The 288,358-nt window shown below is 50.2% G+C and overlaps 6 protein-coding genes and 1 long non-coding RNA gene across 11 annotated transcripts in view; 2 read left to right on the forward strand and 5 right to left on the reverse strand.

Annotated features, from left to right (window-relative positions):
* Positions 1 to 13,818: 13,818 nt before the first annotated feature.
* Positions 13,819 to 79,649, forward strand: LOC122367084 (plexin-B-like). Its single transcript, XM_043339872.1, has 19 exons — positions 13,819 to 13,844; positions 14,484 to 14,600; positions 16,105 to 17,245; positions 27,531 to 27,704; positions 31,213 to 31,341; positions 39,323 to 39,423; positions 41,148 to 41,280; positions 42,797 to 43,162; positions 44,354 to 44,578; positions 47,742 to 47,996; positions 49,532 to 49,780; positions 50,170 to 51,238; positions 60,927 to 61,066; positions 63,995 to 64,125; positions 70,216 to 70,555; positions 72,600 to 72,753; positions 75,619 to 75,801; positions 77,166 to 77,369; positions 78,588 to 79,649. Exons 1-19 carry the CDS (start codon positions 13,819 to 13,821, stop codon positions 79,229 to 79,231), a joined length of 5,781 nt encoding a protein of 1,926 aa, XP_043195807.1. The 3' UTR covers positions 79,232 to 79,649.
* A 982-nt stretch (positions 79,650 to 80,631) lies between these two features.
* Positions 80,632 to 158,186, reverse strand: LOC122366881 (myelin regulatory factor-like). Of its 4 annotated transcripts, none has more exons than XM_043339550.1 (20): positions 158,005 to 158,186; positions 124,095 to 124,188; positions 117,543 to 117,662; positions 101,118 to 101,200; positions 100,183 to 100,337; positions 97,349 to 97,538; positions 94,156 to 94,363; positions 93,505 to 93,780; positions 92,965 to 93,166; positions 90,324 to 90,524; positions 89,784 to 90,002; positions 89,318 to 89,474; positions 88,858 to 88,990; positions 86,793 to 88,188; positions 85,501 to 85,645; positions 84,865 to 85,030; positions 84,298 to 84,470; positions 83,558 to 83,735; positions 82,654 to 82,882; positions 80,632 to 82,278 (listed from the first exon to the last, which is right to left on the reverse strand). In XM_043339550.1, exons 1-20 carry the CDS (start codon positions 158,051 to 158,053, stop codon positions 82,195 to 82,197), a joined length of 4,458 nt encoding a protein of 1,485 aa, XP_043195485.1. In that variant the 5' UTR covers positions 158,054 to 158,186; the 3' UTR covers positions 80,632 to 82,194. The 4 variants fall into 4 exon arrangements, with proteins under 4 accessions (XP_043195485.1, XP_043195479.1, XP_043195465.1 ...); XM_043339544.1 differs by having other exon boundaries at positions 94,156 to 94,366; XM_043339530.1 differs by lacking the exon at positions 158,005 to 158,186 and adding an exon at positions 146,797 to 146,928 and having other exon boundaries at positions 94,156 to 94,366.
* A 6,280-nt stretch (positions 158,187 to 164,466) lies between these two features.
* Positions 164,467 to 174,657, reverse strand: LOC122366910. The gene is made up of 3 exons (XM_043339573.1): positions 174,463 to 174,657; positions 165,905 to 166,039; positions 164,467 to 165,629 (listed from the first exon to the last, which is right to left on the reverse strand). The coding sequence occupies exons 1-3, from the start codon at positions 174,503 to 174,505 to the stop codon at positions 165,421 to 165,423; spliced, it is 387 nt and encodes a 128-aa protein (XP_043195508.1). The 5' UTR covers positions 174,506 to 174,657; the 3' UTR covers positions 164,467 to 165,420.
* A 4,727-nt stretch (positions 174,658 to 179,384) lies between these two features.
* On the reverse strand, positions 179,385 to 181,018 carry LOC122367090. Its single transcript, XM_043339887.1, has 3 exons — positions 180,946 to 181,018; positions 180,493 to 180,712; positions 179,385 to 180,246 (listed from the first exon to the last, which is right to left on the reverse strand). Exons 1-3 carry the CDS (start codon positions 181,016 to 181,018, stop codon positions 179,598 to 179,600), a joined length of 942 nt encoding a protein of 313 aa, XP_043195822.1. The 3' UTR covers positions 179,385 to 179,597.
* A 3,397-nt stretch (positions 181,019 to 184,415) lies between these two features.
* Positions 184,416 to 209,198, forward strand: LOC122366902 (sodium-dependent proline transporter-like). The gene is made up of 3 exons (XM_043339563.1): positions 184,416 to 184,664; positions 207,788 to 207,911; positions 208,136 to 209,198. The coding sequence occupies exons 1-3, from the start codon at positions 184,644 to 184,646 to the stop codon at positions 208,423 to 208,425; spliced, it is 435 nt and encodes a 144-aa protein (XP_043195498.1). The 5' UTR covers positions 184,416 to 184,643; the 3' UTR covers positions 208,426 to 209,198.
* Positions 209,199 to 221,955: 12,757 nt separating this feature from the next.
* LOC122366918 (Holliday junction resolvase MOC1, chloroplastic-like) lies at positions 221,956 to 231,847 on the reverse strand. 2 transcript variants are annotated; one of them, XM_043339587.1, is made up of 4 exons: positions 230,107 to 231,847; positions 229,827 to 229,892; positions 229,292 to 229,346; positions 221,956 to 224,197 (listed from the first exon to the last, which is right to left on the reverse strand). In XM_043339587.1, the coding sequence occupies exons 3-4, from the start codon at positions 229,301 to 229,303 to the stop codon at positions 222,794 to 222,796; spliced, it is 1,416 nt and encodes a 471-aa protein (XP_043195522.1). In that variant the 5' UTR covers positions 229,304 to 229,346; positions 229,827 to 229,892; positions 230,107 to 231,847; the 3' UTR covers positions 221,956 to 222,793. The 2 variants fall into 2 exon arrangements, with proteins under 2 accessions (XP_043195522.1, XP_043195530.1); XM_043339595.1 differs by lacking the exon at positions 230,107 to 231,847 and having other exon boundaries at positions 229,827 to 230,073.
* A 55,486-nt stretch (positions 231,848 to 287,333) lies between these two features.
* The window catches only part of LOC122366932, a 3,119-nt gene continuing 2,094 nt past the window's right edge, over positions 287,334 to 288,358 (reverse strand). The window contains exon 2 of the long non-coding RNA XR_006253970.1: positions 287,334 to 288,175. This is a non-coding gene — a long non-coding RNA (uncharacterized LOC122366932). The remainder of the gene's footprint in view (positions 288,176 to 288,358) is intronic.

Below are 288,358 nucleotides of genomic sequence, written 5' to 3' on the forward strand. Positions count from 1 at the left end.
TGTTGCGTGACCACGAAGATAACTCAGCCCGCCCTCCGTCGAGGATCATCCGACAAAGTCTCCAAACACTGTGCGCTATCAGCGCCGGTCAGTGGCCATACGGTGCCGCATTATCACGCGGCCACCACAGCCCGGCTCACGGGTCGTCGGCACGGCGGCCATCTTTGGCGGTCCCCCTCCCTCTCCCCCTGCCCGAGGCGGGGCTCCGTCCGCCACGGCAGGTGGCGTGCTTTGCATAGCCCGACGGCCGTCACCGCTGGATCGGACACGGGCCTCTCGGGCCGGATGGCTTTCTGAGGCGACTGTCTGGCTGACGGGACATGGACCCGACGGCCGGCGGCCGTGTCACCCGAGACGACCGACCGTCGACTCAGACCCGACCCGTCCCACCGACTCCCACCGCCGGCCGACCGAACGGCCCCGGTATGACATAAGATCCGCATGTGCTGCGGCTGATAAAAAGCCGCCCTGTCTCGGTCGAAAGCCGCGCCGGACCGGGAATGTCGGATCAGTATTGTCCTGTCATCCGAACATGTCCGCCAAAATTGAGCGGCGCGCAATGACGAAGACGAAACATTGTGTATAATTAAGCTCAGAGAGCATCTCCTCTAGTGACAGATAGTATTTGACCAATGAGGGGTACTTTTAGTCCAAGGCCATTCCACTTAACTTCTCACGAGCCGGGCCGCCCATGATCGCTCGCAGAATGGCCGCCCCGACAGCCGGTATTCCGCGCCGCCCGGTGGCCAGAATTCATGATCACCCAGCCATATCTTCAGACTTAGCGGCCACCCGACGAAAACAATCAGTCAGCCCGCCGACTCCTGCATAGCTGGTTGAAAAATTAATCCCCAGAGAGAGCTCGAATGGCATTCCCCGGATGGAAGCTATGTTAATGTCTTACCGAGCTGACATGTTTAATCGGAAAACAAAGAGCGCACTGGAGCGCGGCACGTCTAGACTGGTCCGCCGCGTCAATCAGAGGACTGTATTGTTACGAGCAGTCGTGCCATTCCTGGCTCGGTGGCGGGCAATGCACTTAGCGATGATGTGATTATATGGGAGGAAGCGATGCAGTGTCACTGCCAGGGTCAGAGTCCTTCGTCCAGCCGGGTGGCGCTACTTCGCCTCAGCGGAAGACTCGCACAAAAAGGGGTAGGTATGCTCCAGCTGTAAAACGTGCTACGAACCGACGTGGAAGGGCAGACGCGCAGGTGTTTATCCAGAACAGAGCGATCCGACGGCCCCGCCTATCACGATTGTGACTGCCAGAGCTGTCACGATTGTGACAGCTGAGGTTGATACGATAGTGACGTCTGCCGACAGCTGAGGAGTCCTGACCAGGTGTCTCTCTCGAGTCGGCCGACAGAGATGAAACTTGTCTTTGGGATAACGTGAAATGCTTGAAACTGTTCAATATACCAGTATGTTCAATAAGTAAGTTCCGTTTCGATATAACTCGTTTATTTTTTGGCACATCTCAACCAAACATGGCTCACGGCTCGACGAACTCGCCCTGCAGGCGAACGCATCGTTCCCATCGCTTGGCCAGGTCCCGGATGGCCGCACGGAAGCTTTGAGTGAGGGTCTTTTCGCCATACTGGTAAAAAGCAGAACCGAGTGCAGACCGCGAGCCGAACCTCCGGCCCCGGAGATTTTTATTCATGTCTGCAAACAGCCAATAGTCACTGCGTGCAACGTTTGGAGAGTAGGGATGGTGTTAGAGCACCTCGATGCCCTCTGCCTGCAGGGCATCCCTCGCCACGAGGGCACGGAGAGGAGGCGCGCAATCCTGGTGGAGGATGAACCGACCACGGGCCTTCTCGGGGCGGCAACTGGCGACTACTGGCAGGAGATGGTCTCTAATGATCCTGGCGTAGGCTTATGTTTGGCTTTCTGTTATCGCCTGGACAGTAATCTTTCTGTTGGCCATCACCATCTCCTCCACTTTAGCGACGTCAGTGGCTGTGACCATCGTCCTCAGCCTGTCTGCACGTGCCAGGTCGCGCACGCTCTCCCTCCCCTCCCCAAACTTTTTCTTCCGCTTCCGAACTGCGGAATCACTAAGAGCATGGCTCCCGTACACATTCACGAAGTTGGCGTGGATGTTAGCCGCCGGCTAGCCCTGGATAGCTAGGAATCTTATCACTGAACGTTGATCCTCTCGGGTGGCCGATGCCATTTCTAAAGCAGTCTAAAAAAATGGTGTTATCTGATCTGCTCCATATCGTCACAGAAAAGGAATAAGAAGCTGAAAATGCGGTCACTTCGACATAAAGGTCTGAATTCTAATCCCTGAAAAAATCACGTGCGTAGACCGCGTGAATTTTATGTAATTGCTCTCCGGAACTTACTTATTGAACGCACCTAGTATGTGCATTGTTAAATGTGAAGTGCTCAGTTTGGTTTAATATATATCACGTGTCTGATTTCTTTGATTGATATCCATCTTGCAATAAGAAGTAAAATCATGTATCACAGCCCCAGCAGGGAAAGATGAAGACATACCTAGTGTCTGTGAAGGAGAGTGGAACGTGTCGCTGAGCGAAGTGTCCATAGTTCTCTCCTGTAGATGGAAGGCGATGTCTTGATAAGTAAATACTGCAAAATGACAGGCAAAATACCCAGCAGCCGACCCTTGACGCTTGTCGGTGCACGGGAGCTGCGGTAACACGCCCAAAATGCCTCCCAAAAAGCCCGGGAGGGCGTTTTCTTTTGCCACTCCACCTCCACCCCGTTTGGCTCACAGACTAAAGCCAGGTCTGTGGTTTCCAAAACAGGCAATGAAATAGGCAAAATGTTTTCCATGCTAGGCGTCCACCAGGTCACACCAGCTGAAAGCTCGTTAAATGACTGTGAAAGGAAAACCATCTGTATGTTTCACAGTTAATGAACTAATCCGCTCTCTACATGACAACGAGGAATTCACAATAACGGTTGTTTCCCCAGCTTTTCCAAAAGAAACATTTGAACATGTGCAGGAATGAAATCATAAAACGTTAGCTTTTAGTTGCGTGATGGTCGCTGTGTAGTGTTTCCATTGTTTCAGTTATACATCATCTAAATCACCGACTATAAAAACTGTCTCCGGGTAAACAAGTGGGACTGCAGAGAATAAGTCGATACAATGGGCACTTAACCGGGGTCGCTTGCAAAACGCGAGTCACGAACCGAGCTGCCAGGGCATCTGAACAATGTTTCCAGTATCAGTTTTCTATCGGGTACATTAGTGGCAATGCACAATTAAAACATGGCCTGGAGAAATCGTATGTGATATTGTTGTAGTAAGGAAGCAATCGACGTAAAAATGTGCCTACTAACATTGTGCTTAAGCTTTCATGCATTTACTAACTTTCATGCAAAACTATTATAGACTTCAGTAAGGCATGTTGTAATCATGCAAATTTCATCTAAATTCGATAGCTTTTGCCTATTGGCGTATACAATAAGTGCAGGCACTAGTGACTAGAGCATCAACTTATACCATGTTTCTTTACTAAGCGTCACCAATGGACATCATTCGGTCAAACCGAATCAATTAGCTGGGAGTGGGAAGAACGATAAAGCGCTAATTACGGGCTGATTGGGATGATGACGTCAATAAATCATAAAACGCTTATTGCTATTGGAGAGCATACACACCGTTTGTGTGTGTACCACTATTCACTACATATGTAGATGTTTACAGAAATATGATCCCCATCGACCTTTTGACAAAATGGCAAACATTTCGAGTTGAATCAATGAAACCAACAGATCCGAGACCAAATTAATGGGCTCAGATATCAGGCTTTTTTATATCCGTGCACGCACATGCGTCTGGAAGATTGTACGAGTAAGGTGTTTGTCTTTCGACTGTCTTTCGAATGTCTTTCGACAAGCTAAATTGGAGAATGACTTATATCGAGAAGCTTGATTTTTTTACCTTATTTTGCAGGCTTTGCATGCATGGAGCAGGGTATACAACCAAACATACAAAACAATACAATACAAAGCATACAATATCGTCACTTGGTTAGGTCGAACAGAATTAAGGTCAGGCTTCCGAAGAATGTTGTTCCGAAATTGCGATATGTTCTGATTATGTGTAACACTGCACAGAGCACATGCCATACTCTTGATACAGTTTACAAATGGCCTGCATATGCTCATGAGATTTTAAGCTCATGTCGATGCATGGGTGAAACGGATGAGTATCAACGAAGATGTGTCGAAATTCAGCAGAATATTAAATTATAAACGAAACATTTCACATTCCACGCGAGAGAATAATTCATTATTCATGGTATGAATCTCAGTGACCAATAAATCGCTTACCCTGCATAAGGTTAGTTTGTGTTTCGATATTGATGAGAATAAACCAGTATAACGCCTTTTGGGGCGACTAACGGAGCGAGCGAGAGGGTGAGCCTTGCACGTGCGAAATTGCGAGGGGGTACCTCCAACTGAGTTGTGCACGGCACCCTACTAACCGGTCTCTAGCGATGTGCCAAATTTGAGCACAATCGGCCCAGCCGTTCTCGAGATCTGGAGGCGGCACCCTGCACGTGCGCACGTGCAAAATGGGTCCCAACTGACTTTTGCACGGCACCCTACTAACCGGTCCCTAACCATGTACCAAATTTGAGCGCCATCGGTCTAGCCGTTCTCGAGATCTGGAATCGACCCCTGCACGTGCGCACGTGCAGCAGCACCTCAACTCTGGCACATGGATATGCATTGCATAGTGGGTGCCTACCTACATGCCAACTTCCAGCGCAATCGGCCAAGTAGTTACCGAGATATTGCAACAATTGCACAAGTGACACCTCTTCGTTTTGCACGTGGCACGTGCATAAGGGGTCACCCACATGCATCGGGAATAGTCCAATACTTGGTAGAAGGAATGAAGCTACCCTACAAAAATTACCGCATGTAAATCGGTCAAGTGGTTGCTGAGATATAAGCCTCGCAAAAGCGTGACCACGGCCGGCCGGCCGGCCGCTCATACTCAGAAATTTCCGTTAATCTAAGGAAAGACTACGCTCGCTTCGCTCGCTCCGTAATGAAAGTAATAAAGCAAATCAAGTTGACACACAGGTACGAGCGCATTTATATGCTTTATTCTGAAACAAAATAAGTGAAATACTGTTGAAGAGTGGTTGAATCAGAAGCAAGCACCAAAAGGTACTTACCTAAGGTACACTTGAGACGTACTTACCTGTAGAGTGTAGGGCCATATTTTGTCCTAAAAAACAATAAATGCTGAATCTCAACGAGATAAACTAGGCAAACGCAATCAACAAAATATTTAACCAAACGTTTTTTTTTTGGCTTGTTGCAAAATGCATAGTCTGACTTGCACGTACAGTTATAGTCGGAGGTTTCTAGAACAAAAAAAAAGTATTTATAAAAAGAGCAGAGTGGCTTCAGCGTTGGGCACGCGATATGCACTATCCAGTGACAAACCACCATTGCTCTCATCCATCGCAGAATAATCCATCATTAAATAAATTCCCACGCATTGAGCAATGCAGAGCGAATTAAGCCCAGAATCTCGTCACCATCGGGGACCCAGCCCAGCAACAGTTTAGATAGCTGGACGCGCGACAGACAAATTTTATCTGAATGGAATGCCATGCAAATACAAATCATCATTTAGGCGAGCTAGTCACTCGTCTAGTCACTTCAATTACCGTCCTGTATACAGGGTTGTATACGACTCAATCAATAGCAATCAATTCAATCACGACAAATTTGGGAAACCAATCAAATCAATCAAGTCAGAGCAGTTTTCGGGAATTGATTCAATCGACTCAAACGCGACAATGAAAGGAATCAATCAACTCAATCAAACGACTCAAACCAAGATATACATTAGGTTTTTTGCCCCACCAACTTGGAAAAGTGTCCATAGCAGTCTGGTGTACCTACCTACCTACCTACCTACCTACAGAAGAAACAAAAATATTGTCATTTAAAATTATAAATTGCCATGCCATTCAAAGTTTCTTTGTAATAAGGAAGGATACCTAGTGATGGACAGGTGGATCATGATATTGAGGTTCAATGGGTAGAATTAGAGCAGAAGTTTCATTTAATGGGTGCAAAATAACCCAGTAGTTGACTTCAACAAACGCCCCTTAACCCAAATCACCACCTTTCACCTAAAAGTTGTCAATTTAATTTTGGCCATATTCCAGCTAAGTCATCAGGCCATCTACCCCATGTAAAGCCCCCGTCTGTCTCTTATGTGAGTTATGCGGAGCTCTTCTGAATTGAACCCTGAACATAATGAACCTAGCTAGGTTACATGCCACACTGACACCATATTGATATGAAAGTGTTGAAAATGTGCTACAAATTTGACAACTTCATTAGGTATGCTTTATGAAGACAGCAGGAAAGCAGGTAGGTACCTACTTACCTGCCTAGATGTGTCACTGGCTACCAACAGTACCAACGAAGGTAGATAGGTTATATGTGAAGAATTCAAAACATTTTATTGCAATACAATTTGAAACTGTTAGGACTGGGGGATAGGGATGAGCATTAAAAATATATTTAAAAGGAAATGGAAAGGACAGGGACTCTGGAACCACAGGATAAGTTAAGGACAAAGGAAGAAGAACAAGGAAAATTAAATGCCGTTGGTGCGACTGCGAAAAAAAAACAAAGAAAACGTTTTGCCAAGAAGTATGCTAAGCTTTTATAAATCCTTATTCTACGTCTTTTGATTTTTTGGTAAGATGACGTCATTGATTATCATGTAGTATGGTAGATCATCATAAAATAAATCGGTTGTACAACACCAATTTCGTTTTAATTATTATTTCATTTGAAATAAAACCACTTAATAATATTCGGTAAAATATTTTAAGGAAAATGAAATATATTAAATATGTTATGCCTAGGCTCTCAGGAGAAAAGGATCAACAAACGTACTGCTGCAAATTAAACAATGCAGCAAATTAGGTTTTAATGTAAACGTAATTAGCGAGACGAAAACGGCGCTTTTGTTTCAGTTATTTTTGTAGGAGTTTCAGATATTTATAGAGTTCAGTGGGTTGTTTCTGAGGAGATGTGGAGATGTGAATTAGTAATTAATCACACTTTTTTAGTATATAGGGCCTTGCACTTTATCATCTGGATTAAAAAAAAAGTTTCCTGCTGAGTGCAGAAAGGTAGGTAGGTGCATCGCCAGGTTCTATCACAGGATTGGAGCAGTTATTGCAGTTGAAAGTCAAAGTTGGCTGTTCATGTTTAGGCCCTGTTCTTTATTTGGCCATCTACCCCATATTGCAGTTGTGATGACAAGCAGTTTTCAGTGTAGTTTTGTGATCTTTGATGTCATCAATTGGTGTCATTATTTTTCGTCAACTAAAACTTATTTCAACTTTCCATTCAATCGACTCAATCATACGAGTCACTCTAATTTTCGGGAATCAAATCAGTCAACCAGTCGCTAAAGTCAAACGAGTCAGTCAACCAGTCATCTCGAAAAGTCAATCGACTCAATCCAATCAACTCAAAATACGCGTTGAATCAAATCAATCAATTCAATCGACTTGATTGGTATACAACCCTGCCTGTATACATGTGTGTTTGGCGTGAATAAAGTTCAGACCACATAGCAAGATGTCTCAGTGAGTCATAAGTTTATTAAAAATGCAAAGCGCAATATACGTACCCACACAGAGGTGTCACCAATCCTCACGCAGGCCCTGTCCAAAGCGGGCCGCCCTCTGCACAACAGCCTCATTCAGCCACATAAAGAACGATGATCTTTGTGCAGCAGCGCCCCAAATAGCCACCTGTCTACCCTGATTCACCTATGTACACTCGGGGGCAGATTGATGTTCCACCACTCCCTACCCATCGGGCTCCCATGGCTCAGCACGGGCTGCTGCCAGTGTTGCCTGCCCTCAGCACTGCTCAGCGCTGCCTGTCAGTGCCAGTGCTGCCAGTGCTGCCACTGGCAGCAGCCAGTGCTGAGCCATGGCAGCCCGATGGGTAGGGAGTGGTGGAACATCAATCTGCCCCCGAGTGTACCTAACGGCCAACATGCTGCTGTAGCTGGGCATATGTTGTTGCTCAGCTAACATATTCTACAGAGGACCGAGGACTGTCACCAAGGTCTCCTCCACACAGTCGGACCGGGAGGGTGCAGCAGGTCACGGCTTCATCTGACCAGAGCCGGAGAGTGCAGAGACCGAGGGGCGGGCCCAGTGCCCACGCAGCTTCTCGGTGCAGTAACGGTCATGGGCCCGGCGTGGCGTGGGAGAGGGGCGTGCCGGCGAGCCAGCCACAACGCCCCACCCTGACTGGGGCCAAGGATAGTAATTGAATTGTTCTATCACCATTTCACGTCTTATGCATAATCACTGTTTTGACAACATTACAAGCAAGTATGCAACAGTGTACATATAATTTTAAACAGTCAGGAACATAATTTTTCCATCACCATATTCCAAAATTACTGCCGGTAAATTAGTGCAAGGTCAAGAGTTACCTCTCCTTCAGAGTCAGTCTGGTGTCTGCTCGGACGAAAAAGAAAGCCAATAAAAAGATGATCCGTTTTGAAAGTGGCCTTTGAATGACTCCAGTGCTACCCAACCTTCGGTTTCCGGTTTACCTTGTCTGCTTTGATGAATTATTGCAAGAGCTCCATTTACTGACTGTTGCGTTCTTGTAATTTGACAGAAAAAGTATTTACCTCTCCCTGATTACATGGATCATGCTCAAATCCAAGTCACTTTCAGGGTGGTCTCCTGCAACCATGGATATCCGCCATCTTAATCCCACATGCGGAGCGACTCGGTCGAATGCGATAACGTCTGTAAAAACAATAAAAATGGGTTGGAGTGAAGTCTTTTTGATGCAGGGAAAGTAGACCTGGCTAGCTGCGCCCATCGTCTCTCGTGAATCCAACTGCATGTACCTACTTTTGCATGGAAATATTCCCTAAAATGGCATATCCGGTGGCACACATGGCTTTATGTTCATGGTGTGACTTTGCCCCAGACAAAGATAAGTGCTCGCTCAAGCACAAACCACTTACCAGCACGTGTGCCCAAGGACGGAAATTTCAGGGGTGCCGAATTACCGTGTAGCTCAACGCACAGATTCATGAACTTGCGGATGAAGGGAAGACAAGAGATAGTTATGGCTTTGTGGATGCCTGCTTATCTACGCTGGGTATTGGGAACATAGGTATTAATTTATGGGTGCAATATGAATGTATTTATTTTTTGGCTATTGTGAATCTCAAAATGTGGTCGCGAACAAAAATTCAGATGAAGTTTCCATCCAGCAGACACGATTCACGTTCCAGAATTGAGTGCTTCCTGAAGTTGTCTTAGTGTATTCATTTCGTTTTGAATACAAATGAAAATAGATTTGTCCATGAACGCAAAACACAACCCACCAGTTGCTGTATATCTCAATCGGACGAAGCATGTCAGAGTGCCTGAATGAGCTCAGCAGCCAGCGCGCGCAGAAAGATGAACACGATATCTGGGCAGCAAACAGCACCGCCCCACTCATGCCGACACGCAAGCCTAGTCGAACTGCCGGAACCCAGCCACAAGAAAAACCGGTGCGAGCGACTTTAGCGAGTGTCATTCGAGCGAACGTCATTTGAGCGAACCATTTTCAGCGAATGGCAATTCAGCGATTATCAAGTTAAGCGATTATCAAATATAACGATTATCAATTTGAGCGAAAGCTATGTTTCAGCGATACCTATTTCGTCGACTACAATGTGAGCGACTGTCGGTTCAGCGAAACACTTCATCGTCCTATTACGGTGTATTTTTTTTTTCTTTTGCCAGCGCATACGTATAATAGTAAAGTAACCTTGCGTACGAATGTTTTCGGAATTTCTCATGGTTATCCGGAACTGGATGGCGGATGCCACGTTCTAAGGTCAGACATTGAGTTCCAAATTTAATGCTACATTTCTCAAAAATTCAACGGTTCAATTTCACTCCCCTGCTCTTTGCCAATAATGGTGACCAAACATTTGTTCAGAGATTCATATCGCTTGCGCTGTTTTTCACGAAATTCCCCCGCTTGAATTTGGATCAGTTTCCATGTTGTAAAATTTGTTCTTGCCCCAAGCACCGTACAAATTTCCAGGTATTTGGGTGAGGTCCCTGAAACATAGACTGGATTCCCCTGTGCCATCTCTCGAGTTTATTATTGGTCCTTGGCATTCCTTCCGTCGTCCTATCTCTCACATTCCACATTTTCAATTCAAATTTTACCCGCCTCCTTCCCCTCCCGCCCCTTGTTGGTCGTCCGATGTATGTGTCTTCAAATGATGCGTAAAGAGGTGCAATAATTTTCAAATTACTTTGTTCCCGAAGTTCATCCAGCTGCTCAAAACTATTGACCACAAGCTGAGCACGGTGACTATAAAGCTGAGAAGGAAGAAATGCCGGAAGGCCAAGGACTTAAAAGCAAATTTATATTTTGCCGCGTGCAGCTTGAAGCATGACACCTACCAAACGGGTATTCCAAGGGCAAAAATTTCCGAGAAGTAGCAAATGATTGACTTTTGTCGCGTTCGGTTTCGCTGTAACTGCATCGCTCAATTGGTCTCCCATTGACCACCATATACTCGCTCAATCTGGTTTCGCTGATTCTGGTCCTCGCCAAAGTTGATAATCGCTGTGATTGAATTCGCGGACTTGACAATCGCTGAAAAGGTCAATCGCTTAAATTGATAATCGCTGAAAATGTTTCGCTCAAATGTCGTTCGCTGAAATGGCGCTCGCTCAGGTGTCGCAGAACCAAGAAAAACACCGGCTTAGACACACAGTCGCAAACTGACTCAAACAAACAAACCAAATATGTGCGGCTCGTGCCGGGCGGACCCATTGACTGCGGCTGAGAGAGCTGCGCAGCTCAGGGAGGGGAGAGGGATGAGATCGTCTCAGGACGCACGCCGCGGTGTCTGACACACCCATCACGGCTCCGCCCGCGCAGAGGCCGATACGCCGACAGGCCGGGCGCGCTTTTGTGAGCCGGCCGCCCGCAGCCGGGCCGATACAAATCTGCGGCGTCAGGTCGGCCTGATGCATCGCCGCGCCGGAGTCGACTGCACATAATCCGTAATGACATACAGTATCCAGGGAGGGGGCGGCGGCAGAGTGCACCCGGTGGTGGACAGCGGAGGCCCCCGGCGGCCCTCCACAGTGTGCCGTCCGCCGGTTCCAGCCGCCGCGCCGCGCCGGGCCGGATCCAGCCGAGGCCGAGTCGCTCCCGCTATGGAAATGCGCCGTCAACACATCTGCCTGTCGTGATGGATCGATTGGCCGCGCCGAACAACAGAGAGGAATCGATTTCGGCCCGGCCGCGATAGGTGGCGAAACAAAGCGAGGGTGGGCCTCCGGCGCCGCGCGCACTACAGGTGTCGGACCGACGCCCCAGACGCCCGTCCACCGACGAACGCGTGCGAAATCGTGACGGACACCATTGCCAAAAGGTGACAGAGTGCGCGCTCAAGGTTTTGAAACAGCTCTCGGTTTCGACACACCGGCTGGGTGGCTAAGGTGCTATAATGTCTTCCTGCATAAAGGCAGAACAGATCATGGTGTTGCCAAGTGATGGACGAATTCCAAACAAGTTGCCACAATCGGTCGCTCGGCTCACTTCTCGCAGCTCATAATCATCAGACATTATTCACAAGTCACGTTTACAGCGGACGTTGCAATAATTCAGTAACAAGCGTCTCAGTTCACCGGTGACGTTCACGTGCTATCAAGATGCAATGTTCACGTCACCCAATACTATGTACAGATCACTCAGTGCTGGACTGTGAGAGAGATGTCCATGGCGACTTCTCCCAGACTGCCGGCGAGCCGCAGCATCTTGTTGCTGCGACTGACACCCCAGCTGCAATCATATCCAATGACATTCCAAAGATGTGACCGCCGATAGACCTGTGAACCGGACCTCGGTCAGCGGCGTGTCGGCCCGGAACCGGCACCGGTCACACATCAATAGTCAAAGAGCTTCTCGTCACCTTTGTGTTAGCGCGCAATTCCATCCACTCGAACCGCAGTTATTTCGTCATCAATGCGGCGGCGTCTGTGACACTGACTCCCGCGGTCTGCCTCAGTGGTCTGTCTCGCAACAGGGATGCTCCCAGTTCTCAGACCAAGTCACCCGGATAGATGGTGACTCAGAGATGCAGTCTCCCCGCCGCGGCTATCTGCCGCCGGAAGCTCTCACCGAGCTGGTGTTAGCGAGCGACTCTGGTTTTATCACCCTGCTAAACTGAACACTTCTACCACCTCGACTTAAGACATTGGGAGCCAGAGAAGGACAGTTGGCAGACATGACACACAACAAATTATTCAACTACTTGTTCACAGACTGTGCCGGACGTGACTTGCGCCTCATTCCCGCCTTTCCACTTCTCAGTCTTGTCGGCTTCTTTCCGACAAACTTCTCTGGCTCGGTGACCTGACAGTCGACCTCCACCTGCTCGTAATGACCGGGGTCGGTGCGGTTGACGGCCGCTGTGTGCCGTTTCTGTCTGGCCGGCTGGGCCGACTCCTGAGCGATCGGCGGCAGGCGCTCCTCCGTGCTGGACGACTCATCAGACTTGGCCAGCAGACCGGAGCAGCGCGACAGTTTGAGGGCGCGCAGCTGCTTGATGGCGGGCAGCTCGGGGGAGCGGGCCGTGTCGGCGTCGTCCGGTCCGGCGACGGCAGCGGCGGCGTCTCCTCCCCCGGCCGCGCAGCAGCTCCGGCACTCGGAGACGATGGTGGAGGGCGTGGGAGGAGGCGGAGGCGGCTCGTCGGGCACTACCTGCGGCTCCGTGGCCCTGTGCTGCTGCTGCTGCCGCTTCCAGATGTTCAACCCCTCATAGTCAACTCTAGCCCCAGAGTCGTACGTAAAGTTCTCCTCTTCAGGGGGCTTCAACTCTTCCACTACTTCTTCATCCGACGACACCAGGTCGACCCACTTGATGAAGTCGCGGTAGGTGTTCTCCAGCTCGGTATCTCCGGAGAGGGACTCTGTTGGAGCGTCCACCACGTGTCGGGCCGCCTCCTCGCTGGAGGTGTGCTCCTGACCCGAGTCAGTCTGCCGGTCCAGTCGGCGGCTCTGCGCCCACTTCCACCAGTCGCAGCTGTCCGGGGCGGTAACGATGCTCAGGTCACTGGATGAGAAGTCGTCCATGCAGAGGGCTAGGTCCTTCTCTGGCCGGCGCCCGGCGCCCTGCAGACTGAGGGCAGAGCTGAGCTGGGCGCGGATCTGCCAGTCGGCCACCAGCGGCTCCAGCGGCGGGCCCAGGTCGAACTGGAGCGGGGAGCGCTGCACACTCATCACCTCCCTCTCCTGCCGCTTCAGCTCGGCGGCCGAGACGAACGGCACGGCCGCCGGCGCCCACGAGTCGATGGGCGTCGGCACCGGCTCGGCGTCGGGCACCCAGGAGGGGTCCGTCAGCGGGTCTTCGCCCGGCTCCGGCGCCAGACAGTCGAGTCGCAACAGCTCCAGCAGGTTCGACCTGTACCACTCCCAGACGTAGGGTACCGTGGCGCGGTCCAGGTACCGCTGGTACCACACGTCCAGCACGTTCTCCACCCACTCGTCGACGATGCCGGCGATGAAGAGCTCAGTCTCCTCCTGGTCGACGACATCTCGCCACTCGCAGACGGAGAGCTCCCTGGCGAAGGACAGGTCCGGTTCCTTGAGAGAGCCAGCCCCCTCCAGGTCCGGACTGGAGTTCTCCTCTTTGTTTCTGCCTGCTCTGCTCTTGGCCTTGTTACGAGCCGGCATTTTCATTTAAGGAAGCAATAAACTAATATTTGGATGCAATCAACCATGCAAAAGCCTTTGATGGGAGGCAGGTTTGAATTAGACTGCGCCAAATGTGAGAGTATTCTGACATGGACGTATTACAGCTATTAGGCTGTATGTTAGTTAAATCACTAAGTGGGTCCTCTTTTGCTTGAGTTACTGTGTTCCATTAAATCAAAATGACACCCAAATGGAATGATTCACCTGCGGCACCGCAGGATGACCGGAATTCCCATCCACTCAGGCCCGCCGAGTTAGTGATCATAAAACGCCAGTCATAATTTGTGCAGCGTGCACCGTCTTTGCTCAGGCCTGCTCCGCCACTTTGAGATTTCCGAACGACATTTTATTGGGCGCCCTTTGAAATGACCGACGGATGAAGGAATGCAAACATGCCTCTTTATTGTGTCATTTCCTGATTGCAGTGTGCGACTCAAGAACACATCCGTGAATCCGGAGAATTCCCACGTCAATCCCAAGGCACTATTCATACGACCCACAGCAATTTCGACCATTTATATCCGTTAATCAAAGCGGCCTGCCGCGCGCGACCTGCCCGGCCGTTGAGCGGCCGCTTGGTCCGCGAGGCGGCGGCGGGACCGGCTTGGCGTCCGCGCGGCGGCGGCGGCGGCGGCGGCGGGGCGGGACTTAGCACACCGGTCACGTAACCGGCCCGGCCGGCTCGCCAGTCGAGCCCGTGCCGCGACCGGCTGCGGTTGTCTGTGTCGCTCCGTCGCGCGCGCCGCCGCCACCACCGCCGTGCTGTCGCGGCGTTCCCGCTGCATCGGCGATGAGCGCCAGCGCAGGTAAGACAGGGGTGCGATACCTCTCCGAATCGTCCACAGTGCTCCCTCCGGACAGTCTCACTGCGGGGGCGTCTGCCGTCGGGTTTAACGGGACGGACGGGCGCCGCCGCCGCCGCACGCGATCTGCAGCAGAGCGGCGGCCGGCGGGCGGCGCCCCGGGCCTCCGCCGCCGCCGCCGAAACAGCCGCTATCGCCGCTATCAGCCACCCTGTGTATTCCGTCGCCGCTTTTCGTCAACAACTGCCCACGCCGCCGGTGGTTGAAGTCGACACCCAGACCGTCCCTGTCGCGGCCACATCCGGCCCGGCGCCGTGCGATAGCTCCGGCTGGCGCCGCGCGCCACCCCAGCTATTGCAGACGGCAGACACGGGCGCCGGCGGACGGGGGCTGAGCTGGCTCCGAGCCCGGACAAAAGAGGCGCCAGCAGACAGTTACGAAAACAGCTCTGCAGAGGACTCAGACAGGGCAGCAGCAGCAGCAGCGCCAGAGATCTCGAGAAGCCACAGCAGTGGTGCAAGTAATTTGGCAAGATCGAATGGGAACATCAAACTTGTGTTGGTGAAGAACGGTAAAACTAGATTCCGGTAAATGTCAGTGGCGTTCGACAAAGAATCGCAAGTCAGTGCATAAAACCGATTTGTCCGACCATACCACATACATGGTCGGCACTAATCGCGCCGTGACGCGTCCTGTGCCTGCTGTTATCACTCTTACAACCACCGTCACTAAAATCACCACCACTGCACCGGTATCGGCACCACCGCGGCGGCGGCGATGCGATCGGCTGGTGGGCCGTCTCGTTAGCGCAATGAGCCACGCCGCGGCGTCACCGCCCGCCCTCATTAATTCACTTAGCATCTGCGGTGACGGATGACGGCGCTCCTCGGAGCGTGAAGGCGGGCAGCTGCGCCGGCAGCGCCAGAGGAGGAGCTCGGCCGACGGTGGGCAGGCGGCGCTCCCTGTGTGTACGCCGGCCGGCGCGCGCTCTGTTTGGTGCCGGCATTCGCGTGCAGCGCGGCGTGATGATGCGATAAGATGGCCCGGCGATCATGGGCGTTGCTGTGTGTTTGCAGGTGTGCACCGTGTTGGCTGACCTTGCCTCGCGTGTGCATGCCGTGCTGCGCGCTGCGGCGAGCGGGGCCGGCCGATGACTAGAGAGTGCATCCAGTGGACGACCTCAGCCGCTGCGGACCCACCAAAATAGCCAGTGATTGACAGCGCTGTCGTTGTGTTGTCGGCTGTTCTCAGAGTCTGATGTCCCGCATTGATAATGTTAGTGGCAGGTCTGATTGAAGGCACTCTGCAGCGGCGGCGGTTTCTGAGAAGGCCGGCCGCCGCTGCAGTCTATCTGTCCATGTTATCGGCCTGTCAGCCTAGCTCTCCTGGTCGCCGCTGATGGCATCTGACGGCTGCGTCTGATCCCCGTCTCCCGCCCGCTCTCTGAGCCGCTGTGTAACCCGTGCCGGTGTCTGTTCCGCTCCCTGACGCCCTGCCTCCCCCGCAGGTCCGGCCGACGGCCCAGAGCGATGATCACCGCCGCGCTATGGACGTCGTTATGTATCTTCACATGTGCGCGCGCGTCACGTGAGACGGGCAGCGCGCTGGTGGCCTCGTTCGACGCCGGCGGCGAGACGGCGGCGCTGCAGCACCTGGCGCAGCACGCGCCCACCGGTCATCTGTTCGTCGCCGGCGTCAACCGGCTGTGGCGGCTCGACGCCGCGCTGTCGCAGCTCTCGCGCATCGAGACCGGGCCGCTGCAGGACAATGTCACGTGCCCGGCGTCCGGGTGTCCTCCGGGCGCCGCCACAGAGGCCACGGACGCGTTCAGTAAGCTGCTGCTGGTGCTGGACGGCAGCAGCCAGCTGCTGAGCTGCGACTCGGTGCGCCAGGGCGCCTGCTGGCTGCGGCCGCTCGACGACCCGGCCAACGGCCAGTTTCTGCCCGTCAGCGTGGCCGCCAACGACGAGCAGGCCACCACGGTGGGCCTGCTGGGGCCCGAGCGGTACCACCGCTGGGACAGTCACGAGCCAGTGCTCTACGTGGCGGCCACCTTCACCGGCGCCGGCCCGTACCGACACGACGTGCCGGCCATCGCCACGCGCCGGCTCGACGACCTGCAGTACGCAGAGTTCTCCTTCTCGCAGCAGTCGCTGATGCGCATCGATGTGAAGTATCGTGATCATTTTCTTGTGCAGTATATGGACGGCTTTAGTGCCGGTGATTTTGTGTACTTTGTGACGGTGCAAAAGAAGTCGCACCTGCCCGGTCAGGACGAGGTGGGCTACGTATCGCGGATAGCGCGCGTGTGTGTAACAGACCCAAACTATAACAGCTACACGGAAGTGACAGTGTCGTGTGGGGAGTACAATTTGGTGCGATCAGCGCGGCTGATGTCGGCAGGCGCCGACCTGGCCACGGCGGCCGGCGTGCGTACGGGCGACCCGGTGCTGGTGGCCGTGTTCTCTCCCAGCGACGGCAACACGATGGTGTACCAGAACCGGTCGGCCGTGTGCGTGTTCCCCCTACAACAGGTCGACACGGCCTTCGACGAGAGCATCCACATGTGCTTCAATGGCACGGAGCCATACAGGAACATGGATTACATCTCGGGACTCATCGAGAACGGCATGTGCATCAAGTCGCCGGTAAGTCCGAGTGGCGAGACGCCACCGCCGAGTGTCGTGTCCCGTGTCTGTGTGCAGATAGCCATTCGGCGAGGGGCCGGCGCGGCGCCCCGCCCGTCGCGTGCAGACCGCACTCCATTCTCCTCCGTCTGCGACCGCTCTTTGTCCGCCGCTCTTGTTCAAACCGGCGAGACGCCGCGGCGCAATGATTTATCCCCGCCTTTTTATTCTATTATCAAGCCGAATTAGAGATCCGTGCCATCTGTGCTCGCCGCTCGGGTATTTGCATATGAGCATGTCGGGCCCGGCCGCGGCGCCGCCGCCGCCGCGCTGCCCACCTCCGGGTCACGGGCGCCTTCATAGCGCGCTACGCCGGGCGGGCTGCAGCGCCCGCCGGCCGTCAGCCGTAGCTCCGTGGACGTAGCGCCGCTCCGTGAGGCGGGCCCGCGGGCCGTCGTGCGGGCGGCCGGGCAGTAAATAACAATAAGGCCGGGCCGGCTCGGTCCGGAGGCCGAGCATCATGCCACGGCCGGGCCGGCGCCGCCACCTCTCGCGGCCGGTCGGGCCGGTGCGGCGTAATAGGCCTGGGACCTCAGCATAATTGTATTAACGCGGCCGGTCTAGCACGGCTGGTCGGCATCCTGTGTGCAACGTTGCCGGAGCGGCTAACGGCGCCTTGTTGGCCACACAAAGCGCCAGCGGGGTGGGGAGGACGTGCCGACGGTGCTGCTGGGTAGACCGGTGCACCTGGCGCCGCCCGCGGTGCCATGGGGTCGGTGCAGAAGGCTGGGGTGAGACGGTGGGCCCGTCGAGGCGGTAGGGACTGGGCTGGGAATGGCGGATGGCATACCACCGTCTACCGTCTATTGTCGTCTGTTCGCAGTCAGACGTCCATCGTCCAGCGTCTGCCATCAAAGGTCCACCAGTCCCGTCCACCGTCCACCGTCTAGTCCAAAGTCCAACGCTCGCCGTCCATCGTCCATCGTCCAACGTCTCCTTCCACCGCTCCCTCATCCCCCGTGTCCACGGAAGCGGCGCGATAGCTCAGCCTCCGTGTACCTCGCGACACGTCAACGGATGGCCGACACGAGGCCGCACCCGCTGCCGGCGCAGCCGTACCTCCGCAGCTATGCACAGTGAGCCGTGCACTGTGCACACTGCAGCCGTGCGCTATCACAGTGCAACGCACAATCGGGTGGGGCGTGGGCGGGCGTCGCCCGGTCGCGCTGTGTCACCACATCCGTCACCAGCCGGCGCTCCCTCGGCTCCGTCCCCTGCCAGTGGCAGCTGGAAGCAGCCCGGACGGATTCGCAGGAGTTCGATGGATGCCTCACCGTCCAACTACGTCAGTCATCCACCCCCGGATTCCTGGTGATTCAACATACCTGTTCGCATCTTCACCAGGTGCCGGCCGACGTGGTCTAAGTTGCAGATAAATCTCCCCATCCATTGACAGCTAGAGTTTGATGGCTCTTCCCTTGGTCACCCCTGACTGGGCTCCGTGGAACGTGTCCCCAGTCCCTGTATCCCTCCTAGTCCTGTCGCGTGAATTACTCTGCGATACAGCCTGCTTCCGGTCTTGGTGGGTCTGAATCAGCGTTTCCGTTTGCCCTGGGTCACCGCAGTCTTTCCGGAAATAGCAGCAAGAACACACACTGGCGAACAGTCAAAAACGGTCACGCCAGGTCGCAGCCAGTCGTGTCGACACCGGATTCTGATAAGGTTCTATCTGTTTACATAACGTCACTATGAGAAACGTTTTGCTGCTGCTACACAGTCGAAAAAAAGTGTTTTAAAATACCATTGCATTGTCTAAGGATGTCTAAGGATCAAGTTCTTGCTATTCCTTGCCACTTTCCTGGTAAGTTCTAGCCTCAAGGAGGTGTTTGTGCACTGACGGTGAAAATTGTAAGCTAAAATCTGCTTACTACGCCGTACGAAGCGCCGGCCACAAGTTCCCTTCCCGGGCGCGGGTACCGTTGCAGCATTAATTACACCTTATGGAGCTGTGGTCGGAGGCTATGAGAGCCCACACCCGGCCATTTAGCGGGCTCCGTAGCAGTTCTGTCCGACCGGGCGGTATAATACCTGGCCAACAGGCGGCGGACACGGCCCACAAGGACCGCTACAGCTCACAATGGAGTCGGTAGCAGCCACTGGCGCCGGCGCCCCTGCAACACAAACATAAACCGGGTGTCGTGCAGTTCCGCCGGCCGCTCGCCACGCTGTTGACTCTCCAGTTTCTTCATTACGTGACAGCCGGAGCGGCACGGGCAGATACTGAGACAGACCCCGAGGTTCCGGATGCCGCTCTGTCTGTGACGTCATCACCCGTCCATGTAGGGTGTGACGTCATCGTGCATGGCCGAGCAGATGGCGCCACATGCTGCGGGCAATGTGACGTCATGGGCCCATCGTCTGCAGGGTCGGCCGTTGGGAGCATTGCTCCGCCTGACTGAGGGCATGTTACCCAAGATGTTGCCCATCCGGCGGCGGCAGTGGCAAACGAAGGGAGCTGTCTGGCCCCGCCATGTGAGCCGTATGTATAAGATATTGGTAGACGCTACAGCTGCAATGGCAAACAGCTGTATGTAAAGTGATTCGCTCATTACGATACGACAATCGTTTACCGGAATCCAGCAGCCCCGTCCCTCCATCCATTGCAGCTTAGTCGGCGAAACCGAGAACGGTCGTCCGGCCCGCCACCGCGGCACTATGCGACGACTGACAGTTCTGATCTGGCAACAAGCTTGCGCCACGCGCTGTAGGCCGAGGCACCTCATGACTCATGACTGTCTCCATGTCTCAGTGTCTCATCTCTCATGAGCGGCATCGCACGAGCTCCAACACTGAACCTAATGTGTCTCCCGAACGTCATGGACCAGCTTTTAGCACGGCGAGCTGGCGAGCCGTCCGGACCAAACTGGGTGGTCAAATGACGCGGAAAATTGGGTCGTCACGCGTAACGGCGTGTCGCCGAGCCGAGTAACGCCGCCGTGTCTGAAAGCGCCTGCGCGGCCCCCACAGCCGCGCTCGCTCGCACGTAGCGTGTGTTTATTTTCGACGTCACGTTTGGCCAAATGCACGGTGCTCCAAGTTGATGGTATGCTGTGTTACCGGGGGTATATTACACAGCCTTCAACTAAGCCATTTGGGTCGCATGTCGTGACACCGTTTCGTTTGCAGTTGAGTTATTATGTCTGTATAATTATTGGATTGGGCATGCGAAAGCAGGGACACGTAACGCCCGGTAATGCTTCCTCATGCCGCGGCTCAAGTTATTATTACTTATCTTATCAGTCCGGCTCATCGTGGACAAATCCGTCGACAGTGACACACTCAACGAAAAATAAAGTGTCATGCAATTTAGTTGACACGACTACTGAACATTTTAATCTTATTATACATGATTATATGAGACATACCCTCAAATTCCATTTGCTTCACCCAATCACCCTGACCCATTCTTCGTCGTTATTCCTTGATACCTATTGCAGCTCCGAATCACCCCTAAAATGCACTCATTGTGTTTTCTCTGATGTCACAGACTTGTATGTTTCCTTCTCACGTGTTCCTGGGTCCGCTCCTGATGCTCAACGAATCTCCCCTACCTCGTGTTCCTTGTGTCGCCTCTGACTTCACCGACTCCCATGTGTTCCTGAGTCCGCCCCTGACCGCAGCCCACGCTCGCCGGTGTAGAGGTGGCACGCCACAGCCGGCCCAACAATTAGCCGTCTGACCAGCATCGCTGCTCATGCATGTCTGGACGAATATCGCATTCCACCGCTCCGGAAAGAATACGGCATAGAGCGACAGCGCATGGGCCAGCCCTGGAGTAGATTCCGTGGGTATGTGTTTCGGCAATGCCCTCATGCAACTTTGGACGGCACGGCAGTGTGCGGTTACGGTATTCTAAATGCACAACCCGCAGAGGATAGTAGGTACTCGGCAATCCTGCATCAATAAGTGCCAAATATTTCGAGAAAACTACCATATGCTTTAAACTTATTTGACAGCAAACCCAAATTTCGGCTCCGTTATAAGATGCAATGCGTTGAGCGATGACATTGAAAGCAACACCAACTGGCTGAAGTAATTGCAGTAAGGGGACACTCCCAAATATGGTTACCGTGTTCTAGCATTCTCATGTCCATTCTAATGATATTGCAGCATGTGCCGAAAATCTTCCGAACCGCCTTATATGGGCCTTGTGGGATCTCATCTGAGTTGTTTGTCGTGTATTCATTGAAAACTAACAACTACATATCTAGTTTTGTTGTCCGAAACAGGGCCCTGGTCATTCAATCACTGTTGAATGCTGATCTGTTACATTACACAGAAAACACCGTTTCGGTCCCTCAGTTCCATCTGTCGCAGGATAAGAAAGTGGAAACAATTACCTCACCAAAATCATGAAATATTCCCAAATAGCGTGCTGTAATCTTCCGGTTCACAATTTGATGAGCATCGACAAGCACGAGCGACACCAATTATGATGATTAGAAGCTCAGAATTCCATCACGTGACGTTAACGATGGCTGTAATATGACTCATGACAGACGTATTTTCTGTCCTGGCCGCGACCACAACCACACACCGGCGGTAATTTCCATATTCATTGTCGGACACGCCGGCTGTGACGGTAGACGTTTCCAAACACGCTGCCACCGCCAGTCCTGACGCGCCGACATTATTTTCAACATCACCGCTCGTTTGTAGCGGTAATCAGTGAGCAGTTTGGGTGTCCTCTCGATGAAGGACGATAAAAGTAGATAAGCTAAACAATCCCGAAAAAACAAGCAGCACTATTAGCCTGGAGCATAAACTGTGACTTAGTCAATGAAGAAGTTGATTCGAGTACCCAAAGATTCAAAATACATATTAGACAATAGTAATTAGAGGCAAAACGATATCAATGACAATGCGCGAAGTGCATGTTAGAAGCAAAACCCACGCGTTAATTTCAATTACAGCCTACTAGGTGAACCAAATTTACTTAAAATTAAACAATAAGTAAGTTCACTTTACGTCATAAGCAGCATCATACAGAAGCAGATACATACCTTGCATTATGCACTAAAACGTTCAATAGGGAAGTATATATTTTTCGATAAGACGCTTGCATTCAGTGGCAGTGGCAATTTTTTAACATCACCTGGCACGGCGACAAAATGCGACGTTTGTCTTCTGTCATGCATGGGTCGGTATCACAGAGTCGAACAAAATCCATTACTGTGCAGCTCAACTATACCCTGCCGCTGGCCCATTTCACTGGTTCCGGTGGCCAATCTATAGCCATGCATGCTGCATGATTTATAACCAATGATCTGGTAAACTATTTATCTTTACTGTGCACTTACCGAAATTTATTACCGTATTTAACCATGTGTTTTCAATGACTATTTATTGTTCACTAAGTGCGATGCATTTAGTACATGTTACTCGATCGATGTATTTTTTACCGTTTCATGTTGATTGTTTGGATATTATAATCAGGCGTCACCGTTTGATTTATGCGGTGGCCCTTGTTGCTCTGTGTAGCTGAGCTGAACCGTTAGTGGCCATGTCTCTATGGTTTCATCAGCAGCCGAGCGGCGGGTGGCGGGTCCCGTTACTCCTGTGGGTGGGCCGCCCGCCCGTCACCCCTGTGCCTACACCGGGAACACAGGGTGTCCCCGCTCCCAGGACCGCCGGCCTGTACACCGACCCATTTGCAATTCATAATTTCGGCAAAACAGTAGCTTGTGTTAAGTGTGGAAATGTTTGACGAGCACACACGGCGGCGGGGCCTTTCCTAATGCTCACATGGGATGATAATTCCACTGGCACCTGTGGCGGTTGCCAACTGGTGTGGAACTGCTGTGTCCAATGAACTGACCAACGACCGAACCACACCTTGATTCTTATTTGCATACAGATGAAAGGGATATTTTGTGCATATTTAATTATGAATATGAATATTGGACAGCACACCAATGCCGTTCTCTCAAGGAATAAGAAATGATGCAGTGCTCTCTACATACAAGCTAGAAACTATTCAATTTCAACTGAGTGTCTGTGGGTTCCAGCATTTGATTATCTCGTTAAAAATATCGTGCAAATAAATCAAAAACATTCAAAACCAAATATTCAACATAAATCACACAAATACGCATAGTTCACATACACCATCAAAGTGACGACATCACATTTATTCGCCAGGATTACAGAATGCGTGGTGGCCGCGGAGTCGAGCACCGTGCTGGCGTGACATTCTCGCGGAACTAACATACCGCCAAGATGTAGAGATGATACGCCGAAAATGGACCGCACACCCGTAGGAACATGACATGCCTCGAAGTCAAAACACAATGCTGACGACCTTGATGTACCCCTCGGCTGGTGCCATTGCTCAACTAATCACGAACCTGAAGGACACAGCTATTTGTGTTCTCTTCCTATTTTAGGCTACTTTGAATGCAAGTGAAATATTTTTGCTTCTAATTAATGACTTGGTGAAAATATGCACATCTTCGTCGATCTGATTGTTGCTGCTTGTCTGGAAAATGGAGCCAGGAAAATGTCATCACTCTTCACTAATGAACAGAAAAACTCAGCTTTGGTAGGCATTGCTAAGAGCTGTCACAGTACCCAGAACAACATTCCATTATGGAAGCCATCGAACATGATCCATTGTCTTCCCCAAATACTTTTTCTTGTGCCACACCTTATGAGGAAAGCAGGCGCTATGATTTATGGGTTAGGTAGCCACATTCGGTCCACACAAAAACCATCATTTAATTGCTTGTCGAAGGACCACCAAAGCCCTCTGTGATGCCTACGCACCTGTCTATACATTGACGGCTGGTATGCCGGAGGGAAGTCACAGTCTGCGCATGTCGGTAATAAAACATGTTTTTGGTTCCCGAAATTGTAGCGATTAAACTTTTTTACTCCCCCGTTACGAACACCCAATTAAACTCGATAGTTTCTGTGACACTTTTTTGGTAGGTACGCCATAAGCTGGTGGCAGTAAAGAATCCAGCAGCCGTTTTGAAACGCTGCGAGTTTTGCTGGTTGAGATCATCTGAGATGTTTCGCAAATGACCAAGGAATTAGTAAATGTCATTGCTTGCGTTGATAACATCCTAATTAATTAATAATGGATGGTCTATACCATTCATACTTATGCAATCTTTAAACCCCAACAGCTGTGATCAGGCATTGGCTCACTTTCTTGCGATGAGTCTACAAACCATGCAAAATGCCCCAGCTGGCAGTTCATTCTGGTCGCCGGTCAACGAATGATATTGTTCAGCAGCTCGAACATAAACCCACCAAAAGAGATCCGTCCATTTGGCTTAGACCATGCAGGAGCCCGATTTGCATGGGCTGGCCATTTTCACGACCGAGGGCGTCCGGGATGTTCGCACAAAATATATCACACGATACCCGGGCGCCATTCGGGCTCAAGCAGCTCCCGCACCGAGATAAGCCGGTTTATGGGCCGTTGGCGGCGGCGCCCGAACGGGACGACACTGCTCCGAACACGTTCCGTTTGTTTACGATATGCTGCCGGTGTGTCGGTGCGGCGATATGGTCAGGCCGGGTGCTGAGGGCGCGGATTGACACCGGCTCCGTGTCAGTGACACGGCAGAGGTCAGAGATAGGGGACTGATGGGTAGAGAGCACGGTTCTGTGACCGAGGTCTCCCCTCCCCCGGGTGACTTCATAGATAGAGAGCGGACAGGTGAAGTACGTGTGCAGTTCAGTGCTTAACTCAGCAGTGGAGCACACGGGAGGGTCGCGAGGGAGCCTGTTAAAGTAGCGATAAGGCGCTTCCGAAAAAAGGCAGCAAGTAGAAAGTAGGACTTACATGTATCGATGCCCTATCAAACTTCCTCCTCCAGTAAATTTGAATGAGGCACATCAATAAACGACTCCAACAATTGCCTTGACAAGTTACTGCGAAGGAAAAGGCACCTGTAGGCGCTGCTTTATCCATAGATAATCCAGAAGCAGCCGTGTTCGGTGGCTATGACCGCCATTTCTATGCATGCTCTATCGTAACGACCGTGTCCCAGCACAGGATAAGTGGACAGTAGCCCGCAGTAGTACACGGGAGCCGGGGCCCTTCAGCTACTGATGAATGCGACAGTTTTCCGCTATCGTGTAACTCCGCAATTACTTCGGCGTAATATGGACGGTATTAATTGCGTTTTCCTCGCTATTTCATACCGTTTACTCCTCATTGTTCACAGCCGGCGACATCATCGTTAGGATGGATAATAGGGGCTATAATGAGTTCAGTACTAGTCACGGAAAACATCGTCCATTGCCTATACTCTGCCAGACCGCCGTTGGTGATAACGGGTCTCGGCGCCGGAAACCAGCAACATACCGTGATCCAGCATAATCTGAGACCAGCGCCTAGTGCGTAATTCCTCCCCTAAAGCATTGCAGCCTGTCTGAGAAAGAAACGAATCCCCAGTCCGCTGTCTATACAGTGACTAACTATAGCCATAGCTTTTACTAGTCAGGAACGTTTTTCGGCTCGGTCCTCTCATTGGACAACTCACTGCCCACCTGTCTCGTCTGAATGGGCAGGAACTGCAGGAAAGCGGCGGCGGCGGCGCGGCGGCGCGCCGGGCTGCTACCCTGTGCCTGCGGCCTGCACGGTGGCAGCCCAGATAGGATCGACAGCGCGCGGCAGCGCCCCCGGCAGGCCGGCCACCGCCGCTGATGGCCGGTGGAGCCGTGTATGGCCGACCAATCACGTAAAAACGCCGCCATTAATCGCTTAGATTCCCATTCTGGTCGTACGAGGCTCGTTGTTTTGGTAGTTTTGTTATTTAGTAGACTCTTTTCTTGGTGTGCTATTCGACACATTCCAGGCTGGTGTAAAAATGGCGATCAGATGCCCGCAATGCACCTGTCCTTGTATTGTGTGGTAATGCGGCCAGACGCTGTTAATAAAGGGCTTATGTGACGCGACAAAACGAACTTTGAGGGTTTAAAGTCATTAAATTTAACTATCGCTAGTATTTTCTAAATAGCAATGCTGCCAAAGCCAAGAAAGCGCATGAGCTGCACCTTGAAATTAAGTGTATTGAAGCCGAATAGCCATGATAAATCGCAGTTTGTAGCCATTTAAGTTCTCACAATCACAGACTGGCTGCTCGATGGACGTTACGAACTATGGACCGGCCGCGCCTCAGAGTTGATATGGCTCATCAACGACTGGCCTTTTCATTCAGACCGACTGAGCGCAAAATTTATCTACAAAATACGACCGGGTCCCCTGTGAATTTTTATAGCGGCCGGCTGTATGTGCGACACAATTGGCTCTGACCATGCACGCCCGTACTGGCCACTCCCCGTGTGCTCAACCAGCCTGCACAAATAACGAGAGGCGCGCAAAATTACCCGGCTGCATAAAAACGGCCATAAAGCTGGAGACAAAGGCAGCGGCCGAGCGGCCATGCAGACACGGCTAAACGGACGCGAGCTGGGGTCTCATACCAACGGTTTCAGTCATAAATATGCGCACATTTGCCCAAGACGTCCCTGAAAAGGTCACGCTAGCCTAGAAAACTGACGCATTGAGCTGCCAGAAGGCGGTGATGGCATCAGGTGGCGAAACAGACGATAGGTATGACGGAGAGGACTGCGCTGATGGGACGGCAGCTGCACCGATTGGTGGGCTGGCAGGGAGTCTGGAGAGGCGCCGGTGAGCGGCCGGGGTCAGTGTTACAACGGCGGGTCACGGCGACTGACAGAGAGACGGTCAACCGACTGTACCCATCGAGATGCCTCCGCTGGGGAGTCGCAGTAGAGCGTTGGAGAGGGGAGCCAGTTGCAGCCGAGGTAAAGCCACGGCGGACCGGTAACAAGCGGCCATGAAACCTCAGAATAAACTTCAGATGACTGAAAACAGTCGCAGCCACCGCGGATAGATTGATTTATTACTGAATAAAATCAAACAAGTTCATCATTAGTTCATTAACAAAGGTTAAGGAAAGGAAATTTGGTTTACCATCTTCTTAGGAGTTACAGTGGCCTTGGCTTCGCTGTTTTTCTCGGGGATGATTACATTTGTTTTCTGAGCACACCGTTACTGCCCCAACCTTCCTTCGTTAGTGTTCCAAAATAACCCGATCGGATCACACTGTCCTTTTGTCCTCTGATGTTTTCATGTTCAGCCGTCAAAACAATCACCTAAACTCATCGATACCGGCTCTGTCTCCATCAGCGCTGTCAGCTTCCCACGCGTTTATTCCTTTGAACCCCTCTCAGTGTCTGACCGAGTCTGCGTCTCCGCCCTCAGGTGCCGCTCGCCGAGCTCGACTTCTGCGCCGTGGGGTTGCGTATCTCCGGCGCAGTACCACTGACTGCCACCCCTGCCATCGAGTACAACGTCAGCCTGAGTTCAGTGGCGGGCGCCGCCGTCCACCGACACACAGTGCTCTTCCTCGGAGACCGGCGCGGCTCCGTGCGAAAGGTGGGTGGGTACACGCGCTGTCCGCTCGACCGCTACCTCCAGACGCCCACTGACGGAACTCTCAGAGGTGTCATATAGTCCCAGCGCGAGCGCCAGTCAGCGCCGCCCAGGTGCAGACGCCGCTGCAAAAACGGTACATCAACCGGCAACAGTTATCGCTGGCATCTTTAGAGACCCAGTGACAACTCTCTTGCCGCTCCATTGGAGCCAAGAGGTCAGGGTGGTGTTCGCGGCGGCGGAGGACCCCGCTGCGAGCGGCGTTCCAAAGGCAGTTCCGAGCGGCGCTCCATAGGTCATAGGCACGACGTCACTCTCCTTTTATGGACGATATCAGGAAAACAGCGAGCGAACGGCCCGAGACGCCGAAAAAAGATAACATCTCGCCGCTGCTCATTGTTAACCCGCGCCCGGCTGGGGGTCCTGGATTTCCACGCCCTGCTGGGGGGGGTGTTTGAACACCCCCCCCCTTCTAACTCGGCTCCTGGGCCACGTAGCGATACGCGGAAGGCGGCGTTCGAAAGAGCGTCAAAAATAGTGAAGAAATCACTTCGGTCAATTTTTTGGTCAGGTCAAAGGTCAGGTCACCTGAGGTCATTGAAGGCAAAATTTCGCCGATTTCCAGGTCGAATGTCGACAATTTCCAAGAAGCCAACGCATAACTCGGGAACCAATAGAGCTACAGCGCCGCGGAAAAGCGCATTCGATAGCCCTATTAACACCCTTTCTGAGTAATTCTCTCAGATTTGACCTAACGTCAACGGTTTTGCCTGCAGGGGGCAAAAACTGCAAAAATAGCCGATTTTTTTCGGAAACAGTTTTTCTGCAATAACTTTTGACCCAAGCCTTGTACGAGCTAACTTTTACCGGCATCGTGTTCCTCTCGTCAAGACGCATCGAATGAACTATAACTTGACCTTGAAAGGTCAACTTGAAAATTTGACCTCAGGTCAAGGTCATGACCTGACCGGAAAGGGTCATGTTGCATATCAGTCGATCCGTATCGTCGAGCTGAACACATATAAGGCGTTTTCATCGCTCTAGCATGCTTCTATCAAAAGTTATTTGCGAAAAACTGTTAGATACCATTCGTGACCTAAGATGACCTCAGGGCATAAACAGGGGTCACGGACACCATTTTCATGTTCAGTGTGTCTAAACCACTTGTAATTCAGTGTTTGAGAGTGTTTATAATGTCTTTCGTCCCAAGGAGGCGCATTTCAATTTTCTCCCATTGACTTATAATGGGGAGGTCGCAAAATTGACCTGACCTTAGGTCATCGGTATCAAAATTCTGAGATATACATTTTGTACATGCTATTGCTCTTAGCAATCGCTGAAAGTTTCAAAGCGATCGGTCACTCGGTGTAGCTATGACAGACATTGAAACTTTTTATGAGGTGAGGTCACTTCAAGTGACCTGGTGACCTGACCTTGAATGACCTTGGGCTGAAATTTTTACAACATGTGTAGAATTGATGTATGATAAGGTGTACCAAAAACGGCGGCGCTCCGCGCCGCCGTTTTTGAGATATTCGCGAAAAACCACAAGGGGGGGTGTTCAAACACCCCCCCCCCCCCAGCAGGGCGCGGGTTAATCCTCGACGAAAAACAATCGGGCGCCGCGCTGCGTCGATCGATCCGCACCCAGCAGCTGCAAAACTCCGCCTGCGGCTCCCATCAGAATGTTAATAGCCCGTTTTTGACCGTCTAATGATGACTTATAGCGCAGTCGGGCGCAGCGGGTGTCTCAAAGAAGTGTCGTCTCCGAGATGGGGAATTTGTACCCGGCATATGTAATGAGACAGCGGCCGGTGATCGCCATCCGCGAACAAAGCTGCCGGATGTGCCCACCGGTGCCGGCGCGTCTCATTAAGGTGCCGATTAGATCAGCCTTCCGTGGGCTGGGCGCGGTGGTCCCACCCTGCGCGACGCCCCACAGCCGCTGGGTGGAGTGGCCCGAGCTTCACACGCTCCTTTGGCGAGCTATTTTTGATAGAGATGGAAAATAGTTAGGCGGGGCGATTAAAGCGTGAAGCGTTATGTCATGTCCCGCTGCGCTTTATGCCTCGGATTGGGAATATTTTACATTACTTTATGTGGGCATATTCTTTGGAACGCCTTCACAAATTGTGCGGCGTGTCACAGCCGACAACGGCGCTAGAAGGTGCGACAGTTCTAGTTAAATCGTTACAATGTCCAACTATGAAAAAGTATTATAACCGCCAATACCCCATCCAAAATCAAAGCAGAAGGCAATGGACTTCGAGACACTGCAGACATCAGACAGTGCCCGCGCGGCTGTGCTGGCCGGCGCCGGGTCGGTCCCTGTGCCGTGTCTGCTGGCCGGGCCCGGCCGGTCTCTCTGCCCTGTCAGTGCACTGAGAGCAGCTATACGGCCGGCGTCGGCCGATAGCTCAGTCGACCGGTGCATGGCGCGGCCTGCACTCTGCAGACCGACCGTTCCTCTACTCTCCCTCCGAGAGAGGGAGAGAGGGAGGGAGACGGCGCCCCGGTCTGACTGCGCTGCAGCAGGTAGGCGGTGCAGCCGGACGGCGAGAGGGTTAGACTGGGGTCGGGCGGCACCGGCCGGCCGGGAAACTGGACGGACACGGCACGCCACAGCGCCCCTCGGAAAGGCACAGAGCCTCTCGGCAGGTCACAGCACCCCTCGGTGTCACTCCCGCCACCCCACCCTGTCCGTCACGCGGTCCGTGACGGGGTCACGAAGAGAGGCGCGCCGGCCGTGACACGGCGCTCCGTCACGGACCTCTGAGCCGATTAGCCGCGGCCGTCGGCCCGTCTCCGAGTCGGCGGTCTCCTTTGGAGAGTCGGCCGCGGCCGCGCCTCGTGTCAGTGAGCCGGCCGACCGCCGGCCGAGCGTGAGGTCAGTATGCCTCATTACCGGACCTAACTTGCGTAACGGTCCACTCAACGAGCGGAAAGTGAATTGCCCGTGCACGACGCTCGTGCTATTGATGCAACATGATGCAGTACGCAACCGCTGACCGCTCGGCGATGAGGCCAATCATGCCGGCTGATTGTGCTCAACAGATGTGTATCATGTACAATTTAATAACTGAGAGCTCCCGGGGGTAGGTGATCAGATCCATTGTCCCTTATAGGGCTATCGGTGCGCGGCGCGGCGGCTCGTGCGTGCCCGATGACAGATAGACCCGTGTCGGTCGGGGGGTGACGTGGGCCGACGCCGCTCCGTCATGGTGTCAGGCAGGGTCGGGACACACCCTGCGTCTCCGGCGCACTGACCTCGCCGAGCTGACCCGTGGTGTCGGCTGACCTGTGACCAGAGGGTCTGCCCTGTCCGCCTACAGACCCAGACCACTGACACATGGACTCTGTGACCGGAGCTGATTAAGTCTTCCGCCGGTCAGATTGTTAATCCACTAACGTGTCGACTTATTCTACTTGACTGGACTCCTCAGGATGGACTTATCCTCCCTGTCTGTTCTCTGTAGCTTTCCTTTCTGACCGGAGGTGCGTGCTGTTTCAGGTGCTGCTGAGCTCACCCAAGGAGGCCCGCGAGTACGGCCGGGTGACGGTCTCCAGTGGCGAGACGATCCTGACTGATACTCAGCTGGACACTGAACAGAATCACCTCTACGTCCTCTCCACTACCAGGGTAAGTCGGCGATCCGCTGCAGTCACAACGTCCTCTCCACCAGCAAGGTGACCCACCACATGATCAAATTCTTCAACGTCTTCTCCACTACCAAAATCAGCAATCCACTGCCCAGCTCATCATTCATTCTCCACGCAACACACTGTAGTTCTATCTCGGCCATCAATACAGCATTTTGAACTTATGCCATACTATGAGTATGCTAAGCCACTCTGATAAAAGCCCCCAAGAGACAGAGCGGATGGGTGAAGGCAAATGAACATTAACTTTCAACCCATCAGCTAATCTAGTTATGTTCATAGTGCTAAAAGAGAGAAAACAACATGCAAGTTTGTTGACACGACCAGAAACCACACAACACTCCCTCGTACCGTTCTGTCTCACCATTACCAGTCAGCCTCTAAGTGAGTCTAAGTGCTGGCTCCTCTCCAGCCCGCGGGACCGAGCGGCGGCCGACCCCACTCCGCTGCGTGCACCCCCCCCCCCTCCCCCCTCCGGAGCCCATCCAGTCATGGTGCGGCGCCGATGGTTCACTCACGGCGTGCCACTCGCCTCGTTACCCGCACCGTGCCCTCACGATCAGACAGTTAACTATTTGCTCACCTTTCACCGGAGACAGCGATGCATCACTGTGTCAGCTGAGGAAGCCCCGCCGCGGTCGCTCGTGGGTGGCGGTATGTGACCAAGGGGGAGGCAGAGGGACGAAATACAGAGGGATGGAGGAAAGGAGGGAATGGAGGGAGAGGGGGCAGAGGGACAAGAGGGACAGAGGAGCAGAGGAACAGCTGGGAGAGACAGGACAGAAGGACGAATGACAGCGGGATAGAAAGGACAGAAGGACAGAGGGATGGAAGAGAGAACAGACGGACAGGACAGGGAAATAGAGGAACAGAGAAACAGGGGGATAGACGGACAGAGGGACAGGGGAACAGAGAAACAAAAGGATAGACCAGACAGAGGGACAGGAGGACAGGGAAATGGAAGGATAGACCAGACAGAGGGACAGAAGAACGGAGAAACAGATAGATAGACCAGACAGAGGGGCAGAGGAACAGAGAAACAGAGGTATAGACCAGACAGAGGGACAGAGGAACAGAGAAACAGAGGGATAGACGGACAGAGGGACAGGGGAACAGAGAAACAGAGGGATAGACCAGACAGAGGGACAGAGGAACAGAGGGATAGACGGACAGAGGGACAGGGGAACAGAGTAACAGAGGGGTAGACGGACAGAGGGACAGGGGGACAGGGAAACAGGGGTACTGAGGAAGAGGTGGGGCCCCTGTGACAAGAACGTATTGGACCAGGATATCGTCTGATAGCGACCGGTTTTAAGTGCTGCAGATTGCGGTGAAGTAAATTGATTTCGTGTGACAGTGAGCTCTGTCGATGTCGGCGAACTGCATCCGACGGTTGATGATGTTGGTCACGCAGACGATAGCAACAGATAACCGCAGTTAAGTGGCCATAGTGACGTCACGCTATAACTGCAACACAGTGCTGGCCTGTCATGGTACACAAACTATTGGATTTGAAGTTAAAAGTGTATAGGGAAAGCGTTAAGTCTCGAGTCAGAATTGTCAATTGGCCCCACGACTGTGGAGACAGGCGTCTAGGGCCGTATACTATCCGGTGACGTCAAATGGCATTTATCAGCACCAGTGACGTCATATCCTTATCGAGCCTTACTCGTGCGATCCTCCATTTTCTGTGTATTGAATTCATGCTAATGGAGGTTTCATGTCAGCCATGATAAGAATCAGCCAGTAGCATGTGACGGGCCAGTGGACAGTTTTTATTGCGCATCCTTTGAAAGCAGCCCTGCGGTTACACCATAAAACCAATTGTAATGGGAGGGGAGGGAGGGAATTAGGCGGAATGCAGGATGCCGCCGGCGGCGGAGCGCGGGACGAACTCCCGACCAGCCGGCGCTCCGGACGCCGGACGCCGTTTTTCGCCCCCCCCCCCCCGCGGTCGCTCCGGTCGGCGGCTCTTGAAGCCCCCTAACAATGTCGGCGCGACCGGCTGCCTGGGCCGCACGACACTCTCCCCGGCAGTAAATCAATCATCGGCCGCCGACGTCGGCTGGCTTCTGTCGACCTTCGGCTGACTCCGCGGGCCGGACCCTGCAGGACACCGGACTGCATTGTGGCCGGCCGAACCCAACTGCCAAACCCAACCGGCCTGGAGCAAATTGCACAGCAAAAGGCAAAACTGCATTGCCAAAGCAAAACAAAAGAGAACAAACCCTGCGCCATCAGCCAGCCAAACTAAATTGCTGACGAGCACCGAATCGAACTAAACTTTGCGTCCCTGCACTTTGCATCGTTTCTCACCTGAAGAGCGCTCGTCCCCTGTCGTTTGAGTCCATCCTGGGAGCAGTTGTCAGTCACCAGGATCGGCGCCACCGCCGTGTCACCCCATCACGATATTCATTACATACGGGTGCTTCCAGGCGAGGTCCGACTTACAACAAGCGACAGCACGAAGAGAAAATGCACCGACTTGATTCGCCCGACCGGTGCACTCATAGAAATTCAAGGCCGCGGCGCCGGGCGGCGGGCCACGTTCGTGCTGCTCGCGCTGTGTTTTCGTGCGGCAAGTCCAAGCCGCGTCTCGCTCCCGAAGACAATCCTCTCGCCTGACTTATCCTGGCGGCGAGTGTAACGGTCTCCCGCGACTCCTTACGCCGGGATTTTGTCGATAATCTTGAAAAACAAACCGGCCGCCGAGGAAAACACGGCAGTCGGGTCCTGGCTGGACGGCGGAGGGCCCCCACTTCTCTGCCGCACGTCAGGACTCGCCGGGAGGACGGTCACCGTGTAGGGGAAGATGAATAATAATGGGATCAGAGAAAGAAGACTTTAGGAGTTTCTTTAGCACTGCGATCTGGCAAGATTTTACTTCCATCAGCTTTTACATAAGAGTATAGAAGTCAGACTTCCTAGTTATTTTTTACCGCGACTATGACCTTTCTGAGACTTTGGAAAAATATGCAAGCATTCGCTTCGATAAAACAGTCATTCTTTATGCGCATTGCAAGCTCATAATCAAGCTGAATCACATACCATCGGAGGGAGAACATATTTATCAAACATACAACGTTTCTATTCACAAGACGGTCATAATTCAAAGATGCCTGACCTTTCAGTAAGCAAACTTCTTACATAGATGTACCAAATCACATGGACGGCATAAAAATGGTGCGTCGAAGCAAGCATTCAGTATGTTAATGCGGGAACTAGTGATGAGAATCTCATGTTAACAAACCAGCACTAACAAATCGGCACATGTAAATTGAAATGACATGGGAGTTTTCATCAGCTAGAGGCATCATTTACAAGCAAAAATACGTCCTTCAGCCTTGCCGAAACCGGTGTCAGGAGCACTCAGTCTACGTCTGCTGATCAGGGCGGCCCCTGGAACTCTCTACGCGGCCAGGGTGTCTCCGTGGGAGGCCGCCTGTCGACTGCACCGCTCCCGACCAAACCCGGAAACACTCTGGCCCCTGCCGAGACCACAGCTCCCGAGACTCGACTCCCGGGGAGACTCCGATTCTGAACAGGAGCCTACCCGGGCCGCGGCAGGCCCCGGCGGCCGCCGACCCATCCGTCCCACCATCGACCGCCGCTGGGCGCCCGCCTAAACGAGCCTACCGCATCGATTAGTTGCGCCGGAGCGGCCTAATGGTCTCGTGATGACCCCTATCACGTGGGCCTCATCTTCCGTGCGTCAGAGTGCACACACATCCACCCGCTACCACTTTTTGTCCCTTTATTGAGGAGGCTCTCTGGGCTCCGAGCCGGCCAGGGGGTGTGCTTCACACTGAGGATTGAGGAAGGGCGACTCCAGGGGCAAGCTGCGCGTCCCCGCAGTCCTACCGATAGCGATCGCGGTCGCCGCGTGGTGTGTTTGTATGTCTGTGTGTGTCGAGCAACGGTCAACGGCCGGCTCGGCGTAACCCATTGTCTTTCGCGGTGACCCGGCACGCTTCGCGCGTGAGGGGCGGGGTGGGACAGGGCGAGGGGTGTTAGGGTGCGATGGGGAGGCAGCGTTTGCGCTGGAGTGACAACTTCACAGGACGGTAGAAAGTCAGAGCTCATGGCATGTGTCAATGCGTATTACTTATGAATATAAAATAGCAAGGCAGGATACAGATAAATAAAGAAATAACGCACCATTGCAGGTCACAAAAATATCACTGAAATCATTCATTGTCGTGGAAAAGGATTATTACAATAGCTTCTAGTTATCAACATCTAATTATCAATACGCTGTTCGTAATTTTTATATAAAAACTTTCAAAAAATACAACTGTATCATCTAGCAAACTGGCAAAATGTGAAGTGAAATAATTCACTTCTACAAATAAAACCAGGCACCAATGCCAGCCGATTTCAAGGTTAGAATTTAAGTCGTGACTTCAGAGCCATCTGTCCATTAAAAATGTTCTAAGCTCCGGAGAAGAGTGATCCTCCTCTGCGGTTTCAATGATCGAGTATGGGATTGTGTTTCAGCTTAACGTCGTCTGTCCCATCGAGGAGACTCGGTTTCCGAACTGATAAATTGCAGCTGAATTAGTGACAAAGATCGATTGAGTCGGATAGTCTGGAAAATCATTGAACATTAATATATCTCAAACATTAACGCAGCGGGCTATACAAATTCAGGCTGCAATAAGATGAATTTGAAGGTAGTTAAATTCAGCACATTGAACACACTATGGTCACTCTTTCCGTCAGATGTTTGAATAATTCAATGCACAAGGTACAAACCAATAAAAATACGAACTCAGCCCAATAGTAATGAGTTGTTCGATAAAAGTACGATGCTTAACATGATCTCGGTTTATTTTACATTGATATTGGTAACAAATGTGACAAATTTGGTTAAAAAACTACACGGACACATTGTATAGAAAGCCTATCGGCATTTCATTATTTGAATACCTATGTCGGTTGTCTTAAAATCTGTAATTTTCTCGTTTTTGTATTGCCTCACTATCTCAGACTGCGCACAAATATTTCAGCACGCGGTCTGCAGAATATGATTAATTTGGGTTTGCCCGTGACATTTGGCCGATAGAGCTGTGTATTGTGTAGAGGGATCCGGTGAGCTCTAAGTGCCGCTGTGATTGTCCGGGTCTGTGCGTGATGTCTGTGCCGTCTGCAAACCCCAGAGCGCCCCTCCACACTGCGTCGCTTCAGCGCGTCCAAATCGTATCTATCGACAACGTCGTGACTTTTTACTTCCGGACTGCTCTTAGCCGATCGGTTGGGCTGCTCCAAACCAGTTCTGTTATCACTCAGCCGACGACTCGTTGCGATCACCTCGGCTCGCTGCAGAGGGGGTGGAGGGGGGGGGGGGAGACCCTCCCTATCCGAGTTCGGCCGCAGTTCTAGCATGCATCGGCGTCCAGTGACACCCAATCCTCCCATTCACTGTAGCAATTAAACGCGGCCGACGCTGTCCGCCGCAGTCACACGGGCTGCAGGCCGCCTTCACTGAACATTGTGTTAACAGTACGCCAGCCATCATAAATCATCATCAAACTGACTGGAGAGCCGCGTCACTGAGAAAAACACCGCGCTGGTCGCTGGCGCCGGCTGGTTCACAGCGCGGCCCACACCTGTGAGGCTGATCCGGCCGGGCCCGGCGCGAGACGCAGCCACTCCCGATTGCCGGTCCTCGACCGACCGGCTGTCAGCGAACGACCAGCTTTTTGTGGCCGCTCTCGTCTCTCTGGACGCGCGCCTCTGATCACTGGCGAGCGCGCGCCGGCGCCGCTCGTCGTCATGCGGTCCGCGCGCCGTCCCCGTCACCACGAATACCGCGCAAATGGCGATGGCGCGATAGCGGGCCGCCCCACGTGGCGCGCTGACCCGACGGTGAGCGCCGCGCCCGCCGAGCGGCCCTGTCGCCGACCGTGTCCGCCGACAGGGGCTGATGGCGACACCGGCACGGCAGCGCCCATAGGAGGTACCGCGGGAATTTCCGGCCAACACCGACCGCCGCCCGCAGTCTGACAACAATGCGACCCGCCATCGTTCGATGAAAATCCTGGAGTCGGCCTGGCCAGCGCTCATACAGCCACCACAATGAGGCGTGCGCTTGAACAAAACATGCAACACACGCCACCGAGCCCCGCAGCTCTTGCAACAGGCGTATGCACTTGTAAAATGACAAAGCCAAAGGGACATATTTCCTTCCCACACCATAATTACGGCTTGGGGAAACATGCATATGCAAACTACATATCACCTACAACATGCAATTAAGATTCACCGCCGGGAATAAGGGGTCGCTTAAATGAATCCCTGATGTAACTGAATAATTACTTTGTTCCACATGCAGTCGCGCAAAAAAAACAGACTCTGCACAGTTAGCGCTCATCGTTAGCGCACTTCAGGGGTGGCGAGCTGGGAAGGTTGAGGTGAACAGCAATTCGTCCGTCTGCCAGTTCTCCCGTCCCTTTGTCCACCAATTAGTTTATCAGCCCAACTAGACACTTCAATGGATGCCTTAACAGTCCCCATGATCGCTACGTTCCTGAGTTTCCTTCAAGATTCGGGCATCCTTCGGTCCGTCCGTACGTCCGCCGGCCCATCGGTTCGTCCGACCCTATGTCTCCGTCCGTCCGTCCGTCCGTCCGTCCGTCCGTCGGTCCACCCGTCCGTCCGTCCGTCCGTCCGTCCGTCCGTCCGTCCGTCCGGCCGTCGGTCAGCGGGGCGACGAGCCGTTCAGGGCAGTCCGGCGCGGATGCAGATGAGCCACGAGCCCTCACGGCCGTCCGGCCTGCAGCGCCGGACAATGCCGGATGCGAGCCGGCCTCCCGCAGACTTTGCCATCTTGTCGAGCTGCTCCAAGAGATCAGATCAGCGTGCGGCTTCGTGCAGCCATGAGGAAGTGGTGGCATTGTTGTAACGGTCTTCACAGAACTGTTTATCCGGGACGCGGAATGAAAATGAAAATAAAAGGATGACCAAAGAATTACCAAGATCAGACTGCATGTTGAGCTTACAACGAAAGGGCAGGCGGCCGGCACTGTAAGACACTTTTTATTACAGTTCAGTGAACAGTTTGGCATGCGGTACTATTAAAGCCTTTTAAAAACCTATTAAGACAAACTCTGAAACTGCCCACATGCATAGTTTGCATAACGAACTGGCATGCAGGCCGGAGCCTCTTGCTGAGAGTATGTGTGTCATTGTCCGGGTCTGCCCAGCTGGTTGGCGGTGCCGGGTCGGGTATTGTTAGCGCTCGAGGGCACGCCCCGTCGGGCCACTGCAGGCGGCTCGGTCAGTCAGCGAACGCGACCCACAGGCCGCCGCTGCAGCCGCCGCCCCACTGCACCCATTCATTGTGCATGTCTGGACCACCCAGGCGCCGAGTCGAGAGCCGAGAGCGGCCGCCGAGCCGCACCAGCAGCTCCGTCTGAGCTCTCAGCGCGTCGTTAAGGAGACACAGAAAATCCCAACAAGCCAAGCGCAGTTCAATCCTTCTCTCTAGACCTCTCACCACCGTCTTAGACACTCCACAGCCTCCCCACGCGTCCCCGCATCTCCCGGTATTTTCGTTGCCCGCTACAAGTTGTTTATCCGTGATGCCACAAATCACGGCAGTCATGAGCCGCTCCCAGCTCCGGAGGGTATCTGGCCGGCCCCGGGCCATAACTTAGTGCGCACCATCCATCTGTAAGTGGCGTACCAGCAGCTGCACTGCGGTGCCGGCGGTGCCACTGCACTGGCAAGGAACTCTTGGCTGTTCAGAGCCATTGAGCGCAGCTGTAACCCCTCGTAAAGGACGCAGGGGTGCAGAGATGTTGACGATGGTAATAAGTGACGAACGGTGCTTGACTGGCCTATGCTCCATTGCTGATGTCATGTCACTACACTGACTTCTAGACATCTGATGTGTCACTGGCCGCGATTATGTGTTTAGTAGCTCTGATACGCTAACCGGTGATGTTCCACTGTTTCAGGTAACCAAGATGCGAGTCCAGACATGCGAGGTGTTCACTGACTGCTCGTCCTGTCTCAACTCTGGTGACCCTTACTGCGGCTGGTGCTCGCTGGAAAAGAGGTGAGCTAAGTGGCTGGAGCTGGATGTGGAATGCTGGATGGGAGTGGAGCGGAAAGGGAAATGGATCGTAAAAATGGGTGGGACCGAAATGGAGGGAAAAGTTAAAAGCGACAAAAATGGTTGGAATGTGAGGAGTAGGTATGGGGGTCAGAGGATACGATGGAGAAAGAGAGAGAGAGAGAGACAGAGAGAGAGAGAGAGAGAGAGAGAGAGAGAGAGAGAGAGAGAGAGGGAGAGAGAGAGAGAAGAAAGAGAGAGAAAAGATACGCTAGCGCATAAAACAGCAATGAAAAAGCACATGTGGGTGGTTAGAATCGAATCATAGACAGCAGAAGTAATGTGAACAAGGATCGGATCACCACGTTGATGTGTCGAAGAAACAGCGCACGGAGAGCGTGACATCTCAGCCGCTAATCGCTGCATCAGCCGGTCGGCAGCGCTCTGTGCCGGCGGCTCCACTCACTGCAGCCTCTCCAGATGGCCGTCCTGATGAGACATGATATCATTGAGCGGCGCCCGCCGCCGCACCGAGCACACATAAAACAGCGCCGAGTCAATAGCTGAGCACACAACTCGACTTAGTCCAACAGACGACCGCTCGGCAAACGACCGCGCCGCGCCGTCCGTCCGCCGCTGACCAGTCGGCCGACCGGCCACCAAACGACCGGTGTTCAGATTCCAAATGTTCTTTGCACTCGACGCGAATCGGGCGGCGAAGCGGCCAATTAATTTCTGCAACGCATTTGGGTTGTCGGAGCGCGGGCAGTGCCGATACGTACGTCACGCGCCGGTCGGCGCGGCTAAATTACGGCCGGCCGATGGGACCGCCGATAGGACGGCCGGTCGCCGGTCCAGCCCAGTTCGTTTATCTGAGTGGGCTGTTGGTCCGTCCTTCGGTGGCGGCTCGCGGCGTCCCCGCCCGCTCCACTGGCCGCCGCCGCAGTCTGCAACAGGTTCCCGAGCGCAGCTACACCAAATAATGGCCTGCGTCGCGACATTTTTCCCGATAGGCCGACCAGCATCTCATCAATAGTAAATGAAGACGAACCGTCGGCATTAGCATGCTGATAGGGCTCGGCGGCAATACTTTGGAGCCTGATTAGTGCACGTGTTTCGTTACAGAGGCGGACCGGGCGGGCCACCTTCTCAGGGAGACCCGTCGCCAACAGTTGTCACTAGGACGGTCATCTTAACGCATCACGCGTTCGAACTCAGTCTGAACTGCGGAGAGGATCAACCGATTAGAGGTGCGATACGTGGGAATGATAACACACGGTGCAACATATCACCTCTAGTTCCGTGGTGGTCGCTCCGGGAAACCACCCATCTCCTCTTCGCGCCTCCGTAACCAATGACAAATGTCCGTTTTTACCGGCGCCTGCCTTTGGGTGGCCTCAATGGCTCGGGTCGTGTGCCGGTTCGACTCAGTCGTCCATCGGCGACGCACAGGCGCGTCGGGTTTTTGTCGCTGCCGCGTTGCATTCACCGCTCCACGGAGGCTAGCTTTTTGTGCGCGCCCATCGTTGCGGTCTCCTGTCATGCGGCGCAGCATGCCGCCGGCCGGCAGGCGGCTGCTGCGCGGACGCACGCGTCGCGCGTTGAAGTCTCCGGCGGCCGGGCGGGGCGGGCCGCAGCGCAGCGCCGAGTCGCGCCCCGGCCGGGTCGCGGCGGGTCGCTTAGTATGCCGCGGCCGGCGATGTGATGCTATCTGCGTCTGGTTTCAGGTGCACGGTCAAGCCCGACTGCAGCGACGCCAGCGCCAGCACGCAGCGCTGGCTGGCGCTGGACACCAATAGTCGCTGTATCGACTTTCAGAGCATCGAGCCGCAGAGTCTGCCCATCTCGGACGCCGCCACGGTAAGTCAGCTCGGCACGAGCAGACGCCACCGATCAGTCCGTGCAACAATGAGACCGCACGAGCCACCGCATGCCGCCCTTATCGGCATGTAATGAGAGCTGGGGCAGATTTTACCTGCATGCTTACTGCCCCATTAAAATAAGTTGAATATTTGCTATTATCTTATATGCGAAATATGTGCATTTTATTGAGGAAAATCAAACAAGCAGCTATAATATTGCGTTCAAACATTTCAGAAAGCACTCAAATTTTATGTAACATGTTCGTTTCATGCATTGCTCACATCAAAGGCTGACGTTTACTGCTTCCGAAAATGCGGCAAGGATGACCTCCAAACGCCTTACATCTACCACACATTCCGTTATCTGCCCTTCCACGAATCTAATGGCATGTCATACAAATAGGCGGTCCTTTTACGTGTGGCTGCCACTGTCGACCGATGCTGGAATTCCGTCGACAAGTCTCGCCGTGCAGCGCTGTGCTCGTTCAAGGTGTTCTACCTGTCTCACCTAATGCATTATTCGTTATCTAGGTGCATCCCTGTAAGCGATATGCCGGTAAACTCGTCGCCTTCTCTTAGCTGCAGAGCAGTCGGTGGTTTTATCAGACTCACTGCAGTTGTGTACTGAGTACTGACGCTTGACGAGCTTAGACCCAAGAATTCAGCAGCACTCAGCGCAAATCTGATCGAGCAGAAAAAGCGAAGGCCGACTGTTTGGGCCATTTACGCACTATCAGATGCATTTTACGGCAGGACTTAGACTCATTGCAACACCATCACGACGGGAATAACAATCGCATAAAAGCACGCAAGCTGACCACTCACCAACCTGATCGTCAGACTTTTTCAAATGCATTAGTGACGTTTTTCGCCGGTGGTAATCGTTCTAAAAACAGTCGAGTTGCGTTGAAGGCCTAATAATATAGCCGGCCGACAGCACAATGACGGGAGTCACGACCGAGTCGCGAATTAAGGGAGTTCTTGCAGTCGGGATGGTAGCCCGATTGCGTGGGATTATGGTAACCTTGGTGTCGTGTTCTCGGCGCTGTGCGCGTCACAGGTAGCGGAGACGGGCGTCGGGAGGGTTCACCAATCCGCTGCGTGGCGAATCGTACCCGCCGGCCGCGCCGGGACCCCCTGTCGGGCTGAACCCCTCCCCCCCTGCAGCGTGGTCACAGACGCCGTGAAGGAGAATCACAGAAAGCTTAGCGAATCACTTATGGTAATGCCCGACCCGGACCCGGCGGTTATATTTCAGCTGTGTTTCTGCAGGGCTATTACTCTTTTTGATTATTCATCGAGGTAGCTCGCGATCCTTTCCTCTGTGCCATCCACGTCCGCAGCCCAGATGTGAGCTACGGAAGCAAACTATTATCTTTAATCGTACTGTCATATCACAATAAATAAATAAATTTAACAAGCCTTCAGGTCTTCCTGACCTTATGCTGCCTAACGTAACTCTCATTAACAACAATCACGGCCCTATTTAAGTCTCATTTGCGTCACCGTTGCAGATCCGTGTTCGTCTGAGCACTCTGCCAGCGCTACCTACCGGTGCCAAGTACCAGTGTGTGTTCGGGAACGCCAGTCCGAGTGACGCGCTGCCCACCAAGGGAGGCCTGCAGTGCACGGCGCCGCCGCCCGAGCTGCGGCCCGCCGTGCCGCCCGGAGCCGACCACGTGGCCGTGCCGCTTTCCGTGCGCTCCTCAGAGACCAACAAGGACTTTGTGTCGCGCGAGTTCTCCTACTACGACTGTGGCCGGCACGCCACGTGCGCCGACTGCGCCAGCTCGGCCTGGGCGTGCAACTGGTGTGTGTACGACAACATTTGCACGCACAACGCCACCTCCTGCCGGCGAACGGTCGTCTACGGAGAAAATGTGAGTACTTGGGGCTACTTATCACTCTGTCATAGACACCCCAATTCTGGGCTACCGTCATGCCGCTCCAATTCCTTTCCCTGTCAGACTGTGCACCCCGATAGCAGGCCTGCAAAGAGCTGCAATGACAAACGGACCTCATTAGCATTAGAAAACTGCAGGACACTTCCCGGCAAAATTACTGGGCGACAACTCATTATGCCATTACAATGCTTAGTAGTACAAGTATCTAGCAATGTGAATTTATGCTACTGTATTTTAAAGGACAGGAGAAGGTCGCTGTGTTGGACCTTGTAAAGAGCCTGCTGCCCGCTACTGTTCAACGCTGTGAGGTGGCCTGTAGCTCCAACTACATATTCCATTTCCGGCCGAGGCCCACAAAGACCGACCACAGTCATGCGACCGCGGAACGCGGGACGGCGCGTAACGCAGCCGCAGACGACCGGCCCACGCGACCCGGGACTGGGTGCCAGGCGGGGCCGAGGGACGGCGCCAGGCGGGGACTGAGGGACGGCGCCAGCCAGTGCGCACGGCTGGACGCAGCCCGACAAAGAAACAGGGCGGCGTTTGTGATACTGATGCGGGCCTTGAATGCAAATGATTTAATCGAGGAAAATTGGAGCCAATACAGACAATCCCTCTGGTATAAACAACACAATTCACTTCACTGTGATTTTAGTTTCTTTGTTCATTACTCTTTGTTTTGATTGTGTTTGTTTTGACTATTGGTGCCAATCGGAATTTCTTTTCTTGGAATTCCAATTTTTGTCCAATTCCAATTTGGAATTTGGACGGAATTCTTAACATTTTTTGGAAATTAATCGGAACACAAGGCCTTTAAAATTTAAAATTTTAAAACGGAGGCCTTTAAAACGCTTTTAAACACTTAAAATTTACGCAAAAAATGCAAAAATCGTTAAAAATTGGAATAGCCCCCGCTTTGGACAAAATTGGAAATTTACTTGGCAATTTCTTGGAATTGGATCGGAATTGGAATTGAAATTTCATGAAATTGGCACCACTAGTTTTGACGTCTTTACTTTGATTACCTTTCGACGCAGCATAATTAGCTGACCAAAACTGACAAGACCGAGCGACTATGAATTAGTCAACCCTAAGCGTCGCCACTTGCAGCCAAAATATCGAGCATTTCCCCCAACTCTATTTGACCCCTATCCCCTATTCCCACAGTCCTCAGGCGAGTCTGAGCGGCGGGGCGTGTCGTTCTGCCCGCGCCTGCGCCGGCCCAGCGCCGACGAGCTGCTCGTACCGGACGGAGCGCCCACCGCCATCCGCCTGCAGTTGGAGAACGCGCCGCGCGGCTCCAACTACCAGTGCCTGCTGCGGCTCGGCGACCGCACCCACCGCGTGCGAGCCGTCCTGGACGGCGACACCGTCACCTGCGCTCAGAAACGGGTGAGTCGCGGGCGGGGGGAGGGCGAGCTGTAGAGGATATCGGAGTCTAGAGGATGGGCTAAGGAGATCAGGAATGGGTTTGCATGAAAGTCATAAGAATCGGTAAATCAATGGGTGAGTCCGAAGCAGGAATGGGTAATGGGACAGGCAAATGACTGGATGAGGGACGAGAGAATGGGCGAATCAGTAACTAAGAATGTGCAGGATAATTGAGCTCTCTTCAGTGAATTATCATTTACCGAAGGCTCTGTAACGCATGTTTTCTTAAATGCATCTTCAAAATTATGATATATGATATAAGGGCACGATTTTGTTGCTACTGTTATTTCAAATTCGCAACGCCCTTCATCCGTTCTGTCTCATGTGACATCACGGTGCAGGTGAGCGAACGAAGGTCCGTGAACCTCAGGCAGGTCTGCGATACCCAGGCTGATACGGTTTACGAGCTTATAATGAGACGTTTTATTACGCATATGATCTGAATGTCTGAGAGTACTAATGGTAGTGGGAGTGGGAACAGAAGTGATCCATTATATCGAGCTGTGTTTTGACTTCGTGTTTACATATTCAGCTGATCTATCTACTCCCGAATTAATTAGAATAAAAATAGTGACACATCGATGGAATTATAATTATACACTGAACAATCTGATCAGGGCGTGATGCGACATTCTCTCACATTCTGATTTTATCACGCTCATTCGCTCAGTCGGATACCACGAATTCGTGCGCCGAATAATTGGCAGCAGGTGGTTGCTCATGTCACTGTCGGTTCGTGCTCAGCCCACGGCCCGGAATAGTTCACCGGCCGTTCCGCGGAGGCATATACGACCGATGCGGCCTGCTCACCCGCTGTTCATTACGACATAATGACCGGTCTCTGCGAGGGGTCGCTCTCCATCCTAGCTGCTACATTTGGCGGCCGTTAGATGATGTCGATAGTCGGCGCTCCCCTGGGCCATCCCCCGGCGCGAGGGAGTCGCCTCGGCTGCCGCGCCGGGTCGGTGACGAATGAACGCTCGTGAGCGCTGGGAGACAGCTCGCAATGAGCAACCCATGGCATCCGGTCCGTCCAGTCCAGCAGACACTGCACCGGACATTAGCCACTTCCACTTACTTTTTAATGGGTAGCGACGGATTCAGAACAAAAATGAGCGCACTATACGTGGTACAGAATGAACAGTTTTTCTAACATCGCGTCAGAAGCGGATAACGCTGAACATCAAACGGAAACATCCCCCAGACACGGCACCGGACACTGAACACTGAGTAGTCACTTCACTGGACACTTACAGCGATACGGTACACCACATCGGACACCACTACGACGCCTCGTGACCGGACCAAGAGCACTTCACCTTCCCGGGACACATACCGTCGGCTTAGCCGGGCCAACAGCCGCTCCCAACACAAACGACGTTCTGTAGACGTGATGAATTAACACGCCGTAAATTCTCCCGGCGCCCAAAATACATTAATAACCGTCGGCGCAGGGCAAACCCGAGGGTCTCCAATGGAGCTCGTGTGTTACCGTCTGACTTTGATAGCCTGACTGTGGCTGTGAACTATGCAGTCAACCCGGCAGTTGGCCAGAGAAAAAAATCGGCCGAAACTTCGCTAACGACGATGGAAACCTCGCAATTTTTCATGCAAGGACAACATACACAAGGAAGTTATTTGCCAAAGTTCTCCAATTTGCCGTACCGGGAAACTTTTGGTGAATAAACATGTTCTGTTTGCTGACGCTCAGGCGTGAATTAAAAATGCCTTGAGTCATGAAGCGAGTTCCTGTGGCATTTTCCCGCTACCCCTGCCGGTGACTAGCACGAATAGCGACGGCCGCATGGCGTGTGCTGGACGTAATAGCGCAGGTATGATCAGGGTATGATAGCTGAGGTTATTCAAGAGGTGAATCGTTGAGGACGTGAAGTCACAGTCTTATGGAGCAGCAAAAATGGTCCTTTGAATCTGGGTGTAATGTGTATGTCTTTGTTTGCATGAGCGATGAAACTTTTTTTTCACCACGTGCGGGCTTGGTACAAAATTGCAAGTCTTCGTATTCGACTCAGTTAAGCATGCTGCTTGATTGATGAACTGAATGACAGTGGTTTGCCTGAAAAGTTTCGATATACATAAAACCGAAAAGATACTCGGAATTCCGAGGTAGATCCGATGGTTCTGATCGGGTCGGTCCAAAGAAGGTGGAGTTTCTGACCAAATGAAATGAGGAGCACTATGGGAATCTGGGTGGAGAAACTTTCTCCTTGTAAGTGATGCTGCTGAATGGTAGTTATCTGCTGCCATCAAATTGGGCTTACCGAGATATATCTTCTGTTAGGAGATAGTGGGAGGTAGCGACTGCGGGGAGAATATACAAGCCATTCAGAAGGCGGTCAGTGCCCATAGCCCACCAATCTTGGTGGGCCCACTCTCACTCTCCTCTCTAGCTTTTCTGTCGGAGAAGGGGAGGAGCCAATCACTAAGTGGTATATGCCTTTGCCGGACCGTCCCACCGTGAAAGGGCGTGGCCCACCGCAGCTGAAGGCGCCGGTCGGCTGGGTGGGCGGGTTACCGCGCCTGTCCGACCCACCAGGCAGGGGCGGTACCGCGCCGGTACTGACCCCAGGGGAGGTGTCGGCCGGCTGGGTGGCGCAGTCGCGCCCCGATCACCACCCGTTCAGTGATGAAGGACCATCCACCCGCTGATGACGTGATACCGCCGGCAATAAGTCAGCACCGGCCGCTCCGGCGCGCCGGCCCACTGCGCCGGGTCAGATCGGCCGGCGGATAGACCGTGTTGGCCCAGTCCACGGACCGGCCACCGAGGCACCTGCGATCCAGGCGGCGCATTAAACGGCCCCGCACACATGACAGGCAGTGACCGGTCGGCCCCGACCAGCCGCCCGGTCGGTCGAGCCTCCCCTGCACCGCGGTCGGGGTGGGTCATCTACATACAGACACTCAGAATGCAGCCCACCATATTGATATGCATTCCGAGCCGTAAAGATTAACCAGCTACACCCACGGATGCTGATAGTTCAGCCTCACCAACAAGCAGCGCCATGGAAAAATTCGTTTACAAGCATATTCCATTGCGATATTCACGGCGGCGCTGAATTCTTCCGCGCTGACTGACGTAATTTCTTCCATTCTCTTCTTTCAGTTCTCCTACTCTGCAGCCACAGCGAATGAGACGGGCCGGTTGACGGTGGTCTGGGATGGCGATCATCTCGTGGACGCCACCAACATCACGCTCTACAAGTGCGGCGTGCTGGGCAGCCACCGCGGCCACGCCGATTGTTCGCTGTGCGTCACCCGCGACCCGCGCTACAAGTGCGCCTGGTGCGGTGACCGCTGCGAATACGCCCCCAACTGCGCCGAGAGACACGAGAGCTGCGGAAAGCCGACCATCACCAAGGTGGGTCATCAGGGGCTACCGTCAGGTCAATGACAGGTCATGAATGGGTCACTACCACAGCCAGGTCAGTCAGATCATGGAAAATCACGAACGGGTCACTGCCAGGTCACGGTCAGGTCACTCACAGCAGCAGGTGGGGCCGCCACTCCCGGTGGCCGCGACGGCGGAGGGTGGGGTGAAGTGTCATGTCCCGAGTGTTTATCTATGCCACTGTGGCCACCGGAGTCACTTTAGCCGCTGTAGAGCGACGGTTCGCCGTGTCCGGCCACCGGGGAGCAGTCGGAGATGAGTTACGACCTCAGCTGGGTCGCGCCGTGGCCGGTCAAAGCGCCGCGCCGTTTCGCCGTAAACATACGCGGGGAATGTTAATGTCGGCCGGTACACGCCGCTCGTCAGTGGCGGCCGCCGGGGGTCCTGATTTACGTCTGTGCGCTACTGCAAGACGCCGGGGAGGGCCAGCCGCTGGCCCGTTCCCACCTGACCCCACCCGGTCTGGAGCGGGTCGGCCGGGACCCACACCGTGGCCGGGGTCAGAGAAGCCTAGGCACACCGAGACGGACCGCCGCGACAGCTCCGCGCCGCGCCGGGACCTCGCCAGAACCGCGTCCAACCGTCGACAGTCACCCGAGACCCGGTCCGAGCCGCGGCTGACGCAACTGGACCCCGCGACTGCCGGCCGGCTGTCGGCTCGAGGATTTATCCGCGGCGCGGCCGACGCCTCATTGACACCCACGAACGTCGTGTCGACGTCAGCCGCTTGCTTCTGCCGTTCCCGGGCGCGAGGACTGACTCCGAGTCACCGACGGGTCACAGAACGAGGCCACAGGAGACCTGCTGACCCGCCGGCGGCGCCGCGTCGCTCTTCAAGCGTTTTTTTTTTTTACGAACGACCGGCCGACGGGTCAGCGGAGCTGCTCGGACCGCCGCGGCCTTTGTTGTGCTCACGTGATGCATCTCCGTGTGCGATCCCCAAACTAGCCGCACATCTGTCTGGCTTACCAGTGGAGCGGTTGGCTCCGGCTGCACGGCCGTCGGTCGGCCGTGAGCGCGGCGGCCGGCGAATCCATCTGGCGCGCGCCGAGCTGCAACACGCGGCACCCGATGCCCCCGCGAGCCGCCTCAAGATAAGAGCCACCCTGGCTCATACATTTTACAGCTCACACGTGTCCTCCACTCGACGGAGCTCCATCAGACATAGCTACATCCCATGACTCTGAAACGCTTCCCGGGAATGGGTGCCGATCGATTCGGACCTTCACCTCTCGGATGGCCGGACCTGGCGCTAACTGATTTGGACAGTGATTGGTTTGAGTGTCTGTAAACCCATCATGTCACGGTTAAGTGAATACATCAATCGGTGCTTCGAGCTGAATACTGAGCATTCAGTTCAACTAGTGAGTTAAATATGCATACTGGTTTAAGATTAAATATAGCACGACAAAGCACGTAATTGATTGAAAACTGTGAATAGTTCAGACGCTAACCAATCCCTCCACGAACAGGTTTGACAGTCGTCTTGCCACCTCTTTCGGTAGATCTGGCCCGACTCTGGCCCTCTGGAGGGCGGCACCCTGCTCACCATCGAGGGCTCCAACTTGGGTCGCTCTGAGTCGGAGGTGCGGGACACAGTGGTGCTGGGCGGTGCCTCGTGCAGTCTGGTCGAGTACGAGGTGTCTGTGAGGCTCGTCTGTCGCACCGCGGCCGTCTCGCGCCAGCAGCGAGTCTCTGTTCTGGTGGGGAACGCGGCTGGGTACTCGGAGGCGGCACAGCGCTTCTCCTTCAAGGTGAGTTGGTTGAAAGGGTTAATACCTACTGAAGCGCACTGGTCTCGCCAAATGCACTGGGTGTTTATTCGGCAGCCGCGCTCGCGCTCTGTCGCGGTTAGTTGCATTTAAATGTGCGGTGCACGCGCTGACAATGCTGATCGGCAGACAGTGATGCGGTCGGTCAGAATAGGGTCTGGCGCCTGTCACACGGCGGCCGAGCGAATGTTAAACAGCTCAACAACACCCCGCAGAGATGGTTTTCCAGTAACAAAACGTTCGACACCGGAGAGCCATTTGCCGCTGCGCCGATCGGTAGACGCAGTGTTTTGTCTCGGCGTCGCGGGCTGCGCGGGCGGCGATTGTATCGAAGTCGCGTGCTAACCCGGTGTGTTCCGTGCCTCCCCCAGGAGTTGGAGTTGACGGGCATCACGCCACACCGAGGTCCTCTGAGCGGCGGCACGCGCATCACACTTCTCGGCGCCAACTTACACACGGGCTCCAACCACTCTGTGACGCTGGACGGGCGGCCGTGCGAGGTCACCGTCGGGGCCAACCTCACCTGCTTAACCCCACCCAGTAACGGCACCAGCTCGGTGCAGCTTCTGCGGCTAACCGTGGACGGTGCGGAGCGCACGCTGCGCTCTCCCTTCGTCTACACCCCCGACCCCAGCGTGCTTGATATCCGGCCTCTGCGGACGTTCGCCAGCGGTGGCCGGCTTATCTCCGTTCACGGCACACACTTGGACACGGTACAGAGTCCCCAGATCCTCATCTTCAGCGAGGGCAGAGAAGTAGGCCGCGCGCCGTGCACTGCGCTCGACGCCACGCGACTTCAGTGTGACTCGCCGCGGTGGCAGCCACAGACGGACACCAGCTACAACGCCAGCCGGACAGACGCCAGGGGCGGTCTGGCGCTACCAGCTGCCGCCAGTCGAGAGGTGCTCATCGGATTCCAGATGGACAATGTTTTAGCAGTGCGTCAGCTGGCGCGTCAGCCGGACCTGAGGGCCACCATGACGTACGTGCCGGACCCCCTGGTGCTTCCCTTCACCGACGGAAGGCGGGCCTACACCGGCGAGCCGCTCCTCGTGCGTGGAGAGAACCTCAACCTGGCCGCGGACGCCAGTGACGCGAGCGTTACCGTCGGCGATCAGCCGTGCAACGTCACCTCCCTGGCGCTCCGGCAGCTGGTGTGTGTACCCCCGACGGACGCCAGCGGACCGCAGGAGGTGCGGGTCCGCATCGGTCGGCTGCTGGAGTTCCGCCCGGGAACCCTCGAGTACGGCCCTCCGGCGGGCGGCGCGCCCACCGCCCTGCTGGCCGGGGTCATCAGTGGGGCTCTGGTGCTGGCCGCTGCCACCCTGGTGGCCGGCGTGCTGTACCGCCGCCGCTCCACGGCCGCCAGCCAGCAGTTCAAGCGCGTCCAGCAGCAGATGAACAACATGGAGAACAACGTGCGCACCGAGTGCAAACAAGGTGAGTGGCACCCTCGGGCACACGGCTGGTGACAAATCGATCGGAATATTTTCACACAGGGTCCGTTTGATGTCACTAAAAACAGTGCAGACAGAGGTGACTCACGCCATCAGTGTCAGAGCACCCCTCACCCCAGACGGCCCATGCCAAGTGGCCCTTGAGCTCTGTTTTCATTGTACCCGGTCAAATATTTGCTCAGGCGCCAGACGAGCTCCGCCGCTGTGTGTTTTCCTCGGCTACCGACTGTCGGCTGCCGCCGAGCCGCCACGGAGGTCGAGCGAGACCGGGCCAACGGCGCCGGTAGGGACACGATAAATGCCGTGTAACTATGGAGGCAAACGGGTGTCCCCGGTTCCTTCCCGTTCGACGGCGTCTGATGGTGTTTCGAGCCAGGACAGCTTGGCCAGCGGTAGTTCCAACGGTCACCAGCCGGCCACCGAAGGCGCCAAGAAATTTTGGCTACCTTGGGCTCGAATCGAGGATCGAGTCGAACTCGACTCGAATCGAGCGCATCGGGTGCAAATATGGGTGTAAAAGTCAAGCCCTTGTACATATGTAATGGTCTACAAATAAGGCAATAAAGACCAATAGACGTCGGGGTAGTAACAACAGTTTGGTCCTATTTAATTGCATTTATACAGCATTTTTTAAGTAAAAATGCAAGTCATTCCAACTTCACACAATACATAGGCAAGACGTTGCCATTTCGTGTCCAGAACAACAATTCTAGTTCTACTCTGCAATTGCATATTGCATGAGGCCTCAATAGCTTGACCCTCTTCAGAATATGTCATGCCATTGATCTACCTCTGTCAGCGCAGCCCCAAGCGACTTTCGGAGTGCAAAATTAGCTGAACTAGCTCAGGGGACACAGTATTGACAGCAGCTCATCGTTCGAGCGTAGTGTAATCCGCTCACAAGGACGTTCGTGCAAGTCATTCTGCTCAAACAAAAAGGCTGCAAAAATCGATAGAGACCAGCGCGATGGACCCGAAACACTAATATGAATGCTGCCAACAAGGATCAGTCTTGTAGGAAAACTTGCATAGATGCATTGATGTTTGTTCGGCTTCCTGTTACGGCGGTCGTGTAACAAGCTTTGAACACCCTCCTAACAAGCAATTTTCAATCGCCAAGTCAATCACGAGAATCGTTCGTTTGCCTTAGAGACTATCCTCAACAACACAATCCGTTCGTTTTGGATCAGTGCCAGCTTGGGGATACTGTTAGATGGGAGCTGATAAGCTTTATGAAGGTGACCTGATACCATTATGCTTGAAGTTCCGTCATTAATTTGGACCTTACTGTTAGATGGGATATGATAAGCTTTATGAAGGTGACCTGATACTATTACGCTTGAAGTTCCGTCATTAATTTGGACCTTACATAAGAAAGGGTAAAAATAAGTTTCAGGCATGGGTAGCTATAAAGATATATTTGGTTCCTACCAAACAATTTTCCGCAAAACGATCGTTGATAATCGAAATTACGTAAAATAGTTTTTGTTTTGTTCTTTCTATGCAGAACCGTTAAGGAGTCTTCAAAACACACATTTACGGTATTTAACGCAATTAACAAATCATTTTTTTTTTCATTTGCATACTCACTGCCGGAGTAGGCACAGAATGATTTCTGGCACGAGATACCCTCATGGCTTACAAGACGCACTGGAGACTGTAACCTGCCATGACCGTCTGCTTTTTACCCGTTCAAAGTTTTTGTTCGTAGTCACGATTTCCGTCTGAGCAAAGTGTGAAGATGTCTGTTGGCCACAAAAAGCAAAAGAATAATCAGAATATGTGCACGAAGCTGTTTTTGTTAGCACTTTTTAACCAAAGCATACCCAATAATATTACTTCTTCATCAAACTTCTCATCAACGTAGTTCTACAGTTGACTATGAACTTTAACACAATGTTTGTCGTGCGTCGCTTGTTGAACTAAACGCGCTACTTTCTGAATCCATTTAGCCAAGGATTTGCATCTGGATCAGAACTGAGTCACTTCAACACAAAACAACGCACTTATTTCAGTAGCTAAAATGATCGTACTTACCTACCCTGGACAGTCCGATCAGATTCCGACGGCCTGGGCCTAAAGACCAAATCATGAAGCCCAGGACTAGCGATAAGCCCCGGTTCCGTGGCCGGGCAAGGTGTCAACCATGTGGTCCTAATCAGATTCGATCCTGATTAATGTCTTCTGTCCGGCTCTCGGTCGCCGTGCTTCTCTCAAAGTCACACCACAAGATAAAAGTGTCTCTGTCTGGCCTGCAGCGTTCCAGCTTTTTGCGCCCCTGTCCTGTGTTTACGGCCGCTTTCTATTGGCCACTGCGGTGTAGGTGCGCTCCAAACCTCGCTCTCAGTAATAGTAGCGATTTATCCAGATTTATGGGTCATGAGAGTGAGAAGTAACGAAGTTATCGCCTAAGCGAAATGCTGACAGTAATTTATCGTTCACGTCGGCTATCCAAGGAAATTGCTAAAATTCACTCGACTGGACGTTATCTTCATTTCAAAGTAGGCACTCTGAAAAAGAAAGAAGCTGAGTACCGCGGAGCGAAGGAAATTGGTGGCTGAAAGAATTACAGTCGGATAGGATGATAAGACACATGAGACTTTTCCAACGTCAATAATACTCCATTTCGTCATGCGGTTGTTAAACATGCACACAGCATACCTCGCTCAATGCTCACTTCTTTATTACCCAAAAAAGTCGGCTTGACCTTGCTTGAAGAGCTTCTGCTTCGTGACGGAATGGTTCGAACGGTCTGTCGTCACCGTAAAAGAGGGGTCAATTCACGGTCTTCGACATCTGTAGCACAGACTGTTGGTCCGTGAAGGCTTAAAATGCCAGCGCCGCTTTGCGTCCAAAAAGTGCGGCCACGACCGCCGCATCGCATTGTTTCGGGGTGAGCATCAATTAAAAATGAAACATTGTGTTCAGCGGTCCGCTCAAAAGGTGTCTCAAAGTCGCTTCGGTTTTGCGCTAGCCTTGCTTGTCAGAATGTGACATTACGTTATTTTTGCAATCAAACCTGGGTGGACGCATTGCTGTGGCAGTCATCAAGCATCGCCAGCTCATTTAGGTTACACCTCGACATGTGAGCCGTAAGTGCCCATTAGACCGCAGCTCTATTGACATGCGGTCCAAGTTAGTCCCTCAGTGATTGGGTGTCGGATTTCTGCTGGACGGGCAGCTGCCGTACAGCCGACGGCCCAGTCATCACACTGACAGGCCGACCGACAGCGTTCGGCAGCGGCGGGCGTTTTTTGCCCGGCCCGGAATGGCTCCGGCCCGGGTTTCCTGTTTGCGAGCCTGTGACATGAACACTGAGTCCGCGTCGGCATCCAGCGTACCACAGGGAAACAAAGACGACGCCCATCACCGCTCATGAACTGCGTCAATCAGTCCCAACGTTTCAGGGAGTGTTCGAAAGCAGCAAAGACGTTTATTTTACCGGGATATTAAAAAAGCTGATGCAAAACTGACATGAAGGTGCCGCTCAGAGGATATCAGCTCAGGCTAAACATAACTGAAAGTGATCCACGAAGCCATTGCTAGCTGCTGGCCTATTATTAGTAGGAGATCGTTTGCCAACTTCGGCATCCTTCTGTCACTAAGCACAAGGACTTGACAGCCTCCCTTACAAACACCCAAAACTGAAACTACAAAAAAGTGTAGTCGCGGGTCTTTTCAAAATACGAGAAAAGCACTTGACATAGTGTACTACAACAGTTCTTATACTTCCACTCGAAGGCCATCGAGGCATAGGTAATAACTCAATTCAAAAGCTTGATTACTGATAGATAATGAAATTCGTCCCTGCCATTGGTCCTTGATGAACAATGAACATTGAACACCACCGTGTTCTGTAAAGCAAAACTGAAATTTACGTAGGCACGAATTATGACCAAATCAACACAGGTGTGCTGTCGTATGAATGTATGCAAAGCTGATTATAAAAGAAATGAAAAATGTGTGAGTGAGTGACAAATGTTTATTATGCTTCTGAAAAAACTGGTGCGTGATGTTGCAAGGTTGACGCTGCACTGTGATATACAGCGCCTGTCATGCGGGAAATTAAGATTGATCACCTCTTCTTGGCAGTGCCCCTAACGTCGCCGATAAATCTCGTCCAACGACCCACGCCTTGATACAATTTGATGTTCAACCAGCATATAACCCACCACGCCATTATGAGCTAGCGTGTTCGGCTCGCAAAAGGCGAGGCACCGAATTCAGCCAGACGCTCCCACCTTTGCTCCGTTACAGCGCGTGATAATGTCACTCAGTCCTGATTGTGATGAGATATGCTGTGGTGTATTAGAGTTGTAGCGAGATAGCAGTGACCCTTGCACAATTCGATAAAGACCTTGGCTGGCAGGAGTGATTAGGACGCAGGTCAGCGACCTGAAATACATAGCCTCTGTGTCAAGTCGCCAAGCGACATACTCTACACTCTACAGTCGATACCACACCTGTATAGACGCCTTAGGCACACGACGCCGACAAATTACTCCGTGATATGCCACCGACCGGCCGGCCGATTTTACGCCACAGCGCGGCCACCGCCCGTGCCGACCAGTTGGGTGGTCTCGCCCGCCCCGCCCCATCGTCCCCTCCCTCCGCCACCGGCCAGCGACAGACCCGTCCCATCACGAGTCGACGGCGCGCCGTGTCTGCCCCAAACGGCGTGACTCTGGACAGGACGAGCGCCGTAAAAAACTGACACGCGGCCGGCTCTGTCACCTCTGGCCGGATCAGGGCCGGTCGGAGCGCGGCGGACCGGTATACGGGCACGCCGCGCGGCCCGGCCGGCCCGGCCCGGCCGGAGCTCTCCGTTCGCCATCTTGCCTCTCCGGCGTGGGCCGCTCCACAGCCTCGTTAGTGGCACTCGGCGACAGGGCGGAATGCCGGCCCGCGGACGGCCAACAAGGTCTCAGAGCGCGACAGCCGCGCCGCGAGTTTTTTCCCGGCCAGATATACAGAGTGACAGCCGGCTCCTCCCTTGAGCCGATCCCGGAGAGCGCGCTGTCCGCCGTCGGACGGAGAGCGTCTTCCTCGCGTAGGCCGCCACTCGGGTGACCGTGAGAGGTCAGTCAGGATGAGGGCAATCCGAGTTCACCGGTACTCGCCAGGAGTTCACGAGCACGACCTTTGGATGAGGCCGAGGGTATCGCCACTGCGTCGGAAAGAATCGCGATATGCTGCCGGGAGCCACGCTCGCCCTCGCTGTCTTCCATCGCGACTTATTGGTCGATGTCACGCGAGACTGTCGCTCCAATTAACGGCATGTCTTCAGTGACCACGGTTTATTATGAGGCGTGCTCATATTTTCGTGTCATTCAGAGTCCCTGCGGCCTATATTTGCCGGTAAGCTTTCGGTATCGTGACATGTTGGAAGGAGGATATCGGTCGGCACGTCACAATGAGCTGCGTTCGACACGATACCATCGTGACGGTGCGGCATTCCGCAGAAGTATAAACATGCAGCCGTCTCGGTTCTTCGGTAGCAGCCGGCATTCTTACAGCCACTGAGCGTCGCCGTTTCTTTGCCAGCAGTTGACAAAGCTGCAGCGGCAACAGCTGTGGCTGACACATGCGATTGCAGTAATTGATCTACTCGGGCTTTGCGCAGCTGACGTAATCGTAGATGGATGAACGCTATTACGACTAATGTGTGGCATCGTTCAGTTTTCATAAAGACACGTTTGTCAAAACTCATTTCAAGTGATCCACGCAAGTTTTTAGGAAATTTTATAAACTATTTTACAATATGGATAATAAAGTCAGTTTCACAGAATGACCGTCACCATATTGATATTTCTACGACCTTAAATTTTACTAATGCCTTTCGAAATATTCATGTAGTCCAAAATATGAAATATACCTAAGAAGGAAATATTCACGTAATGGCTTTCACTAAAATTCAACAAAAATATGTTTTCCGCCGACTCAAAACGTTAACTGCTTGGCGGTTGTCCGCGTCAGATTTGTCGTGTCGGACACTATATTTGTCCCGCGCGAGCCGGGCACGTCTGTCCGGAGCGGTCCGTCGTCCTCTGCAGTGGTGTCTGCGGTCGTCCGGCCACCCACACCGGCACTCATTAGCCAACAGCGCAGCAGATGAGTATCGGCCGCCGCCGGACCGACAATGCCGCGGCGCGCCGCAATTGTCGCCCGCCCGACCGGTCAGCGCCGCGCCACTATTGTGACCGACCGGTCAGCGGGCACCGGCGCGGCGCGCGCCGCAGCTCGCCGCCAGCGCACCACGCCAGCCGCTCGGCCGGAGCGACGAAAATAGGTGACAGAAACTGACTTAAAAAAATTATTTGCCTGACTGCCTGTTTGTCGCAAAAGTCTTACTGAGCGGACTCAATGAACGTTTTACTTGAATAAAATGAATCCGAACAATATCTAGCAAACAAAGACTGAAACAGATAAAACATAAGAAATGATAAGATTGATGGAAAACGGACATCGTCCATAAAGGAAAACCAAACCATAGAACATGTGTGCATCACCATGTCTTGTTGAATAGAGTTTAGAACAATTTTCATGTCGAATATTCATCATTATCCTCCAGGGCTCGAAGCGGACAGGCCAGGTCCTTGGAATGCGCCTCCTATTGCACGAGGCGACGCTGTGCATTGATCACTATCGGAAGAGACGAGGGAAAAGTCGTCGAGAACACCCGAGCGGCTTGTTCGGCAGTTCACAGACCTTTTGTCGGGGACTCGGGTTTGGAATGAATCATGGTTTCAGAGATTGCACATCACGATTATAAACTGGTGCACTACCTTCTGAATCAAAAGAGCCCCACCGATCCACCACCTGGATCATAGGAAATAGGAGATCCCATTGTCATACGGAACGGAATTCTGCAGGAATGTGCGAGTTCATGATGGACTGAACGTACCCAAACGCATCAAAACCGCTCCAAAGAGAGTTGCAAGTGTTACAACGGAAGGCAAGAGGTCAGATTGATGACATTCGGGTAGAGAATGGAAACAGACCTTGGCTGTGTCAATACAGCTAATATCGGATGGATAGGTTGCCAAGATCGGAACTTTAACGTCAGTTAACACAAAAAAGTACCTAACGCCCTCTTCCGAGGGACTTACTTGAGCGGGCTCCCGTCTCCACTCGTTCATAGCGCCGCTGCTGACTTAATGTGTCCTGAAAAAGAGCAGATTTGCATCACCGATGAATTATATAACAGCCGCCGGTGGGGCTCGCCGGAGCACAACACAGCAGTTGACAAACGGACTGTCACATTCAAGTTGCCGCCGATTATCTGACACGGCCTGTTCACAGATAGAATGCACATGACAAATAAGCTCGTTTCATTATGCGATGAGTGGCAACAAGCGGCCGAGAGAGATAGACTGGCAACAGCTCGTCGGGGCTTGGTTGCTGTCATGCGAGCCGATCCATTTATTCTTCATTCATATCTAAAGGGCAAACTAAGAATAAATGAATCAATAAATGAAGAACAAAGATGACTTAGAATAAACAAAAGACGTACCGACAGAGAGGTGACATTGAAAATAATTTAGTTTAGCAAAAAAATACCGTTATGTTTTAGCCTGGTATCTCGCATCATACATAAACATTCATCCTCCAAGTATGCAGCGTTGGCCCAAGAAAACTTTTGCCAACAGAAAACCGGCTGCGCTGCTCCAAAATGTATCCCCTAGCAGAGGTCCGTGAGCGAGCTCCCATTGTGACATTAACACATGTATCTAAAATCGACCGTTCAACTCGATCTACTGCATGGGTGCCAGTCGCTTTGCATACTGTCAGCGCAGAGAAAAAACGACCCTATTAAGCCATATCAGCAGCCGGGCAGTGCAGAGCAGTGGTTCCGATACCGATACAGTGCGCGCTGCGCTGGTGTCAATGCCCCGTTATCACCTCCCCAGCCCAGGTGACATGATCGGCGCACACTGTATCGCATCTCATTTGTTGAGTCGGCGCTGAACGGACGCCGGCTAGTAGTTGAAACACGCTGCCATCGACCGGTCACCATACATCGTGGTCGATCGATACATATGTATGGGCTGAGGAGCTCGCAGAGAGCCGCGCTGAGCCGCTGGGGGAGGGGGGGGGGGGGAGGGGCACGCGGTGTTGATGGGTTTCGTGCTAGTTTCATATAGCCATTCTCGATATGGGTGTTCCCTCGCAATTGTTGCCTTTTGATAGATAGCAACTGTTAGGAATAGTATTATGTGGATAACAGATATGCTTACGCTGCTTAGTACCACTTACGTCACAAACATTTAATTTGCAGCCTTTTACATAATAATTTGCTGGACTGTTATGGTGTTTAGCCTGTATTCCATTGAATGGTAGCAGGCTATTCATCTGGGAATGGGAAATCGAAGGCACATAACTTCGACGGATTTATCGTTGGAAGAAAGCCTTCCTGCATATCTGTGAAGTTGTGAACGTTTATATCTCGTTCCGGTGGCCATTCCGGTCGGCGCCGTTTGCCTGCTTCTGTAGCCGGCGTCTGTCTGGACAGAACAGCCCCGGGAAAACGGACCAGCACCGCGACTATTTTGCCGGAAACTGAGCGGTAACGGCGGCTGCCAGTTGCCACTTCCACTCAATACTCCCTGACGACCGTTTTTTTTCTTCAATTCAGCATCCCCGCTAGCACAGGGTGACTGCAGGGTAGACGACCGTGCTGTCAATTCATCTCCATGGAATGTGCACAGTTTCTGCTACTTGAACCAAACGAACGCGTTTCAATGCACTAGGACAGTGAGTTTGGCTAATTGTTTAGCGGTAGACATTTCATGGATCAGTATACATAGTTTGGGATAAAGTTATGTCTGTCTATCTGACTTTCTTCACTTCGCCGGATTTCTAAGCGTTATTTTTTTGGACAACTGTTTTTATTTGCTTTGTAGCAATTTCATCAGGCACGGTTGATTTTCCTGTTTTTAAACTATCTGAACGTGGACATTATAATGCCAGGCTCATATATGAGCCCTCACATAACAGTATTGCATGTGTGATGCCTACCAAATGCTGGTGATATAAAAATACCTTGAGCTTTGCACAAACATGCACAACATTTGTATTGTCTGTATGCTAATCAAAAAACATAACACAGGCATGCATATTAAATGCAAACTTTCTATTAACTGGCTACCCATCCTTTGAACGATATGCTTCGTTTATGCCGTGCTTCTGTGGCTTGTATGCCGTGCTATGTTCGCTGTGGTTGACATGCTACCCTTGCTACATTTCCAAAACAACCCTTTTCCCGTTTTATATCTACTTTTAATTATTTGAGCTAACTTAAACCCATTCATTTTTGCTTTGATACTTTCGTTAACATTTCAAACGTGACCAGGGTAACGCTTGCCTTCAATCTGCCAGCGGCTTCAATAACAACATCCAAATTTTAGATATGCACTTTTCTGCCGCCATATGTTTTGCATAGGTAAATTCAAACTCGTTTGTTCGGTTTTTCGAAAGACTGCACCTCCTCGGCTTACGAGCCATGTTGCTATCGATATGAACTGACTCGACCTGCCACGGAAGTGCAGAAAGCTCCCATAGAAGTGTGCATCTCTGTCGATGCAGACCTATCGGCCCGTCGTATGGCCCACGTAGCCACCCGTCTCTCGCTCGTCTCTCTGACCCCCTGTCTGTGTCTGGTCTTCCGGCAGCATTCGCCGAGCTGCAGACGGACATGTCTGACCTGACCTCTGCCCTCGAGCACGGGAGGGTCATCATTCACGAGCACAAGACCTATGTGCTCAACGTGCTCTTCCCGGGCGCGCCCGATCACCCAGTCGGAAAGGACACGGTGGGTCATCCCTCGCTCGCTCGCTCTCGCCTGCTCCGAGGGCGATCCTCGGCTGGTGGCTGCTTCTGGTGGTGGTGGTGGTGGTGGTGGCATCTTTTCTCTTGCAGTTTCGGTGATGGCGATTCTTAAAACCGTTGGCTATGTGGCGGCGGTGGTTGTGGCTCTGGCTGAGGCTCCACTGGTGGTTGGTCTGGCTCTCACTGCTTCTTTGGTTGTGGTTCCGGATCTTGAGCTTCTGTGGTGTGAAGGCGCAAGCCCTCTTGCACTCGATCTGAACGTAGAACCCTCATGACTGGCTCAGCCTGCCAGCTTTCAACTCTCCATTATCATCTTTCGAGCTTGAAAGCCAACGCATGATCCGCTCCACTCTGGCCTGTGTCTCCTATCGCATTAACATTTCGTAGTTTAATTTCGAAACGGCCTCGTTGCATGCTAATGGAAAATAACCGCTAGTCAGGTCGTCTGCTTCATATTCAGTCGGTGACCGTCCCGGCGCGGCCGGCCCGGTCCAGTCGGCACCACGGCAGCGTGTCGGTGGCAGCCAGCCATTTGCATGTGACATGGTCGCGCTTAGCTGAGCAGGCGATGGTCGGACACTTTTGTCGCGCCGGTCTCGGGCCGGATTCTGATGTCAGCACCGTCTGTCAGTTGGTGACTGGCGGACAGAGTCGGCCGACCCGCCCCTGCCCTCCGGCTGGCCGCCCGTCTCGGTGGCTCGGCCCTCCCCGGTCGGCCCCTCCCCGATCAGTGGCTCGGCCTCGGTCGTCTGATCAACCGATCGCGTCGCCGGCTGTGTATCTGATCAGTCGGACTCGCTCAGTGCTCAGTGCTGCTGCTGCTGGGGTGGGACGGGGGGGGAGAGGGTGACGACATCACCCTGTCCGGTCCTCCGGCGGGTCAGGGGAGGACAGGTGCGGTTATGAAGGCAGAAGCGCCAGGTTTTTATGACTGACGTACAGCGCCGCCGCGGCACGGTCACACAAACCTCGACTCAGTCACCGCGTTGTCATGTTCTGTTATAAGATCGGTCTGATCGTTCACTGGTCTGATCGTTCAGTGACGGGCGACTAAGCACCAAACACAGCGACAGTGACAGCGACATAGTCTGGGCGCAATCAAACCGACTTGGAATGCTGAGGGGCTAATGCATCGCGATGAAATGGTCTGCGCAACGACTGCGTCCAGAGATAGCAAAGGCTATTCTCGGAAAACCATTCCAGGATGAGCTCCGACGACTGGCTAAATTTAGCCTCGTATGCTAAACAGCGGTGATAATGTCTGATAATGGGTGCATTTTGCACGGATATTATACTGCTGTATTAATCATGGCATTAGACGTGTTACTTCTTCTGAGGACATTGTGTTTTAAAATTTTATTTTATATATTGAAGATGCAATGCGCCAGATGCAGTCATTTACATTATTATGCCTATTACCTCACTGGTAGGCAAAGATGATAAGCAAATGTGGGCTGAGAACGAAGGGAATTTTGATATAAAGTGTAAAAGGCATTAGGTCTGATTTGGGTATAGCCTTGCTTCCTATTTCAATTATTCAATACTTTGTACGTAGGATAGAGAATGCTGTCGAGCTTCGAGAATCGAGATCAACCAGACACGGACTTGAGGAGGTTGCAGGGTAGCATAGACATACGAGTAGTTAATCATTGCCTGCGAGGTTTACATGCACACTGCATGACTGCCAACGGTCTGAATCAGTTCATTTCATTGCCAATATCCATTCCGCGCACATGATTTTAAATAAAAGGACATTGAGACAAAAAAGCTCGCAGTGAGTGGGGATTTAAAAAAAAAACTGAAACCTTAATTCAATATACCCTGCCTGAAACAACTCACAGTCAGTTTCATTTTGTTTTAGCTGCTACGTTTGGCAATTCTTGTAACTTTGTGCAGAACATTATTTGCTCGCCTGTTGATTTCACCAGACCGTGTCTTTTTCCTAATAAAGTGAGAGTTACGGACGGATTCAGACACATTAAATTACCACAGCCTCACCGCATACCTCGGCGGAGTGATTGGGTCCTTCAGTCGCAGAATCGTGACCCAAGTCCGACCACGGTCAGAAGACGTGAGCCGCTGCAGCACCGCCAAACGTGGTGTCAAGGAGCTGAGCCGAACAGCGTCATTACAACAAATAAAGCCGGCATTTCTCGGCTCTGAAAACACAGCTGCTTTTCAGAAACTCAGCACGAACTAGTAGCTTCCAGGACATCTTATCGACTACTGTTACTTGACCTTAGACGGGGATTGTGTTTTATGGCTGATACGGCGGTGAGCACCGGATGGTTTTGGTTGCTGGGATAGCTTTTGAATGCATTATGAATCAACAAAACCAACAGCAATGTTGATCACAGGTATACATCTTCAATACACGAGATTAATCAAAACGTCTATTGCATACATCTCTATCACCTGCCAAGCGTTCCTTGCGGGTTCAACTTTGATTCGATTTTTTGCAGGTAGGGAATGCGCTTTATAAAAGAAAACGATGCCGTATCACGCACAAGCATCAGTTCCTTAGAACGCTTCTCTTGATTAAACATATCCATAACGAGTCATGTCTTGGGTCTTATCCTATCCTGATGTTTCTTGACGTCAGTTCCATCCAGCCGCTCTGGCAAGATTGCCGCTCAGATCCTGTCCATGCCGTTCAATTATCAATGACAGTTCCTCCGCCAGTACCGACCGAAATGAAATGGTCGCCGTCCACTGCACTGTACTCTGACTGACCATTGACCGACGCCGTATGTATGTACAACTACGCATATCTGTGACAGTGGCTGTCTTACGCCCGCCTCCGATGGAATACTTTTGTGACCAATGGCAATCGCCGTCATGCTACTGCTGCTTCCAGTAGAATTCATGGTGGTATGTAATAGCTCTGACCGTCACCGTCACTCTGTTGCAGCTCCCGGTGGGATTCACAGTCGGTGTGAAGACAGCAATGGCTCAGTTCGAGCAGCTGCTTACAAACCGAAACTTCCTCCTGATGCTCCTCGAAGCCCTCGAGTCGCAGAAAACATTCAGCAGCCGGGACAGGTGGGTGACGCGAGGCGAGGCGGGCTGAGGCGGGGTGAGGCGGGGTGAGGCAGGATGAGGGATAAGGCGGAGTGAGGCGAGCTGAGGCGGGAAGTATTAAGGGGTGAGATGGGTTGAGGCGGGGAGAGCTGGGCTGAGGCGGGATTAGACGGGTAGTAAGGCGGGGTGAGGAGGGGGATAGCTGGGAGATAAGATGGACTTGCGTGGGGTGAGGCGGGCTGTGGCGGAATAAGGCGGGAAGAGGCGGGGTGAGGCGGCGCCCCTGGCGGTCACGGGGGCGCCACCGACCGGCCCGTCTCAGCCGGTCCGCTGCGGCAGCTGGGGAAGGGCAGCAGTGACATGGGCTCCGGCGCACCTGAAAACCGGTCACGGCCGGCCGGCCGGCGGGCCCGGCCCGGTGTGGACGTCACTAAATCGCGGCGCCGGCTGCACAGGTGACTGCAGGACGCGCCGCGGCCGGGCGGGGGCCGGCCGGCGGCGCCGCCGCGCCGTCCGTCAGCCCGGCTCGGTTACTGTCGCCGCCTGTCACCGGCGCCCACCGCTCTCCGGTCAGCGGGGCGCTGCGTATCGCGGCGCCGCCGAGCGCACCTAATCAGCCATTACTACCGACGGCGGCGGGGCGTGTCGCCGGGCCCGTGCAGCCGCACGGCGGGCCGCCGGCGGCGACGGGCCGACGCGGCGGTCCGCCGGGCGAGCGGACGGCCCGTCCCGCCCCGGCGCGCGGTGAGCGGCGCTGGGCGGTCCGGTGCAGCACCTGGTCGGAGCGCGGTCCGACACCGCGGTCGTGTCAGCCCCCGCCGAACACGGCTGCTCGGCGGACGCCGGTGTCTCGGCCCCGCCCAGACGCCACGGCGCAGGACAGCTCTGCACCGCCCACCCGGGTGCCAGGACAGGAACACGGCACCTGTGGCAGTCCTTCCGCCTCCTCCGAAAGCCCCCAGCCGGACGCAGTAGAGGTCAAACTTCTGGCACTGACAGGCTGCGAACCGGTCACAGCGGCGCCGTCGTATGCGGAAATCCCGGATCGCGGCACCAGGCGACCTGGGTGGCGCGGTCGTCACATTTCAGGGGCTCGTCGAGCTGCCAACGGCTTGGCCCTCTGATAGTGAAACATGAGAGCGCGGCCGAGCTCAGCTAGTTTGATAAGCAGTTAACACCACCGTCTAACACGCCTCCAAGGTCCCTGGCATCCAGCCATGGTCCGCTCAGGTCGTGCTGCTCTGCAATTGCGCTTCATGAATATAGCCAGCTCAGGCTACCCTTACCAATACCCATTATCATGAGAGGACACACAGTACGGCATGGTACGAGCCTGATGGTGTTGAAACTCAACGCTCGACACGTTTTGAAGGTATGCAAGGTATGCGAGGAGCTGATCCCCACTTCTGATGTTCTATATCGATAGAAAACTATCAAGGCTTTCCTTGTCTAGCAGCAATGCATCATCCTTAGGTACTGCAAGATGCATGCTGCTAATTATTAACGAGCCGGACACATGCACTCTCTCGTTATCCCTGAATAGCGGTAATTAATACACAATAATAAACTTTCGGGCGGCGTTTGAAGCGACGCCCGCGTGTCGGGCCGCCGCCTGCGGCCGGCGACCCACCCAGGGGCTGCGCCGTCTTTACGTCAGCTCCGTCCATAGGGGAGGACTCGCCTGCCAGCCACCAGCGGCCGGCGTCGGCGGCCGTACCATTATGCTTAACTCATTTTTATTGCGCGTTATTTATTATCATTAGCCGCGTTTTGATTACTGGCGGCACGAACGTGCATGGCGGCAGTGCAGTGTGCAGCGCGCCGGCCGAGCCGGCCGAGCGGTGCAGCCGGACGGTCGGCGGTGACCCCGGGCAGTGGCCCGCCGGCCGCCGGACCGCCGCCTCACACAGCCGCGGCTGCGGGCAACAGCAGGCGGCTTCGGGCAGCACCAGGCGGCTCCGGGCAGCTGCTCAGCAGTGACAGCTGAATGCCGGCCGCGGCTACCTCCTCCCGTCCACCGGCTCGGTCTGAACAGACCTCCACGGACTGGGCCGGCCCACACTCGAGTTAGAGTTGGAGGCACCACACTGCACCTGTGGCCGGTGACAGCCCTCTGCAGACAACAGTCTGTGACCGTTCAACATTGACCGGTGACCAGCCCCTAACATGTAGCAGTCTCACCATTGACCGGTGACCAACCATCTCAAGACAGCAGTCTGTGACCGTTGATCGGTGACCGCTTCCCGCGCGGCCAGACGGCGGTCTTCCATGCCGGTCGGGACGGGGTGACCGGGCCATGCCGGCTGCAGCAGCCTCGGTCATCGTTCAGTCTCACTTAGGCCGCGCGGCGAGCTGGTATCTATTAGTCTAAGTACGGGCCATTATATTCTGCCAGCCTCCAATTACGATGGCAGCTATGTGCGACGTCACGGCGAATCCGGCGCAGCGCGGCGAGACGTGGCGCGGGCGGCGGCTTCCCCTAATGACATGGTCTGATTAAACATGGCGAGGGGGCGTGGAGAGACGTCACTGACAGCTTCGGCTGCCACTTCACCCTCCATGGCTAGACGCAACGGATAGTCCTGAACCAGATCCCTGAACAGACACGGCCCCAAGTCAGATTAGGTACTGAGTAGACTTCTGGTCGACACGGTCTCGAGCCAGATTCCCGATCAACCGTTGACATGGTCTTAGCGTCGGGTGTTCTCGAGTGCGACTATTGGCTCCTGCCCCTGGGTCTGGTTCATCATTTTTCCAAACACCAAGGCTCGATCACAAGTAAGAGCTGAAATCGGAACACCCGTAGTTCCTACGGTGTCCATGTGAAACAATGGGACCAATTCAGCAAGATATACAGAGACAAAACAATTATTGGTTGGCTTCGTGCGGCTGTATACCTACCAGCTAACAATGTTTACAATCTTTGTGAAAGGTTAAGTTGTTACCGAACCCTTGATTAGAAGAATACTGACCAATCAGTAAAAGAACATAAAAATATACCTATCCGTGAAAGCAATTTATCAAAAATACAGCCAGCAGAAGATACATACATAACAAGCGCATCAGTTAATCAGACGTGGTTTATGGCCGATTATGCATGTTTAATCCCGAAATTGTTCAATCGACGCTTGATAATAAAATTGACGTTGCACGATACATGGCTAATTACTAAGATAATGTACACTAAAATGGCATTTTTGAGCATTGGAGATTGTATCCGCCATTCAAGACGTCATTCTAAAGATAAGACCTTTGTCCAGAAGGCAGTCTTTTTGCAAAGAATGCACATCTTGTTTGAGCGGACGTGCCGCGGCATCTGGCCTTGAACAGTGGGCTCATTAGGGGTCCTGGAGCCGGTAATTACCAGGCTCGACATGCTGTCACCTGTGATGTGGAGCAGGCGCAGCGTGGGGTAGGCGGAGGCGGAGGCGGAGGGGGGGGGGTCTGAACAGCTCAGCACCCCTCTGCAGACCTTCCTCTCCCGGCCGGCCGCGCGGAGCAGCCCGGCCGGCGCCGGCCCCACCGCGGACCCAGCGCCGACCGCCGACCGCCGCGCCGCTGCACAGCCAATCAGTCACTCCAATCCACCGGGCATATTTGTCATGTCGGCTTGTCACATTCTCCCTAATTGGTGTCTGGACAGCTAAGCCGGCTGTTTTTGTGACAATTACACGCGGCGTGTCGCAGACGGCCCGGCTCGCCCAGTAGCCGCCGAGACGGACCGTCGTGAGAGAGCTCTGCTGCCAATCTCACCTCCGAGCGTCAGGCTGCATAATCTGCGGTGATTAGTTGGTCATAACGGATATATCTCTATATCCATGGTGACTGGTAGCCACTTCACAGCGATGATAACGCCGGAATTATGGCTTAACTTGGACATTTTTAAGTCCGAGCTGTTAATGAATTTGTGAAGACCCGGCGATTAATCAAACTGTTCATGTCTGCCATCGGCCTTCACGTTGGCAGTTCAACACCATTATTAGAAATAATGTCTGAGATTCACAGGCCATGCAAGCTCGTAATAGCGCTAAAAATACTTAACGTCCGCATTTTTACCAGAAACCCGTCACTTTCACTCGAGTGCAGCATTGCGTCGCGTCAATACGATCATAAATTTCTGCCCGCTGCGGTGGTGTTAGATGCTGAGCAGTGGTCGACACTGGACCACCCAGGTGTCTGAGGTGAGACCGCGAACCGCAATGCAGCCAAAGTCCAAAAATACACCCAGTGGTGTCTAGGGTCCTACACTCCGGACCGTGTCCTGACCACTCCAGCTGTCAGCAGACTGGCCGAAGGTCTGGTCTGGGCTCGGTCGCCCGCCGTGGGTCCATCAGACAGCCCCCGTCTGACCGGCTGTGGCTGAGCTGCAGCGCACGTCACCAGCTGCAGCCGTCAGCCGCGGCGGCTCGGCTCAGCCCCGGCTGTGGTTAATGCGGCCGTCTCAGCTGACACATTCCTGCATCCGGCAGGCCCGGCCGCAGAATAGACGGGGAGAGAGAGAGACGGGCTTACTGCGGAGCCGGAAAGCGCCGCGCGCCCGGCCGGCCGGTCTCTCGGCGATTATGTCGCATCGCATCAGATACGGGTATCATCAATGTCGATCTGAGTGCAGCCCTGTGTTCGGCGCACTGATGCAGCCGCCGCTGCCGGCCGCCCGGAGAGTCGCCCGGAGAGCCCCCCCCCCCCCCCGTCGGAGAGCCGCCGCGCCCGGGCCGTGGCGCCCTCGCCGGTGCAACGGACGAGGCACGAAACGACCAAAAAATGTCGTGGCCGACCCGGTCCGACCCGTTCCTGAGTCGCGCTGTTGGGGCGCGGAGTCTCTCGGCTGTGCAGAGACAGGACTGGTGCGGACGGCCGGCGCTAGACATTGGGCTGGAGCCGGGCGTGCTCCACCAGCCCGCGGAGGGCAGATTACAGCCGGGCGGGCGGCAGCGCCGGCCACCGATCGACGTGACGATGGCTGCTCGGAAAATGTGTCGGACATGTCTGATCGGCGGCCGTTTTTGCGCCGGCTGCGGTCGCCGAGTGTCGTCTGTCGATAAATGATTGCTTCATTTCATGCCCGGCGCCGTTTTATCACCGTTGAATCCCGCCTCGGCCGGCCGGCCATCGACAAAGGTGACAATCGCCGGCAGTTTTGCCGACTTAGCCGGATCGCTGTGCGGACAAGTGCTTCTCAATCACCTGGGCACTCTGCGGAGCCGGGTCGTACGCCAGCAGAGCCGAGGTTGTTGACCATACATAATCTGGCCTGGCGGCATCAGTGTTCTTCATCCCGGATCTGTTGACTCTCCCATATAGTGACATTTATACCTGTTGAATGCCTTGAGCGATGACATTTATACCAAGAACTGTACAATTTCATGAGGGCTTTTAAGCGCACTAGCAATGCAGGAACCGTTAGCGGCTCAATGGCCGTGGCCGAGGCAGCAGGCCTTTCCGTGTCCGGCGACCGCCAACACCTGCTGCGCCGTCACCTCATTCAGTAGCGACAGCGACAGCATTTGACCGCAGCATATGTCCGCCCCTCCCCTCATTATCGGCTGCAACACGGTCTCCTCGGACGGTGACCGCTGTGCATTTGGATCTTACTTCCTCTCTTCCCTCTCTCTCTCTCTCTCTCTCTCTCTCTCTCTCTCTCTCTCTCTCTCTCTCTCTCTCTCTCTCTCTCTCTCTCTCTCTCTGTCTCTGTCTCTGTCTCTGTCTCTGTCTCTGTCTCTGTCTCTGTCTCTGTCTCTGTCTCTGTCTCTGTCTCTGTCTCTGTCTCTGTCTCTGTCTCTGTCTCTCTCTCACTCTCTCTCTCTTTCTCTCTCTCTCTCTCTCTCTCTCTCTCTCTCTCTCTCTCTCTCTCTCTCTCTCTCTCTCTCTCTCTCTCTCTCTCTCTCTCTCTCTCTCTCTCTCTCTCTCTCCTCTTTTTCTCGCTTCTCTTGCTTTCTTCACTTTTCTTGTTGGCTGAGGGGGGAAAATCTTATCGAGCACCTTCTATGCTTTCTCGCAAGTTTATGCGCTTTCTTGCCTAAAGCAGTCCAACCCTGCCACCAGGCACCAGTGACCTGCGTTATCACATAGCCGCACCATCTTCCCCTCTGACGACCCCCTCCCCTCCCTCAGCGTCAGCGTGGCCTCGCTGTTGACGGCCGTGCTGCTACCGCGCATGGAGTACCTGACGTCGATCGTGGCTGGCCTGCTGCTGCGCGGCCGGCCGGCCACGCCGCGCACGCTGACGCGCCGCTCGGACACGACGCTGCTGGAGCGTCTGCTGACCTGCTGGCTGTCGGTGTGCCTGTACGAGGAGCTGCGCGAGGGCGGCCCGGCCGGCCGGCTGCTGCTGCTGGTGCGCGCGCTGCACCGGCTCACGGAACGTGGGCCGGTCGATGCGCTGACCGGCGCGGCGCGCTACTCGCTGGCAGAGAGTACGCTGCTCAAGGAACAGGTCGACTACAAAACGGTGGTGAGTGGAGGGGGAGGGATGCGGTGGGAGGAGGGTAAGGATGAGTGGAGAGGGAAGGGAGAGGGACAGAAAGAGCGAGAGGGGGTAAGAGAGAAGCGGTGGGAGGAGGTAAGGGTAAGGGTGAGGAAGAGTGAAGCGAACGGGAGGAGGGGAAAGGGGTGAGGTGAGGGAGAAGTGAGAGTGGGGAGAGGGCTGCTCGTGAGATGAGGTAATTCTGGGCAATAAGGGGCATGATTACTTAAGCTGTGGACTGTGGTCAGAGAAAAGGCGACAGGAGGTGGTTAGCAGAAGAAAAAACGGCTGTTGGTGGCAGGCGATAGTAATGATTTCCAATCAAGAGGGTGGTAAAAGCGCGCTGGAGGGGAGAGCGACCCTAGCGAGAGCAGAGGCAGAGAAGGGAAGATGGCCGATCCGAGGGGAGCCTGCACTCGTCTAAGGCTCACCAGGGGGCGGCGCGCTGCGGTTATGGTCGATTTAGACCATCACTGTGGGAGGTTCGGCCACCATGGCGCTCTCCAAAGGCGGACCAACTGCCATTCGCAGAAATCGGCGGCGTTCGAGCACCGAGAATCGTTAAGTTTTCATGTTGACACGCGCCATGAGACAAGCGTGCATTACGATGCACTTCGCTGTACTGTCTCTATACCCCGGACGATTTAATGTGTAATTGTCATTGGAATGGTGCCGTTTTATACGATACCACTGATAAATCCGGCTGCAGCATTCGGCGACCGCCGCTTGATTGCATAATCTAACGTACGACTTTAAAGAAACGTCTAACCGCTCTTATGCCGCTGCTCCATCGTTGCTGTCTGCATTCGCAATGGATGACGGCAGGAAATAAGAGCGATCTCTCCGTGCCGGGAATGCTGATGAGGCGGGCCGAGCGCGGCTCGCGAGGGCGTCCATGTCCGCTGACGGACCGCCGGCCGGCCGGGGTCTGTCGTGACCGGTCTCAGCCGCCCGCCGTTAGCCGTGACCCGTGGGTGCTCTCAGGACATCGAGAGTCGCCGCTGACAACCAACGACTACCCATGACGTGACCCGTGGGTGCTCTCAGGACACTGAGTGCCTCCACTGCCAACCAATGTCTCTGAGAAGGTGGAGTACGAAGTAGCGAGCGTTAAAAATGTCATGGGAGGAGCTGAGATCGGCGCCGCCGCAGTGACAACAAGACGACAGACGGGGAGTGGCTCGATTTCGAAGCCCGTCCGTGCCTGGAATGACGCTACCGGGCGCGGTGCTGTGAATGTCTGGTGAATTTGTGGAATGCCGAGTGAAAGATGCATGAGTGGCATGTGGCTGTGTTGATGCAGTGGAAGAAATGTCGTGTGGTCATGTCTCAGCTTTAGTGGGACTGGTATACACTGCAGACGACACGAATTTCATGAAAGTGAGAGTTATCAACAAGCTCACGGCTTGCCTATGTCGTTGGTTGTTGTTTTCGAATATTCCCCGGTTGATGTTGTTTTCGAGTTTCTTCCAGCAGCCGCGTCAAAGTATCGTGAGAACTTCGATAGACATGAGTTCATTTATCCACCAAATCATTTCGACATATAGTCAGAGGCGGGCAATAAAATTAATTCATCCAGTTCGCCATATCTCCTAATTGATGCTCGCCTTCCCTTGTATTTTAAAGGCTGCAGTGTCTGACAGCAGAATGGCCCGTATGACATGATAATGCAGTCGGGATTTCCGTACATTGGCCAGTGCTGAGTGGCAGTCGTCGTCCATCTCTCGTGACGGCCGCACCATCCGCTGAGAAACGCTACAGCGCAGGCCGCGTTTGAAAGATGGGCCCATGACTCAGAGCCTCAAAAAGTGAGCGAATATAGCAACATCTTGGCGACTGATGTGAAGGCTTAGTGAATCAGCATGCGAGTTTAGCAGACGACTGCATTGTTCTGAGTTTGAATATCCGTTTCGCGAATCGATCACCGTGTTTTAAATACTTAAGTGTTCGTTCTAATTGCACAAGTCCTCTTTCTGAGTGCCTGAGTGCCCGTTTTGAGTGTCTGAGTGTCTTTCCCTCTCCCTGTCCACAGGTGGTGCATGCGTCGCTCAATTCCAACCCCTCTACTTTGACGTGCGCCGCTCTTTCGTGCGACACCATAAGCCAGGTGAAGCAGAAGATTATCGACCGGATTTTCTCCAGCAGCGCCGACTCACACAAGCCGGCGCCGCAGGACTTCGACCTGGGTGAGTGACGACAGACTAAATACCCGACTCTAAATAGGTACCCGCAGGACTTCGACCTGGGTGAGTGACGGCCAGACTCTAAATACCCGCAGGACTTCGACCTGGGTGAGTGAAGAACAGACTCTAAATACCCGCAGGACTTCGACCTGGGTGAGTGAAGAACAGACTCTATGTAAATACCCGTAGGACTTCGACCTGGGTGAGTGACGGCCAGACTCTAAATACCCGCAGGACTTCGACCTGGGTGAGTGACGACCAGACTCTAAATACCCGCCGCCCCACAGTGCAGTGGTGCGAGTCCTTATCGCAAGGCGCAGCGTGATTTTGAACGGATGAAAAATAGCTCATGGTCTCTCGGTTCATTCATTTATCGTGAGTATATTTGTTGGTGATGATTAGGAATATCTGAGTGTCCGATCTTAGATTCTTAGGCTAGGGTGCCCCAGCTGCTGATGTTTGGAGCATCAGTAGCTGCTCCAGGGCCTATTGACAAATCAGATGGCATGCTCTTATCGCAAAAGCATTCCCGTACCCACTTCAGAAATAAACGCATATTTGATTTTTAAATAAATTTAGTTGTCGGTACCCGGAAAATCACGAAAATTAAATGATTCATTAAACTCATTCAATGGTTACCTCAACGCATTTATTTTGAATAACTACAAACCTCACGCGCCGCTACGGTAAATCGGACCTTCTACGATCCACTCTTTCTGGACGCTCTGTGCCCAATAACCACCGACTGTCCCTTAATTACACTGACCCAAATCTGACCGCATTGGACAATCTCGGTAGCATTCGGGGTAATTCCCAGTCCACGGCTGACGTCTCAGAATCCATCTTTGACAGCCGTAATGACCCATATCTGCCGATCTTCCCGATATCAGTCATGTCAACGAGCAGTGCAGCCACGAAGACAGCCGGCAACCTCATCTCTCAGCAAATGAATCATATTTTGCCGGCGACTTTACCGTGTTCGCGCGCTGTGAGTTTACGGTGCAGCAGTCGAAATGACGATGTCGGATTCCGAATCGGGCCCGAAAAAACGCCGGCCAGCGAGGGTCTGCCATGTTTCACTGACCACGGCTGCTGACCGCACTGTCTCATCTATTATTTACGGCCGGGGACGCTCGCAAATAACATCGCGTCTGCCATTGCCGTCCCGAGTGGGGAATTCGCCAACTCGCCTGCACATTGCACAATGCTCAGTGCTCACTGTGCCGGTCTGTGGTACTCTGATCGTATCACATATGAAAATGCCCTGGTGAATGTGGTAAAAATGCTACTGAAGTAGGGGTCAACCGGGACGGCACGATTGGCTGATTTTCCTCTGTGAACACCGAAGTGAATTGGTGATCCCTGCCGGCATATGGGATGCCCGCCAGTGAACAGGCCTATTATCACCCACTCTTGGAGACACCTTGCGTCAGCCTTGCTATTTTACTTCCCTGGAATCCAGCTCCGGCATAGGATACCGGGATTTGCGCCGGGACGATACCAGAGACGGCCTATTTCGGACTCGGCTGCAGCCAGCCGCCCGATCGGCAGGGCGATAGCTGGATCGATGCATGCCTAATGTAAAGGAAACGCCTCCCTCCTATCGATGTTGTCATCATGGCACTGCTTTGTACTTCGCAGAATGTGCAGTGGGCATATGGGTGAAATTCAATATCAATCTGAGCTATACCTATGTAAGAAATTAAGACAAAACGGCATTCAGAACCTCATGTATCGGATGCTTGCAGATAAATGATGCTTCGGTATGTGAACTAGCGAGCTTAGAGCTGTTTGCGAAATTGCAGTCCATCACCATAAACCATGTAACGTTCCCGACTGAATTAATGCTCCTGAGTAGAGATGTCAATCGGATACCAACCTTTTGGTATACCGATACCAAACCGATACCAACTTGGTATTTGGTATTTCAATCCTAATGTGTTTGTTTTTTTTTTGGTATTATGAACCCTTACTAATGTATAAGAGGCTAAGAAATTGGTAAAAAGTTGGTATTTCTCTCATCTTTCAAAGTTGGTTCGGTTTCGGTATTTCCCCACGGTTTTGGTTGGTATTTGGTTTGGTATCGGTATTCCGATTTTCTGTAATTGACATCACTACTCCTGAGTGACAGTCGTCTGCCGCAGCCGACCAGGTCATCAGTCACCTTAGGCCTCTGACCTGACCTGAGACTGCGTCCCCAGTCCTGTGACCTGTAGTCGCTGACCTGACCTTTGACCTGACCTTCGTTCCCCCTCCGACAGAGTGGCTGAACGGTCGCGGCGGTCGTCTGACGCTGCACTGTGACCTGTGGTAGCTGACCTGACTTGACCTTTGACCTGACCTTCGTTTCCCCTCCGGCAGAGTGGCTGAACGGTCACGACGCCAATCTGACGCTGTCCCGCGACCCGTTGTCACTGACCTGGCCTTTGACCTGACCTCTGAGCCGACTCGTGACCCCTGTGCCTCCGGCAGAGTGGCTGAACGGTCGCGGCGGTCGTCTGACTCTGTCCTGTGACCCGTGACCGTATCTAACTCTCTGACCTGACCTCTGTTCCCCTCCCTCAGAGTGGCTGAACGGCCGCGGCGGTCGTCTGACTCTGTCCTGTGACCCGTGACCGTATCTAACTCTCTGACCAGTGACCTCCGTTCCCCTCTCTCAGAGTGGCTGAACGGCCGCGGCGGTCGTCTGACGCTGCCTTGTGGGTCCTGTGACCCGTGGTTGCTAGTCGCTGACCTGACCTTTGACCTGTGACCCCGTCTACCGGCAGAATGGCTGAACGGTCGCGGCGGTCGTCTGACTCTGTCCTGTGACCCGTGATCGTATCTAACCCTCTGACCTGACCTCCGTGACCCGTCCCCCTCCGGCAGAGTGGCTGAACGGCCGCGGCGGTCGTCTGACGCTCTCCGACACGGACCTCAGTTCTGTGACGCTGCACGGCTGGAGGCGCGTCAACACCCTCTCCCACTACGGCCTGGAGGAGACGGCGAGGCTGGCGCTGGTGGCGCGTCACAGCGACGAGTACACCAACTACTCGGAGCCGTACAGCAACCGTGAGTAGATTATAGGAGCCATACAGCAGTCGTAAGTGGCTAACACCACACCAACTACTCGGTGTCCTACAGCAGCCGTGAGTAGATTATAGGAGCCATACAGCAGCCGTGAGTGACCGATAGGACTCCATAGAATCTGTGAGTGGCCGCAGGCGCGGGTCACGTGATGGCGGTATATGGGCCAAGGCATATGGCTGAGAGTATTGACTGGTAGTGATTCGTCACTTGATCTCAGAACACGGTCAGTGGTTACTGCTTAATTGGGTGGACCAATCCTTCCAACCAATAGGGAGACATGTGCTCACAGATGCGTATCGAGAAGAAACTGAACATGTACGATGCACATTTGTATGAAAACTGGCTTTAGCCGGCTATGTGAGTCATCAGTTGAGCATAATCATTTTTCTCGTCCTATCCGCTGGGCGCAGTTTTTTACCTGTCAGTGCTGGCGCAGTTCTTTTTCCTGTCCCTGTTGACGGTTCATGCGCCGCACGACTGATAGTGCGCCACATATCGGAGTGATCCCGGTTGACCCGTCCCACGGCACGGACCACGTTAATTCCTCTCTCGTCTGCGTCCCATGCCGTCCGAGATTTTCGGCGTCGTGAGTGGATCGGAGTGACACTATCATGCAACGTCCCAGAACTGGGGCTTTATCCTGGTACCGGCCCTGTAACCCACATCCGTGACAGACGCCGGTATGAAATGTTGTGACAGCGGCGAGGGACGGAATCTGCTTACCCGCAATCCGCAGCGTCGGGCCGCCTGGTTTTCCTAGTTACATTTTATGCACGAGTTGCATTTATTTCACGTAGCATGGAATCCGTGCTTTGGCGAGGCTCATAATTCCCATTCATGCGTCACAGCGAAACGGCACAACACGGAGCGAGGACTGAAAATAACGGAGGGCTTATACCCGGGCCGCCATCTGATCTCGTCTCACAAAGAAGCCGACAACTGAGAGACGAAGGACGGCATCTCACATCGTCAGAAACCACCGCAAACTCGCTAATGATGGATTTATAGAAACGCACAAAGACATCGCAGCTATTAATAAACACTTGTTTTGCAAAAAGTATGCAGTCCTAATCAGTCAATTATCAGATGCCGTAACTGCATATCAAACGATTCATGAGCCGGTGTCTTTTTTATTGCAAAGCAATAGTAAGTTGCCGGCATTTATAGATATATGTTCGATGTATCTATTAGTGTTAAGTTATCTCTGTAATGCGTGCTCATGCAATAAAATCTCGCTTGTAGGCGTGCCGTTATAGATAGGCCGTGCCGTCGCCCCTACATGGAATGGGGCGACCACAAGTGACCTGTGACCTGTGACCTGACCTGCCCTACTCGCGGTATTACAGCGGTGACGCACATTTACGCCACGCCGGAGCTGACGCTGCCCAGCTCGTCGGCGGGGTACGCGAGTGGCGCGAGCAGCGGCTGCGAGCCACAGCCGGCGCAGATCTACCACCTGAGCCGGTCGGCCTCAGCAGGCACCACCAAGAAGGACGAGCTCAAACAGCCCATCCCGGAGATCTACCTGACGCGACTCATTTCCACCAAAGGTAGGAGAGGGAAGGAAGAGGGAAAGGGAGAGGGGAGAGAGAGAGAGAGAGAGAGAGAGAGAGAGAGAGAGAAAGAGAAAAAGAAAAAAAACAGACAGAGGAAGACGGGTAGACAGACGAATAGGAAAGACATAGACAGAGACAGCGACAGAAGTACAGTCACGCAAGGCAGAAACGTAGGCAGATGCAAAAAAAGACACGACACTTAATGTGGTCCCCGTCATGCCTAAATCGTCAATAGCCAGAGTGAAGGCATTGTACGGACCACCAAGCGTTTGGGCGAACGATGTATGACGGGGATTAGCAGTCCGAAATATACGAGCGGAATGATTGGAATCAACAAGAGGTAGACCACTAACGAAGCCCGTGTTTTGCCGAGAAAATCCTTACAAATAGCTATCGGCCCAGCGGATGGAGCCGGGACGCAGTTGTCAGCCAGTTGCTGTCACTTGCCCACCAGCCAACCAGCAACTCAAGCCAGTCAGTTGCAGGCCGTTAATGAATCGGCCGTGTCGTTGCCAGTAGGCGCAGTCGATTTTCATCGAATGATGTCATGCGGCCGAACCAGGTTTGCCCTTTCTATTGTGACTTCCTAGCATTTCGTGGGCGGCTGTTTAGCACACAGTAGGAATACATGATGTGCTGTCGACATGCAGCCGGTGGCTAGCCTTGGACGCTGTCAGCCTGTACGAATGAACATGTCACTGTCGAGCCGGGCATATTGTTCCCATCTGAAACCGTCTCGCTGGCCACATTGTGCTTGGACGGATGCTATGCAAAGACGTTCAATCGTATGATGGAATACACATTCCCGTTTGCATGGCCGCCCACCTATTTGAATGGACTTCGGCCCAGGCATGTGACTGACGGACAAACTATCGCTTCATCATTCGACTGCGGGACCCATCATGGAATACTAGTTTGATGTCAAACGTTACTGCGTAATTACTCTTTCCATAATATGGCCATGTTACCTTGAGCAAGTGTCTCATGCAATTGGCTGTCAAATGTAATGATGCTTGATTACCGAGGCCTTTCAGTGGTCATATTGTCACTGTTTCTAAATGTGTCATATGGCGTGCTGGTCGAGCAGTTTACGCCCATTTCGAACCGGATGTGATTGCCAATTGTGAATATCGACACCTTTTCACAGAAGACCACGTGCTGTCAGCTTACCTGAGCCCACCCGAGCTCAAAGATACCCTCTCTCTGTTGCAGGAACGGTGCACAAGTACATTGAGGACCTCTTCTCTGCCCTGCTGAGCGCCCGCCACCTGCCTGCGCCGGTGCGATGGCTGTTCTCGCTGCTGGACGCTCCCCCGCCTCCCGAGCCGGACGGCCAGCCGGCGCGGCGCACGGCGGCAGACGTGGCGCAGAGCCGCGCCTGGAAGGCCGGCGTGTACGGCGTGCGCGTGTGGGCGGCCCTGCTGCGCCACCCGTGGACCGTGTACGACGTTCGGCGCTCTCAGTCGTTTGACGCGTCTGTCGCCGTGGTGGCCGACACGTTTGTTGAGGCGCTGCTGCCGGAGGGGCCGGGCCCGCACCGCGACCTCAGCGCTGAGCGGCTGCTCTTCGTCAAAGACATGGAGCGCTACCGCGCGGCGGCGGCCAAGTTTTTCAGTGACGTGCAGCTGGAGCCTGCGGTATCCGACCAGGAGATGAGCGGCCTGCTGCAGCACCTCAGCGGTCGGCACGCGGCCATGCTGTGCACGCCGGTGGCCGCGCAGGAGCTGTTCACCTATGTGACGCGGCACTGGCCGGCGGTGCGGCGCGCCGCCGCGGCCACCGACCCGGTGCTCCTAGCCAAGCTGGAGAGCATCCACTACGCGTACCACGGCCAGGAGACGTCCTTCTCCAACTGAGCGGGGAGGCATGTCCCTCCAGCTGAGCGGGGAGACAGTCCTCTCCTGAGCGGACCTGAGCCGGCCGGCGGCGAGCCTAGCTGCGCCGCGTGGCCGCGCGCTCTCACATGGCCAGACCAATCCAGTGCACCGGTCTGCTGCACACGCCCGGGACAGGGGCAGTCTTTCGCCGACGGAGGCGGCCGGCGCCGGCCCGGACGGCCCAGCCGGGGGCCGGCGCGGCCGGGGAGGCCGCGGGCTGCCGGAGCTGCCGCCGCGCACACAGCGGCGACCAGCTCCGAGACATTGGTGTATGTGGGCTTTCATGAACCGATCGCAGCCGTGCAGCTGACTGCTTACAGATGACCGGAGCTAACTAACATTTATTGGTGCTAATGTAAGCCCCAAACTGTGATAATACATGAAATTTATCATCAAATGTGCTTTTTACGATGGAGCTGTTGGAGGAAAAACAAAAGCTTGGGTAGGCAGCGCTAAAGGAGCTTCGTAGGACGTAGTATCATGACGGGACGACCAATACGAATAACAGAGCACATGAACGAGCGCTGGGAAATGAGACAGAAACGATACCTACCTAATCAGAGACGGGAGTCATCTAGATTACATAGGTTATCTGCATGCCATTCGGAGCGGAGGGAACTTCAACGTAACTTTCACAAGTGTATCTTATCCGTAGATGACACTTTCGGTAATTGGGTATGCAAATAGGCATACAAGACATATCGATTGTTTATGTACACACACACAAAAAAAAAACGCACTTTATATGTACTTACCAAGTGCTGATTCGGACAACACCGAAGTCATGCCACCAGACCGGCTAACTCTATGCCATCCAGGGACGCTCGCCGTTTACTGCTTCTAAGCTGCACGGTGTTTGCATCCCCAGGCACTGGCGACAAACAAGAACTTCTCACTGTCTCATAATGTCACTCCCACCAATTACTCATTACTCAACTCATTCCTCAATCCTCAATGACCGACACAGCCCATCACCCTGCTCGCACTAACAATGACAATTCGTCATTGTAGCATGGCGTACCATTCAGTGCCACAGCCAGCCCCACGCACCCCACCCCGCGCCTTGACCTTCCTCTACCTCAGTGTCCATCTGTTGCTAGGCAGATATCCGCCGCCCTGACTTTGCCCGGGCGCCGGTCAAGGTCAGGTCAGGTAAGACCTCATGTCTGGCGGATCGTCTGGCCACCACCGGCTTCCGAGCTCTGTTTCACAGCCCGCTGATAGTAGGTGTTTAAAAAAAAAGAGCTATGAAAATAGCGCTAATAACACTTTCGTTTTCCGTGCAACCATCAACAAAGTGCATAGTTAGTGTTCCAGTTTGTTGAAGTTTCAAAAGAAAGCGAACAGTCCATGGGTCTCAAAGGCCATTTCACACCAGCGAAATATTTGATCGTTTTATTTTAAGCGCAGACATGTAGTTGACTACAAAGTATTAATCAACCCGACGTAGCCCGACCACTTATACAGCTAATGTTCAGATCCGATCTACTCTCAGAGCTCTATGGAGATAATGTATCCATGTAAGCAGAAGAATATCCTACAAGAAGAGCTGAGCGGCGCTCGTGCTGCGTATCTTTCCTCCTAAAATGCCTAAAATATATCACACACATGGACTAAAGTCGCAACTACAAGCACACACATGGGCAACGCTAAGTTTAAAACACAACAATCACCAAATCTCTATTGCCATGAGATCATTTTAAGTCCCTTAAAATTGATAACACCAGCAAAACAACGACGGGCCGAAAAGCGGCTAAAAATAAGTGATTTTGCATAATATGCAGACCATTGGAGAATGTCTCAATTTGTAATTATAGGATCTGTCTTCAATAAATTTGAAGTGGAATGTTAACAAACGCCACGCAGATGGCCACTCGGCACAAGAGCCCGGTCAAAGAGCAGTGCTGGCAGCACGCGAGCAGTGTTGGTTCGCTCGTACCGGCACTCGGGCTCCTCTGCTATCGGGACTATTTACAACAGCCGGCAACACGACATGGGCGCCACCTGTAATGGATAGTAGTGACACCGCAGCGCCACCTACAACAGCACATAGGTGGCGCTGCGCGTCGGCCGGCCGCGAGTCGCATGGCACACGATGACTATGGCAACAAAGTAACGGCATTGTCTGAACGTACCGGAATCATCTATGGGACGGAGCAGACGTGAGGCACCGTGGAATTACAGGCACCGTGGAAATACAGGCACGAGATGAAGGCCTCAAGAATGGGTGACTACCGACAGTGAATGGGCGGCCGCCGCGACGGGTCCCACGAGCCCCTCTGCCCACCCAGCCGCCCGCCGCTCTCGACACGGACACATCAACAAGTACACAGAGTCGTCGAGTCATACACAGGGCACCACCAGACACCCACATATCACCAAACACTCGACTCGACCGGCCCGAGGCACGGACGGGCCTCCAGCAGACCTCTGCCGAGCTCGGCACGACATCTAACGGCGAAACTCCGAGCGTTCCCGCCACTCGGACCCATCGCTCGCAAACCCTCCGGCAGGGTACGGCGAGTCGCTCTCGGCCACAAGCGGCCCAGCGCCGCGCGTGGCTGGGCCCGGGCCGTCTGTCATTATTGCTTGTACACTTTATCCCTACTTTAAGAATAAATATTGCTTCGTTCCCAATAAGGTACACTTCTTGCCGGGTGCGATCTCGGCTCCATACGCTCACTCAGACACTCACAGTTCCACCCGATATTATTTACACTCTCCGCGGCCGGTGTCGTTCTCTCGGACGAGGCCCGAGCTCCTGATGCGGCCGGCGGGCGCAGCAGCGCTCAGTGACCCACGTAGGTCATACAGAGGCCTTCCAGTCTCTCTCCGCCACAATTGTCTGTTTAGTGTATGTGCCCGCGCGCGCGTCAGGGCGACCCGTAAGAGGTCGGCGCGCGGGACGGGTTTCAGATGGCGCTACCGTCGCCTCTAGTGGTCTACTCGGAGCACTGACGCTCGAAGATGAAGTTGTACTCGAAGAAGTGTGACTTGATGAATGTGCTCGAGACGCGACAGGGGTTCTGCAACAGGTGCCAAGCGCTACTGTTAGCGACAGACTAGCTAGCGATAGTCATCTGGCAGCAAATAGGGCGCTGAGCAGAGAGGCTGCTAGGAAACAGCAATGCTGATGAAATCAGCCGAACGAGAGCGAATAATAACTAGAAGAAAGTCAAAGCTGTCGTATACACTGCGCCTTAAGAGCGATGAAAATGAGATAAATGTTTCGCTTAAAAAAAAAAGTTCGGGCAACTACTGCAACTAGCGCACTACGACTGACTCTTCTCTACACCACGACTGGTTCTACTCTACACTACGTCTACCAAAGCTCCAGCCTCCAAACTACCCCTACGTCTGCTCGAGTCCCCTACCGTTATCCTTCCCCCGACTCAACTCACCAGGTCGGGGAAGTACTTGGCGGCGATGCGTAGGGTGTACGTCCTCTGCCGCCAGCGGCCGGCATCTAGAGGTACCACGAAGACGGGCTGACCGGCCACACTTCCACTGCGCAGCGGCTGCTGGAGACGCCGGCGGAGGTCGCCGGGAGCCTGGCCGACGCAGGCCTGGGGCAGCGCTGGCAGCTGACTGCGGCACTGAACCGGCGCCGGCGCCACAGGCTCGGCGTACCTGAGGCACGGGAGAGGGGTGAGACGTTCGCGTACCTGAGGTACAGGGGAGGGGGGGTGAGACATCCGCGTACCTGAGGTACAGGGGAGGGGTGAGACGTCGGCGTACCTGAGGTACAGGGGAGGGGTGAAACGTCCGCGTACCGGAGGTAGAGGGGAGGGGTAAGACGTCCGCGTACCTGGGGCAGAGGGGAGGGGTGAGTCGTGGTGACCGGCTCATCGGAGAGCACAGAAATGAGAGTTCAAACAGACAGGACGGCACGTTAGTTAGATGTGGTAACATAGCTTGCCGGATTCAGAGGGATGAGGAATATTGTAAGCTTAATGGAAATGTTCGAAAGCAGACGAAGGAAACACAAGCTAGCCTCGACAGACAAGCTTTGAGACGGGTATTTCGCTACAGTACGTGTCGGCCATTGATTTAGATGATGTCATCGTAGTGAGCTCTAAGCCTGCCCATTATTTCACGCTAGCTGAGCCAGCCAACAATTAACAACAGGATGCCGCTGAAAAATGTCCACGGTGGTTATTCCCGCCTCATAGTGAGCTAATCATCCAATAATCCCAATATAAACGCCAATAAACTCAACTTAGCCTGCTATTCAAAAACCAATATAATATATTCCCGGCACCCTATGCCACTAATCAGCCCTCTCATGACCCTCAGATCACTCACGAGAGCTCGAGGTGCAGCATCTGGTTGGTCATGTGGCGCGACACGGGGATATAGAAGGTAAAGTTGCCGCCCACGTTGTTGACGCAGTTGAAATTGAGCGGGTCCGGTGCGCAGTAGCGGGCGTCTATGTTGATTTCCGGGTACTCCCTCAGACGAATCGTCTCCACGTAACCGAAGCCTGGACGGACAGATCAACGGTCAGATGGTGTCGTAAAATGAAAAAAATGTGAGTGAAAATCCAACGTGAAATGAGTCTGATGAAGTAAAGAGAACTAGGCATTGATCGGCTTATAATTAAGATCAATCAGGGTGCAGTGAACCAGTGCAACACCCTAATAAGAAAACAGATCAAATAAGATAATAAGATAAGTTAGGAACATCACGTAATAAGTAAAGTAACAACAAATAAAAACAGCTTTTACGTCACGTGCGTACACAATGCTCCAACATGGCCGGATGTAGTTCTGCTGTAACCGACCAGAAGCGGTCGCAGTTAGCACCAGACCTGACGCCCTATCGGCTGACCTGGCGCGGTAGCGCGGCTGACTGAACGGCTAACGCCCTATCGGCTGACCTGGCGCGGTAGCGCGGCTAACATGACGCCCCATCGCCTGACCTGGCGCGGTAGCGCAGCCGACCTGACGCCCTATCGCCTGACCTGGCGCGGTAGCGGTTAACCTGACGCCCTACCGACTGACCTGGCGCGGTAGCGTGGCTGACCTGACGCCCTACCGACTGACCTGGTGCAGTAGCGCGGCTGGTGCGGTGGTGTCGGCGCACCACCGGCCTCCGGCGGCGCCAGTCGCGCACCGAGGGCGTCGTCTTCTTTTCCACCTTCCTCTTGGACCAGTCGTTGAGGGTGCCGCTGAGCGCGTCATTGGCCATCGTGACGTCGCCGTGTCCTCCCGGGTACCTGAGGCGGGGATGGGAGACGTCAAACGGTGCAGTTCAACCGTGCAAACACCGGAAACGTAACGGAACGTGCGAAATAGATACTGATAAGTCACCTGAAAAATGTTTTTTGGTAGAAGCTTTTTAGGGATTTGGCACCACTAAAGCAACTTTCCGGCGGGGATATCCAAGTATCTATCTGTTAAAAAAAAAAAAATGTGCATAGTGACGTTCACACTCCTAACGCCAAATTGCTGGTTATGTCAAATACTCAGGTTTTTCAAAAGACATACCTTTCTCCCGCTTTCAGTCAAAACCCGACTTCAAGTCTTTTCCGCCACAGGCCCGACACTCGGTCCCGATCCCGGATATCCAGTACCATCCCAATCTCTCCCTCTTGTCTCTGGCCCTCGTACCTGAGCCGGCGAGTGCCTGTGAAGCGCGGCTGTGCGGCAGCTCGCGCCCGCACCTCCTCTTCACTGGGGAAGGAGGACGGGTCGCGCTTGCCGCCCGGCGAGCCGTCCATACTGGTGGCCGAGTGGCCGATCTGGTTCTCCTGGACGTCAGACAGGCTGGACGACGCTGCAGAGGGGAGAAAGGGTCAGAGGTCATACACAGACGATCCTGATGAAGGGAGTAGATACATATACACCGGGGTAAGGGAAACGGCAGAGAGTGGCGGGGATTCAAACAGGCTGCATAACTTTTAGAAAACATAAGGCCTCAAGGTATGGGTATCTCGGTAAGTATGCGAGTACGTTCAATACCATACGGGATATATATTCCGATTATCATTCCGATCGAACGCAGCAGCGCAGCACATCAGACAGTTGGCATTTCAGGAACACAGGCAGGCTCCACGAAATCCATTGTCCACCAAAAAACGCATGATTTAATGTTCATATTCAGGATATAACTATATGCAAATATTCTTTTGTATCTCGCAGAATAGCGAATACAAATATGCCACGATAGGTATGCACGTAACTGTCTGACAGTTCAACATTTCCTTCCGATAACGGAGCTTTGAAAGAGCGGAGCGGGTGACTCACGATCCAGCCTGGCGTCGCTGTCGTCACGGTCTCCGTCATCATCATCGTCATCATCATCAGTGTCTGAGTCGCTCTCGTTGTGCCCGCCGCGCGGCAGCAGCTGACTGCGGTCTGTCTCAGAGAGACGCGACGCGCAACAGATGACCTGAGGGCGAGGGGAGATGTCAGAGGTCAGAAGGTGACCTGGGGCAGGTCACAGGTCAGAGGGAGATCGGAGATCATGGATCGAGTGAACTGAGAGGAGGTCAGGTGGCGGAGGTGAGCAGATGGCCTGAGACAGAGCTACATAGAATGTATGAATAAATCCTTAAGTTATCTGAGGTGAAACCAAAGGTTCGGTCAGAATTCAGATCCGATTTGATGTCGAGTAAGTCTGACCATACATAAGCTGAGGCTGTCAGCTGGTAATGTCAAAATGAGCCAAGCCTCGATCATAACAGAGTTGGACACGATAAGGCCACCAGCATTAACCGGGAGTCCATTATTTCGAAGAAGGTGAATACGGTTGAATCATAACGTATCTTGAAACGTCGCAGCACTTTCGAAATGACGTGAATAAGTGATTGTTTTTTGTTATACACATTTAAACAAACAGATCCCGGATCCTCGTTCAACCAGACACCGACAAGACAGAATTCGGAGTAGTCGGAGACTGGCTGGAATATGTTTCGACACAAGGAGACCCCTGCGACCTCGAAAGAGGTGCGTAGTGGCAGCTCCGTCCAAGAAATTCGTAATTAACAGCCTCAGAGTTGAAGGTCAAATGTGACCTGATTCATGGGTATCGCAAGCAAAACACGCGTCAGACTGGAAAAGCCTGACGTTCAGATGACCACAATTCTGTGTAGCGTATACGTCAGCTCATACATCTGGTACAAAGTTGTAATCATTACCCATGTCCGCCCCCCCCCCCCCGCGTCATTCCAGGCCAAACATTGGGTACAGGTATAAACATTAGACCCAGACAGAGCCCCGATCTAAGACCAATATAAGTATCACTCGTTATTTCATCAGCAGAACCACATGTTTGCATAAGCTGTGGTTAAAATAATGCCAGCCTTGAATGGGAAGACGCACTCAAATTTGGATTTAAATATGATGCTAATGCACGTAAAACCAATGAAGCGCAACAATCAGCTAGCCAGTCACTGAGCAAACGCTCTACCAGACGCAAAGTGGTTGCAAAATGTACATATTGAAACCCACATCTCCAAGAGACGTTCCCAATTCTCATTCGCCCCACAGGGGTACCGTCCCACTCCCTTCTGGACTTGTCCCCCTCGTCTCCTTACCTCGCAACGTCGCCGGCGGCCGGATCGGCAGCTCTCGTCCGCTCCGATGACGGGCGGCAGCAGGCTGTTCGTCTCCGTCTCCGTCTCCGTCTCTAGATCGTCGTCATCCCAGGCGGTGGTCTCCTCTTCCCTCTCGGTGGTGGAGCTCGGCTCAGACTCTGTACTCGGAGCCGCGGTCGGAGCAGGGGTGGAGGTAGGAGTTTCTGGAGGTTGGGAGGTAGTCGGCGCTGTGGTCCTGGTAGAGGTAGTGGCAGGAGCTGCTGCGGGAGTGCTGGATGAGCTGGAGGGTTCCGAGGTGGTAGTGGTGGTTGACCTGGTTGTTGATGTGGTGGTTGTTGCGGCGGTTGTGGTCGAACTAGCCTCTGCGGTCATGAAGTCTTTCAGAGAAGGCTCATAGTCGTCAGCCAGGTTCGGGCCAGGTCCTTCAATACCGTTCTCGGCTTCCTCGGCGCCTCTAAGGCTAGCTTCATCGGCTGCACTGGTCTCTGCCCGCCTGCCGGCCACCTTCTCGCGTCTCCCGACCGTCTCCTCCCTCCTCTCTCCCGTCTCCTCCCGCCTTCCCACCGTCTCCTGTGTCTCTCCCGTCTCCTCGCGCCTGCCGACCGCCTCCACAACCACCACCTCCGGCTCAGAAGGTGCTACCGTGCTCGTACCGTTAGCTTCCTCCTGATGATCGGAGTCCGGCCGTTCTGTGGTAGCTCTGATGGCAGGTGGCGAGAGCTCGGTGGCGAGAGAGGTTACCGACGGTGCCAGCGGCTCGGGCGATGCCGTTGTGGCCTTTGTTGTAGTTGTTGTCGTTGGTGATGGTGACGTTGTGGTGGTTGTTGCGGAGGTCGTGGAGCTCACTCCGGCCTCGGTCGCCACCATTTTGTCCGAGCCCGGTAGAACGACCGGACCGCTGTCGTTCTCTGACACCGATGTGTTAACGGCAGTGATGGAGTTATGGATCCGGTCGGCAGAGTCCGGCTGCTGGGGCGGGGGCGGCGGCGGCGGCGCGGTGGGCGGCGCGCCTGGCGGCTCCCTCTCTGCCGGCGGGGGCGGAGGAGCGGTCGGCAGAGCCCCATCCTCACCATCCAGAGGCGACAGGACCGTCACCGCCTCCACCTCAGTCACATCCTCCTTATCGGGCAGCGGCGGGGGCGGCGGCGGCGGCGGCGGATCGCGCGTGGTCGCCGGCACCAGCGAGTAGGGCACCTCCGAGACCCGGCTCTGGGGCGGCAGCGGCTCCAGGAAACCGTCTCCGTCGCTCGCGTTTGTCATCTGTATGGGTCGAGGGAGGCGCGTTCCGTTCGGGAGCAGGGTCGGGTCAGAGTGGGCAGACGGCGAGGTGATGTTGGAGAGTAGGTCCTGGTGCTTCTGCCACTCCATGATGTAGAGGGTGGACATCGCTATCAAACTGAAAACGAGCAGAAGAAAATGTGAGTTAATCCAACAGCGTAAGATACTTCGGAAGCTGCAACACACATACACTTTCACACACATACGACGTTCACGCGACAAACAAACATTAATAAGTCTTGAGCAGAGTAAGCGAAAAGGAACTTCAATGGACGTCATACTTTAGTGCGTCATGGCCGATGAGTGTGCATTACCTACGCCTACACATGCTACTCAGAGCTATAATTACATGTGCCGCAAAAACAGCGAGTGTTTCACAGAAGAGTGCAGGAGCCCGGTCGGACCTTCCCGGCTATAGAGGACTGTTTTGTCGATGGAGTCGATCAATACCTTCCCGTGCTGAAGAAGGCGGCATCGCACGCAAGAATACTGCCTCGGGCCGAATCACCGCGCCACACAGCACGACATTTACATATCACCACACAGCGGGAGTCGGAAACAAAATGTCACGGTATATCAGCTACAGTATGACATCCCATTAATCACGCAAGGGTCCTGAGGAGGTCTAAAGTCACTCATCTTCCAAAAAAATGGGTACTGGGGGGTCTATAGTCGCTCAGCCAAAAATCACATTTCCAGCCCACAGGCATGATCTGGCAAAGCTGGACCGTTATCCTCTCTGACCCAAACAAGGACACATTTGCTGCCTCTTGGAGAGACCTCTCACCAGAAGAGCATGACGAGAACGAGAACGCAGACGCCGCCCTGCACGAGGCGGTTGTGCAGCAGACTCGTGGGACGCTTCGCCTTCCTCTTGTGGAAGTGACATGACGATAAATAACTCGACGCTCGACTAGCCACTGCAAGCAAAACGACGAGAGTCAGCACACGGGCTTGAAGAGACTGGCGAACACTCAATAAATGCACTTTAGCGTTCAAAATACGCTTACAATGAATCTTACGTAACAACAAGGATGCCACGTCTTTGTAAATAAGACCAACACAACTTCTTACTCTTTTTCACTTCATTTGCATTTCACAACGATAAGCAAGTATGATTTCTTCGTCCGTTAAGATGTCACGAGGTTGTTGACTTAATTTCAAGCGCCAGTCTGGAAACATATCCATTCTCCTTCCTTCTGTGCCATCCCGTGGCCATCCCTCCAAAATCCGTTGTCCTTTCCCACCTGTTGATATGCTGCTGGTGGATTTGAGGCTGCCGTGCCGTTTGAGTTTGGCCAGCCGGCGGTTCATCCGCTCCAGCTCCTCGATCCGATTCTCCAGCGTGCCAGTCACCTTACACAGCTCCTTCACCGCGCCAATGTTCTCCATGAAGATGCGCTCCTGCGAGGCGACAAGGTACGAAATAACGTATAATAATATAACGAAATAACGAGTCAGCTAGGAACACCCGAGCATAGATTATCGATGAATTCAACAATCCTGAACGAGGTAGTTTTTGTATTGACCTGTAAATGAACAAAATGAACCATGGTTATGAGCTGCAGTGTGAAAAACATATTTCTTTGTACAACTATACGGAAGCAAAATACGCTAATTTATAATAAATCTGAGCTTGAAGAAGTCAAATCCTCTCGGCTTATATGAATTAAACACCACACCCTCCGTCAGTCCCATCCACATCACACTGACCTTGTTGACCACGAGGAAGTTGTCGACTTTCTTCCCGCTGGGTAGCGTGACATCTCCGGCGGGTCGGACGGCGTCCGGCAGGATACGCTGCACCTCCTGGGCTATCACTCCGGTGTCGGCGGCGTCCTCCAGGCCCACACTATCAGCGAACTCGTCCACGTAGTTGTACTTGACCACGCGCAGCTTCTGCACGTTACTCAGCTGTTCCTTGGTGTCCAGCTGAAAACAGGTAGAGGGTTAGTTTCAGTTTGTTTACTGGGGCGTTAGCACGCACCGATTGTAAGTCATTTTGCGCCCATAGGAGTTTGGTGCCGATGGCAAGACTTAACTAGTACGAAAGGGAGTGAATATATAAATATAATAAGAGAAGGAAATGATACATATGCCGCTGAACACTTGGATCAATCGCACCCCACAGGGAACATCACAGCAACGCAAAATAACGTCCATAGACGAAATATGTCAGCGTTACACCTGGACATTTATAGCAGCTATCGTGAGCTCCTAGTACCAATCTGCGGTGCTTATGACGACACTCACCTCCTCAATATCGTCCTTGACACGGCGGTCGCTGGGGTTCATCACGTGACCGGTCAACTTGAGGTTCCCGTGCACCACGAGCGCCTCGTCCGGCTTGTCGGTGTTGATCCCCACCCTTCCCACGTGGTAGGTGGAGTCCTGGGTCTGTCCCTTCTGCCAGCACAGCTCCACATCCGACTCGAACTGACCCGGGTTCGACGCCTGGGGGAACAGACAGGTCACAGTCAAATGAGAGGTCAAGTGATACAGGTCACGGTCAAACGAGAGGTCGGATCTGACACGAACTGACCCGGGTTGAACGCATGAGGGAACGCAACCAGGTCACGGTCAAATAAGAGGTCGAGTTTAACTCAGTCTGGTAGGTTAGTCGAGCTAAAATGAATAAACGCCGTAACTCTGATGTACGATATCTGGCGGGCACTGAAAATACGTTGGATGCATGGACAGAGACACACATACTCTGACACACGGCACCAGAAAGCCACAGCAAAATCATTACCGAGACAGATGGCTACTAGTGTGATGTTAATTACGGAAAATCGGAATACCGATACCAAACTAAACACCAACCAAAACCGCGGAGAAATACCGAAACCAAACCAACTTGGGAACATGACGAAAACACCAACTTTTTACCGATTTCTTAGCCTCTTAAACATTAGCAAGGGTTCATGATACCAACAAAATACCAAACACATTAGGATTGAAATACCAAATACCGAGTTGATATCGGTTTGGTATCGGTATACCAAAAAGTTGGTATCCGATTGACATCTCTAATGGCTACAGTGTTTACTAAAAGAGCTATGCGTCGTGTCGTGTGCGAGCTCAATGACACATAGCTGAGTGGGATAATATCACAAATCCCAATGTCGGATGCTTTACCGCTGTTCGCCTGTTTGCTAGTTCTGCACATAAACGTGTAAAACGATCCGTGGCCTGCCCGGGAACAGAGGATCATTGGCAAACTGCGCAGCACACAAGGACAGAGTAGCTCCACAGTCCAGTGGGTAGAGTATGAGAGCGCCCGCGGCAGAGGGCAGGGGTCGACAGAAAGGTCACGCTTGCCAGTGCAGCGCGTTTGATCGATGCTGCTCGCCTCCCAGAAATAAATGATGGTCCGCGCCAGTGCCGCCAGAATCAGCCCAGCTAAACAAAAGGAGGGGGCCATCCAATTGCCCTGACACAAATGACACTATTCTGCCTATTCTGCCCGTGGGACCGAGCAGAGACAAAGTAGCAGTGTTATTCCCATCAGAAATGCCTTCATCATGTTCCAGTCAGACCGTGGAATATGGAAAAAGGAAGCTTCTGGAGCCGCGGCGCTCGAGCTGAGCTCGGCCCTGCCACGCCGGGTTATCAGGTTCGGCGCACAAAGCTGATGCTAAGCAGTCAGGAGGCGAGACCATGGGATCATGACCTTCAACATGTCAGCTTAGCTCGCGATCCACGCCATAGCCCGACGCGACCAGGATGCAGTCACTCGGCCACAAAAAAACTTACAGGTGGCTGAAAACATTTTTATCGACATAAGGCGATTCCACGAGTACGCTACCACGCCTTATCAATGACATAATGCCATGAATTTAGGAAGCTTACTCCTGACAGATTACTGCCTACGATGACATTGCTACGGACAATAAGCCGGCACAACATTTTTTCTATTTTGCCATAAGTTGGAGTCATAACTCTGAAATGCTATTTCGCACCTGCACATTGCAGAGTCAGGGTGTTATTTATCGCCTTGATTCGCGAAGAGCAGAAATGGTTCAAGACCTTCGCGTGGCATTACCATACGAACTCCACCCAGCCAGCGCCACCATATACGTATGCATGTCTGATACGCCCTGCCAGGCCCGTGGCTCGCGTCCGTTAAGTATATTTGAGCCTATCTCGGCCGAGCTGCCAGCTGAAATAATATTTACTGGAAACAAGGCGCGTGGGCCGACGGCCAGACCGGTTTCCAGTCGGGTCTGTAGCATGTCTACGGGTTAAGGACAAATTTAATCTCGGATAGAAATTACTTGCGGTGATAATATTCCCTAAACGCTTAAGGATCTCATGGATAATAAAAATGATTCATTAATTGAATAAGAATAAAGAGGACAGAATGATAAGCGTGACGCCATTTTTAGTTCGAGCCAGCAGCATTGCATTTACAAGCAAGGGTCATTGAAGAGCGATGGTGCAGTAGCAGTCACTTAGTCACGAGCTCTGGCGAAAACTCGGCCTTCGTTAAATAAGGTCAGCGCGCATGACTCTTCCAGCGCTCGCTGCGCCTGCGGGACCGGACGTTTGAATGCAGTTTGGCAGAGGCATAACGTGACGCAACTGCGGCAATGCAGGCCAGTTTGGATAGTCATCTCTCGATTGGAACGATAGCCAAAACGTGCAGTCACCGGCAAGGTGTCACCGGTCGCTCAGGGGCGGTCCCAGGGACGTGGCCCGGTCGGGTATCGTACCACCACCCTCCCGCGCCTCTGGACAGTGTACCAGCCCGCTCCTTCCCGCTCGCAGCCCGCCGCGAGCAGGCACAGACCAGGAAACTCCCACGGGCGGCCGGGCCTTCCGCTCCGAGTGTCTGGCGGCACCGCTGGCGGCGGGTGACGCAATTATCCACCGGCCACCGGCAGGTACCCACCCGGACAATGATGCGCTCTGTGGCGTACTGCACGAGCGGATGGCGACTCTCTCCGACCGCCGCCTGCAGGCTAACCACCAGGAAGAAAAAACGCTGGTCCGGGTTCGGCTTGCCCTTCTTGCGCATGTTGTTGGTGGTTGTCTCGGAGAAGTGTAGACGCCCGACGGTGATTTTGACCGTCTGTTCTGGGTTGAGCTCCACGCTGAAAATGCCAGAAAAGAGGGATGAGTCATCCGATCGGGAAACAGGTGCGGGACGAGCTGGGTTAGTGGAGGTCAAATAATTCGAGGCGTTCTGGGCAGGGCTACTGGTTATGTCAAATAACTCCCGTTATCTGATAAAGTGGGGCCCAATGACGCATCGCCAAGGTAGTCATGATTAATAGACACGTCACGTGACCAAGAGGTGTATCCCGTTGGCCGTTCTCCGCTCGGTCCAAGGCCGCCCGGTTTAACAGCGCCTCTGGCGGCTAGAGACTAAAACACAACTACCCAAACTCGCTACTGGGTGGCCAGAACGGCCGCTGCACCGTTTACTTACACAACCGGTTTATAGCAGCGCTTCGTGCGATCGCTCTGGCTCTGTTCCACTTTGATGCACTGGTTCGGGCTCTCCGTTTTGACTCCGAAGAAGTTGACAACGAACGCGTCGATCTTTTTCAGGCCGTCTGCCGTTTTGACGTAGTGCGGCCGGCTGCCGGCCTGGTGAATGTGACACGTGATCTGGAAATGGTTCTTCTTCTGACAAACGAACGCCTCGTCCGAGTTGGAGTAATTAAAGCCTTTGTCAGCGTCGACCTTGAAGTAGGGCGTTTGCCTGCCGGCGGAGCGAGACAGAACCAGCGGTCAGTTGGAGCGCGCGCCATGACCGCCGCGCCGCGCCGCGACCGCAGCCGCCGGGGACAGGGCAACTAAATCAGCAACACGACCTGACTGATAGCATGGGCGGCATTTAAGCGCTCGACATGAGATGGTGTGGCGTAGAAACATACAATTACCATAGTACGACAGCAAATGGGCGGTGAGACATGAGATACACTTCTATGAAGCAAGTAACAGAGCATTGCAATGGACATTGTGGCATCCCCACACTGCACTTGTCTTATTTGACCTCTAATTTTCGAGCGTCGCACATTTAGTCCTGGTTATGACCCTCAGGACATCCCTCTCTCCCCACCCGACCGTCACTCACAGTTCCTTGAGGTTGGCGTCGCAGGTCTGGTGCCAGAGGTTCTGCTGGAAGGCCGTGAAGCGGATGCACTGGTAGGCCGGGTCCATGAAGCTGGTGGCGTCGTTGCTGCAGGACATGTCGAACGTGTAGTCGTCGTCGTCCATGGTGGGCTGTGTGACGATGGGCGGCAGCGGCGGCGGGTGGCTGGGCGGAGAAGCTCCCTGAGAGCCTGCTGGGAGGGCCGGGCAGTATCGCTCAGACGGGGGTCGGGGGGAGGCCGATGAAACAGGCAACAGAACACAACTCCCACCTCTAAACTCATCTACAAACGATCAGGCGGCGGCATCGATGGACTGTTCACGGAAGGCTATCTTAGAAAAATTCCGCCGGCTTCCGCTCGGTTTGAACACAGCTCCTGGAGCATAAAGATCCCTCGCGCCACACAAAACACCAACTTAGTCACCACATCACCACGTGGACCACTTCACACCGCACCACCAGCCCAGCGTTCAGCATCAGAGGCTTAACAATTACCACCGACAGGCGCTATTACGAGTAGACTTTAGGGGCTCACACCAGGCCGTTGAACTGCCGGAAGCTGAAAGTGAATGTCACATTCACACACGAGTCACCACAACTCACACATTGACGCGATACACGAAAAGACATGGAAAAATGAAAACGAACGTGTGCAGTGTAGCACATACTCATTACATAATGAACACAGCGTCAGCGACATCACTATGCGTCTTTCAGCAGACAACACTAAAAACTCCAGGGTTTCAGCATCGCACAAGTGCTGAAAGCTATCCCAAGCCGGCGGCTAGCGCCCATCAGCCGACAGCAATAACACCTGTTGGATGGCGCGAAAACAGCGACAAAAACGCGCCAACACCTCAGAACTCAACAAACTGCAGCTCGAGGATTGGAGAAGAGCTGCACGTCGTCTCAGCGCGGCGGCAGGACGGGCTCCACGTCGGCGAGATGCCTGCACGAGTCGGGAGTCAAAGGCACTGAAAATCGGACCAATCGGACCAACAGTTGTGACTTCAGCAAAGGCTGGACGGTTCTGTTATGGTATGACATGATTCTAAGCCGGTCACTATGTCAAATGCTGCTTGCCTTACTACATACCTAAATGCGACATTTTAGCACTTGCGAATTACGTAATTTTGGTCATTCAGGAAAACACGCGCTATACGATGTGCAGTTAAAGCGATTTGAGCTGGATGTAACGAGCAGTGTTGGATATGAACCCTTACACATTCTCTTGAATTACTCGCGCCCCATTCACAAACAAGCTCTTAGCTCAATACGTTAGCGATCAAACCGTGCCAATGCTTGCGGATGTCGTGTTAACGACCAGCAATGACAATGTCTACCCGTCCCCCGAACGGCGTCATTAAACCCGGCTGTCCATTGTCACCCTTCTGACGGCGCGGACCCCTCGCAAAATTGCACAACGGCGCTACATTAGACACTGAGTTACGAATTTTACGGCCGTGCGCACTCACCGAATCAATTTGGGAGAGCTCTTCCGATTGTTATAATAGAAGGCGTTGCGATTGCTGACTGAGTATTTCCGCCCGTGGAGGTCACCGACTCGCCACGCGCTGCGGCGCGCGAGCCATCATCAATCAGACTCGGCCGAATCGGCGGGGCTAATTCCATTCGGACATTACCAGAAGTTGGTCGTGATGGGAGCCAGGAACCGGCCAGCACCGGCTCGTAAAGCCATCGCCAGCCCCACGATTACCGTGGAGCTCCCACGGCCAGCGCGTCACATTTGCCGCCGGCTGACGGACGCTGCGCCACAAACGGCGCGGTCGTCGACTCGCCAACCATTGAAACCTGATGGGACGCTGAATGACAACACAAAACACGCCAATGAACCAAAAGCCACAATCCACCAGTCCAGTGACTGAGGTGTCATAACGAGCGGCTAGTCAGGCTAGTCAGCACGGTTTAATCAGCATTGCATGCGCCGTACCATAGCACCTCTGCAGGCATGGTTCAGGTCCCCTCATCAACGGGATGCAATCCACTGCTGCGAGCAGTGACGCGCTAATTAATATCAATCTGGCGGCGCCGTGGCCGCATAATGTGTGTGCTGACGGCGGCAGTCACCCTTTAATCGATCTCCAACAAACGGAGTAAATAGGACAGGTCCAACGACGTGACCCTGCGCCACACCACCGCAAACGGCGCTTTTAGCGCGATTGCAGCGTGTTCTAACGACCGACGCCGATCGCTGGCGGCGGTCTGCTTAATTGCCACTGAGCACACGGGTTCATTTAATTGGTAGCACGCGCCGAGCGCGGCGTGCAGGTGGGCCCGCCCTGAGGGGCGCACGGTCGGCCCGCCGTGCTCTATCCAGAAATCAGACCCGGCCGGCCGGGCCACTGCAGCTGGAGCCGTGTTCCGAAACACATCGGCCATGACCATCGACAAGGAGCACAGCTCGGCGCAGCAGGAGTGTCGTAACGACGGCTCGCCCCCGGGACCCGGTGCCCGGCGCCCGCCCGGTGACCCGCCGGTCACGAGAGGGCGGGCGATCCGGCGCCGGCCAAGGCCGCCGACCGGCCGCGCGGCCGAGCGATGGCGTGACCGGCCTCCTGGGAACGGCCCGGTGGGAGGAGGCGGCGGAATGCTCACCCAGGCCCAAAGGTGAGCGCCGGTGATGGAATCAAGTGCACACCGGCGCCAGGCACGGGCATTTACTAGGCTATCGGAGAGTGAGGAAAAAATCAACGTAAAAAGGAAGGTTTTATATCCCGACCCCAGAAAATCCAGCCCAAATGTGAAGGGTCAGACGTGCGATCATAAAAGGCGAAATGGCATAACTTCCTCACCCAATCAGTTTTGTGACGTACCGTCCTCCCGGACAATGACGCAACAGTCAAGGATATTACTACTTAGCTCGTAACGCACACGTGGGACAATCAGCCTACACAGTACATTACATACATACGCCCTTAGGACCACAACACACACAAACACACAAACGCACATAAAAACACAAGCTACGTACGCCTGCCAGCGGTGTACTGGCTCAAGTCTGACCATGTCCCCCACCGTCACACTCCGCTGCGCTCGCGTCGCCACCGACAACGATAGAGCACGAGCCGCTGAGCCTGGCGACGGGCCCTCCACCCAGCCCATACCAAGCCCCCCACACTGCTGCTGTCCCGAGAAGGCCGCCGCTGTCACCCACCTGGCTCCTGTTTGATCGGCATGTTCAGTAGCTCCGAGGCGGACAGTTTCCGCTTCTTGGTGGGCGCTGCCGGCTGAGGCGTCTGGGCGGGAGGGGAGTAGGCGGGCGTCATCTGGGCGGGCGTCATCTGGGGCATCTGCTGACCATACTGCGGCAGCGGCATCTGACCCAGCGCGGCCGACATGGCCATCTGTGGGCAACGGCGGCGGGCGCGAGGTCAGGATAAGAAGCATGAAACAAGATTTGACTAAGGAAAGACACAAATATGGCATCTGAACCAGCGCGGCACTTCTTAGAACGGCGGCGAGCACTGGAGCTCTAGGATCAGACGCACAAAATAGCAATATGACTGTGCAAACATAAAAAACACAGCTTTTGACCGCACCGGTGACCAAGAATTTCAACGCATGAATCATGCTACTAAGAATACAACATTGCTACATTGCAAAACATTGCAACAACGCTACTTAAACGCAGCTGCAGCGCTGGGTCTCCATGGGCTCAAGATCGGTGACTCAGCAGACCGCAGAAAATGTAAACGGGAGGCACACGAGGCGTACACCCGGGAGACTGCTGCAGCACGGTAGCTTTGAAAGATGATATCGAGCATTCGGCACGAAAACATGTGTCACGTTTGACCGAACATGAACTGCGCTAAAATCCGGCCAAAGTGTCAATCACATCGTAAAATAAGGGAAACCACATCCTGGAGCAGCTGACCAGGAAAACCTCAACACCTTGAAAGGTCATCTGTGTAACTGATAAACTTTTACGTAAAAATGAGAAAATCATAAACGTAGCACCATGATTCATGAACGTTAAAAGTAGACGGTTGAGCCAGCTAGTATCCCAGTGAGGAAAACTTCAGTAAAACTTATAAAGATTATTTTATGTAGAAAACATTTAGTAAATTCAGCACGTTCTGGTCCCGGACCCGATCTAATCATGATGACTGATATCATCGCGGGGAAACCGCTAATTAACCGTGACCTAATTCGTGGTTCTCACTGATCCGTCACTCAGTCCTGACGAACAGACAGCCTGATCTCCCGCAGGGGTCACTGACCCTCCGCTAGAGGTCTGCACCGGCCGGCTGCAGCCGCGGCTGGCTGCAGCCCCACGGCTGTGGGCCGGGGCGGCTGCAAATATCTCCAAGAACACGGCTACGGCTGTGGCCACGGCTGTGAGATTTCAAGCTCAATCTTTAGTACTCAAATATAAAATTTTAAATCCTTAATCTTACATTCTGATAAGCAGTCTAGCCTGTAAAAATCATGCAAAGAATGCCCAGCAATATTGAAAGTGGTGAAGTCTTTGAAAACCTGTAATGGTTTTACCATTTGTTGTAGGAAAGTTTGCACTCTGGTACAGAATACTAATTATATGTAGGTACCAATTGTTCCTTCATCATCAAGAGCTTGACAGTTTCAGAAAATGCAACATGTTGCATTGTCACATCCCTCTCAAATCAATCTCACCTGGTCATTAGGAGAGCACCTTACAGCTATTGAAGACGAGCGCTCAGTAATTCTTTCAGTTAATATAAAAAGAAATCACGCCTAGGTAAAGGCAGGTAAAGGCTTCATAAAATATGATCTAAAATAACTCGTAGATGTATTTCTGGATTTTCGGCAAGTCCAATTACATAATATAAAACTGGCGCTTTATGTTCTAACTGGTGTGTGAATGACCGCTTACAGAAAATGCTGATCAACGAAGCCAATGGAATTAGATTACAAGTGAGCATGAACCTTACTTACGGTTAATTCACATGATGGTGAAAACCCTGAACACGTAATTCACATGACGGTGAGATCCCTGAACACAATATTTCGTACGCGAGCTGTTGACTTTACTAATGAAATGACGTCTTCTTCTAAAAATGTAAAAATTTGATGATTAATCTTTGTTTGAGAGCAAGTTTTTAATTTAATAGCATTATTATTTATTACTAATAAGTTTTATGGCTGGTTATTGTGACACAAAACAATTCATTGCCACTTCTTTGCTATTGACGTCATTAAAAACTCAAGTAAAATTTTTGATTGAAAGAGGCAATTGTGGCTCGCATGTCCTTGGGGATTTGAGCGAAGATCATTATTTGGAAAAATTCAAAATAGATGAATGTTTTTCTTTCTTGGATGCTCACTAGTGTTTTGATGCCTTGCATATCAAATTAGTTTGAGACTTGCTCAGAAGGCTGCTTCAAGCCTGGCATATCACACCCCAGAAAATATGCAAGGTAAGAAAGAAGCAAGAGTTTTGACTAGACAATCACTGTTTGACAGTCCATAAACTTCAGTTTCATTTTCCATACCTAACATTCATAATGAAAAGCATCAGGGTCTGTTGTTCTACTTCTGTCCCACAAACAGGCTTCAGGATTTGGCATTAGATGTCTACACTGCTAGTGCTTCTATTCTGCTGGTTTGTTGTTTATGTTTTTCTGTTGATGTAGGTACCTACCTACCTACCTACCCATCTTTCTTAACCCCTTGCAAGGGCTTGTGTAGGCATGCGATGCGCATCAGGCTTCAGGCCTTCGGCCTAAAGCCAGATACACAACCGCTTAACCTATGATGCTTCATGAGTTTGAGAATCTATAGCCCATTGCAATGTGCTTTTGGCTATATGTTTCAACTAAAAACAACTTATTATATACTATTTGGTTGCATTTCATTGAAAGTATCCACGGCCGGCTGACCGTGACGGCTGGCTGCCCACAGTTTGCCACGGCTGTGGGCGGCTGTGGCTGTGGAGCCACGGCTGCGGGGCGGCTAGGCTGTGGAAAATTGCAGCCGTGCAGAACTCTACCCTCCGCCGAGGTCACTGACCTGTGCCGTCATTCCGGCGGTGTTCAGCTGGGTCTGACCGCCCGGGTACTGCTGGACGGGGGGCGGGGGAGGGGCGCGACCACCTCCTCCACCCATCAGGAACGAGCGCTGGCTCTCCGACATATCCGTCAGGTGACCCGGCATCGGCTTCTGGTCTGTAGGGGTCGCGACAGGCAAAGGTCAGGTCACGGTGGGAGTGAGGGGGCGGGTTACATCCGCGTCCTTTCCAACCACAGATGCGCAGGCAATGACCGAACCACTGGGAACGTCATTGTGCAAGGTTAAGCGCTTTCAGTGTCAACGTTGCATACCTACATATATGTAGATTGCATGACAAAACGAACACCACACGCAGGACTGCTGGAAACACGGGGAACCCATATAACCTCTGTCATCCAGAAAGCCGCGTAAAATCCAGTCTCGTGACGTTTCACTCACAACCCGAACAGATCTCGTGATACTGCGTGGTGAAGCGGCGAACGATCAACACCATGTAGGAGCATAACTCGGGTGTCGTGCGCGCCCAGTACATATCCAGCACCTATGTAAATTTCATGAAGGCAGTGACACTATCAAGGAGTCTGGGCTGTGCTGCATATCGAGCCGCCCCATCTGGACTGGTCAGGCCACTGCCGCCCCACGTGGTCACCAGGCAGTGCCGTGTCTTGGAGTTGGAGCTAGGTGTGCCAGGTGTGACGGGTACTCACAAGAGACAGGGGGACTCACGGAGACAGTCCGCCTACTGATAAAAGCACTCGGGGAATCACGGGGACATTACAGGTAAGACGCAATTCAGGTGCTTATGAAGACACATGTATAGTGCCAATACTCATGGAGACGTCCTGAGCACTCACGAAGAGGCTCTGGTCATTAACGGGGACAATCTTGACAATCCCGGACACTCCAGACACTCATGGGTCACTCTGGATACTCACGTGGTGAGTGCAGCTGAGACGGATGGTCCTGAGGTGAGAACGGCGGCTCGGAGCCAGAATCCGGTGGACTGTCCGGCAGGTGACTGGAAAACAAACAAGACGACACTCAACAACGATACTATGTGGTGCACCCATGGACGGATTATTTGACAACCCCTTTTAAACCTTTTCAGCATTTTTTCCACTAAGCGTCATTTTAATCAATCAAATAGCAGTGCATCAAAACGCATCCCGATGCTTTATCCCCGCATTTTGGTAGGACTTAAGACGAATACCTACGACATTGTAATTCTTGCCACCTTAATGTGATGCAACTTCCTATCGATCACATCAACATACGAGCGACCACCGAATTCGATTGTCCCAAAACCGCACTATTATTCTCTGAATGTCCAGCTAAGCAGATTATTCGGGCTTATTCCTCATCCTAGCGACAATCGGTGACGACGTCTACAGCTGTTGTCACCGTACTCCAGTCTCGACAGACGGGCTGGCGCACACAGCTGCATGCAAAGGGCGGCAGAGCTGTTTGGCAAACAGATCACAGCATCGGCCAGGTGCCCAGCATGTAAGAAGAGGGTGAAAGGAGGTAAACGCCGAGTATGTATGCTCAAAACTGGCCGTGATCACTTCATTGCGCCATCAGACAATAAAACCGGTCCGTACACCGGAGGCCACTGAGTCCGGGGTGCCGTTAAACTGCAAATACCGACTGACCGGCCATTTGTAGCACATCATTGGCCAGTTATACACACCCCATTCACCAATCCAGGCAGCCTACTGACCACGCGCGAACCTGCCAGTCACCTGTGCCATCAGAAAGTGGCGGCGACCACGCCAGTGAATCAGTTCAGCGAGCCAGTCTCGACCAATACCGCACTGGTTTATCCCACTGAGAGCAAAGCAGACGCAGCTCCTAATAGCTGTGCAACGGCACGGGAACCGGGAAAAAGTCAATTCACCTAAGGCAACGTAATTCCCGGCCGCTTGTGAATGTTTACTCCTCCATTCACAAGTCTATTCCATAATAGCAAGCTGCATGCCGCCACCGCTGGCTTGAGGTGCGAGAATTTTCAGCACCAGGCCATGCGGTGCAGTATACCTGCAGGCGCCCGTTCTTACTGCCATCTACCGGTGGAAATGAAAGTGACTGGCGGGCGGGGTGCATACTGCATACTGCATAGCATATCATAACACTTACGGCCGTTTAAGTGGTCTAGAGTGTGATTACTAACGCAAGCTGAGAAGACGAAACGAACGAAACCACAAATAATGTAGAAAACGTTGGCAGGTTAGATAATAAAGGTAGACGTGTGCTGATCCTATGCGGTGAGCAGTGAGCTCGGAGCATGCAAAGGCAGGCGGGGACTGTTAGTTCAGCACTGTCCCATCCGGCATCCAGCTATAGGTGCCTATTTTTTAAATGCCTTATCAAGCAGAAGAAACACACGGAAGAGACCGTGGAAATACATGCAACGGAGGAGAGGCAAGAAACGAGGGGAAGTACCGCATAATTTCACTCCATCTATCCGAGATCATAGTCACGGTGACTGAGTTGAATTCAGTCCCCTTTCTATTTTGACTGTGCAGGGAAGACCTGACCTATTTCCCTTCCAAATCATTTGACCGACTTTCATGATCTCCTACTCGGCACATCGCCAACATTTTTTAATCGCTACACATAAGCAACATATGAGGCATAGCACTATAAGCATAGCACTTTTACAGCTACAGCAAAGCACTTTTACAGCTACAGCAAAGCACTTATTCGCGCATAGACACCGCACTAACACCCATCTAACACCTACATTTACGCCGTAAGAGGACGCCAGTCGCGTAAGATGAGCGATTACATAACGACGACTGGAATGAAGGCTAACTACGACGCATGGGGAAATGATAATGAACTGGGATGATGCAGCAGTTCATACATGAAAAAGTATTTGTTTTATGTGACATCTATTTCAAAATATGTTTTATTTCTGCAAATAAAAATAAAGGCATATTCAATCATAATGTCCTATAGCTAATTATCACTTACAATCAGGCATGTACCAGAGCAAAAAAGGAGTGAATTGGAGTCTGTTCTGCACAGCGGCCTCGCAATGAGCCCCAGGCGCCCCAGAACCAGATGCTGAGCCCCTCGGGGTCCGCTGAGCCGCGCCTCTTCCGTCGCCGGCGCGGTGTATTGCGGAGTGGGGTACTATTTTCACACCGAGCAGAGTGGGCTGACTCACCGACCGGCAAACAACGAGAGAGAGCTGGGGAGGAGATGGAGAGGAGGGGAGCCGCTGACTGGCCGCCGGAGAACGGTACCTATAAATCGGCCCGTCATGGCTCCGGCCACGGCCGGCCGGCGGCCACCGATCCTCCACCCCTCTCTCCTATCACAGCCAGCAGCTCCAACACTCTGCCCCTCGTGAGCACTGGACAGTGGACACTGGGCACTGGGCAGTGGGCAGGGTAACCAATCAACGCTGGGAGCTCGACTGTATGTGCAATGTTCATAGTATTGCATGAAACTGTTCGTGATATTTCTTTTCTGCTTCTGCGTAACTACATGAAGGGATTCCGTTTATTTTCCGAGTTCCTCAAATATTTGCAACACAAATCGGATCCAATTCCCGTCCCACTCGGAACGCCGTCACCAATCACGAACGTCACTCAGCCGCGCACGTCACAACCTGAGTGACACGTCACGCTGCGTCACATACGTCACGAGGACCCTCCCGCGGGAGCGTTTGGGCCGAAGCGGCCTCCGAATGGTTCTGTTTACTCTGCAAGGCATCGCGAACGGCGGAGGCTCTACGGCCGGGTTTGCATTGACGGGAAGGACCGTCCAGGTCATTTGTTCGGGGGCGTTCGAGCAGAGGCTTGGAAACAAGCTAGACTTCATGAGCTAGCGGGGGACTACAAAATACCGGTTTAGGACTAGGAGCTTACTAAAAAGGAAATGCTGAAATATTGCCAAGGGAGGTTATCGCAAGAAGTAGAAAGCACACGCCATCAATTTATTGAAAGGGACAGCAAGAGAGAAGGAAAGTCGTAATGTCAGGAAATTTGTGCTAGCATAATAACTAAGCAATTAAGCATATCAGAAAATCTAGAAGCACAAAATAATCGAGATGACAAGGGAGCATATGAGAAATGATGTTCAACAGAAGTTGCTAAAATAATCCTCACCATAGTGGAACACAGCCTCGATGAAGGCTAAGAGACGGATGTGGCCATGAAATTCAACAAAGCATCACCTATCGTGGTAAGCCAGGCTGATGCAACGGTTCTGCGGTTGGAGCTGCTCGCCGGCCTTTAAAGCGGCACCTGTTGTGACCTTCATGTTCCATTCTCTTCGGGATCAATGCAGGCCTAGCATGGCTACTGCATTCCTTGTTATTATCACGGATCGAATAGGAGAGGTCCAGCGCTCTCGGCTTTTATCACTCGCAGATAGCGAAACCCAGTAATGCTGGTTCGCAGTAGGCGTGCAATGCTATTGATGCTGTTTTATTTGGTAGAGATTACATAGAGTCGAACAGGTTCCAACTTTAGCATGACTGAAGCGCCCATCCTCGACCGGTCGAGGAGGTTGACCTTGTGGGATGGCCAGCATTTTCTCCCCTGTGAGGGGAGGGGGAAGGGTTGTGGCAGAATGTAATACGGATCCGGTCCCTGTCGTCACAGGAGGAGGTACATAGGTAGCGAAGGACGAACTGGCTTCTGCTGGAGCTCACAATCTGAGGGGCGAGGGGAGCAGATTCATGTCGCATCAAGGTTAGGATCGAGAACGGAGAGTACTTGGTAATGAAGAGAGACTGAAGACGCAAGGGAGAGGTCAAGGTGCGCGGAGCTAGCCTATTGGGAAACCAAAGTGACTGCGTAATGATTATTAAACGACAAAAAAAAACAATATCAGCACAGTCGGTTGCATTCAGACAGTCACGTAAAATCAGACATCGAATTATCATAAGTCAGACACAAGCCGTCGTTATTTATCCGTCAGTTCCATTAAAAGAGTCTTAGTCCACGACACCTCTCCTCCAAAAAGTCGGCCAGCACTGAGGCCTCAATCATCCCAGTCTGGGTCGGCTCGGCACATACCGTGCCGTCTGTTTATACACGGGGCGACGGGTCTTCGCGGCAGTGCGGGACTGGCTGTCATCAGACCTGACAGCCGTTCGAGGAATACTACTGAATGGCTCCCTACGACCCTCGCTAGACGCTAATGTTGAGGTTCCAAGATAACCAAACCACGAATCAAAGTCTGTTCGTGTTCATGATATTAGGATTTGAAGCCGGCAGGGAGTAGCCTTCTTCTATGTTTGATAACAATCCGGTTAAATGGAACCGTGGACGCTGACAGAGAACGTCACCTTCTTAAAGTCTAAAAACTGAAACATCTTTACCTAGAGCGAAAACTTAATTTAAGCTGCCCAGGCTGGCACGGTCCGCCTGGGTCCGCCGACATCAAAACAACGGTGCGTCAGCTGATTATTGGTCCTCCGATTCAGGAGAAATTATTAATGCGGGAACGCCGGCGCTAAATAAAGGCGGTAGGATTCACGGCTTCGCATGATCGTGTGCAATATTTTTTTATAGTATCAGGCGAGGGGTATTGCTGGAGTTTTGCAAATAAATATTTTGTTCTCAGTTTGGCTATGCGATCGTGAACACTTTATTTTCATAGATACGATATGAAACAGGATAAACAGGCCAACCCAAGGCTTATGTAGGCCAACCTTAGACTTCGCATAGCCATGGACATTGCGTAGGAAGATACTCGCCGATCGTACCACGATACCACGGGCAAGATATCAGACTCTTGGGAGTTTTGTGTCGCTGAAATGTATTTTAAGTGCTAAAAAGGAAAATAATTCAATTTAATGATGTCATGGACAATGGACATTTAGCCATTCCAAGCATATAATTTGCCTGGCTTCGACAACCAGATAGCCAGGTTTATTTCAAGAGCTTCTAAAGAGGTAGTGGATTTAATATCGTTTCTATTACATTTATTTGATAATCCTACATATCAGTAAACCTGCCACGCTATCATTCTCGGCGAGCGAAGCGATTACCGGCACATCGTACCAATGCCAATGCAGCGTCGAGCGTCCGATGGTTTACGATAGGAATTATAACAATAGTTTTAAACTAGCGCTTTTTAGAACCATGGTCCGAAATGGTAATTCAAAGAACCTCTTCCCCTTTCAACTCACCTGAAAAAGCTGCTTTCGTGTACCACCCAGTACCCGTTTCGTAGATATATCAAAATGATAACCGGAGGCGAAGATTGTCTTTATGATCTACCACGATTCGTGGGGCTGACTAGTACCGACGGGGATCCCACAAACACGACGGTCACATTCATTAAGCATGATGTACGGCGTAAAGCACCACAACTCGGCCCCAAAAGCGCAACCTTCTGAGATATCTTATATTTAGTTTCAATGCTGGTACTGGTGCAGTTTCAATGCTGGTACTCTGCTCATTTCTGTTCAATGAAGTTATTTCTCGCTTAAATGCGCCTCACATTTATCGTGTGCTGTGCTCCACAATCATTGCGCCGCGCGCTCTTCCTTCTTATCGGCCCCCTTGAGATCGTATCCATCAATATCTATTTGCTTCTAAGTTCTAATGACTTGTAGAGAAACAATTTTAGAGCGTTTAACAAAATAATTGCATAACGAGCGATGGGAAAAGCCCAATCGTCCAACTCATAAAAAACATTGGGACACAAACAACTGGAAACTGTTGGTAGTTGGTACTTTCGCGCATAGGCGGCGGAACGGGGAGGGCACCGGGGCACCGTGCCCCCTTTGATTTTGGCATTTTAACATGGGCTCTATGGGCGTTACATAGAAAGAATGGGACCAAAAGTCGGCAGTGCCCCCCCCCCCCTTCCCCAGTTGAGCTGGGCGCAGGTACTAAATAGCATCAAAGGAAATCCTATATTCATCTCGCCGCATTTAAGCGCACCAATCGAAAGACGACAGCGTGACCGCGCTGACAGGCAATCAACCTGGCCACATAAAACTAGCTAGTGCAAGGAAGATGTCTATATAAACCACTGGACCATGCAAAGCGTTCAGTAAATAAAATACGAGTAAAGATGACGCGTTTGAGGGCAGACTGGCCAAACAGTGACGTTACACGCGGATCTCAACACTGCACAACACATTCATCAAAAAAGATCTCGTGGATCCCTATATACGTCATAACTAGCCCTAGTACGGGGGAATATAGCCATGGACGTAAATGGCCGGCTTAAGGCACAGGATCCCAATTGTCATCCCCATTACGTGGTCCCCAGAAGTCGCCAGGCCGAGAGCCAATGGCAGTTAAGCACATCTTACACGTGCCGACAAACGTGACACAATGAATCAAATAATGAGTCCGCTAATAAGACTGCCTAATTCTGCATGTAGGCTGCTATTTACCACCACGGCGGAAGGCTAAAACGCATCCATACAGCTCAACATAGGTGTCAATTTCCGCCGGGTTGGGGGTGCTCAAGCTCTTTAAATTCCCCGCCAGCTCGGCTGGCTTGGCTTTGGAGCCCCAACAGACGGTGCGGGTCAAGGTCACCGCTAAGGCAGCGGCGGATTTGCTGCGCCCGGGCAGTGGGCACCCTCAATTCGGTGAAAATCGACACCAATGCAGCTCAACATGACAAAACGCTGCATACAAGCGCACGTCCTCGCCTTTAATTGACGCATTTAACTGCGTCACTAACCTCGTACACTGTACAACACTGGTGAGATGACTGTCCGAAGGAAACTGCCGACTTTGGCTGGCAACATTCAGGGTTGGTGACTTATGTACTGAGTTCGGCTGGCTGACAGCGATGTGACTTCAGGACCGGTTGATGAACGGGCCATCCTAGCCCCATACTACAGGAGCCCAGCTGGTCTTGGCGAGCGGCGGCGACTGGACGAGGCTGGACCCCTACTACAGGAGCCCAGCTGGTGTTGACGAGCGGCGGTTACTGGACGAACGGGTCAGCCTGGACCCCTATTGCAGGAGTCCGGCTGGTCTTGGCGAGCGGCGACGACTGGACGAGGCTGGACTCCTACTGCAGGAGTCGAGCTGGTCCTGTCGAGGAAATAGTTCACCTTTAACATGGGATTTTAAACTGAGATAGCAGTCTGATAGAGCAGATTTGTGTATGCCTTATATTTGAACCGTTTGAGATATTCACCTTTTATCAGTGAATATTGGTGCTTAAATTCATGTTCTAGTGCTCATTTACAGCAAGCAGAAACCTCTTCAACACACACAGTGGCCAATCAGCGATGAGAGCACTTACAGGAGCAGAATCCCTTGCAGCTGATAGGTTGTTCAGCTGTTAGTGTTCACTCTAATCATTAAAATAATGAAATCCCTTTAGAAGAAGTGTGTAATTCCAAGTTAGAATACATTTAAATTTTATTCATCACATTTTTAACACACCTTTTTAAATTTTTTTCATCAACTTACTCACAGAAGGTGAACAATTTCTTTTAATACTTACCTTGCTTCAATGGTGACATGTAGCTCTTGCAGCAGAGAAGGCACAGCATTTGGCTGCAACTTCAAATATTTACTTGTTGCTATCAATTATTCAGTTTTGAAATGCATACAGGTAGGTACAGTGAATCTTGGGTTCTCCTGTAAGAATGCCGACCGCAGAAGCAGAAGTTCATCCAAAGCTTGCGCCTGAAAAAGGGCCAGGTTTAATTATCATTATACCATAATCACATTTTTGCCTAATTTGTAAGAAATAGGTTTAGGTTAGCAGAAAAAGGTAAGGTTTTGACTAGACCCCCTGGGTCACAACAGGAGATGACCCCCGTGATTGGTGGGACCACCAGGCACCAGCACTGGCACAGTCCGTTCTGACCACCGCACACCTATCAGCCACATTTAAAATGCACTACACTACATCCCCCACCACACCACCTGACCACACCAGACCAAATCTGCACCGCGCTACACAAAATCCGCACTGCACCAAGCTAAATCCACGCCACACCAAAGCCTCACCAGCCGGACAAACCAGCACAGACGAGATCTTGTCGAAATTGCCATGCTTTGCAGAGTGCATACTGGCCTACCTGAACCTGACCTTACCCAACATATGAGCCTGACTGTCCTTAGCACTGGGAGCTCATTGAGACCAGGCCCCACAAGCCTAGTGGCCTCCTGAAACCTGATTTCCATATGGGGTGAGCTATTTAAGAATGGTGATCGGATATCGAACGTGAGACAAGACAGCAATGAGCAGTGGGCAGTTCATGCAACCATAATCATGTTTCCTTACCACAAGTATCAAAGCAAAATAAAAAATAGCTACCTATCGAATTCAAATTTCACTGGAACCTGGAACCTCACCTGCATGGATCTTAAGTGAAAGGATCTTGATACATCTGCACGAAAGATACATCTTGATCCACTCATCTCAATCTTGTTTTTCTGCATCCAGGGCATGCAACACTTCTGGTCAAGGCCGTATAGGATATCGCTTCTGGTATTTTTTGGCACCACACTCGACTGCTGAGCTCAAATGCAAATTGCAATCACGGTCATAAAATACTGAATATTGAATCGCAATGTATATTCAGTCGATGTACCCCTCGTTCGATGTCTCTCAGACGACGAAGATTGTACGTCGTCCGGCCAATCCCGTTCTAGATCAACGGGGGCTCGGCTGCAATTATGGAATGTGATTGGCCAAATGGCGTAGAATCTTTGTCGTCCGAAAAACATCGAACAAGAGTAATGTCGCTACTGCGCCATTGTTGCATCGAATTCGCCCCATAGAAGCACGTGTTAACTCTCTCCCATAGGGCCCTGGGTAAACTCTCTCCATAGGGTCCTGGGTAAACTCTCCCCTTGTCTATTTTCTTTAACCCGCGCCCCACTGGGGTCTGTGTATAACACGCCCTACTGGGGGGGGGGGGCTATTCATAGCCCCCCCTCCTAACTCCGAAACTACTGGGCCGATCGTCAAAATTCAAACGGCGTCTGATAGCCCCGGAAAAACTGTCGAGCGAAACCTAATTTCATTGACCTCAAGGTCACCGATGACGTCACAGGTCAGGTCAAAGTAAAAATTATTAGCATTTTGGCTTGTTCACATTTTGGGCTCTGGCCGCCGTCTTACAAGTCAGATCAGGCTCATTTTTGGTACACACACTCTTAAACAGATGCTCTAGATACCCTGAGGGTACCAAGCTTTTACTTTGATTTTCAGGTCAAGGTCAGGTCATCACAGGTCACGAAAATATTTTATCATGCGTCGGTCACGTGACACATGTTTTATGGTCCATTTAGGCCATAGATTTCGAATTTGATGTCGTCTGTGTCATTCGAGGCCATTTTGAGTCGAATTTAGCTTAGGTCAGGTCACTTTCAGGTCCAAAAAGGTCAAATTTTGAAGCTAAAATTTTTCAACAAAAAAGGTGTCTATTGGATGCAGTTTGAGCTCAGGAACACGATGGTGCCATTTATATTGGTGTACGATGTCAAATACGTACTGAAAAATTGATTTGAAAAATTAATAACTGTGAATTTTTTGCAATAATGCGTATAACTTGGCCATTTTTGAAGATATTTAGCTAAAACTTGCTAGAGTTAGTCATAATGAAGCGTTCTGTCACATATATTCCGTTTTTTTTCGAAAAGTCAAAAACTTTTTGAAAAAAATATAAAAATACATATTTTGAATATTATTATATCAAATTTTCAAAATTTTCAAAATTTTGAAAATTCGAGATAGCAGTTTGATAGCGCGGTCAATTCTGAGTCCTTTCATGCAAAGAAATTGGATCTAGCTTAAAAACTGAGCTCTTGGGAGCGATTGCCGTGGTTCAATGTTTTGCGTCGAAATCGGCCGAACATGACGTCACTCTGACGTCATTTCCGGCCGACCTATGGTAGCTACGAAGTTCAAATTTTGACACAAGGTGTCAAATTGATGCAGCCAAAGGTACTGTAAGTTTGGCGTCGATCCGTCAAGCGGTTTGGAAGTTATTGCAGAAAAACGGGAGGGGGGGCTATAAATAGCCCCCCCCCCAGTGGGGCGCGGGTTAAACGGGGATAGTTTGGACAACAAAATATTTTCGACCTCATAAAAAATAAAACTTAATTTTTGATGTACCTCATTGATGCAAAACATCCGAAAAACATTAGAAATTAATTCAAAGAAACCGATTGTTTATAAATGGACAGCTGACGGCATGCCTCCCGTGTCCCCTGGCTTGAAGCTTCGGCTCCGTGTTACCTTAGTATTCTATGACCGTGAAGCTGCCTATCTATATATACTACACTGTAAAAAATGCTAACAAACCAGTTAGTTAATTCTTCAAGCAAAATCTAGTATTAAAACACACGTTGTTGCAAAAAACGGGTCAGATAACACATATGTTTGCAACCTAACACCACATCCATTTCATCGAAGCAGAAAAGCTAACATCATTGTAAGCCGACAAATATTATCCGTGCAAACCATGCCGTGTTATTTGACACACATGTTTGTTTATGCTTCCTTTGTCTTTTTTCTGGGATAACGTGTTAGCCAACAAATCAAACGCATGTTGTAATTCACAATCTTAGTTTTCTTACTACCCTTTTTGTTGTAGCATTACAAAGACCTTAGTTAATTGAAAAAATCGCCATTTTGTGCGCCCCTCTGCGCCCGCCATGTTCAGTCTGTGCCAAGTCAGAGAAGGGAGAGGACGTGTGCGTTGTGGTGTGGTATATAAAGGAGCTGATGTGGCGTATAAGTGTTGCGTGGCATAAGGAGCTGGTGTGGTGTTAAATGAAGTCAGACAGTGAAATGATATGGATTATTGGACATGGATTTCATCCTTATTCGTATGGTGAGTGATTATGGTGAAGATGAGTGCAGGCATTGCTGGCGCTTCAGTTTCTCAGGGTGGAGGCACTGTTCATTGGTTGATTGTCAATTGATTTCTATAAGTATTTATGACCGACTGAAGAATGAACATATTGCAGGTTAAGACTGCATTTAACTTTAAACAATAAATTGTAAAGAAAATTGGGCACTCAGGCAGTGCACGCGGTGCGGTGCTGATTTATGTGATGTCCACTGCATCAGTGCATCACATCACAGACTGGTTTATGTCCACTGCATCTATATGTTGTCAAAGAAAATTGTGTAGGTATATGAGCCACGATTGTTCGGTCAGAGAATTTTTGCCTTTTTGTTGCAGTTTCATTTACCTCTACGACAGAAATAAAGCTTTTTAAATGTTCTAATACGTATTTGGAGACTGTTTGGTGCAATGGTTGGTGCGGATTTACAGGCGGGGGTGGTCGTAGAATCAGACCCTGACCCTTGATCGTTTATATATAGCTTAGAACATAACTTTAGAACGGAGCGCCTTTGCCGCTCGGCAGTTTCCTACAGAAGATTACTTTTTTAGGTTCATTTTTAGTACAATAGAGAAATATTACTGTATGCAGTTGTAAGCTTGCTGAAAGGAGCTTGAATGCAGTTTTGAATAAACATGTTTGATGAGTTTAATTCGATTCGTTTTTTTTTGGGGGGGGGCGGCTGTGAAAAGAGGTGACTAACACGCACATTAGATAAGTTACACGCCTGTTCTCAAAAATGCATTTAGTTTATTAACACGCACAGCTTAGTTAGCTAACACGCAATATGTGTGTTTTGCGTACACGCATATAGCTAGTGAAAAGTGGCCGTGTGACAAACACATGTGTTACCTAACACGTCTCTAGTTATTAACAAAACACACCGATGATAGTCAATAAACACGCTTACACGGCTTATCTTAGTAACCTGGCAAATATTCGAAAACTAGGAGGTGTGTTTCAAAACACGCTATTCAACCTTTTGCGTGTAATTGAAAACACACTTAGTCATGAAATGCGTGTTTTGCTTACACGCCTATGGTTAGTGAAAAGTGGCCGGATAACTAACTAGTTGGTAAACTTTTTTTTACAGTGTATTTGAGGAGGGTGCGTCTGTCCGTTACCGAGGTCCCAACTTGGTCGTGCTTTGCGTGGACTACAGGCCAGACCGTTGCACCTAGCCCGGTGAAATTTGCACAACTTATAGATCAAGGATGCGCGACGTGCCTTTGAGGGGTCTCAGCTCGATCGGGTCGATAGGGAGCGCGTGACGCGTGCTCAAAAAGTGCAAATTCGCGTCATAGACTTTACATGTATAAATCGGCGTGCGAAATCGGGCGAAAACGGCTAATTTTGGCCGACACGGGTCCAGTTCCCGTGCAATATCTTGGTGACCAGGGGTCCGACCGGCACGGGGAAAACAGCATCGTGTACAGAATTGAACGGGCTATTGAATGGTGTGCAATGCAGAGGATAGCACGCGCCACGTGCACCGGAGAGGGCACTTTTATTTGAAAAATTGCGGTTTTTGAGGGATTTTGGAATTGATTTTATTTTTAGGTGACCGTTAAACGGAGCGAGTTGATACAACGCCTATTTGCAAAAGAAAGGTACCGCCTCTCATATAAGAATTGTGAAAAGCTGATTGATCCAAATCAAGGTGGTGCAAATCACAGGAGAAAATGGTGTTTGTAAATTTTTTGCCACTTTATTAATCACACGGGTTTTGCTCAATGATCTGGTATCTCTGGCAATTAAAAATGGCACCGTTGGAAAGAGCATTCAATTCTGTCCAAGATTCAGTCTTTATTTTTGCATGATGAGCAACAGTATTCTTAAAAATATAAATGTTCCAAACCATTACATTGTCATTTTAAGCGAAATTCATCGATGGCCCTCAAAAGACTTCACGCCAGTTTTCGAATCATTCTAAAGTAGAACATGGTAGAACGCATGATAATACGACACGGGCACCTCGATGCGATGTATCTTTTTGTTTTCTTACAAAATGCTTGGCCGTCAAAAAGCAATCGAACGAAATGTATATCTACCAACCAAATCGACACAGACCAACCCAATACCCACGGGTAAAAAAAATCCCCCCTTCGCGTTGCGGAGCACGCGGGTAACCCTAGTTCTAACTATTTCCACACTGTAAAAAATATTGACGAGCTATGTGTCAAAACAAGGGTCTCGAAACAGTCACCAGGTTGCAGTGTCAGAAAAGTGGCCCGCTTCTCAATTTTCCTGCACTTGGAAATTTTGTTCTGTGGAGATCTTAGCTACTAAAAATGACAACTTTTATTCTGCTGCTGCATTTTATCACAACAAACGCTTCTAAAAGCACACACAGAACACAACAATCAATCAACTAGTGATTCTTGGTAGGTGACTAAATGGTTCTTTGTCAGCAAAACTGCCAAAAGTTCGTTTTAGAGCAATGTGCTCCAATATTCACAACATTTTCTTCCGCCAGTCGGAAGAAATTTGTTCTTTGAAATTAGGTCGTCAAACCACTTTTCTCACACTGCCAGGTTGTCAATGCTTCCGGTACCTACCACTTGACTAGTTACCGCTTAGTTAGCTTACAGGCTGAGAACTATCCAGATCGTTATGATCCGGTATTGTAATGATACCCTAGGTGTACCTTTGTTTTGAAGTGCTGAATTAACTATCAAGGTTGTTTGACGTTTGTTTTCGCCTCAATCCGAAACGAGGAAGACCCTCATCAAATTATTAGGTGAAAGCCAGCCTCAGGATGATCAAAATACTAGGGGTAGTTTTGTCATAGTAATCTGTGAAGGGTGCGGAACAAGCCGTAGCAATGCACTCGTCACTAAACCAGCCTGAGATTATTCGCCAGGTAGCTGCTGCGTTTCCCTACTTGCTGAATCATGTTTGCAACTTTCCATTTCCAGACACTTTTTACGGCAAATAAATTGTTGGGTTATTTGGAAGGTGAATGACAATTTTATTTCTATAATTCAATACATTTGTATTTCCGATTGCCCTAAAACTTTTTTTTTAATCGTTTGCGGTAGGTTTTATTGTTCGCAATAAAGTTGCGCACCTGTGAATCCTTCACTTAATGCGTTCCCGGCTTCCCGGCGCCAGTTGCGCTGTGCCGTGCCGCGTTCGGTCGGGTGTGCGCGCGTCTGTGAAGTGCGAGTGTTTATCACTGGGCAAACCTGTATCGTTTCCATTTGTGCAGTGTCTAGTTATGAAGAATTGCTTGCCGATATATGACCTGCAGTGATCGACGTTCTGATTCAATAACTTGCCATAAGCCATTATTCTCAACCAAATCGCGCAGAGACGTTTGCAAAGTTGTGGAGGGGGGGGGGGGGGGGAACAAGAGCGATTTTAAATGAATTGCTCTCCATGCAGTGCAATAGGACTTAGGTTTAATTTTTCGAAAGTTGTGGAGCCGCCCCCGGTGTCCGGCCTGGCCAACTCTCTCAAGAACCGACAGCTAACGGAACACTGAAGTTTCACTACGACGATTTCCGCCATGGTTATGAAGAAAAGGCAAGTGCAAGAAGTACAAAACTTCTGTTGGTAATCAAAACTTAGGTTTGGCAAATTCCAAACCCTAAGTCACTACAACTGTGGATATAAACAAGCTGGTTATTGACGGCCAAGCTCTGGCCAATCTGAGGTTCAGACCTATCATCAAGTTCATGAGGCAGCTGCGGTTGGGCGGCTCACGGGCTCCACTGCATAGGCTCAGACAGGTACTCTACAAAATGTCTTCTGTGTTCTTAGGTTCAGATCTATCGATAGGTATGTGCATGCTTCTGATTCGATTGATAACTGTAAACGGGCGCTGGAAGTGAAAGGTTCGCTTGATATACGAAAGGTGCATTGCAAGAAAGCACGTTATTTCAGAAATACACTTTCATTTTATCTTGAGCGTTTCTGGAATGGGCCGGATGAATTCGTCATCAAACTGGTAAGGGATTTCGTTTGAAGACCACCGATATTTGATAATATGATGGTCTTCAAACGAATTCGCTGGCAAATTCGATGACTGGATTGGGCGGCGTAGGATCTGCTGGTCATCTGACTATGGGTTGATTAGGGCCTAGTTGGGCCCCTAGTTTTGACCTAGTTTGAGCTTCATTCGTTAAGTAGGAACAAGACGATGCTTCTTTTGAACATCGTCACCAAACAAGCCGCCCTCGTTTTGACATTGTTTTTCGTTATTATTGTTACTAGGTACTTTGTTATCATACACAGCATTAACGAGGACCTGGTTCCAAAACAAGGCAGAAACGCTCCAGCTATTTTTGGGACGTGGTAAAAACTAACCGACACCTGGTAACTGTCATCTGACGAACACAAAACAAGCCAGGGGCTCGCAGCGTGTGTCAAAAGTAGGATGCAAAACTAGTCTGTACCCCCGACATTTAGCGTTGAGAATCATTTGACGAGGGGCTAGTCAATATTTTTTACAGTGCAGATCACTCCAGCTTTATGTTCGACTGATATTATGAAAACCCATCCACATTCCACAGTAATAGGTCTGTGCTAGCCGGACCTCGTCAGCGTGTAAAGTGAGCCGACATGGGCGGGTTATCGGTCGCTCGTCAGCTCCGGAGTCGTATTACCGTGTGTTTGTTTATCGAGCATTGCCACCTTGTAAGCCATCCACCGATCATGTTATGAGCAACGACCTATGTCAGAACTGCGGCCGCGAATGTGTGACCACTCCAGTGACCGCTGACCACTGACCAGTGACCGCAAGGGCCCGCGGATACCCTGCACTGCATCTGAAGGGCGATAAGAGACCGCAGATCGGAGGACGGGTCGGTGGCCACAGGGTGATGCATCAATCACGCGGCATTCGGATGTTCACGAAGATTGATGCACAAAAGTGGGATTGTTTGATCACATCAGAGCTGTTTTGAAAGATGTGATGGTGGCTTGCCAGATCTAATTGTCAGTAAAAGAAATTGAAATGCGATTCAAACTGATTTTCACTTCAGAGCTTGAAGCCGGTCACATTCCTTCACTGCGAAGCCAAGAACCTCACAAAATGCTTGCCGGGTGACTAAATACAAGGAAACTTCCGAGCCTAATATTTAAAGAATAAAACTAATGCATAACAAAATGTCTAATCCTCATCATCGTGTGATAACTCATAGGTAAATTGGCTTGCAATTGCAGCCGAGCCAATGGCGTACAAACTACGATTGAGCTGCATCCGTTGCCTTCGACACTCCCCGATCCTGTAACACCGCTGCCGCTCCTATATCTACCCCGATCCACCCGGACGACCTCGTCCGGCCCGACACAACGACCTCGCACTCCCTCCTCTCCCCATCGAACGCTGGACCGGTCCCATCTAACCCCTCTCTCCCCACCCCAGCCTTGCGCTCCCTCCTCTATCCACCCGACACCCTCTCTGTCCGATCTAACCCCTCTCTCCCACCCCAGCTGCACGATCACGACTCTGCCGCACCCCAAACTTGCGGCCTCACTTTACGATGGCCCGGTCAGACAGTTCCGACCTGCCGTCCGCCCCTCCACTTCCCCGAAGACACTCACGGTTGTGAGGTGCCCGTCTTGCAGGAGAGGAAACCAGTCGGCATTCCTGTCCGCTGCTGTCCGCCCGGCTCCTGGTCATATTTTGTGGTGTCCGGCCCGGACAGGCTATCGGCGAACTCACTGAAAGAGATATAGAAAAGTCAGACGAAAATGTCCGATGTGAAGTATTTGAAGGCGAGATAGCTGGGGGCGAAACAGAGACGAAGTAGTCAAAGGCGAAAAATAAGAGCAAATTAGTCAGAGGGGAAATTGTTTGCAGAGACGGATCCATCACGGCCCAGCGGCCAGCGCCAGTGTCGGTTTTGCAGTTTCGTCCCAAAAACGCCGCACACTAATGCATTCGCGACGCCGGCCGACCAAGCAGCGGCGGCGGCAGCGTCATTTGCCTCTGATGGCTGTCTTTGGGAGGCGGTGGCAAACTCACCCAGCCATTAGCCTAATACAGGCGCGCCGCGTATTATGAAACAATACTGGCCGTCCCGTCATGCAAATTAATCGACCAATCTTGGCCGGTGGTTGCCATGGTAACGGCGGTGATTGGCTGGTGGTGGCCTTATTTATTCACGGAGCCCCTAGCGCCCGCTTCACCGACCAAACGTCGGAGGTGTTCAGAGTTTCGTCACACGGCTCAAAATCACCAGGGACGATCACTAGTAAGGACCAGATACCTACCTTGCTGAAATGGCAGCTAAAGAAGCTTGAGGTTTTGATCTCGGAAAGTACACATACGACACGGAAAATCTAATCGCAAACAACAGCCGTCGCGAAGAAAGCCTTTTTCCTAAAATCAGGTGTTGGTTTCATTGAGAAAATTGCGCAGGGATGCAGACTGAAATATACCACCACGACCTGTTAATACGAGAGGCTCAGTGTTATTTTACTAGAACCACGCTGGTAAGGAAAACCCATGTCGTGCTATCTAGCGTTTGCCACAAACAAAACCGCAGCAGCAAACGGTCCCATTGTAAGTTGGAAGACTTGGTGTATGAGACAAAAATCTGCTTTTGTACCTCGGCGCTCACAGCCATTTTACACACAAGCTGAAGAAGGCAGTTGCATTGCTGCAAATGCAAAGTAACTGCAAACTAAATCTTTATGGTGTCATCGATAACTATTAAGCGATGCGCCAGCATGTTTGAATAATGCTATGTAGATGGAACTGATTCTAGTTTTATTTCAAATTCTGCCAGGCCCAAAAAACAGCCTAGGATAGGATGGCAAACACAAACAACCAAGTAAAAAAATCATTTTCTTATGCAAACTGGTACCTGACCATGCAACATTGTTAGGATAATTTTGCCGCTATAGGCTAGCAAAAGGCCTTGCAACTAGCGGAGCTTTGAAGCTTTGAAGGCGGTTGCACACGACATATGACGTGGGAGCATACGTTCAGTGACTTAGGCTGTGGCGTCACCGGCAGCTAAAGCCGCTAAAGCCATATTTGCTTCAAATCAAACGTATTCGAGCTCGCGCTTAGATCGCATGTGATAGGTTTCTTACGACACTTGGTTTGCGGAAATCCGCAAAAAATGAGGGCTTTACGTCAACAGAGCGTGACATGAGACGTCGCGTATCCGCGTTTGTGGCGGGGTAGGAAATTTCACAGGGCGTCACTTGCAGTGCAGTGTATAGTTGCTGCTCGGACTGTTTTTAAAGAAACTGATGGAGCAAACCATAACCTCAAATCTAGTTTCGATGTGTTCTCAAACAGCAAGATAAACGGTCTTAAAGCTAGTTTCGATGCGTTCTCAAAGAGTAAAATAAACTGTTTCAAATAGTTAGTTTCAATGCGTTCTCAAACAGCAAGACATCGCAATGCACTGACTATTTGACGCACATTTATTCCACAGTTCGTTCTCAAGCCGGTTGAAAAGGTATGCAACTATGATTGAAAATCGGCGCACTAAGGCCAAAAATTCCCAAATCCGTCCGTCCATGATGACACGCCGCGCTGATCACTGATCACTGAGCACTGATCACTGATCAGCACGGCGATCAATAGCGGACGATCTCGTCGGCTGATTGAACGCCATTCATTTATCACCGACCGCCGGCGGGGACAGCGGCAGACAATGCCTCAGGGCAATCCGGATCGGCACAGGTGAGAAAACCAGCATCGATCCCGCAACGGGCCCGAGCGACCCGGCGACGCCCGAGGCGGGAGGGCGCCCCGGGCCGAGACAGGTGCCCTTTTGTCCTCGCCCGGGCCGCCACGCACAATGAGCGGTAATGTATGGTGACCGGGTTGTGGTCTTGCGAGCGACAAAGGAGAGCACCCAGCGGGGGTGGTGCTATCACTGTGCATCGGCCGATTGCGCCGCGGGAGCCCCCCGCACGACAGATGGATGGGATATGAGTGGACAGCGCTGCACGTGTGCGTGCATGTGCGTGAGCGAAGATCACCAGATACCGCGAATTTACGGTGGATGTTTTGTGCAGGGCGCAGGCTTCCCCTGGCCCTGTATCTACCTATCACGCCGAACTACGGTACATGAAATAATTTGCAAAGATAGTCAGATACTCAGTACATAGGACAAAAGAGGGCGCAGGCCGAAATCAAAAGGCTGAGAACATTACTAGATGCATAAAATACCATTAAACTATAGTTACTATCATCGATTGACAGCAGATTTATGCTATAACGGATGGGACCTTCACACGAGCATTACGTCAACAAACAGCGCAAATAGCCAACGCAATCATCAGCAAGTAGCGAGTACAATCCTGGATCAGCACGCAATCCAGAGCTGTTATTCGCAGCTGTCAGATTTGCCCTGTCGCGTTGATCTATGCTCCTTTGGTGCCCCTCATGACCATAATCATCTGTTCTAGCGGGAAACGACGGGCAGGGCACAAGGGCGTGCAATGTCCTGTGACAAAGCGCGATTAATAATGTCGTACATTACATTACCGACAACGTGGGAATGCTTCGCGCCGCTCCGCGCACCTATTTGCCGCAATTACGCCACAATCAGCGCCGCCGGCATGCCGCTGCGCCGAGTTGTTGTGAACGCAGTAACTATTATTGGATCTATGGTAAATACCAGGGTAGAGTGTCAGCAGTAGGTGAAAAGGGCATACGCAGCAAAATGGCACGTAAAATATGCATGATAAGCGTCACCCACGGAGGCTAACCAGTGTTTAGGCGGAGGAGGAATGCAGTAGAAAGCGTCGTTGTATTACCGAGAAATATTGACACTTTCCATTTAAACTCATGTGTTATACTTCTGCATATAGTTTTAGTCACTTAAAAAGACAAAATTTGCGGAGGCTTTCACCTTTCGTCCTGCAAAGATGTCAAGCATCCAAAAAAGAGCACAAAAGAGATACTTTTAACACAAGACCTTAACTCCTAAATGGGTAAAATATGAAGCATTTAAAAAAAGTGTTTAAGTTTGGCAAGCATGTGAAATTACCAATCGTTGGTCTCTGTTGAGATTGAGCGCACTTCTGTCATGTGCCCCAGTATGTATATTGTATATACGGGGCGCGACTCTAGCGCGCACCCTATAGGTACGCGTCCCCCGTCACCGCTGACCCCTCCCAGCGGATAATTAAAGCTGTACGGACGCTGGCCACAACCATTTAGACCAGCCCATAAACCGCCAATTATAATTGGACCTCACAAACAAATCAGCGCGCGCAGGGCAGCCGCGGAATCACGCGAAACAATTATTGACCCCTGGGTTCGAGGCCGAGCTGTCCGACAAAGCGCGCACCGTGCTAATAATCAGCCCCGCTACCCCTCCCCAGAGACCCCATCAGAATGATCAGATGGTGCACCACTATGAAGGCGTTATAAGGGCGCGGCACTAGGTCGTCAATGATTTTAGAGCAGATTGGAGATAAAAATGCCCGACAAATAGTGCGGTTCTCAACATTTGTACTCAAATTATGTACACCCGCAGTGCAGATAAGAACTAAAGCATTGTGAGTAATGCATAATATGCCCATTGTTTATTTAAGATAATAACTAAATTACACAACACGTATATAATGGTGTCACCGAACAAAGAACAGAAGAAGCTGGCACTTATATGAATCAGAACCAGGCTAACAGCAACTTCTGGAAAACTTACAGAGCGGGATCGAGCAGGTCCCTATTGATTAAACAACGGGTTATCAGACTGGTGCCGCAGCCGAAATGGCAATAGAAAAGAACGACTGCGTTTTAAGGACAGAATAGCTATTAGCTACATGTGCAAGCCGTTAAACAACGTTGCATTAGTTGAAGAGAAAAACAATGCAGCCACATTGTTATACCTACTTAATGTCATTAATGTTTTAAAAGGAAAAATGATGCATTACAATTTCTTGGCCACTCTATGCGTGCAACTGTGCACACCAGCAAGCGACAGTAGCATGAGCTCCTCTGATCCTGAGCTCCTCTGATCACTGTAAACATCCATCTCACAACAGGCTGGCTCTCGGGCCGCCCACAGGAACCGGTCCGGCGCGGCGGGTCGGTAGAGCGGCTGCCCGACCCTGTGTGGAGCGGGATCAGTCTCCACACCACGCCGACCTCCAGTGGCGCACTCCGGTACCGTTATAACGCTCCACTCAGCCGCGAGACCGCACTGTAGGCCGGCAGCCCGAAAAAGCGCTAGAAATTCCCCCAAACTGACTGTCCGCAATATGAACAAAATAGGTATCATTTAATCCCAAATTGATCGAAGAATACGATTCCGATGCCATTTTTGCCCTAAGGTCGAAATTGAGGTGGTCAGTTGTCACCAAACACAAGACTATTTAGACTCGCTAGTGGCCACCACATTTGCCGATTTTAATGCTAATCTTTAGTTGATATTTATTAGTTGACCAGTTGTCGTTTTGAACGCAATTTTCTGTCAGACTAGTTCAGGGCACTGTTGTTCACTGTACCAACAACATTCTTACATATTGTATCGCTTTTCTGCAAGATAAGCTAGCTTTTTGCAAGCAGCTGCAAGACCTAAATAAAAATAATATCTAAATTTTAAATATACTTTTAAAAAACGTTATTTCGAGCGGCTAAAAATAAACATCTTATACTAGCCGCTGATTACTCATCTTTCGTTCCATATAGGTACTTTGCTGCTTTTCCCTGCTACTTTTCGAGATATGCGCCAGTAAACCACATGATGTAGGGGCAATTGTCACCTCGCATGCCCGGCGCTCTTTATAGCGCTGGAAGTTGTGAAAAACTAAGGCTTATAATCTGAATAAAATATATGTCCCTGAGCTCAGAATTGATCAACGCACACAATGCTGTCAAAATTTTTGGGCCAAACTAAAAAATTCAGTCATTATTAACCCCCAAACACAAGTAAGTGATAATCAACAACAACTTGCTCTTAAGTTAGACTTTTTGAGAAATGTTATTTCGAGCCGCTAAAAATGACCGTGCCATAGAAACCACTAATCATCTTTCTGTCATGCCCTACTCGCAATTTTTGCTAATGCCTGCTACTCTTCGAGGTCACGTGACATCACCATTAAAAGTAAATGGGGAGATAAGGAAACTGTTGTTTTTGCGCATGGAATGATCTCAAACTATCTCAAGCACACGGAATCGTGATTTCATGCACTCCTTGCAAGATCCGATGCTTTACTTTTGCATTTTTGACCTTCCGTGACGTCATTTATGACGTCACTACGGTCATAGGAGTTTCTTGTCAATAACTCATGATCAAATTGAGCCAGCGACTCGGGAAAGCCACCAATGGACTCGGGAAGACCTCCCGAATCGAATGATATGCGAGATGACCTCTTTCGACCAACTTCGTGACCTGGGGGTGCTGACCTGACCTTGACCTGAGGTCAACACCTTAAGTTGACCTCACCCGAACAAAAAGTATACCATTCGACGCGCCTGAGCCAGGCAAACACGATGGTGCCAAAATCGATGCTCTGCGACCATTTTATGCGAAATTATTTACCAAAAACCAAACCCTACCTTGGGCTTTTTGACCTCACCTCAGAGGTTACCGGTTGACATGGGACCTTAAAATCGGGTATCAATCGTTCCGTCTTGAAACGGCGCACACGCTTGTTTTTTCCGCGAGGCTCTAGCTCCATTAGGGGCGAAACGGCGAAAAGGGGTCGTACCAACCCTCCCCCCTCGGCCGGCCGAGGGGGTGGGGGTGGGGGTCCGACAACAGGTCCGGCGAGGGTTAAGCAGCCCCACTTCGTTTTTAGCATGTTTGCTTGTCGCTGAGATCATCAACTCAATCACAAATAATTTCTAGCACTTTTCCGGGCCCCCGGCCCAGTGTGGACCGGCGCGGCAGGGTATCGGGGTAGTGTGGGGCGGCCCAACGAGCGGTCAGGGTACTGGGGCAGTGTGGGGCGGCCCAGATCACCCGACAGGCACCCAGACGTCCATCAAAGGCCGCAATATGAGGTGTGGGGAGAGGTGGCCGGCAGCGCCCGGGTTTTAGTGGACAACGCTGCTTGTGAACGACGGCCGCAAATTTAGAGTGTTCCCTGTAATACTACCATTGATTGGCGAAATACATTTCTTGCGATTATCTTGCAGTAATGTAGTCATGCAAAAAAAAGCATATTACTTACGGGGGTCCATCGTCGATGTTTTCGTTGATGTAGCTTTCTAGTTGACTGAAGTCTAATCCCTCGTTATCGATGCCCGATACGAGATCGCTTCTCCCTGAAAGCACAGACAAAAGGCTTAGTTGTAGGGCCGCATTCAGCAGGAGTTACAAGGCTTCGATACACTGAGTGGGTATGACATCAAGCGAGAGAAGGTTGCCACTATAATGTGACGGGACAGGGACAGAAGATAGAACAATGCTGGCAAATAACGTACCCAGATAATATAAGAATATAAGCGGATCAGGAAAATAGAACAGGTAGAGCTAGCAATGTCAACACACTGCAACCTATGTCCTATTGCCAGATATCCCGAGCCAAGGTTTGTCAGAGGTAGGCATTGCGTTTCGTTCCTGCACTTTGGCTTTATTATCATCAGCATGTAACTGAGAAGTGAGAACAGCTAATGCGATTGTCCTCTTTATGATTCGTGAACGCATTTGTTTTCCTCTTCATGCCCATTCATCAGCATATTGTGCATGATGCTACATGATGACGAAAAAACTCCATTCAGCTCTGCTGTGAATCTGTGGTACCCAAAGGCTTTCATAATCGAGCAACACTTTTAAGTACATCGTGGCATGGCTTAGCTGGCATAATTGTAATGAACAATCCCGTAACAATTGAGGAATGTTACAGCCACAGGATAACACTCTGCCACACCACGACGCCGCGTGCTCAACCACGAGTCCGTGCTCACTATTGGTGTCAGAGCCAATACGTTCCTGAGTTCCCTTAACTATACCTACAGCACAGCTAGTTTTGACAGGTCAATGGAACTTGACGGGGCATTGCGCTAACTCTAAGATCTGTGACCAGGGGTGCATTGACCTTCAGCTTAGTTGGGCACTGTAGGCATCCGACCACATGGACGCAGATCAAACGTGCATTCTCTCAGCATTGTAAGCGATATTAGCTGCATGTAAAAATCACCAGCCAGCAGCGCCGGGCACAGAGAACTCGCGAAACCGATACTGTCATGAGGTAGTTTCCTAGATAATGAAAAAAATCGTGGCAGGTTCAGCACAGCGCACTTAATTTCCTTCAACATTCCTACACCATGTAGTGTTCAGAATAGTCAAGGTGTGTTGGTTCTTGTGCTCGCGAAGCGCCACAGGCTTCCAAAAATGGCAGCCATTGATCCAACATTAGAAAATAATTATGTGATGCGCAGCCTCGTTTCACAAATTGCACTGCAATCCCCAGACAGATGTGTCGGAATGAGCCGGAATCTGTACGAGCAGCCGTACTACACAGGATGTGACGTCACCGGGATAATTGCGTCACTGGTCCGGGCACCAGACCACTCCGGTTTGACCACGGCGGCATTCGTCCGGCCACGTTTACCCTCCAGCTGCCTCCAATGTTTATAGCCAGTTCACAGACTTCTATGACGATCATCAAAATGCCGGCTGAAGCTTTGGCGTCAATAAAGTTCAGCTCTGGCCTTGCAGCACAGACGACATCCCGGATACGAACGGTGTCTGATTGACAAGGCTAGCCGGCACTTCATACCTGAATGTCTCTTCTTGATGAGGTTGTCAACAAGATTACAAGGTACTACAAGCATGCCCGCTTGCTTTGACAACAGGAATTCCAAAGAATTCCTCTAACGTTTGAAGTTATTTGAAAGGACGACATCTTTAAGACGCTTCACAATCATACTTCTGGTTGATTTGCAACTGAGTTTGCCGGAACATCATACTATTTTGACTCAATGACTATCTACGATGCTTCAATAAACTGAGATGACCATTCATTTCCAAATTAGGCGGCCGGTTTGGCGGCTGACCATCATGTTCGTAGGGCGTGCCCCCGCCAGCACGGCTGCTCTCGTCAGCTCCGCCCGGCTCTTTGTGTCCGTTCGCCGAAAAAGTGCTCTCGGTTCCGGGACTAATGCACCCCTCCCCGTCACCCGAGCCCGGCTGGCCGCCCGGCGCCCCCTAATAGGGTGCTAATGAAGCTATAGCATGGCGAATGGATGTTTGCACCGGCAAATTGTTTGCAGCCAACTATCACTGGTGTCGCGCTGCGCTGGATGCGAGTTCAGCGAGCAGGTGATGTGAACAGGTGATGTGATTACTGAACAGGTGAACAGGTGATGAGCTGGATGTAAAGTGAACAGGTGAAGACGGATGGGTGACAGCTAGTGGCGACACTCGCTACAGGTGAATGCAGTTGGCTGCAGGCAACATTTTTGGCGAGATAACATGGTATCAGATGTGGAGCGCATATCAGCACACATACGAGAACCTATGCGAAAATGCATAACCTAATGAATTTACGAAAGTGGAAGATGTAAATAGCGTCGAATTCAAATAATTCGGTCACAAGGAGCCAATTATATTCAAAGTATACCTGCGAAATCAGCATTTCATTGAGTTAGAATTGGCGTCTCGGCAACAGTCGAGTTCCTCGCCCGATCTGAGGCAGACAGATTGAAATCAGACACGCCGCTGCAGCCCGCCCCGCGGTGTTCCATGACGGACTGCACGTGACGTCATGAGCCGGATCGGCTGTCAGACCCGGGTCAGTTTACAGCGGACTCGAACCAGTGTCAAGGTCACGTGGCGCTAGCACTACGCGCCGGCCCGATCTCGACCACAGCGCGCAGCCAGGGGGCGGGTCCTCGAGCGCGCACAGTTACGTAAGCATACAGCCAGACTCCTGCGGAGCGCGAGTCGCTGGAGACACGCCGAGCTTTTCTCCGCATCTTCTCGCGGTGCAGTGCGTCCTTGATGACCGCGTTGGCAGCAGGGCGGTCGGCAGAGGAGTGAAGTGTCTGACCGAGCCCAGAGGACGGGACGTGGTACGGGCGTACTGCACCGGCTCACGACTCCCTCTCACGTGGCTTACACACGCCGGGCCGGGCCGTGGATATCTCAGCTGGAGCTGTGGCGAGGTAGTTAGTCATCAGCGGCGACAGCGGCGGGTCGTACCGAGTCCCCGCAGCTGCCGGAGCCTCAACCGCAGTCGACCGCCGACCGCCGGTAGTACCACATCCGTCCACACGGGTCGCCACCCGGCGCCGGAGGCCACGTGCCGTCTCGTCTGGTTCCGGTGGTGTCCTCTGTCCACTGGCTTCTCTCATCTCATCCTGGTTCTCCGTCCCGTTGTATCAACCCCTTCTGCACCATGCTCAGTCTACCTCGTACCGTTCCAGGTTCCTTACACAGTTCCTTCTCATCCAACCCGTACCGGATGTCTGCTCAAGTTCTTATCAACGATGCATGCAGACCACCCATTCCGGGTTATGTTGTCCCAGTCCGCCCCACGTAACTCTAGTATACATAAATGCAGCTAATGTCCATCCCACCATGCGTTATAGTACTGTTGTAATCACCAACAACACACCACAGCACAACCAAAGTTTCCACAGCACAGCACATCACAGACATCGTCCCACGATCCACCTCATATCACACAGCACACTGAATCACAGTATGGCCACACCACACCAAATCAGAGCACAACACACCACAGCACACCACACAACGCAGCGGGCAGCCGCTGGCTACCACGGACCGCTCGAAAGCGAGCCGTGTTTACGTAACGTTCGCCGACTATTTACATAACTTGGTCAAATGGCACGAGCTGTGCTCCAGTCAGGCCAGGGAAGCACGCAGGAAACTCGGTGTTTACGAACAAAAACTAGCCATCATCTGCCCATGATCAAAGCCAGAGTCGCAAAACGTGTGTCGCAATATGTTGGCAGATATCGAGCGTGATCAGGGCGTGATGAAGCTGAAAAAGAAGAGCCGATATGCATAACGAGCTGCCGTGATCACATGGAACGGTAATGCGTGACGTGGATGATTTAATACCTAGTTGTGCAATATGACATGCATGCATGAATCAACTGAAAGTCTTATGTAAATCAAAGCGACATTTAAGAAAGTGTTTATGTAGTGTCCCTATCCTTCTTTCCTAGCTGTAATCGTCCTTTCAAGTCATATGCCTCTCATCTTAAATTTTCCTAAATCATGGACAGACAGCACTTTTGGGTGGGAAACTCAGTGGATCGACGGTTCCGTGGAACGGTGACAGGGTGAATGAAAACCTCCATGAATGGCCACTGACCGGCTTTAGTTCAAGGCAGTTCTGAGCTGGCAGATCGGTGTGATGATAACTCTTTGAATGGGCAGCTTTACTGCCTGGCAACTCTGCTTTATCAGTTCTACATACGCTGGCAGTTCTGCACTAGCAGCTTTACGCTGACAGTTTTCTGTGCTAGCAGTTCGGTGTGTTGGAACTTTTGTGGATGGACGGGCAGCTCATCTTAACTACCTGGCAGAGCTTTCGGTGCTGTCAGCTCTGTGCTGACAGTTATCTGCGCTGGCAGATCTTTGCTGGCAGCTCTCTAGGCTGGCAGCTCCCTGCGCTGGTAACTCTCTTTGCTGGAAGCTCTCTGCACTGGTAGCTCTTCTGGCAGCTCTCTGAGCTCACAGCTCGGCGACCCGGCCGTGGCGTGGGCCGCCTGTAACACATCCCGGGCCGGAGGAGCGGTCTGTGTTGGCCAACAACTGGACCCGCCACCGGCAAGGCCGGGCCGAGCCCGAGCTGTGTGACGCAGGAGACCGGCCCGCTGAGGCACAGCCGCGCCGCGGCGCGACCCGGCGGCCCTCGCTCTACCCGGGCCGACACCGAGCGACAACGACACTTCAGACACCAGCGGGGAATACAGGCGCCATGGACCTCAGTGCCGATATTGACCGCGACTGGAGACCGATGGTAAAGAGAGAGATCCCTCCGCTGAATATGTGATTATATAAATCACTTCCTCTTGGCCTGTTACAATAGGATAATTTAGCATGTTGCGAAATGCCTTAACACGTTTTTGTGTGATTTTCCTCGGCCCCTGTACGTCTCGACGAAGAGCACCGATCAATTCTAGGGCATTTTTTGCTATCATCTCATAGACGACAGGGAAACTATGTAAATAGCTGAGCTGAATAACTTTATGCTTGGTGGTTACACTATTATCCAATTTTAAGTTCGATTAATTCAATGCCGACTTTCACGTTAAATAAGCCGCATATTCCCCTGGACTCAAGTGGCAATGTTCATTATTTATTTGATTCTGCTATAAGTAACGTGCATTCATTTAGTTCCATTCCTAATTTCACAATTGCTTCGTTCTGATCATTCCTGATCGTTAAGTCGTTTCATCTTTTCACTCTTCCCATCTATCACATCACCCTATCTTTTAGCAGTTCATATGAAAAATTCCACCACTCTACATTATTTTCATAATTCATTTCACCGTTCCATGTCCTTTCCATCGTCGTAACATCAAATATGTTTATCTCTCCTTTTCTTTTGCCCAACTTTTCCACTTCTTCCAATCACATCGTCATAACGTTCCACCTTTTCCTTCTTCCACCTCTCCCCGTTCCTCTGTTCCGTCGTTCCCTTCCAGCCGCCGTGTCGGCGCGCTGTCATCGCCACCGAGAGCCGGCGGCGGCGCCGCGGCCGCTCGTTACGCGGCGCCCCGGGGCACGCGAACGGCCGATCGGCGCCGCAGAAAACGTAACGCCCCCGATTAGGGCGCCGGATAATGAATCCACGCACCCACGGGGCCGGCCGGCCACAGGAATGACGGAAATCCGCCGCCGCCGCCGCCGCCGCCCACATTGCCCGGGGCTGAGCGGCGGTCTACATATGCTGTCGGCCACAGGGACAGGAATGGTCGCTGGAGTACGGGCCATAATGGCAGGAGCGGTCGCAGGAGTACCGGCCACAGGGGCAGGAGTGGTCGCGGGAGTACGGGCCACACGGGCAGGAGTGGTCGTCAGCCCGCAGGATAACTACAGGGGCAAGCGGTTGGCCGCCAATGGGCTGCCGGGCTGCACCAAGACATGAGTGACTACAAATGGAATACAACATTTTCGGGAGTGGCGAGTCATCAATGATGATTGCCCGTTGTTATGGCCGTGACGTTGCACGGTGGCAGATGCAGATCACGGTTGTGAAGTCTGGAAAGTGTCCGCTATTTTGGCCAGTAGTTTCTTGCGAGAGGCATCGATGCGATAGTGGACGGATGGGGCACAAACAAGCGAACTTATGAGAAGTCTGACGCCCTTAAAGACCTCATTTTTATCGTGCAGTGATTGCATCCATTTTGGTGATCACCAAGATTCCAATCACATGTTGACTTTAGTTACCAAGGCCACGCTTCACCGCATTGTTCGAAACATCCATATCTGCCGTCGTTTCTCTAGCTGCTCCCACTTTTTGTCTCATCCAGTTCGAGCTGGTAGCTACAGCGGTCGGTGTGGGGTGTTCCGGATTTCTGCGCGGTCATCCCGGCTGCAGATAAACGTCAAGGCCAGGCAGACAAGTCGTGCAGTTTTTCAGCGCGGCCTTCAATGTGATTCGACACAAACACATTGTTCAATAAGTCAATCAGCGACAGGGGCGCATAATCGATATATTGTTTTTTTAACGATTAGGTAAGTGACACAGGAATTTAGTTTATGTTAAAAAGGAAGAAACACAGATAGGTAAGGATTCTACTAAGCAGATAAAACACGTCATCGTGCGAATGAAATATAGCCAGATAAAACATACAAAAAGACAGATCAGTCAGTGTGTCATTTCTCGTCACATCATGTCAGCGCGAAGGTCGACTCCCATGGCTCCAGTTCTGTTCCGTTTCGCCCGCCATATGGTGACTATTGAGTAATGATAATCCAGAACTGACATTTGGCGAAGAAACTTAACGCCGTTAGCCGGCCGGCCAAACGCCTTCAATATCGTCCGAGCTACGTCATAGCAGGATACAAATATCCATTGGCCGACACAGCGGGCCTCTCATGACGTCACAGCTAACACAGAACGACATCCGAGCACCAATAGCCGGCTGGATATCTCTAATGACGTCACAACTCCCACAGAGTCCGCTGACGCGGCGGAACGTCATCTCCAGCGCACGAGCTACAAACGTGTTCACCAGAGGAGGCGAATTCGAGGAAACGACGGATAGGGTCGGGCGGGGCAGAGGGAGGTGAACCCGGAACTGCCAGAAACCAGAGCTGCTTTCCAGACCACAGTGACAGTGTGTAATACACATTCCGTCGGATCTAATAAAGCCGGGCTTTGATGAACCAAGTTCTCTCAAGATTTGCTCTTGAAACAGACATTCCAAGTCACTACTTTGCTAATATGGTTAAGCTAAAATGTCATTATTAATTATATGTCATGTCTAGGCGAATATGAAAAAAGATATTTAAACGAGATACATACCCACAAATCAAGGTAGAAACGATTATTTGATTATTTAGGAAATCTCAGGCCACAAATAATAACTTTCTTTAAAAAAAAAAAACATATTAAACAAGGACTCAAAGTAATCATTCTAATCATCAGATTTTCAAAGTAATCAAACATTTCCGGCCGTTTGACGGGCAAGTTGACACGTCAGTGCCCCCTGCCACGCCTCTATTGTGAACTGTTCGACACTGCCACGTCCCCGGGGAGCAGCGGGGACAACCTGTTCCTGATTGGCCACGGAGCGTGAGGTCACAAGTGGGCCCCTGAGACCGGCTTGGTTCACCGGGAGAAATCACCGCTCGTAGGCGGCGACTCAATCGGTAGACACACGCCACGGCGAGTGGGGTTTGTCAACAGTCCACCACTGCACCACGAGTGAGGTGGGCCCCCGGTCCGGCGACACCGCCTTCATAGTGAGCGGGGCCGCCGACTGGGGAGTCAGTGGGGAAAACCAGCGGACACCGGCACGGTAGATTTCTCCCGGGAATCAGACGTTTTTGTTGCGTTTCGCTGATTGTTGATTATTGCGGACGGTATGATAGCCAAGCCAGTTTCAGAGGTTGACGGAGCCTGGAATGGCTTAGTTATTGAGTGACACTATAAATCAATAATATTAAAATCGGCACATAATTGCAAACTCAGTGGCAATATAGAGCAAATTTTTAGACATAATTCGTTATCACGCCTACAGCACTCAAGATTCTTGCGTGTAATGTAAATATAAGTAAGTTTATGTTTAATTCAATCCATGATCAATTCCTTTGACATTTACTTTTGTCAGATATTGTTTCACAAAGCCTTTAGGAATCAGCTACATCCAGAAAATATAAATTGATGCCATTGGCTGAGCATTTCCTTTGACTAATGATCCGATACAATCACCCGGTTGCTACATTTAGAGGTTACCCATCATGAAATCACATTAAAACGGCCATATAAATCAGAACCATGCCAAAAAGGTTACCATTATTGAGCGCGTCGGCCCACGCCTTTTTGATATTCGAAGTGATGAGGCGCCATTAGCCAAGTTGTGAGCGACGGCGGCAGCGCGTAGCGTGTCACTGGGTCATCGCCGGCGGCGGCCACCCAAAGTCCATCCATCGCCCTTTGTTACAGACATGGCAGAGCCATCACACGATTCGACTTAAAACCTATAGTGCTGCAACCAGGGAAGGACTTCCGAGAATGGGAACCAGAGTGTGTTTAACCCTATTAGTGGCAGGCTCCTGGCTACCCCCTATTAGTGGCAGGGGGGGGGGGCTGTTTACGACCCCCCTTGATATCTCGAGATCTAACGGGCCGATTTTCAAAATTCAAACGGCATTCGATTTCGCTCAACGTGATCTACATTTCTAAAAAATAAAAATTAAAAAATGTCAATAGGGGGGGGGGGGTAGAGAGGGGTAAAAACGGGCAAATTGCAGATACATTTTAGACTGTTTATCACGGCCAGGTTTGTGAACCAATCTTAACGCAACTTTTGCCGATCGATAGAGAATGAACAAGGAATTCACATGGATCCTAAAAATATGCATTTTCAAAAATCATAGGCGGATACAGATCATTGAGATTGGGGGTACACAAAAAGTATAGTAAATAAGGTTTTTGTTGGTACTGTTTCTAAAAAGGGTGGTAATGGTCTTGTTATGTTATAATTTTCTTATGAGAGAACGACTAAAATTGTATTGGTAATGCATAGGCGGTGTCAGGGCACCTATGTTGGGAGGTAAAACATAACCCCCCTTTTTGGACGCCTGGATCCGCCTATTTTAGCAAAAACGTGTCAAAAGAGGATGCACAATAACTGTATATGTTATCACATGATACCTTTTATTCACTGTTCGTAAAACTGGTGCAGCATCGTGATCTTCCCCCAAATGACTCGCTTCACGAATAGGACCCCCCAATTCCCAGTGCTCTGGAGCCGCCCCTGGTAAAGTTATGAGCTTGAAATTTTCAGGGAATGTGCCCAATTTAGTTTTAGGAAAAGTCAGAAAATTTCAGCATCGTAGCTTCAGCGGTTTCGGAGATATTCCCGAAAAACCTGAGGGGTGGATAAAAACAACCCCCCCCCCCTGCCACTAATAGGGTTAAGCCAGTTGGCCTTGTACGTTCTCGTTTGTTTTAGGTCATTAAATTGGATCCCTGTATCGAGGTCAATTTAGACAAAAGTCTCAACCATCGTTCTGCAGCATCACAGAGACTTGAATTCTTTCTGCAATGGACTTAGCATATTTTCCGTCCGAATACGCAGAAAGGACGAATCATGAGATAGGCGAGCAGTTCATGCGCGACCTCATCTGAATCACTTCCTCTGGTTGCTGGGCGCGCTCCTTGTTCACTCGCCCCCCCCCCCGTCTCCCCCCGTCCAGGGTCGTACATCCGGACCGGGGAGGACACGAGTTGTCCCCCCCCCCCCCCTCCAGGGGTCGTCTGACTCGCGGGTATAAGTGAATCGGTCCTGGGCGGCTTCTGCCACGTGCGTTTAGACGCTATTTTCGCCACCGCAGTTCACGCGAAGAAAACCGAGAGCTCAGAATGCAGTGAAAGTAAAGTGCATTTGTTCAATTGAGACCGGCACTGCTTTCAAATACAGCAGCGCGCTTTGACGGCATAAGATAACAGTGACACGGGAAAGGTCGCAGGACAGGCGGTGGCACTTTCTAGTAGACTTCGGGAGGCGGGAGCATATGGTACAGCATCTGATATCAATTGCCTGATCATGTCCTTTAAATAGTAACTTTACTTCACTAAAATTTAAACGCTACCTATCGCATCAATCATGGTTACCACGCATATGTAAATAAGAGAAAAGGAGGAAAGGTGTGCCGACGGATTATACTTCACATCGCATGCCACACATAATTGCGCCACAAACCAAAAGCATCTACAAGCAAACATTTTCCCAGTTAGCCAACTTTCCGTACGTAGTGAGCGGTGTGCAGCTATTGAGCACGAATGAAAATGCGCAAATGGTGTATCCCTCCCCCGTCATTTCCAATCGTAGTCCCTAAGTTACAGCTATTCACCCTCTCGAAAAAGTATCTGCATTGAACCAAATCGTCTCATAAGTGTTACTGCTTTAGAATTTACGGTAATATTTTGTAAATTATTGCGAAAGTTTAGCCATATCACCGCGGAGTCACCGATTCCAGTTGTGCATTAATTATGTCCGGATTTCACAAGTTACCGCAAAGTTACAGCGAATTTGTGCCTCGTCGCGCTTTTGTTCCAATCCATGAAAAGTGCATAATAATGGATCTGAGCTGTCATGTAGAAGTGGTAAATCATATAGTCATGTCATAGGTTACTGTAAAGCACCAGTAGTTAATTTCCATTTTACCAACAGTTTTCTGAAAAGTTGAGCATGTTTGGGTACTTCCACCTAGGTAAGCAGGAGGGGATTGCTTGTGCAGTGAGCATGTCATAGTCGTAGGATGTGCGGACAAGTAATTGCGTTTGGGTGTTCCCGAAAGCAGCAGTTACCGAGTTCGACTGAGTTAGGCAATTAACGGTAGCAACGCCTGTGTGAAGTGCACAATAACAAAACAAACGATCAAACTAAGCGTGTCAGTCACGACGAGCACATTGTTTTACAAGTTAACAACAAACTCAAACACCAAATCACAATTCGGCTACACAAATGCGTTATCAACATTGACATGAAATTTTAAAATACGCTGGCAGATCGTTAACATAACTATGGCGAAGGAAGGGTCAATCCTTCCCGGAGGTAAGGTGAGCTGCAGACCACAACGTTGGCCACATTTCTCCTCCATTGACCAATGATCCATGACCCGTGACCACTGAGCAGTTACCAGTGACCAAAGGTCACGTCGCCAGTGACGACTGGTCATTGATATACGGTAACCAGTGACCGGACGGTTGCAGGTGACAAGTGACCGATCACGAGTGACCAGCCACTCAAAACTCAAATGATTCCTTTTTTGGTGTAAATGGGGTGTGGTCTAAAACGATACCCACTTTACGCCCTACTTAGACCAGAAGAACACCATCTTAACCCTCTCGAAACACCAAACATACACCCTGTACACCTGTCGAACACCGTTCATACACCCCTCTTGCACCCTTTTAACACCACCAGTAAACCTATATGACACCCGTATCATACCCACTTGCACCGGGTTTACACCCCCTGAACCAGCTTTATGCCACCTTTGCACCTTATGTGCACTCTTTTTACTCTTGTGCTACACCACCTTGTACCCATTTTACTCCTGTTCTACACTACCTTTGCACCCATTTTACTCCTGTTGTACACCCCCTTTGCACCCATTTTACTCCTGTTTTGCACCCTCTTTGCACCCATTTTACTCCTATTCTACACTCCCCTAGCACCCACGGTACACCCGGCTAGCACCATCCATGCACCGCTCCCCAACACCACCGCTCCCCACCTTTTTCATTTGCAGACCCGTCACCAAAGTCAGCCAGCTGGTGCAACATTTATTACAACGAAACTTAAAACGAAACGCATAACTAAACTTAGCGCATACGAAACTTAGCGCGGCCGCCCAGCCGCGGTGGCCGACTATGACGAACAGTTTCAGTCTATCTTGAAGGAACTGCTGGTCTTGGATGTCGGCCGGGGGCCGCTCAGTGGCAGTGATTTCTTGGCGGTCCCTTGTTTGATAGTTCTCGTTGATAAGCCTCTGTTGAGAGAGGTAGTTCCGCCACTGCTGGTTGAACTCGGGCGGCGGGAGCACCAGCGGAGGTGGGTCGTCCATGGGGCGCTGAGAAGCCCAACCCGGCCGAGGTGTCGAGTCTGGTTGCGATGGCTGGGCAGCGCGGCCCGGCCGGGGCGGCTGTAAAAGAGTCGCCACTCGGCGGGCGAGCTGTTCCAGCTGGTCGTCACCCAGAAGCACCGGCTGGGTGGGCCTCGCGCCCCCGGCACCGCCTTCGGATCGATCCAGCTCGAACTGTAGCTGGCGAGCCACCTGGCTCCTGGTGTTCCTCGACGGCGTGTCGGCTGCTGAGAGTCGTTGGCGCGATGTGGAGGGCGTACCTGGGCAGTCGTTGCCCATCCGCTCCTTGGAAGGGCAGAATCTGGCCGCGGGTAGGCACCGTGGTGCGTCCCGCTAGGCCAGAGGGAGATCCTGCGTCGCACTCCGCACTCACAGCCCACTTAATAGAGGTTTTCACTTTTCACCACCTAGCACTTGGGAAGCTCCCCTCGTCGGAGCGTCCTGAGTCGCGGTCACGGCGAAACTGAGCCGTTAACGGCGGCCGAGGGCCCGCGCAGGGGCCTAGGCCGCTTCCCATTGGTCGGCCGCGCTGACGTCATGTCGGCAGCCGTTAGAAAGCGCGCGAAAAACGGCGTTGCTTCCTTGTTCAATGAGTGTAAAAGGGGTGTTTCCAGAAAGTTCTTATCCCGATCTATTCCCTTATTACACCCCGATCTGGGCATCGCCATATGGTGTACAGATGGTGTTTCAACGGTGGTGTTCGTATAGTGTAAAAAGGGTGTTTCCAGAAAGTTCTTATCCCGATCTATTCCCTTATTACACCCCGATCTGGGCATCGCCGCCCTAGGTAAACAGGTTGTGTTTCAACGATGGTGTTCGTATAGTGTAAAAGGAGTGTTTCCAGAAAGTTCTTATCCCGATATATTCCCTTATTACAACCCGATCTGGGCATCGCCATATGGTGTACAGATGGTGTTTCAACGATGGTGTTCGTATAGTGTAAAAAAGGGTGTTTCCAGAAAGTTCTTATCCCGATCTATTCCCTTATTACACCCCGATCTGGGCATCACCTAGGTGTACAGATGGTGTTTCAACGAGGGTGTTCGCCTGGTGTATTGATGGTATATTTAGCGGATCGGTGTATGAGCGGTGTTAAAAAGGTTCATGGGTGCAAACAGGGACTAACAACGGTGTATAATGGGCATCAGGTTGGGGTACTTCTGGTGCATATCTGGTGTAAAGTGGGTGTAATCCCAACTTAAGGTGTCAATGGGGTGTAAATCGTGTTTTCAGTGGCACTGGATGCCCATTGAACATGCATACCATTACCACGGTGTTATATTCCGTGCCATTACCCAGTGCTCAATGCCTTCCGTGTTATTGGTCAACATCGTGACCAATGACCAGTTACCATTTACCAGTGACTACTGACCAATGACCCTGGATACCAGCACGCGGCGGCCATGGTCTCGCTGATCCCCGTCCACCAGCGGGCGTCGTGTGACGCTGTCAGGTGCAGCTGGCCGGCCGGTGCCAGCGCGCGTGACCCGACACCCGCAGAACCAGTTCCAGCCAAAGGGAATGGCGCGGACGGGGCTCAGAGACCGGTCATCAGCACAGCGCTGCGCTCACCACTGCCGCGCCGTGCCGTGCCGCAAAGGCAAGGCAGTGGTCCACGAAAGTGCAAGTGAAACTGGCCACGCGTCAGACCAAGCGCAGCGATCCGCCGACGTCGACAAAATAATATGTAAAGGAGAAGACGTGAATAAAGAGACAAAACAGTAGCTGAATATGGGAGGCAATGGAGTGCCGAGCAATGGCCAAACCTAGAAACTCACAACCGAACACCAACCACTGCCCGTACCAGAGTTTCAGACTGTTTAGTTGACACTTGACATCCATGAATGCCGACTGCAACCGCACGCCACCGGGATCCATAACCGCTGTGCAGCGTAGGTCAGTGATCGACACCTACGACACCCGGTACGTATAAGGTGACCGGCGTGCCGACCAACCGCCGCCGACCGGCGTGCAGCGGTGACCAAGTCAGGTCGGGGTGCGGCGCGGCGCGAACGCCCTGCGTCCGTTAACCCAGTTTCGACTGACCCTGACTCGGTGGACAGCGGCATCTCGAGGCACCGCCCACGGCCGCTCCTGACAGGCCGGTCACGACTCACGACTGGGTCACCAGTCACGAGTAGGTCACGGATCACGAGGGAGAGCGGTTCGTGACGCCGGTCTGCCCGTGACCTGACAGCCACAGCCGTCACAGAGAGCGGCGTGTTATACCGGGCCGCGGATGATTATCTAAATGACATGGTGTCTGTTCATTAGTGATGTGGACAAAGGACGGCCAACAAATGATATGACACATGGGTTTAGAAGTATTGATACGGTGGACGACGTCTTATAATCAGCTCGTCTCCCAAACACTAAAACACCATATTCACCGACATACCAAAAAAAAAGACCCGTTGCCATAAGACGGCCGTACTCGTAAGCCGGATCCAGGGGTAAACGTCACCATCAATTCTACAGCTCCTCCACAATCGCTACAGTCGAAAGTCAAATCGTTATTCCGCCTACCCTACCACAGCAGCAACGGCGGCAACCGCGGGCATCAGACCGCAAAGCCCTTCCACAGAGCCCAAGCACCCGCCATTCCATCAGCCCGTGTCGGCTCCCTGCAGTCATCACCGTCACCACCCGTGACAGCACGTCAGGGCTGCTGACATCACCACGTCATCACGGCTCCCACGAGCCTCCATCGGCGCGCCGCATGGCTGATCATCACGTCATCATGACGCGACTGCGGCGTGACGGCAGACGTTTCACTGTCACATGGTGAAGGTGACGACTCGACCGATACACACAGCTGAGACTCACTCGGCGATGTGGTGGATAGTTCACTGTCACACAGACAGCGCGGTGACAGTGGCGACTTGATCGATACACATAGCCTTGGCGGGATGGTTCCACAGTGAAGTGGCCCACAGCCGGCGCCACGGTGACAACTCGACTGGTCCACAGCTGAAAAGTGAACGGAGACGAACATGGCAGCGCTCTGGTGAGCGGTAATGGTGCTAGTGAAGATGTGGGCTAGGGACCTCGGACGGGTTGGGGGATGTGGTAGTGTGACAAAGTGATACTGTGCAGCGATCACTGGCTGTGGCGCTATGACAACCGCGGTTGTGGCGATGATGTGGTAAAGTCGAAGGTGAAGGTAGATGGGACTGCATGACTGACTACGGCTGTCACTGTGGAACTGAATGTGACAATAGCTGAAGTTTTGTGTTGGCTGCGGCGGTAAGTTTGGCTCTGTTCTCAGCAGCGTAATAGGCTTAGTCCGGCGGCGGGCATATTTAATGCGGGACCGCACCTCATTCCATGACCTGACTGAGAAGAATCATCTGCAGATACCCGCAAACTCCCTATGAACAGCACATAATGTATGCACAGAATGCAGATTCCTGGATAATCGGGTCTTACAACTAAAAATAGACAGTTCTTGTCGAATATAAATTAATCATTGACAGATATGTCAATACATACGGATTGGCAATACTTGTGTTACAGCAGCGTAACACTCTTAGCGATTGTTCTGTTACAGGGCCTTGCTTGCTATACAGGAACCACAATGATTGCATTGCATGTCCAAAAATGTAGGTAGTTGAAAATGCTATTCGGTCCAACTGACATAAATGAGACAGGAGCCTGTTTCATAAAGTGGTATCGACCAAACTAGCGACCATACGCGGCACCACACGGAAAAAAAAGAATAAATTATTCAATTTACATTTAATGTCAATTGCACAGCATAACTGTAGGGCGTATAATGCGCATAATAATTAAGAAACTTATTCAATGCATAGGTACTCAAAAGCAGATGACAACGTTACGCATTTATGCAGCCTGGAAGAACCAGCCAATAAGCGGTGCAAATGGCTTCTTCCAACAACTTCCCTTTTCCCATCCCCTCTTGTCCACCTTCCCTTTGTAAATGCCCCTCACCCGCTCCTTCCCCTCCATCAGCCCCCTACTGTCATCAAAACATGGCTAGCGCCACCGCCATGCATTCCTCCGGCATTCTTTGGCCGGCTGACCCGTGTTTGACACGAGCTGCTGGAGCGCGGTGATCGGCAGCCCGACATACCACGCTGATCGCAGAGCGAGGTTTGTTTACGGCCCGCGACACGACGACACCGCCGCAGGCACTACTGGCACCCACCGCGTAGTGACGGGAGAGGGTCAAGACAAGAGGGGAGGGGGATCATGATGGGTGAAGTAAACAAATCAGCTGGGCGAGTGAAAGAGTTATTAGAAAAAGCACACCAAAGCGACCAAAAGAAAAGGGACAGATTTAAAGGGCCAAAACGATAAAAAATATTATTTCAGATTCAATGAAACAGACATGTTCAAATTTTGATCAAAGCAAAAAAAAAATGAAAGCTAAATGTGAGGAGTGATAAGATGTTCTATTCGGAGCTAGGACTCAGCGAGGGCGCAGAAACTGAGCGAGGGTAGAAAGAGTGCCAGGGGGAGAGTCTGACCAAATGCCGACAGGGTCTAAGCGCGTGTGGGAACTGCGCGCGGGTGTGCCCCCACAGTGCCGGCGTGGCGTGTGGCCCGGCCCGGTAGTCCACAATTACGTCACCCGACCCGGCGGGTCGCCGACGGCCGGCACGCGCCGCTATTGACAGACGACGGCGTATGTGGCGCACGTATGCGGGCGGCAAAAGGGACGCACCGCCTCCTGCCGTCAAGTAAACTACACGCCACTGCATACACTGCAGATCACTTTCAGCACTGGTCACCGGTTGCCACGTAGCAACACGCGGTCAGCACTGACCGGCTGTGTATATCGGTGTTTGGACATGCCGAAAACACCGCACTGCAGCTGGAGGCCACAAACAGATCTACAGACACCCGCGACACAGGCCGATGATCGATGTGACCGACGCTGATGCCAGATGGTAATCGGTCTCACTGCACGTGCTCAGGGAGCGGCGCAGCGTTTATTTGGCCGGTGGCCGCGGACGGCAGCTGACCTATGTAGCCGTCACGAGCTGCAACTTTCACTCGCACGTTTTGATAAGCTCCACGATGTTTGCAGTGGATGAGCGGTTGAGGAATCACTGCTGGGCTGCGTTTGTTTAAACTCGATGGCTCCAAGAATAATGGCGAAAACAACGCTCAATCAAACAGTTGGATGACGTATTCATCAACTAATGATTTTGTCAGTGTCTGCATAAGTTATCAGACATATTTATCAGTCTTTGTTGATTGCCAAACATGCCCCAGCATGCTTTAATCATCCACACCACCGCACAAATCACCCAATCTGTTCATTCCACTGTTTACCCAGGCCGATCAGGTAGCGACAATTACCCCTAACTCGCCACCAGCACCGTTTTCGCCCTCGTCCGGGGCTGACGAGGTGTCACCTCAGGGGCGCACCTCACAGGGAACGGTGTGTGGCGTGCCGACACCGCGCGCTAAATAGCTCCATAACGTCTCCCCGAGAGGGGGCGGCACTCCCCCCCCCCCCTCCGGCCAGGGTGTCGGTTACGGCCCCAATACACCACTGGCCGATGAAACATGCAGCTATTGACATGTTTGTTCAAGCCGGCCTCATGCATTATACATTTCCTAAGCAATGACCAAATGGGCGGAGGGATTATAACAGCGCTTATGTCCATAACTTGTAGTACAATGTAGAAAAGGCGCATTTTGCTTATGAGGATGCATAGCTAAAAAAAAAACTACAGCGTAGGTACTCGCATTTCCTGAAGGTACGCGCGAATCCCTCGCTGATTTGGGACCGCTGGATTCGCAAATGGCATGTAATTTGCGCTGGTTTGCATGCTCTCTGAGTGACGCTCGGTGTGATTATGGCTGACCCCGCGGTCCGCCGGGCCGGGGTCGAGACACGCGCCGCCCAGCCCGACTTCCTTACGCAGCTCCGATGGCTGAAGGCCCCTGCCACGATTAGAATAACGAGCCGTACATAATTGTGCGCGCCTGGTCAGGCGAGGGGCACATTATCGACATAACCGCCCACCAACCTGTCGACAAACCATCAATTAACAAAAACAAAGAAATATGTATAGTATGTACGAATATTGCATATGCTAGTAAAATAAACAACCGTTCAAACCGGTTCTTTGATATTATATGCCTCAAAAGATTTTACACAAGTTATATAAGCTGTCTAAAAGTGTCCATTATGAGTAAATAGCGACATAAACATTGAGCCTTGTTGGATGTTTGAGCTTCGGCGGAGCAACGAACGCATAGTTACATTGCCTCCATTGGTACTGAAAGCCAGAACAAGATAATACCAAGCCCTACGACACGAGAGTCTACGAATCCTACGTTGCTGACGATGTCTTTGCCCATCTCTCAGTCGTCATACACTCATAGCTTCTTTGTATATTTCACTTGCAAGTGAGTAGTGACCTCACCCTCCCATCACCACCCTCGGTAGTGCCTATTCTGTCTGCGTGACGATATACTGTCCCCACTAAACTCCCGTCCCTATATGTACAGGGTGATTTTTTTTTTTAACTGTTAAAAAGTAAACGTCAATGGTGGTCCCTAAATCGAAAAATCGCGTGCAAAAAAGCAATGCACGTGATAGATAAATCTGGGACATTTTGTATGGTGTCATCATTTGTCCCTTTTAACCGACGGCTTCGGCCCCAATGGAGCCTGAAAATGTCCCACCAATCGGGCAATGGTCCACCGCCGTTCAGTAAGGAACGACACAAAACGATGATTTTGAAGCATTGAGGCAGTTCGAAGCATACGATGATCAAGGGGATACCTCAGAAAGACGTTAAATAACGCATGAACAAGCTTGTAGTCATAAATAACCTTTAAACGGTCCATCTGGCGTATGTGCAGCTTTTGAAGAATCAGTCTTCAGGGAGAAAGAAAAACAGCGAATCAGACACCACCAGGAACGCCAGTATCAAAATCATCGACCTGCCCTCCCTAGACTTCTAGTTTTTGGACCCAGCCAGGGGCGACACTTTCCGAAAATTATTGGTAGGGCTCTAATGTAAATTTTTGCCAATTCAAAGCGATTCTTTCCACGCAACGCCATAGGCATAATGTTAAATTTCCAAAATTATTGGTAGGGCTCGGGCCCTACCATGCCTATACAAAACGACACCCATGGACCCAGCTATGGCAGATATAACAAGAAAACAGTGGAAATATCTGGCAGAGCTGAAAATGGGCGATAGGAGCCTTTTCAGTCCGCCTAATGAGTATGGGAGTCCATGGTGCTGTTTAACACGTGCTCAGGCGGACTGATTCGTGTCGGTGAGAGAGGGGGTAACTTCAAGCACAAGTAAAATACACGATGGACGTTCCTTCACATCGTGTCTGCATGAAATCAAAATGTCCCAGAATGCTCGTCATCCTGGCATATAATTTTGCAAGATATATTTGCATTTTAACCCCACTAGACCTCATTACTTTTTAACAAGTAAAAAAAATCACCCTGTAGGATTGTCAGATTGCCTCAGAACGACCGCCGGGTGAGGTGTATTGATTCAACAGCCACTGCTCACGAGGCCGGCCGAATCTGCAGAACATTGACCGCAGAGGGAACGGAGGGACAGAGGGATAGGAGGATAGAGGGACGGAGGGACAGAGGGACGGAGGGATAGAAGGATGGAGGGACAGAGGGACAAAGAGACAGAAGGATAAAAGGACGGAGGGACGGAGGGACAAAGAGACAGAAGGATAAAAGGACGGAGGGACGGAGGGACGGAGGGACGGAGGGACAGGGGACGGAGGAACGGTGGAAGCTAGGGAAGGGACAGAGCAGCAGAGAGAAGGAGAGACGAATGGACAGAGGAACAGAAGGACAGGGATCAGGGAAACAAGGGACTGAGGACAAATGAGACAGAGGGGCGAGTATAGCCTGGTAAGTTTCGTTGTTTGTTTCCAAATTTCCTGGAAAATGCATTGATCTCCAGTATAACCGGACTTGGTGTGGCAGCTCGTTAAACCGTCACCGGCAGGCGGATGTGTGGCTGAAAAGGACTAACTGAAATGTAGTATCTATGCCTGTCACTGGCCACGCCCACTCCTACCACAAACCACAACCAGTTCAAAACATGACAATGAGTTGGCACTGACAAACCTGATAACGGTAAGTGCCCGCACGTAACATAACAATGCATCCATTACCTGCACATTTGCGGCATTGATAAGCCATTACAAACGGAAAATTCTAGTCGGAACTGCCGGCCCATTATATCCCGCCAAAATGACCCACGTAATAAGGGGTCGTCATTTATCTTCTGGCGCCGCGATGAATGCGTCAAAGGCCATCCGAAAAATGTGACACGTGCCGCGGTTCAGTGCGGTGATTTTTCAGCGAGACTAATCTGTGAGACGCGTGTACATCACACGCCATCACACGTGCACAATACATACTGTGGCGGCGGGGGCGCAGAGGCGGCGCCGCGCACTGTTGAATCGATGCTCCCTGTTCTGTGTATTCCCGCCGCAGGGGTTCAGTGAATGTCATGCCAGCGGATATCACCAGTTTTCTGGGGCTGGGGGATGCTGTAATTTGACAGTAATGGCCTACAGAGTATGTAGGCCTCATATAAAACAAACAGGCGAAACAATAAAGAGATAAGCCGAACATGGGCTCAGCGCGGTTGGACGGAGGACAGCAATCTTTACAATATAGGTATTGTTGGTAAAAAGCTAAAAATTGGAAGTAAGCTTTAGAGCGTTCAACGTAGATAGCAAAGTTTAACGCGTCATTAAAACACAGCAATAATGCAGATAAACTATAAAAAAACACCAGACAACGTTACCTTCTCTAAGTGAAAAGGGCTAAAAACTGTAAACACAGGAAATTTTCTCATGACTCTCAGAATTGACTTGGAAATTAAAACATGTCACTACATTTGTGAAATCATCGAACGTAAGAAAACGATCAAGACAGAGCAACCTTTCATTTTGACCCAAAAGTTACTCGTCTAGCGCAATCCAACTTACACCAGCTGTAAGGTACTGGCTGTGTATATTTTACCAAACAGGCATATCACGGCAACCGCGGGATTTCCGAGCCGGCCTGAAAACAGCCAGTCTCTGGACATCCTCCACGGTTGGCACGTGCCAATCACGTGGCTCGTGCCCGGCCAATGGGAGCAGCCGGCCACTACACGCCACCCTATGCACTGTGAAGCCGCGGTGTATGGAGCACGACACAGGAGCGCTTTCGCCGCCAACCGAAACCTATACCATCCACGATTCCCGCCGGTCACGAGGCAGCCGCGCCGTGCCAAACAGCGCCGACCGGCCAAGCTCGGCCACCAGATACTCGCCCGCAATGCCAGCGGGGTTTGTTTGCATCAGGGCTGCGGAGTCGGAGTCGGAGTCGGAGTCGGAGTCGGTCGGAGTCGACAGTTGTGACCGGAGTCGGAGTCGGAGTCGGAGTCGATTTTAGAAACCCGAGCCGGTGTCGGAGTCGGAGTCACCGAAAATCTGTCGACACCGCAGCCCTGCTAGGTCTGCGGAGTCGGAGTCGGGAGTTGGAGTCGGTCGGAGTCGACAATTCTGCCCGGAGTCGGAGTCGGAGCTGGTTTTTGAAAGCCGGAGTCGGAGTCGGAGTCGGAGTCACCGAAAATCCATCGACTCCGCAGCCCTGGTTTGCATTGCACACCAGACCAGATTCGGTCTCACCAGCGCTCTGGCGCCAGTAACGTTGTGCGTAGCGACTGAGCCGTCAGCCGCGGAAAATGGGATCTCCCCGAATGTCGCCATCGATTGGCAATGAGAACGGAGTCAAGGAAAAACGCTGTGAAGGAAAGGGCCGGCGGATTTGTGTGTCGCCGAGGGACCATCTGCAGAGCCGCGGCTGTACGGAGTGGACTCCAGTCGTCTGGAACAATCTCCTGTCGGTCAGTTCGACAGAGATGGGACCGGCCCGGCCCCAACTTTCCGTCACGGCCCGATCACATCAGCGGCTCCCGAACGCGGCGATCTCACTGCAGTTTGGATATACAGGAGATCGAATCGCTGCATGCACGGTAAAAACGACAGATGCGATACGACAGGCCCTAAAGGATGAAAGCAAGTGAGTGGTCTGGGGGATGGAAAATTGCGCACCGTAATGAAACGAAACTTAAAGATAAATGGGAATGTGACGTTTTACGAGAAAATGGTAACTTAGGTATGATGAGGGGAAGCGCTTTGTTTTGGCGCTTGCCGTTTTAATAATTAACCACACAATTGTGGTATGACAGTTTGACGTTTGTGAAAAGCGATAATGTGAACACATATATATTGCACAAACCGGTTTCGATATCACTTCATCAGTGTGCAAATATATGTGTTCACATTATCGCTTTTCACATAACCACACAATATTCGCCAATGTAAGCTAGGACTTCCACTGCCTGAAAACGCACACAAAAACGACGGGTACGTACTGACAGTTGAGGTGCAAGTCAATTTATATTTAGGCTGCATGCGTGACCGAAAATTGATCGGAAACAGGTTTTGGTTATTTTCAAACGATCACATCTTCATCTTCGTGGGATTTATTACACATTGTTGTACAAACCAGATATAAGAGCCTCTCAGACATTGCAGATTAGCTAGCAGTGCGCCCCTCATCTGGCCCTCCGGCATCCCGCGGCGGCCCGTCTTACCGTGGCCGTAGCCTCTCTCGCGGGCGCAGCTCGGTCCCGGGTGTCGGAAGCTGGTCAGCTCATAGGGCGGCTCCATGGCGACGGGCGGGGGCGGGGGCGGCACGGAGCGCCGTCGCCCCAGGGCACCACGGCTGGTCAGTCGAGCGTCGGCCCGACCCGGTCGCCCCGGAGCCGGGGGCGGAGCGGCCCGCGGCGAGGGCGGGGCCAGAGGGGGCGGCGACCAATCACCCGCCTCCTGACAGCGCCGGCGCCGACGATCTGCGCGTCGGAGGCGACGAACGACGCAGGAGGTCTGAGTGACGACGCAGGAGGTCCGACGAATGACGTGACCGGCGCTGCGCAGGTCACCGACGTCCCTGGGGCGACCTGAGCCCAGCGGTAGACCCCAACCTAACGCCTACACCACTGAATGAGCTGATAGAGCGCAGTCACGAAATAGCTGGCTTCCACGAGAGTCGATACCAAATGACACCGGTCAGCGCAGCGCCATTGCAAATCACGGTAAAGCACCACCATCCAAAGGTTCACCAACGGCACACAACGCGCGCTGTACCACCCAAACCCGCACTGACGCCGGTTCTCTCCCGACGAGAGGAAATACTGACTGAACCACTCTCTCCTCCCCGTCCGTCGGCCTGAGAGGGAGACCGACCGACCACTGACCGCCGGTCACCGGTCACAGGAGGGGTGTTCACGGGCACCGCACACTGCTGCGTGCGGTGTGTGCGGTGCGTCCAGCAGGCGTGGGGGTAGGGGATGGGTAGGCGGCTCTGACGTCACGGCTGCGTGCGGTGGACGGTCCGCTGTGGCCAGTCCCGACCGGCCACAGCGATCGCTGTGTGCGGTGACGGAAGGCTGACGTAGGGACGAAGTGGGCGGAGCTCCGAGGCTGTGTGCGGTCCGACCGCACACAGGGTCCGTGAACAGCCCTAGGGAGACCGGCGCGGCGCGGCCGGACGGGTCCGACGGTCGGGTTTCACCGGCGCTTGGCTCCGGTGACAGGAGCAAACACGGCCCCACCGGTACGGAATGTACAGGACTGGTATTGACCGACTGAAAGACTGACAGGCCTGGTCGACTGGGTGGGTGGCTGACAGACTGATTGACTGCGTGTCTGGGTGGCCTGCTGTTAGACACTTGATGAACTGATTGACCGACTGACTGTGCGAATCGTTGCCAGCACGACGGCATGAAGACAGACAGTAAAGGCTTCAAACACCACGAGAAAAAAAAAAACTAAGAAGGTTAGCCTTCTTTCGCCGTTACCAGCATTACAGCTAACGTATTCCAAGAACATATGCTTTTACAGCAGAGTGGGCTGCGCCGTTACGAGGGCGGTCGTTCCCAAAAAGAGCTTCTGGCGTGGGTCGTTCCTGAGTGACCTCGGGAGGCACGGCCGGAGGCGTCCTGTCCGGTCCCGGGGGACGGTCCTTTGGCGGGTCGAGGTTCACCAGAGCCGACGATTGCCTCATCTGCGGCGCTCGGAGACGGACAAAAACTCGACTGAACACCACGCGCCGGACGCTGTCGGCGCCGGCCTCCACAGCTCCAGACACCGACGGGGCACTCCAGACGGGGCAGAACAGTCACCGGGACAGCGGAGATTCCAATGCTCAAGACCACGCCACTCAGAGGAGTGGGGATAGATGAGTGGGTGGGTAGTCACATCATGACTAGATGTAGCGGTTGGCAAGCGGAATGGCAGTTTGCGAACGCACCTACGGTTTGGGTGGAGCCTCAGATGAATAGAAGCTCTGTCCAGGCTCTCTAAAAAATAATGTGGCGTAGTAACGTGAATCACCACCATTATCTACATGAGAATGCCACTTAAGTTCGATAAACAAAACCTGAATGAATAAGGGGTCGCGATATTTGTTGAAGTACCTGCTTCAAGCTCATATTTGTGATGTCATGCAGATGCCGGTATTGATGTTATAGGCCAGATGCACGCTCAGTTTCTCCAGGCTCATTAGCACGAAACATATAATAACTGCAAACAATCTGCAAACAATCTGCATCCATGCAAACAAAACGTAGCTAAATAAGCCACTGTCCCAAATCCAGATCCGGAGATAGTCTGAAACACAACCGCTCGTCAAACAGTTCGCAAACGACAGGTTCTAACCAGGGTCGGAGGTTTCACAGAACCCAACCGATTGCAGTAGCGGCTGTGGGCGTCCAGCGCCACCACCCTGCAGGTCACGGGGGCCGAAGGCGGGACCGCGCCCTGTCCCCAGGTCAGACGGCGGACTGACAGGTCGGACCGGACCGGACCGGACCGCCTGTCCGACAGATTGGCGCCGATGAACAACCCTTCCGTGCCTTGGCGAGGAGGGTGGAAACGAACGGCAGTAGTCAGTTCACACCCATCCAAAATCAACGTGCACCCGGAAATGAATATCCATCGCGAAACGCCCGATATCGAAGAACGAACGAATATTATTGACGGAGCGACACGAGCGAATATAGTGACGGTCATCAGGCGACACGGTAGCCACCTATCGCTGCCACCGCCGCTGCCGTCCATCCCTCTGCCGCCGCTGCCGCCACCTCAGCGCCGCTGCTGGCGTGCGAAGGATAAGACGATCTCATGGTCAACCACTTTTTAATGTGGCCGAGCCGCCGCGCCGAGCCGTGGTGGCTGCTGAGATGGCCGCCCGTCGGGGGAGTAAGCGCTGTTCGGCGACGGCCTGCCGCCGCAGTCGCCACTGGTCGCCGAGTCGGCTATAGTGTCAACAGAAACGGTTACAGGTTAGCCCACACCACGCGCGGTGTCGAGGACATTATTACACAGAAGAGGGTAAAGTATAAGGCTGTGGCTGCTCGCCTCCGAACGGAAAAACTGGCGTTCGGGAGAGGGAAGTATGGCCGGCGCCGCGTAAGGAAATCCGGGAAGAGTTTGTATCGGGCTCCAAACAGGAAACAAGAGCGAAAAACAGCGCTGGAGGACACACTATGGGAAACCGAGGCCGACGCTGACCGAGAAGCGACCTGAAGGGACGATGGAAGCGCTGGAAAAGCACAGAAATGACAAGTGACATCGGGATACGAAATAACCATTGTTGGCGATCGTCAAAATCGCATCAATATACTACACCGACCCAGCAATCACTCAACATAATCCGTTACTTCAGACGCATTAGTTCACCCCGGATTCCTGATCTGGAATCAGCCGTCTGCAGGCATCACCCGGCAACAGCCCCGGCCGTCACCAGCCACCATTTTTGAACAGCGGACGTCTACCAGTAGTGACACGGCGTCGCCATACCGGCTCTTCCGCCGAGACGGGTCGAGCAGGACAACGTCCCCGGGCGGACGTGGCAGTCCCACTGGACACACAGACGTGACCTTGGCGCATCGGCGGGCGTCGGGCGCGCTGAGCCTTCACAAGGCTAACTCCATCAGTAGCACACAGAGCGAGCTAAGCACCAACTTCATACGGGAGCGCCGCCTCAATGATGGCGACTCGAGACCATGAAAGGGGCGAATCATGTCGGAACTTTGCTAGTCATCCTATGTCATTTTGTATTCATTCTGGTGAGGGATAGTCGAGAACCGATGAAGAGACCGTAATCAGCTACTACCTAACGGTACCATAAAAACGCTACGCACCATCGAGTGAAATGAAAAGTCGAAGACATTTTATAGATCAGCCAGCAAGCTCATTAAAATGTGGTGAAAGGAAGAAATGACGCATAAGACGGCTAAGCCTATGCGTATCCCAAAATTAACGTTATGACACTCGGCAAACGAGCATAGATGAATTGCACTAATAAAGCTAACAAGCATCTAATCCGGGTCATGGCACGGTCATTGTCCATCAGTGCCTACCATCCGTAAAATAGTGTATAACTGCAAGTACCATCAGTTCCATCGAGCACAATCAGTACCGTCAGTGCCGTCAGTAATCCAAGCCGGCGCAGCGAGCAAATCCTGGCGCACCCTGATAATCCTCGGCACACGCACAGTTCAAGGGCTTCAGGAGGCTTTTGAACTCCACAGATGAACGATTGGACCGTTCCACGTACTGGACAACCAAGGAAGTCATATTTCCATTCAGAAATAAAAAGCACGACTTTTTACACACTTATTTTAAATATATCAGACCTCTACAGCGTAGCTTCATTTGCACCGGCCAATCGGATTGCTTTCTCATTCAACGCTCAGTTACTTCTCCAGGAAGCACGACCGACCAGCAACAAAGTCCAAAAACCATCACCGTCTCACGGTCCCGTAGCCGTAACACCCCATTCATGTACAAACAATCACTACAGTTGTGCAAGCATTGAGCCTCCCGTCATGATTTCTGTGCTGAAGCGGACAACAACTTCACGACCGCCGTCTGCTGCGGTCCGATAACGACATTCTCCGAACATTTCTGTCGTCCAGGCCTCGTCCAACACATCCGTATCAGTCCGTCCCGTCCCGTCCCGTCCCGTCCATCCTGTTCGGTTGTCCATCCGTTTCGTCAGTATGTCAGTCCGTCTGGCTCTTTCGGTCTATCGGTCTGTCTGCCCGTCTGTCCGTCCGTCAGTCTGTCTGACTTAGCTTGCCCGTCTTTCCGTCTGGCTGTTTCGTCGTGTGCATTTGTGCAACAAACAGCGATGTCCGTCTAACCGCGGTAACGTCACGCTACAAACCAGGAAGCATGAGGCGCCCAAAAGTCACGCGCTGCACAAAGCGTCATATTTCACTTTTTAAGTGTTCATGGTTGGCTGCCTTTCTTCTTGCACGGACATGTACCACAGAAGGAACGCTCGAAGGGGCTGCGAACTGCCGCGCGCCCGCCGAGCCGCCATCATGCCGTGGCCACGCTGAGGTTCCGGCCCTGGTCACGGCCCACGGGACAGCCGTCGGTCACACGACTGTTCCGAGTGAGTTACGAGAACCCCTCGATGGCGTCCGTCTCAAGGTGAGCATCGCACAGCGGCCTCACAACCAAATTAATGCAACATGCAATATGCATGACATCGTCACTAAAACGTCCCTCAAAGCTATTGGTCCATGAAAAATACGAAATGGGTTATTTGGTTCAACGACCTCATCGGCATTGCAGAGTGGCAATGATGCAATATCGTGGCATCCAACATCCGCCTCGAAACAGTCGGTCCTAGACCATCTGACTTCCTTGTCGGGTTAGAGTAAATTTAGGTGGAATAATTCTCATACTATAGTGCCGGAGAATGGTCAGTGTTATGCCGTGATTTAGTTGCCAAAGGAATTGCGCGTCAAAACATATCAAACCAGTTCAGTCGTCAAATAGTCAGTGAGCTGACCTCACGATAAATACAAAATCATCCACCATGCAGGACACGAGTTTGAAGCACTGGAATTCCATAAGATAGGCGACTATCCCCCACTCACGCACACCACTACTCGTAAGTGCCGCGTTGGTTCCTGCGTGCACCGGATAATGTTCTCGTCTCAACCAAATCGAGGCAATCACCTTATAATCGTCTTCTCTGCGGTCTCTATGGAAGTAATCCTAAATTGGCCAGCTTTTACTGCACTATCACTACCGAGCGAGATGACTTGCTGGTCTGTACGTCAGCGCACTTTTGCTGTTGACTTATCAAACTCCATGAATGAGTCACATCCTGCATTTGATACATGGGTAGAAGGATCAAAGCACGCAATGTTTCAGATGGCATAAATGGTAGCTGCGGTCCTATCTTGGCTGCGGTGAGTGTCCTCCAAATCAAAGAGCGGCTCCCTGGCAGTTCCCAGCTCCCGGATGCGCTGACCACCGATTTTTCATTGCCAACGTCCATGAACGATCACTGTGCTGATCTAAAACATCATTTAAAGGGACCCTCCCACCTTCAAAAAAGTTTATGAATTGGCATGAAAGTGATGTTGCTCGGTTCAGAAAGAGCGAAAACGAATATCTACCAAACTTCACCGAAAAATATTCACCGGTTTTCAAGATATTAGACTTTAACTTTTGTTTACTTTTTGGATCTCCGCTGTTCCTAGCGACTTTATTTGGAAGCAATAGTTTGGCAGCTGAAAGTGCGGCACTTGTTGCGCGCAAAGCAGCATATACCACCGCGTGCTACAAAACGTTTTAGTCAAACATTTAAAAATCGTTAGATATCTGCGCTGACGTCACACATTCAGAGGGGTATTCCTATGCATTAGCCCCTCTGAATCAAAATGCTGCAATTTTGAAATTCAATATTTCCGCTTTAAGGCATCTCTCGGGGTCGGATCCGACCCCTCCTCCGTTCTTCTTGAATAACTCAAGAACCGCTTACGCTATCAACTTGAAACTTGGCATACCTTCTCCCCCATCAATTTGACGTCTTCTGTGTAATTTTTAAGAACAAAAAAATCAATTTGTTTTTTAGATATATCGATTTTAGTGATAAAACTACATGGCGTTTTTAGTCAAAAAGTGGTAAATGTTTAAAAAATCGCCAAAAATCAGGGTTTAAAGCAAATTGCAAATTAAGGACATGAATAGACGCAGCTCAACGAGTTCTTTAAAATGGCTATCTCGGATTTTCCATAAAATGCGTTTTTCACCCCTAGAAATTCAAAAAACTACATTTTTTGGAAAACAACTAATAAAATCCAAAATTTTTAGAATTTCCAAAAAACCGGAATATATGTTATAGAGCTCTATTAGAACATTAGATGTCCCAAATTTCAACTTTCCATCTTGATTTTTGACCCACAAATTGTAAAAAATAGCTCCAACATGCATAGGGCATGGTGACGTCATAAGCATTTACGTGAATTAGAGGCACTTCTGAACATCGCATGTGAAAACAAATGGCACCACTAGATTCCTGGGACAAAGCTCGTCTAGAAAAGTGCATTTTTATGTCAAAAATAAAAAGTTGAAAAATTGACCTTTTTTCTCAGCCCTCGTTTAGTTATGTATGGTATAAACGATTTTTATGCTTTCAATGCACACTTATCACCAGCAAAGTGAATTGGGGTCACATATAACCATTACCATCGGATTCGGCGTGAAAAATAAGCCATAAAACATGTGTTGCACGCCCATATAGCAGAAAGTGAAAACCGTGACCTTTCGTGGCCTGACCTGACCTTGACCCGTACTTAGTATGACCTCTATACGCACATGGTACCTTCACTAGGCCTTTGAGGTCATTTTTGGTGAGTTTCGAGCAGCAGCTATCGATTCCGCTGTCCGTAAGCCTTATCATGCAAAACCCCAGAATTTGACCTTTGACCTGACCTTGACCCGAAAGTTGACCTCAATCTAAAAATCTTAAGAGTGCTTTGGGAAAGTCTCGTAGAGACCTTTCGAATGCCGCCTCGCGGGGCTCGATGCGACCATTGGTTCTCGAGATAACAGGGGGGGGGGTCGGATCCGACCCCCCCCCCCCAGGCTGTCGTGGGTACGGAAATAGCCCAGGCGGTGCCGGGTGAAGTTGAGCAGCCAGGCACTGATTTGTACCGGCGCTGCTGAGCTGATCCGCCACAGCACTATACGCTGAGCTGATCCGCCACTGCTGCATTCTGAGCTGAGCTGCTCAGCCGCCGCGCTGAAACGCTAAGCGTTGATCCGCCTTCACGCTGGTTACCGGGCCGTTCGTTGTTCACTGCGAGCCGGGTCGCCAAAAGCGTCATGTGTTCGTCCAGTCCCGTCACAGCCGCCGTGTTTTGTACTATGCCCGGTGCCATGGGTCAGGAAAGACACAGTGAATGGCACGGATGCCGCGCGTGTTCATGACCTCGACACGGGCGTCGGGCAATGTATAGCGCGGACAGGTGGGAGTAACTGACCCTAAGGGTGGAACCAAGGCGTTCAGAGAGAATGTTTTTAACCCAGGAGAGAAAAAGGCAACCGACTGCAAAATTACTCAATTATTTCTCTAATGAAAATTAGTAGGCTCTTTTGTATTGGAAATACATGCCGCAACTCCCTCGCTAGCAGCCCAGTGAATGTTTCCTCAAAACCGCAACATTTCACCAGCGCACCAAGTGAGCCGTTTCGCGGAAACCTGCCCGCAAATCCTGGCTTTAATGACGGACATCATGTGACGGACATTCAGCCATGTGACGGACATGTGACGGACATTTGACGGACATGTGACGGACATTCATCTCACGCATTACCACAATCCCGTCAGCCCTATGATGGCGATCAAAACTTTATCAGATGCATGCAGCATGAATAGCTGCTAGCATTCCAAGTTAACATTTACAAATGTAATGGATGAGCCAGCAATTCTTAGTTATGAGTTGCAACAATATTTACGCCAAATTAGGCCGTCTGCCACTTGCCAGTCTGGCGCAGGCAGTGCTGCATCCATCTGACATGAAAGAGCATCGGTCGCGAAACGTGTGCAAACGATTGTCAAAAATAAGATTCACGCACAAATACTGTCGACTGCGTCTGCATGGGTGGAGCTTTTCCAGGAAAGTTGGTGGGGCAAAAAGTTGTCAAACCTACAATGTCCGATTGTTAAGTTCGATAAAATACAACGATGAATCAATTCTTTTCATTACAGAGATAATATTTTACATTACACAGACATTTCAAAGCACCTCAATGCGAAAAACATTGGTTTGCTAAGCAGTAAAGTCCTACAAATCGGCTTAAGTTGGTGGGGCAAAACTCTTATTGGTGGGGCAAAATGGCAAGTTGGTGGGACGGCCGCCCCACCAAGTGAATAGGAAGCTCCACCCCTGGTCGACTGTCGCATGAACGGAGTGCAGCTCATGCTCGGTCAACTACGTCCTACTCACGGAAACGTTAACTGACAGCGCCTTGGTGCGCTTTGCCCTTCCCATTCTAACAAACCTAAAGATGTAGAGAAACCACTCGACTACACTAATTTCCAGGAACATTATCAGCACATCTACCTGCTGTTTATGGCCAATTGGATGGATTCCGCGGCGTCATCACCCCCAATTGCGTCCCAAACTGCGTCGCAGTTTCTGCGCGACCTGCTCCTGAGCCAGCGCCGCGGGCTGACCGCGATGACTCACCGCATCCCACGGCCATGTGCCTGCCCGACGTCCAGCAATGCTAATTACATCCACCCGGCCGGCGTCTGTACGAGCCCCATAACTACCGAGGCGCCGATAGTCAGGCTCGCCCCTATCAGCATATGCACCCGGCTCGCTGCGCCTGCCGCGCCGCGGGCTGCAGGCAGGGCCCTGTCTGGCAGGTCGGGCGGGCGCCGCTCCACCCCGCCCCTGCGCCGGGGTGCACTGACATCCGCTGCCATGGCTGGCCGCCCCGCACCTGAGAGGTAGTTCCGCACTGCCAGCCGCCCTTGAACTCAGTCACACAGGCCTGGGAGCGCGCAGTGACCGAGGTCAGGGGTCAGATCGGACGGTCGCGGGGTCAGGGGTCACTGTCGGGGTGTCGTGGATGTCAGGAGTCCCGTGTTATGAACAGCGGAGGCCGGTGGTTTGTCCGACGCAGCGCGCCGCGGCCGCCGTACGACCGGTGCTCCTACAACGGTTCGGTGGCCCGCCGGCCGGCCGGCCGGTCGTCGCAGTTACCGAGCGCTGACGTCACATGGCGAAAGGAGCCCGGCCGGCGGGCCTGTCCGGTCGGCTCAGCGGCGGTGCTCCGCGGCTGGGAATCCAAACTCGGGAATAGTGTGGTGGGAGACCGAGGGAGGCAGTGATCACCTACCAACGCTACGTTGGACGACAGTTGCCTAATACCAATCTGAGGCGTGACGGGTAGGCACCTGTGCCGAAACAACGGCGCTGCGGCCGGATGCCACCTGTTTCGAGCATGTTCCGGAACAGATGGGTACCGGCTCTGCCGCTATTACAACACGGGTCATCGTCCGCCTTTCCGACATCTCCTGGATATTTTCACCCAGCGCGCCTAGCCGTCGATCCAGCGTTTAGGGGAAGCCGGGGGAAGCCCGGGCGTGGGGGAAGCCCGGCCATCCCGTTTCCGGCTAAATTATTCACAATAAAATGCTCAACTGTTTGTCCTTTCAGCGTGGCAGCTAAGGTAACGCCAGCAAAAAAGTTAAGGTTGACAAAAATTGCCTATTGTTAAAGTTATAGCGCAAAAATGATATTTTAAGGGTTTTTAGCTAAAAAGTGAGATATCTTGCACTGTTAATGTTATACCATACAGTACTAATATTTATACGAATGTTATGTAAGGACCGTTTAAGTGTTTGTAGTGAGGGGTGACGAGGCAGGCTGGCTTAAGTATGACATTTTTTCGAATATCGCTGTTCTAAAATAAAAATTAGCACATTGGGGTAACCCCGGGCGAGTGGCCAAGCTTACCCCCAACCGAGAGCAATGCCACTAAACCACTGTTTTCCGTGAGATAATAGGTACTGAGCAGGTTTGGTTTACATATAGATCAAAGATAAATTTCGAAAATAAACATGTTATCATAGACAAAGCCAGTCATGTCACTTAAGGTCACCTAGGGTCAAACTACGTTTTTGCAGATAACGCGACAGACAATGAAGCTAGAGCTTCAAAAATGGTGTCGTTGTGTTCTTCTTCATCAGCCGAGTCGAATGATATGCAATATGATGCATTAAGGTAAAAAGAAAAATAAATTTTAAGGAATTTTGAAATACACCTTTTTTATCAATTTTGCATCACGATTTTCATCGACCTGTACTGTATATGTAGTAGACGCTAGCTAAAATACCAGTAGTGACATAAACTCTAAGATGTCCAGAGCTAATCAGTACCTTAATAAATAATATTTCACTTCCCGTTAATATTTGGAAAGCAGATAATGGTTTCATCAACTCGTTGTAAAGCGCTGGGGAGGTGGCCGGCGTTACCCCTATGCCGGGCTTACCCCAGAAAAATCAACACTTTCTTAAAACTCGATTTTCTCAACCTTACACTTATTCCACGAAACCGAATTTTTGGGAAAACACGGCCAATGAACTTAGCTAGCTAGCAGGATGTCAAAATTTTATACAGCACGTATGGTATGTAATAAAAATGAAAAAGAGCTTACTATGCCGGGCTTCCCCCGGCTTCCCCTACATAATGCGTCCGTCGTCTCATGTCACACGAGTCAAAAACTCAGCGTGTCCAAACGTGATCCTCTGAGTCGTGGTTCCATGGCGGCCACACCACAGTGCAGGAGGAATAACGCGAGTTCGGCCGACTGGACATGGCCCTTTCCCTGAACTCTCGGCTGGCGACCGCGGCTCAGGAAAATCCTGTCCACCCGGCCAATGGAAGGTTACCCGCCAACAGCACAGTTGTACTCACCAAGTATCGCCTGTAGGGCGGAATCATCGCCCAGAAAATCCATATCCATGGTGGGGTGCTCCAAATCAATCCATGATTCGCATATTCGCCAAAACTGTCACTTTCGCGATCTCACGGTGTAAGCACTTCTCTCCCTCCACAGCACAGCCCCCTCTCACCACGGCGACTGTTCGCTCACGACTGACGTCAGTTCGCCGAGTGGTTACAAGGTTATCCGGTAGATGGCAGCAGCGCGCGGCCCGACGACGGACCGCGGGTTGCGGCCGATGCTTACTTTCTATGAAATGAATTGTCGTCAAATCACAAGTCGTGTGGCGACAGGAATACGGTGATGGTATGACGATTGACATGTGTATTTGTAGGGGCCGAACTACCTCCGATATGCTGCAGGCTGCAACAAGGAGGGGGGGGGGGGGTCGAGCGGACCTAGACGGATGCAGAAAAGCGTAGGTGGGTACAGGTAGGTGGTACTCGAATGTTGCGGGGTCATATCACCAAAAAAAATTCACCATTTTCCAAAAAAAGCTTGGATTTCGGTTTATTACACATCGCTTTGGAGTTTAGCCCGCGCCCTGCTGGGGGGGGGGGGTGTTTGAACACCCCCCCCCCCTTGTGGTTTTTCGCGAATATCTCAAAAACGGCGGCGCGGAGCGCCGCCGTTTTTGGTACACCTTATCATACATCAATTCTACACATGTTGTGAAAATTTCAGACCAAGGTCATTCAAGGTCAGGTCACCAGGTCACTTGAAGTGACCTCACCTCATAAAAAGTTTAAATGTCTGTCATAGCTACACCGAGTGACCGATCGCTTTGAAACTTTCAACGATTGATAAGGGTAACAATATCTATAAAATGTATATCTCGGAATTTTGATATCGGTGACCTAAGGTCAGGTCAATTTTGCGACCTCCCCATTATAAGTCAATGGGAGAAAATTGAAATGCTCCTCTTTTGGACGAAAGACATTATAAACACTCCCAAACACCGAATTACAAGTGGTTTAGACACACAGAACATGAAAATGGTGTCCGTGACCCTTGTTTATGCCCTGAGGTCATCTTAGGTCACGAATGGTATCTAACAGTTTTTCGCAAATAACTTTTGATAGAGGCATGCTAGAGCAATGAAAACGCCTTAGATGTGTTCAGCTCGACGATACGGATCGACTGATATGCAACATGACCCTTTCCGGTCAGGTCATGACCTTGACCTGAGGTCAAATTTTCAAGTTGACCTTTCAAGGTCAAGTTATAGTTCATTCGATGCGTCTTGACGAGAGAAACACGATGCCGGTAAAAGAAAGCTCGTACAAGGCTTGGGTCAAAAGTTATTGCAGAAAAACTGTTTCCGAAAAAATCGGCTATTTTTGCAGTTTTTGCCCCCTGCAGGCAAAACCGTTGACGTTAGGTCAAATCTGAGCGAATTACTCAGAAAGGGCGTTAATAGGGCTATCGAATGCGCTTTTCCGCAGCGCTATAGCTCTATTGGTTCCCGAGTTATGCGTTGGCTTCTTGGAAATTTTCGACATTCGACCTGGAAATCGGCGAAATTTTGCCTTCAATGACCTCTGGTGACCTGACCTTTGACCTGAGCAAAAAATTGACCGAAGTGATTTCGTCATTATTTTTGATGCTCTTTCGAACGCCGCCTTCCGCGTATCGCTACGTAGCCCAGGAGCCGAGTTACTAGGGGGGGGGTGTTCAAACACCCCCCCCCCCCAGCAGGGCGTGGAAATCCAGGACCCCCAGCCGGGCGCGGGTTAACCCTCGCATGTGTGCGGCGTTTGCCAGCTTCTGTGCCTAGGGGGGGGGGGGTCGGTTGGACCCCCCCCTTGCCGTTTGGCCCCTGATTGAGCTATAGAGCTTCGCGGAAAAAACGAGCGTGTTGCCCGTGACGAGAGGAAGCCGATGATACCCAATTTTAAGTTCCTAGGTCATTGGGTGACCTTCCAGGTCAGGTCAATGACCCAAAGGTCGGAAAAATCGGGACCTAGGCTATTAGAAAGTCGTAAAGTGTGGCTTCTATGAGGTTTTCGGGGTGCTGATCACGAATATCGTGTTAGTTTTTATCACAGATGATGTCTAAGCATTAAGACCAGGTCAGATCAGGTCAGGTCAGGTCAACCAGTAGGGATCGTGACGGTATTCGTAGTGCGTGTCAACCGCCTCTGGCAGCTTCGTAACATGTTACGAAGGCACCAAAACTACTCCACAAATGTTCAAATAGTTGCTAAATTCGAATTCAGCTCCAAAAACTAGCCTAGAAACATGTAAAGCTCGAAAAATGAACCGAGGTTACCAAAGGTCAGTGACCTGACCTGACCTTCAGGTGACCTTGACATCCACCCAAATGCATGGGAGCAACATCAAATCACATGTTTGAACGTTTGAAACCACGAGAAGCTTGCAAACGCGCGGCTAATGTGAGCCGACTTACGCGGAATCGCGATTCCTGCCAAACATGGGTTCGAGAAATAGGTCAATGGTCAAAGGTCACTTGGGTCAGGGTCATGAAATTTTTAGAGTAGGTGTAAAATTGATCAACTCGAGGGTACTGAAAGTTTCGTCGTGATCGTCCGCTTTTTACGCGAGTTATTCGCGAAAAACCATGGGGGGGTCCATCCGACCCCCCCCCCCCACACCTACACATGCGAGGGTTAAAGCAAGTTTGTCATCATAAAAAGTGTTAGATTTTTATTTACCTATTCTAGAAAAACGATAAATTTTCATCTATTTCGTTCGCTGCGAGGAAACATTCACCTCGAATGCCCCCCCCCCCCCACACCCACCCCTGCTCTCAAGTTAAGCAATTTTAGTTTTTACAACTCCCGTAAAAATGATCCTGCCCCTATTGACGTTTGACCTGTGACCTCTTTCTCAAGACCGTTTCAGGCCAGAGCGGCTATTCAACACATGTCAGCGCATATCATTTGTGTGGTCATGGTTGACGTGACCAGACCTGCCTGACCCCACCTAACTCAAATGCATGATTTATCATGTTTGAAAAAAAAAATGCAATATTCGATAAATGTGATGATATTCGATAGCTGCTCTAGCAGCCAGCAGGACCCGATTTTTTCATATTTGGGTTATTGACCTGACCTGGGAGGTCTTTAAAACTTGAAACTTCAGCTCGTGCTGTGCTGGTGGTGTGAGTTTTCAATGTCGTGCTGGGGGAGGGGGCGCTTTCACGCCCCTCCCCCGTCTAACTCAGCTCCTGGACCCCGTAGCGACACGCGGCAAGCGGCATTCGAAAGAAGAGCGTCAAAAATCACGACGAAAATACTTCATTCATTTTTTAAGTCAGGTCAAAGGTCAGGTCACCAGAGGTCATCAAAGGAAAAGCATTGCCTTTTTCATTGTTTTTCGACAAACCGGCGCATAACCCGGGAACCAATAGAGCTACACCGCTACAGATCAGCGCATTTAATAGCTATTTTAACCCGGCGGCCGCTGGGCCTCCGCACCACCCGCCGGCCGCTGGGGGGGGGGGGGCATAGTTGCCCCCCTTTACTTCTGCGACGATATCGTCGCAACGCGAAGAGATAGAGAAACGAAACTTTGCACACACTTTTCTGAATACCTAGCCGAGGTTGTATCTAAATTTGGTGTCGATCTCATTTGAAATGACGTCACAGTGACGTCATAAGTCAAATTATAGATTTGCGACTCGCAGTTTCCTCATGATATATCATATACATGGGACCGAATATAAAGGGCCGATTATTGGTCAGGAACTAGATGGAAGTGCACTTAGATATTTTAGGATGACAGCAGGTGCTGTCTAACTAGTTCATTTACAGTTGAGTTTCATGCTCAGCGACATCAGATACGGTCCATATCGGAAAACGACAAAACTTTATGACGTCACTGTGACGTCATCTTAAGTGCTACAACCACCAAACTTTCCACGAATATTGCGTAGGTATTCACTTGAAGCTATGCCAAGTTTCACGTTCGTAGCTCATCAGGTTTCGGAGATATTCTACAAAATGTAAAGGGGGGCAACTTTATGCTCCCCCCCAGCGGCTCGTGGGTTAACCCTTTTTAGTGTGCATGTCCTCAGAATTGACTTTGGTTCATTGGTCAAGCCTTCAGAGGGAAAAATCCTAAATTAGCCTTTCTTACGAAAAATGTTTTTGGTAGCTAATAACTTCCACTGAAGAAAGGCGCGACATCGAATCTGCCAGCATCGTGCTCCTCTCGTCGGGACGCGTCGAATTAACTGTAACTTGACCTGGAAGGGTCATTTTAAAAATTTGACCTTGAAGTGTCCTTTTAAAAATTTGACCTCTGGTCAAGATCATTACCTGACCGGGAAGAGTCATGTTGCAGATGAGTGAATCTGTATCGTCGACCTGAACAGTGAACTCATTTAAAGGGACCCTCCCACCTTCAAAAATGTTAATGAATTGGCATGAAAGTGATGTCGCTCGGTTCAGAAAGAGCAAAAACGAATATCTACCAAATTTCATCGAAAAATATTCACCGGTTTTCAAGATATTAGACTTTTACTTTTGTTTACTTTTTGGGATCTCCGCTGTTCCTAGCGACTTTATTTGAAAGTGCGGCATTTGTTGCGCGCAAAGCAGCATATACCACCGCGTGCTACAAAACGTTTTAGTCAAACATTTAAAAATCGTTAGATATCCACGATGACGTCACACATTCAGAGGGGTATTCCTATGCATTAGCCCCTCTGAATCAAAATGCTGCAATTTTGAAATTCAATATTTCCGATTTAAGACATTTCTCGATGTTGTGAGTGCCGAAACCGGTAATTGTGAGCCAGGGACCCCATTTTGGCTATCTCAACTCAAATCTAATGTTAAGGTGGGAGGGTCCCTTTAAGCTGTTTTCATTGCTTTAGCATGTATCTATCAAAATTTATTGTAAAAAAGAACTCCTGGGGACCTTTCATGACCTGAGATGACCTCAGGGGTCATATGGGTGGCAATTTTCTGATTCAGTTTGTCATGTTTGTTACCCGATGTTTGAGTGTTTGGTTTGACTATCGTCCTACAGAGGCGCTTTTCAATTTTCTTCCATTGAATGTACTGAACGCGATCGTTCAGTCGATATTGCTATGGCGAGCATTTTGACTTTTTCTGAGATGAGATCACTTGAAGACTGAAGTGATCTGGTGACCTGAGCTTGCAGTACCCGGGTCTGAAACTTTCATAACATGTGCAGAAAAGATGTATGAAGAAAGTGTACCAAAAATGGTGGCGATGCACGCTGCTGTTCGCAAAAAAAAAAATTGAGGGGACGTACCCCCCCCCCCCCTGGCACGTTGCAGGTTAATTTGTATTTGATGGCTACTGAGTAGTGCCATACCTAAAGACGACGGTAAATTTACCCTTTGTGCTATATTTTAGTTCTGGGCGAGTGTTTTACAATCACAGCGTACTCGCCCCGTTGAGCCCAAGCTGTGTGACAATAGAATGGCTTGTGACGATTACGCAGTGCGAGGCTTTCCTTACGGGTTTCATCTCTCGTCCACCTTTGACTGGCTCTATAGGCATGAGCAATGCCTCTCTATATAAATTTGGCATTCTACAGGGGAAAACATCGTTTATCGAACCCAGCGGTCGGGATTAAGCTTGTATCGCCTATTGAAAGAGCGGGCATTTACCTAATAAGGAAGCGGCACGCCTTGCGGTGCAGTATATCTTCAGCGGTTTGTAGCTGGCGCCATATTTGGAAATAAATGTAAGCATACTAAAACGCAACACAGGCATTGGCTTTGAATAAAGTTACGAAGTGTTTCGTCGGCTTTGTGAAGCCTGTGAACTTCGTTCCGTCTAGCTAGCTGATCGAATTATTTTCTTGTCCTGTTCATTAACTCTTCGACACAATGCCGCAAGTGCAATTGTTCATACTAAATACCTGCGGGTAGGTAAGCTAAAAAAAATGTTTATAAAGGATTAAAGGTTGCACTTTACGCGCTATTTTCGGTCAAGGCTCTGGGCAAAAAAGATTGCGCACCGCTCATTGACATAAAACTACGCAGCACAACTTTAACCCACACCTACTCGTAGCATAACATCTTCTCCCATGCTCAATATGGTTCGTAATCCATAAGCCTATATATGGCCTTACTCGTAGGTACGGCCCTCCAGGTATTTAGTGGTTGGTTGCCAACATCACAATGAGCGATCTGCATTGATGAATTCGTCTAATGGCTGTTGAAAACCATTGCCGAAGTGCATGGCACGAATCCTTTCTCATTTCCATTGAGTCATTTTACAGGAGTGTCTCTGTCATTTAAAGTTATTACACCAAAAACACATAGGCTAACCAACCACTCTTTTGCTGGAGGGCCGTACAGGCAGCGATCACTAGTTATCATCGATTTTGAACATTTTAATATATGTTTTAAAGTTAGGCATGCGTCCTAACATGAAGAAGTGCACTTTGTATGTATCGTCCAACAAGAGTTCCGAAGCAAACGCAAATAATGTGGGATATGATACATTTTATTGAATAAAACGTCTTGCTAGTGTCTTTGGATACACCGCCCTTAGCGTCCTAAAATGCAGTATTATGGACTGGTTATTAGGCATCTAGGCCTACCGTATTTAGGCAAAACGGTAGCAAAAATGTACCGGCCACGCTATATGCTTATTGCTTATGTGTAGGTAGGTATGGTAGTTGGCGAACGACGAAGCCCCCACCGGCGGATCCACCCATTTTCAAATGAAGGGGCCCAAACCGGCCACTTTTTCGTCTCTACATAATGGATTGCGGGGTGTACTGATTATCCCCACTCCTCCTTGGGTGGTTGTTGTTTGTAACACATCGCGGCGAGTGGAGCGCCTTGTATGTCCCTTCCCTCCAATTCTGCATCTGGATTCTGGGCCACGTGGCGACACGCGGTAAGAGTAGTAGAAACATATAAGAAAAATCAGGGAAAAATTTTGCGATTAGGTCAAGAGGTCTCCGAGGGTCATCAAAGGTCTTCGGATTTTGACATAGGTATTGGGACCTTACTGAGACTAATTGTCTTTGTAAATTAAGTTTTATTTATTCATCTTACGCATATGTATGTCATCTTTTGTCAATTGTGGTGGAGAAGAGCTTTTAAAGGGTTCAGTTGTATTTGGAAAGGGAGGGCCAGATCACATTTTGACCGCTCCTAGGCCTGACTTTGGCCCGGTCACCCCTCCCCTACCCCTCGGTCCGCCAGTGGGTGTTCGTCAGCCAACTACTATTTGAAAAATATAAAGATAGTTACATAGAACATAGATAACTGAAATGTTGCTACCAGGCACAAACAGTTTCTTTGCAACTGCAAGACAGACGCCTCAACTACGGTCAAGGCACACAACCACTCGAGTTAACAGCACAGAAGCTGCATCACGCCATCAGCGGCGGGAAAGCACACTGCAGCTTTATTCCACCGCCACCAGGTGTCACTGCGCCGCGGCGGTGAGGGCCGCGGCCAGCAGCAGCAGCAGGCCGCCGACGGCCGCCGCCGGCGCCGAGTTGCAGACGTCCTCGTCGCAGAAGCAATCCCAGCCGGAGCCGATTTTCGAGTTGACGCGGATCTCCCAGCTGCAGCCAACCTTGTCGTCTTTGGCGATCTCCGCGCAGTCTCGGTTCACGTGTGACTTTCCATTCTCTGAAGGAAGGAACAACGCACGCACACGCGATAATTACAGCATAAGTTCAGCTAAAACGACATTTCCGTGACGTCATTTATGTACAATTGAATTCACGAATTTTAATGAACAGCTAAAACATTGCGAGGGACGCTGGCCCAGCAAAACAAATACCTAAATTTACAAATGATGGTAGAATCGCGATTGCAATGCGATTATGCGCCCTCGCAAAAAAGGCATTTATTCATGCTTGAAAGCCAAAAGCGGGACACTCCAAAGTTTAGGCCGTTCGTACCAGTGAAGGTGATTTTCCTGCAGAGCTGACGACTGGCGCAGGCCACCGTGTTGCGCTTGATGTCGGTCTCATTCATCGGGTCCATGCATTCCGGCGCGTCTTTGGTGGAGCACTGGACACACTTGAGCGCGCTCACTGGAAGGAACAGAAACGATATACATCAGATGCTGATCGCAGCATTCTCCGATATTTAAGGATGCACCGTTATACATAGGTATAGACCAGTGCATGGCGGCGAACATCGAAACCGCGTGTATCTTGTATGCTGTTTATTTTCCCCGTAAATGTCTTTTCGGGGAAGAGCAAAGAGATGAATATGGAACAAGCATGGTGTTACACTTTTGTGTGCGCATTGTATTTTCACTAGTTAGGGTGAATAGGTCAAAAACGCCCCCCTTAAGCGCGAAACCTTCTGACACTCAACCCAACACAGATTACTTAAACCTTTGGGCACCATCATGTAGCTCATTCTTTTTACTACGCTTTGAGACCAAGAAAAGACACCTGCGTGTGGTATTTAACCCCCCAAAAAGGTTTTTGCATGCCCTTACAAAAGGGCGTTTTGCCCCATACCCTGGGTAATACGCCCACACCCATGTGTAAAGCGCCCCCACCCCATCCATCAACAGAAAATGACGAACATGGCAGAACTTGACGTCATTCTGACGTCATTTGTGGTCAACCTATCATAGCCTTTGGAATAAAATTTTGTTGCAATGTGTAAAATGGATGCCCGGAGGAGTCCTGAAAGTTTGGTGACGATATTTGCAGTCGTTTAGGATATATCAGCAAAAAAGGACAGGGAGAGGCCTTTTCGGCCCCGACCTACAGGGCGCTACCCTGCACTCTCACCACCGTGCAAAACGCCCCCCTTTCAGAAAACTGGGGGCGTCTTGCCCCATGCATCGAGTAGGCGTCTTACCCCATCCACTCCATTTCCGGTCAACAAAATATTCGGACAAAAAACGCGCCACTAACGCCGCAGCATAATACGTTCAACAGAATGACAATAAAACGCAGTTTTGAGGGATGTGCACAATAGCAAGTTTTGTGATATAAAGAGGGCATCAAAATATTAGCAATCTTCTGTAAAAACAACAAAAACAACACCCAAAACCAACATCAGCACCTGCCACCTACCCACGCTGCTCTTCAAGACGCAGAACCGGAAATAGAGACCTACGTAAACAAGCAGCTGATTGTTCTGAAAGACAGGATAAAACACCTATCCGTCGATAAGAAATACGATTTTTTTAGGGGAGGCGTTTAACCCAGGGGTGCGTCTTCCCCACAGTTACCCTATATCCAGAAAATGTGATTCCATCCAGGTATTGTAGCTGCAGGACTCCACAATGCCAGACATTGAACACTCAACACAGTCATGACGGATAACCACATTCATGCATATGAATTGGTAATCAAAGGCAGTACAAATCTGTCAATATACCGAGATAGGCATCAATGCTGGAATGAAGATGTCGTATGGATATGCTGCGAAGAATACAGGTAAGACTGCATTCTTCATGCTATATAAATTCGTGATATTGCCACCAATGTTCACAACAAATTAAATTGCGGATTCATCGGCAAGCAACAATGCATGATCATTGAAATGTCGTATTTAGCTTATTACTATTCATTTGTACTGAAAAAAGCAAAAACGCCTGGGGTGCCCGGAACAAAGACCATCGCAAATGATACGCGATCGCCGATAGGAATTCGCTATTCAAATTTTTCGTGGCCTACACATTCGACGTACCTACTGCCGTTGAATGCCGGAAGCCCATCTAAAGGTATTTAGGCAATGCACGAGTGACATGCGGGAAACTGGCAGCAGCAAATGTTAGGACTTAGGAGACAAGTTTGAGTTTCCAATAAGCTCCTACTTAACTATCTGAGTATCTGAGGAGGAGCCTATCCTTGGCCCAAAATGGTAACCGGTTTTCTAGCTGCTAACAATGTTGTGACCGGAACACATATTTCCAAGCTTGTCAAAGTTTATTGGATTTTTATAAGCTTATTATGCTTATGTTCGCTTTTCAATGCTCAGCCGATTTGTAAGCACATTACTGCCTATATCAAGTGCATGTCAAGTGTGTTATATCAAATGCATTTTCGTCGGTTAGCTAGCGTTTGTCGTGACGATTACCCCCAAAAATGTTAATAATAATCATGATAAGTTAGTTGTTCATTAATTCATATGTGTGTTTGTTATTTACACGTATAAGTAATGCATTTAGGTTACCTGGATAAAATGGAACTCGAACAATGAACAACTGTGCTTTAGTTTTCCCTGAAACAACTTATACCTCAGGAGACCCCGTAACATAATCGGCAGATAAACCTAAGCTACACAAGCTAATCTGCTTTCGTGAGCGGCACGAAGCGAGAGGTCAATCTGAAGGATGGTCAGATTCGACAATCAGTTTCGAATCGGCCTGGGTACGCTGAAGGATCTTTGTCGTTAAGCTCCGCTTCATCCCTGCCCTCCAGTGAACCGACACTGCGCTCGACCTCAGCTCTCGGGCTAGTTAACTCCATCCTGAGCCGGCAGCGGCGGCGGCAGAGTGCCGAGTGCCCTTGAGTGCCGAGTGGCCACGGATTACCGGGCTTCGCTCGCGGCTCGCGCAGCTCTGCCGCTTAGTCGTGACGTGACATCACGGAATGGAGTTTGTTCACCGTATGGGTGGCCGGAGGTGAAAGACTCCCAAGCACAACTCGGCGTCGTAGCTGCGATTACAGGAGCGTGAAATCACGCAGGAAATCACTGGCGCTTTTAGAGGAAAACACCTGCGCTCTGCTACAGGTATTCTCTATATAAAAATGTTTTATTTTGTCATCCGTGCGTTTTTTTTTTTGTTTTTTTTTCAAGAAAACAGTTGGTACACCGCCATGGGAAATGCGGATGTTATGCGGGCTGGGTTTCTATGTGATTAATGGCTTATTTTTTCGTTAGCTTGCCACTTTCAAGCTACTAGAAGTTGAAATAAACGTTTACTTGACACTGATGGCTAGATTTTACATAAGCAAGGTTTTTGACATTTTTTCTCTGGAGTGGAGAAAAAAGAAACATCTTTTTAAAAGATTATGTCGAGCAAATAGTACAAATATTTTTTTCAGAACGCTGCGGACTCGGATGAGAGGTCATTTTATTGACCGGGTCCTGGCACTAGCGAATCCTGTTGCAAACACAGCCTTTCCGTTTTGTCGCCAGTGCATCTATTTACGTAATTATAGGGAAATACATCGAATTACTTTCAGTGTTATTTTTTCAGGGCCTTATTCATTCAGGGACCTTATATAGTTATCCATGGCTGTAACGCAGAGGGATTGGCTTAAGACGCATGTACCCTTATGATTTACTGCTATATCTAACTGCGTTGTTGTACTACGCCCGACCGGTTAAGGGTACATTACGAACTGCACTACCAACAACATTGATATGCGTGCTAGGCCGAGCACGGTACAGTACTTGTAGCAATGGGTTAATTGCTTGCAGTTTAGTTTCTTGTTTAATGCCAAAGGTGCAACAAGCTTGCATTTTGCAATAGATGCGTGAGTGAGTCGTGACTGCAAGTGCATTGCTGCAACGCACTTGGCAGTTATGCTGGAAAAGAAGTGGCTCCGCAAGTACAAGTTGTTAAATTGCGACAGATTCAACTGCATATTTTACATCTCAACGCAAACCTAATCAGGGTATAAACCTAATAACAAAACAGGCTGTAAAGGGCTTGTAGCCGTTGTAGCCAAACGTTCCTGCCTTAAGGATTGATGGTTGGCTTATTTTAAACGAGAAACAGATCATTGCAGTTTTGGATGAAATATATTGTTAGGATTTCTAACATCAATCCCACATTTTAATTTGATTAAATCAGATTCACAGGAAACATTCAATTTACTCTGCGGGGGCCAACCCTATTGCAGATGATCAGGCTTCAGACGAACGTCGTTAGATGGATAAATGCAATCTGTCTGAGCAGTGGCGTATCCAGGGGGGAGGCCAAGAGGCCATGGCCTCCCCCTTCGGCATCAAACATGCAAGTGGGCCCTTTGGGTGCAGTGACGTACCCAAGGGGGCCATGGGGGCCCTGAGGGGCGCCCTGGTTACCTGAGGGTCCCCCTGGTTACCTGAGTGACCCCTGGTTATCTGAGGGGCCCCATGGTTATCTGAGGGCCCCTGGGTATCTGAGGGGCCCCTGGTTATCTGAGGGGCCCCTGGTTATCTGAGGGGCCCCTGGTTATCTGAGGGGCCCTGGTTACCTGATTGGTGCCTGGTTATCTGAAGGACTCCTGGTTACCTGAGGGGCCCCTTGCTACGGGGGCCCTGGTTACCTGAGAAGTGAGGGGCCCTGGTTATCTGAGGGGCCCATGGTTACCTGAGGGGCCCCTGGTTTCCTGAGGGGCTCCTGATTACCTAAGGGGCCCGTGATTGCCTGAGAGCCCCTGATTTTCTGAGAGGTCTCTGGTTACCAGTGGGGCCTCTTGGTATATGAGGGGCCCCTGGTTATCTGAAGGGCCCTTGGCTACCTGAGTGGCCCCGCCCTCTAGTTATCTTAAGGGCCCCTAGCTACCTGAGGGGCCCCTGATTCCCTGGGTGACCCCTGGCCAGTGATCTGAAGAAGCCCTGGTCACCTGAAGGGCCCATGTTTACCCGGGGAGTACCTGCTTATATGAAGGGCCCGTGCAGTCACATAAAGACCCTTAGTTACCCGTGGAGCCCATGGTTTAACCGTCCCCTGTTTATCAGAGGGTCCCTGGTCACCTGGTGGGCCCCTGATCAATTAAAGACCCCTGGTCAATTGAAAGGCCCTGGTCAATTGAAAGGCCCCTGGTTACCTGAGAGGCCCCTGATTACCTGAACGGCCCGTGATCACTCGGATTCAATGGTATGGCCAGGGGCGAGGGGGCACGTGTCCGTTATAGGTTTTAGGGTCCACTCGGGCCCGAGAGGCCCTGCGGTTCCAATTGGCGGCAGAGGGCCCGCGCTGGCAACGCTTCAACTGGAAAGGAGACCACAGGACTTGTGAGAACACCCCATGGGCTCTTGTGTAGCCACACTTATCTCCAGAAGGGCCTCACGCCAGGTTCTGAGGGACCTTGCCGGCCCTGAGGACTCTTGCCGGCCAATAAGGGATCAGCTGTAAGGGCCCCTGCATACCCGTTTGCTATGGCCCCACGGCCCACACTGGTGTTTCTGAGGGCCCTCACAACGGCGCCTGCGAGGGCCTCCACTGCCACCTCTAAGGGCCCCACATCAGTGCCTCTTAAGGGCCTACTTCGGGCTTCGGCGGCTCTGAGAGCCCCACACCGGCGCCTCCGAGAGCCCTATGCATGGCGCATCTGACGGTCACTTACCAGCGACTCTGAGGGCCTCTTACTGACCTCTGAGGGTCCTTTGCCGGCATATTAAGGGCCACCAGTAACTAGATAGGCGTTATCACAAGTGTATTCGCGGCCATTGGGGCGACGTAAGAAAAGAAGAAAACAACTGGCCCCAAGAACTTTAAATTATCAGTTAGCATGCACGTTTTCCTTGATATGTAGAGAATTTACCATTAATTGTTAGAGAAAATTGCATTTAAAATCTTCCATTTATGTTGTTTTCATCATTTGCACAGTATGTTCTTCTACTAAGCTAGAAACACGAATTAGAAATAGTTCCCGGATCATCAAGAACAATAGGGAAGGCTTGAAGTGAATACAATAATCTAAACGGTTTTGTAATCCATGTGAAGACACTTCTAAAATTGCCTGTAGAAAAATTAAAGGCAAAAGTTCAACTTTTTCACAAGACGGATGGCTATAAACCTACATATTCAACGTGTGACAACTCAGCCGGTATATCGTCGCCTACAGCCCAGCTTTCCCTAGTGACCGATAGAGGCGCTGCTATCGATGTCCGCCCGTGCCGCCTAACGTCTCAGGGCCCCACACACGCCTAAGTGATGGCACCCACCAGTGTCTCTAAGCCCTAAGGCCCTCACAACGGCGCCTGTGAGGACACCACACCAGCGCATCTGATGGCCTTTCACCGACACCTCTGAAGGACTAACACAGGTGACTCTGAGGCGCTCGCTCGCTTCACTTCCTCATAATATACCGTGCATTTTATGCATGGTATCCAATGCATACTTCTCAAGCAAAAAATGATATTTTTACCTGCAAATTTTGCACATTTTCTCAGGGCTTAGACAGACAGACACACAGACAGACAGAAAAACAGACAGACAGAGTACAGACGGACTGAGGGGCCCGTTTGCAAGGGGGACTGGACCTACTGTGCCCAATCCCCTCATCGAAAGGTTCTGGATACGCCCCTGCCTGGGTTGACAGCGGCATCCGGGTGACCCGTGGGCCCCTTTGAGAGCAGGCGGCCCCCTCCTGGGCGAAATCCTGGGTACGTGCCTGCTTGAGTGTCCCAAGAGAAACGACCTTCAGGGGCCCATCCAAAGTACTGGCCCAAGCATAAATAAAGTCAAACTGCGTCAACCTATCTTAAAATGCCATTTGATGGCCCTCATAGGCCCTCAGAGGCCAAGGCTAGCGTGGGCCCTCAGAGGTCGCTTTGGCGGCCATAAAAAAAGCTTAGACTCGAGTGTGGGATCCTTTGACGCTGGTGTAGAGCCCTAAGGAGCCAGCGCTCAGCTCTCTAAGGCAAGCATGGGCCCTCTAACGCCATTGCGGGGTCTTCAAAGGCCAGTGTGGGGCCTTCTAAGGCCAGTGTGAGGCCGCCTTGTAAGGCCAGTGTGGGACCCTCTATGTCCAGCATGGGGCCGTCTATGTCCAGCGTGGGTCTTTTAGGCCCAGCGACATGGGGCTTCTTAGGTCAGATTGAGGTCCATTGGCCACCGAGACTAGCTTGGAGCCCTCTGAAGACAGTGTGGAGCCCTTTTAGGCCAGTGTGGGGCACTCTGTGACCAGCGTGAATCCTCTGAGGCCAGCGTGGGGCCATCTGTCATCTGACTTCCGACTTCAGAGACTGGTGCTGGGCCCTCAGAAGCCAGCGCGGGCTTCATAGGCTGGCGTCGGGCCATTAGAGGCTACCTCGAGGGCCTCGGCAACCACTTTTGAGAGCTGATGCATGTTTGGGCCCCCTGAGGAAGGAGTGGCCCTTAAAGGCCGGCGTGGAACCCTCAGGGGGCATCATGGGCTTCTAGAGACCGGCGTGGGTTCGAGAGCGGCATAGGGTCGTCAGACTGACTCAAAGACTCCTAAGAGCTAGCGGGGGGGGGGGGCTATGAGGTCAGCCATAGCATGGGTCTCCTCCTGAGGCCATTATGGGGCCCGGAGGCCAGCGTGGTTCACTCTGTTGCCGGTGTGGGGCTTTCAGAGGCCAGAATGAGCCTTCAGAGGTCGGAGTGAGGCCAATGTGGGCGACATAGAGCCATCAGAGTCAGGATCAGAGTTCAACCCGAGTCGGGCCCTTCTAAAGTTAAGGGTCCGCCCTCAACCAGCGCAAGACACTAAGCGATTGACATCTGCCCTTTGAACAGTGTTACAATCGTAAAAAAATTGACAAAACATTTTGCTTTTGATAATCTTTAGTGGCCCCGGCAACGATCAAAGCAAAAAAAAAAACTATATGCCTACAGCTGAAATAAATTGTACACTACATACAGAGCTATCGATATCGATGGCTTTTTCACGTTTTTCTTTTCTTTTTTAGATTGCCGAGTGTGCCTAAAAAGGCTCCCTCACATGGTGAAAGTGGCAAAGAACCGCACCTGGGCCGTCGGCGTGGGTTAAGTACGCCACTACTGGGGCCCCTAAGGTAAGGGTGGGGCCCTTGAGCAGGTTTGGCCTCCCCCTTTTCAAGATCCTGGATACGCCACTGTGTCTGAGCGTTGCAAATGAAAATAAAAATGCGCGCAAAAATTCATTCATGAATATATGATGAAGTGTAACCGGTGATTTGGGAATGTAGAATGTTCCAATGCAGGGAAATCGTGAAATAGTGTACGCCGTTTTAAAACGAATGTTCCTCTTTTTTGTCATTCCTCCTCTTTCTCGCTGAGAGCAATATATATGCTACCACAGATAACAGTAGTACTGTTATCTGTGGTGCTACCTAACTCAGATGCTGTGCTAGAATGAGCGATCATCTTCGTACTGTCTGCCGTTAAGAATAAATGATCAGTGAGTGGTAGCTGGTAACAGAAAATAACTTATGTATTGCTCTCCACCTATCTGCTCTTGCACGAACGTATGAATTTCAGGGAACGCAAAAGTTGTAATTAAATGTCTCGAAGCTCAGTGAAATAATCAATCAGCGACTTATGCCTGTACTAGAAATAAAACGTGCGGTAAGTATTGGTTTCATTGTACGCATTATAAATTTATTCAATCAAGAGGTATACATTATTGGTATATCCATCAGATATTTGTAATCATGAATATGCAAAACCACATCGAAGTCCACATCCCAATAGTGAATGGCGCCCGAGCCGCAATCTGTCTCGCCACGAGCCCCAAACCATTCCGATTGCATATTTCATCTACCGCCTCCACCCCCTCCCCCAACCCTCCCATCCTCCCACTGACATCCTCTCAGATCGTACCTGAGGCGCTGACGACCAGCAGAACCAGCACACACTTCCACATGTCGACACCTGTAGGCACCACTCTGTCCGCCTCTGAACCTCACTCGGTGTGTACCGGGACGCTGCGGGCGGAGGAGAGGTGTGTGCCGGGCCGCCGCCGAGTCGGTGCGAGCAGTGCCAACTGGCTGCCTGCCGCGCCGGCGACGGCTGAGTGCCGACGGCAGCTGCCGGGGAGGGGAGAGGGGGGGGGGTGAAACGTCCCGGCCACGGAGCGTATAGTGCAGCGGCAGCTCGCCCACGCAAGGCATGACGTGGTCGGGGCTGGAAGGCGTGCCCGACTGACTGGTGGAGTCAGGGTCACCGAGCCCACTGCACAGAGCGAGCTGTTTCCTGAGTTTTGGAAACGAGTTGACATTGTTGTGAAGTGTGTTGCACGCTAATTTTTGCTGCAATCAGCTCTGCTTACTCGTGCAAAGAGACCATTTCCTCTCACAAGCGACCAGACTCATGGCATTCCTGATTCTTCCCATTGATAATATTTATGTCAGTAAATGAACAGTGAACTGTCGCGATTAATGTTTTGTTTTGAGAAATATCCACAAAAAGCACCAGCTGATCCCTTTAGATGGCAGTTAGGCCATTCATTCCAAGCGCAGAATCCGAAGTTAATGAAATTGTGAATTATTCCTAACAAAAAAGTTTTAAATAATTTTTATTTTTATTTCATTTAATTAAAATGTTTGATTAAATTTAATTCAACTAAACTTGAATTAAACTGGACGGGCGGCGCATGAAGAAATGAAATCCGAGTTTTGGCAATCGGAGCAGCTTTTTGAACAATGTGACGCCCGCAATATCTCAAATCACCTTTTTATGGAGCAGCCAATGAAGTAAAAATGGATGCTCCATATAGGCGCGGGACCCGGGGGAGGGGGGCAGCCTGGTCGTAGCCTGCCCCCCATAACGGTGCGGGCCGTGGAGGCGCTGCCCCCACAACTTTTCGTAGGGCCAGAAACCGTCGTGGGAGCTTGCCTTCCGTAGATTAGCGGTTGTGGATCACAAGGAAAACTGAATAGATGGTAACATTCAAGTAAATAAAGCCGTCTTTACCTAGTTTGACAGCTCATGTGAAAGATTTAAACCTTGTTTTCTAGGTCCCCAAAAAGGTAGTTCCTTTCCATATTTGCTTCTATTCTGTTGTGTCATGATACATCACATCGCAAGTTCTCCATGAGGTTAATAGATTAAAAAAAAAACTTACGTGAATAGCCGTCTAATGTCATCCTTTCAACAGGTATTTTCTTGTTTCATGTAACCATACGTCACAGTCTGTAAGGATAACCAGCCGTAAAGATAAATGCAATTTCGTCCGTCACGGCAGATAACTCACTAAATGGGAGAATCGAAAAAAGCATTTTGATTAAGGTTAGTTAGCGTTATGCTGGTCGCAAAATCATCAGAACAATCGCAACGACAAAAGACACTATTTATGCTTCCAAATAATCATTCAGCGCATGAAGTGACAATTTCCAACAATTCAATATCCAAAACGCATGTCTGAGCCAGGACTCACCGATCGGCCGCTCGGTGTCCGCCGACCTTCCAGGGGATGATGACGTCAGTGGGACGTGAACCGTGCATTAGTGGTTCCCATGTCGGCGGCCAGTGAGGTGAGGTCACCATGACCGCCCACGTGGTGATCAGGCCGAACCCACGCAGACCGACGGAGCGGCACATCGCGGACGGATGACGGAAGAGCAACTTTTCGACGCGGCTGACGGGAGAGCACCTCTGCAGATGGATAACGGAAGACGAAGCAGGAGAGTGGCGCAGAGGGAATAAACACTGTCAATAGCGGGATTGAGTAGAAAGGGAAATGTTTGGAGATGTCCTGTTTTATGTTAATTTACTGATCGTTCTTTTGGCAACGCGTGAAATCCACATATAACCCTATTGCTGGTGGGGGGGGGGGCAAATCGGCCCCCCTAAGGTTTAATGAAAATCGGTAAAAAGAAAGAAAGAAAGAAAGAAAGAAAGAAAGAAGTAAAGCATTCTTAGTGAAGAGATGTAAAACGTGTTTTTTCGATTTTTATTTTTGCTTTCAGGACCCCCAATTTTGATTTCTTTTTTACTTTTTATAGTCAAGCTGGAAGTTAACGATAAGAGCAATCGAATGGCGTTTGTCCCATTAAGCGTATAGGTGTCGAGATATCAAGGGGCCCGAATCGGCCCCCTTCCACCAGTTAACGTAGTCCAGAAAGCCCACCAGTAAGAGTTAAAACGCATGCATGAACGTACGTCGCAAAAACGAACTAAACTCCAGCGGATACAAGTTTGCAAGGTTTGGACTTGCGTATGTGACGCTAGTCTATGTAGAATGTAGTTTGTAGATGCTACTTTGTGCTGAAGAGACCAACTTGTTGATCAGTCTGAAAGCAGTTTATCAACAGACTTCATCGACGATTACCAGATGTCGATGGAATCTTGAAAGTTGAGACAGACGGTCTCATGTAGCATAGTAAAGGAAGAGGAACAGAATAGGCATGCTTTACTATTGGCTTCATTGATTTGACGTTTATCCTGACGAGCTCGAGAGAAGTGGTAATCCCTTCTGTGGTGGGCATTACAGCATTAGGGTAGGGATGACTCGCCGTTGCTGTCTTTTGTGGATTAGGAGTCGAGTTTGGTCATTGCGTGGCACGATCAGATAAAATTTAATGTCGCGGTAAACCGCACATGTTTTATTTTAGGCACTATGAAGGTCGACTGTTACGACTGTTCCAGCCACCTTTGTCGAGTGACTATAATGTTAATAGGGCAGTGCTGCCATCTGTAGCAGGAGGTTACAAAAAGAACATTCCCGCCATGAAGACCAGGATGTCACATCAAAATATATTAACATGTGTGCTACAAAACGCTTGACCCAGGACGCGAAATATGTCTAAGTTCCTGAGCTAACGCTAGACTTCCTATACCTAGCGCTCGAAATACCCGCGCCTTGGTCGCGGTGACCATGGCTGGGGATTAAAGTTTCCTCGTTTATCTCTTAGATGTTTGACAGATGAACATTTGAGGTGCAGCTGCACACAAAAATGCCGATGTAAATGTCACAGGCAAATGGGAGGGCTGCAAATCATCCAAGGACGCAAAAAGCCTTTATCTATTAACCCGCGCCCTGCTGGGGGGGGGGTGTTTGAACACCCCCCTTGTGGTTTTTCGCAAATATTTCAAAAACGGCGGCGCGGAGCGCCGCCGTTTTTGGTACACCTTATCATACATCAATTCTACACATTTTGTGAAAATTTCAGACCAAGGTCATTCAAGGTCAGGTCACCAGGTCACTTGCAGTGACCTCACCTCATAAAAAGTTTCAATGTCTGTCATAGCTACACCGAGTGACCGATCGCTTTGAAACTTTCAGCGATTGCTAAGAGCAATAGCATGTACAAAATGCATATCTTAGAATTTGGATATCGATGACCTAAGGTCAGGTCAATTTTGCGACCTCCCCATTATAAGTCAATGGGAGAAAATTGAAATGCGCCTCTTTTGGACGAAAGACATTATAAACACTCCCAAACACTGAATTACAAGTGGTTTAGACACACTGAACATGAAAATGGTGTCCGTGACCCCTGTTTATGCCCTGAGGTCATCTTAGGTCACGAATGGTATCTAACAGTTTTTTCGCAAATAACTTTTGATAGAGGCATGCTAGAGCGATGAAAACGCCTTAGATGTGTTCAGCTCGACGATACGGATCGACTGATATGCAACATGACCCTTTCCGGTCAGGTCATGACCTTGACCTAAGGTCAAATTTTCAAGTTGACCTTTTAAGGTCAAGTTATAGTTCATTCGATGCGTCTTGACGAGAGGAACACGATGCCGGTAAAAGTAAGCTCGTACAATGCTTGGGTCAAAAGTTATTGCAGAAAAACTGTTTCCGAAAAAATCGGCTATTTTTGCAGTTTTTGCCCCCTGCAGGCAAAACCGTTGACGTTAGGTCAAATCTGAGAAAATTACTCAGAAAGGGCGTTAATAGGGCTATCGAATGAGCTTTTCCGCGGCGCTGTAGCTCTATGGGTTCCCGAGTTATGCGTTGACTTCTTGGAAATTTTCGACATTCGACCTGGAAATCGGCGAAATTTTGCCTTCAATGACCTCTGGTGACCTGACCTTTGACCTGACCAAAAAATTGACCGAAGTGATTTCCTCCTTATTTTTGACGCTCTTTCGAACGCCGCCTTCCGCGTATCGCTACGTGGCCCAGGAGCCGAGTTAGAAGGGGGTGTTCAAACACCCCCCCCCCCCCCAGCAGGGCGTGGAAATCCAGGACCCCCAGCCGGGCGCGGGTTAACTAGATTTCTGCTGAAATGCTTAGCTGGTCAACAGAGCCCCAAGCTTGCGTCTTTCGATTCCGCGAACTAAAAAAAATCTCTTAACGTGTTTACCACGGATAAAGGCAAGCAAAGATTACGGCATTTATTGGCTCTTGCGAAAATTCAGACTGGTGTGGTGTGTACACGTTTCCTTTCAAAAATTTATATTTTCCCGATAAAAATATTAGGGGGCCAGCTTCGAGGCCTAGTCATGTATGAACGTACAGACACCTACACACTCGTCCGACATCTGCACGTCCCACATCCTGACCTCAGGACCGACAACCGCATCCAACACTTCGTGACTGTCCGCTGCTGCAGACGCGACGTAACCACGAGCAGTTAAAAGCTTATTGCCTCATGAATTCCGCGGTTATCGCCATAAACTGAGAAGAACGTTCTGTTAGGCCCGCCTACATAGAGCTCACAGCTCGAGGCTATTGGCAGCTTCGAATGGAGGACGGTCGTATTCAGTGATCCCGGGCGGGAGCACGGAACAACAAGCCCGTTGTTGTGGGGAGCGTGCGTGCAGGCCAATACACAACATCAGGCGATACGATGGTGTACGAGTATGTGTGAGTTGTTCCGTGTCAGCCAGCTTGCAGTTCCACCATAGCAAACAGTGCATGGTTATCGAATCACTAGCCACAATAGCCAATGGTTTCTTTCCCTACCGTGCACAGGTTCAGCTGATAATTCACATCTCTTCCGTAGGTTTTGCCGTAAATCATCGGCACATTCACCAGTTTTAAACAAGCAAGCTCAGACAAATCAGAAATCTAGTGCCATCGCCTGCCGATGCGCCACATTATTGATAGCCATCTCGGGAGCACTGGCCACCCAGCACCGCACAAAACTATCCACAGACTCGCTCTGACACCGCTCCAGAACATCCATCTGCTGGTTGGCTCCGTACTGATCACCGGCCTCATCCCTCCGCCTGACCGCCTCTCTGACTGCCGGCAGGTTCAGCGTCTCACTACTGGCCTGCCCCGTCTTCCTCAGCGTGCAGGCTGCGAGAGCCTCCAGATGTTGTAGCAGTTGCGGGCACAGGTCGGTGCGAGCCGTGCCGCCCTCCTCGGGTATCAGTCTCATGGCGGCTACCTCTGCCGGACAGAGACGCGTGGCCTTCGATCGGCGGTACCCCGGGATGGTCTCAGAGAGCCGAGCAGGAGTGTAGAACTGTGTACTGAGGCAGATCTGACCGGTCTTGGTGGCGCAGTCGAGCATCATCCTCTGACGGAGGCAGGTGAGAAGGAAGACCCCCTGCTGGGCTGCGGTGAGGGAGGCATCCACGACAGCCCTGCAGCGAGCCGAGGCGGTCTTCCAGCGACTGATGAAGCTGGTGTTGCCCGGCAGGGAGTCCAGGAAGGCGTCCACCTTGTCGTAGCTGATGCCGGAGTTATGGACGATACCCAGTCTGTCAGAAAGAAAAGATGTTTTGACCACTAAAACATTGCTTTGAATTCATTTGGCCGCTGCCGTTCGTTTGGTGCATTTTCCCTTCCCTTCCCCTAAAACAATTGAGCATAAGTCATTGTACAGACATTGAGTGTAAAGCGGATGATGGACATTGAACATAACAAATAAAAATCGAATAAAACATTACAAGAAACAGCGTTATCAAGTACGGTAATTGGCTCTCGTACTGCCGGCGACGACTCACTTTTCTGCCAGGCAGTGCAGGTAAAGTGCCCGGTCGTGGCTGAAGTTGTCAGGTCGGAGCGGCCGACCGGCAGCATCTACCCCAGACTCTCGGCGGCACGTGATGGCCCTCACCCAAAGCAGCGGCGGGAGGTGCTGCTCAAACTGCTCCGGTAGGCACCCAGCCTCCTCCCAGCGAACCAGGTCGAAAAAGTGCACCTGACCGAACGCTGAAACACCGCCTGCGAAGGGCCGCTCGGTAAATGATAATTGATGCTGCCGACAATGACATCACAAGCAATCTTCAGACAAAAAATTAAATGCATTCCAGGGATAAAATTATAAGCGACTACAAATACTAAATTACCTTGGCAAAATATACGCTAAATGCATAGCTAAGCAAACATTGGTAGGTTTTGTGTTGGTCCTCATATCAATCTATATCAAATGCCAGTCCAAACGACAGCTCACGTACTGCGCAGAGCTGCAATCACACCTGCCACGAGCACCACCAGACAGCCGCCTGGGCAGCTCCTGAGAACAGTCATGGTGCCACACTGAGCACATGCACCACTCCGACATCGACCCCTTTTATCAGAGCACACGGCAGACCGTGCGGCAGAGGACGTGCATTATGGCCGCCTGCGAACGGCGCCATGCTATACAACAGGTCGGGTCGTGCTTTCGGGCGCCATTACCTCATGGGGGAGAACGTATGGTCAGGCCGCACCTCAGACCAAAGGTGCGATCGATCACGAACAGAAATGCATAGTTGGTAAACAATGCTCAGGTAGGATTGTGCTACTTGAGACTTGCACGTTCCCCAACTCGCGTTCAAAATTATTTTAAAGCTGTGATCCCCGATTCGGGTGGCTTGTTTTGTTACTTACTCCAGAGCGATACATTAGGATAACAGGACATTAACGATATCAATATAACATGCCATATTCATTGTTTTCTTCGAGATCATTGTTATGTAATAATTTGCAACAACAGCTTTTTACAATGCGAGCTTTGTTTATTTATCGCCCAATTGAACTACCTACGCGACAGTATGATAGTGTGTTTCCTTTTTTTTCCTTCCTTTTTTTCCTTTTTCCTTTCCTTTTTTTTAGAGTGAGCTTTTAATTTTTCATAAGCGGCAACTTGTTTCCTCTTCGTTCAACTCATAAGCTCGTTTACAACTCAAGTAGTCTAGATGAAAGTTGAGATATTTTGTTTCATTTGCTTTGTCCGTCTGGTTTTCTCAACAGTTTCAGGACCGTAGGATGGGCGGGTAAATAAATGGAGACATTGGATTACTTTGGCCACCGACTGACGTGTCGCACGGACTGATGACTGAGCCCGTCCCGAGTCAAGGACCGCCTCGCCCCGATGGAACAGGCCGCCCAACCGCTTGGAACGATCCCGCCGGCGAGAATCCATTGAGCAGGCAGGGTCTATCCTGTACTGGTTGCCTGGGACTGGAAGGGGTGGTCATCAGTCCGGAGCAAGGAAATATGGACAAGAATCACGATGGACTGTGTATTTTGTTTGTTTGTTTTGTTGGGTTAGGCCCTTTCGGTCGACAAGACCATTGCAGAGCCGGAAGGATGATAGGATTTAGGGGGAGACATTGGTCTGGGCAGGCACCCTAGTGAGTCGCCGGGGCTGAGCCCGTCCGGAGGACAGGCCACCCAGCCCCAAGGCATTCACTGCACCCGGCTACGGGGTGCGCTCCCTCAGGAGCAGCGGTGCCGCTCCAAGGGAGCAGTCCGCATGAGATAAAGATGCCTGTCCAGCCCGGAGGGGGGTTGCGGCGTGGAGGAGAAGGATTTCAGTATCCTGAGGATAGAAGCATGGAAAGGTGACTGTGTATGAGGATGAGCAAAATTCATTCAAAGCAGGACAGGAGTCGGGAGGCAGCACCGTCCTCTTTTTAAGTGAGGTTTATTGCGCAGGAATTGCGCTGGGCAAGCATGTTCCTAGGCTGACACCAAACAACTACAGCAGCAGACTCAACAGTGACATTGTATTGCTCTGCACGCTGCGCCACTCCCCACCTGGCTCCTTTGGAGTGACGATAAACCGTTCCGAGGCCAGAAGCAGCGGTCTGGATAGCCGGTCTGGACCTCGACAAACAGCGCCACCTGTAGCGACTGGCACGGCGACGACAGCGCGGCGCGGCGCTGCAGACTGCGGACACCCGATCTGTACCCGGACCTCGACAGATAGCGCCACCTGCAGAGGTCAGAACGGCGACGCGACGGCAGCGCAGTCATGCGACCGACGACTCTAAAAGCCTGGTCCGCACCGCAACGCACAGCTGGATCCTGGCCGGCTCTGGCAATTCACTTCCGACTTAAAAAGGATTGAGAGCTGTCTGAAAGTAGCTACCTTTATCTTTTTGGCCCCCCTGAGACCAAGCGATTGATCTTAATTCGCATCTGAAATCGTATTCTCAAACGAGCCTAACCTTTGATTCAAGCCGGATCTTTTGACACCAACCACATTTTCAGGTCAGGTCAGGTCACTGACCTATGGCATCATAAGTGAACCTCTGCACGGTCTCCAGATGTCGCAACTTCGCAACGCCCTCAGTGCTAGAGGAGCTTTCACAGGGACATGAAATTTACAGGAACTAGTATCCATTAGAGGTTGCACACCTTTATATCTCGGATTTTTCCTAAAGGTCACATGAGGCCAGATCGGTCACGTGACCTCATCATTAGGTATGTACAAGTAAATTGGGAGAAATGAAAACTGCTATTTTGGTGCCGGGAACGATCTCGAACATCTAAACCACATGTGATTTCATGCACTTCTTGCAAGTTTTGATGCTTCCCTTTTGCATTGTTGACCTTGCGTGACGTCATGTATGACGTCACTAGGGTCACTAGAATTTTTCGTCAATAACTCCTGATCAAATTAAGCTAGCGAGTCGCAAAAGCCACCAATGGACTCGGGAAGGGACCTACCGAATCTATATGCGACATGACCTCCTTCGACCAATTTCGTGACCTGGGGGGCTCTGACCTGACTGTGACCCGAGGTCAACACCTCAAGTTGACCTCACTCAAACAAAAAGTATATCATTCGACGCGCCTGAGCAAGGCGAGCACGATGATGCGAAAATCGCGGCTCTGTGGCCATTTTTGCGAAGTTATTTGCCAAAAACCGAACCCTTACCTTGGGCCACTTGACCTGACCTCAGAGGTCACCGGTTGAATTAGGACCTTAGAACCGGGTGTCAATCTCTGCGTCTCGTAACGGCGCACACGCTCGTTTTTTCCGCGATGCACTAGCTTCATCAGGGGCGAAATGGCGAAGGGGGTCGTACCCGCCCCCTCCCTTGGCCGGCGCGTATGTAGAAAACCAATAGATCCGACGAGGGTTATCTACATAATCCGTACAAGGACTGACGTTGATCACTGGCCAGTTCGGGCAGAAGGAAACAATGACCTCTGGAGCGGCTCGAACCGGATAAATACCGATCAGCTCAGGGATCTATGTTCACCTACCGTAAGATCTACCGGTGCCGGGTAGTTAGGTAAGTTCTTAGATACGCGGTAAATTACAAGTATTTTCATCATCCAGGGTGCATCGACCCCGGCATTCTTTCAAAATAACTAGGTATTACGACCACAACCGAGTAAATCCGGAACCACCGTTGAACTATTAAAAAAAAATAAGCCGTACGTTTAACCTGTACTCATGGAAAACATTAAAAAGTGCCTACACTTACACAATACGCATACCTATGCTTTCTGTTAAGTTGTAACGCGGCCTGTCACCAGAAACATCTTGAAAGCTCGCTCAAAAAAGCGTGCACAAACTACAGGTATCTCTCACCACTGCCTTTTCTGACCTCACGTGCGGACGTCACGTGCAGCCGGTCTTTCCGTGACGTCATCCACCTGCCCGAGTGACGTCACTCGGGCAGGTGAGCACTCGCGGCGGCCAGTCTCGGCGCGCTTTGCCAGTCGCCGCACGGAGCTCGGAGTGACGCGCGCCGGCTGCAGGAGGGTCGGACGGTGGACGAGCGGACGCCGGGCGCAGAGGCCGAGGGACATCAGTGACCTCCAGCAGCAGCTCGGTCGACGCGGCGGCCCGTACGCCCGACTCCGGCCCCCCGACTGAGCGAGGGCAGCGTCCAGGACCGGTTGGCACTGAAGGACCGACAGACGACGCACCATGGGCCTCGACGACAGCAAGGTCAGTCGCCAACGCATCGTCCCGCCCCCCCCCCCCCCCAGATGATAGGGGCTAGAGAATGGAAGAACTCATTCTTAACGTATTCCTAGCTAATTAGTCTGAGCTGGTGTCTCTTTGCTGCCCGGTAGTTCAAGTTATGCAAAGAGCCAATTTTTCGGGAAACGATCAAAGTAATCGAAGACTTTTTTGTTTGCCCTGGAATGATAGCACTGGCTGGATACAAAAAACGACTATAATTTTGTTTGATCACGCAAATCACCTTTAAAACTTCCCACAATGGAGAGCAACACCATGGCGCAGGAAGCAATTCGCGGCTTTTCCCACGCTACTAATAAGTGCCTACATTATTTCATGAAACATAAGGTTGTGGAAATTACAACGCTTTAGATAAGACAAGCAAGATAAGACGCTGCTTTTCTTATTCTTCGCGCTATGTCTCGTTGCAGAATGTTTCACGCTGGCGCTTCCTTCGCTTACACCAGTCGGGGAAACTGTGGTCAAATCTTCCATTTTTAGAAAGCCTTCCATTTTTGGAAGGATTTTCTATATATGGGTACGCACCTTCCAAAAATGGGTACGCTGACGACGTCATCGTACCCAAATATAGAAAATGTTGCGCATATGTTGGAACTTACCGATTTCCGCCGAATATGAGGCAAATGCGACTATCGCCCCTGGTCGCTTTCTATTCGCCATAGTGAAGTGTCCATAATCTAGCGTGGATGCCTAAATCCTAGCGTGGATGTATTTTAGGTAATTTTTCAAAGTAATGAGTCGTGGAAAATTGACAAAAATTTACCGACAAACGATGGTTTTATAAGACTTTATCAAACATTTTGTAAGCAAAAAGCATCAAAAACGAAAAGTAAATATCCTTAAAAGTACTTTAGTGACGGGCCATGCTTGTTCGATACCGCCGACTTTATTTACAGTGCGGAATTGTCTGGACAGAGTGCGGCGGTTTCGGGAGTGTAGTGGCGAGTAAAACTTGTATTTGTTGCCGTTTTCTGCATTTATTAGCATATTGTGTGGTTGATTTCAATTTTTTAAGGCTTTTGCCAAACATTTGGGTGGAGGTCTCGTCATTTTTCAATGTTTTTTTTTCCGGAATATGGGACGAATTAAATAGGCGTTGCTGCGCCGTTTTTCGTGTTACTTTCTATCGAAGGAGCATGAATCTTCAATTTATATGAGGAATAGTAAGTTTAATTTAAACCATTTTTTGTCAGGGCTATAGCTGTGTTCCTCCTGGTTGGTTATTGACCAGCTGTTTTCTCTTCTGAATTTCTATGTGTCCTCTAGAAGTAGTAAAAGAGAGCAGTGCGCCAGGACACCATGCTATTATATCACTATGTACATTGACATAGCATGCCTGTATTACCAACACTAGCACTGCTGCTTCTCCTTATATCAATGATCATAAATGGCAAAATCAACTATTAATGTTACACATTTAAAAAGGCCGTAACTTAAATCAAAGAATGTGAATCACAGTTGGGAACACTGAGATTAGACCTTCCAATTTTGGAAGCCTTCCATTTTTGGAAAATGCATACCCATTTATGGAAGGTCCTTCCAAAAATGGAAGGCTTCCAAAAATAGAAGATTTGACCACAGTTTCCCCCACTGACACACAACAGAACACAATCATCTTTTGACCAGTCTTTTTGGGAGGTCAAACTTTGATCATAAAGGACGCTCATCAACAAATAATGTATCATATGATACTTTTATTGTAAGTATTTGATATGCAAATTGCAAAATTGGTTTCGAATAATATTTTCTTCCGGCTGAAAGTAATTAGAAGGCAAATCTTTCCGTATGCCGTATGTGCATGCGGAATGCAGATGCATGAAAACTCATAACACACTTCGCTCTAACAAATTTACACCTGCCATGCATTTTCGAAAATAATAAACTGTCCAATTAATTAACCTCTTTTGTAGACGTTGCCGTGCATCCACTCCCACATTTCAAAGCTAGCGTCCTTCGAAAGGCAGCAAGTTAAACTGGGGTATCATGATCAGCTTGTTTAGCCCTTCGAACCAGTCTGGCTTAAGGCGAATTTCGTGCTGTGCACTCGGCATTTTAAGGGGCATCACGCAAGCATCACGTAAGATATTTATGCTGCATATGGTTTATTGAACCAGTAAAACGCCTTTGGGCGAAGAACGAGCGAGCGAGATAGTGAGCCCTGCACGTGCAGAACGGCGAGAGGGTACTTCCAACGGGCTTGTGCAAAGCACCCTTCTAACCGGTCGCTAGCGGTGTACCAAATTTGAACGCAATCGGCCCAGCCGTTCCTGAGATCTGGAAGCGGCATTCTGCACGTGCGCACGTGCAAACGGGGTCCAAAATGACTTTTGCACGGCACCCTACTAACCGGTCCCCAACCGTGTACCAAATTTGAGCGCAATCGGCCCAGCCGTTCTCGAGATCTGGAAACGCCCCCTGCACGTGCGCACGTGCAGTAGCACCCTAACCGCAACACATGGGAATGCATTGCCTGGTGGGTGCCTACCTGTATGCCAAGTTTCAGCGAAATCGCCCCAGTAATTACCGAGTTACTGAAATGGGAACAAATTTGGCACCTCTTATTGTTGTATTTTGCACGTGCAGTGGGGGTCACTCACATAGATGAAGAGTATCCGACCTTTGGTAGAAGGGATGCAGCTACCCTATAAAAATGACCGCAAGACAATCGCTCAAGCCGCTGCTGAGCTATGGGCCTCTCAAAATCATTACTTTTGCAAAACTGCTTGAACACCCTTGACTTTTCACGTGGCACGTGCCACGGCGGTCACTGAGATGTATCAAAAGTAGTCAATTACGGGGTGGAAGGGATGGGGCTACCCAGCAAAAAAGACCGCAGGCCAATCGGTCCAGCGGTTGCTGAGATATAAGCCTCTCAAAAGCGTTACAGGCCGGGCCGGGCCGGGCCGGGCCGCTCATACTGAGATTTTTCCGTTATATTGAAAAGACTCACTTCGCTCGCTGCGCTCGCTCGCTCGTAATAACTCTTCTGGCAAAAACCACATTTTGTGTCGATCTATGTATATGAAGGCTAAAATGATTATATAAACGGACTTTTGTAACATAATAATGCGGGTAAGCCCTTTTTTGTGTGAGTAAGGTTGGACCATATCTGAACCTGTCATGATGCATCTGTGCATAGCGAATTATTTTTCTACTCATAGGACAGTCCATGTCACGTACTTTTTACCACTTTCTCCAATCACAGACATACACGAAATTAGAGCGGCATTCAGGAATGCTTGGGGTGACTAGGGAACGCATTCCGTTTGTTCGAAGCAAGCGAAAAGGCCACTGACGCTGAATGCTAGGACTATAATAAATAGAACATATGTCTGAGTGTGGATTCGGAGAATTCAGTGCGTCCACTGGGTACTAACACCGGTATTTCGCGCAGCCGAGGGACGGCCGCTGCTCAGAACATGCTCGGCGACCCCAGCGTCGGCACAAAACGCTAACACCGGAGATAGGATACTGCAGGTGTTGCAGTCTCCGCGTGCACCTCAGCAAGCCGCACATCGTGTGGGGTCGGACTGAAATGCAGCATTACCCCGAGGAGTTCAGAGTTCAGTTCAGGCTTGCCTTGGGCTGGGCGCAAAATGACCTCAGTATAGTCGGCAAGCCCCTAAGCCCCGATTAACAAACAAGACTTGCCTTGTGCTACCAAAATTGTTGTGAATAATGCCACAATAGACCTCATGGTGTGGTGAATGCTATAGGAGGGAGGGCTGCAGAGAGGCGACTCGTCTTACAAAAAAAATAAGGCAAACCGAATGGTAACAGGTGGACGGGACAGATGGAGTTCCTGGGGTGGGCCGGACCTGTGGGCGGTCGTACCCTGTCGTCTGTCATCCCTCCGTGAATCACTGGGTCGCTCGCCCGCCCGAGAGCCGGCCCGTGCGGTGTGGGTCGCCGGCCCCGTGTCGCGCCGGGCCGAGGGTTTGCTCCGTCCACAACGGCCGACCGGACGCACACACACCACTTTCTCCGTACCGTGGCCCGAGGGAGCCGGCCGAACGGGAGAGAGCCGCGCCAGCCGCCCTTGGTTCGCGCTGTCCCCGGCCCCGCAGACCAGAGCGGCCGCGGAAATACGAGAGGAAAGCCGGGGATACGAGCGGACACCGGATAGAACAGAGCCTTGGTCACACAAGAAGTGGATCGCAACAGATCGCAATGATTAGCTTGTGTTTTACATGCTCTTTCGTGTGGTGAAGGGCCCAAGCATTTGCATTCACTTGCAAGTTGCAGAAACTTTGGTACGGCGTGTTGTTCGTCGATAGCACATTTTGCTATTAGGCCCAGCATCTGCCATTCCGTCGCCGTTCAGCTATCTCCGTGCGCTATTATCCCAACCTTTATCGAGCTCTGTCCGTGATCTAACGTCACCCAGCGTCCCTGAAGTCCCCCAATGTCACCTCCCATCATCCAGCGTTACCCGGTTGAGGTCACCAGTGAGCGGTAGGACCGCAGCCCTAGCCAGGGGCGACGCTCACCCTCCCCCTCCCCCTCCTCCCCCGCTGCCTCAACCAGTCGGCCGATAGATGACGAAAGGCCCAGCAGCCAGCACAGCCCGATCTCTGCTGTGACACAGAGCTGGGGGCGCAATGTTGGGCAACGGGCTACGTGCCGGCCGGCCAACCGCCCCCAGCTGAGTTCGAGTTATCATTATGGGATGAACGGGGTAGTGATGGAGACGATGGGGCAGGTGGTTCCAGCAGGCGGAAAGGTCAGGGCTACAGGTTCATTAACTTTATTTTGTTTATTATAATAATGTATATCACAGCTCATATATCTTCTTAAAAAGCTGTATCTTTTCTTTTTAAGCGCAATAGAACAGTCTCCCTTACTAACTATCATACCAATCGTTTTGGTTGTAATCTCTCCTCCCTTACCTCGCAGATTCAATTGTCCCACGATTAACACAATAACTTCTGAGAAAATCTAGAGCCGTTTGCGTATGCAAAACGGCGCCACTCGATGGCTCGCAGATGGTGTTTAAATAAGCAACTCTGCGGCTGAGCACCCTCTAGCTAATGACACACGGCAGCCGGCGTCGACTGCCATCCTTGAACTCGGTGCTGTAGAAAGGCGGCCGGCCGGGCCGCCGCGGTCAGTGGTGGTCTTTCTAGGACAGGTTCTACCCGACGCGCTCTCTCCCTCTCACTCGCGCGGCACCAGTCTGTCACTGGCCAGCGGCTCGTTCTCTGCCGTGGATTTGTACCAAACGACGTGCAGGGTGAGAGGCCGGAGCTCTTTAAACACCGTCCGACAGGAGAATCGGCTCCCCACTGCAGGACAGCAGAATGGTTTGAAAGAGAGCGAAACTGTGAAACAAGGGAAAAGACGAAACTGATGACTAGGTGGTCTTTTTTCATTGAAGGTTACAGAGTGCAGACACACAACACTTCCTATCAACAGACGGTCCAACATCCCGAAACAGCGCACTTCGTAAGCACAACACACATTGCAAATCTACAGTCGACAGCTGACAGCAGATTTGGGCTCTGAAGACTGAAGGCATATAGCATAACTTCAGACTCGGTCATCTGATAACCAGCAGCCAACTTCCTAGAATCAGCACGATATACGTTGTAGAGTGGAGCTACAACATCCGCTCCTCCATGTTCGGTTCACCATGACAGTCACGGTCGCGGTGTATGATGCAAACAGACACCGTCTGACGCTGCCTGCCGAGTCGGATGACCTTCAGAAGCCGCGCTCCTCTCAGCTCACAGGACACATGCGTCACACTCAAGGTGGCAGCCCGCCGCCCTGGGGCTTGTTCTTTTGCCTGATTCACTGCACAGTGCACAGGTCCGCGAAGAGACGGATGTATGCTGAATAGGACGGCATATTCTTTTGAAGGGCGAATGAGCGAACAATTCCTGCCAGTAACATCATTCAATGAGGCGTACCAATTCAACGAACTATTGACTGCAAAGGTGATAAGCTGAGGTAATTAAAGCTCAGGCGACTTTGATAACGACAGTTCATTTAGCGATGGGTATTTGCATTCAGCATAAATATACTGCGTGTTGACTGCAGTGTAGAGTCGTCGCCCGTCGGTACGTGACAATTCCCTTAAAGGAAGGGTGCCACCTTTTGGACACAACGCAGTTTTTACAAGATTAGCCTCACATGAACCTAAAAACCGGCTTCACTTACCTATGCTCGAGACGGTCAGCATTGAATCCGCACGTGAAGTTATCATTTGCGAGTTTTGCTGCCAGCATTCGGGCAGGCAAAAATCTTCAGCACTATTTCCTCGTCGTGTTAAGGGTAATTTATAAAACATGAAATCAGCAAAGGTATGTATAAAAGTTATACTTTTGAAGCATGTTTTATCATTTTGAAAGGGTATATTTTTTCTTTATGGTATACACTTAAGTTTTAAAATTTTAATTGGGAAGTTTTTCTAGTAAGTTGCATGAAGGGTGAAGGGTTCCATAGATCTCTTAAGCATTGTAAAGGAAAAACCTTTACTCGACTTATTTGATGTTCTTTAACTGTTGGCAAATATGGCCAACAGTTACCTACTTGGTTACCTACAACTTAGTTCAAATCATGTTATCTTCTTCCTTTTTATTTGTTCATCTTTTTGTCTCAGTTGCGCCATCAATGCAAATGGCAGAATGATATGTTGCCATGACAACAGGATATGCCAGCCGTCCTAGCTGCCACATCAAACGACCTTGAGTTGTAGTGGTGATATAAACAACGATCTTTTTTTTGGCCAATGTATTAAATGCAATGTTTCGGTTTTTTGTATATTGTGGACGCGCTAACCACGTCTAAAAATTCAAATAAGTAAAATAGATTCATAGAACAAAAATTTCGGAAGGTGGCACCCTTCCTTTAAGCTGGCTGTCACCACGACTTTTAAATCTACAGAGACAGGATTTTATAATCATAGCAGAATTCTGCTGAAGGATGATAGCAAGACATCTAATCTTTTTAGATGTGGTATATCATTAATTTGCGCTTATGCTTTCTCGCGTTTTGAGGGAATTATGTAATATAGGTACCTACACCAATAACATTCAATAGCCTTCAACCCACCCTAATTCATTGCGAGCATATGTCAGCAGACATTATTCATGCATTAGGCAATAATCACAGAACTATACAGCAACAAAGATAAAGTACCAAAGATACAGTGCCATAAAAGTTATTCATCTTAGCATATGGGCTTTTCCCCGAACGCCCCCGTGTTGGCTCAATCCCTCGGGCGTTTCTTCGAAAAGCTGTGGTAATGAGCTGGGCCAGCGCCGGGTAAGCCCCAGCGTTTCCCGCGCCGGTCGCTTGGAAGCCTCGGTCAGAGCCCACTGCGCACGCGCAGAAGTGCCGAGGTCATCGCCATCGCCTCCCGGCCCGGGAGCCGCGGGCCCAGCCGCCGACAGAGATACCACAAAGGAGCAGCGGTATGGGTCAGGGCGAACGGACGGATACATGTGTTACTTTGGCAAAGATAGACAGAGACCGACAGAGATACCACAAAGGAACAGCGGTCTGGTCAGGGCGAACGGACGGATACGTGTGTTACTTTGGCCACTACCAATCCGGAAAGGCAGCTGACTGCACTGTGGTTGTTAGCTTGGTTCCGTTTATTCATATGAATATTTATGCATGTTGTGTAACTTGTGGCTAGCCTAGTCTTCGGTTGCTTACATATTTTGTAACAAGAAAGGGTTGCCATGCTGTGGTGCAGTTAAATTCGACCTGCTCCATAAACGTATATATTGAAATCACTTTTATTACACAAAACATTTACATTTTATAATATATAAATATACTATATTATTGACCAAACATTACACAATTTATTATTGACTCCGCGGCTAATGGGTTTGCTTTTGATAGTCGGAGACCAGACGTCAAGATGTTGAAAATTTCTGAGGAGTTTTTGTCGATGCCTGCGCCAGCCTGCAGGCTATACTCACTGCCTTCCAGGACAGGGAGAGAGCTAGCAACAAAACACCGCATGAAGCGAACAAAAACCAAGGTCATAAAAACTTGACCCGGGCTGGAGAGAACATTAAATGCCGGTGTAGCGCGTCACTTCCAGGCACACAAACAGGGTTTGTGGTGCGATGCTCCATTATCTTTCACACTATGCATGGGATTATGTAAGACACGCATGTTATGTTCTCTGTGACATTACAGAAAGCAAAGTTCAGCACCGCAACTCGCTGCCACAGTCGTGTTTAGCTAGCTGTCCAGCTGTGTACCGTGATGGAGAGTCATAACAAGGAAAGTCCATCCCGTGTCAGTCACTATGTCGTTCCGTTAGTCCTTGATAAACCAGTCCTCTATAACGGCAGTGGGAACATCATGACACGGCACACAATATACTGAGGTGCGGCGGAATCACACCCCGTCAAACGGCAGTACATAGTTTACCGGATTACAGTACCTATATCGTACCCAAGCCAGAGTGTGAGTACGTTTTAAAGTGTACACTTATACACCTTTTTACGGCCAAATATAGAAATAGTGCACACAGTTCAGAAATAGTGCAACCATTTCGACAGTTCGGCATAGTGCACCGCTTCTTGGGCCGAGTGCATGAAATTCAGTAATAGTGCACACGGCTCCGAAACAGTGCAAGCAATTTACAAGAGAATGCATTCATTTTCAGTAGTTGCGATTTCAGTTTCGCCAGAGTGCATTGCTTCGTCATATGCATTGGTATTCGGCGTACCGCAAAGCAATTTAGTTAACCTTCAAGCGAATTCGGTGCCCCATCTAGAAAGTATTTTTGACAACGCTCTTGCTGTTCATCAAGTGTAGCGTGGTGCCGTTCAAACAAGCTGCTAATGAAATTTTACTAAATTATTGAAATTTTACCGCTAATAAAGTTAATGAGATTTTAATGAATGTAATGAAAAGGCCCAATTTAGGCGGCAGTGCACACATTTCAAAAATAGTGCAGGCGATTTCGACAGTACGGCATAGTGCATTCATATATTGAATCGCGGCACGATATTCGCCATATTGCAGCCATTTCGTCATAGTGCAGGTTTAAAGTGACACAGGTTCAGGCATATAAGACATATCGCACATTATTCGTCAGATCGTTTCAATTTCGGGGTCCCGCATGTAATTTAGGCACTGTTCAGTAAGACGGCATTGCATAAATAAATAATAACTATTTTTATTTGACATTTCACGCTACCTGAGCCTCCAATGACACTCGTAGTCAGTCAGCAACGCAAAAAAGTCAAGTAGCCAGCTGCACTGCCCTGAATGCAAAAGGTAAAGGGTATTTAATGTTTCATCTGGGTGTCTTAGCTTCAATCATATAAGACATAGTGCACATAATTCGTCGGGTGCTTTTATATTCGGCATGAGCAATATTTTTTTCGGCTTTGTTCAATCAAATTCGCCATGATGCTGAAAGGCGATAACAAGAATCCATAGCATTTCTGATCTTTTTGAACCAGCAACGAAGTTATGCACCCGATTCAGAAGCCCTGAATGCCACGTGACCGCCACTTGACCGTGTCACCGAGTTCTTAGAGCGAGACTAATGATAAGTTAATTCCTGAGAGCTGAAACTGCATTTGAGCAGGTTTTTGAACAAGATTCACGCTACTCTTGACAGACAGATAGGGGCTTTCAAAAATATTTTCCCAATCTAGCAGCGAATTCACTTGAACATCGCCTAAATCGTTTTGCTGGACGCCGACTATCAGGCCACATGACGAAATCGTGCACGATGACGAAATTGAACCTACGGCTGACTGAATTTGAGCGCACCATCTTCTAAATTGATTGCTCTTCTTTTGAAACGTGTGCACTATTACCGAATATCATGCACTTGGCCGAACTAGAGGTGCGCTATGCCGAACTGTCGAAATCGGTTGCGCTATTACTGAACTGTGTGCACTATTTCTATATTTGGCCGTAAAAAGGTGTAGCGCATTTCACGTTCACGTGACATCCCACATTCTTCATTAGGTCCAGAGCTTTGCTGAGGGCTTAAGTTGCGTAGGAAGGTGAGATTTGCTTTCATAATCGCTTATTTATACCTTGCTGGATTTATTTGAACATTGCCGTAAGCACATGCCGTATGCCGAAATTAAATTAACCTGACGAATTATTATTTGCACTAAGTCCAATATGTCTGAACCTGGGCCACTTTTAACTACACTATGACGGAGTGGGGTGCACAATGACGAATATCGTGCCGCGATTCAATATATGAAGGCACTATGCCGAACCGTCGAAATCACCTGCACTATTTTTGAAATGTGTGCACTTCCGCCTAAATTGGGCGTAAAAAGGTGTAGTTATGCACCTGTGGTACAGAATACGCTGTTCCCGCGCCGTCAGTTGGTACACCGGGCGTTACGTGAGTCCACCCCCGTTAGCGTGTTCGACGGTCAGGGCCGTTGACGCGAGGCCGTCGCCATGTATTGTCACCGGCCACAATGCCGACAATACACCAACCGATGACGGGCCGACGGCTACGTGCGGTCACGTGATGTGGCAGCGGCTGGCAGCGTGCGGTCACGTGATGTGGCAGCGACTGTTAGCGCTTGGTAACACGATGTGGCGACGATGGCTGGCTGCGTTTGATCACGTGGTGTGGCAGCTCTGACTGCGCTATGTCACTTGGTGTGCCAGTGGCTGCCTGCGCTAGGTTTATACGTGAGGTATATCTGCAGGCAGAGAGCTGCCCGCGAACAACAAAAGGCTTATCCCGCTGCCGTTTGTTGCGAATGAAATATGCAACGGCGCCTATTCTGAGCATTGCAATGGAGTTACGAGCAAAAACAGGAAGTTTCATACGTAGAAAGCAAACCCGGGCGAGGTCGGGTGTTGGATCCACGTAATGTCACTCGCCAAGGGGAAACATTTTGCGTGGAGACCGAGTCCATCTTAATGAAGAAAAAAAAACAAATACCATAGATGCAAGATGCAAGGCTGAGGCACGCAAAGACCCACACAAAATGATAGACCAAAAGCTTATATAAACGCTGCCTCCATCATCCATTTCTGTCAGTACCTGTCAGAAACTCTATGCACGTGTACGATATCTGTGACCCACTGGATGGGAATAATCCATCGTGAACATTCAGAAAAGTAGAAGAGATGGGATCGGGTCGTGGTAAATGATACTTTTAAATAAAGGAAAGGGCCAGATACATAGGAAATAGGTCATCGCTCGCCGTCGGGACAGTAAGGGGCATCAATCTGTGCGGACAGCAGCACGGTGACTGGAGGTCCTTCTCCCGAATACCGGGAACCGATCAGGAAGAAAGGGGGTGCACAATGCCGATCTCGGCAGATACTGCAGGGCCAGCTTACGTCAACTGAGCTCGGTGGTCGAAACATTCAGAAAGAAAGTGACGGTGCAAGCGACCATCTCAGTGTTTGACAGGTAGTTCTGCGCTTAGCCGGACTCTATCGTTTTGATGGAGGGCTTTAAGCATAGCGAAAGTTGGACTCTTCAATAAGTGGCCTCGTTTTTGCAAGTTCTCTGAAAATATTATGTGTTGCAAGCGTTCTCAAAACTATTAAGTGAGCTCACCGATCATTTGCATGTTGCTCAATGTACAGGTCTCGCGGGTTTTAGCGGCAGGTTTTGCACCTATGAAATTTAGTATACTTCAGGCTATATCTTGTTGGTCTTAAGCTTTTGAGTGTTGAAGATGCGATAGACTTGTTCGTTCACAAGCCTGCCATGATCGTTTAAAATGGCTTCATCGTAGATCGATTAGTTTCTAAGATATAACCGGAAATGTAAAAGGGCAAAACCTACCGCTTAATCTCGCGAGAGCCGTACCTAAACCGTAAATGTTTTACTAAAGTGGGCATATCATTTTGGACTGGCAGATCTATGTACCTTGACGCAACACATCAAGCTATAAGTAGAAACTGGAGCAGTATGGGGGAAAACTGGCATACTCGTTGGACATATGGCTTTGTTGTCATGTTGGGGAAACGCCAGCTACTTTGCTAATAGATGATAGCTCACGTCCAGTAAACATTATGCATTTGTAGTCGATATTTACTTTTTTGCTATCGTTGATCGTATTAACCCGCGCCCTGGTGGGGTCTGTTTATAACGCGACCTGGTGGGGGGGGGGGGGGGCTATTTTTTGCCCCCCCCTCGTATCTCCGAAACTACTGGACGGATCCGCAAAATTCAAACGGTGTTCGATAGCCCTGTCAAATTTGTCGAAGGAAACCAAATTTTATTGACCTCGGGGTCACCGATGACGTCACAGGTCAGGTCAAAGATAAAATGTTTCACCGTTCACGGGGCTTCTAGGGAAAGCGCTATAACACCGAGTAAAACGCATTTTGTCGAAAATCAGCGATAAGACGTCAGTTGTCTAGTACATATGTTGCTATTAGAGGTCACTGGTCATACCAGGTCAGGTCACAGGTCAGGTCACCAAAGGTCACCAAGGGTCACCACATGAACCCAACTTTACTAAGGTTGTGCGATGCATGTTTTATGGCCAGTTTTTCATTTCCAAACCAATGGTGTTGGTTATAAGACCATCAGGTACGGTTTAGGTCACTTTCTGGTGGAGGTCAGGTCAAGGTCAGGTAAAAAAAGGTCAAATTTCAAAGTTGATATTTTTGCATAAAATGGGTATCGATTCGATGCAGCTCGTCACGGGGAGTCTAAGGGTGGTCTTTGTTTTGCACTACGAGGTCTAGAATTGCTGAAAATTGAGTTTGAAAATTTGACGTCATCAATTTTGAACAGTTTTTTCGCTATAACTTCGCCAAAAAAGAGGTATCAATCTAAAATTAGGTATGTGGATGGAAGGCGGTAAGGACTATCACATATATTCCGGTTTTTGCGAAATTCAAAAAACTTTTTGGATTTTTTGACTATTATATCCCAAAAATCTATTTTTTGATTTTTGGGGGTCAAAATGAAAAAAAAATCAAAAATCCGAGATAGCAGTTTTGTAGCCCTGTCAATTCTACAGCTTTTATGTCCTAAATATTTTTCTGTATTTGCAAAGCTATAGGCCTGACAGCTCTTCCCGCGAAACCCTTTTTTGGGTCGAAAACGGCAGAACATGACGTCACTCTGACGTCATTTCCGGCCAACCTATCATAGCTTTTAGAAAAAATTTTGGTCACAATGTGTAAAATTGATGTCCGGGAGGGTAATGAAAGTTTGGTGACGATCGGCGCAGCGGTTCTAGAGATATATCGAAAAGTCTGGAGGGGGGGCAAAAAATAGCCCCCCCCCACCAGGTCGCGGGTTAAACACAAAAAGTGCTTCAGTTTATATTCATGTGTTGCACAGAAAGGACCATTGACAGCACCAAACACACTAAGCCTCTTGAGCAGTGTTCGCCACGGGCCGCAAAATCTAAGTCCAGGCCAGCCCAGGCCCATGGGTTTACAGCCCGGCCCAGCCCGAGCCCATTCATGGTAAAAGCGTCAAAGCCCAGCCCGGCCCAGCCCGTCAAAAATGAATGTGTTAAAAATTATTGACACCGCACAGGTATCCAAAGGATAGCAAAGAAACAATATTTTGCGAGCCGCATGCACAATGCACATTGCATGCGTGCTTTATTGACTCGTTTTTTAGTCTTGCACAGTAATAAGCTATGTAGTTATAGTTTTTGTCTCAGTTGCGAGCCCCTGACTCCACTTAACAGTTCCTGGCCCAGCCCATCCACAGCCCATCGATCCTTCATATTTGAGGGCCCAGCCCAGCCCGTAGCCCAGCCCAGCCCATGGTCCATTCGGCTGGCCCGGCCCATGGCGAACACTGCTGTTGAGTGAAGTTGTAGCGCAACTATTCTAAATATGAGGATGATCCCATTACGAATGTTGATCGCTAATCGCCAAGAAAACTGGGGATGTCCCCCAAAGCACCGAGTCGTTAGTTGCGCTGCCTTGCAGACAACGATAACCTTGTCTGAACGGACTCACATGTTCAACAGAAACTGGAACAAAGGTAAAGTGGTGCTTAGTAACAAAGCTTTGTTACTATCTGCATCGCAAGCCGTGGCACGACAGGCATCATCCAAATCGACTCTCGGACGTCTTATTTCATTTACCTATGCTATTCAGAGGACTACATATACGTAACTGTATATACGTAAGTAACATGTATACTTGATCTAACCACCGCCACTGCGGTATCTCCCGATGCCTATCGTTTTTCTAAGTGAGGATAATAACAATTTTAATGTTGAAATGTGTGGCCACTGGCCAATGCTTTACGCTAGAATTTTGACATCAATAATATAATAACTTGTATTCGAAGATTTAGATCAAATTAACTTAACCCGCGCACCGACGGGGGGGGCGGATATCCGCCCCCCCCCTGAGGTTTTTCGCGGATAGCGGGAAAACCGCGGCGCGTAGCGCCGCGAAATTTGGTATGACTATTTTCTCATCAATTTTACACATGGTGTGCAAGTTTGAACCTCCTAACTTTTAAGGTCAGGTCACCAGGTCACTTTGAATGACCCAACCTCAAGTCACTTTTTTGCAACTTTGTCACCGTGCCAGAGCTACAGTAGATGTCGGAGGCCTTTGAAAGTCGCAGGATGTTATAAGGTCATTAGTAGCTACAATTTGTATATCTCGGAATTTTGATGTCGGTGACCTAAGGTCAGGTCAATTTCGCGACCTCCCCATTATAAGTCAATGGGGGAAAAATCAACTCCCTGTTTTTACCACTAAAACGGGTCGGAATGGCCCCATATACCATACATGACTTCACATACGATCAACCTTCACTACCTTGAGGTCTGTTTTGCTGTTGGGCAGCTGTAAGGTCATGTGACGTCATCAAAGGTCACCAAAGGTTTTTTGCCAATAACTCCTTACAGGAACAAGATACAGCCGCGCGGATGGTCTCATTGTGTTCAGCTCGTCAAGACGCATCGAATGATATAAATGATGACCTCGAGGTCACGTGACCTGAGGTCAACCTTTGACCTTGACCTTTCGAGGTCAACATATATATCATTCGATGCGGATTGACGAGAGGATCACGATGATGCCCTTAGTTTGTTCCTATCTTGACTACTTCGAAAGTTATTCGAGAAAAACCCTCTCCATATCTAGCGCCGCCATTTTGACTTTTTCGACCCCTGTGACGTCATCTTTGACCTGACCTGAAAATGACCTTAGTAAAAATTGTAGACCTTGTCCGTGCGTATCCGATGCCGTTTACCGCTTGTCGCTATCTTGCTTCGTTCTCGAGATCTCAGGGGGGGCGGTCATCCGCCCCCCCCCCCCGTCGGTACTAAGTTGGCGCAGACCCCCGTCGGTGCGCGGGTTAAGCAAACTTTTGTATGATAAAGATGGCACTTGCTTTTCGCACACGTTAGGTATATAACAGTGCGCTGCGCCGTGTCTGCATTGCCGGCGGCAGAGGGTCTCCGACTCTCCTCTGGCGCCTCACAGCCCCTCGTGCTGCGGTCAGTACCAGCTGACTCCTCTGTAATGGCCGCCGCCGGCACCGGAAACGGTTGGCGCTGCGGCGGCCAACCGGCTGCAATTGCACGGTCTGCTCGCTAGAAGCGGTGTAGAACAGCGCACCCTGAGCGTCACACAGGCGTGATCCGAAGACGTAGTTCCGTCACTTGGTTATGTCCGTGACAGATTCACGCTGGGCGCATTGGAGCGTGCCATGAGGCTGCTGTTGCTTGTGTAGTAAACGTGGCCACTTTGGTGCCTACATACTTAATTTCCTCATGGTCACGATAGTCGTCGCTCGCCAACTTGGACCTGGGACTACCATATGTCTAAATAGGTATAAACACTGATTCATGATTTGATAACTAAGAGTGATTGATGCTACTATACCCTGTCGACATGTATTGGGTGCTCTCACAATCCGTCATCTTCTTTTGGCACAGCAACGGCACTGGCGGTCGCAGGGGGGGGGGGCCACGGGGGCCATGGCCCCCCCTTTGGTGCTGAAAGGTGGGGCCATACTATATTTTGGCCCCACCTTTCAGTTCGAACAAAAGTCCTAGAAAAACTTTTCGTATGTTTCATTTTCTTTCTTGCGCCATCAAAGGACGTAAATTTCACTCATGAGTGGGCTCAGTTTCGCATTCTGTCAATTTGGCGGTCAGCGTCGCTGGCACCGGTTCACGAGTATGGCCGGATCTTATATGGAATATCAGCGTGGGTTTACTTGAGGCTCTCGTAGGCCCAGCATTCAGCAATGGCTGGCATGAGACCCTCTTCGGCAGTGGCGGGTGGGCCCTGCTAAAGGAGATTGGCTCCAAGACACTAAAGTAAGACCTCATGGGTTGGTGCTGTGCACCTCAGAAGCCCGGTGGTGACGCCGTATGCCGGCTTGGTTTCTTAAGGATTAGCGTGGGACCTCCGGGGCCTGCATAGAGTTTGCATGAGCTAGTATGTAATCTCAGAGGCATGTGTGTAATGTGTACACAGTGGCGGTCGCGGGGCGCCGGGGGGGGGGGGGGGCATCAGGTCCATGCCCCCAAAGGTCAATAAAGGGGGCCATCATATCATTTGCCCCCCCCCTCAAACAACCAATGGGCCCCTATATAGGTGTATGGGGCCCTGGCAATTATTCGATCGTCACGAGGCTAAAAAAACCACGCCCAGCTATTAATATAGCTCCCACACCGGTCTTTGAACGTCCTACACTGACCTCTGAGGGAACTTCAGTGGCGGTCAAGCGCCCACGTTGACCGCTAAGAGCCTACATCAACCTCTGAGGCCCCACATCTGGCCTATGAGGGCCCCTAACCGGCCTCAGGGGTCCCAACCGGCGTCTGAGGGTCTCACACCGGTCTCTGGTGGCCTTATTTCTGTCTCTGGTGTCCCAAGACGAACCTTTAGGTGCCAATAAGGGCCCCGCACTGGCTGCTGAAGACCCGATGCCGGCCTCTAAGGGTCTGCATTGGCCTCTGAGGAGGGCCCATCTTGGCCTTTGAGGGCCCTCTGCTGGCCTCTGGGGTCCAACGACGGCTCATGCCGGTCTTTTAGGGCCCCATGCTGACCTCTGAGGGCCCATGCTGGCCTGTAATGAGTAAGGACCCACATTAGCCTCTGAGAGCCCAACTCGGTCTCTGATGGTCTCAAACTACTGGCCTTTGTAGTTTGCAGGCCCTGTACTGGTCTCTGAGGGCCCTAAACTAGCCTCTACATGAAAACATACATGGGTGGGTTTCTGAAGATCAGAGGGCTCACGCAGTCTCCGGCACAGCCTTACGTTGGTCCTGATCGAGATTGCTTTACGTCCTGATGGTCCCGCGCTGATTCCCTCATATTTCGAGGTCGGGACCCCATGAGCCGGTGTGGGTCCTGGGGCTGGCAGAGACTGATGAAGTCCTTAGGGCTCAGGGCGAGTCTTTTTAGCAGTAGGACTAGGCAGGTTGAGTGATCCCCAACAGAGCCGTTGCGAAGCCCCGCAGGAGTCGCGCGCGGCCCTCAGATGCCAATTCTGAAAGCTCGGAACCTGTGGGGGTCTCCAGAGGCCGGTGTATATACCTACTCTCTCCCGCCGCCACACAACTACTATGAACGTCAAACCCCTTGAGACCCCACTTTTTTGCGATAATTTTTAAATGCGTCAACTTTCGTTGACAATATTCTGGCAATGTATGTTTCAGAACCTGCCGAAACTTTTATTACTAAGGTATTTTGACGCCAAACGATTATGGAAGGTACTTCTCTTTCACTCGTAATGCTAAGGTCAATTCAGGCCCGGGCAGAGGCTTGCGCTCGGCCACACTCGAGCCCCGCCACCAGCGCCATCTACTCTAAATGCCATCTACCAGCGCCCGCTACCGCTACCAGCTACCGCCCACCATCAAGCCTGAATGGAGCGAGAGACGCGAGTGACCGGTCGCCGGGCAAGGAGCGCCGGAGGGGTAGGGCGGAGCTTAGCGCTGACGTCATTGCATGGCTCCGCCCCATGAGCGCGTAGCCTCTACCCAAACAGCAGATTCGTTCCGTGAAATTTAACATTACGAGTGAATGAGAAGTAGGTACCTTTCATAATCGTTTGGCGTCAAAATACCTTAGTAATAAAAGTTTCGGCAGGTTCTAAAACACACATTGCCAGAATATTGTCAACGAGAGTTGACGCATTTAAAAATTATCGCAAAAAAGTGGGGTCTCAAGGGGTTTGACGTCCATAGTAGGTACACTCGGGGGCAGATTGATGTTCCACCACTCCCTACCCATCGGTCTCCCATGGCTCAGCACTGGCTGCTGCCAGTGGCAGCACTGACAGCACTGGCACTGGCAGGCAGTGCTGAGCAGTGCTGAGGGCAGGCAACACTGGCAGCAGCCAGTGCTGAGCCATGGGATCGCCCGATGGGTAGGGAGTGGTGGAACATCAATCTGCCCCCGAGTGTACCTATCCCTCGCCCGCACATGCCATTTTCCCATCCTAGAACGCACATGGGGGTTGCCACCCCCCGCGCCATTTCGTTCCTGTTGCAGATAGAGCTTAGCAGTAAAGACCAAAAAGATTCTTTGGGAAGAGACGAATCCAATGATACCCAGTTTTACCTCCTCAGGTCAGTCATTGACCTTCCAGGTCAGGTCAAACTAAAAAATGTTGCTGTTTTGGGTCACCGTTGGATATCAAGTGCGCTGCTTATCAAATACCGATGACGATGCTGTTTTCTGGTGCCAAGCCAGCTAGAAACTCTTTGTCACACTATCCGACCAGAATTTTGCTGCTGAGGTCATTTCAGGTCAAGTTAGGTCAAGGTCAATTATATGTGTTTGTATGTCTGTGTGTGTCTGTGTGTATACTGATGTGTGCACCGATTGTTTTTGGGTCCATATCACATGAAATCATGATCTCAGAAGCTTTTACCAAAAATGCAGTCAAAAAACTTCACAAAAAGTAAATTCAGCTTGCCTAAAACGCAATTATCTTAGATGACCTAGGTTGACCTTGACCTTGACCTTGACCCCTGTACATCGTCGAACAACATGTTCCATGATAGGTGGGAGGTAAGACTGGCAAAAAAGGCCGAAATCAGGGTGTCAAAAGCTCACAAGGCCCATGGCAAACGCAAGATGTTGAGAATTGGCCATTTGGGTCATGACATGACCTGAAAAACAAGGTCATATCTCCGAAACCAAAAATCACAGAAACTTGAAATTTTCAGTGGACATCAAGAAAGGATAGAGGAGCAGCTATACGAAAAATCAGCCTTCTATCTCTAAAAATGTTGAGTGCAGAGCAGAAAGTCTGCCTGGGGGGGTGGGGTGGCAACCACCCCCCCCCCCCATGTGCGGGCGAGGGCTATATGGGTAAATATCATAGTCTAAAAATGCTCTCTGGGTTTCACATGCTTGTTCAAAGCAAGAGGTATTTGTACTTTTTAGCAAGATGTATCTGTACTTTTCCGAATTGTTTTATAGTGGTAAGGTCATGAATCCGCGTGCCTGACCTTCCCGTATACCTATGCTACACCGATCCGTCGTCATGGACGGTGCAGCGGCCCGAACGGTGGGCACACCGTGAGACGGTAAATGGAACTGGTGATTTTGCCTGAAATTGAGCTCAAAGATTTCACGCAAGAATGAGATGGATGAAGCATAAGTAATGCCAACTGTGTGGCGCCTCGTGGACGTAAAAAATTAGCCGATCACCCCCCCCCCCCCCCACCCTCCCGGTGACGGATGAATGTTATGTCCCGCGAGTGTGACTTTGGCCCCCCCCCCCTTTTGCTAGCGGCTGCGACCGCCAGTGAGCAACGGTACATTTAGGCTTACAGTCTCGCCCCTGATCCCTCGGCAGGTAGTTGGTGGCAGACAAAGTTTTCCAATAGACCACCAGCAACCACCCTGCCCAGTTTCACCTCTGACCATGTCGCTCACACCGGTCGGTCGGGTCGGGTCACAGCTCAGCACCTACACTCTTTGGTCAGGCGTCCGATGCGCCTCGTCACGCGGCGTCACGTCACGCACGGTGGACGTGAGTAGCTGCTGCGTGACGCCGGCCCTCAGTGGCAGCCCAGCGCGGCCCAGCGACCCGGACGGAGCGGTCATGGCCTCAGCTCGCAGTGCCGACGACCCATGAGTGCAGAGTGCACGTCATTGGCGGCCGGCCGGCGCCACCGGCGGCTCCGGCGGTGCCCAGCAATGGGTGCGTTCAACCGCACAGTGGATTCGAGAGGTTAGAGCAAGCACGCAGCTCAATGCACCGCAATTTCAGAAAATATCATCTGTCGCAACACGATGACTTCTTCCTTGAATTATGTCGTGCTGCAGGACTTTGTTTCTTCTATGTATAGTCACCGCATGGTTTCTTCCACCATAAGACAAGAGACAACGACGTGCATCCACTGTTCATCAGTAGGTGTTTTGGTGTATCTGGGACCGCCCCTTGCATGGGACGCTCCCCGGCTCGGCGTTACACTCAGGGTCGATGCCGTTCCAAGATCACGCATCATGTCCCGGCCGGTGCATCCAAGCATAAGCCTAACCATTCTGGTGACCACTGACCAGTATTAGTTATTACAGAAGAATGATCGATTATTTGATTGTTCACCTTGGGGAAACGACATTCTGATTTGCCATTTGAAATGCTCCGACATCCCTATGCAAAACAGATGATTTGATAGTCACAACATGGATGACTCACTGAACCTTGTTCTTGCACCGCTCCGTGCAAGCCCCGGGGAGTGCAAGCCCCGCCACCACCGCACCAGTCACCGTGGCCGCTCAGTTAGCGCCGGCACGGCTGTTTTGCTCCGGTGAAAAACTCCACCGTCGAGGAGAGAAACTCGCCGCTCGGCGCAGTGACGCTGCGGCGTCTGTGGCGCGGCGCGGCCGGCGGCGGCGATTGTGGCGCATTCAGCGGCGCCCTGTGCCAGGTGTCTGACCGAGCGACCCGGCACAGCGCGGCGGGTCTAATGAGAGAGCGCCGATGACTGTACAAAACCACCTTCCTCGTGGTGAACGAGGAAAACCCGACCGTCTTTGAACCCCTAGCGTCTTCTATTGAAACGCCAAGCATCCGTTTTATTATAAGTGTGCCGTATGATCGTGCCTGATTGATTCCGACGGTCCATTGTACGACCTCACGTGACGGTGACTAAGAACTTCTTTTGTCGCTATGGAAAGCGATGCGGCCCATGCAATATGAGTGGATGCGATATCAGCGATATGTGTGCGCCGTAGGGGTATGGCATATAGCCTTGGGTATGGCTTTCCAACGATGATGATGTTTTTCTTCGTCAAACACGAATAAACGATCAACCAATGAAAATAAACTCATGACTCCACAAATAAGCTTTACCTACGCTATGACGAACTGGCGCTGGGTTTATCAGGATAATCATTTACCTGAAACCTGCTTGTAAAATTCACTGTATTAAGGGCCCTTTTACAATTCCATTTAAAGTGAGACACATACGAGTACGGTCTGGATTTAGTACCTACCTATGTATTCAGATTAGAGCTTCCTTTAGCTACAAAAGTTAGCAAGGAGATGGTTTTCGATTAACCTGTCAATACCAGTATATAGGTATCCACTATCCACATACCTCAAAGTGAAGCGGATAAATAGACCGGTCCTCACATTCTGCAAAGAAGACGTCCTTGATCTAACCGCAGAAGTTCCAGCACTACGAGTCCAGCGGACGTTTCTCTGCACGATCTAAAAAACACTCGTTGTACATGAACGGTGTGGTCTGATGTGCTCCCTGACCCAGACCAAAGAAACAGACCTCTTCTGTTCTCGAGCGGTCGCCGTAACCACCTCCTGCTGGATCAATCGCTCAGGAAAAAAATCAGAAGTTATAGCGACGGCCATGCATGCGCAAAATAAATTAAGTTCTGTGATCAATACCGACCTTGAAAAGTGTGGAAGGTCTTTTGTACTTCATCCTGCGTTACACGTCACCCTTAAACCATCTTCATTGGTTGTGTACCAGTATGTTCAATAAGTAAGTTCCGTTTTGATATAACTCGTTTATTTTTTGGCACATCTCAACCAAACATGGCTCACGGCTCGACGAACTCGCCCTGCAGGCGAACGCATCGTTCCCATCGCTTGGCCAGGTCCCGGATGGCCGCACGGAAGCTTTGAGTGAGGGTCTTTTCGCCATACTGGTAAAAAGCAGACCCGAGTGCAGACCGCGAGCCGAACCTCCGGCCCCGGAGATTTTTATTCATGTCTGCGAACAGCCAATAGTCACTGCGTGCAACGTCTGGACTTGGAGAGTAGGGATGGTGTTAGAGCACCTCGATGCCCTCCGCCTGCAGGGCATCCCTCGCCACGAGGGCACGGTGAGGAGGCGCGCAATCCTGGTGGAGGATGAACCGACCACGGGCCTTCTCGGGGCGGCAACTGGCGAATACTGGCAGGAGATGGTCTCTAATGATCCTGGCGTAGGCTTATAAGGCTTTCTGTTATCGCCTGGACAGTAATCTTTCTGTTGGCCATCACCACCTCCTCCACTTTGGCGACGTCAGTGGCTGTGACCATCGTCCTCAGCCTGCCTGCACGTGCCAGGTCGAGCACGCTCTCCCTCCCCTCCCCAAACTTTTTCTTCCGCTTCCGAACTGCGGAATCACTAAGAGCATGGCTCCCGTACACATTCACGAAGTTGGCGTTGATGTTAGCCGCCGGCTAGCCCTGGATAGCTAGGAATCGTATCACTGAACGTTGATCCTCTCGGGTGGCCGATGCCATTTCTAAAGCAGTCTTAAAAAATGATGTTATTTGATCTGCTCCATATCGTCACAGAAATGGAATAAGAAGCTGAAAATGCGGTCACTTCGACATAAAGGTCTGAATTCTAATCCCTGAAAAAATCACGTGCGTAGACCGCGTGAATTTTATGTAATTGCTCTCCGGAACTTACTTATTGAACGCACCTAGTAGGTATGCATATTGCGCGACTCAGTATTGCATATTAATGTTCAGTACAACAGCTTCTCCAGAATTCCTACATTTTCCTACACAGGTCACCAAGGTTTCGGTTCATCGTTCCCCACTGGCGACAGTGAGAGATCTGATCCTGGGTACGAGCATGTTCTGCAGGGGCGGTTCGGCCAGCAGTCCCTATAGCTCCTCATGTCCCCAGTATCGGCGGCCGGAGAAATCTGACTGACAGTCCGTAATCTGTTCGCAGGCGGGCCGGCCACCGGTACCCAACTCGTCCGTTGAACACCTGTTTGAGGGCGACGAGAACCCCGAGCGAGGCAACTGGACCGGCAAGCTCGACTTCCTCCTCTCCTGTCTCGGATATGCCGTCGGTGAGTAAACGACTGAGGTCCAGTCATACCGATGTCATCACGCATAAAACCTGTGTTCAACAAATGAAGTTGAAGTTGTTTGCCGATTTAACAGATTTTTTCAAACGGGATAGTACACAGTTGTCACGAAGAGGAAACAAAACCTTGGCATCGTTCTAACGACTACACTCGTATGTTGTAACTGCCCCACTTAGTGACGTTTTGCCTCATTTAACCTGTTACAGGTCTGGGGAACGTGTGGCGGTTTCCGTACCTGTGCTACCAGAACGGCGGCGGGGCCTTCCTCATCCCCTACGCCATCATGCTGTTCTGCCTGGGCGTCCCGATCTTCCTGCTGGAGCTCACTATCGGCCAGTTCAGTGCCATGGCTCCCATCACACTCTACAAGCACTACGCGCCCGCCTTCAAAGGTGAGAAGGGAGGGGATTCGAACCCGCCGCGACGGCACGGAGAAGCAGGCGATGGTGTGTGTTTGTGTGGGTACTTCCGAACAGACATGAGCAAAGCAGCATGAGAGAAACATCTGTTTGTACTAGCTCTCCCACACGGATATCGTCAAACTTAAGCTCGGATTGGCACAGAAAGACTAGGTCAGTGTCAAACCGATCGCGACGACCTTCAGTGGAACCGCAGACCGGTGGCATGTGACTAACCCAGCCATGAAATTATGCCGAGAAGAAAAGAATCGCAATGCAGCGCGATGGGCTAGTTGGATGTCTGCCAGAAAGTGACGGATAGCATACCTATACTGCTTGACCTCTGATTATAATTCAAACTGGATTACATGGTCAGTGTCACATCACATACCAGCATCTGCGATGCTGGGCTCCGCATCGCGGGACCGCAGGTTGTTTGAGCAAGCACCTCTGTGACCCACTCACCATTGAAAGCAGCAAAAACGCCCGCCGCCAAACGAGAGAACGAGCATTGCACGTGCAGACCGGAGTGGGTGTGCTACAAACTGACAAGCACGGCATCCTATTCGCCGGTCTACAGTGGTGTGCCAAATTTGAGTGTAATCGGCCCGGCCGTTTTCGAGATCTTGAAGCGGCACCCTTCACGTGCGCACGTGCAAGTTGGGTCCCAATTGTGTTGTGCACGGCACCCTAGTTGCCGGTTTCTAGAAGTGTACCGAATTTGAGCTAAATCGGCCCTGCCATTTTCAAGATCTGGAAGCGACCCCTACACGGCCGCACGTGCAGTTGCACCCCAACCGTGACACACGGAAATACAAACTAACTGACTTGTGCACAGCACCCTACTAACCGGTCTCTAAAGGTGTGCCGAATCTGAATGCAATCGGCCCAGCCGTTCCTGAGATCTGGAAGCGTCACCCTGCACGTGCGCACGTGCAACCTGGGGCACAGCTGACCTGTGCAAGGCACCCTACTGCGCGGTCTCTAGCGGTGTGCCAAATCTGAGCACAATCGGCCCGGCCGTTCTCGAGATCTGGAAGCGTCACCCTGCACGTGCGCACGTGCAGTTGCACCCCAACCGTAGCACATGGAAAGGCATGGTCTGGCGGGTGCCTCCATCCTTGTGTGGTTTCAGCAGAATCTCCCCAGGAATTACCGTGGTATTGTCATTACAACAAAAGTGACACCTCTCCGTTTTACACGTGTCACGTGCAGTAGGGGTCACCCGCATGCATCGTCCATAGTAAAATACTTCTAAGAAGGGTATACGCTACCCCACACAAAAAACCGCAAGTGAATCGGTCCAGTGGTTGCGGAGATATAACTCCTGCAAAAACGTCCCCACGGCGGTCGGCTGCTAATATTTAGCATTAAATCGCATCCTTCGATGAGAGGTATCCCCGTCACCTGTTCGTATACTGTCTGAGCCAAGACCATATATAGGTCTGAGCTCAAATCTAGATAGAGTCGTGCTTTTTTACTAAATTTCTCAAAAACGGCACAACGTGCAATAACGCTCTATATATCATTGGAAAGAGCATCAAAAGTTGTATATCCTATCAACTTTTCAATTAAATATATCTTCAACGTACAAAGTTATTAAGCACCAAAGACTCTCCCATTGACTTTCCATGTTAAAATTTTTCATTTTTAAACGAGCTTAAAAAGAACAAACGAATTCTGACAGCTTAACCAAGCATAACAACATGTTCTATGGTCGTTTCTCAACAAGTCCTGAAAGTTAAACAAAATCGTATCATATAATTTTGTACAATGAACGAATGAAAATGTCTCTGCAAAAACGCCCATTGACTTAACATGGGGAGCGAAAAAAGTTCAACTTCAAACTCGTGCATCTCAAGTTAACGAATTCTGACGGGTATACGGCGCACACGGGCGTGTACCTGAACGTGTCGGTCATAAAATGGTGTGCAGCAAACCATACCTTGTTCCGCGATTTTTTCCGCTATTCGCGATCGCGCAAAAAGTGTCCAAAACCCCGTTGACTTAACATGGGGAAAATGGAATCGTACGTGCCACGTGCCACGAGGTTTTAAGCGAGTAGCGACCGGTGCCATCAGGTAGATCGCCTGCGGGAGCCCATACACTGAAATTTTTACGAAAATCGAGCCACAAGTTAGGCCCCAATCAAGTTGCCCCAATTCGCTGCCAGACTTGCAAACATAGCCCGGAGAACGACCGCTCCGGTTGTTTTTCAATAGAAAAACACAATTCTAACGAATAGTGTTTGTCTTTTCAAACAACCTGCGGTTACCAGCATCTGCGATGCTGGGCTCCGCATCGCGGGACCGCAGGTTGTTTGAGCAAGCACCTCTGTAACGCCGCAAAAACGCCCGCCGCCAAACGAGAGGAGGAGCCTTGCACGTGCAGACCGGAATGGGTGTGCTACGAACTGACATGCACTGCACTCTACTAACCGGTCTCTAGCGGTGTGCCAAATTTGAGTGCAATCGGCCCGGTCGTTTTCGAGATCTCGAAACGACACCCTGCACGTGCGCACGTGCTACCTGGATCCCAATTGACTTGTGCACGGCACTCTATTCGCCGGTCTCTGGCGGTGTACCGAATTTAATCTGAATCGGCCCAGCCGTTTCCAAGATCTTGATGCGACCCCTACACGTGCGCGAGATCTGGATGCGTCAGCCTGCACGTGCGCACGTGCCAAATGGGTCCTAACTGACTTGCGCACGGCACCCTACTAACCGGTCTCTCGTTAGGCGGCACAGGCGGACATCGATAGCAGCGCCTCTATCGGTCACTAGGGAAAGCTGGGCTGTAGGCGACGAAATACCGGCTGAGTTGTCACACGTTGAGTAGGTTTATAGACATCCGTCTTGTGAAAAAGTTAAACTTTTGCCTTCAATATTTCTACAGGCAATTTTAGAAGTGTCTTCACATAGATTACAAAACCGTTTAGATTATTGTATTCTCTTCAAGCCTTCCCTATTGTTCTTGACGATGATGCGGGAACTATTTCTAAGTAGTGTTTCTAGCTTAGTAAAAGAACATATTGTGCAAACGACGAAAAAAGCATAAATGGAAGATTTTAAATGTAATTTTCTCTAGCAATTAATGGTAAATTCTCTACAGATCAAGGAAAAGGTGCATGCTAACTGATACTTTAAAGTTCTTGGGGCCAGTTGTTTTTCTTTTCTTACGTCGCCCCAATGGCCGCGAATACACTTGTGATAACGCCTATCGTAGCGGTGTACCAAATTTGAGCTCAATCGGCCCGGCCGTTCTCGAGATCTGGAAGCGTCACCCTGCACGTGCGCACGTGCAGTTGCACCCCAACCGTAGCACATGGAAACGCATGGTTCGGTGTGTGCCTACATCCTTGTTAACTTTCAGCGCAATGAGCCCTGCCATTGCCACAAAAGTCAATGGCACAAAAGTACTGTCATTACAACAAAAGTGACACCTCTCCGTTTTACACTTGTCACGTGCAGTAGGGGTCACCCGCAAGCATCGTGCATAGTAAAATACTTGTAAGAAGGGTATACGCTACCCCACACAAAAAACCGCAAGTGTATCGGTCCCCTGGTTGCGGAGATATAAGTCGTACAAAAACGTCCCACGGAGGCCGGCCGCTAATATTTAGCATTAAATTCGTGTCGCATCCTTCTATGGGAGGTATCCCCGTCACCTGTTCGTATACTGTCTGAGTCAAGGCCATATATAGGTCTGAGCTCAAATCTCGGTAATGTCGTGCTTTTTTACTAAATTCCTCAAAAACGGCACAACGTGCAATAATGTTCTATATATCATTGGAAAGAACATCAAAAGTTGTATAACCTATCAACTTTTCACTTAAATATATCTTCAAGGTACAAAGTTATTAAGCACCAAAGACGCTCCCATTGACTTACCATGTTAAAATTTTTCATTTTTAAAGAAGCCTAAAGACAACAAACGAATTCTGACAGCTTAACGAAGCATAACAACATGTTCTATGGTCGTTTCTCAACAGGTCCTGACAGTTTAAACAAAATCGTATCATATAATTTTGTGCAATGAACGAATGAAAATGTCTCTGCAAAAACGTCCATTGACTTAACATGGGGAGCGAAAAAACTTCAACTTCAAACTCGTGCAACTCAAGTTAACGAATTCTGACGGGTATACGGCGCATACGGGCGTGTAGCTGAATGTGTGGGCCATGAAATGGTGTGCAGCAAACCATACCTTGATCCGCGATTTTTTCCGCTATTCGCGATCGCGCAAAAAGTGTCCAAAACCCCGTTGACTTAACATGGGGAAAATGGAATCGCACGTGCCACGTGCCACGAGGTCCCGAAATGGTGCCGACGGCGGCCGGTCCCCCGATGGTACCATACCATAGATCCTGTGTGCGGTCGGACCGCACACAGCCTCCAAGCTCCGCCCACTGCGTCCCTACGTCAGCCTTCCGTCACCGCACACAGCGATCGCTATGGCCGGTCGGGACTGGCCACAGCGGACCGTCCACCGCACGCAGCCGTGACGTCAGAGCCGCCTACCCATCCCCTACCCCCACGCCTGCTGGACGCACCGCACACAGCGCACGCAGCAGTGTGCGGTGCCCGTGAACACCCCTAGATGGTAAACAGGTTAGTTCACATTCCCGCCGCTATGCGGGCGGCGGCGGCGCCACCTGTCCTCGTGTCCGCCTGACACCGTAACGATATAGGTCTGAGCTCAAATCTCGGTAATGTCGTGCTTTTTTACAACTTTTCTTAAAAACGGCACATCGTGCAGTGACGTTCTATGCATCAGTGGGAAAGAGCATCGAAAGTTGTATATTTTATTAACTTTTCACTTTGGTATATCTGCAACGTAAAAAGTTATTAAGCAACAAAGACGCTCCCATTGACTTTCCATGTTAAAAATTTTAATTTTCAAATGAACTTTATTAGAAAAAACGATTTCTGCCAGCTTAACGAAGCATACCAACATGTACTATGCTCCTTTCTCTACAAGATATAAGAGTTTGGGCGAATTCTATCTCTAAAATTTTGTACAATGAACGAATGAAAATGTCTCTGCAAAGTCTCGGCATCGCCGTCCATTGACTTAACATGGGACACAGCAAAATTCCAACTTTGACCTCGTGCAAAGACACATTCCGAGATTCTGAGGGGTATACAGCGCACACTGGCGTGTACCCAAACGTGTTTGCCATAAAATGCTGGGAAGAAAACCACCTCTTCCTTGGCTCGTTTTCCCGCCATTCGCGATCGCGCAAAAAGTGTCCAAAACCCCGTTGACTTAACATGGGGAAAATGGAATCGCACGTGCCACGCGCAAAAGACTTCTTAGCGAGTAGCGACCGATGCCATCAAGTAGATCGCCTGCGGGAGCCCATACCCGCCGCCAAACGAGAGGATGAGCCTTGCACGTGCAGACCGGAGTGGGTGTGCTACGGACTGACGTGCACGGCACCCTATTCGCCGGTCTCTAGCGGTTTGCCAAATTTGAGTGCAATCGGCCCGGCCGTTTTCGAGATCTCGAAGCGGCACCTGCACGTGCGCACGTGCAGCCTGGGCCCCAATTGACTTGTGCACGGCAACCTATTCGCCGGTTTCTAGCGATGTACCAAATTTAATCTGAATCGGCCCAGCCGTTTCCAAGATCGGGAAACGACCCCTACACGTGCGCACGTGCAGCTGCACCCCAACCGCGGCACATGAAAATACATACTTACTGACTTGTGCAAGGCACCCTACTAACCGGTCTCTAGCGGTATGCCAAATTTGAGTGCAGTCGGCCCGGCCGTTCTCGAGATCTGGACGCGTCGTCCTGCACGTGCGCACGTGCAAAATGAGTCCCATCTGATTTGTGCACGGCACCCTACTCGCCGATCCCTAACGGTGTGCCAACTTTGATCACAATCGGCCCAGCCGTTCTCGAGATCTGGAAGCGTCACCCTGCCCGTGCGCACGTGCAGCGGCACCCCAACCGTGACACATGGAAATGCATTGCGGGGCGGGTGCCTACATCCATGCCAAGGACCAGCGCAATCAGCAAAATAACTACAGAGTTATTACACTTGCTACCGAACTGACACCTCTTCGTTTTGCACGTGGCACGTGCATTAGGGGTCACCCATACGCATCGAGAGTAGCACACTACGTTTGGGCAAGGAAGAAACTATCCCACACAAAAGACCGCGAGTGAATCGGTCCAGTGGTTGCAGAGATATAAGGTTTGTAAAGGCACCCCACAGGCGGCCGACTGCTAATATTTAGCAATAATCAGTGTCGCATCCGCACACGGGAGGTATCCCCGTCACCTGTTCGTATAGTCTAATGTGGTTGGGTTCAAGTCACAGTCGAGCCCTGCTTTTTTACAGCTTTTCTTAAAAACGGCACATCGTGCAGTGACGTTCGATACATTGTTGGAAAGAGCATCGAAAGTTGTATATTTTATTAACTTTTCACTTTGGTATATCTGCAACGTAAAAAGTTATTAAGCAACAAAGACGCTCCCATTGACTTTCCATGTTAAAAATTTTCATTTTCAAACGAACTTTATTAAAAAAACGATTTCTGCCAGCTTAACGAAGCATACCAACATGTACTATGCTCCTTTCTCTACAAGATATAAGAGTTTGGGCGAAATCTATCTCTAAAATTTTGTACAAAGATCGAATGAAAATGTCTCTGCAAAGTCTCGACATCGCCGTCCATTGACTTAACATGGGACACAGCAAAATTCCAACTTTGACATCGTGCAAAGCACCGTTCCGAGATTCTGAGGGGTATACAGCGCACACTGGCGTGTACCCAAACGTGTTTGCCATAAAATGCTGGGAAGAAAACCGCCTCTTCCTTGACTCGTTTTCCCGCTATTCGCGATCGCGCAAAAAGTGTCCAAAACCCCGTTGACTTAACATGGGGAAAATGGAATCGCACGTGCCACGTGCCACGAGGTTTTAAGCGAGTAGCGACCGGTGCCATAAGGTAGATCGCCTCCGGGAGCCCATACACTGAACTTTTTACGAAGATTGTACATTTCGTCTAGGCCCCAATCAAGATGTCTCGATTCGCTGCCAGACTTGCAAAACATAGCCCGGAGAACGACCGCTCCGGTTGTTTTTCAATAGAAAAACACAATTCTAACGAATAGTGTTTGTCTTTTCAAACAACCTGCGGTTAAACCAGTTAAATGTACCCCAATTTCAATACCAGCATCTGCGATGCTGGGCTCCGCATCGCGGGACCGCAGGTTGTTTGAGCAAGCACCTTTGTAAACGCAGCAAAAACGCCCGCCGCCAAACGAGAGGACGAGCATTGCACGTGCAGACCGGAGTCGGTGTGCTACGAACTGACGTGCACGGCATCCTATTCGCCGGTCTATAGCGGTGTGCCAAATTTGAGTGCAATCGACCCGGCCGTTTTCGAGATCTGGAAGCGACACCCTGCACGTGCGCACGTGCAACCTGGGTCCCAATTGACTTGTTCACGGCACTCTATTCGCCGGTCTCAAGCGGTGTACCAAATTTGAGCTAAATCGGCCCAGCCAATTTCAAGATCTGGAAGCGACCCCGACACGTGCGCACGTGCAGCTGCACCCCATCCATGGCACATGAAATACATACTAACTGACTTGTTCACGGCACCCTACTACCCAGTCTCTAGTGGTATGCCAAATTTGAGCGCAGTCGGTCCAGCCGTTCTTTAGATTTGGAAGCGTCAGCCTGCACGTGCGCACGTGCAAACTGGATCCCATCTGACTTGTGCACGGCACCCTACTAACCGGTCTCTAGCGGTGTACCAAATTTGAGCTCAATCGGCCCAGCCGTTCTCGAGATCTGGAAGCGTCACCCTGCACGCGCGCACGTGCAGTTGCACCCCAACCGTAACACATGGTCTAATGAATCAACAACCTGCGGTTAATCTGAATAGGCACAGCCGTTTCCAAGATCTGGAAGCGACCCCTACACGTGCGCACGTGCAGCTGTACCCCAACCTTGGCACATGGAAATACATGCTTACTGACTTGTGCACGGCACCCTACTAACCAGTCTCTAGTGGTATTCCAAATTTGAGCACAGTCGGCCCGGCCGTTCTCGAGATATGGAAGCGTCAGCCTGCACGTGCGCACGTGCAAACTGGGTCCCATCTGACTGGTGCACGGCACCCTACTCGCCAAGCCCTAACGGTGTGCCAACTTTGATCACAATCGGCCCAGCCGTTCTCGAGATCTGGAAGCGTCACCCTGCACGTGTGCACGTGCAATAGCACCCCAACCGTGAAACATGGAAATGCATTGCCGGATACGTGCCAACATCCATGCCAAGTACCAGCGCAATCGGCAAACTAACTACAGAGTTATTAGATTTGTTACTGAACTGACTTCTCCTCGTTTTGCACGTGGCACGTGCATTAGGGGTCACCCATACGCATCGAGAACAGCACACTACGTGTGAGAAAGGAAGAAGCTATCCCACACAAAAGACCGCGAGTGAATCGGTCCAATGGTTGCAGAGATATAAGGTTTGTAAAGGCGCCCCCACAGACGGCCTACTGCTAATATTTAGCAATAATCAGTGTCACATCCGCACACGGGAGGTATCCCCGTCACCTGTTCGTATCCTCTAATGTGGTTGGGTTCAAGTCACAGTCGAGCCCTGCTTTTTTACAGCTTTTCTTAGAAACGGCACATCGTGCAGTGACGTTCTATACATTGTTGGAAAGAGCATCGAAAGTTGTATATTTTATTAACTTTTCACTTTGATATATCTGCAACGTAAAAAGTTATTAAGCAACAAAGACGCTCCCATTGACTTTCCATGTTAAAAATTTTAATTTTCAAATGAACTTTATAAGAAAAAATGAGTTTTGCCAGCTTAACGAAGCATAATTGCATGTACTATGCTCTTTCCTCTACAAGATATAAGAGTTTGGACGAAATCTATCTCTAAAATTTTGTACAAAGATCGAATGAAAATGTCTCTGCAAAGTCTCGACATCGCCGTCCATTGACTTAACATGGGACACAGCAAAATTCCAACTTTGACCTCGTGCAAAGACACGTTCCGAGATTCTGAGAGGTATACAGCGCACACTGGCGTGTACCCAAACGTGTTTGCCATAAAATGCTGGGAAGAAAACCACCTCTTCCTTGGCTCGTTTTCCCGCCATTCGCGATCGCGCAAAAAGTGTCCAAACCCCCGTTGACTTAACATGGGAAAAATGGAATCGCACGTGCCACGCGCAAAAGACTTCTTAGCGAGTACCGACCGGTGCCATCAGGTAGATCGCCTGCGGGAGCCCATACCCTGGAATTTTTACGAAGATTGAGCGATTCGTTTAGGCCCCTACCAAGTTGCCCCAATTCGCTGCCAGACTTGCAAAACATAGCCCGGAGAACGACCGCTCCGGTTGTTTTTCAATAGAAAAACACAATTCTAACGAATAGTGTTTGTCTTTTCAAACAACCTGCGGTTACCAGCATCTGCGATGCTGGGCTCCGCATCGCGGGACCGCAGGTTGTTTGAGCAAACACCTTTGTAAACGCAGCAAAAACGCCCGCCGCCAAACGAGAGGATGAGCCTTGCACGTGCAGACCGGAGTCGGTGTGCTACGGACTGACGTGCACGGCACCCTATTCGCCGGTCTATAGTGGTGTGCCAAATTTGAGTGCAATCGACCCAGCCATTTTTGAGATCTGGAAGCGTCGCCCACACTGCACTGCACGTGCGCACGTGCAGCCTGGGTCCCAATTGACTTGTGCACGGCACTCTATTCGCTGGTTTCTAGCGATGTACCAAATTTAATCTGAATCGGCCCAGCCGTTTCCAAGATCTGGAAACGACCCCTACACGTGCGCACGTGCAGCTGCACCCCAACCGTGGCACATGAAAATACATACTTACTGACTTGTACACGGCACCCTACTAACCAGTCTCTAGTGGTATGCCAAATTTGAAGCACAGTCGGCCCAGCCGTTCTCGAGATCTGGAAGCGTCAGCCTGCACGTGCGCACGTGCCAAATGAGTCCCATCTGAGTTGTGCACGGCACCCTACTCGCCGATCCCTAACGGTGTGCCAACTTTGATCACAATCGGCCCAGCCGTTCTCGAGATCTGGAAGCGTCACCCTGCCCGTGCGCACGTGCAGCTGCCACCCCAACCGTGACACACTGGAAATGCATTGCCCGGCGGTTGCCTACATCCATGCCAAGTATCAGCTGCAATCGGCAAAGTAACTACAGAGTTATTAGACTTGTTACCGAACTGAGACCTCTTCGTTTTGCACGTGGCACGTGCATTAGGGGTCACACATACGCATCGAGAGTAGCACACTACGTGTCAGAAAGGGAGGAGCTATCCCACACAAAAGACCGCGAGTGAATCGGTCCAGTGGTTGCAGAGATATAAGGTTTGTAAAGGCGCCCCCACGGCGGCCGACTGCTAATAATTAGCAATAATCAGTGTCGCGTCCGCACATGGGAGGTGTCCCCTTCACCTGTTCGTATATTCTAATGTGTTTGGGTTCAAGTCACAGTCGAGCCCTGCTTTTTTACAACTTTTCTTAAAAACGGCACATCGTGCAGTGACGTTCTATGCATCAGTGGAAAGAGCATCAAAAATTGTATATTATATTAACTTTTCACCTATATATCTTACTAATGATAAAAGTTTTAGAGAAATAAAGATGCTCCCATTGACTTTCCATGTTAAAAATTTTCATTTTCAAACGAACTTTATTGGAAAAAACGATTTCTGCCAGCTTAACGAAGCATACCAGCATGTACTACGCTCTTTCCTCTGCAAGATATAAGAGTTTGGGCGAAATCTATCTCTAAAATTTTGTACAATGAACGAATGAAAATGTCTCTGCAAAGTCTCGACATCGCCGTCCATTGACTTAACATGGGACACAGCAAAATTCCAACTTTGACCTCGTGCAAAGACACGTTCCGAGATTCTGAGGGGTATACGGCGCACACTAGCGTGTACCGGAACGTGTTTGCCATAAAATGCTGGGAAGAAAACCACCCCTTCTTGGCTCGTTCTTCCACCATTCGCGATGGCGCAAAAAGTGCCCAAAACCCCATTGACTTAACATGGGCAAAAATTGAATCGCACGTGCCACGTGCCACGAGGTTTTAAGCGAGTAGCGACCGGTGCCATCAGGTAGATCGCCTGCGGGAGCCCATACCCTGAAATTTTTACGAAGATTGAGCGATTCGTCTAGGCCCCGCTCAAGTTGTACTGATTCGCTGCCAGACTTGCAAAACATAGCCCGGAGAAGGACCGCTCCGGTTGTTTTTCAATAGAAAAACACAATTCTAACGAATAGTGTTTGTCTTTTCAAACAACCTGCGGTTAGCACGTGCAGTTGCACCCCAATCGTGGCACATGGAAATACATACTAAATGACTGCAACCTACTGATCGGTATCAAGCGTTATGCCAAATTTGAACACAATCGGTCCAGCCGTTCTCGAGATCTGGAAGCGTCACCCTGCACGTGCGCACGTGCAGTTGCACCCCTACCAAGACACATGGAAATGCATCGCCTGGAAAGTGTCTACCTCCATGCCAAGTTTTAGCGCAATCGGCCCAGTAATTACCGCGAGCTATTGCGCTTAGGTCTCTAGCGGTGTGCCAAATTTGAGTGCAATCGACGCAGCCGTTTTCGAAATCTGGAAGCGACACCCTGCACGTGCGCACGTGCAACCTGGGTCCCAATTGACTTGTGCACGGCACCCTATTCGCCGGTTTCTAGCGATGTACCAAATATAATATGAATCGGCCCAGCCGTTTCCAAGATCGGGAAACGACCCCTACACGTGCGCACGTGCAGCTGCACCCCAACCGCGGCACATGAAAATACATACTTACTGACTTGTGCACGGCACCCTACTAACCAGTCTCTAGTGGTATGCCAAATTTGAGCACAGTCTGTCCAGCCGTTCTTGAGATCTGGAAGCGTCAGCCTGCACGTGCGCACGTGCCAAATGGATCCCATCTGAGTTGAGCACGGCACCCTACTCGCCAATCCCTAACGGTGTGCCAACTTTGATCACAATCGGCCCAGCCGTTCTCGAGATCTGGAAGCGTCACCCTGCAGGTGTGCACGTGCAGCGGCACCCCAACCGTGACACATGGAAATGCATTGCCCGGCGGTTGCCCACATCCATACCAAGTATCAGCGCAATCGGCAAACTAGCTACAGAGTAATTAGACTTGTTACCAAACTGACACCTCTTCGTTTTGCACGTGGCACGTGCATTAGGGGTCACCCATACGCATCGAGAACAGCACACTACGTGTAAGAAAGGAAGAAGCCATCCCACACAAAAGACCGCGAATGAATCGGTCCAGTGGTTGCAGAGATATAAGGTTTGTAAAGGCACCCCACAGGCGGCCTACTGCTAATATTTAGCAATAATCAGTGTCGCATCCGCACACGGGAGGTATCGCCGTCACCTGTTCGTATACTCTAATGTGGTTGGGTTCAAGTCACAGTCGAGCCCTGATTTTTTTACAGCTTTTCTTAAAAACGGCACATCGTGCAGTGACGTTCCATGCATCAGTGGAAAGAGCATCAGAAGTTGTATATTATATTAACTATTTGGACATTTGGGGTATTCGAATGGTTGTCTTGGCGTGTTGTAAGAGTTTGCGAGGTTTGTGTTTCTCTTGCTCCTAGATGTTTGGGTTCGAGGTTGTTATTATGAGTCGTGACTGCTGTGTGGATGTTTTTATTTGTATTTTTAGGATGTCTTTATACTTTTCATCATGGGCGGATTTCCCAGACGCATTTACCTCACTCGGTAATCGTCCTCACCAGCTTTAGTTTCGTGCGAGTCATCAGTTCTAATAAGATAATGGCTTTCCCGGATCCCGTATTACCGTCATTCATTTAGGCGGTTATATACAATAGAGCCGGCGTTGCGGCACAGCATACATTCAGGCGTTTGACGCTTCTGCCATCTAGCGAGTTAAAAGGAATATAATGTGTTTTCGGCTGTTACGATCAGATCCGTTAAAGCATCAATGTCAAACTTGATATTCGCCACAAATCAATGACTCTGATTCGGTAAACTAGGTTCCCGGAAGGATCAGGTGTGCCCCCCCCCCTCCCCTCCATCCCAAACTTATAGCCACTTACGGCTCAGCCTCTGGTGGCAGTTTCGCCCGCGGCGCGGCCTACGCCATGTTATGTTCTGCGCGTTACTAATACGTATCAAATAAAGCGATAATCCAGAATGGAGGATCGAAAGCATGCGATAGCAGTGCCCTCAGTACCGTTCCTCCAATTCTGGCCCAAGGCAACGCAAGAGCGCTGCCGGCATCTAGTAGCCGTTTTCACGACGGGCTATCCGGCGATTGCACCTGATTTGACCAAATCTGCACCTAATTTCTTTTACAGCAAATATCTTCATTTTATGAATTTATTTCAGTGTTTTAATCGATGATGCTCTCTGATAATGTGACAAAGCAGGCATATAAGCAATTAGTGCAACCCTAGCTGATAGCTGCTAAGAGACACACTGAACCTGATTTGACCAAATCTGCACCTAATCTGTACCAGATGTGCACCAGATGTGTACCAGATGGCCGTCGTTAAAACGGCTAATGTGTTGCCACGAATCGCATAACATAAAATCAAGTTCATCATTGGAACGCATGTAAAAACACGTCCTTGGTATATTCAGCCGGACATGTGAACATCTGAAGACGAATCGCATAACATAAAATCAAGTTCATCATTGGAACGCATGTACAAACACGTCCTTGGTATATTCAGCCGGACATGTGAACATCTGAAGACGAATCGCATAACATAAAATCAAGTTAATCATTGGAACGCATGTAAAAACACGTCCTTGGTATATTCAGCCGGACATGTGAACATCTGAAGACGAATCGCATAACATAAAATCAAGTTCATCATTGGAACGCATGTAAAAACACGTCCTTGGTATATTCAGCCGGACATGTGAACATCTGAAGACGAATCGCATAACATAAAATCAAGTTAATCATTGGAACGCATGTACAAACACGTCCTTGGTATATTCAGCCGGACATGTGAACATCTGAAGCTCATATCACCACGCCTCGCCAACACATTACATCGCATTACATCGCCAACACATTACATCGCCCGTGTCACGTGTTCGTTATTTATATGAAATTTCGCCACCACGCCACGCGGAGTGCGCGGCCAGGAGTGCCCCTTAACCCAATGTGGCTGGAACAACATAAGTCAATAAATCAACAGCTTTACGTTACAATTAATATAGCCACACCACTCCCTGCTATGCCAAAAAAAGAGAAAAATTTCGCCACCACGCCACACTAAATGTGCGGCCAGGAGTGCCCCTTTACCCAATGTGGCCGCAAGGCTTAAATAACAACTACAATGCAACTACAATGCAAATGTTAGGCCACACCACTCCCTGCTAAGCCGAAAAAGAGGCCCCTGGGGGAGGGGGCCCTGGAGAATCACTGTGCCTTGAACTCAGCCACAATGATTCTCCAGAGTTCACGCCTGACCGCTGCGTAGCACGCCGCGGTCAGGTGTACCCCGTCACTTTCATAGCCCTCAGGCGAAAGTGACGGGGCCGACACGGACACGGGCGGGGGACGGCCCGGGACCCAGCCCGACGCCCACGGTACGTTCACCGCAGAGGCAGCGGCGGCAGCGGTGGCGGCGGCGTCGGCGGCGGTGGCGTCGGCGGCGGCGACAGTAGCAGCAGCAGCGGTGGCGGTGGCCGCGGCAGCGGCAGCGGCAGCGGTGGCGGCGGAGACGGCGACGGCCGCGGCCTTCACCGCCTTCCCGGTGGCACGGGTAGCGTCCGCGGCGTCGGCCGCCACGCGCACGACCCGGGCTGCCGTCGCCTCTTCGGACGCACTGAGCAGTGCTTCCGCCAGCTCTTCAGCTGAAGAGGCGGCCACTCTGGCACAGCTATCAGCCGTCTCGGCGGCAGCGAGGCTGTTCCTAGCGGCCATCCTAGCGGCCCGTATGGCCGCATCTGGGCCGCCGTCGCCGCCACCGACCTCCACCTCCATCGGTGGAGCGGCTGGACCCGCGGCCGACTCCGCCGGCTGCGCCGCCACATCACCGGCAGGGCGTTCGGCCGGGCGCTGGGTGCCGCCGGCAGGCCTGGGCGATTGTGCGTCGCTACCCGCCAGGTGGCGCCGCACAATCACCTCTACATCGAGGAACAGGGCCCCATTGTCTTTCGCGACCAGTCGGAGGGACTCCGACAGCTCGCGACAGGCAATGAGGCCCGCCCTCGATGCGTCCTGCAGGGGCACCACACTCTCGATCACCGGGCGGATGCCCGGGACCTGGAGTTGCAGCGCCCGGACGAATGTCTCCGTGCTGGCGATGACGGTGGCGGCGGCGGTCGGGGCGTTCCGGTACGGAGGCACCGGAGACGGCTCCCGACCCTCCTGGAGACGCCGACGCCTGGCCTGTCCGTCTGGCCTCGGGAGCAGCGCCGGCCCGCCAACGCTGACGACGGCGTAGGAGGGCCAGACACTCTCCGTCTTCAGCCGGACGGCGGCGGCTAGCATCGCGCTCCAGTCGCCGGCGGAGTGGCCGCCCATGCCGCCGGCGGTATATCCCCGCACATACTGCGGGACGACGGTGTGCCGCCCGAGCGTAGCCCCGAGCTCCAGGTCGCGGCCCAGGGGGAACGCTCGGGCGGCAGCGTGGCTGTTTCCAAACAAGGCCACCCTTGCTTCCACGTACATACGCGGCGGCAGCGACTGGTCCCGCCGGCCGCGCGCCCGCTCCGGTGTCCGCCTGGGACTACCGTTGCGGGCGCGGCTGCGGCTGCGACTCCGTGAGCGGCTCCGTCGGCGGCTATAGTGGCGCCGCCACGGCCGTCCACGATAGTCCTATGCAAACAGACGAAAGAGACGAAGTTACCCAACTGTATGTGACAACGAACACTCTTAAAGGGACTATCCCACCTTCAAAAAAGTACCATTTAGGATTCGGAAATGTTGCTATTGGAAGTCACTGATAATGCCAGGTCAGGTCACAGGTCAGGTTACCAAGGGTCAGCACATATGAACCCAACTTCAGTAGGGCTGTGCGATGCATGTTTTATGGCCAATTTTTCATTTCCAACTCAATGGTGCTGGTTATAAGACCATCAGGTACGGTTAAGGTTACTTTCTGCTGGAGGTCATGTCAATGTCGGTCAAAAAAGGTCAAATTTCAAAGTTGATAGTTTTGCATAAAACGGGTATTGATTCGATGCAGCTCGTCACGGCGAGTCTAATGGTGGACTTTGTTTTGCGCTATGTTGTTTAGAATTGCGGTAACAATTAAGTTTGAAAATTTTAAGTCGTCAAATTTGAACAGTTTTTTTTCGCTATGATTTGGCCAAAAAAGGGAGGTATCGATATCTAAAATTTGGTATGTGAATAGAAGTCTGGAACATTTTTTATGTATCATCAAAGCTATAGGCATGACAGCTCTTCCCGCGAAACCTTTTTTGGGTCAAAAATGGTAGAAATGTCGTCACTCCGACGTCATTAGCGGCCAACCTAGCATAGCCTTTGGATTTTTTTTTTGTCACAATTTGTAAAAGTTATTCCCGGAAGGGTACTAAAAGTTTGGTGACGGTCGGCGCAGCGGTTCTGGAGATATATATATATATATATATATATATATATATATATATATATATATATATATATATATATATATATATATATATGTATGTAAAACTAAAGGGGGGGGAATGCTCCCCCACCGCCTGGAAGGTTAACCCTCAACCGTATAGGGGGGTCGAACGGACCCTCCCCCCTCCGTTTTTCGCAAATAACTCTCGTAAAAAGCGGTCGATCGCGGCGAATATAAAAAACTGAAGGGGGAAATGCTCCCCCACCGCCTGGAAGGTTAACCCTCGACCGTATAGGGGGGTCGAACGGACCCTCCCCCCCCCCCCTCCGTTTTTCGCAAATAACTTTCGTAAAAAGCGGTCGATCGCGGCGAAACTTTTAGTACCTACCCTCGAGTCAATCAATTTCACACCTACTCTAAAACAATTCACGACCCTGACCCTAATGACCATTGACCTGTGACCTATTTCTTGAGGCAATGTTTGGCCAGAATTGCGATTCGGCGTATGTCGGCTCGCATTAGCCACGCTTTCGCAGTCTTTTCGTGGTTTCAAGCGTTCAAACATGTGATATGATGTCGATCTCGGTCACATGCATTAGGGTTGGAGTCAAGGTCACCAGAAGGTCAGGTCAGGTCATTGACCTTTGATATCCGCCCCACGAGAGGGGCTATGGTCCGTGTGAAACTTCAGAGTGGATTATTGGAGAAAGACAGTGAAAACGACAGTGAAAAGCTCGCAATAAGACGACGCTTGGAGCAATGGGAACAAAGTCAAGTCCAATGCACATTGGGGAGGGGTGGGGGGGGGGCTATTCATAGCCCCCCCCCCCGTTTTTCTGCAATAACTTCCAAACTGCTTAACGTATCGACGCCAAATTTTCAGTACCTTCGGCTGCATCAATGTGACACCTTGTGTCAAAATATGAACTTCGTAGCTACTATAGGTCGGCCGGAAGTGACGTCAGAGTGACGTCATGTTTGGCCGATTTCGACGCAAAACATTAACCACAGCAATCGCTCCCAAGAGCTTAGTTTTTAAGCTAGATCCAATATCATTGCATGAGAGAACTCAAAATAGACTGTGCTATCAAACTCCTATCTCGGATTATCAAATTTTTGAAAATTTAGAAAATTATATATAATAAAATTCTAAATACCGTAAAATGGGGTGTTAAGGGACAGTGGGGTGTTAAGGGGCAGTTGCTTGGGGAAAACTTTTAGTCATATTACGTTCCTAATTTTGGGTTTTTGTTGATGACAGAAGGGTACTTTTTGGTTCTGTTTACCTTATAATAAGCACATTTTTCAGAAGCGCTAACTGCATTACCTGTAATTGGCTAAAAAGGCTTTTACTGGTGAATGAACCTGACTTGTTTTGTGACAGAATATGCAAAACATTTCAATAAATAAATTTTGTGCCCTTTCACACCCCAATTGTGGGCTTTGATGACCATCTCTTGGAATGAAATAGGTGTCCCTTAACACCCTACATTGGGGTGCTAAGGGACAGTGATGAAAATGATAAAAAATAATATATAGGTATATATTTTTAAAACTTGAATATAGCAGTCATGTAAAGCACCAAATTCCACATAAGATGCTGACAATTTGATGCTTCTATCTCCAACCCTTCTTAACCCTCGCCGGCCGAGGGGGGGGGGCGGGTGCCGCCCCCCCCATAGGGTTTTTTCGCGATAGCTCCGAACACGCTGGCGATAGAGAGCTGAAACTTGGCATACCTGACCTTTGATCCAAGCCGGATCTTTTGACACCAACCGCATTTTTGGGTCAGGTCAGGTCACTGACCTATGACGTCATAAGTGAACCTCTGCACGGTCTTCAGATGTCGCAACTTCGCAACGCCCTCACTGCCAGAGGAGATGTCACAGGGAAATGAAACTTGCAGGATCTAGTATCCATTATGAGTCCCACAACTTGTATATCTCGGATTTTTCCTAAAGGTCATATGAGGTCAGGTCATTTTCGTGACCTCACCATTATAAGTCAATGGGGAAAAATTCAAACTGCTATTCTGGCGCCGGCAACGATCTCCAACTATCTCAAGCACACAGAATCGTGATTTGATGCACTCCTTGCAAGGTTAGATGCGTCACTTTTGCAATGTTGACCTTGCGTGACGTCATTTATGACGTCATCAAGGTCATATTAGTTTTTCGTCAATAACTCTTGATCAAATTGAGCTAGCGAGTCGGGAAAGCCACCAATGGACTCAGGAAGACCTGCCGAATCGAATGATATGCGACATGACCTCTTTCGACCAACTTCGTGACCTGGAGGTGCTGACCTGACCTTGACCTGAGGTCAACACCCCAAGTTGACCTGACCCGGACAAAAAGTATATCATTCGACGCGCCTGAGCGAGACGAACACGATGCTGCCAAAATCGGCGCTCTGCGGCCGTTTTTTGCGAAGTTATTCACCAAAAACTGAGCCGTACCTTTGGGCACTTGACCTGACCTCAGAGGTCACCGGTTGACCTAGGACCTTAAAATCGGGTACCAATCTCTGCGTCTCGTAACGCCGCACACGCTCGTTTTTTCCGCGACGCGCTAGCTCCACCAGGGGCGAAACGGCGAGGGGGGGGGGTCGTACCCGCCCCCCCCCCCCTCGGCCGGCGCGTATGTAGAAAACCAATAGGTCCGGCGAGGGTTAAGTTATATAACAAAACACCTCAAAACTGTCCCTTAACGGTTTTACGGTATATATTTTTATTTTTTTTCTCAAAAACTTTTCGACTTTTCGAAAAAACGGAGTATATGTGATAGAACACATGCTTATGACTTACTCTAGCAAATGTTAGCTAAATATCTTAAAAAATGGCCAAGTTATACGCGTTATTGCAAAAAATCACAATTATAATTTTTTTCAAATCAATTTTTCAGTACGCATTTGACATTGTACACCAATATAAATAGCACCATCGTGTTCGTGAGCTCAAACTGCATCCAATGGACACCTTTTTTGTTGAAAAATTTTAAGTTCAAAATTTGACCTTTTTTGACCTGAAAGTGACCTGACCTAAGCTAAATTCAGCTCCAAATGACCTCAAATAACACAGACGACATCAAATTCGAAACCTATGGCCTAAATGGACCATAAAACATGTGTCACGTGACCGATGCATGATATAATATTTCCGTGACCTGTGATGACCTGACCCTGACCTGAAAATCAAAGTACAAGTTTGGTACCCTCAGGGTATCAAGAACATCTGTTTACGAGTGTGTAAACCAAAATGAGCCTGGTCTGACTTGTAAGACGGCGGCCAGAGCCCAAAATATGAACAAGCCAAAATGCTAATAATTTTTACTTTACGGTAAGAAAAGTAAGTTTTTAGTTATGTTTCTACTTCTAAATTCAGCTCCAAATGACCTCGAATAACACAGACGACATCAAATTCGAAATCTATGGCCTAAATGGACCATAAAACATGTGTCACGTGACCGATGCATGATATAATATTTCCGTGACCTGTGATGACCTGACCCTGACCTGAAAATCAAAGTACAAGTTTGGTACCCTCAGGGTATCTAGAACATCTGTTTACGAGTGTGTAAACCAAAATGAGCCTGGTCTGACTTGTAAGACGGCGGCCAGAGCCCAAAATATGAACAAGCCAAAATGCTAATAATTTTTACTTTACGGTAAGAAAAGTAAGTTTTTAGTTATGTTTCTACTTCTAAATTCAGCTCCAAATGACCTCGAATAACACAGACGACATCAAATTCGAAATCTATGGCCTAAATGGACCATAAAACATGTGTCACGTGACCGATGCATGATATAATATTTCCGTGACCTGTGATGACCTGACCCTGACCTGAAAATCAAAGTACAAGTTTGGTACACTCAGGGTATCTAGAACATCTGTTCACGAGTGTGTAAACCAAAATGAGCCTGATCTGACTTGTAAGACGGCGGCCAGAGCCCAAAATATGAACAAGCCAAAATGCTAATAATTTTTACTTTACGGTAAGAAAAGTAAGTTTTTAGTTATGTTTCTACTTCTAAATTCAGCTCCAAATGACCTCGAATAACACAGACGACATCAAATTCGAAATCTATGGCCTAAATGGACCATAAAACATGTGTCACGTGACCGATGCATGATATAATATTTCCGTGACCTGTGATGACCTGACCCTGACCTGAAAATCAAAGTACAAGTTTGGTACACTCAGGGTATCTAGAACATCTGTTCACGAGTGTGTAAACCAAAATGAGCCTGATCTGACTTGTAAGACGGCGGCCAGAGCCCAAAATATGAACAAGCCAAAATGCTAATAATTTTTACTTTACGGTAAGAAAAGTAAGTTTTTAGTTATGTTTCTACTTACCATTGATTTCATTTTCGAGGATTCCTGCCTTAAGCCTTTTGTTCACTTTTGAGACCTGCAAACAAAAACGCAAGGTAAACACGACTGTGATTATTTGACCCAGGGTAAAGTAGCGTTTAAAGCAGCTCACCGCCGAATCATTTTCACAATCAGGGTGGATGATGTTACTTAAGACGAACAGTGCAATAGAGTATATAAAGTACCTGGTTTTGTGGTTTAACTCATAATTTACATATTTATATTCAAGTAATTCAATTAAATTAGGATAGGTAGCCAATTCGTTACATATGGACAATGTCAAAAATGAGCGCCAGGTCGAGGTCAAATCAAATCCAAGCCGACTGAGGTCAAACTTTGATGTTGACTGTTAACTCGCGCACCGAGGGGGCTCCGGACCACCTTCGAACCGACGGGGCGGAGGCGGATACCTGCCCCCGGGATATCTTGAGAACACAGTAAGCTAACAATAAGCAGGTATACAAAGATCCTCAGTCATTCGACTTTACATTTACACTAACAAAAAAAAAGATCTTACCTTGCCGATGTTTGCTTTGCGTACTACCACTTCCTGGCGGCTGTGACTTCTATTGATGTATTATACCTGCGAATGTATTAGCAAGTTACAATTGATTTACACATTAATATGCTTCAAATCGTTATATCTGAAGTGGAATGTATAAAGACACATCTATTGATTTACACATCAATATGCTTCAAATGGTTATATCTGAAGTGGAATGTATAAAGACACATCTATAGTTAACGCTTGAATTGTGAAACAGTTCATTATTTACTGGCATTATTAAATTGTTTACCATATGTGATGTTTAACTAATTAGATCCGTTCACCGAAAACACGAAAAGTTTCGTGAAGGTTTTTAGGTTGTAAATAAAATTTCTTCAAAATATTAGAGCACGTGATTCCTGGCATCAAGCTCTAAATATTTGGCATTTTTCATATAGAAGAACAATTTATTTTAGTCAAGGGCGCCCGCGTAAAAGAAGATTGTATCATTGAAATAAATATCTGAAACTCATACCCATCTCACGGGAGCTAAGTGGGGATGATAAATTAACTTATATTTTTGTAACATTACAAGTTGGGTCAAAGTCGGTGCACGGTTGGGGAACAGTTGATCATTATGTATTAGAATAGCGAATAGTGTGGTTAATAAGCGAATAGTTGGAAACAGCAAATATCTGTCGATACTTACATTGTTGCTGAAGGGTAAGCACAACACTTTGACCACTGTCATAAACAACAACAAACGCGGTTTATCCATGGTTTCATCTACTAACCAAATTGGTTTACAAACCGACCGTAATAAAGCACAGATTAGGATTTCATAAAAATATAATAAAAATCATAAATTCTAAATAGAAGTGATTTATTGAAAAGTCCAAACCTGCAGATACGAAAACATGCCAGGCAATTTGAATTCTTACGAGCGAGCGAGCGCAGCGAGCGAAGCGAGTCTTTTCAATATAACGGAAAAATCTCAGTATGAGCGGCCCGGCCCTACGGCCCGGCCCGGCCTGTAACGCTTTTGAGAGGCTTATATCTCAGCAGCCGCTGGACCGATTGGCCTGCGGTCTTTTTTGCTGGGTAGCCCCATCCCTTCTACCCCGTAATTGACTACTTTTGATACATCTCAGTGACCGTCGTGGCACGTGCCACGTGAAAAGTCAAGGGTGTTCAAGCTGTTTTGGAAAAGTAGTGATTTTGAGAGGCTCATATCTCAGCAACCGCTTGGGCGAATGACTTGCGGTAATTTTTGTAGGGTAGCAGCATCCCTTCTACCAAATATTGGATACTCTCGATGCATGTCGGTCACCCCCATTGCACGTGCAAAGTACAACAATAAGAGGTGTCAAATTTGTTCCCATTTTAATAACTCGGTAATTACTGGGGCGATTTCGCTGAAACTTGGCATACAGGTAGGCACCCACTGCATTCCCATGTGTTGCGGTTAAGGTGCTACTGCACGTGCGCACATGCAGGGGGCGCTTCCAGATCTCGAGAACGGCTGGGCCAATTGCGCTCAAATTTGGTACACGGTTGGGGACCAGTAAGAAGGGTGCCGTGCAAAAGTCAGTTTGGACCCCGTTTGCACGTGCGCATGTGCAGAATGCCGCTTCCAGATCTCAGGAACGGCTGGGCCGATTGCGTTCAAATTTGGTACACCGCTAGCGACCGGTTAGAAGGGTGCTTTGCGCAAGCCCGTTGGAAGTACCCTCTCGCCCTTCTGCACGTGCAGGGCTCACTATCTTGCTCGCTCGTTCTTCGCCCAAAAGGCGTTTTACTGGTCTTACAACATACCTATGCTGAAGGCCAGTGTCCCAAATATTTGTTTATTTTCGTTGAAAATGACATTCAGACAAAAATTACTTTCCACTCTCATCTCCATTTTTAAGTGCAACAATTTTCCACTCCCAATTCTTAGACAATAATAATGTAATTGCATGGTCGTTTAAAAATCAACCCTCGCCCGTATAGGGGGTTGGAACGGTCCTCCTCGGTTTATCGCAAATAACTTGCGTAAAAAGCGGCCGATCGTGACGAAACTTTAAGTACTCTCGAGATGATGAATGTTACACCTACCCTTAAAACTTCATGCCCCTGACCCAAATGACCTTTGACCTGTGAACTACTTTTTGAGACCATGTTTTGCCAGAATCGCGATTCGGCACATATCGGCTCGCATTAGCCGCGCGTTTGCAGTCTTTTCGTGGTTTCAAGCATTCGGTACTGGATGATAATAATTGATTGAAATCACCAAGGGATGGATTAGTCACATGGTTTACGGGTGACACTCATTCATCGAGAATGTTTTTCAATAGAAAAACACAATTCTAACGAATAGTATTTGTCTAATGAAGAAACAACCTGCGGTTACGCCGCAAAAACGCCCGCCGCCAAACGAGAGGATGAGCCTTGCACGTGCAGACCGGAGTGGGTGTGCTACGAACTGACGTGCACGGCACTCTACTAACCGGTCTCTAGCGGTGTGCCAAATTTGAGTGCAATCGGCCCGGCCGTTTCCAAGATCTTGAAGCGATCCCTACACGTGCGCACGTGCAGCTGCACCCCAACCGTGGCACATGAAAATACATACTAACTGACTTGTGCACGGCACCCTACTAACCAGTCTCTAGCGGTATGCCAAATTTGAGTGCAATCGGTCCAGCCGTTCTTGAGATCTGGATGCGTTAGCCTGCACGTGCGCACGTGCCAAATGGGTCCTAGATGACTTGCGCACGGCACCCTACTAACCGGTCTCTAGTGGTGTGCCAACTCTGAGCACAATAGGCCCGGCCGTTCTCGAGATCTGGAAGCGTCACCCCAGCCGTAGCACATGGAAAGGCATGGTCCGGCGGGTGCCTATATCCTTGTCAAGTTTCAGCGCCATCAGCCCAGCACTTACCGTGTTATTGTCATTACAACAAAAGTGACACCTCTCCGTTTTACACGTGTCACGTGCAGTAGGGGTCACCCGCATGCATCGAGCATAGTAAAATACTTGTAAGAAGGGTATGAGCTACCCCACACACAAAACCGTAAGCGTATCGGCCCAGTGGTTGCGGAGATATACGTCGTACAAAAACGTCCCCACGGCGGCCGGACGCTAATATTTAGCGTTAAATTCATGTCGCATCCTTTTATGGGAGGTATCGCCGTCACCTGTGCGTATATTGTCTGAGCCAAGGCCATATATGACAGGGCCATATATGTCAGGGTCATGATCGAGCGCTTATTGAACGGCATGGACGTATTTTTACGCCAGGGTCTCGCCGCACGGTTGCGTGTCATATACTCACATCCGAGCAGTGGTAACATTGACAAGTCCTGCAGGTAATTATTTTCTTTTGAGCAAGCGGTAAGATAGCTTTACTATGTATCAGATAAAAAGTAGCTCAGCAGTGGTGTGCCAGGTAGAGGTTGTTTTGCCGACATTTTGAGTTCGTGTCTGATTTCAACACGTGGCACAACCCCTTAGCGTTCACATGCATTTGTAAGTAGCTACATACATACATTTGGAGGTATACAATCTAAGAATAATTATGTTGGGGTATTCATCACTACAAGTCCAGTAGCAGCCATGAAGCATTAAAAAGCCTCCCCGCAGGCATGCAAGGTGACCACAAATGTCTCCATGTGCATACACATTACACACCTGGAAAGTCTGTAATGTAAGTAATGTTTCTCGTGTGTTTATCTATGATTTCCGATTTATGTACTCCACCAGCCTGAAAATGGCGTCACAGAGCATAACAGTCGAAAATGGATTATTATTTTGTATTTAATCATCTTTGGCTGACGTCACAGTTATCGGTGACGTCATTACTCGCGTCTCCCGGAGCTTTGACACTAGTAATAAGCCACTGTTCATAATGTTCTCGATAAATACGTGTACTGTGCATCACGGTAAATAGATTTCATTGACAAGTCCTGTAACATTGGTAACATTGTAACAAGGTAACATTGACAAGTCCTGCAGGTAATTATTTTCTTTTGAGCAAGCGGTAAGATAGCTTTACTATGTATCAGATAAAAAGTAGCTCAGCAGTGGTGTGCCAGGTAGAGGTTGTTTTGCCGACATTTTGAGTTCGTGTCTGATTTCAACACGTGGCACAACCCCTTAGCGTTCACATGCATTTGTAAGTAGCTACATACATACATTTGGAGGTATACAATCTAAGAATAATTATGTTGGGGTATTCATCACTACAAGTCCAGTAGCAGCCATGAAGCATTAAAAAGCCTCCCCGCAGGCATGCAAGGTGACCACAAATGTCTCCATGTGCATACACATTACACACCTGGAAAGTCTGTAATGTAAGTAATGTTTCTCGTGTGTTTATCTATGATTTCCGATTTATGTACTCCACCAGCCTGAAAATGGCGTCACAGAGCATAACAGTCGAAAATGGATTATTATTTTGTATTTAATCATCTTTGGCTGACGTCACAGTTATCGGTGACGTCATTACTCGCGTCTCCCGGAGCTTTGACACTAGTAATAAGCCACTGTTCATAATGTTCTCGATAAATACGTGTACTGTGCATCACGGTAAATAGATTTCTGCGACGCTGGACGTGGCCGAAAAAAAGACGCGGAAAGTGAGTAAGACCTACCTGACACACGGGACAGTTGTTTTGAACATCACCAGTTGAGCCACGAGGCATCCATACCAACGAAGAGTTTTCCATCTCTTGGTATATTAGGCATAGCCTAATATTCCAGGCAGCGGCACGAGGAGCCGGATGGAGGAAACATGGATGCACGCTTGGTAAGGACAGGATTGTATATCAGGACGTGAGCTTTACCAAAAGGCATCCACGCACCGCGCTGCCCGCCCTTGACGCAATTAGCAAATAAGTGTTGGCTCCAAATGTGATAGCCAAATTTTTACCAAATCAGTTCAAGTACCAAATTTGAATGTTTTTACTGAGAAGACTACGTCAAGAGCCCGTTACGATGTAACGGAGTACAAACCAGCCACTCCACACCAAGGCAGTCCCTTTCACACGTAGGGGAGACCCGGGAGGTATGGGCCGGTTTTGTGAAAAGGCAATTTTCTTCCAGTGGGTAGTGGCTAAACCCGGGTTTTCACTCTGTGTACGTGAAATTGCCTTTCGCCTGCAAAGTGTGCCTGATATTAGGCAGCTGGGATCAACCAATTTTGTCTCGAGATACCTTTCAATAAATCATGCGCTTTTTCGACCCGTTAAAATACACCGGAAGGTATGGGCCATGGCCCGGGAGGTATGGGCCGGTGCCATGTTTCATATTCTTTTCTCGACAATGAAAACAATACTCGCAGCTGGTATCCAGACTGGTTTTTTATTCACCTTTTTTGGATCGATTCAATCATTGATTCATTTGATTTTTGTTTGATTCAATTACCGTTTGATTCCTCCAAAAAAATTAGTGAATCGATTCCTTTTGATTCAGAGAATCAAAACACAATAAAAGGAATGATTCACGTTTGATTCAGCCAATTTTTTATTTGAATGATTCTTTTTTGATTCAATTAAAAAATAAAACATACAAAATATCAGGGATAGCATTGTATTTGTTGTGTTCTTTTTGTTGTCATGTAATGGCAGTAGTGTTAATATTTGTTGATAATGAACTATGTTCGTTCACTTCATTTTTTTTTTAAGTTCATGAATCATTAATTTTTTTGATTCAATCAACCCTGATTCCCAATGCGTTTGATTCAATCATAGCTTGTGAATCAAACAATCCTGACGGTGAATCAAACCTTTTTGCTTCAACAAATTTTGTTTGATTCAATCCAATCGATTCAATCACAGATGAATCAAACACCAGTCTGCTGGTATCTACCTTGATCTCTCTTAGAGCCCAGGAACCGCATAAGCGGCCAACAGCTTATTTTATAGAGGTCACTTGGGCACATATGTATTTTGGTAAGCTCAACCATGTTCCAGTCTTAACCCGCGACCGCCTGGGGGGGGGGGGGTCGGATCCGACCCCCCTCGGTTTTTCTTGAATAACTCATGAACGGCTAACGCTATCTACTTGAAACTTGGCATACCTTCTTCTTCATCAATTTGACGTCTCCTGTGCAATTTTTTAGAAAAAAAAAATCATTTTTTTTAGATATATCGACTTTAGTGATGTAACTACATGGCGTTTTCAGTCAAAAAATGGTAAATGTTTAAAAAATCGCCAAAAATCGAGGTTTTAAGCAAATTGCAATTTAAGGACATGAATAAACGCAGCTCAACGAGTTCTTTAAAATGGCTATCTCGGATTTTCCATAAAATGCGTTTTTTACCCCTAAAAATTCAAAAAACTATATTTTTTGGAAAACAGCTAATAAAATCCAAAATTTTGGGAATTTCCAAAAAACCGGAATATATGTTATAGAGCTCTATTAGAACATAAGATGTCCCAAATTTCAACTTTCTATCTTGATTTTTGACCCCCAAATTGTAAAAAATAGTTCCAACATGCATAGGGCATGGTGACGTCATAAGCATTTTCGTGAATTAGAGGCATTTCTGAACATTGCATGTGAAAACAAATGGCACCACTAGATTCCTGGGACAAAGCTCGTCTAGAAAAGTGCATTTTTATGTCAAAAATAAAAAGTGGAAAAATTGACCTTTTTTCTTAGCCCTCGTTTAGTTATGTATGGTATAAACGATTTTTTATGCTTTCAATGCACACTTATCACCAGCACAGTGACTTGGGGTCACATATAACCATTACCATCGGATTCGGCGTGAAAAATAAGCCATAAAACATGTGTCGCACGCCCATGTAGCAGAAAGTGAAAACCGTGACCTTTCGTGACCTGACCTGACCTTGACCCGTGCTGAGTATGACCCCTATACGCACATGGTACCTTCACTAGGCCTTTGAGGTCATTTTTGGTGAGTTTCGAGCAGCAGCTATCGATTCCGCTGTCCGTAAGCCTAATCATGCAAAACCCCTGAATTTGACCTTTGACCTGACCTTGACCCGAAAGTTGACCTCAATCTCAAAATCTTAAGAGTGCTTTGGGAAGGTCTTGTAGAGACCTTTCGAACGCCGCCTCGCGGGGCTCGATACGACCATTGGTTCTTGAGATAACAGGGGGGGGGGTCGGATCCGACCCCCCCCCCCCCCCCAGGCTGTCGTGGGTACGGAAATAGCCCAGGCGGTGCCGGGCTAATTTGCATGCTTTAAACTTTATGTTAGAGATGGTCTGACATCATAGAAGGAGCCGGTTTCAAATTTATCACGAATTTTCGGTATGTATCATAGTTTACTCGAAGAGGGCAAAAACGCTTCATCACCGCTCATTGCCAAAGAAGACTGAGGAAGATTTCGGAAATCACATGGGTTGTATAACGGAATGGCTGCTACCAGCTTACGCGGTCAAATGTGTAAAAATGGGCAACACGTCTTCAAAACTGCGATGGCCCATACCTCCAGGGGGCCCATACCTCCCAGGTCTCCCCTATTACTGCATTCACACCTGTCACCTCGTACACCGGCCTGCCCGCAGCACAACGTAATGTCTAAGGCCACTAGTACATGATCATTGTTACGAATGCATTTGTACCTTTACAAACTGGGCTGTGCTTCACATACAGATATGCATAAGAAAGTGGATCGTAGCCGTTCGCCTCAAATATGTCAAATGTTTAAAGCATGTGGGTATGTTGATAAGAACCGAATAAGAAGTAAAGTGTCGCTACATACTGAGCTCAAATCGGTCCATGCATACTAAGAAGTAAAGTGTCGCGATCGGACCGCTATCGTCCGATCGCGCGATTCCGGGTAACGGAAGGATTTAGATGCCAAAGTGTAACGTGCCCTTTAACCTTCCAGACGGTGGGGGTGGGGGATTTTTGCCCCCATATTGCAGAGTGTTCCGGCCTTGGTGCGAGTCGTGTGACGAGCCACCTACTTGCATTAGGCTCACAGAGTAGATTTAACCAAAATTCCTTTACTACTCAGGTTGGTTCACTAGGGAAATAAAGGCGCCGTGGTGACGTGGCCAGGCTCACAGAGTAGATTTAACTGTAGTTCGTTTTTTTTTTTTTGCAAAAGGACGCTGGCTCCAACTTCATTATCGAAGCACTCACGTGAGTTTTGGCAGCTTAAGTGTCTGACCAAGAATTTCTTACCGAAAGAATATTCGATTTCAAATTGTACACGGTAAGTACCCGGAAATTGTCTTGAAAAATTAGCATATTATGATGACGTCACTGGTGGCAGCAGGCGCCCAATGTCCGTACGTTGGGACAAGGTCGACGAATTTGGCGAAAAACTTTTTTTCACTGTTGCCGAGGTTATAATCGAGTAAGCAGTTCCGTCCATGGTATTGATACGTTACATTGCAATACAAGTTCGACAGCATGACGTCACCACTGTGCTAATGTCTATACTCTGTTCCGTTTCAAGTTTGCAGCCGAAGTACCCTGCTGAAAGCAGTGCGTGGTTTCTGTATATACAGTTCTTACATTTTAAGACGCTACTTCTTGAGCGGAGGAGCGATCTGCCGAAGAAACTCCGACCGCAAGTTTGATATGGAAGTTGGAACAGACTATAGTCTCAAAACGCACGTGTGGAAATTATCGGGAAGAAATCGCATGTTAAAATAAGTCGACGTACGACTTTCTCAGGTTCAGTGTTTGCCCATTTGCTCGCTAAAACACGCGCTTATTCGAAACAAAACATATTTGGAGCCAGAGTCCTTTTGGAAAAAAAAACAAACTTAAAGATTCCGGATCGCATTCGGCACCGCGCCGGACACTGCTGAAAATGCTGACAAGTGTGTGTCAAAGCAAACATATAATTCCGATGGTTGAGGTTGTTTTCGTTCAGAAGAAGAGCATTTCAATTGTCTCCTGTATATCCCAATTAGATCAATGAAAACGATGGCAAACATCAGTGTTGCATTGTGTAAGAATGAGAAAAGCAAAATGTTCCTACAAAATGGAAGGCATTCTGCAGCTCAAGCACAATGGACATTCACATGGTGTGTCAGAAGTGGAAATAGCCGCACGGCTTTAGTTCTCCAGCCTTGTCAACAGATGGCAGTACCGCAATATGGACGGCGGATCGTGCAATTGACGTCAAACTTTCGGTACCTACTAAGAATTGAATGGCGGATCTTGTCATGCAAGAATCAAGTAAATCGTTCCACAACTTTTCTAACAGGGGTACACCCTGCCAGAGCGGCGGCGCGGCGGCCGGCGGCGGCCGTTACGCGCCGCCTGGGAGACTGCCGGCGCGGGACGGTTCCGACTTTGCATTGCACTAAAACCTGCCAACTGCTTGGAATAGTTATTATAGCAAAATTGTCATTCAAGTGAGGAATAACCCAAGGGCAGGAAGCATGTATGTTTGTGTGCATACTGTGCAGGCCAAGAAGCTGCATTAGCAGATACTCGCTAATATTAGATCCAGCCAAGTCCAAATGCATTCCACGGGATGTGTTTCTGATCCGTCAACAATATTTATCGTTCGAGGGCGGATACAGTTGTAAAAATAAATTTGGCCATGTAGACTCTTAAAAACTCGCATTGGGTGAATAGGGTTTCCCAGGTATTGGCTCCAAAACAACGTATTTGGGTCCCGAATACGTCCAAGTGATCCGCCTCGTTCCTAGTTAAGCTCTAATTAGCAGGGTTGTGCTTGACTCATGAGTCGAGTCAGAAATTTGACTCAACTCTGACTCAAATGAGTCAGATTTGAGTCGAGTCGGATAAAATGTTGAGCTGTTGAGTTGAGTCAGAGTTGAGTCGGACAAAAATATGAAGGCGTTGAGTTGAGTCAGAGTTGAGTCAGTAAAATAACTTTTATATGCATGTACTCGTATATATATATATATATATATATATATATATATATATATATATATATATATATATATATATATATATATATATATATATATATATATATAGCTTTTCATCCCCCCCGGCCCCGCTTAACAACTTAGCCCTGGCCCTGCTGCCGGATTTTTTCACACTCCACCCCACCCCCCGCTAAACAACTTTTTATCTGAGTCAATTCTGAGTCAACTCACTTGACTCAACAAAAAATTAGAGTGAAGTTTGAGTCGACTCATATTTTCATTGAGCCGCTTGAGTCATGAGTCGAGTCAAGGGAAAAAATCAGCTCCTTGTTTGAGTCAGAGTTGAGTCAGGGCTTTCTGAAGTTGAATGATGAGTCGAGTCGGCAATTTTTTTTTAGTCGAGCACAACCCTGCTTATTAGATCAAGTGACTCATAAGGAGCGAAAAAGCGACAAAACGCATGAATTTCCCTATGGCGGCGGGCTGCCGGGCTGCCAGACGACGCACCGGCTATTTCCACTTTTGACACACCATGAATATGAATCAGTGTCCCAACATTGCATTTTTGCTTGGGTGTCAGAGAGGAAAATTTCTCACCGAAAAGGGGAATAGGAGTGGAAAACCGGTGGTCAGATAAGACCTCAAAATAGTGGGAAAAGCATCACTAGGGAATGCAAGAATGAAGCAAATAAAACAAGTACTCAGGCAAATATATTTTTCGGAAAAATTGGGAGCGGAAAATGGCTCTTAAAAATTGGAGGTGAAATTGGAAAATGGTTTCCATTTGAGTGTCGGTTCGCACCCCAAGCAGCAACAAATTTTGGGACACTGACATGAATCTCGTACATACCAGTTGTACGCAAGTATGAAACGTTGGTTTCTTGACGGCGATGAAGGTGTATCACGCCGCCCAGGCCGAAGTCGCACGCTTATGCGTGTGTCTTCTGCTGCTCTCGATGACTACACGCTATGCGTGAGTTGCTTCAGCTATCTCTCACGATTATGCGTGGAGTGCCTCAGGTTGATGCCGTAACTACACGCTATGCGTGAGTTGCTTCAGCTATCTCTCACGATTATGCGTGGAGTGCCTCAGGTTGATGCCGTAACTACACGCTATGCGTGAGTTGCTTCAGCTATCTCTCACGATTATGCGTGGAGTGCCTCAGGTTGATGCCGTAACTACACGCTATGCGTGAGTTGCTTCAGCTATCTCTCACGATTATGCGTGGAGTGCCTCAGGTTGATGCCGTAACTACACGCTATGCGTGAGTTGCTTCAGCTATCTCTCACGATTATGCGTAGAGTGCCTCAGGTTGATGCCGTAACTACACGCTATGTGTGAGTTGCTTCAGCTATCTCTCACGTTTATGCGTGGAGTGCCTCAGGTGGATCCTGTCGAAATAGCTGGTTCTCTTTTAGGCCACTCGCGAGTATGGGTGAAGGCCCGGCCTAGATACTGCTAGAGGGTGTTGACAGCGAAGTCTGTTGCCCCATGGACGATTTCACAACGTTGAGGATTTTCCGTGGTACAAATGTACAGGATGTTTCCAATAAGTAAGTTGAATAACTCCTAAAGGGAATATACCACTTTTCTCCATTTAGTTTTTGGCTACAGTCTTATGATTTTATACGCTGAAAATGATCAGGAAAGAAGGTAAGGAATATTTACAAAATTTTACAACATTTTCATATTGAAAGAACTCTTTTCCATCTTTGGTAGAGGGTAGATGGTGCTTATAGCGCAAGTCGTTCACGCGTTTATCAATCATATTACGCAGTTCAAACCAGCTGCATCCTGATAGGCTGAATACTGGCCTCTACCACAGGTAGCTGTAGTCTTCCGTAAAGGAAAATATTCCTGCGTAAGGGATGCTTCCCTAACGAGGAATGGAATAGCTTTGAATAGGGCCATCGTCGGACCGTAAACGCTCCTGACTTGTGCTACTCTCTGCTCCGGCCACAAAACTGCTAGTTTAGTTCAAAACCCAATGTTGTAGGTGGTATATTTCCTTTAAATGGAAATTTGAACAATATTTCATGGAACAACCACCGTGGAAAGTTAACTACCATACCCTTTAAGATATTCAAGGCTTATTATTTAGCTGGCGCATTCCGCGATGCAATTAAGATTTATTTGTTTAACGGAAATGTGTTCAACGCAACTGGAGTGTGGACACTCCAAATCTTTGCAATATTGGAAACGAATAATGCATGTAACGCATTTGTTTCAATGTGATTATATACTCGTATCTGTGTAGAATGAAAAGCAATCCATGCTTATAATTTTGTCCCACTTCTCCGAAAGCCCGCAACTAAAACTGATTACCAACGGACAAAAAAAAAATGACCCAGCCGGTAAACTGTGCATGGTGAGCAGGCATGCAGGAGTGCCCTTCCATGCCCATGTGACCCGATTACGTTAATACCGTAAACGGGGGTAAAGCCCAGTTAGGTATTAAGTGGCGACTTATCTCTCAGTGTTGGTTATGTTGGAAGGCCCATCAATTACCTTTCATTTGTGCCTAAAAAAATTATTACATTCTTCGTAAAATATCACTGGAGATCACCCTAAAGCATTTTTTGAGAAGCATGGCAAAGTCACCCCCGTTTACGGTACCAGTTTAATTCTTGCGCACTGGGTCACACCGCTCCCCGCTCCTGTTAAACGAACATCAGTGTGTTACTTTAATTGTCTGCAAAGACCAAAATTATGTGGGAATGGTGCACGACTGTATTGAAACGCACTTTAATGCTTTTCAAACGGTTTGCTCTGGCGCCAGTGAAACACACGGAAAATCCACGAACGATGCGTAGCGTCCATTCTCACGAGATGCGGCGACCCTTACCACGCCGGCCCCGACCAGCAGACGTGGAGGCTGGCCGCTTAGACGGTTTGGTGGTTGTGGGTCGTCGTCGTCCACGCTGTATTTTACTGCGTAGAAGGCAGCAGTGCTGCCGTGAGGTGAGATATATATGATCAGCAAGGATCAGTGCCTCGTCCGTCTGCGACATTTTCTGGATGACGTGCTGTACGTCACTTACAGACACGTTCACTCCCTTGGCATGCAGCTCGTCGCACACAACAGAGGCCACGTCGCGTGTGTGCAGCCGCCTCCAAGCCACGTGGACAGCGTCTCCGATGACGTTATCGGCGCTACTCCACTCGCCGTCATCCTCGGTCGCCACAAAGTGACGCCACGTCTTTGCGGCATTGATTTTCATTTGACGCTCGAAAATCTCGGCCTCCAGCACGTCTGGATTCAGACGCTGAACCTGAATCTCCTCGACAGTTGGCCACTGATCAGTGGGAATGTGCAGGTGATGTGGGTGTCTGACACGCGACACCACCACCGTCCAGAAGCCGGGCGTCTCTACCCACGCTTTCACTTTGGCCACCACGCGATCCAGCGTGGCGCCCTGGCCTTTAAAGCCGGTAAATGCGCTGCCGCCCTCCAGCGGCGGTCCAACGCGAAACTCGGTCCGACTCTCTTCACCGCCACCTATCGCCCGATTGTTTTTGCCCTTGTCACGGGCGCGCTTTACCATCCGTATTGGCACCAGGTCGTCGGCATCTTCGATGCCGAGGATATTTGGGCCACGATTCTCGGTGTAGTTTGGAACACGCACCACAATGAACTCGGGCAGATAAGGTGGGTGCTTTGGCGTGTGAAATACCAGCTGGACGGTGCTAGACGCCGCGACCAGCTCGTCGAGACGATGCTCATCGCCGTCGACGGTGTGACCATTGACCTTCACAATGACACTGCCCACGGGAACCTGGTACATACGCTCACGGTCCGAGGCGGGTGTGTCGAGGGGAGTGGTCAGCGTGACGCCACTGGTCCGCACCCTTTCTCTGTACTCACAGCTGGACAGTGTTACTTGCCAGTCATCCTCCAAGTACAGCGGTCCGACGAACTCGACGTGAGCGCCATTGAACAGACCGACACTGGGTGCCACGTTTTCCAACAGCATCAGCGGCAGACCACTGCACGCAAAGAACACTGCCGGTATGCTGCGGAACTCTCTGGGTGACACCTTTTGCAGTCGAGCTGCTTTTTTCGTCGGTAAATGCTGTGCGTTCACGGCCATTACCGGCGTGTCACGCTCGTTGGCGAAGCGAACGAGCGCCCTGGCGTTGTCCGACTCGACGGTAGCACGATTCACGGCCAGCTCGCTGAACCAATGGTTACCGTGCAGTGTGACAGCGCCAGCCCAAAGTGGATCAGCAGCCATGTGCTCGGCGGTGGCCGTGTTGTCGCGGAGCCACTGCAGACTGGCGTGTGTCGCTCTGCCGTAGCGGAACGATGGAATGATCACCTTTGTGAAATGGTCGGCTAGCTCGTCGTTCTGGACAGTGCGCCGCACTTCATTTAAGTAGACGGTCTCGTAATCGCCGTCCAGTGCTGCCGCACGGAAACGAGCCACCGCACGGCGCTCATCATCATTGAGCGTGCTAGGCTCCCGTGAAGCGGCGTGACTCCACGCCGCGAAGCCGTCCACTGTTTCCAGCGCCGGCATACGAAACACCTCACGGAAGGCGAGCATACCCAGCCGCGATGCCTCGCAGCAGTCTTTGCCGTCGTCCATTCGCTGGCGGAGACTCCACACAGGACTGTCGCCGATCGGCAGTATCTGTGCCGGGTCACCGACAAGCACGACGCCGATGTCGTCCAAATTAATGCCGGCCTCCTCGAGTCGCTTTACTATCCAGCGCATCATCCTGCGCTGGATCATTGAGAACTCGTCGAATATGAGAAGACCCAGCTCAGGACCGAGCCTTTCACAGAGTGCAGCAAACTGTCGGCTCTCGGCCGGCAACGGGTCATCGCCTACTTGACCGACTCTTATAGCAAAGAGACGGTGGATGGTGGTCGCACCGTGTGCCATGTGGAACGATGCGCAGCCCGTTGGCGCCGAGAGTTTGACTACGTCAGTCCAGTCGGCCTCATCAGCGACGAGCAGCTCGTTCAACTCGTGAACGGCAGAGCGCAGCGTAGTCGATTTGCCCGCGCCAGGATCACCCAGCAGGAATGCACGCAGTGCCTTGGGCCGTTTGTCCCTAATATCGGGGACCAGGGGTGCGACAGGTTCGGCCATGCGTGACGACCGATTACGGCGCCATTTGGCCACCGCCTGATCGTAGGCATTCCATTCACGACAGGAGCGTCGCCACTCTCGCTGTTCTTTCAGATAGCCTGTGACCAGACGCGGCAGCACCAGCTGACGTCCACTCGGCGTCACCGGAGCAGAATGCGCAGCGTCTCCGGCGCTCAGACTAGCCAGTCGGCCATAGTTGCGACGCACATGTTCTGGATTCACTATGCGATCGCCGAGCCACTGCGCCTGGAAGTCGTAGCCGGCCGGGTTTGCGACGCTCGCCGCCGCTCTGTCAGCTCGCTGCACTGCGTCGTCAATGTCCTCTGCAGGACACGCCAGCATGGCGTCCAGAGCTGTCTGGTAGAATCGATCACGCACACGCTGAGCCATCAGCTCACGCTCTTCCCCTACCTCAGGCGGCTCGACAACATCAACAGCATCGTCAGCGTTGTCGCCGTCGTCGTCATCGTCACTGTCCGATTCGTCAGACACGTCCTCGCCTGTGGCTGCCGCCGCTCGGCGTTTGTGGTCTTCGTAATACCGAGTGACCCACACAGGCTTGTGTACGTCAGATGCCATCAGCTGCTCGTACATGGCTCTCCAGTGAGCGGCTATGGCGCAGTCAGTGAGACAATCTAGTGGCGGCATCAGCTCCTGCGATGTCAGGCACGGCTGACACCACAGCACGATGTCGCGAGCATACTTCCAAAAATTGACTCTGGCCGGATTTGCCTTTGATATGCCATGATGTGGTGCCAACATGACTGTTTTCAGCACACCACGCCATGAAGACTGGCGACGACTTATCTGGAATACGCGCTGACCATCTATGGTTTTCTCAATGGACGTGAACGTGTCGCAAAACTCGTAGACTGACATTTTGCGCTGAATATCGGCCAGAGGAATATTGCCATGACGAATGTTGTTGCCCAGCCGCGCGTTGAAGCGCTCCACCGAGTCGGCATACACGTACACCGGATTGTCAGCGGCATTGGCCGGTTTCACCACGCGGCAGCCGCTCATACTGAACCTCTTAACGTCCAAATTCTTCTGCAGCAGCGGCAGCTGCCAGTTTTTGTGCACTGCCTGAAAGATGGACTGACACATGGATGCCGCCGCCTGGTTGTACATTTTCTGCACGACGCCGATATCCACGTTGTCGCTCGCCTCACGCCGTTCCATTGCCGACAACAGCATGTCGCCGGTGGTCCTGATCGGAGCCACCGGCTTCATGGCATACTTGAGCGCGTACTCGACGCTACCGTCGCCGCGGGACTGAGCAAGCAGCACGTTAAATGTGTAGCCACCGCTGTCCGTGGGCGAGCTTTTCCATTCGACACGCGGTGTACGGGTGAGCCACGCGGGTACCACTGCCTTGTCGTCGACATTGTTGAGGACGTGCAGGATGGTGAACGGGTCATGACTACCTAGCCATTTGTCGTTTGAGTCCGTCTCGAACTGATATATGCGAGGATCGTGTGCATCTTTCACCACAACCGGCTCGGTGCGGAGACGCCGTGGCATGCGTCTCTTGCACACAATCACCTCTTTTTTTACCTGCTTGGCACGTCCATCTGCCGAACGGGCCGCCTCGGTTGCCGCCTTGTCCACGACCTGTCGCCGCACGGCACACCCGTCCTTGGCAGATGGCGCGTCTCCGCGTCCGCTGTGGCCCGTGTGTCGCAGCGTGCCGTTGATGACGCGCACATAGAGCTCGTCAATGGCGGCAAAGTCGCCGGTTGACAGCGCGTCGTCCAGCTGGACGGCCATGCTAGCACGGCAAACGGTTGTTTTGCGATCGTAGGCAAAGTCAAAGGTGCGCTCGCCGTCTTTTGTGAGGCCGGCATTCCAGTTGGTGTAGCAGCGACCGATGTGTCTGACATACTCTTGTTGACAGTCACGCCAGGCAGCGCTGACGCGCGTCTCAAGAGTGACGCGAGAAGCATCGCTCTCCAAAGTGGGGTCTTCCACCCGCAAATCTCTTTCGATCTCTGCAACCTTGTGCTTCAGAGAGGTCTGAAGCTGGTGTAGGATTCGTGAGAACGATTCACTGATCACGTGACGGTGAATGTGTGGGTTGGCGTTAGCACCCCACTCAGAGCGCACCAGAAAGTATGTTGCAGAGTGTCGTGCCACAGATAGTGCCAAGGTGTCCAGCTCACCAATCAGCGCCGAAACCCACGCCACGATGCCTGGATGTCGTAGCGTGTTGGCTAGCCGTGCATGGAGATAGCGCTCGTCACTGAGCGCCTCATTCACGGCAGCGTTGTCACACAGCCGATGAATAGCCGGATGATGATTGTAGGGAACGGCTCGTGTCTGCCACAGGTAAACCTCCATGGGGATTGCATTAGACTGCCACGGCGGCGGGCTCTCAAGGTAGCGAGCGATGCCGATGGCGTCCTGCTTTTGCACTCGCCAGTAAGCGTCAGAATCCTCCAATTTTGAGCGTAGACAAAGCAGCGACTGAGCAAGCCTTTTGCACAGCGCCGGGTCGTTTTCCAGTTGCTCCTTGGTTGGCAACCCGTCTGGAAAATCGGTCATTCTGATGGCAACATTGGCCTCCTGGCCGGTCTTATCACGGCTCAGCTGGTTGCTGACAACGAACTGAAGGTCAACGTTGCCTTCCGCCTCGGGCTGACGCGACATCCAGTGAAGCCAGTTCTGTCGCCACGTGGTGACTGGCTGACGAATGCTGACCTTACGGTCCTGGTACGGATCGGCGTCACCCGAGCGGAACACCTCTGGGAAAGCCATCTGCATGTAGCCGGGTGTCGACTCGGGCAGCGGATTTTCCCGGTCCACTCCCGGCATCGGTATGTGAAGGAGCGCAGAACGCGCGATACCCTGTCGGCGAATGTCTTCGGGACGTTCACTCTGCGGCCCGCAGACGGCACCGGCAGAAATGCCGCCAGCGCGGACGCCCTCATCGTTGCCGAACTCGCGGCCAAGCATCTCCAGCTCTTCACAACAGCGTAACAGCACGCTACTCGGCTCGCCGGTCGAGTCAACATTGTCTCCGTCGACGGGGGCGGGCAGCAGCCAGCCGTTAGCAACGGCACAGTTGAGAACGTGACGCATGGTGACGTCGATTTCATCGGCGTCCGATTCGTCGTCGTCATCTGTGCGTCGCTCGTGCTGCCCTCCGTTGTGGCGGTCTGCAGCCGCGTCGACAGCTTGACCCACCACAAAGTTCTCAATGACCTCCCATAAGTCATCCTGGCCAGCCTCTGTGGTGTCGGCACCCTCACCGCTGCGCGACAGCCGGAAGCTTTTCCACAGCTCGTCGGCCATGGTGAAGCCAGACTCTAGCCAATTGCAGAACTCGTTGAACCGCAACACCTTGTCTGCACGGGCGTGAATGTCGCTGGCCAGAACGACACGAAGACCGGCAGGCGTGCTCGGCCGGTCCGGCTCGGACAGCCGCCGCTGCAGCGCTGCGAGATTTTCGTTTGAAAACGGCATCCACTGTTCACCGACAAAGCGATAAAATGGACGCGTCTGGCGTGGGTTGTATTTGCACTCCATTGTGCGCTCCATAAAGTACTTGGCCCTCAGTATGGTCTGCATGTTTACCATGGCCTCGGCAGACGTGCCGTCTCGTCTGCTCTGCACCAGCACAACGAATGGCAGCCTTTCAAAATCATACCATGGTAAATTCCGCGCCCGGCAGGCATCCTTCAGCGGATAGGAAATGGTGCCGTGCTTGCAGAACGGAACCTGGTTGGCACGCAAACGCAGCACGCTGACAACCAGATGCACTGGCCGCAGCACCATTGTCTCAGCGGGTGTCCATGACTTAACAAACTGATGATACGCCTCATCTGAGTATACATCAGTGGCTACCAGATTTTCTGCCGAGAACAGGCTGATGTCCGTCGGCTCTGGCTCGTCACTGTCGTCCTCTGGAGCACCGTTGTTTGCAGCCGATGCGCTCAGCGCTGGCTGGGAGGCGACGGGCCGCTCGGCGCCGCCGACAAAGTCGCCAACGTCATTCGGATCGGGACGTAATTGATTTATGTCCGACACCAGCGGCCGAGGTACAATGTTATTGTTGGCGTCAACCTCATATGCTGATGAACATGCTGTACAAACGCCCGTGACGTCTCGGTCAGTGAAAACTGTGCCGTTGGCACCCCTGAATTCGGGGTCTAGCGTCACCGTACAACGCCCGCCTTCACGGAGCAGCGACGAGCGCGATACGGCGCCAGAAACAACGCTGTCCGGCGGCAAATCAACCAAACGGCCATGCTCAGGCACCTGGATCTGATAGTCGGGATACGGCAATCCGGGCGTCTGCTGGTTGCACTTGACGCAACGCACACGGCGAAGCGAATTGTACAAGGCATGGATGTCACGTAGTACCTGTAAGTTGGAGAACTCAAGCTCGGACGACGGATCTTCAGAATCCGTGTCGAGTGGATCGTGCCACGCCTGGCAGCATTTTGCCTCGCGCGGACTGTCCACGGTGAAACGGCCGGCTGTGAACTGACTGCTGGAAATAGGACGGAAGCGTCTGCGCTTCGCCTGCGTGCCCAGTGTGACGACGCCACTGTTTGACGTTCGGGTCAGTACGGCACGACGACCAGTCCATTCAGCAGCTCTGTCATCACCACTGTAATGATAGCTAGCCAGAACCTCAGTCTCCTCTGTATGATCAGATGCGTCCAGCACACGTAATGAGCGAAGCTGCATTGCCGGTGGCGGTAACGCGTCTCCCGCCGTCCGAGCGCCCATGGCCACCCAGGTGGACGGCTTCTCTTCCGCCGTGCAGGTCACAAAGTCTGCTGGAGTGTCGCACGTGATGCCGACCAGCCGGTCGCATGTGAAACGAACTCTGTGCTGTTCGCCGGCATAGGTGTAATGACCGAGCGGATACTTGGACGCAGCTCTAGCATCAATAACACGCAGCGTGGCGCAATCAGCGCATGATCGGAGGAAGAACGACGTGAGAGCACTGGTGTCCTCGGCGGCAGGGGCTGCAGTGCGCTGAGGTGGCGCCTGCGCCACCGGCCTGCGTTTTTGCCGCCCACCAGACGTGGTGGAACGAGTGACAAACAGCACGTTGTATTGAACGCGAGTGATGTTGCCGCGATCTTCCTGACACTGTGGTCCTGCATAGCTGTCAATCAGGTGAATGTATCTGAAATGGTGTTGCCGAAGCTTATGGTGAACATCTCGAAGCAGGAGCTCAAAATGCTCGTCTGAAAGTGTGTTCGACCAAGGATCGGCCTGAAACTCGGCCCACCGCTCAGCCCCATGTCTGGATATGAATATCTCACGGAGGGTGGAGGAACGGTAAAACTTATACCAGCCCTTGCCGTAATAGTGCAGCTGAAGAAGATTATGTCGGTCCTCCCAAGTCTGCGGACCCCGGTGAGGCTGCAGACCTTCCTCTTCCGCCCGACGTGGATATTTGGAATAGAAACGGTCTACAAGGCGGAGTGTCTCGTGAAACAGGTTCTCGTCCTCTAGAACCGCGGCCACTGATTGACCAGACTTTTTTAACAAGTCTTTGAATCGGAGCCAGGAGTAAGAGGTGTAACGTAATTGGCCGCTACGCGACGGAGCAGGAAATCCACGTTGATTTAAGTTACAAAGGCTTATTTGTCGTTTTTCCCCTTGGTCACCAATAAGGTACGTTACAACGACTTTGGTGCTGTCTCGGTACGGCCAGGGACCGGTTAAATTGCTGTCTTCTGGTGAGCTGAGATCGGTTGACACACGTTCTATGACAACACTATGCGAAGACTTATGCACGAAGTCATCCAGCATGGCACGAGTCAGCGTGGAAACCCCGTCGATGTCTAAATCTGACTGAATGAAGCCATCCAGAGATGGCATGGATCCTTGGATATTACAGTCAGTTGCATCAACAGCCGACGAAGACTGAAGCCCTGGTTCATTGCATGACGTTTCTACTGGTTCAAGGAATAGTTGATCGGATTCCTTGCCAATTGTATCAATAGCCTGAGGCACAGTAGTGTCCGTGGTGGTATTCGTTCTCCGAAGTGGAATCACAGCCTTACGTTTCCTCGGGCGACCAATACGACGCTGAACGTTACGTTCCGCAGCATTAGACGCAGACTGTCCAGTTTTTGAAGAGTCAGCTTCAGGCGCTGCAGCCGACTGAACGATGTCCTGGGGAGTTACTTCTTTGGTTTCTACTACATCAATTTCCATTGGGGCTGTACGTTTTGATGACGGTGGTGGTGGGCACCGTTTTTTGGGACGCCCAGCGCGTGCTTTTTTGGCAGTTGCGCTGACTGCGGTGTCACACTCCCTGCTGCAGTCTTTTGCTGTGTCGTCCTTTCCCCCGTAATCTGCGCCAAGTGTAGCAGCCGCAATGGTGTCAGAGCCAGTCACTGGCACATCGGCGCCCCGAATGAAGTGAACTGATAACCCATGCTTGCGTTTCTTTGGACGTCCCCGAGCCGGTTTCGCCTTATTGCCTGTGACTGAAGAACTGGGACACTTGAGAGCTGCCTCTGCTGCACAGTCTTTCTCACTTTCAGCCATTGCCACGTCATGTGCATGTTGTTTCTGGCGACCACCACGTCCCTTTACAACAATCCAATCGCCATCATCATCGACTCCCTGCTCAACCGTGAACGATGAAGTTTTGACAGTTGATTGCTCCTGAGGCGTTTGTGGCACTGGAGATGGTGCGACCAGATGCAGGCTGTAATGCTGGTTCTGCCTCTCGTAGCATAGGTGGATAGCAGGGTGAGTTGGCACTCCATAATCAGCCACCAGACGATCGTTATCCCACACATAGATGTGACGGTCAAGAACACGTGCAGCTGTCACGATCTCTGGCTCACCACCCCACACACCTCCCTTGCTCATGGAATCAATGTGGCCGTCCAGGTCAGGGAATATTTGCCTAAGAATGTCATCGTTCCGCTCCTCCTCACATATTTTCTGCCGCAGGGCTACGTGATTTAGCAAGGGGTCACCGACAGCATAAGCAAGCGCCCGAAACAAACAGTTTCCGTCGCCATGAATGCCAATAATGTTAGCATCATAGTCCACAAAACAGGGATCCTTCCTGTTGTTGAGGGGAGTGGCATCCCAATCACGATAAAAAATCCTCCCAGATTTGGCCTCACGGGACATCCCCGTCATCACTTCGGCGAATGATGGTTTTACCCCCTCTGCTATTTTGGCGTAACTTGACCTTTTCATGATGAAAATATCCTATCCCTGGGAGGTTTCAATAGATGTAAGCAGATCGCAACGCAGTTTATCTGCAAAAAGCGAACAAAGAAAAATCAATGAAAAGGACATAGCTATAAAGCATGTGAAATGCTTATTAATGACTACGTTTTCGAAATTCATCGAAGGAATTGCATCAACGCATCAATCCCCCTGGCCCGGCGAGGGCTAGCCTAAGACCTTATACCAGATGTCAGCCGATGCATCTCGTAACAACGCACACGCTCGATTTTTCCTTTAGTCTTTAGCAGGGTTGTGCTTGACTCATGAGTCGAGTCAGAAATTTGACTCAACTCTGACTCAAATGAGTCAGATTTGAGTCGAGTCGGATAAAATGTTGGGCTGTTGAGTTGAGTCAGAGTTGAGTCGGACAAAAATATTAAGGCGCTGAGTTGAGTCAGAGTTGAGTCAGTAAAATAACTTTTGACATTGAGTTGAGTCAAACATTTAGGAACATGAGTCAGCTGACTCAAGTTTCTAGAAACAAGGTTTTCATCCCCCCCCGCTCAACAACTTTGCCCTCGCCCTGCTGCTGGATTTTTTTCACCCCCGCCCCCGCTCAACAACTTTTTTATCTGAGTCAATTTTGAGTCAACTCACTTGACTCAACAAAAAATTTGAGTCAAGTTTAACTCGACTCATATTTTCATTGAGCCGCTTGATTCATGAGTCGAGTCAAGGGAAAAAATCAGCTCCTTGTTTGAGTCAGAGTTGAGTCAGGGCCTTCTGAAGTTGAATGATGAGTCGAGTCAGCAAATTTTTTTTGAGTCGAGCACAACCCTGGTCTTTAGCTCATTAGTAGCGACACGGCTAGGGAAGGGTTCATATCCACCCCCTTTTCATTCACCGTGTTCGCGGACAGTTCATGAACACGGCTTTCGTGGGTTTAACCCGCGCCCCGCAGCTATTCAGCCATAATAGCCCCTATCTAACTTCCGAACCGATGGTCGTAGAAAGACGGGGAAAACGGCAATCGAAAGCTCTCAACAAGGCGGACCTTAAGAGCCCAATTTTTTTCTTAAGTAGGTCAGAGGTCAGGTCAAGGTCAGGTCAAGGGTACCAAATGCAAGTTTCTACAGAATCGACGTCTTGATTCCTTTAAAAATGAAGATGTTAGCGGCGTTTGAAATTTTGCCGTTTTTGAGGCGAAAATGGCGAACATGACGTCACTAAAACGTCAATTTCTCAGAAATTTTTTGACAGATTTCGCTCAAATTTTCAGGGAACGTGTCAAATTGATGTATGATAAGGTACTAAAAGTTTGATGTCGCTGGCGTAACGCGTTTAGAAGTTATTGGCGAAAAACGTTAATGCAGGGAGGCAAGCAACTCATGACGTCACACATGAATTTCTTAAATTGAACTTTTTTAGCCAAACACGTACACATATGATAAAATGAATGTCACCATCGTGCTCTACGCCCCAAATCACCCATAAAACATGTGTCACAGGCTGCGAATATCAGTTTTGATTTTCGGGGATATGTGCCTGCCCGGTTGACCTGACCTTGACCCTGACCTATGCTTGACTGACCCCTGCATGGAGCTGACACTCTTGTAGGCCTTATATGATGGATTGTGCACCGTTTTGACAGAGTTTATGACGAGAGGCGCCCATTGCGAAGTCCTGAAGTCCATGCTACTGAAAGCCCGATTTCAGGTGTTTGACCTGACCTTGACCTGACCTGTGACCTCAAAATTCAACTTTAAAGTACTCATCTGAAGCGTCTCGTCGCGCTCTTTCGTTTGCCGCCTCGTGCGTTTCGCTGCGCCTATTGGTTCTCGAGTTATCGGCTGGGGGCGTTTAACGCCCCCCCCCCCCCCCCCCCCAGCAAACGGTGGGCGGCGAAATACCCCAGCAACTGCCGGGTTAAGAGGATCACGGTGGGCATTTGTAGTATAAATCGATGAATCGTTAACCCTTTTAAAAGATTAAGACGAAGAAGATATGGCCGGAAATTTACTGACGAAGAAGATATGGCCGGAAATTTACTAGGTATAATCCATTGCGCAGACCATAATGACTTTAACTTAAGATGACCTTTTGTGAAACTAGCATTGATTGCCTACCTATTTTTCGGAAAACAATATACGCTGAAAGAATCGGCCGCTTCGACAGCGATGGTACACTGCGGCGGCATCTCACTCACCGTGTCTACCCTGGTCTCGTCCCAGTCTTCTAACAAACCAAGCACAAACAACAGTTCCGATGCAGAAGATATGGCCGGAAATTTACTGACGAAGAAGATATGGCCGGAAATTTACTAAATTTCAAAGAGACAAACAGTACTGCAAACACCTGCGAGACCTGTACCTTGTTGATTCCATATGGCACATTAATCGCGAAATATATGTTTTTCATGTTTGTGATGATTGATTCCAGGAAAACACTACAACCATACAGCAATCACGCAAGAAATAAACAACCTAAGACCCAAAGAATCAGTGCGAATATGGCACAAAGATAAGAAAAGCCCTGGTATCGAATTTGTAACCGATACCAATCTTATCAAAAGTCGTTCTTTTTCTTATTCTTATCGGCCCTCACTAGCAATGCGGTATGCACGCTGCACAACACCGTAAATGCTGCAATGTTGCTTAGATTATGATCTTTCTTGGTGTCTCTAGCTCCCTAGCAACCACCTAGCAACATGAATCAAAGCTGTAAACAACCAACGTTTGTCTCAGATGCGCAGTTTTTTTAGGTATGATCCATTGCGCAGACCATAATGACTCTAACTTAAGATGACTTTTTGTGAAACTAACATTGATTGCCTACCTATTTTTCGGAAAATAATATACGCTGAAAGAATCGGCCGCTTCGACAGCGATGGTACACTGCGGCGGCATCTCACTCACCGTGTCTACCCTGGTCTCGTCCCAGTCTTCTAACAAACCAAGCACAAACAACAGTTCCGATGCAGTGATAGAACAATGATCAATGTAACGAACTGTATATATGTGTGTAAATCCGTCAATCCGAGTAATGTATGCGCCTCTATTGAAATTGACAGCACAATTATTAACCGTAACCGTCAAATTTCTAATTCCTGAAGAAGCGTTAACAACTTCATCTGCATTTTCAATTCCTCAAACAGCGCGTGACCTTGTCCACCTGGTCATTTTCTATTTTTGGGTTGCAGGCGCATCGCGATTCAGGTGCACTGCTTTCTCGATATCAATTCCCGAATCACTTAAGCTTGTCATGCCGGTTACCGAGTGTGGTAAATGCGGCTGGCATCTTAGCTGAACATTCCTTTTTCCTCGCTAGATGGCAGAAGTGTCAGACGCCTGAATGCATGCTGTGCCGCATTGCCGCCTCTGACGTATGTAACCGCTTGAATGCATACTGCACCAGTTTTACGAACAGTGAATGAAAGGTATCATGTGATAACATATACAGTTATTTATTGTGCATCCCCTTTTGACACGTTTTTGCTATAATAGGCGGATCCAGGCGTCCAAAAAGGGGGGTTATGTTTTACCTCCCAACATAGGTGCCCTGACACCGCCTATGCATGACCAATACAATTGTAGTCGTTCTCTCATAAGAAAATTGTAACATAACAAGACCATTACCACCCTTTTTAGAAACAGTACCAACAAAAACCTTATTTACTATACTTTTTGTTTACCCCCAATCTCTATGATCTGTATCCGCCTATGATTTTTGAAAATGCATATGTTTAGGATCCATGTGAATTCCTGGTTCATTCTCTATCGATCGGCAAAAGTTGCGTTAAGATTGGTTCAGAAACCTGGCCGTGATAAACAGTCTAAAATGTATCTGCAATTTGCCCGTTTTTACCCCCCTCTACCCCCCCCCCCCTATTGACATTTTTTATTTTTTATTTTTTAGAAATGTAGATCACGTTGAACGAAATCGAATGCCGTTTGAATTTTGAAAACCGGCCCGTTAGATCTCGAGATATCAAGGGGGGTCGTAAACAGCCCCCCCCTGCCACTAATAGGGGTAGCCAGGAGCCTGCCACTAATAGGGTTAATTGACTTGTGGACGGCTTCCTATTCGCCGGTCTCTAGCGGTGTACCTAATTGGAGCTCAATCTGCCCATCCAATTTAAAGATCTGGAAGCGACCCCTGCCCGTGCGCACGTGCAGCTGCACCCCAGCCGTGGCACATGAAAATACATACTTACTGACTTGTGCACGGCACCCTACTAACCAGTCTCTAGTGGTATGCCAAATTTGAGCACAGCCGGTCCAGCCGTTCTTGAGATATGGAAGCGTCAGCCTGCACGTGCGCACGTGCAAACTGGGTCCCATCTGACTTGTGCACGGCACCCTACTCGCCGAGCCCTAACGGTGTGCCAACTTTGATCACAATCGGCCCAGCCGTTCTCAAGATCTGGAAGCGTCACCCTGCCCGTGCGCACGTGCAGCGGCACCCCAACCGTGACACACAGAAATGTATTACCCGGCGGGTGCCTACATCCATGCCAAGGATCAGCGCAATCGGCAAAATAACTAGAGTTATTACACTTGCTACCGAACTGACACCTCTTCGTTTTGCACGTGGCACGTGCATTAGGGGTCACACATACGCATCGAGAGTAGCACACTACGTGTGAGAAAGGAAGAAGCTATCTCACTCAAAAGACCGCGAGTGAAGCGGTCAAGCGGTTGTGGAGATATAACCTTTGCAAAGGCGCCCCCACGGCGGCCGACTGCTAATATTCAGCAATAATCAGTGGCGCATCCGCACACGGGAGGTATCGCCGTCACCTGTTCGTATAGTCTAATGTGGTTGGGTTCAAGTCACAGTCGAGCCCTGCTTTTTTACAACTTTTCTTAAAAACGGCACATCGTGCAGTGACGTTCTATGCATCAGTGGAAAGAGCATCGAAAGTTGTATATTTTATTAACTTTTCACTTTGGTATATCTGCAACGTAAAAAGTTATTAAGCAACAAAGACGCTCCCATTGACTTTCCATGTTAAAAATTTTAATTTTCAAATGAACTTTATTAGAAAAAAACGATTTCTGCCAGCTTAACGAAGCATACCAACATGTACTATGCTCCTTTCTCTACAAGATATAAGAGTTTGGGCGAATTCTATCTCTAAAATTTTGTACAATGAACGAATGAAAATGTCTCTGCAAAGTCTCGGCATCGCCGTCCATTGACTTAACATGGGACACAGCAAAATTCCAACTTTGACCTCGTGCAAAGACACATTCCGAGATTCTGAGGGGTATACAGCGCACACTGGCGTGTACCCAAACGTGTTTGCCATAAAATGCTGGGAAGAAAACCACCTCTTCCTTGGCTCGTTTTCCCGCCATTCGCGATCGCGCAAAAAGTGTCCAAAACCCCGTTGACTTAACATGGGGAAAATGGAATCGCACGTGCCACGCGCAAAAGACTTCTTAGCGAGTAGCGACCGATGCCATCAAGTAGATCGCCTGCGGGAGCCCATACCCGCCGCCAAACGAGAGGATGAGCCTTGCACGTGCAGACCGGAGTGGGTGTGCTACGGACTGACGTGCACGGCACCCTATTCGCCGGTCTCTAGCGGTTTGCCAAATTTGAGTGCAATCGGCCCGGCCGTTTTCGAGATCTCGAAGCGGCACCCTGCACGTGCGCACGTGCAGCCTGGGCCCCAATTGACTTGTGCACGGCAACCTATTCGCCGGTTTCTAGCGATGTACCAAATTTAATCTGAATCGGCCCAGCCGTTTCCAAGATCGGGAAACGACCCCTACACGTGCGCACGTGCAGCTGCACCCCAACCGCGGCACATGAAAATACATACTTACTGACTTGTGCAAGGCACCCTACTAACCGGTCTCTAGCGGTATGCCAAATTTGAGTGCAGTCGGCCCGGCCGTTCTCGAGATCTGGACGCGTCGTCCTGCACGTGCGCACGTGCAAAATGAGTCCCATCTGATTTGTGCACGGCACCCTACTCGCCGATCCCTAACGGTGTGCCAACTTTGATCACAATCGGCCCAGCCGTTCTCGAGATCTGGAAGCGTCACCCTGCCCGTGCGCACGTGCAGCGGCACCCCAACCGTGACACATGGAAATGCATTGCGGGGCGGGTGCCTACATCCATGCCAAGGACCAGCGCAATCAGCAAAATAACTACAGAGTTATTACACTTGCTACCGAACTGACACCTCTTCGTTTTGCACGTGGCACGTGCATTAGGGGTCACCCATACGCATCGAGAGTAGCACACTACGTTTGGGCAAGGAAGAAACTATCCCACACAAAAGACCGCGAGTGAATCGGTCCAGTGGTTGCAGAGATATAAGGTTTGTAAAGGCACCCCACAGGCGGCCGACTGCTAATATTTAGCAATAATCAGTGTCGCATCCGCACACGGGAGGTATCCCCGTCACCTGTTCGTATAGTCTAATGTGGTTGGGTTCAAGTCACAGTCGAGCCCTGCTTTTTTACAGCTTTTCTTAAAAACGGCACATCGTGCAGTGACGTTCGATACATTGTTGGAAAGAGCATCGAAAGTTGTATATTTTATTAACTTTTCACTTTGGTATATCTGCAACGTAAAAAGTTATTAAGCAACAAAGACGCTCCCATTGACTTTCCATGTTAAAAATTTTCATTTTCAAACGAACTTTATTAGAAAAAACGATTTCTGCCAGCTTAACGAAGCATACCAACATGTACTATGCTCCTTTCTCTACAAGATATAAGAGTTTGGGCGAAATCTATCTCTAAAATTTTGTACAAAGATCGAATGAAAATGTCTCTGCAAAGTCTCGACATCGCCGTCCATTGACTTAACATGGGACACAGCAAAATTCCAACTTTGACATCGTGCAAAGCACCGTTCCGAGATTCTGAGGGGTATACAGCGCACACTGGCGTGTACCCAAACGTGTTTGCCATAAAATGCTGGGAAGAAAACCGCCTCTTCCTTGACTCGTTTTCCCGCTATTCGCGATCGCGCAAAAAGTGTCCAAAACCCCGTTGACTTAACATGGGGAAAATGGAATCGCACGTGCCACGTGCCACGAGGTTTTAAGCGAGTAGCGACCGGTGCCATAAGGTAGATCGCCTCCGGGAGCCCATACACTGAACTTTTTACGAAGATTGTACATTTCGTCTAGGCCCCAATCAAGATGTCTCGATTCGCTGCCAGACTTGCAAAACATAGCCCGGAGAACGACCGCTCCGGTTGTTTTTCAATAGAAAAACACAATTCTAACGAATAGTGTTTGTCTTTTCAAACAACCTGCGGTTAAACCAGTGAATGTTAAATTGTACCCCAATTTCAATACCAGCATCTGCGATGCTGGGCTCCGCATCGCGGGACCGCAGGTTGTTTGAGCAAGCACCTTTGTAAACGCAGCAAAAACGCCCGCCGCCAAACGAGAGGACGAGCATTGCACGTGCAGACCGGAGTCGGTGTGCTACGAACTGACGTGCACGGCATCCTATTCGCCGGTCTATAGCGGTGTGCCAAATTTGAGTGCAATCGACCCGGCCGTTTTCGAGATCTGGAAGCGACACCCTGCACGTGCGCACGTGCAACCTGGGTCCCAATTGACTTGTTCACGGCACTCTATTCGCCGGTCTCAAGCGGTGTACCAAATTTGAGCTAAATCGGCCCAGCCAATTTCAAGATCTGGAAGCGACCCCGACACGTGCGCACGTGCAGCTGCACCCCATCCATGGCACATGAAAATACATACTAACTGACTTGTTCACGGCACCCTACTACCCAGTCTCTAGTGGTATGCCAAATTTGAGCGCAGTCGGTCCAGCCGTTCTTTAGATTTGGAAGCGTCAGCCTGCACGTGCGCACGTGCAAACTGGATCCCATCTGACTTGTGCACGGCACCCTACTAACCGGTCTCTAGCGGTGTACCAAATTTGAGCTCAATCGGCCCAGCCGTTCTCGAGATCTGGAAGCGTCACCCTGCACGCGCGCACGTGCAGTTGCACCCCAACCGTAACACATGGTCTAATGAATCAACAACCTGCGGTTAATCTGAATAGGCACAGCCGTTTCCAAGATCTGGAAGCGACCCCTACACGTGCGCACGTGCAGCTGTACCCCAACCTTGGCACATGGAAATACATGCTTACTGACTTGTGCACGGCACCCTACTAACCAGTCTCTAGTGGTATTCCAAATTTGAGCACAGTCGGCCCGGCCGTTCTCGAGATATGGAAGCGTCAGCCTGCACGTGCGCACGTGCAAACTGGGTCCCATCTGACTGGTGCACGGCACCCTACTCGCCAAGCCCTAACGGTGTGCCAACTTTGATCACAATCGGCCCAGCCGTTTTTGAGATCTGGAAGCGTCACCCTGCCCGTGCGCACGTGCAGCGGCACCCCAACCGTGACACATGGAAATGCATTGCGGGGCGGGTGCCTACATCCATGCCAAGGATCAGCGCAATCGGCAAAATAACTACAGAGTTATTACACTTGCTACCGAACTGACACCTCTTCGTTTTGCACGTGGCACGTGCATTAGGGGTCACCCATACGCATCGAGAGTAGCACACTACGTTTGGGAAAGGAAGAAGCTATCCCACACAAAAGACCGCGAGTGAATCGGTCCAGTGGTTGCAGAGATATAACCTTTGCAAAGGCGCCCCATAACGGCCGACTGCTAATATTCAGCAATAATCAGTGTCGCGTCCGCACATGGGAGGTGTCCCCTTCACCTGTTCGTATATTCTAATGTGGTTGGGTTCAAGTCACAGTCGAGCCCTGCTTTTTTACAACTTTTCTTGAAAACGGCACACCGTGCAGTGACGTTCTATACATCAGTGGAAAGAGCATCAAAAGTTGTATATTATATTAACTTTTCACCTATGTATATTACTAACGATAAAAGTTATAGAGGAATAAAGACGCACCCATTGACTTTCCATGTAAAAAATTTTCATTTTCAAACGAACTTTATTAGAAAAAACGATTTCTGCCAGCTTAACGAAGCATACCAACATGTACTATGCTCCTTTCTCTACAAGATATAAGAGTTTGGGCGAAATCTATCTCTAAAATTTTGTACAAAGATCGAATGAAAATGTCTCTGCAAAGTCTCGACATCGCCGTCCATTGACTTAACATGGGACACAGCAAAATTCCAACTTTGACTTTGTGCATAGAGGTGTTACGAGATTCTGGCGGGTATACGGCGCACACGAGCGTGTACCTGAACGTGTTTGCCATAAAATGCTGGGAAGAAAACCACCGCTTCCTTGGCTCGTTTTTCCGCCATTCGCGATCGCGCAAAAAGTGTCCAAAACCCCGTTCACTTAACATGGGGAAAATGGAATCGCACGTGCCAAGCGCAAAAGACTTCTTAGCGAGTAGCGACCGATGCCATCAGGTAGATCGCCTCCGGGAGCCCATACACTGAACTTTTTACGAAGATTGTACATTTCGTCTAGGCCCCACCCAAAATGTCTCGATTCGCTGCCAGACTTGCAAAACATAGCCCGGAGAACGACCGCTCCGGTTGTTTTTCAATAGAAAAACACAATTCTAACGAATAGTGTTTGTCTTTTCAAACAACCTGCGGTTACCAGCATCTGCGATGCTGGGCTCCGCATCGCGGGACCGCAGGTTGTTTGAGCAAGCACCTTAGTAAACGCAGCAAAAACGCCCACCGCCAAACGAGAGGATGAGCCTTGCACGTGCAGACCGGAGTCGGTGTGCTATACGGACTGACGTGCACGGCACGCTATTCGCCGGTCTACAGCGGTGTGCCAAATTTGTGTCCAATCGACCCGGCCGTTTTCGAGATCTGGAAGCGACACCCTGCACGTGCGCACGTGAAAGCTGGGCCCCAATTGACTTGTGCACGACACTCTATTCGCCGGTTTCTAGCGGTGTACCAAATTTGAGCTCAATCGGCCCAGCCAATTTCAAGATCTGGAAGCGACCCCTACACGTGCGCACGTGCAGCTGCACCCCAACCGCGGCACATGAAAATACATACTTACTGACTTGTGCACGGCACCCTACTAACCAGTCTCTAGTGGTATGCCAAATTTGAGCACAGTCGGCCCGGCCGTTCTCGAGATCTGGAAGCGTCGTCCTGCACGTGCGCACGTGCAAAATGAGTCCCATCTGACTTGTGCACGGCACCCTACTCGCCGATCCCTAACGGTGTGCCAACTTTGATCACAATCGGCCCAGCCGTTCTCGAGATCTGGAAGCGTCACCCTGCCCGTGCGCACGTGCAGCGGCACCCCAACCGTAACACATGGAAATGCATTGCGCGGTGGGTGTCTACATCCATGCCAAGTCTCAGAGCAATCGGCAAAGTAACTACAGAGTTATTAGACTTGTAACCGAACTGACACCTCTTCGTTTTGCACGTGGCACGTGCATTAGGGGTCACCCATACGCATCGAGAATAGCACAATACGTGTCAGAAAGGGAGGAGCTATCCCACACAAAAGACCGCGAGTGAATCGGTCCAGTGGTTGCAGAGATATAAGGTTTGTAAAGGCGCCCCCACGGCGGCCGACTGCTAATAATTAGCAATAATCAGTGTCGCGTCCGCACATGGGAGGTGTCCCCTTCACCTGTTCGTATATTCTAATGTGTTTGGGTTCAAGTCACAGTCGAGCCCTGCTTTTTTACAACTTTTCTTAAAAACGGCACATCGTGCAGTGACGTTCTATGCATCAGTGGAAAGAGCATCAAAAATTGTATATTATATTAACTTTTCACCTATATATCTTACTAATGATAAAAGTTTTAGAGAAATAAAGATGCTCCCATTGACTTTCCATGTTAAAAATTTTCATTTTCAAACGAACTTTATTGGAAAAAACGATTTCTGCCAGCTTAACGAAGCATACCAGCATGTACTACGCTCTTTCCTCTGCAAGATATAAGAGTTTGGGCGAAATCTATCTCTAAAATTTTGTACAATGAACGAATGAAAATGTCTCTGCAAAGTCTCGACATCGCCGTCCATTGACTTAACATGGGACACAGCAAAATTCCAACTTTGACCTCGTGCAAAGACACGTTCCGAGATTCTGAGGGGTATACGGCGCACACTAGCGTGTACCGGAACGTGTTTGCCATAAAATGCTGGGAAGAAAACCACCCCTTTCTTGGCTCGTTTTTCCACCATTCGCGATGGCGCAAAAAGTGTCCAAAACCCCATTGACTTAACATGGGGAAAATGGAATCGCACGTGCCACGCGCAAAAGACTTCTTAGCGATTAGCGACCGGTGCCATCAGGTAGATCGCCTGCGGGAGCCCATACCCTGAAATTTTTACCAAGATTGAGCGATTCGTCTAGGCCCCGCTCAAGTTGTACTGATTCGCTGCCAGACTTGCAAAACATAGCCCGGAGAACGACCGCTCCGGTTGTTTTTCAATAGAAAAACACAATTCTAACGAATAGTGTTTGTCTTTTCAAACAACCTGCGGTTATACCAGCATCTGCGATGCTGGGCTCCGCATCGCTGGACCGCAGGTTGTTTGAGCAAGCACCTTTGGAAACGCAGCAAAAACGCCCGCCGCCAAACGAGAGGATGAGCCTTGCACGTGCAGACCGGAGTCGGTGTGCTACGGACTGACGTGCACGGCACCCTATTCGCCGGTCTATAGCGGTGTGCCAAATTTGAGTGCAATCGACCCGGCCGTTTTCGAGATCTGGAAGCGTGACCCTGCACGTGCGCACGTGCAGCCTGGGCCCTAATTGACTTGTGCACGGCACTCTATTCGCCGGTTTCTAGCGATGTACCAAATTTAATCTGAATCGGCCCAGCCGTTTCCAAGATCGGGAAACGACCCCTACACGTGCGCACGTGCAGCTGCACCCCAACCGCGGCACATGAAAATACATACTTACTGACTTGTGCACGGCACCCTACTAACTAGTCTCTAGTGGTATGCCAAATTTGAGCACAGTCGGTCCAACCGTTCTTGAGATATGGAAGCGTCAGCCTGCACGTGCGCACGTGCAAACTGGGTCCCATCTGACTTGTGCACGGCACCCTACTCGCCGAGCCCTAACGGTGTGCCAACTTTGATCACAATCGGCCCAGTCGTTCTCGAGATCTGGAAGCGTCACCCTGCCCGTGCGCACGTGCAGCGGCACCCCAACCGTGACACATGGAAATGCATTGCGCGGCGGGTGCCTACAACCATGCCAAGTATCAGCGCAATCGGCAAACTAACTACAGAGTTATTAGACTTGTTACTGAACTGACTTCTTTTCGTTTTGCACGTGGCACGTGCATTAGGGGTCACCCATACGCATCGAGAGTAGCACACTACGTGTAAGAAAGGAAGGAGCTATCCCACACAAAAGACCGCGAGTGAATCGGTCCAGTGGTTGCAGAGATATAAGGTTTGTACAGGCACCCCACAGGCGGCCTACTGCTAATATTTAGCAATAATCAGTGTCGCATCCGCACACGGGAGGTATCGCCGTCACCTATTCGTATACTCTAATGTGGTTGGGTTCAAGTCACAGTCGAGCCCTGCTTTTTTACAACTTTTCTTAAAAACGGCACATCGTGCAGTGACGTTCTATACATTATTGGAAAGAGCATCGAAAGTTGTATGTTTTATTAACTTTTCACTTTGATATATCTGTAACGTAAAAAGTTATTAAGCAACAAAGACGCTCCCATTGACTTTCCATGTTAAAAATTTTCATTTTCAAACGAACTTTATTAGAAAAAACGATTTCTGCCAGCTTAACGAAGCATAACGGCATGTACTATGCTCTTTCCTTTACAAGATATAAGAGTTTGGGCGAAATCTATCTCTAAAATTTTGTACAAAGATCGAATGAAAATGTCTCTGCAAAGTCTCGACATCGCCGTCCATTGACTTAACATGGGACACAGCAAAATTCCAACTTTGACCTCGTGCAAAGACACGTTCCGAGATTCTGAGGGGTATACAGCGCACACTAGCGTGTACCCAAACGTGTTTGCCATAAAATGCTGGGAAGAAAACCACCTCTTCCTTGGCTCGTTTTCCCGCTATTGGCGATCGCGCAAAAAGTGTCCAAAACCCCGTTCACTTAACACGGGGAAAATGGAATCGCACGTGCCACGTGCCACGAGGTTTTAAGCGAGTAGCGACCGATGCCATAAGGTAGATCGCCTCCGGGAGCCTATACACTGAACTTTTTACGAAGATTGTACATTTCGTCTAGGCCCCAATCAAGATGTCTCGATTCGCTGCCAGACTTGCAAAACATAGCCCGGAGAACGACCGCTCCGGTTGTTTTTCAATAGAAAAACACAATTCTAACGAATAGTGTTTGTCTTTTCAAACAACCTGCGGTTATACCAGCATCTGCGATGCTGGGCTCCGCATCGCTGGACCGCAGGTTGTTTGAGCAAGCACCTTTGGAAACGCAGCAAAAACGCCCGCCGCCAAACGAGAGGATGAGCCTTGCACGTGCAGACCGGAGTCGGTGTGCTACGGACTGACGTGCACGGCACCCTATTCGCCGGTCTATAGCGGTGTGCCAAATTTGAGTGCAATCGACCCGGCCGTTTTCGAGATCTGGAAGCGTGACCCTGCACGTGCGCACGTGCAGCCTGGGCCCTAATTGACTTGTGCACGGCACTCTATTCGCCGGTTTCTAGCGATGTACCAAATTTAATCTGAATCGGCCCAGCCGTTTCCAAGATCGGGAAACGACCCCTACACGTGCGCACGTGCAGCTGCACCCCAACCGCGGCACATGAAAATACATACTTACTGACTTGTGCACGGCACCCTACTAACTAGTCTCTAGTGGTATGCCAAATTTGAGCACAGTCGGTCCAACCGTTCTTGAGATATGGAAGCGTCAGCCTGCACGTGCGCACGTGCAAACTGGGTCCCATCTGACTTGTGCACGGCACCCTACTCGCCGAGCCCTAACGGTGTGCCAACTTTGATCACAATCGGCCCAGTCGTTCTCGAGATCTGGAAGCGTCACCCTGCCCGTGCGCACGTGCAGCGGCACCCCAACCGTGACACATGGAAATGCATTGCGCGGCGGGTGCCTACAACCATGCCAAGTATCAGCGCAATCGGCAAACTAACTACAGAGTTATTAGACTTGTTACTGAACTGACTTCTTTTCGTTTTGCACGTGGCACGTGCATTAGGGGTCACCCATACGCATCGAGAGTAGCACACTACGTGTAAGAAAGGAAGGAGCTATCCCACACAAAAGACCGCGAGTGAATCGGTCCAGTGGTTGCAGAGATATAAGGTTTGTACAGGCACCCCACAGGCGGCCTACTGCTAATATTTAGCAATAATCAGTGTCGCATCCGCACACGGGAGGTATCGCCGTCACCTATTCGTATACTCTAATGTGGTTGGGTTCAAGTCACAGTCGAGCCCTGCTTTTTTACAACTTTTCTTAAAAACGGCACATCGTGCAGTGACGTTCTATACATTATTGGAAAGAGCATCGAAAGTTGTATGTTTTATTAACTTTTCACTTTGATATATCTGTAACGTAAAAAGTTATTAAGCAACAAAGACGCTCCCATTGACTTTCCATGTTAAAAATTTTCATTTTCAAACGAACTTTATTAGAAAAAACGATTTCTGCCAGCTTAACGAAGCATAACGGCATGTACTATGCTCTTTCCTTTACAAGATATAAGAGTTTGGGCGAAATCTATCTCTAAAATTTTGTACAAAGATCGAATGAAAATGTCTCTGCAAAGTCTCGACATCGCCGTCCATTGACTTAACATGGGACACAGCAAAATTCCAACTTTGACCTCGTGCAAAGACACGTTCCGAGATTCTGAGGGGTATACAGCGCACACTAGCGTGTACCCAAACGTGTTTGCCATAAAATGCTGGGAAGAAAACCACCTCTTCCTTGGCTCGTTTTCCCGCTATTGGCGATCGCGCAAAAAGTGTCCAAAACCCCGTTCACTTAACACGGGGAAAATGGAATCGCACGTGCCACGTGCCACGAGGTTTTAAGCGAGTAGCGACCGATGCCATAAGGTAGATCGCCTCCGGGAGCCTATACACTGAACTTTTTACGAAGATTGTACATTTCGTCTAGGCCCCAATCAAGATGTCTCGATTCGCTGCCAGACTTGCAAAACATAGCCCGGAGAACGACCGCTCCGGTTGTTTTTCAATAGAAAAACACAATTCTAACGAATAGTGTTTGTCTTTTCAAACAACCTGCGGTTATTCAAACGAACTTTATTAGAAAAAAACGATTTCTGCCAGCTTAACGAAGCATAACGGCATGTACTATGCTCTTTCCTTTACAAGATATAAGAGTTTGGGCGAAATCTATCTCTAAAATTTTGTACAAAGATCGAATGAAAATGTCTCTGCAAAGTCTCGACATCGCCGTCCATTGACTTAACATGGGACACAGCAAAATTCCAACTTTGACCTCGTGCAAAGACACGTTCCGAGATTCTGAGGGGTATACAGCGCACACTAGCGTGTACCCAAACGTGTTTGCCATAAAATGCTGGGAAGAAAACCACCTCTTCCTTGGCTCGTTTTCCCGCTATTGGCGATCGCGCAAAAAGTGTCCAAAACCCCGTTCACTTAACACGGGGAAAATGGAATCGCACGTGCCACGTGCCACGAGGTTTTAAGCGAGTAGCGACCGATGCCATAAGGTAGATCGCCTCCGGGAGCCTATACACTGAACTTTTTACGAAGATTGTACATTTCGTCTAGGCCCCAATCAAGATGTCTCGATTCGCTGCCAGACTTGCAAAACATAGCCCGGAGAACGACCGCTCCGGTTGTTTTTCAATAGAAAAACACAATTCTAACGAATAGTGTTTGTCTTTTCAAACAACCTGCGGTTATAAATATGGCACTTGGCAATAACAGTTAAACCAGCATCTGCGATGCTGGGCTCCGCATCGCGGGACCGCAGGTTGTTTGAGCAAGCACCTCTGTAACGCCGCCAAAACACCCGCCGCCAAACGAGAGGATGAGCCTTGCACGTGCAGACCAGAGTGGGTGTGCTATCCCAATTGACTTGTTCACGGCACTCTATTCGCCGGTCTCAAGCGTCTAACGAATAGTGTTTGTCTTTTCAAACAACCTGCGGTTATAAATATGGCACTTGGCAATAACAGTTAAACCAGCATCTGCGATGCTGGGCTCCGCATCGCGGGACCGCAGGTTGTTTGAGCAAGCACCTCTGTAACGCCGCCAAAACACCCGCCGCCAAACGAGAGGATGAGCCTTGCACGTGCAGACCAGAGTGGGTGTGCTATCCCAATTGACTTGTTCACGGCACTCTATTCGCCGGTCTCAAGCGGTGTACCAAATTTGAGCTCAATCGGCCCGGCCAATTTCAAGATCTGGAAGCGACCCCTACACGTGCGCACGTGCAGCTGCACCCCATCCGTGGCACATGAAAATACATACTAACTGACTTGTTCATGGCACCCTACTACCCAGTCTCTAGTGGTATGCCAAATTTGAGCACAGTCGGTCCAGCCGTTCTTGAGATCTGGAAGCGTCAGCCTGCACGTGCGCACGTGCAAACTGGATCCCATCTGACTTGTGCACGGCACCCTACTAACCGGTCTCTAGCGGTGTACCAAATTTGAGCTCAATCGGCCCGGCCGTTCTCGAGATCTGGAAGCGTCAGCCTGCACGTGCGCACGTGCAAACTGGATCCCATCTGACTTGTGCACGGCACCCTACTAACCGGTCTCTAGCGGTGTACCAAATTTGAGCTCAATCGGCCCGGCCGTTCTCGAGATCTGGAAGCGTCACCCTGCACGTGCGCACGTGCGGTTGCACCCCAACCGTGACACATGAAAAGGCATGTCCCGGCGGGTGCCTACAGCCTTGTGTAGTTTCAGCAGAATCTCCCCAAGAATTACCGTGGTATTGTCATCACAACAAAAGTGACACCTCTCCGTTTAACACGTGTCACGTGCAGTAGGGGTCACCCGCAAGCGTCGTGCATAGTAAAATACTTGTAAGAAGGGTATAAGCTACCCCACACACAAAACCGCAAGTGTATCGGTCCACTCGTTGCGGAGATAGAAGTCGTACAAAAGCGTCCCCACGGCGGCCGGCCGCTAATATTTCGCATTTAATCGCATCCTTCTATGGGAGGTATCCCCGTCACCTGTTCGTATACTGTATGAGCCAAAGCCATATATAGGTCTGAGCTCAAATCTCGATAGAGTCGTGCTTTTTTACTTAATTTATCAAAAACGGCAATACGTGCAATAGCGGTCTATATGTCATTGGAAAGAGCATCGAAAGTTGTATATTTTATTAACTTTTCACTTTGGTATGTCTGCAACGTAAAAAGTTATTAGGCAACAAAGACGCTCCCATTGACTTTCCATGTTAAAAATTTTAAATTTCAAATGAACTTTATAAGAAAAAATGAGTTTTGCCAGCTTAACGAAGCATAACGGCATGTACTATGCTCTTTCCTCTACAAGATATAAGAGTTTGGGCGAAATCTATCTCTAAAATTTTGTACAAAGATCGAATGAAAATGTCTCTGCAAAGTCTCGGCATCGCCGTCCATTGACTTAACATGGGACACAGCAAAATTCCAACTTTGACCTCGTGCAAAGACACGTTCCGAGATTCTGAGGGGTATACGGCGCACACTGGCGTGTACCCAAACGTGTTTGCCATAAAATGCTGGGAAGAAAACCACCTACTTCTTGGCTCGTTTTCCCGCCATTCGCGATCGCGCAAAAAGTGTCCAAAACCCCGTTGACTTAACATGGGGAAAATGGAATCGCACGTGCCACGCGCAAAAGACTTCTTAGCGAGTAGCGACCGGTGACATCAGGTAGATCGCCTGCGGGAGCCCATACCCTGAACTTTTTACGAAGATTGTACATTTCGTCTAGGCCCCCGTCAAGTTGTACTGATTCGCGGCCAGACTTGCAAAACATACCCCGGACAACGACCGCTCCGGTTGTTTTTCAATAGAAAAACACAATTCTAACGAATAGTGTTTGTCTTTCTTTTCAAACAACCTGCGGTTACACACCGTTTTTGATGTTAAATCAACAGAGAAAACTCCTGAACATAAAAAATGATCAGAATGTATAAGGATAATAGTATAAATAAAAATCGACGACACCAGCGCCTATCACCGCCCTTGCACATTCACCACTCCCCATTCCACGCACAGATTGTTTACCCCTTGGTTTACCCCGTGTTCGCAGTCTCCCTGACGACGGAGATTCTATACGCCCACCGACCAATCACGTTCAAGATCAGCGGGGCTTGGCCGCAGTTCTCGAACGCCATTGGCCAGATTAAGCAGGACCTTCGTCGTCAGTAAACTGTGAACACGGTGTTACATATTTCGCTATGGTAACAAAAGCGCCAGAATTGACTACCAGAATTGGATCCGAAGGTCAAATGGGTCACGTGACTGACAAGTTCAGATGGACAACACCTGGAAAACGGCACAACGTACAATAACGCTCTATATATCATTGGAAAGAGCATCAAAAATTGTATATCCTATCAACTTTTCACTTGAATATGTATTCAAGGTACAAAGTTATTAAGCACCAAAGACGCTCCCATTGACTTTCCATGTTAAAATTTTTCATTTTTAAAGAAGCCTAAAGACAACAAACGAATTCTGACAGCTTAACGAAGCATAACAACATGTTCTATGGTCTTTTCTCCACAAGTCCTGAAAGTTTAAACAAAATCGTATCATATAATTTTGTACAATGAGCGAATGAAAATGCCTCTGCAAAAACGCCCATTGACTTAACATGGGGAGCGAAAAAAGTTCAACTTCAAAGTCGTACTACAAAAAATATCGACTTCTTACGGGTATACGGTACACAGGGGCGTGTACCTGAACATGTCGGCCATAAAATGGTGTGCAGCAAACCATACCTTGACCTGCGATTTTTTCCGCTATTCGCGATTGCGCAAAAAGTGTCCCAAACTCCCATTGACTTACTATGGGAAAAATGGAATCGCACGTGCCACGTGCCACGAGGTTTTAAGCGAGTAGCGACCGGTGCCATCAGGTAGATCGCCCCCGAGAGCCCATACACTGAACTTTTTACGAAAATCGCAATGCACGTTTAGGCCCCACCCAAAATGTCTCGATTCGCTGCCAGACTTGCAAAACATAGCCCGGAGAACGACCGCTCCGGTTGTTTTTCAATAGAAAAACACAATTCTAACGAATAGTGTTTGTCTTTTCAAACAACCTGCGGTTACGGAGTCGGTGTGCTACAGACTGACGTGCACGGCACCCTATTCGCCGGTCTATAGCGGTGTGCCAAATTTGAGTGCAATCGACCCGGCCGTTTTCGAGATCTGGAAGCGACACCCTGCATGTGCGCACGTGCAGCCTGGGCCCCAATTGACTTGTGCACGGCACTCTTTTCGCCGGTTTCTAGCGATGTACCAAATTTAATCTGATTCGGCCCAGCCGTTTCCAAGATCTGGAAGCGACCCCTGCAGGTGCGCACGTGCAGCTGCACCCCAACCGCGGCACATGAAAATACATACTTACTGACTTGTGCACGGCACCCTACTAACCAGTCTCTAGTGGTATGCCAAATTTGAGCACAGTCGGTCCAGCCGTTCTTGAGATATGGAAGCGTCAGCCTGCACGTGCGCACGTGCAAACTGGGTCCCATCTGACTTGTGCACGGCACCCTACTCGCCGAGCCCTAACGGTGTGCCAACTTTGATCACAATCGGCCCAGCCGTTCTCGAGATCTGGAATCGTCACCCTGCCCGTGCGCACGTGCAGCGGCGCCCCAACCGTGACACATGGAAATGCATCGCCTGGAAAGTGTCTACCTCCATGCCAAGTTTTAGCGCAATCGGCCCAGTAATTACAGAGCTATTGCGCTTATTACAAAACAGGCACTTCTTGGCTTTGCACGTGGAACGTGCGTTAGGGGTCACCCATATGCATCGAGAGTAGCACACTATATGAAAGAAAGGAAAAAGCTACCCCACACAAAAAACCGTAAGTGTATCAGCCCAGTGGTTGCCGAGATATAAGTCGTACAAAAACGTCCCCAGACTCCCCACGGCGGCCGGCCGCTATTTAGCAGTAAAATCGTGTCGCATCCTTCTATGCGAGGTATCCCCGTCACCTGTTCGTATACTGTCTGAGCAAAGGCCATACGTTAAGGTCCAAACTCCATAGTGAGGCGGACATACGAATTTACGAGAGTTTAGCGACGAAATGATTCACTTAATTGTTAAGTAATGGGTACCATTAGGTACGCCATAAATTTTCTCTAGCATCTCACCGTAGATGCAGTAAAAAGTGCTTTACTTTTCAATGTATATAAAGACTTGCTCAGCTCAATTAGTGCACTCTGTATTGGCTCAAGCCGTATCATGCGAGCGCAATACAAACTAGAGCACCAGACAGCGCAGCGCTCCCCAACTCACTGCTCGCCCAGTCCACCCGGGCCGCCGCCACGACGGCCCCCCGCAAGTAGGCATCCCGCACTGCACCGACAGCCGCGGGCGACCAGCTGACCGGCCAGCTGACCGGCCAGCAGCCGGCGGGCGGCAAGCCGCGGATGGCCGACCCGCCGGCGCGGCGAGGGAGGAGAGGGAGGCAGCTGAAAGACCCGACTACAAACATATATACCAAAGAAACATTACATGTAATCATCGATGACGCGACATAAATCTGCTTTATTGGGGTTAGCGGTGTAGTCTGTGATGCCATCACAATGAAAATAGCCTAGTTTTGTAGAGCATCAAATTCTGATTCCATAACGAATCTCGCTAGTCCATTTTCAATTGTAAATAAGCCTTTTATTGCGATGCAAAGTCCCGAAATGGTGCCGACGGCGGCCGGTCCCCCGATGGTACAGGGACCCGCAGTTGCTTCTGTACACACTAGTATTTCAGCGTATTCTTGGCCTGTGACACCGTTGGAGGCGAATTGGGAAATGATTGTGTGCTTATTAAAACCACCATCTGAAGGGCTTTAAACTGATGTGCTGCTCTCCTAATTCAGTGAACTTTTTATGGCTATATCAGCAAAACATTGTTTTCAGCGCTTTTTCCTGCCCCATTCCTTCTGAAACCTGGAACCGCTTATTCCATTTACTCCTGCCATCTGACGATGGTCTTGCTGACTACTAGTTCCGGCGCTAGTTACTGCTCCAGTTTTGCACCCGGCACAAACTCAGGCGGCACCGGGCCGTGGCTCGACCAAGGGAGGGTCGGACCGAGCCGACTGCCTGGGGCGCGGTTAGATCGGACGCCCTGCTGGGGAAGGGGACGGGAGTGAGGGGGAGGGGAGGAGGTGGTCACGTGGTCCGTCCAAGCTCGCAGACGGCCTGTCCTGCGCCCAGCCATGTTCCGTGATCCAAAATGGCACGAGAGCTGTGGAATGCCTGGAGGAGACGCTTCGAAAGCGAACTTCAGCAGCACTAATTTACCATATTCTGTGGAGATAAATGAATATTATCTTAATGCAGAAAAATTGTATGCCTAAGCTGTATAAGCTGTATCTTTTTAGAAGTTGTAAATAGGATTATTTTTAGGGACTTATAGGTTTCGGATACACAGTGAATTGTGTTACATTAAGCTGTTTCGCTGTTATGGTTACTTACTGAAGAGTTATCCTTTTTTCTCACAGGGAATAACAATACAATAACAATACGAATAAAACCAGACGTTTCGCACAAAAAAGTGCCTCCGTCAGTGGCAAGAAATAAGTAATTAGGCATAAATGTTTTCTTTCGATAAAATCGATGAAGTGGTTATCTTTATTTTTTTAAAGATATATTTTCAGCAGTTTTTTAAGCGCATCATGGAAGCTTATAAATATTTGTGTATTTTATCGACAACCCGGCTGGCCAGACCGAGACGGTGCCGCATATAGTTCTCATCGATGTTAAACCTATACACTTATTTTTCTCCACTGACGAAGGCACGTTGTTGTCCGAAACGTTTGGTTTTATTCGCATTGTTTTTATATTGTCATTGTCCGTGAGAAAAACATACTCATATGGACTGGTCTCAGTTCATGTAGAAATTGTTGCATATTCATCAACACAGATAAAATGAATATTAGCCCTCACCACACATATAAGTAGAGGTAAGTAGACCGCGCCCCCTGTTTTTCACCAATAAATCGCGGCAAAGCGAAGGATTGCGACGATTCTTTGGTGCCCTGGAGTTAATCAATTTTACAACTTCCCGGAAAATTAAATAGCCCTTATCATTTTTGCATCTTGTCTGAAAATTTTAAATCCCTGAACCAAATTACCTTTAACCTGTGATTATTTTTCTCAAGATCATGTCAGGCCAGAATAGCAATTGAAAGTCAGCGCACATCTTCTGTGTGTTTCCATAGTCGTTTCGTGATTAGCAACGTGACACCATTGCATGTGAAATATACTATCTAATGTTTGTCTCATTGATTGTTGTGGGTGCTAAGGTCACGTGAAACTCAGGTTAAGGTCATTTACTTGAAATGATCTCGGTTAACTTCCTTAAATTTGCACCTTTTTACTGTGGTTTTTAGGAAGTGTTGGTTTGAAATTTAGCACTCATTTTAGCATTTGAAAACTAGGCATACTTAGGTATCGGTTATAGTGCCTATGCAATATGTTGCAAGGCTGTAAGTGCTGGTTAACATTCTATGGATAGCCGGCAGAACGCCTAATGGGTGATCTGGCGTGACCCGTCCTACCCCAAATGCTATGATACATCATCTTTGATCAAAGCAAGTGCAAAGTCGGAGTCAGAAGCAAGCCAAGTCCCAGCAAACTTCACTTGTAGAAATTCTAGCAGGACCCAATTTTCCGTGCTTTTGGGTTATTAACCTGATCTGGGAGGTCAACCAGTGACCTAGGATCTCAGCATTGACCAGGACATAAAAATAATTGGCTTTCTCTCGTCAGCGATGACCAGGACCCTCAAATCATCGGATTTCTCTCGTCACGAGCAGCTCGCTCTTTTTTTTCAACGAAGCTCTGGCTATTTTTATCAAGGGCCGAATGGCTGAGGGTTTCTACGCCCCTCCGCTACATGTAAGACGCTGAAAATAAGTGCCTAAGTGGGTGAGGGTTAAATATCGATTGGTTTTTAAGTGCCGAAGCCCGAAGCACTTTAATTTACTTCGATAGCAGTTTTAAGACCAACGAGCTCGAATACTATAACTTCTTGAACAATGTAAGCACCACATAAAATGAATCGTAAGAGAAGCGGCTCAAGATTAAGGAGCTATGAGACACTTAATAAAAAACGGCATAGATTAGAAACTGCACCTAACTTGCACTGGTTTTTAAACCTTTTCGTTGCAGACTGGTAGATTAAATTTTAGGATTGATTTCAGCTGATGCTCAAATGGAGCTATTCATTCGTTCATTCATGCGACCATCCAATCCCATTAATAAAAGGAGCCAGTGACAAAATTGTTCATTTTAGATAAGTGTGAAATACAAACTCAATAAAAGTTGAATGATACGGCAAATTTGACAGCTTTTATAATGAACACACAAAAAACTTTAACAAATCAAAGTTGACAGCCCCACATAGGGGAGAGTGAGGTAAGATCCAGACATGTGCATTGATCCGAGTGATGGATCTATGATCTCAGTGGATCTCGAAGCAAAGTACAGGTTGGGATATATGATCCCACCGGAACCGGCGTAAAAAATACATCTTGGATCTATGATCTCATATGATCTGACGATAAATTAAGAACATGGATCTATGATCTGAGTGGATCCCACCAGGCACCACACTTGAAACCATGTTTTAAAGGGTTTCTATGCCAATAAGTGACACAAAAATATGGATTATGACGTGCGATCACATAACATCACTAAAACAGAACGTTTGTGAGTTGAAACAAGTGCTTTTTGGGGATATATGTGTTGACAAAAGATAAGTGAGGATCTATGATCTCACTGGATCTCAAGTAAAAAATGAGACTCGGATCTGTGATCCATACGGATCTCTCGATAAAGTAAAGAGCTGGATCTATGATCCCGTCGGATCCGAGATCAGGATCCGTGGGATCAGATCCCAGATCCATTTTCTCGGGGATCCATGCACATGTCTGAGATGAGCCAGGGGCAAGTTTAGCCACCCCATGTTTCTCAGCTCCTATGGCGCTAATTGACTTGAGCTTCCATGTGCCGTTCGCTTACGATGCTGCAATCTTTCACGTGAGACGGCAACGTTTTCACGCTCAGCACCCGGTAACATGTGGTATCGCCCCTGATAACTAGGACATGTTTTGCCTTTAAAATGAGATGGTTGTTATCTGCGGTGCGTGGTTATTTTCCTTAGCGGGTGTCATTAATCGAAAATGGCCACGGGTGGGGCAAGATGAGCCATTTTCACCTGGGGAAGATGAGCCGGATAAGCCATTGTTGTCTCCGCTGTCGAAAACCAGACTGAGCTGCGCTTGTTTCTGCTGAATAAAAATGGTAGAAAATTGTTTTTCTTTGTTGATTACACAAGTTGTAAGTGATTTGCAGGTTAGCTGAAGGATAAAATGATTTCTTCCGTGATAGAAAACTTGACGAGCTATTGGAAGGCTTAAAACAGCCACTTTTTGATGGAGGAAAAAAAAACTTTACCATAAGTATCTATGCCATGGAGTAAATAAAAGAGCCCACTCTTCGCCGCGCCCGGGAAAAGAAAAGGTTCGCTTTTTCTATCCATGCTCAACTTTCCCCACGACGTGTCTCAACTTACCCCGCCCATGGGGTAAGATGAGCAACGTGCAAGATGATTTTTGAGGTAGCCTTTTCAGTACAAAAATAAGCGGTATGAAACATTTCTGGCCACCATTACATGCGCAAATTGCCACTCTGTCCGTCCAACCCGTAAACGCAGAAAAATGATCAGTAAGTTAGCCTGTAGCTTACGAAAAACAAAAAGCGGCTCAACTTACCTCATTCTTCCCTACGTAACACAATTGAGGGCATTTTTAGGCCATCACAGTCAGACATGTGCAATGTGCATGGATCCGAGAAAATGGATCTGGGATCTGATCCCACGGATCCTGATCTCGGATCCGTCGGGATCATAGATCCAGCTCTGTAATTTATCGAGAAATCCGTAGGGATCACAGATCCGAGTCTCATTTTTTTGCTTCAGATCCAGTGAGATCACAGATCCTCACTTATTTTTTATCAACACATATATCCCAAAAAAGCACTTGTTTCAACTCACAAACGTTCTGTTTTAGTGATTTTATGTGATCACACGTCATAATCCATAGTTTTGTGTCACTTATTGGCATAGAAACCCTTTAAAACATGGTTTCAAATGTGGTGCATAGTGGGATCCATTCAGATCATAGATCCATATTCTTAATTTATCGTCAGATCATATGAGATCATAGATCCAAGATGTATTTTTCACGCCGGATCCGGTGGGATCCGGTGGGCCTGTACTTTGCTTCGAGATCCACTGAGATCATAGATCCATCACTCGGATCCATGCACATGTCTGATCACAGTATTTGTCAACAATTGTTGTTTGGGGGACTGGGGAGGGTGGTTACTGGCTCATAATCTGTCCCCCCCCCCAAAAAAAAAAGAAAGAAAACGAAACCGATCATCCGCAAAAAGAACTATTGAGCTCGAACCAAGGCGACGAATCGATTTATAGGTATGCAGGATGACTAACGATGCCACTTTTTGACTTCTTGTGTCAAATAAATTCCATCATCTGGATAGCACGTCAACATTCTATTTGACATTTTGCAACAAACGTATACTATTTGGCGCGACTAGCCTCATAAATGTTCTGAAACTAAAACCGTTTCTTCGCAATTAACTTGAACCACGTTATCCCAGCTTATGCACGACAAAAATAAAATAATGCTTCAGGATCACTGGCCTGAATTCCAATGCTTCAAGTTTACTCAAAACCGGTGTGGCTGAGGCACTCTTCGCTACATCTCGTGACGGCCACCATTGTGTTGCATTTTTCGGTAAGCTATAAGTTAATAAGGAAAGGATTGGTGAGTGGGTTGAAAACAGCCCTCACCCTCCACCCCCTCCTTCTTCTGGAAACATAAGTAACCGAAAGATCTGGCGATGGTTTATCCACCTCCTCTGCCGCTGCGCTGCGAGGCCTCGATTCGTTCGGTATGCGGCTTCCTGAGCGGTCCTCCCCGGAGGCAAGGTGAAAGGTCATGGCCTGTATCAGAAATTTATACGTTGCTGAATATGTTTTATAGTTCTTCCAAGGCCTTGGACATCGTTTTATTATATCGGATAAGCATTGCACTTTCTTGTCAATCAATACATCTAAAGAAAACTTGATCATAATCTTATACTGCGGCAATTGTAGTTCTGCTTACGGTTGCCTCTTTATGATACGGGCCACCACCACCTCCACTGCGCTGGAGCTCTGGCGTTCTACCCCTCCCCGCTACGGACCGGCCCTCGGGCTAGGTGTGTTAGTACTGAGCGCAAACCTGTAGTAGTCACGTGACTTTCATTCACGTAGCGGGAACGGAAGCTATAGGCGATACCAAGGAGGGGCTCTGGGGAGGCAACCGGCGCGGAAAAATAGCACGATTGTAGTTTTGGAAGAATATCTGTTGCGGTAAGAGGAATTATACAAAACATACGTCCTAGGAGCAAACATGTGTTATTCGTCCATACTTTGCACTACATTTCCTTTCTCCAATGGCCAGCACTTAGCAAATAATAGCGCAATTCTAAATTGGTAATATATGTGTACAGTAGCAACTGCGGGTCCCTGTACCATACCATAGATGGTAAACAGGTTAGTTCACATTCCCGCCGCTATGCGGGCGGCGGCGGCGCCACCTGTCCTCGTGTCCGCCTGACAGCGTAACGATATAGGTCTGAGCTCAAATCTCGGTAATGTCGTGCTTTTTTACTATATTTCTCAAAAACGGCAGCACGTGCAATAACGTTGTATATATCATTGGAAAGAGCATCAAAAGTTGTATAAAATATCAACTTTTGACTTAAACATATCTTAAACGTAAAAAGTTATTAACCAGCAAAGACGCTCCCCTTGACTTTCCATGTTAAAATTTTTTATTTTTAAACGAGCTTCAAAAGAGCAAACGAATTCTGACAGCTTAACGAAGCATACCAACATGTTCTATGGTCTTTTCTCAACAAGTCCTGAAAGTTAAAGCAAAATCGTATCATATAATTTTGTACAATGAGCGAATGAAAATGTCTCTGCAAAAACGCCCATTGACTTAACATGGGGAGCGAAAAAAGTTCAACTTTGACCTCGTGCAAAGACACGTTACGAAGTTCTGAGGGGTATACGGCGCACACTGGCGTGTACCCAAACGTGTTTGCCATAAAATTCTTGGAAGAAAACCACCTCTTCCTTGGCTCGTTTTCCCGCCATTGGCGATCGCGCAAAAAGTGTCCAAAACCCCATTGACTTAACATGGGGAAAATGGAATCGCACGTGCCACGTGCCACGAGGTTTTAAGCGAGTAGCGACCGGTGCCATCAGGTAGATCGCCTGCGGGAGCCCATACCCTGAAATTTTTACGAAGATTGAGGGATTCGTTTAGGAGAGGCTCAACTTGTCTCGATTCGCGGCCAGACTTGCAAAACATAGCCCGGAGAAGGACCGCTCCGGTTGTTTTTCAATAGAAAAACACAATTCTAACGAATAGTGTTTGTCTTTTCAAACAACCTGCGGTTAGACCAGCATCTGCGATGCTGGGCTCCGCATCGCGGGACCGCAGGTTGTTTGAGCAAGCACCTTTGTAAACGCAGCAAAAACGCCCGCCGCCAAACGAGAGGATGAGCCTTGCACGTGCAGACCGGAGTCGGTGTGCTACAGACTGACGTGCACGGCACCCTATTCGCCGGTCTATAGCGGTGTGCCAAATTTGAGTGCAATCGACCCGGCCGTTTTCGAGATCTGGAAGCGACACCCTGCATGTGCGCACGTGCAGCCTGGGCCCCAATTGACTTGTGCACGGCACTCTTTTCGCCGGTTTCTAGCGATGTACCAAATTTAATCTGATTCGGCCCAGCCGTTTCCAAGCTCTGGAAGCGACCCCTGCAGGTGCGCACGTGCAGCTGCACCCCAACCGTGGCACATGAAAATACATACTTACTGACTTGTGCACGGCACCCTACTAACCAGTCTCTAGTGGTATGCCAAATTTGAGCACAGTCGGTCCAGCCGTTCTTGAGATATGGAAGCGTCAGCCTGCACGTGCGCACGTGCAAACTGGGTCCCATCTGACTTGTGCACGGCACCCTACTCGCCGAGCCCTAACGGTGTGCCAACTTTGATCACAATCGGCCCAGCCGTTCTCGAGATCTGGAATCGTCACCCTGCCCGTGCGCACGTGCAGCGGCGCCCCAACCGTGACACATGGAAATGCATCGCCTGGAAAGTGTCTACCTCCATGCCAAGTTTTAGCGCAATCGGCCCAGTAATTACAGAGCTATTGCGCTTATTACAAAACAGGCACTTCTTGGCTTTGCACGTGGAACGTGCGTTAGGGGTCACCCATATGCATCGAGAGTAGCACACTATATGAAAGAAAGGAAAAAGCTACCCCACACAAAAAACCGTAAGTGTATCAGCCCAGTGGTTGCCGAGATATAAGTCGTACAAAAACGTCCCCAGACTCCCCACGGCGGCCGGCCGCTATTTAGCAGTAAAATCGTGTCGCATCCTTCTATGCGAGGTATCCCCGTCACCTGTTCGTATACTGTCTGAGCAAAGGCCATACGTTAAGGTCCAAACTCCATAGTGAGGCGGACATACGAATTTACGAGAGTTTAGCGACGAAATGATTCACTTAATTGTTAAGTAATGGGTACCATTAGGTACGCCATAAATTTTCTCTAGCATCTCACCGTAGATGCAGTAAAAAGTGCTTTACTTTTCAATGTATATAAAGACTTGCTCAGCTCAATTAGTGCACTCTGTATTGGCTCAAGCCGTATCATGCGAGCGCAATACAAACTAGAGCACCAGACAGCGCAGCGCTCCCCAACTCACTGCTCGCCCAGTCCACCCGGGCCGCCGCCACGACGGCCCCCCGCAAGTAGGCATCCCGCACTGCACCGACAGCCGCGGGCGACCAGCTGACCGGCCAGCTGACCGGCCAGCAGCCGGCGGGCGGCAAGCCGCGGATGGCCGACCCGCCGGCGCGGCGAGGGAGGAGAGGGAGGCAGCTGAAAGACCCGACTACAAACATATATACCAAAGAAACATTACATGTAATCATCGATGACGCGACATAAATCTGCTTTATTGGGGTTAGCGGTGTAGTCTGTGATGCCATCACAATGAAAATAGCCTAGTTTTGTAGAGCATCAAATTCTGATTCCATAACGAATCTCGCTAGTCCATTTTCAATTGTAAATAAGCCTTTTATTGCGATGCAAAGTCCCGAAATGGTGCCGACGGCGGCCGGTCCCCCGATGGTACCATACCATAGATGGTAAACAGGTTAGTTCACATTCCCGCCGCTATGCGGGCGGCGGCGGCGCCACCTGTCCTCGTGTCCGCCTGACACCGTAACGATATAGGTCTGAGCTCAAATCTCGGTAATGTCGTGCTTTTTTACTATATTTCTCAAAAACGGCAGCACGTGCAATAACGTTGTATATATCATTGGAAAGAGCATCAAAAGTTGTATAAAATATCAACTTTTGACTTAAACATATCTTAAACGTAAAAAGTTTTTAACCAGCAAAGACGCTCCCCTTGACTTTCCATGTTAAAATTTTTTATTTTTAAACGAGCTTCAAAAGAGCAAACGAATTCTGACAGCTTAACGAAGCATACCAACATGTTCTATGGTCTTTTCTCAACAAGTCCTGAAAGTTAAAGCAAAATCGTATCATATAATTTTGTACAATGAGCGAATGAAAATGTCTCTGCAAAAACGCCCATTGACTTAACATGGGGAGCGAAAAAAGTTCAACTTTGACCTCGTGCAAAGACACGTTACGAAGTTCTGAGGGGTATACGGCGCACACTGGCGTGTACCCAAACGTGTTTGCCATAAAATTCTTGGAAGAAAACCACCTCTTGCTTGGCTCGTTTTCCCGCCATTCGCGATCGCGCAAAAAGTGTCCAAAACCCCGTTGACTTAACATGGGGAAAATGAAATCGCACGTGCCACGTGCCACGAGGTTTTAAGCGAGTAGCGACCGGTGCCATCAGGTAGATCGCCCCCGGGAGCCCATACCCTGAAATTTTTACGAAGATTGAGCGTTTCGTCTAGGCCCCTGTCAAGTTGCCCCAATTCGCTGCCAGACTTGCAAAACATAGCCCGGAGAAGGACCGCTCCGGTTGTTTTTCAATAGAAAAACACAATTCTAACGAATAGTGTTTGTCTTTTCAAACAACCTGCGGTTACTAACCGGTCTCTAGCGGTGTACCAAATTTGAGCTCAATCGGCCCGGCCGTTCTCGAGATCTGGAAGCGTCACCCTGCTGAGCTCAATCGGCCCGGCCGTTCTCGAGATCTGGAAGCGTCACCCTGCACGTGCGCACGTGCAGTTGCACCCCAGCCGTAGCACATGGAAAGGCATGGTCCGGCGGGTGCCTACATCCTTGTGTAGTTTCAGTGCAATCAGCCAAGTAATTACCGTGTTATTGTCATTACAACAAAAGTGACACCTCTCCGTTTTACACGTGTCACGTGCAGTAGGAGTCACCCGCATGCATCATCCATAGTAAATACTTCTAAGAAGGGTATACGCTACCCCACACAAAAAACCGCAAGTGTATCGGTCCCCTGCTTGCGGAGATATAAGTCGTACAAAAACGTCCCCACGGAGGCCGGCCGCTAATATTTAGCATTAAATCGCATCCTTCAATGGGAGGTATCCCCGTCACCTGTTCGTATACTGTCTGAGCAAAGGCCATAGGTCTGAGCTCAAATCTCGGTAGTGTCGTGCTTTTTTACTAAATTTCTCGAAAACGGCACAACGTGCAATAGCGGTCTATATGTCATTGGAAAGAGCATCAAAAGTTGTATAACCTATCAACTTTTCACTTAAATATATGTTTAACGTACAAAGTTATTAAGCAGCAAAGACGCTCCCGTTGACTTTCCATGTTAAACTTTTTCATTTTTAAACGAGCTTAAAAAGAACAAAACGAATTCTGACAGCTTAACGAAGCATAACGGCATGTACTACGGCCTATTCTGAATAAGTGTTGAAAGTTTGGTCAAAATCGTATCATATAATTTTGTACAATGAACGAATGAAAATGTCTCTGCAAAAGCGCCCATTGACTTAACATGGGGAGCGAAAAAAGTTCAACTTTGACCTCGAGCAAAGACACGTTACGAACTTCTGAGGGGTATACGGCGCACACTGGCGTGTACCGGAACGTGTTTCCCATAAAATGCTGGGAAGAAAACCACCTCTTCCTTGGCTCGTTTTCCCGCTATTCGCGATCGCGCAAAAAGTGCCCCAAAACCCCATTGACTTACTATGGAAAAAATGGAATCGCACGTGCCACGTGCCACGAGATTTTAAGCGAGTAGCGACTAATGCCATCAGGTAGATCGCCCCCGAGAGCCCATACCCTGAACTTTTTACGTAGATTGAGCGATTCGTCTAGGCTGCGACCAAGTTGTACTGATTCGCGGCCAGACTTGCAAAACATAGCCCGGAGACGGACCGCTCCGGTTGTTTTTCAATAGAAAAACACAATTCTAACGAATAGTGTTTGTCTTTTCAAACAACCTGCGGTTACCAGCATCTGCGATGCTGGGCTCCGCATCGCGGGACCGCAGGTTGTTTGAGCAAGCACCTTTGTAAACGCAGCAAAAACGCCCGCCGCCAAACGAGAGGATGAGCCTTGCACGTGCAGACCGGAGTCGGTGTGTTACAAACTGACGTGCACGGCACCCTACTCGCTGATCTATAGCGGTGTGCCAAATTTGAGTGTAATCGGCTCGGCCATTTTCGAGATCTGGAAGCGTCACCCTGCACGTGCGCACGTGCAAGCTGTGTCCAATTGCATTGTGCATGGGACCCTATTCGCCGGTCCCTAGCGGTGTACCAAATTCGAGCTCAATCGGCCCAGCCGTTTTCAAGATCTTGAAACGACCCCTCCACGTGCGCACGTGCAGTTGCATCTCAACCGTGACACATGGAAATACATACTAACTGACTTGTGCACGGCACCCTACTGATCGATCTCTAGATGTTTGCCGAATTTGAGTGCAATCGGTCCAGCCGTTCTTGAAATCTGGAAGCGTCACCCTGCACGTGCGCACGTGCAAGATGGGTCCAAACTGACTTGCGCACGGCACCCTACTAATCGGTCTCTAGCGGTGTACCAAATTTGAACTCAATCGGCCCGGCCGTTCTCGAGATCTGGAAGCGTCACCCTGCACGTGCGCACGTGCAGTTGCACCCCAATCGTGGCACATGGAAATACATACTAAATGACTGCAACCTACTGATCGGTATCAAGCGTTATGCCAAATTTGAACACAATCGGTCCAGCCGTTCTCGAGATCTGGAAGCGTCACCCTGCACGTGCGCACGTGCAGTTGCACCCCTACCAAGACACATGGAAATGCATCGCCTGGAAAGTGTCTACCTCCATGCCAAGTTTTAGCGCAATCGGCCCAGTAATTACCGCGAGCTATTGCGCTTATTACAAAACAGGCACCTCTTGGCTTTGCACGTGGAACGTGCGTTAGGGGTCACCCATATGCATCGAGAGTAGCACACTATGTGAAAGAAGGGAAAAAGCTACCCCACACAAAAAAACCGCACGTGTATCAGCCCAGTGGTTGCCGAGATATAAGTCGTACAAAAACGTCCCCACGGCGGCCGGCCGCTATTTAGCAGTAAAATCGTGTCGCATCCTTCTATTAGAGGTATCCCCGTCACCTGTTCGTATACTGTCTGAGCAAAGGCCATACGTTACGGTCCAAACTCCATAGTGAGGCGGACATACGAATTTACGAGAGTTTAGCGACGAAATGATTCACTTAATTGTTAAGTAATGGGTACCATTAGGTAGACCATAAATTTTATCTAGCATCTCACCGTAGATGCAGTAAAAAGTGCTTTACTTTTCAATGTATGTAAAGACTTGCTCAGCTCAATCAGTTCACTCTGTATTGGCTCAAGCCGTATCATGCGAACGCAATACAAACTAGAGCACCGACAGCGCAGCGCTCCCCAACTCACTGCTCGCCCAGTCCACCCGGGCCGCCGCCACGACGGCCCCCCCCCCCCGCAAGTAGGCATCCCGCACTGCACCGACAGCCGCGGGCGACCAGCTGACCGGCCAGCTGACCGGCCAGCAGCCGGCGGGCGGCAAGCCACGGATGGCCGACCCGCCGGCGCGGCGAGGGAGGGGAGGGACGCAGCTGAAAGACCCGACTACATATATATCAAAGAATGATACATTATATGTAATCATCGATGACGCGACATAAATCTGCTTTATTGGGTTTAGCGGTGTAGTCTGTGATGCCATCACAATGAAAATAGCCTAGTTTTGTAGAGCATCAAATTCTGATTCCATAACGACTCTCGCTAGTCCATTTTCAATTGTAAATAAGCCTTTTATTGCGATGCAAAGTCCCGAAATGGTGCCGACGGCGGCCGGTCCCCCGATGGTACCATACCATAGATGGTAAACAGGTTAGTTCACATTCCCGCCGCTATGCGGGCGGCGGCGGCGCCACCTGTCCTCGTGTCCGCCTGACACCGTAACGATATAGGTCTGAGCTCAAATCTCGGTAATGTCGTGCTTTTTTACTATATTTCTCAAAAACGGCACCACGTGCAATAAAGTTGTATATATCATTGGAAAGAGCATCAAAAGTTGTATAACCTATCAACTTTTCACATAAATATATCTCAACTGTAAAAAGTTATTAAGCAGCAAAGACGCTCCCATTGACTTTCCATGTTAAAATTTTTCATTTTTAAACGAGCCTAAAAAGAACAAACGAATTTGCACAGCTTAAAGAAGCATAACAACATGTTCTATGGTCTTTTCTCAACAAGTCCTGGAAGTTTAAACAAAATCGTATCATATAATTTTGTACAATGAGCGAATGAAAAAGTCTCTGCAAAAATGCCCATTGACTTAACATGGGGAGCGAAAAAAGTTCAACTTTGACCTCGTGCAAAGTCACGTTACGAAGTTCTGAGGGGTATACGGCGCACACTAGCGTGTACCCAAACGTGTTTGCCATAAAATGCTGGGAAGAAAACCACCTCTTCCTTGGCTCGTTTTCCCGCTATTCGCGATCGCGCAAAAAGTGTCCAAAACCCCATTGACTTAACATGGGGAAAATGGAATCGCACGTGCCACGTGCCACGAGGTTTTAAGCGAGTAGCGACCGAAGCCATCAGGTAGATCGCCCCCGGGAGCCCATACCCTGAAATTTTTACGAAAATCGCAATGCACGTTTAGGCCCCGGTCAAGTTGCCCCAATTCGCGGCCAGACTTGCAAAACATAGCCCGGAGACGGACCGCTCCGGTTGTTTTTCAATAGAAAAACACAATTCTAACGAATAGTGTAGTGTTTGTCTTTTCAAACAACCTGCGGTTACGCAGCAAAAACGCCCGCCGCCAAACGAGAGGATGAGCCTTGCACGTGCAGACCGGAGTCGGTGTGTTACAAACTGACGTGCACGGCACCCTAAACTAATAGTATTACCGCAGGGAACACGACGCATTTATAGCCGATACATTTGCTTTTTTTCTTAAATAAGATTGAAACATTGCGAGTACTGGCTTTTCGCCTAGCAGTTGGGCGTGAGGTGAGTGACGATAAAAATTATCTTTTCAAACAACCTGCGGTTACGCAGCAAAAACGCCCGCCGCCAAACGAGAGGATGAGCCTTGCACGTGCAGACCGGAGTCGGTGTGTTACAAACTGACGTGCACGGCACCCTAAACTAATAGTATTACCGCAGGGAACACGACGCATTTATAGCCGATACATTTGCTTTTTTTCTTAAATAAGATTGAAACATTGCGAGTACTGGCTTTTCGCCTAGCAGTTGGGCGTGAGGTGAGTGACGATAAAAATTATTTCGCTCTCCCTTGCTCCTGCACCTGCGGAAAGTGGATGGATGGGCATTGGATACTTACTGGAAGGGTGTAATAAGGGCAATACACCACTTCATGCTCCGATAATTGCATTACGTCTATGACGGTGTAAAGTAAAGAATAAAGATGTGTGAAGAAATAGACATCTGACAATTGGCTGACTTCCCTGCCTCCCGGCCGCTACTCAGGTCCACCACTCGCCGTTGTCAGTGCACGGTTTTTCTAGCAAGCTCCAGCCTAGTATTGATCTTATTCAGTATTTACGGTACGAAGATTTGATAACGGAATGTGACGTTTCCACATCATGCTTGATGGTTGAAGTTTGCACCGTTAACAACTACCAAGTCAAGTCGCAGCCCCAGTCATCTGGCACGTCTCTGTCATCGAATAAAGCCAATGAACAAGAAAGTTATTATTTTCCAGCATAAATGAAAATATATAACACTGCTACAGGCGGTACGCGGATGTCATGCACATTACACACAACGATTCAATCGAATAAAAACTGGATTAACCATAAATCAGCACTGGATTAACCATAAATAATAACAGTACAGCACCAAACACTTGAGATGCACATTATAGTACTTTAGAATGCACAGAGGAGTAATGAGACTAAAAGTTTTAACACGCCCTATCTTAAAAAAATATTGAACGAGATATTTCCACAGTGCAAAAACAAAACCGAAATCCGACAAAAAACCGATTCCAGGTTCAATGTCCACAGATTTAAAAACAAAACTTTCAAGTGCCCCCATGGTAAAAAAAAAAATGACCAAAGACGGAATTGTAACAAAGAATAAATAAAGATATGTGCGGCAAACGAAGGGCGGCACTGGACGAGCGTCTGCACAAAGTAGGCGCACAGAGTTACTCCTTAGCCCAGCGGGCAGCAGCAAATGAATTACAACCAAAGGAAGAATATGCATTAGTCTATTAAGGCTCATCGCACCATGACGAGGCACAGCTAGGATAACGCGATTCGCCTGCGTCCTCCAGGCGAGAAGCACCTCGAGTAGGCTGCCGTGTCTTGACCAACTGCCGCATCCGTCGTCCGCGCCGCAGGCCTCCCAGTAGTGCCTCGGAGTAGTGCCTCCATCGCATCGGCCGTCGACCGGCGTGGGGCCCGGATGTGACTAGTGCAGCTCCGTGGGGTGCCCTGCCGCGCTCTGCCGAGTGTGCAGAGAGCAGGTAGACTGGTGGCGGTGAAGAAAACAAGCAGTTATCTTCTTTCGGGATCTGTAAAGAAGCATTCTACTAAAAACTACATCCAAAACGTTTTCCATATTTTTTTTTTACAGAACACAATGCAGTAGCCAAAATAGATATGAAGTATGTGAAGACAACAGTCTACTGCCATTAGATAACTGATCCTGATGGACAAATACATTAGATACTAGTAAATCATAAGGTGGTTCAAAG

This window comes from Amphibalanus amphitrite, unplaced genomic scaffold (genome assembly GCF_019059575.1).
Source record: "Amphibalanus amphitrite isolate SeventyFive unplaced genomic scaffold, NRLGWU_Aamphi_draft 000030F_arrow, whole genome shotgun sequence".
Classification (NCBI taxonomy): domain Eukaryota; kingdom Metazoa; phylum Arthropoda; class Thecostraca; order Balanomorpha; family Balanidae; genus Amphibalanus; species Amphibalanus amphitrite.

Bases quoted from the DNA above. Each gene is read 5' to 3' on its own strand.
- LOC122367084 (XM_043339872.1), top strand. From the start codon at position 13,819: ATGCAAAAGCCTTTGATGGGAGGCAG. The intron at 27,705-31,212 runs GTGGGTGGGTAC...GTGCTGTTTCAG, and splicing joins GGCGCGGCTCCGTGCGAAAG to GTGCTGCTGAGCTCACCCAA. The intron at 43,163-44,353 runs GTGAGTACTTGG...CTATTCCCACAG, and splicing joins CGGTCGTCTACGGAGAAAAT to TCCTCAGGCGAGTCTGAGCG.
- LOC122366881 (XM_043339530.1), bottom strand. From the start codon at position 146,872: ATGGAGCCGCCCTATGAGCTGACCAGCTTCCGACACCCGGGACCGAGC. The intron at 101,201-117,542 runs GTGAGTGTCTTC...TTTGTTTTCCAG, and splicing joins AAGACGGGCACCTCACAACC to TCACCTGCCGGACAGTCCAC. The intron at 94,367-97,348 runs GTGGGTGACAGC...CGGCCCTCCCAG, and splicing joins GCCGATCAAACAGGAGCCAG to CAGGCTCTCAGGGAGCTTCT.
- LOC122366910 (XM_043339573.1), bottom strand. From the start codon at position 174,505: ATGTGGAAGTGTGTGCTGGTTCTGCTGGTCGTCAGCGCCTCAG. The intron at 166,040-174,462 runs GTACGATCTGAG...TGTTCCTTCCAG, and splicing joins GCTGGTCGTCAGCGCCTCAG to TGAGCGCGCTCAAGTGTGTC. The intron at 165,630-165,904 runs GTACGAACGGCC...TCCTTCCTTCAG, and splicing joins CAGGAAAATCACCTTCACTG to AGAATGGAAAGTCACACGTG.
- LOC122367090 (XM_043339887.1), bottom strand. From the start codon at position 181,018: ATGACTGTTCTCAGGAGCTGCCCAGGCGGCTGTCTGGTGGTGCTCGTG. The intron at 180,713-180,945 runs GTACGTGAGCTG...GGCCCTTCGCAG, and splicing joins TGTGATTGCAGCTCTGCGCA to GCGGTGTTTCAGCGTTCGGT. The intron at 180,247-180,492 runs GTGAGTCGTCGC...TCTTTCTGACAG, and splicing joins CTGCACTGCCTGGCAGAAAA to ACTGGGTATCGTCCATAACT.
- LOC122366902 (XM_043339563.1), top strand. From the start codon at position 184,644: ATGGGCCTCGACGACAGCAAG. The intron at 184,665-207,787 runs GTCAGTCGCCAA...ATCTGTTCGCAG, and splicing joins TGGGCCTCGACGACAGCAAG to GCGGGCCGGCCACCGGTACC. The intron at 207,912-208,135 runs GTGAGTAAACGA...AACCTGTTACAG, and splicing joins CTGTCTCGGATATGCCGTCG to GTCTGGGGAACGTGTGGCGG.